Source organism: Scyliorhinus canicula, chromosome 1, assembly GCF_902713615.1.
Source record: "Scyliorhinus canicula chromosome 1, sScyCan1.1, whole genome shotgun sequence".
NCBI lineage: Eukaryota > Metazoa > Chordata > Chondrichthyes > Carcharhiniformes > Scyliorhinidae > Scyliorhinus > Scyliorhinus canicula.
The window spans coordinates 239931411-240219768 of record NC_052146.1 but is presented as its reverse complement, the minus strand read 5'-3'; the positions used below and the strand labels follow the sequence as shown (position 1 = coordinate 240219768).

Sequence of the window (288358 nt, the reverse complement as noted above, 5' to 3'; positions counted from 1 at the left end):
TAGGCGTGTGTTCATCTGGAAAACCTGGCTTCAGTGCCACAGCAACGTTTCTCGTTCTACCAGGGTGAGTGTCAAACTGAACTCTCGCACGCAGGTGGGTGGGTATGCGGGGGAGGTACATGGCAAGCGGTTGCCAGGGGAATGAAGGATTGGATCTCACATGGCCAGAATGCCAACTCAAGGATTCTTGGAACGCTGCCTGGCTTTGTGGGGATGGGAGGGGTGAACAAAGAACTAAGAAAAGTACAGCGCAGAAACAGGCCCTTCGGAACTCCAAGCCGACCATGCTGCCCATCTGAACTGAAATCTTCTACACTTCCAGGGTCAAGATGCCCCTTAAACGTCACTATCGTCCCTGCTTCCACCACCTCCTCCGGCAGCGAGGTCCAGGCACCCACTACCCTCTGTGTAAAAAACATGTCTCATACATCTCCTCTAAACCTTGCCCCTCGCACCTTAAACCTATGCCCCCTAGTAATTGTCCTCTCCACCCTGGGAAAAAGTCTCTGACTATCCACTCTGTCTATGGCCCTCATAATTTTATAGACCTCTATCAGGTCGCCCCTCAACCTCCGTCGTTCCAGTGAGAACAAACTGAGTTTATTCAACCTCTCCTCATAGCTAATGCCCTGCATACCAGGCAACATGCTGGCAAATCCCTTTTGCACCCTCTCTAAAGCCTCCACATATTTCTGGTAGTGTGGCAACCAGAATTGAACACTATACTCCAAGTGTGGCCTAACTAAGGCTCCATATAGCTGCAACGTGACTTGCCAATTCTTATACTCACGGTGAAGGTGGCAAGGGTGAAACACAGCCAGACAGAGGAGCAAGGAATGTCGATTGTGGGCATCGCCCTGAATGTTTCCTATCGCCAGATATGGGGAACTCATCATTCTTCCCCTGTTTTCACAGGAGGACAGAGCCCAAATACCTGGGATGGGTAAGTACTGTGTGGAGGAGTAACCAACATATCTATAAAGATGCAAATGAATAAGGACGCCCTGCAGCTGGATAGTTTCCAGGGTGGCATATCTATTGGCTGTAAAGAGACTGGAGTTCGGACCGGGGGTGGTGGGGGGTTGGGGGTGATGAGAATCCAAGGGACCCTTGCTCGGTGCAGTGGGTTTGGTAGTGTGGCAGGAACAGTGGAAGATAAGGATGTATTCTGGTTTGGAGAGTATCGGACAGTGCCACGTGAGCCACGGCGAAGGTGTCTGCCGGAAGCTGCAATAATCTCGGTGCTAAGTGCTCATATTTATGTTTGGTACAAACGTTCAGCCAGGTTGGGCCCAACACCCAGGGGATGGACTCAACATCAGAGGAAGAGGAGGGGAACTTAGAAGGTGTTCCATCCCATCTTTGCTCAGCACCTTCCACCAGCTCAGATACTCACACCTTGGTGGGTATGCAGGTGATAGGGGAGAATGTCGCAACAATCCCATAGGACCACTGGCTGCTCTCCCCTATTGAGAGAGAGCTGACTGGTGACGATTAGTCTGAGGGTCACCACACCTCAGGTGAGGGGCAAGGTTGAGAAGATGTGACCTTCATCAGTATCTAATGAATAAGGACTTCCGGTGATGGGGATGTGCTTAGCAGTCATGCATTACATGGCTCTCCTCCAGAACACAGTAAAATAGACAATTTTGGACGAATTTAGTCCGAAAATGCAGACTATTTCTACCCATGAACAGGAAAGGAAGAGGAAAGGAAGAGAAAAGGAGCAATATGTCAGCAAGTGGCAGCTCAACAGGCCAGAGGGAAGGTAGAAATGGTGGAAAAGGACAGGAACAGCGAGCGAGTGAGTCGGCAGATCCATGAGATGAGAGGTCCACGGTCAACCCCGAAAGAGGGAGACCGAGACCCGAACAAGGGTCTCCCCACGCGCGCCCCCCCTCCCCACCCCCCAACCTGGAGAGAGATGGAAGATATTCCTGACTAAGGAATTGACCGTGATGAAGGAGGCAATCAAAGTGGAAATCCGATTGGCGGTCAAGTTGGGGTTGGTGGAGGCGCTGGTCGCCTAGCAGATGCCGATCAATGGAATGGGGAAGAAGCTGAAAGCTCAGGGGAAGACGGTCCAGGAGCTTTAAAGTGCGCCGACTGACCAGAGCAACAGGATTCTTGCTCTGGAGGCCGAAATAAAAAGGTTGGTGGCGACCCTGGGAGCCTGAAGGGGAAAGGCGAGGATCAGGAGAACCGGTCTCAACACCAAAATATCCGCATGGTGAGCCTGCCAGAGGGGATCAAGGGCAGCTATCCAACTGATTATGTGGCCCAGATTCTGGACAATTGGTTGGAAGAGGACAGCTTCCCCACTCCACCAGAGATTGACAGGGCACACAGGTCACTCCCACCAAAGTCCAAGGCCCGGGGGGCAACCAAGGGCAATAGTCGCCAAACTACACAGGTACCAGTTTCAGGAGGGGATCCTGCGTTGAGCTCAGCAGTTGGGAAGGACATACAATACGTGTATACCAAGACATTAGGGCAGACCTGGCAAAGCGCAGGGCCAAGTTTAACCAAGCGAAATCAGCCTTACAAAAACGGAATAAAATTTGGGATGTTATTCCCAGCCACGCTCCAGAACAACGGAAATTGTTCTTTGGGCAGGCAAAGGTTCCTGCACCCGGGTGAGAAGGAATTCTTGCTCTTCTCACCAGTACACAAAGTCTACATCCGGAATCGACTTTGTTGCAGTGTGAAAATCGGTTGCTTCGAGATATAGTCAGAGCAGAATACTCCGCGATAGTCATCTCTGACCATGCTCCATATTACATGGATGTGAGGTTGGAGACGGGCTGTGCCCAACGTCCCACATGTAGGTTGGACACGACCCTCTTGGCCGACAAGGTCTTCTGCTTTGCCAAAGGCGAGGACATTACTAACAACCGAAAGAGGGAAGTTTCACATTCCACATTCTTGGAGGCATTCAGGCAGTGATTAGGGAAGAGATTATAGCCTACAAAGCATGTAGAGGTAGGGACGAGAGCGCAGCTAGGCAACAACTGATCAACTTCCATCTTGGAGGTCGACAGAAGGTACTCCGTGGTCACAACCATAGAGCTTCTGGCAGAGAGAAACAGCTAAAAATGGGACTTTAATCTGCTATCCACTAGGAAGGCTGTGCACCAACTCCGCCAAACATGGGGGGACTTGCTACGAACACGGAGAGAAGCCTAGCCATCTGTTGGCTCACCAGCTGAGGAACGCAGGCAACCATGAGGGAAATAGCCCAGGTAAAGGACAGAAGAGGCGGACCTGTTAGCCAAACCAAAAAAAGGTCACTAAAGCATTGAGCCCCCTGATGGGGACTTAGGGATGAAAGCATTCCTCGATGGATTGGACATGCCAGTGGAGGGAAACAACAGACAGGGGAAGCTGGAAGCACCAACAGAACTGGGAGAGGTCATGGAGAGCATCAACTACATGCAGGCAGGGAAGGCACCGGACCTGATGGCTTCCCGGCAGACCTCTACATGGAATTTGCACCGGCTCTCGCCCCACACCTACGGGAGATGTTTGCACACTCGCTAGTGAGCTAACATAGGCCACTATATTGCTGATACCCAAAAAAAGACACGGACTCGTCGGAATGCAAATTGTACAGACCCATCTCGCTGCTCAATGTAGACGTGAACAGACTCGCAAAAGTCCTGACCAGAAACGGGAGAACTGCATACCGCAGAGGACAAGACGGTCTTTGTCAAAGGTAGACAGCAAACATCAGACAGCTGATGAATGTGATACTAAACCTCATCCGGCGAGAGAACACCAGAGGTAATTGTCTCCCTGGACTCAGAAAAGCCTTCGACAGAGTCAAATGGAAGTACCTCATTGAGGTACTGGAGCGGTTTGGGCCAGGATCAGGGTTCACCGCATGGGTCAAACCCCTGTAAAACGCCCCCAAGGCGAGCATTCAGACCAATGCCACCAGCCCTGAATACTTCCAGCTGCACAGAGCCACCAGGCAAGGATGCCCGCTGTCCCCACTCCTGTTCACCCGACAATTGAAACCCTGACAATCGCCCTGCGAGATGCGAGAGGTTGGAAGGGTACCAAAGAGGAGGCAAGAGCACAAAGCCTCAGTCTATATGGATGACCTGCTCCCTCTACGTCTCGGAACCACAGGGATGGCTTGAAGGAAATCATGAAACTCATGAGAGCTTGAGGCCTTCTCGGGCTACAAAGCTCAACCTGGGCAACGTGGAGGCATTCCCGGTGAACCCAATCGGAGGAGGGACAGAGCTGGAAGTCTCCCATTTGAAATAGCGCAAAAGCAAATTCCGCTACCTGGGGATCCAAATACCCACGATTGGACACAGAACTACAAGTGGATCTGACCATTCTGGTGGAGGATGTTAAAAAGGACCCACAGAAATGGGATGCAACGTCCCGGCTTGTCCTGGAGGGGGAAGGGGGGCAGATGAGCAAAATGAACGTACTGCAAGGTTCCCCTTCCTATTTAGGGGAATCTTCATCCCAAGGCCTTTTTTTCTCAAAAATCAGACAAATGATTATGGCATTTGTGTGGCTGGGAGAAGAATCCAAGAATCCCTAAGACTACACTGCAGAGGAGAAGAAGCATGGGAGAGCCTGGCCCTTCCGAACTTGCAATCCTATCACTGGGCAGCCATAGCCGAGAGAGTAGAAAGAGGGGTAATGGATCTGGAACATGCAAGGGAATGACCCTCCGATCCCTCGCCACGACCAGCGCTCCCATCCCCCCTGGAAAACCTCACATCCAGCCCCAGTGGTAGTAGCATCACTAAGAACCTGGAACCAGATGAACAACACTTCGATTTAACCGAGATGTCCATCATGACCCCACCTACGGCAACAGAGGTTCCCAACAGCCGTGTTAGACGCCACCTTTAAGAAATGTAGATAGGACGGGGGGTTTGCTTGCGGTCAGGGACGTTTACACGGGGGGACAGATTGGCGGCCCTAGAAGAGCTGACAGAGACTGGAACTACCGAATGGACAGGAACTCCGATATTTACAAGACAAAAACTTTCTCTCGCAAGGAGATGACGAAAGGTACCCCTAGTGCACCAAAGACAATGTTGGAGGAGCTCCTGACGTGGGGTGTATGGAAAAAGGGAACTGCGGGACATATACCTTTAGAAAGGGCGAGATCATCACTGGATGAGCAAGGCAAGAAATGGGAGGAAGAATTAGGGATGGAAGTAGGGTGGCAACTCTGGAGTGAAGCTCTGAGCAGGGCCAACTCCACCCCCTCCTGCGCAAGGCTAAGCCTCATGCAGTTTAAAGTGATGCACAGAGCATACCTGACAAGAACCCGAATGAGCAGGTTCTTCCTGGAGATGGAGGACAAGTGTGAACGATGCCAGGGAGGCCCAGCCAACGACGCCCACATTTTCTGGACAACCTTCTTCAAGGCGATGTCTAAGGTGGTGGGGGTAAGGATGGAGCCGTGCCCAAGAGTAGCAGTCTTCGGGGTATTGTACCAGCCAGATCCTCACATGGGGGCGAGGGCTGACGCACTTGCCTTTGATTCCCTAATTGCCCGCCGGAGAATCTTGCTCGGCTGACAATTGACAGCACCACCCCCAGCTGGAGACTGGCTGGCAAACTGGCTGAATTCCTCCACCTAAAGAATATCAAATACACCATCCGAGGGCCAGACGATGATTCCACAAAGCGTGGGGGCCATTCATCAGCCTATTCCAAGACCTGCTTGAAGCCAACAACAGATAGAAAGGATGGGGTGTGGGGTGACGAATGGGAAGTACCAGGGCCACAGAAAGCAGACAGCAACAAGGAGGGGGCAGGGGGTGGCAGTGGGGGAGAGACCCAAGGAAACATCAGGAGGGAACGCAGGGAGAGACCAACATCCTAACCTCCTAGCCTCCAGAAAGCTATAAGAGCAAACAAAACGATAAATAAACCATCAACGGCGAAGGAAAGGGCCTGAGCTAGGGCCCGGAGGCAGTAGGAAAGGGAAGGGGGAGCAGGGGGGAGGGAACAAAGTGGGGGTGCCGAAAAGGAAGAGCATGTAAATGGAACTTAACTGGGGAGGAAATTAAGTAATGGGATGGTTTCCCCTCCCTCTTGCCAATCAACAGCGGAGACAGGCAGCGCCGTATGGTCGCAACCAGATGGTGATGAACCTGTAAATACCTCAAAGGGTGTTCCCAATAAAGCTTACATTTATTTGCAACAAACCGGCCCCTGCCTCCAGATATTGTGGCAAGCAATATTCTCATCCCAAGAACATATAAAAGAAAACATGCAGAAAGAAATGGTGGGGACTGAAAGGGCAGTGAATTAACACAAATCTAACTCAAACTGATGGGATATGTCGCCTTACTCTACTTGCATGAGATTCTCATGGGAAATTAAGATTTAAATATAATTAGATACAAATTGGTATAATATTTCTTCTCATTGAGACAGTCCATGATGATAATTCATATGAAAAACAGATATGTCAGACAGCTGGAGGAGGAGTTACCTTTATGAAGTTTGACTGAAGCACAATGCAATGGTACTGTACATATTTTTTGAGGATGATGCTGGGAAATTTCTACAATGCATACTTCTTAGGATGCTGGACCAGATCCCAACATTAGTTAGGACATTGGACGAGAATCCCAAACAATTGTTTTAAATTTTAAAACTGTGAGGAAAGCATACTTCACCCCAGGAATGATGGGTCTGACCAATAGGTATCTTTTATGTTCAAACAAACTTTAATTTAAATGCAGAATTAACCACATTAATATCAAAGAAATAGTTTTACAATTGACAGTTAAACAGACCTCAAACATAAGGAAACTTACCATCTATACATCTTACTAACTCCAATTAAGCAACCCAAAACAGTTCAAATCCCACTTGTAAATAAAGTTTAAAAAGCAAGGGCAACACTGTGGCGCAGTGGCTAGCATTGCTGCCTCACGGGGCCGAGGACCTGGGTTCCATCCTGGCCCCTGGTCACTGTCGATGTGGAGTTTGCATCTCCCCATGTCTGCATGGGTCTCATCCCCACAACCCAAAGCTGTGCAGGGTAGGTGGATTGGCCACGCAAAATTGCCCCTTAATTTAAAAAAAATTTTTTTATTATAAAACAGGTTACTTGCTTAACTGTGTTAAGACTTTTGGAGAGCGTTCTCTTCCAAACCAAATCCTGCACACTTCTTCTCAACCTAATAGCATTTGGCCAAACTGCTGTTCAACTTAAAATCCTATAACAGGCTGCAAAACTACAGACAGACCTGGCTCCTTCCATTAATTACATCATTTGTATCCCATTAAGTTCCATGACCTGCTTATCCCGGACTAAACACTACTCCATCACCCCCCCCCCCCCCCGCCCCCCATAAGGTATCTACACTCCATAGAATTTCCAGCAATCAAAACATGATTCCATTAGCCATGTATCTGTACCCAAGCAGATGGTTAAAATCAATAATTACCTCACTCTTTCACAACTCTTTAATTACAGCTTTAGCAGACACACAGTTTGGGTACCTTAACCTAGGTTCTTTAATAATATTACTGCAACAAATATATGCCTTAACCCAGGCTTTTAAAAACATTACTGCAACAGATATAAAATATAATTATGTAATGAGTAATTCATCACACTACCAGTTAACAGAACTTTGATTTTTAAAACAGAAGTTCGCTGGCAATCAGGGAATACCCTTGTAGTTTAAAAAACATTTTTAAAAGCATCTGCACTATTGTTCTATGCAATTTTTTACAAGACTAAATGGCAAAAATATATTCTTGGTTATACGTTTAAATGTAGGATTTACATGTTTACATTTTTTTCTTCAGTATTTACAAACGAGAGGGGCCACATTGTTGGAGAGGACAGTGTGAAACAGACTGATAAGCTCAAGGAGATACTTGTCAGGAAGGAAGATGTGTTGTGCGTTTTGAAAAACTTGAGGATAGACAAGTCCCCCGGGCCTGACGGGATATATCCAGGATTCTATGGGAAGCAAGAAATAAAATTGCAGAGCCGTTGGCAATGATCTTTTTCGTCCCCTCGCTGTCAACAGGGGTGGTACCAGAGGATTGGAGAGTGGCGAATGTCGTGCCCCTGTTCAAAAAAGGGAATAGGGATAACCCTGGGAATTACAGGCCAGTTAGTCTTACTTCGGGTGGTAGGCAAAGTAATGGAAAGGGTACTGAGGGATAGGATTTCTGAGCATCTGGAAAGACACTGCTTGATTAGGGATAGTCAGCACGGATTTGTGAGGGGTAGGTCTTGCCTTACAAGTCTTATTGACTTCTTTGAGGAGGTGACCAAGCATGTGGATGAAGGTAAAGCAGTGGATGTAGTGTACATGGATTTTAGTAAGGCATTTGATAAGGTTCCCCATTGTAGGCTTGTGCAGAAAGTAAGGAGGCATGGGATAGTGGGAAATTTAGCCAGTTGGATAACAAACTGGCTAACCGATAGAAGACAGAGAGTGGTGGTGGATGGCAAATATTCAGCCTGAAGCCCAGTTATCAGTGGCGTACCGCAGGGATCAGTTCTGGGTCGTCTACTGTTTGTGATTTTCATTAACGACTTGGATGAGGGAGTTGAAGGGTGGGTCAGTAAATTTGCAGATGATACGAAGATTGGTGGAGTTGTGGATAGTGAGGAGGGCTGTTGTCGGCTTCAAAGGGACATAGATAGGATGCAGAGCTGGGCTGAGAAGTGGCAGATGGAGTTTAACCCTGACAAGTGTGAGGTTGTCCATTTTGGAAGGACAAATATGAATGCGGAATACAGGGTTAACGGTAGGGTTCTTGGCAATGTGGAGGAGCAGAGAGATCTTGGGGTCTATGTTCATAGATCTTTGAAAGTTGCCACTCAAGTGGATAGAGCTGTGAAGAAGGCCTATGGTGTGCTAGCGTTCATTATCAGAGGGATTGAATTTAAGAGCCGTGAGGTGATGATGCAGCTGTACAAAACCTTGGTCAGGCCACATCTGGAGTACTGTGTGCAGTTCTGGTCGCCTCATTTTAGGAAGGATGTGGAAGCTTTGGAAAAGGTGCAAAGGAGATTTACCAGGATGTTGCCTGGAATGGAGAGTAGGTCATACGAGGAAAGGTTGAGGGTGCTAGGCCTTTTCTCATTAGAACGGAGAAGGATGAGGGGCGACTTGATAGAGGTTTATAAGATGATCAGGGGAATAGATAGAGTAGACAGTCAGAGACTTTTCCCCGGGTGGAACACACCATTACAAGGGGACATAAATTTAAGATAAATGGTGGAAGATATAGAGGGGATGTCAGAGGTAGGTTCTTTACCCAGAGAGTAGTGGGGGCATGGAATGCACTGCCTGTGGAAATAGTTGAGTCGGAAACGTTAGGGACATTCAAGCGGCTATTGGATAGGTACATGGATTAGGGTAGAATAATGGAGTGTAGATTAACTTCTTCTTAAGGGCAGCGCGGTAGCATTGCGGATAGCACAATTGCTTCACAGCTCCAGGGTCCCAAGTTCGATTTCGACTTGGGTCACTGTCTGTGTGGACTCTCCACATCCTCCCCGTGTGTGCGTGGGTTTCCTCCGGGTACTCCGGTTTCCTCCCACAGTCCAAAGATGTGCAGGTTGGGTGGATTGGCCATGAAAAATTGCCCTTAGTGTCCAAAATTCTATGATTAACCTAGGACAAAAGTTCGGCACAACATCGTGGGCCGAAGGGCCTGTTCTGTGCTGTATTTCTCTATCTCTATCTATCTCTAATAGCTGTAGCGTTAAGAAGAAATAACAAACTAACTCAATATACAACAAGATATTATCATTGTTTCAATGCAGTCATCTTGCAAGCAGCATTTGCAAGGGCAAATAAATACCATTGTAAATCAAGCACATTATTTTTAACTATATCCCCGACAGACTATTGTAACTGTTTGTTTCTCTCTACATCTATTTATTTTCTTTTAGCTTGTAGCACTATCTCACAATGAGGATGAAATACAGTAACCTTGTGAGTTTAGCTGATCTCCCCAGTTTGTGTACAATTAGCCAGGATAATAAGAATCTACAGAAAGTGTGCCTTGGTCCATAACTCTTAAGCACACAAAGCTTATTGTTGTATGTAATCCAACCTCTATTTATCCAACTCCAATAGCCACCAGTGAAAGAGGAGTAGATTAGAGAGCTTATCTGACTACAGATATTCATTATTATTATTTTATGAACAAATTTGGACGAATGCATGGAGCCTAGAGGCGAAATGAAAAAACAGCCAGTCAATCACTGGAATATCAGCACACATCAAAGACAAAGCTTCTTTTCAGGTCCTGCTTTACCCCCAGTATCCAATCCTTAGCATCAACACAATCCTTTGACAGCATCGTTCAAACCCTCCATTTCTATCATCTAGAAGAACAAAGATTACAGACGCATGGGAATACACTGCGTGCAATTTCCTGAAGCACACCATTCTGAATTCAAACACCATTCCTTTACTGTTGCTGGGTCAAAATCCTGTACCACCCTCTCTAATAGAACTGTTCAGAACCTACCCCACATGGTTTAAGAAGGCAGTTCACCACCACCTTTCAATAGCAATTAGGAATGGCTGTAAATACAGTCCTTGCCAGTGAAGCTCCCATCCCACAAACAAATGAAACAAAAACTTGCCCAGCTTTTAAGAAGCAATGTCAGAATATTGACCTTTATTTAGACACTTTGCTGATTCCATGCTTGATGGATTAATGGAGCATTTCTCAAACCTTTTGAGCCACGGAACCCCGAGTGGCCTCCCAAGAGCATCAGGGAACCCCAAGCATTCTCATAATGTCAACACACCTTTTCTCCACACAAAATAGGTGCGATCACAGAAATCAAATGTAAACAAGTCTTTTCCAGCTATATCCATGCATACATGAATCTGCTAATAATTTAAAAGTTCACTTATTAAAAATATATAAGTCATTATAAGGGAGGAATGATGCTGGAATTCTAATATAGGACACACTTACATCTCTCTCCCTTACACACACTTACATCTCTCTCACATTCACACACACATCTCTGTCTCACATTCACACATGCTCGCATCTCTCTTTCTCACATTCGCACGCACTCACTCTCAAACCCAGACACAAACTCACGCACACATCTTCACACACACAAACATACTCACATGCGCACCAACACAAACTCACACACATATCCTCACACACGCACACACACTCACATCCTCACCCACACAAACACACACACACATCCTCACACACGCAGAAACACTCACATCCTCACCCACACAAACACACACACACATCCTCACACACGCAGAAACACTCACATCCGCACACACACAAACACACACACACGCAGAAACACTCACATCCGCACACACACAAACACACACACACGCAGAAACACTCACATCCGCACACACACAAACACACACACACGCAGAAACACTCACATCCGCACACACACAAACACACACACACATCCTCACACACGCAGAAACACTCACTTCCGCACACACACAAACACACACACACATCCTCACACACGCAGAAACACTCACATCCGCACACACACAAACACACACACACATCCTCACACACGCAGAAACACTCACATCCTCACACACACAAATACACTCACATCCTCACCTACACAAACACACTCACATCCTCACACACACACTCACATCCGCGCACACACAAACACACTCACATCCTCACACACACAAACACACTCACATCCTCACTCACAAACACTCACATACTCACTCACAAACAACTTACATACTCACACTCACACACTCACATCCTCTCACTCACAAACACACTCACATCCTCACACACACAAACACACTCACATACTCACACTCACAAACACTCACATCCTCACACACGCAAATACACACACATCCTCACACACACAAACACACACACACATCCTCACACACACAAACACACTCACACATCCTCACACACACAAACACACACACACATCCTCACACACACAAACACACTCACACATCCTCACACACACACACACAAACACACTCACAACCTCCCACTCGCAAATACATCCTCACACACGCAAATACACTCACATCCTCACACAAATACATCCTCACACACGCAAATACACTCACAGCCTCACACACTCAAACACACTCACATCCTCACACAAACACACAAATCCTCACACACACAGTCACATACCCCCCCATCCCGCACCCACCCCAATCCCCCTCTCCCCCCCACCCCGCACCCACCCCAATCCCCCTCACCCCGCACCCACCTCTCCCCCCCACCCCGCACCCACATCAATCCCCCTCTCCCCCCCACCCCCGCATCCACCCCAATCCCCCCACCCCGCATCCACCCCAATCCCCCCACCCCGAATCCACCCCAATCCCCCCCACCCCGCATCCACCCCAATCCCCCCACCCCGCATCCACCCCAATCCCCCTCTCCCCCCCCGCATCCACCCCAATCCCCCCCACCCCGCATCCACCCCAATCCCCCCACCCCCGCATCCACCCCAATCCCCCCACCCCGCATCCACCCCAATCCCCCTCTCCCCCCCCCCGCATCCACCCCAATCCCCCTCTCCCCCCCCGCATCCACCCCAATCCCCCTCTCCCCCCCCCGCATCCACCCCAACCCCCCTCCCCCCCCCCCGCATCCACCCCACTCCCCCTCTCCCCCCCGCATCCACCCCAATCCCCCTCTCCCCCCCGCATCCACCCCAATCCCCCTCTCCCCCCCCCCGCATCCACCCCAATCCCCCTCTCTCCCCCCCCCCGCATCCACCCCAATCCCCCTCCCCCCCCCCCCGCATCCACCCCAATCCCCCTCTCCCCGCCCCCCACATCCACCCCAATCCCCCTCTCCCCCCCCCCGCATCCACCCCAATCCCCCTCTCCCCCCCCGCATCCACCCCAATCCCCCTCTCCCCCCCCCGCATCCACCCCAATCCCCCTCTCCCCCGCCCCCCGCATCCACCCCAATCCCCCTCCCCCCCCCGCATCCACCCCAATCCCCCTCCCCCCCCCCGCATCCACCCCAATCCCCCTCCCCCCCCCGCATCCCCCCCAATCCCCCTCCCCCCCCCCCGCATCCACCCCAATCCCCCTCCCCCCCGCATCCACCCCAATCCCCCTCCCCCCGCATCCACCCCAATCCCCCTCCCCCCCCGCATCCACCCCAATCCCCCTCCCCCCCCGCACCCACCCCAATCCCCCTCCCCCCCCCGCATCCACCCCAATCCCCCTCTCCCCCCCCGCATCCACCCCAATCCCCCTCCCCCCCCCCCCGCATCCACCCCAATCCCCCTCTCTCCCCCCCCCGCATCCACCCCAATCCCCCTCTCCCCCCCCACCGCATCCACCCCAATCCCCCTCTCCCCCCCCGCATCCACCCCAATCCCCCTCTCCCCCCCCCCCGCATCCACCCCAATCCCCCTCTCTCCCCCCCCCCGCATCGACCCCAATCCCCCTCTCCTTGCTCCTTGCCCGAGGCTAGTCAGCCAATCAGCATCCAGTGTTCCAAAACGCCTTGCTCCGATTGGCACAATGATTTCTCTCATTCTTTTCCAATTGTACGCTTTTGACCCTGTGATTACTGGTCGCAGACCATCGGGAGACCCTCTCGGAACCCTGGGGATCTGTGGGTCCCAGTGTGACAATCCCTACATTAGCAGACACAAAAGCATCTCCAATTTGTTTGAAAATTACAGCTTCAAAACAAAAATGTCTGTGTTCGGCGACCCTTTATAAACAATAGTCCACAAGACGCCCTGTTGAAGTTGCTCCTGCAACCATATTTTCACATTTACTGTCATTCCAGATTTGCTAATTCACAAGGCCTCTACATTCTTTGTCAGGAGACTCCACTCTGCTCTTCTCCATTGTGAGCCATTAGCCCCTCCCTCGCCACTGTTTCTGTGGGAACACTTTGTGTGTAAGCCACAAAACATCTCGTTAACTCCTTGAAACACAGTGGCCACGCATGCCTCAGGCGAAATGGTCTCGGGCATCATATCAGATGAATTCCATGACGGAAATAAAAAATGTGCATTTTCATAGCACTGTGCAACCTGTGCAGCATGCAAATCCAAGAAATGATTTTCGAAGTAAGCACTCTTGTTCGTGGCCACTGCGACACCCATTGGTGCACAGCTAATTCTCAAAAGCAGCAGATTCATAATGTAATTGTACTAAGAAGGATTAATGGGATATCTAGGTGCTGCATATGGATTTTCAGCAGATATGAATAATTCAAAGGAATGAAAGAAATTTCCTAATAAATCAGATGCATGAAGCAAATTCCAAGTTGTAATTCAGATTGATTACTGAGAAGGAGTGTCCCCAATAATAATGCTAATATATCAGCAGACTCGCAAATAACAACTCGAATGGAGTATGCAGTGAATGCGCATATTCCAGATGGCTGCAAACCTGGCAAATTAGGTTTGACTTAATAAAGCAGTGTCGCAGAAATAGCACCACATCCTCAATCTGAATAACGGGACAAATGAAATGCTGGGGGCATTCTCAAACTCAGAGTGTGATGATCTGCCGATGGGGGCAGTTTTAAGCCCATGTTTTCCAACTGGAGAGAGGGATAATCACAGGTACCAGCTACATGGGCCATACTCGTGTGACTCAGCCAACCCTGTCTACTTCATAAGCTGCAGGAAAGGATGTCCTGAAGCATAGTACATTGGCGAGACCATGCAGACACTGCGACAACGGATGAACGGACATCGCGCAATAATAGCCAGGCAGGAATGTTCCCTTCCAGTTGGGGAACACTTCAGCAGTCAAGGGCATTCAGCCTCCGATCTTCACGTAAGTGTTCTCCAAGGTGGCCTTCAGGACACGGAACAACGCAGAATCGCGGAGCAGAAACTTAGAGCCAAGTTCCGCACACACGAGTACAGCCTCAACCTGGACATTCAGCCCCACCTGGGCTTGCAATATCCTGCCAACTGTCTTGGCTTGAGACAATTCACACCTCTTTAACCTGTGATTATCCCTCTTTCCAGTTGCTCCGTCTGGACCTGTAAAGACTCGCATCCAAAGTATCATCTTGCATCATTGACTTTGTCTATATATATATATATGTTTCTGGAACCCACCTCTTCATTCACCTCCGAAAGCTAGTGATTCGAAACAAACCTGTTTGACTTGAACCTGATGTTGTAAGACTTCTCACTGTGCTCACCCCAGTCCAACACCGGCACCTCCACGTCAGTGAGAATGGCCACACTGGTGCGAATCCAGGGAGAATCAGAATATGTTATTTTCTCTGGCGAGACCACGATTTCCGATTTTCAGCCCACCCCCTCACCGGTGAAGCATTGCAAAACATGCCACGGGAACCCAGGAACCTTATTTTAACATGTCGTTGCGGCACTCATTCCAGGACATCCACCCCCTCACCAAATATTCAGCGGGCGCCGACGTGATGGTACAACAGGTTTACATCACTATGAGCCTCACCTGCGAGGGGAATTGTGGAGGTGAGTTATCGGGCAGCTATCACCCTACAAGGTGTTAAATACTCACGTCCACCGGAGAGGACACAGGGAATACTGATAAGTTAAATTTGGGGCAAGGGTGGGGTTCAATCTCTTGATTTCCGGGGGGAGTTTCTCATGGGCCTTACCTTCCCTTCATGTCCTTTGACTTAAGGGGTCTGAAGGCTGACATCGCCTCCCAAGTCATCTGTGCTGGGCTTGTGCACAAGTCACCACTGAGGGAGTGCTCTTCCTGGGTGGGAGCTGGAAAGTGGGTGTGAGGAGATGAATACAAAGGATCGACTGGGCTGTACCTACATGGGATTCCATGAGAAGCCAGGGGGAGGACGATGGCAGTGTGAGTTGGACACCACACTCAGCCAGCACTGTGAGGACATGGGGGTTAAGCTGAATGGGAGTTCAAATCAACCTGTCAGGGAAGCTTGACTGTCAGGAATTAGTGTTGTGGTCGTTGGCTGTGGCTGATGGAAGGCTTGTCAACTCTGCAGTCCTTGTGACCTGGGAGAATGAGGGGTCCTCTGGCAATGTGCTTGTCATGCTAATTGCAGGCTTCACTCAAATTGGCTGTGTCTTGTTTGCCATGCAAGGCAGTCATTTGCCTGAAATGCTACCTCGCCCTCCCTTGATTCGTCAATTGTGCCAATGAAATCTGCAGAACAAAACATGAGTGCCATTGATTGGATCCAAGTTCTCAACCCTTTAGCAGTGTTGGCCGCCTGAGGTACTTGTCGGGACTGCTCCGAGTGCTGTCTTACAGGGGTAGGGTTCTGGTCATGAACCAGCTGATTGCCTCCATGTTGCAATACCAACTGGTCAATCCAGGGAATGCTCGTACAGTCCTCCTGGGACACGTGATGAATGTCGGCATTTCAGATATATTGTATTATATGTATTTTTTCAGCTGTGCTAAAAATAAAAGGGGAAATTTCTGTTTTATCATAGAATTTACAGTGCAGAAGGAGGCCATTCGGCCCATCGAGTCTGCACTGGCTCTTGGAAAGAGCACCCTACCCAAGGTCAACACCTCCACCCTATCCCCATAACCCAGTAACCCCACCCAACACTAAGGGCAATTTTGGACACTAAGGGCAATTTACCATGGCCAATCCACCTAACCTTAAAGTATAAGTTGTCTAGAAAAATAATGTTCAGCCAATAGAATTTTTGTCTTTTGTTACAATAGACATCCTAAAATGTGAAATCTTGTCATGTAATACTTTCAACTCTTTACCAGAAGTTCAAATTTATTTTTAAAAGTCTCCACAGGGTTTGTAACACAGCAAAGTGCCTCAAGACGTCCAGTAACAAACTAACATTTGACATTCTTCATTTATTATTTTGCTGAACAGCAGTAGCATTTCAATTCCAATGTATGTTTTTGGGATTGTGGACTGCAAACAAGGTTGTAAAGTTACTACCTGCCCTTTTGATAGAGGCTGGATGTGGGGCATTCAAGTTCGCGCAACAACATCATTCTAGTGTTCAGAGCCTGGGTCTGATCTCCATCTGCCAGGATTGTCTTGATTGGGCCCGAAACCCAATACTCAGACTAAAGATGGGATTACTATCACAGGGCCATCCATACCCAAATATCTCATTGGATACCCAGTATTTACCAACCACATTCTAGGCTGCCCCTCCCAGGCTGTCTGGGGTGGGGATCATTCTCTTTGTCTCATGACTCTGTGGCTGAGGTTCTACCAATAAAGCAAAAGGCTCACTCCTATTTGTCCTGATGCATGCATTCTGCCCACTGGAAGTTCGGGATACTGATTTAAATAGCTCAGCGACATTGGTGCCTGTTTTGGATGGAACCGCTTAGTACCTGTTCCAATCCCCAGCCAAAAACATCATGGGGCAGACTTCGGGCAGAAAACTGGGGCGAAGATTCCTTTTTCAAGATTTTAACACTGCTGCCAACCAATTCAAACAGAAGGGCAGCACGGTAGCATGGTGGTTAGCATAAATGCTTCACAGCTCCAGGGTCCCAGGTTCGATTCCCGGCTGGGTCACTGTCTGTGCGGAATCTGCACGTCCTCCCCGTGTGTGCGTGGGTTTCCTCCGGGTGCTCCGGTTTCCTCCCACTGTCCAAAGATGTGCGGGTTAGGTGGATTGGCCATGCTAAATTGCCCATTGTGTCCTAAAAAAAGTAAGGTTAAGGGGGGGTTGTTGGGTTACGGGTATAGGGTGGATACGTGGGTTTGAGTAGGGTGATCATTGCTCCGCACAACATCGAGGGCCGAAGGGCCTGTTCTGTGCTGTACTGTTCTATGTTCCATGTTCTATGTTCTAAGTATCAAAGCGATTGGCAGGCAAAGAAAAAAAATTGCCCTCTCTAGTTAGAATTCTGATCACAGGCCCAGGCCAGAAACCTGAAGACACGATTGATTGATTTTGGTGACTGAATGTTGTAAACAATTCAAGGGAATATGAAATAGCAGCAAGTGGAGTGCCAACTGACCCTGATTTCAATCTGTAATGCTCTCTGGACATTTCTGTCAATTAGCGCACACCATCAAAAATTCAAAATGAGCAATCTGGCCAAGAGCAAACCAACAGAAAGCGGGTGGATTTTCTATCTCCCAAAAGTGGAGATGCTGAATCTGAAATCCCACACGTCTTTGTTTTGTGCTTACAAAACAAAAAGTATATTTATGTGATTCTGACAGCAACAATATGGGCATAATATCCTGCAGTGCGAATAGAGCTCCCTGCAGATTTTGCTGAAATCCTTCACATATTCATATTGATTCTCTTATAATGTGATAAATTAACAGTACAGACATGAACTATGGCCTTAGGTTGCATTAAATGTTTATGAAATTTGAATGCAAGAGCACACAATCAAAAATAAACTGATAGAATTCCCATATGTAACTGCATAAAAAATTGAAGAAAAAGGAATAGTTTTCGTTGAAAATAGAAGTGTATTACAAACGCATCCCTCATATCCAACCCTTAGTTTGAAATCTATAGCCGTTGTACATCAGGGACAATACCATTTATGTGAAAGAGGAACTGCAGTTGTTTATTTTATCCTCTACAGTAAAGCAAGCATTATTTGATAGAACATCGACAAACCTTTGTTATTTATTACACTGTAATACACCTCAAAAGTACTGACAGAATGTAAGAATGTTGAAATGCATCATGTGACTGAAATCAGAACACATGGAACTCCTGTCTGGAAAATAGACATAACCTATTTCACTTGTACAGCATTGGGGTTACAACATGTTTCTCAAGTTGTTAGAATTAGTGTTTGAAAATATCAATACAACCTCTGGTAATACAGACAGATAAACAAGTTTGAATTTTAAATGTTAAGAAACATTTTTTAAAATAAAGTTTGAGTGTCGAGTTCATTTTTTCCAATTAAGGGGCAATTTAGCGTGGCCAATCCACCTATCCTGCACATCTTTGAGTTGTGGGGGCGAAACACATGCAAACACGAGGAGAATGTGCAAACTGCACACGGGCAGTGACCAAAGCCGGGATCATCCTGGGACCTCGGCCCCATGAGGCAGCGCTACCCACTGCGCCACCATACTGCCCTAAAATGTAAAGAAACACAACAGACTAAATTTCCGAAATAAGTGTGTAAATGTGTTGGGTTCAAAAAACACTGTCAACAAGGACTTAACTCACAGAGTAGTTTATTCTTCAGTTCAGCATCTACCTCATGTTTTCCCAAGGAGAACTCCCATGCTCCCAACGGAAGGCCTCTTTTGTATCTCGCTGCCAGTGGAGATCCTGTAGGTTTTCCGGGCAAGATTCGAGCCTTTTACGAGCTGGGAAAAGGACTTTGAACTTTAAAGCAGTAAAAAGCAGCCATGTTTGGGGCTGCAGGACCTTGACTAAACCTCCCAGCAGCCTCAGCCCTGTGTGTGTGTCTAGAGGGGCAACTCTCGAAATCCACAAGCAGCAGAAACCCAGACAGGCCGGTGATTAGTTTATCTGCAAGATAAAGGAGTTTGTGACATCATCAGACTAGACCGGCAGAAGAACAATGCACCTGGGTTAGTTTCAATACAGACGCTGATGGCCCTGGCCCAGAGGGAACAGAAGAACAATGCACCTGGGTTAGTTTCAATACAGGCGCTGATGGCCCTGACCCAGAGGGAAGATAGAACCCATTTCCTTAATGGGATAGCATTCAGCAACCTCCGGAGGGACAATGGGGTGCAATCAAGTACCTGATACCGAAGATAACGATGTTAAGCCCACGTATGCTTCAATGGGGGCTGAAGATCACAGTAGCAGATAAGGCCGTAGCCCACCTGATACCGAAGATAACGATGTTAAGCCCACGTATGCTTCAATGGGGGCTGAAGGTTACATTAGCAGATAAGGCCATAGCCTTTACTTGGTGTATAAAAAGGATGGTCAGACCTGCCAGAGCCCTCTTCCTTTTCTCACTCTTCTCTCGTCGCTCCTGCTCATCATCATCGTGCTCCTGGTGCCTGCCTTTCATTTGTTCCAGCACGCAGCCTGAGACCCACTGAGCAGTTTAAGTTTGAACTTGGATTGTGAGTATCCTCTGGAAGTTCGCGAAGTTCCCAAGATTACTATAGTGGATGAGGCTTTTGGGGGAAAGGGGGTTGCATGCATCTATCATAGTTTTAAGACACTGCTAAAATTGTGTAAAGTAAGCTTTTACGTGGTGCCCGTTTAGTATTCCTTCCATAGTCATAGTTTTGTAAAGCATAAGGCATTTTGTGGTGTTTCCTAGCATTTGGTGATATTGACCTTGAACGTTTAATAAATACCTATATTTGGCTTTCAATTGGAGTCCGTTTTGAGTTTACAATCCCTCACCAACGATCTCTGACCAAGTCACAATAGTAAATCTCCCTTACCATAATTCCGGTGTCTAGGACCGAGGGGTACCCTGGGCGCCTCGAAACCGCCCACTCAGGAAAGACTGCCAGATAAAGGTGGGCAGAGACTTTCCTTTCTTCTCTCTCCCGGGGGCGCTGCTCAAGTGGAGTAGGCGCAAGTTGGTTGTGAGTCCACCGGTAAGAGAGAGAGGATCACCCGGGCAGTGGTGGGGCTTGGACAAAGGGGTGTCAAGCCCAATATAAGCCCGTTGGGTGGAGTTAGAAAGGGGGTTCCGGCTACAATCCCATAGGCCAGACGAAGAAAACAATATCTGCCCACTGGAGTCATGAATGTGGTTAGATCCGAGAACCCACATTTTGCATCGAGATTGTTGAGCACCTTAGCATTGAGCATGTCTTCTATCATCTGTTTCACTGTCTTCACAAGGTGATGTGGTCTGAGCAGCGCCGTGTTCAAGTGAACTGGGTCAATACATATCTTGACTGTGCCGTCTCTCTTTACTGTAGCCACCATTGCTGAAAGCCAATCTGCGGCCTCGTCTATAGGAGTTATGGCGGCAGATGCTGTCATCCAATGCAATTCATTTCCTACTTTCTGCTTCATGGCTATTGGTACTCTTTTTGGTGCACAGACTGCGGGTGGTACTGAGTCATCTAATCTCATGCGGTATGCAACTGGTAGCTTACCAATGGTGTTGCAGTTGAACAGGTCTTCGTATGCTATAAATTCTGGGGCCTGATGTTGTAAAGCATGCACTTCTGGACCAAGTTGAATGAGCACCAAAGTAATGCTGTCCATGATTATGTCCCTATATTCTGGTCAACTAAATGAAACCTGAACCTGCCTGTGTGCAGTAGAGAGTGGCCACATCTATTTTACGGATGGTTTGTTCATCATAAGCCATTATGTCCCACTGGATGTTGGGGTCTGATGCTGAATATGGGTCTGGTTCTTGTTTGGATGGACAATGTGTTGCACTTTCCTCCAGTGTCAATCTTTACCTTCAGTTTAGTGTTACTGCAAGTTATGTTGAGGATGATGAAAATCTCACCTTTCCTGTGACAGTGTAAACACTCTCACAACAGAGTGTTGTTGAAGGCTCTGTAGCTTCACTGCTCATGCTGAGCTCCAGTTCATTCACCTTACTGACATTCCTAACCCTGGAGGACTCACCAGCTGCATGTCGTTGACAGCAGAAGAAAACTGCTGTGGTTTCTATTCGCAGCATTTGGTGAATTTTTTCTACTTTCCACATTTCTTGCATCTTTTATGCAAAACAAGCTATTCTGTTTTGAGGGTGCTAGCCACTGCAGTTAGAGCAGAGTGCGCCCTGTACTGCGAATACTTCTGTTTCCCGCCTAAAATCTCTGCTTCTTTTGTCTGATTTTTCTTTTAACATGCAAACACTAATGGCTGCTTAAAACATTTCTTTCGCTCGCAGCAGCTGCTTGTGGACTGAATCACCATGAATTCCACTAACGATTTGACTCCTGATTAGTTCGTCAGTAAGAGCTCCAAACACACATTTCTTCGCTAAGATTTTCAGGGTAGCCATGTACAATTGCATTGGCACATCTTCTCTTTGGCTTGTTGAATTGAACACATGTCTGTTGAGGATTATATTTTTTATTTGAAGACAGATATTCTCAAAATTTTAAAAATGATTTCAGGTCCACCTTTACCTCTATCTGGAAAACAAATGATTCAAATGTCTCAGGGCTCGCTAAGTTTTATAAGGTATACAACTGTACCTTTTTTGACTTGGAGGTCAATGCAGAACCGTAGTAAATAAGCCACCCCTTCTCAAATTTGTCCCAACTGCCTGCAATGTTTCCATCAAAGATGAACAGGTTGACATGGCAACGTCCTTGTGCCATGTTGCCGATTCCTGATACCATTGGATTCCTGAAACACTGGCAACAAGGACTTATAACAAAGAGTAGTTTATTCACTAGCTCAGCAGCTGCTTCACGCTGGCACCTTACCCATACTCCCGACATGTGACCACTTTTGTAGCCGCACCATTATGTGACCACTCAGTCTATAATGTGTTTAATGAGATCCTCTTGCAGTATTGCTTTTTTATAGATCACTCCGAGGAAGTCTGATAATCTTCTTCATTGCTTTGTCTCACATAGTGTTTGTCTTGTTCGTCCTTTTGAATTGCATTTTGATGGGTCTCTAGGTTACTTCGGGTCCTACAATATAAAGAGTGCTGATGAAGCAATGACTGCAGGGTCATCACATTCAATTTGCTTGGAGTAGAATCTTCTTATTTTCATAATTTGTAAGTGGTACTTGAAGGGTGTGTCCAATGATGAGACCTCTTAAAACTGAATAGCTAGGATGCCACTAGAGTACTTTTACATAAATTAGTTTACTAAGGATTGAGATTAATTATAGAAACTGTGCTGGGTAACCATTATTAACCATTAAACCTGTATTTTAGGACATAGCAGTGATAATCATGTAAACTCTGGCTGCAAGCAGTGGCCACAATGCATGATGGGATTTAGGCTAGCTAACTTGCCCATGTTTTTGAGACACATGAGATGTGTGATCAGCAGATTACACAGTAAATAATTTTCATCAGTGGCCTCCAATATCCTCTGGAACAATCTATGAAGTACAAAGGAAGCCACTTCTGATATCCTGGCTCTCTGAAACAATCCATGGAGTAAAGAGGATGCCAGTTCTGCCATCCTGTCCCTAATGAACAATGGGCACACAGGATGTTAAGATGGGGAAAACAATTTAAGATTGACATAAAGCTTTAGATAAAGAACAGGTGACAGGATGAGGCTCAATCATGGGTTGATCGCAATTTTATTGGATAAGCTTGAACATGACAGCTTCAGGGATGGGGTCGAGTCCAAATGGGGTGAGATATTGAATTTTGGAAATTATATAATTGATGTGTTTCTTTCAGTGTTCAGCAGATCGATCTTGGCATTATCCAGATCCATCACTCGTGTACATGAAACCAAGCTTGGGTTAATAAAGCCATCTTATTGTAAGAGCGTTTTCCAAAGTCTGAGTATTGAGCCAGCCTTAGCGTAGGTGAAATAAACTAACCATTTCTTATAGGTAAAAGAGGGTTAATTGATAAATTGAATTAATAATTGATTTAAAAGCTCAATTATAAACCATTCAAAATGGGTTCCATCATGACTCTGCAAAATATATATCTGTTTGCAAGAATCAAACAGCTTGCAAAAGAATTAAACAAATGCAACATTTCTAACCAAGGTCAGGTTGACACTAGAACTAATATGAACAATCCTTTGACCGAAAGAAGGAATTGGCCATCATCCAATTACGTGCCCTGGATAAAACGCATACCAGTATACGATAAGCACAAATGTCACATACCAATATTCGATAAAGCCCTACTGAAGAATTTCTAGAAGCAACATAAATGTTAATTTTAAGTTTGATGAAATACTGTTTCTTATGATAGATTGACAACCCAAGGATCAAATCACAAGTATTAAAGATTGACTCAAACCAATCAACGCAAGGAATAGATTGATTTAGATTGATAACAAATTACTTTAAATGTCATGGTTACGGACCATAATTTTGTTCATGAATCATTCTTTATTTTTGTCTAGAAGCTATCCACTATCTAATATATACTAGTCTACATTCTACCTTTAAACTGTGCAGCCTTGTACTGCTCTGTGCATAGAAACTGTTACTGTATTTTGAATTCAATTTATCTGTAATTAATAAGGACAATCTTCTCGAAAAAGCTTTTTGCAGGCAAGGGCTGAACTGAGAACATTTTAAATTCTGTAACAAGAACTTCTTTTATAATCGATCAATAGATACACAAATAAATTACTTTGCACCCGAGAAGCGTAGTCAAAATTTCTGCATGGTTAGTTGCATGTGCGGCGTCACAGAAATATGCAATAACAGAAAAGTGCAGATCTAACAATTGCAATTGTCCTTCATTGTTAGCCTTAGCTTATTAAACACAACCTGGTTAAGCCTGGTTAAGATGGCTTTATTAACCCAAGCTTGGTTTCAAAACCAATCTCTTTTCTTCAATGTGAACATGATTCTCTACTCTTTTCCATACTCTCCACTGTGCTGCTCTGATTCACTTCTCTCCAACCTTGTTTGCTTTTTCCTCCTTTTTTCTCTCTCTAATCTTATGTTTGTTCAGTTTTTCCTCTCTTTCCATTGCGTATATCAGTCTGAAGGGTCCTCAGTTTCTCCCCCTCAATGTGCCTGTTTTTCTCCCACCATGTTAGTACTTGGTTATTTGTTTCCTGCCATGTGCCTTGCCTTCAGCACTCCTCATGCACCTGATCTCTTTGCTATGTCACTCATTGCACAATTCTTCACGTTTTCCTCTTCAGCTCACCCTGATGGTTATGTCGTCCCCTTTCCTCTTCTTCCGTCCTATTTTCTTTTCCGTCATCTTCATCAGTGTCTTCATCCTCTTTCCCTTTCCCCCTTCTCCTGCTTCCCTTTAATCAGCTTCACCTTTACCCAGCACCCCAACCCTTACCTTCGCCTCTGTTATCCTATGTCATGTTTCTATTTTCTCCCCCATTGAACCCTCTGCTGAATCCCCTTCTTCCCAAACTGCCTCTTTATGTTGGCCTGTGTAGTGCACACTTTTCCAGCAATGTCTCCAAGCACCCTCCTCAGGCTGTTGCCTGAGTCCACTCCTCGATGCTCCGCCACCCAACCGGCCAAGTACCCCAGGGCGTGGGTCTCTCATGCTATTATTTGTCAGGAACTCGGTATGGCAGCTTTGGACTGAGTCCAGCGCCACCGCAGTCGGGGGAGAGCCGATCTGTAGGCAGTGGGGACTTTGGCAGGGGCTGGGGGCATTGTTGGGGGGTGGTCCGGCGGTCACGAGCCGGGCAAGGGCAGGCCGGCCGGATCTGCGCACGGCCTCCCCCGTGTTGCATGGTGCGGCCGCTACAAGCCGCCGCCATGCCCGTGCGCGGCACGGACCCATCAATTCTCCAGGCCGCATCGGCAGCTAGAAACGTGTGCTCGGCGCTGCCTGCTTTCTAGCCCCCCATCAAACGGAGGATCGCTGGAGTTTTCGGTCGTAAAACGGCACTATTCACACCCCGACGTCAGGACATAGCCTGAAAATCAGAGAATCCAGTCCATTGTCTACAGATGGCTGCTGACCACTGCACAGACCCTCACTGGCTTGCTGGAATTCAGGGATCTCACCCTCCACACAGGAACAGTCCCTATCCTCCCTAGCCAGCTCTGCCACCTGCTACTTGTAGGGGGCGAGTGACCACACTCTGAGATTCCCTACTCTGGAGTCTCTCTCTCTTGTGGGCGATCTTGTGCTGCACAAAAACTGATGAATAGACTGTGAGCAGCACGGTTGCAAGAGCAGTTAAGGAGCATACATGCCCGCTGTGTGCACTGAGTGGTCCCCAGTAAGGCTGATGACGTGACTTGTGCAAGATGTTACAGGAGTCTATGATGTTAAATTAATTGTGAGACAATCGGTGCTGATGCCCCTTCTGTTGGTGGTGTGTGAGATCCCTGTGGACAGTAACACTACAAATGCCTGATGACCTCCGCCATGGGGTGCGACGTGGGGGGAAGATCGCACCCTTAGTTCGTGTGGACAAGTACTGAACGGCGCCTGGCTGCAGCCTCCCTGGCCACAGATCCCAGGCCGGTAGATTCCAGGAGGCCCATAGATACTGGGTCAGTAGGCCTTAAGCACCCGATGCGAGGGTGGCTCGATCCGCCCATTGTGGTGGGTTCCTGATCCCGCAAGAAGTTTCAGCTGTCGGGAAGCCAGCAGGAGGCTTCACCCGTGATCTTCCAGCCATGGGGTGCAACATGGCCAGTAGATCGCACCGTTAGTCTCCAGAACAGAACATTCAATTTGCACACTTTGGGGAGGGAAAAGGGATATTAAAGGCAATCAGAATAATTCTTCTGTAGCCTGTTCAAACAGCTAAAAGGCACAATGAAACTGGCTTTGATTTTGGGGAAATCTGTGTCCATTTTATACCTTACGCAAAAACCAAAGAGGAGAATAAAGCTAGTGAAATTGCTTTGTAATAGTGGACAGGATTCTCAGTGCAGATTGTTTTGAAGCATTTGATTACCATAATAGTTCGGAAGTGATACTACATTCTGGAAATCATATTCCATCTGGGACAGCTTTAGATGGTTTTATGGAGAAAGGTGTCCATAATGCGTTGTGGTAAAAACTGAAAGGAAGAGAAATATCACTGAATTTTCCTTTGCCGTGTGCACAACATTACACAATGTGGACAGAACTTTACTAGAATTTGGCAAAGTGTCAGGCTCAGACTGAAAACTGGTGTGTAGCTCTCCAGTTGCACAGACCAGTTTTCTTGCCAAATATTGATTCTCTTGGTGAGAAATGATGACCTGGCAAGGTTTGCGATGTCACTCTGGCAGGGCTTCATAGAGATCGGCGTGCCCTTAAAGATGGCACCAATGATCATCACTGCGGCCTAACAGCCCACAGACTCCAACACAGAGCTTGTGTGTGTTCTCCACCCCCCCCCCCTTCCCCCCACCCCCCACACCCCCCCACACCCCATCCTCACCCACCCTGACCGGCATTCCAACCTTCCCATCAACACCATGGAAGCATAGTCAGCACTCCCCTCCTCACCCCCTTAGATTTAGATTCATTGTTTATTGTCTCGTTGTACTGAGATACAGTGAGAAGTATTGTTCTGTGTACAGTCCAGGCAGATTGTTCCATGCCTGAAAGAACATAGCACATACAATAAATACACCATGTAAATACCCGGATGTCGGGTGAAGCAAATAGAGTATAGTACGAACAACAGTAGAGAATAGGTGTAGAGAGATCAGTTCAGTCCATAAAAGGGCCATTCAGGAATATTTAGTGAGGGGGAATAATGTGGCGGGGGCTGCTAATAATATTTCAATTAATTTAAATCTATTAAAATTATATCGCCAGTGAAAGTTGGGGGAAATCAGAAAACACAATCTCGCTGACAAGAATCACGTTCCTCAATTCTCATGAGATTTTCTCCCTGTGCTTCTAATACAGTAGACAGCGAATACGGGCTCAAAATAACCCCTTCTGTTTCTTCAAATTACAACTTCAAACATTTCAGAATACGTACAGCAATCTCTCTGTTAACAAGTAACCTTAAAAATTACATTCTTACTGAAAGCCTACTTTTACTTTGATCTACCACACCCCATCCCACCTTTGAAGAATGGCCCAGGGATGGGATGCCGCTCAGAAAGTGGCACATTGGATGCTGCATGGAATTCCATGTCGACCCAGCTCTGTGTTCGTATCCACCAACACCCAATCAGGCCATGAAGATGCAACATGGATAGAGGAGGGTGTTGTGTTATGTACTCTGAGATAACACAGGCTGCAACTCGATGCAGCTTTGAACAAAAGATACTCCAGACTTTGAAGTAAATTCAATGTGATTTATTGGACCATTAGCACAGTTCTATGAGTTCGATTCTCCTGCTAATCTTGCTATAGTAACTCAGTCTAACTAACCAGCCTGCTCTAAGCCATGTGGTGGGTGTGATGCTTCTGATCTGCCCCTGCCCTACTCTCTAAGTGTCGCCTGTGGAAAGAGAAAGAGCATGTGTGACCTGTCCTTTTATATGGGTTGTGTAATGCCCCCTTGTGGTAGTGTCACCTCTGGGTGTCTTGATTGCCCATTGGTCGTGTCCTATTCTATGTGTTCATTAGCTGTATGTCTGTATGTCATGATGTCTCCGGTTCTCCCTCTAGTGTTTACTTAGTCGTAGTGTATTTACATTAACCCCTTGTGTATGTACAGTGATGCATATCACCACATCCCCCCTTTTTTCATGATACATATTTTTTGTACAGTGTTAAAGAAAAATTGAACAAAAACAGGTAAATAAGTGATGACATGTACAAGTTATGATGACTGTGATGACGATACAAGATCAAAGAATAGTTATGATGACATTGAGTATTATACAATACCAAATAATAGTCATGATGGCTTTGAGGATTATACAATACCAAATAATAGTTATGAGTCCAAAGTTCATGAATTTACATGGTCGAGTGGCTTTATTGTGCTGTTATGGAAGTGTCGATGTTGATGTTGTCATTCCCTTGTGAACATCGTCAGTGCCCTGTTGTTTACGTGACCAAGAAGTCATCAGGAGGTGTTCAAATGGTCAAATCACTTCATTGTCTGAGGTGGACTCTTTTTTTTTTATGCTTGTGGTAGCAATTCTTGATTAAATCTTTCCTGAAAGCTGGTTTGCTTGTCCGTAGTGTAGCAAACGTGAATTGGGAAGACGCATTGACATGCCATGGTATGTTTGCATTCTCGCCGTTGTTCTGAGCTGAGCAGTAACATTGTCCTTCATGGGCAGAGTTGTACCATGTCGTGCCAGTTGTTGTTCTATTGTTGTTGCCATTGTTGTTATTGTCATGCTTGTTGTTGCCATTGTTGGTATTGTCATGCTTGTTGTTGCCATTGTTGTTATTGTCATGCTTGTTGTTGCCATTGTTGTTATTGTCATGCTTGTTGTTGCCATTGTTGTTATTGTCATGCTTGTTGTTGCGCTTGTTGCCTCTGGTACGCTTCTTGTTGTCTTTGTTGTTGTTTTTGTAGGTTTTGTTGTTGTGTTTGTTGCGCTCAATGACCACACCGAGTGGAGAATTTGAGTCCTTCACAAAGTTACTTGTGTCAGTCTCCTTTGTGGCATCTTCTGTTGCATTGAGCGTGCCGTCTGATTCCTTGGCACTCCCCGTCCGGAGTCATGTCCGGTTCACTTGAATCATCTTTGGCTTGTCGATCTTCCCCGTCTGGAGCTCTTTCTGGGTCACCTGAATCACCTTTGGTTTCTTGATGCTCCCCGTCTGGAGTCATTTCAGGTTCTTGTGGAGAGGCTCGAGTAGATGAGGTTTGATTTAACGTGGTGTCACTGGAGCCACTAGTAGTCTCACTGTGATTGTCGAGTGCCTCTGTACATACTAGCTGAGATCTGTCAGTCTCGCTGAGATGTCGCACATCTTGTATGGGAATTGTGAAGCCTTTGTCACTTGTCTCACATACAGTGGGTGGAGCTGCAGTGCCTTCTTGTCGGTTGGATGAGCTGGGTAGACTGTCAGAGTCTTCTTCTGGTGGCTCAAATAATCTGAGCAGACTGTCATAGTATTTTTGTTGTTCACGTGAGCGTGGTAGACCGTCATAGTCATCTTGCTGTGCACTTGAGCGTGGCAGACTTGCATCGTCTGCTGCTGGTTGCTCAGATAAGGTTGCTAGACCTTCATGGTCTTGTTCATGTAAGGACTGCACTCTGGAGTCTTGTGGTGCTTCCATCGTGGAGTCTGTCAATGAGCTCGCTGTGGAGGCTTGTACCGTTCTCTCTGTGGAGTCTGGCACTGTTCCCTGTGTGGAGCCATGCAGTGGTCTCGCTGTGAAGTCGATCTGTGTTCTCTGTGTGGAGACGTGCAGTGTCTCACTGTGGAGTCTGTCATCACTTTGTGTGGGGAGTCGGAGACTCTTTGTGGTGCATGGACCACTCTCTGTGTGGAGTTGGGGACTCTTTGTGGTGCGTGGACCACTCTCTTGCACCAGGCCACTCTCTGTGGGCTTGTACCGCTCTCTGTCTCTTGGCGTCAGGCCGCTCTCTGTGGGCTTGTACCGCTCTCTGTCTCTTGGCGTCAGGCCGCAGCAGAATCCTGTACTCATGGGTCGGGATGTCATCTATGCTGGGCTGAGATCCTCAAATCCGAAGAACTCGTCCACGACTGTGTCGGATGCTTCAATGTACAACACATCTCATTGCGGTTCGGATTTGATACTGAGGTCCACACATCCAATGATGAAATCATCGTCTAAGTCGTAGTCTTCAAGGACTAAATCATCTCTTAGGGCGGTGCTAACTGCATGTTGCAGGATTCTGTGGAGGTTACTTTCAGCTATTGGTCGAAGTTCAGACATTGTACTGTCGTTCCAGGTGAAAGAATTGTGTTCTCTGGCTTTAAACTTTTTTTGCACTATTTTCGGACATTTCCCCTTTAAGTGGGCGTGGTCCGGGGCATCTGAGTCATGACGCTCACGACGTAAAGCGTAGGAATGGACTGTACATGCGCAAATTGCTTTTCCTTTACTGTGCGTTTTTTGCGCAACTACGCATGCGAAGTTTCCCGCGCATGTGCAAACAGACTTTCCTTTACTTTGCGCGTTCTGCGGAACTGCACGTGCGCAGCTTCTCGAGCATGCGCAAAACATTGGTTTGCCGGATCACATCTTCTCGGGAACTGCGCATGTGCGGCTTCTTGCGCAAGGTGGCTGCCAATCAAAAGTGCCCTTTGCTTCTGATGCAAGCCTACCTTTGCCTCGTGCTGAGTATAGGCACCAGTTTTACCGATTTCTGTTGTGTTCACCTCGCAGTAGTCTTCAAACTTGTCCAGGACCGTCTGGAAGTCTCTCTTGTCCTGGCCTTTGGAGTACTTGAAGGAGTTGAAGATTTCTGCTGCACTTTCTCCCGCAATGGTGAGTAGAAGATCTATCTTCTCAGCATTGGCCATGCCATCTAGGTTGGATGCTGCCATGTAAATCTCAAATCTCTGCTTGAATGCACGCCAGTTGGCACGGAGATTGCCGTGGTACCTGAGCTGCTGAGGAACCGGAATCTCAATCATCATGCCTGGGTGCTGTTGCTGGTAGTCACGGATCTTGCTGAGTTGAACTATATAGAATCAACAGGCACTACTGGTACCATGTTGTGTTATGTACTCTGGGATAACACAGGCTGCAACTCGATGCAGCTTTGAACAAAAGATACTCCAGACTTTGAAGTAAATTCAATGTGATTTATTGAACCATTAGCACAGTTCTATGAGTTTGATTCTCCTGCTAATCTTGCTATAGTAACTCAGTCTCACTAACCAGCCTGCTCTAAGTCATGTGGTGGGTGTGATGCTTCTGATCTGCCCCTGCCCTACTCTCTAAGTGTCGTCTGTGGAAAGAGAAAGAGCATGTGTGACCTGTCCTTTTATATGGGTTGTGTAATGCCCCCTTGTGGTAGTGTCACCTCTGGGTGTCTTGATTGCCCATTGGTCGTGTCCTATTCTATGTGTTCATTAGCTGTATGTCTGTATGTCATGATGTCTCTGGTTCTCCCTCTAGTGTTTACTTAGTTGTAGTGTATTTAGATTAACCCATTGTGTATTTACAGTGATGCATATCACCACAGAGGGGATTGGATGGAGTCCGTAAGAGTGGAAAACATGATGTGCGGCTTGGTTGAATTCAGTGAGATGCAGAGATAAAGCAATCTTCCGGCCTCGTTTCACTCGTACTCAAGCATAACGCGGCTGGTGAATAGAAGGAGAGGCCAAAAATATGAGCCGGGTAATTTTTAAAGTTACTTGTTAACAGTTTGCGATGCAAGCACGGTGGCCTAGTGGTTAGCACAGCTGCCTCACGCGCTGAGGTCTCAGGTTCGATCCTGGCTCTGGGTCACTGTCCGTGTGGAGTTTGCACATTCTCCCCGTGTCTGCGTGGGTTTCGCCCCCACAACCCAAAAATGTGCAGAGTAAGTGGATTGGGGACGCTAAATTGCCCCTTAATTGGAAACAAATAATTGGGTAATCTAAATTTTTTTTAAAAACAGTTTGCGATGCAATCGGTCTACTCCCGTAGGCGAAATCAGGATCTCGCCGTCACGGGGCGAGAAACCAATTATCACCACTTAAGCCTCATTTCCATACAGTTCACTGGAGCCACCTCTTATCCAATGACCTCCCATGATTCAGTGACCTCCCCAGAAAGTGGTCATGCTGGCGCCGATTAGTACTCCTTTTTAAAAATGTGAGCCTGACGGAAGGGCTTCTGTGGGGAGTCGAGGAGGAGAGTTGCCATCTTTGCTCACAGGCAAAGGGCTGGGTCACTGGTCTTGCTGCCCCTGTGCTCACTGGGGGATAGGGGACCCTCGGTTGGGGGTCAGGGAACTCTCTGCAGGGGTGGGCCGCCAAGGGAGGGTGGGGTGGGGCGCTGGGGGTGCTGGAGGGGCAACCGATTGATGCACCACCATGCCAACCCCAGGATCACGTGTACCCGTTCTGGGGACAATCCTTGACTCTGCCCATCTGCCCCTGGAGCACCCATAACCCATACCGACTGCCGAGGCCTCTCACTGTACAGCTGAAGGCCATTGCTAATAGGAAATTGGCAATTGTGGTTAAGTGAGCACTTCCCACATGCCAAGTGTATTCCAATGAGTGGGAGGGTCATGTAGCATGTGGGAGACATTGCCTAGCATCCCAATCAGATCGGGATTCCTGGACAGTATACCTGAACAATGCGGGAGGCAACACACCACACGCAGCAGCCAACATCCGAACACCCAGGGGATGGGACACAACTCCGAGTAACATATCCATGGCTGGAGGGTAGGTGAGTGCCACAGGGAGGGGCCCGTCTCCCGTTCCAGGCGATGTTGTGAGCGGGTATCCGGGGAACAGAGTCTGGGGTCCAGTGAGGAGGGCCTGCTGCGGCCTGGAGTATGTGGGGAGGGTGTTCCAGGTAGAGTGGTGGGGGGGAACTCAATGGAGGAATGGAGGGTCACGGGGTAGGGGCCACCACTGACTTGGCACCATGTAGGGAAGGAGGACACCCACTCCCGGTGGCCGTCAAGGTCACTGAAGCCCTGAACATTTATGCCTCGGGATCATTCCAGGGCTCGAGTGGGGACCTGTGTGGCATGTCGCAGGCAACAGCCCACAGGTGCATCTGGCAGGGCATGAATGCTCTGTATGACTGGGTGGAAGACTACATCATTTGTGACATGTACCAGGCCCATCAGGATGCCTGGAATGCCCCAGGTCCAAGGAGTCATAGATGCCACGCATGTTGCCCTGCGCTTACTGAATTATCTGGGGTGCCCTATGTTAACCGAAAGGTGTTCCACTCCCTCAACATACAGCTATTGTGTGCCCACCAGATGAAGATAATGCCCGTGTGTGCCCGCTTCCCGGGGAGTGTGTACGACAGCTACATCGGGTGGGGCAGAGGAGCTGCAGGAGGATGGGTGATGTAGTGATTTCTGTATATGTAAATACATGATTAGTTAGTGTGCAGTCAGTGAAGTCTGATGATCACTAGATGGCAACACTAACAGGGACTATATAAGCAAGCTCAAGCAGTTTTCCCGCCCTATTTGTTCTTCTTCTTCTATTTGTGCGTGGTGTAGCTAGAGGATAGAAGTGTGACCAGCTCAGAGTGTAGTGTATTATATTCATTGTTAATTTAATTCAATCTTAGTTAATTCTACTACTGGTCAAAGTATTAAAGTAAAGAACTCACAAATATATTATTTTTTTACTCAATAAATAATTTGTCATCAACTAGAAGACTTCGACTGGTTATCAACAAGTTAAGTTTCACTCGGCAAGACAAATGAGGAGCATATACATTACACCCCTGTAATATAACATGGTACCAGGATATAAAAGCTTTAAGAACAACTTAAAAGTAGAAAGATTAGGAAAGAAAGGAAAAAGTTCCAATACCGACTTTTCAACTGTGGAAGTCTTTGCAGCAAACGGATCCTCGACAACAAATCGATTTGTTGGACCAAGATCAAGCTCCATGTCAGCTGAAAACTACCGGTAACTTAAATTTAAAGTGGAAACTATTTAAACAGCATTTCCAACTCCATTTGCAAGCTCAAGACTTGAATACAGCCTCTGAAGCCAGACGAATAGCACTACTACTGTCAATGGCAGGTCAGCAAGCTATAGAAATATATAATTCATTTATATACGCTGAAGGCAAACACAAAAGAAAAGTTGGAGTGATTAACGTGAAGTTTGATGACCACTGCAAGGTGCAAAGGAAACACTGGAGCATTTCAGGTTTCATAAGAGGTTACAGGGCAGCAGGGGCAGAGCTACGAGGAGGCCAAGGAGTCAGGCCCGAGTCCAGGGCACCATGTAAGTGGGGTGTCCCACATCGGATGGCTCCCACCTAGGAGGAAGAAAGATGGATGAAGCCTGGTCCCGGGGAGCTCTGGATGAACGCAGAGGAGAAAGAAATTTGAAGCTTGGTGAAGTTTTTTTTCTCCTCCCCCTTTTTAAAAAAAAAAAGAATAATTCAGATTGATGAAGGACAGAAGGGTGGAAAGAGAGAGAGGAGAAGAGAAAGAAAGTAAAAAAAACAATAAGCCGCTAAAGGATCCGAAAAGCAGCGTCGAAGAAAGGAGGAAACACGGGTTACCGCCGCTGAAGGAGACGACGAATAAAAGTGGTGACAAGATGGCGGAAGCCGAACTGCAAAGCGGGGCCGCACTATTTACGGTGGAGAAGCTGACCGAGGTGATGGCGGGGCAGCTGGAAAAGCAGTTTGCGAGGCACATGGAGGCCTTGAGAAAGGAGACGGTGGTCGCATTGAAGTCACTGGTGGAGGAGGCAATCGGCCCGGTGGAGGTGGCGGTGGCAAAGACATTGGCCGAGGTGAGAGATCAGGGCAAGAAGATGAAGGAAGTGGAGGAAGCCGTGTCACGACACAGCGACCAGGTCTCCTCGATGGGAGAAGAGTTGCAGAGGGTTGTGGAGGTTCATAGAGGACTCCGAGCAAAGCTGGAAGACTTGGAAAACCGCTGAAGGCGGCACAATTTGAGAATTGTGGGCTTGCCCGAAGGGACAGAGGGCCCAAGGCCAACACAAAACTTTGCTAAGAAGTTGGCGGAGCTGATGGGGGAGGGTGAGAACCCCTTCCAGTACAAGCTAGACCGAGCCCATCGGTCATTAAGGCCGAAGCCCAAAGTGAACGAGCCGCCAAGGGCAGTAATTATCTGCTTCCATAAGTTTTGCATGAAGGAGAAGGTGTTAAACTGGGCAAAGCAGAAGCGGGAGGTGCTATGGGATGGTACTACGGTGCGGATCTACCAGGACTTGACGGTGGAGTTGGCAAAAAGACGAGCGGCGTTTGGGCGAGTGAAGGCGACGTTGTACAAGAAGGGGGTGCGATTTGGTATGGTGTACCCAGCGAAGTTGAGGGTAACGTACAATGGCAAAGACTTTTATTTTGAGACAGCGGATGCGGCTGAGGCGTTCGTGAAGGAAGAAGGCTTGGGACAGACATGAAGAGCGGAACTGGAAGAGAGAGTGAGGACTCTCTTCCTGTTTGAACAGCCGGAAAATGTACAAATGTTATAACTTTCTTTTTACGGATTTGTATTGTAATTTACTTCTCTTTGCACTATTATAGAGTTCAAGTTAATGGTGGGTCGATGGGCGTTCTGTGTTGCGACGGTTAAATGTTATGTTAGTGAATTATAGGGGTTGGATTGTTGGGTTTGTTTTGTTTCTTTCTCTGGGACTGGCTGGAAGGGGATGATATGTCTTGGCCGGGGGGAGCCACCCGCACTAGCTAACTAAAGTCAGCTAGTGAACGGAGGTGAAGGGAGAGGAGGGTGGCGGACGTTGGAGCCTGGATAACAGGCTTCAATGGGCCTATGAAGCGAGCGAGAGGGGGGAAAGGGATGGATGCTGGGGGATGTTGTTTCAGGGGGAAAGGTAGGGGGGGAAAGGTAGGGGGGGGGGTTCTTGGGAGGGGGGAAGGGGTTCGATGTTAACAATGGACAGGGGCGGGTCAGGCTTATGGGGCAGGGCCCGGGGGTATGATGGTGGTGGATAAGAAAGGTGGGGGGGGGGTGAGATACCCCTAGTAAGGATAGTTACGTGGAACGTGAGAGGACGAGGAGGTCTGATCAAGTGGTCAAGGGTGCTTGCGCATCTTAAAAGTCTGAAAATCGATGTGGCAATGCTGCAGGAGACTCACTTGAGGGTGAAGGACCAGGTGAGACTTTAAAAGGGTTGGATAAGCCAAGTGTTTCACTCTGGGTTTGATGGAAGGGCTCGAGGGATAGCGGTGTTGGTCAGCAAAAGGGTAGGCTTCCAGATGGAGAAGGTGGTGGCAGATTGGGGGGTAGAGATTAGTGGCGCCGGTAAGTGTATACGGTCCCAACTGGGACGATGCGGGATTTGCGAGGAAGGTGTTTGGGGCCATTCCCGACTTGGACACACACAAACTGATTGTGGGGGGGACTGGAACCGAGGAGCCAAGGTTGGACAGATCACGGCTTAGCTCGCTGGTAGCATCAGGGGGGGGGCGAAGGTACTGGCTGGGCTAATGGTGGAAATTGGAGGGGTGGACCCTTGGAGGTTCCTGCACCCAGGGGAATGGGAGTACTCGTTTTTCTCAGCAGTCCATAGGGTATTCTCGCGGATCGACTTTTTTATGGTGGGAAAGGCTTTGCTGGCAGGAGTCAAGGAGTCGGAATACTCTGCAATTGCTGTGTCAGATCACACGTCACATTGGGTGGATATGGTGCTGGAGAAGGGGGTAGTGCAGAGGCCGGGGTGGAAACTGGATGTGGGGCTTTTGGGGAACCAAGTATTCTGTGAGAAAATTGAAAAGGTAATTAAGGAATATGTAAGATTCAACTGTACGGGTGAGGTGTCGAAGGCAGTCGTCTGGTAGGCTCTATAGGCGGTGGTGAGGGATGAGGTAATTTTGTTTAAGGCCAGGGTGGACAAAGAGGAGAGGTTGGAGCAGCAGAGGCTAATAGATGAGATGTTGGAGGTAGATAGGAGTTATGCAGAGGATGGGGACCCAGCGATGCTGGGAAAGAGGAAGGAACTACAGCCGAGCTTTGACCGACTATCCACCAGGAAGGCGGTGCGCTAACTGAGACGAGCAAGGGGTGTAGTTTATGAACATGGAGACAAGGCGTATGTTAGCGGGTCAGCTCCGGAGGGAGGCAGCAGCAAGGGAAATTCTTCAGGTAAGGGATAGGGCCAGGAAGTTGGTGGTGGCTCCGGAGCTGATTAACAAGGTTTTTGAGGAATTTTACGAGAGGTTGTACAGATCAGAGCCACCCAGGGGAGATCGTGAGATGCTGGAATTTCTAGATGGGTTGGAGTACCCGAGGCTAGGAGAGGGGGACAGGACTACATTAGAAGGAGCAATACTGGAGCACGGTTCGATTCCCGTACCAGCCCCCCCGGACAGGCGCCGGAATGTGGCGACTAGGGGCTTTCACAGTAACTTCATTGAAGCCTACTCATGACAATAAAGCGATTTTCATTTTTATTTCATTTTGAACGTCGCTATGGTACCGGCGGAAGGGAATGAAACGGAGGTGGTTGTGGCATTGGATGCCGAGAAGGCGTTTGATCGGGTGGAATGGGGGTACCTGATGGCAGTGCTGGAGAGGTTTGGGATTGGACCAAGATTTGTGAACTGAGTAACGTTATTATATAAGGAGCCGAAGGCGAGTGCCCGCACGAACAATATCAGTTCGAGATACTTTTCTCCCCACCGTAGGACTCGGCAGGGATGTCCTGTGTCCCCCCTGCTGTTTGCACTTGCGATTGAGCCGTTGGCCATCGCATTAAGAAGTTCAGGAGCATGGAAAGGAATAGTGCGGGGGGGGGGGGGGTGTAGAGCATAGGGTGTCGTAATATAACGACGACTTGCTGCTGTATATGTCGGAACCGAGTGCGTCGATAGGGGGAATATTGGAGTTACTGCAGGTATTTGGGCCTTTCTCGGGGTACAAGCTGAACTTGGACAAGAGTGAGTATTTTGTGGTGTCTCGGACGGGGGGTGGTGGCAGGGGTTGGGGGGGGGGGGTGGGCTGCCATTCCGTAGGGCAGAGACCCACTTTAGGTAATTGGGGGTGCAGGTTGCCCTGGAGTGGGGAAGGCTTCGCAGGTACAACATCACTAGTTTGGTGGGGAGAGTGAAAGCTGATCTAGCAAGGTGGGATGGTCTCCCTCTGTCACTGGCGGGTCGACTACAGGCGGTTAAAATGAATGTGCTGCCGTGATTTCTGTTTATTTTTCAATGCCTACCGATTTTCCTGTCAAAGTCTTTTTTCAGGGAGATTGAGGGAAGGATTACCTTGTTCATATGGGGAGGGAAGGTGGCCAGAGTGAGGAAGGTGCTGCTACAGAGGGGAAGGCAGGCAGGGAGTTTGGGTCTTCCGAACCTGATGTACTACTACTGGGCGGCGAATGTGGAGAAGGTGCGGAGCTGGGTCAGGGGGGTTGATTCCCAGTGGGTCAGAATGGAGGAGAGTTCGTGCAGGGGGTCGGAACTGAAAGTACTAGCAACAGCGCTGCTCCAGATAGCTCCGGGGAAATACTCAGGGAGTCCGGTAATAATAGCTTCATTGAAAATCTGGAGGCAGTTTCGCCAACACTTCGGGTTGGGGCAGGGTCAAGGGAAATGCCGATTCGGGAGAACCACAGATTTGAGCCAGGGAGGTGGGACGGAAGCTTTCGGAAATGGGAAGAGAAGGGAATTAAGACACTAAAAGATTTGTTTCTTCGGGGTCGATTTGCAGGATTGAGGGAGCTGGAAGCGAAGTATGGGCTGGAGCAGGGAGAAGTGTTTAGGTATATGCAGGTTCGGGACTTTGCCAGGAAAGAGATACAGAGCTTCCCGGAGGAACCGGCCTCCACGTTGCTGGAGGAGGTGCTGGCGGCAAGGGGACTGGAGAAGGTGACAGTGTCAGCGGTATACGGAGCTATGTTGGAAAAGGATAAGGCACCACTGGAGGGGATCAAAGCAAAGTGGGAGGAAGAGATGGGAGAGGTTATAGAGGAAGTCTGGTGTGAGGTGCTCCGGAGAGTGAATGCCTCCACCTCGTGTGCGAGGTTGGGGCTGATACAGCTGAAGGTGGTGTACAGGGCACACCTCACAAGGGCGAGGATGAGCCGATTCTTTGAAGGGGTAGAAGATGTGTGTGAACGTTGCAGGGGGGGCCCCGCTAATCACGTTCATATGTTTTGGTCCTGTCCAAAGCTAGGGGAGCACAGTAAGAAGTCTTACAACACCAGGTTAAAGTCCAACAGGTTTGTTTCAAACACGAGCTTTCGGAGCACGGCTCCTTCTTCAGGTGAATGGAAAGGCTTGTTCCAGAAATGTTTATATAGACAGGAGCCGTGCTCCGAAAGCTCGTGTTTGAAACAAACCTGTTGGACTTTAACCTGGTGTTGTAAGACTTCTTACTATATAGACACAGTCAGAGATGCCCCGGAATGCGAGCACCTGCAGGCAATCAAATCATCAAAGATGCAGAGAGAGAGGTAACTCCAGGTTAAAGAGGTGTGAATTGTCCCAAGCCAGTTCAGTCGGTAGGCCTCTGCAAGTCCAGGCTTGTTGGTGGGGGCCGAATGTAATGCGACATGAATCCCAGATCCCGGTTGAGTCCGCATTCATGCGTGCGGAACTTAGCTATAAGTTTTTGCTCAGCAATTTTGCGTTGTCGCGTCTCCTGAAGGCCTCCTTGTAGAATGCTGACCCGGAGATCAGAGGCTGAATGTTCTTGACTGCTGAAGTGTTCCCCAACTGGAAGGGAACAGTCCTGCCTGTTGATAGTCGCACGATGCCCGTTTATACGTTGTCGCAGTGTCTGCATGGTCTCGCCAATGTACCACGCTTCGGGACATCCTTTCCTGCAGCGTATCAGGTAGACTACATTGGTCGAGTCGCACGAGTATGCGCCGCGTACCTGGTGGGTGGTGTTTCCACGTGTAATGGTGGTGTCCATGTCGATGATCTGGCATGTCTTGCAGAGATTACCCTGGCAGGGTTTTGTGGTGTTGTGGTTGCTGTTCTGAAGGCTGGGTAATTTGCTGCAAACAATGGTTTGTTTGAGGTTGCGCGGTTGTTTGAAGGCCAGTAGTGGGGGTGTGGGGATGACCTTGGCAAGATGTCCATCCTCGCTGATGATGTGTTGGAGGCTGCGAAGAAGATGTCGTAGTTTCTCCGCCCCAGGAAAGTACTGGACGACGAAGGGTACTCTGTCAGTGGTGTCCCGTGTTTGTCTTCTGAGGAGGTCGGTGCGGTTTTTTGCTGTGGCGCGGTGGAACTGTCGATCAATGAGTCGAGCGCCATATCCCGTTCGTACGAGGGCATCTTTCAGCATCTGTAGGTGTCTGTTGCGCTCCTCCTTGTCTGAGCAGATCCTGTGTATACGGAGGGCTTGTCCATAGGGGATGGCTTCTTTAATGTGTTTCGGGTGAAAGCTGGAGAAGTGGAGCATCGTGAGATTATCTGTGGGCTTGCGGTAAAGCGAGGTGCTGAGGTGACCGTCCTTGATGGAGACGAGTGTGTCCAAGAATGGAACTGAATTTGGAGAATAGTCCATGGTGAGTTTGATGGTGGGATGGAACTTATTGATGTCCTCGTGTAGTCGTTTCAGTGATGTCTCGCCGTGGGTCCAAAGGAAAAAAATGTCATCGATGTATCTGGTGTATAGCATCGGTTGAAAGTTCTGTGTGGTGAGGAAGTCCTGTTCAAACTTGTGCATGAAGATGTTGGCATATTGAGGTGCAAATTTGGTCCCCATGGCTGTTCCGTGCGTCTGGATGAAGAATTTGTTGTCGAAGGTGAAGACGTTGTGGTCTAGAATGAAACGGATGAGTTGCAGAATTGCGTCTGGAGATTGGCAGTTGTCGGTGTTGAGGACTGAGGCTGTTGCAGCAATGCCGTCGTCGTGGGGGATGCTGGTGTAGAGTGCCGAGACATCCATTGTGACGAGGAATGTTCCTGGTTCAACTGGTCCATGGGTGCTGAGTTTCTGTAGGAAGTCCGTCGTGTCGCGACAGAAGCTGGGTGTACCTTGTACGATGGGTTTCAAGATGCCCTCGATGTGGCCAGAGAGGTTCTCACACAGGGTCCCATTGCCTGAAACGATAGGATGGCCTGGTGTGTTGGCCTTGTGTATTTTCGGGAGGCAGTAGAGATCTCCAATGCGGGGATTACGTGGGATGAGAGCACGTAGGGTGTTCTGAAGGTCTGGATCTAAGGTCTTGATCAGTCTGCTGAGTTGGCGGATGTGTTCCTTGGTTGGATCTGCGGGTAACTGCCTGTAGTGTTCCTGGTTGTCGAGTTGTCGGTATACTTCTTTGCAGTAGTCTGTTCTGTTCAGTATGACGGTGGCCCCTCCTTTGACTGCTGGTTTGATGACGATGTTGCAGTTGGTCTTGAGAGTGCGGATGGCGTTGCGTTGTGCTTGGGTGACGTTTGAGGCTGCCTTGTGATTGCGAGTGATGAATCTGGCATTGACACGACTTCTGACGGCTTGAGCATACATGTCGAGTCTAGGGCAGCGGCCTTCCGGAGGGGTCCAATTTGACTCTTTCCTTTTCGGTTGCTGCACTGCAGATCTCGCGGTCTGCTGTTCCGGTTCATTGGTCGTGTCCCTGGATCGCTGTCGGCCTCTTGGGGTCTGTGGAAGAATTCCCGGAGCCTCATTCGCCTGATGAATTCCTCCGTATCTGCCGCGAGACTGATGGGGTCCATTTTGGTGGTGGTGCAGAAATTGAGCCCTCTGCTGAGGACTTCGATTTCGTCTGGTTGAAGGGTGTAGTCTGACAAGTTGACAATGGATTTCCCTGTATTGTTTTCGACTGTTGTACCGGGAGAAGCTTGATTGCTGCTGGTGGTGATGCCAAGTTTCTCAAGCTTCCTGTTCTTGGTGTGCATGTAGGTGGCATAGTATTGCTGTCTCATCTGTTTGGCGGTGTTCCGCAGCTGGTCTGCTGTGTCCTGAGCGCAAGTTGAGAATATGGCCTCTCTCTTGGTTTCCAGGTTGCGTCGACTGCTGTAGAGTTGGTGTACGAGGTGTTTGAGGAGTGTGACAGAGGTGCGGTGGCAGAGTCTTTCAGCGTAGTCTGTGTTGTAAGTCGACTTGAGTGGGTTTTTGATCTGTAGTCCTTTCGGGATCTTGTCTGCTTTTTTGCATCTTTGTAGAAACTGAATGTCAGTGTCTATATGCGCGATCTTCCTGGAGATCCTCTCCACTTTGAGCCGGCAGTTTGCGGTGTCAATGGTAGCCATGATGTGGAGATGCCGGCGTTGGACTGGGGTGAGCACAGTAAGAAGTCTTACAACACCAGGTTAAAGTCCAACAGGTTTGTTTCAAACACGAGCTTTCGGAGCACGGCTCCTTCTTCAGGTGAATGGAAAGGCTTGTTCCAGAAATGTTTATATAGACACAGTCAGAGATGCCCCGGAATGCGAGCACCTGCAGGCAATCAAATCATCAAAGATGCAGAGAGAGAGGTAACTCCAGGTTAAAGAGGTGTGAATTGTCCCAAGCCAGTTCAGTCGGTAGGCCTCTGCAAGTCCAGGCTTGTTGGTGGGGGCCGAATGTAATGCGACATGAATCCCAGATCCCGGTTGAGTCCGCATTCATGCGTGCGGAACTTAGCTATAAGTTTTTGCTCAGCAATTTTGCGTTGTCGCGTCTCCTGAAGGCCTCCTTGAAGAATGCTGACCCGGAGATCAGAGGCTGAATGTCCTTGACTGCTGAAGTGTTCCCCAACTGGAAGGGAACAGTCCTGCCTGTTGATAGTCGCTCGATGCCCGTTTATTCGTTGTCGCAGTGTCTGCATGGTCTCGCCAATGTACCACGCTTCGGGACATCCTTTCCTGCAGCGTATGAGGTAGACTACATTGGTCGAGTCGCACGAGTATGCGCCGCGTACCTGGTGGGTGGTGTTTCCACGTGTAATGGTGGTGTCCATGTCGATGATCTGGCATGTCTTGCAGAGATTACCCTGGCAGGGTTTTGTGGTGTTGTGGTTGCTGTTCTGAAGGCTGGGTAATTTGCATTTAATAAACATTTCTGGAACAAGCCTTTCCATTCACCTGAAGAAGGAGCCGTGCTCCGAAAGCTCGTGTTTGAAACAAACCTGTTGGACTTTAACCTGGTGTTGTAAGACTTCTTACTGTGCTCACCCCAGTCCAACGCCGGCATCTCCACATCAAAGCTAGGGGAGTACTGGAAGGAGGTGTTTAGGGTAATTTCCAAGGTGGTGCGTGTGAAACTGGACCTGGGTCCCCGGGAGGCCATATTCAGGGTGTCGGACCAGCCAGGGTTGGAAACGAGTGCGAAGGCAGATATCATAGCCTTCGCCTCATTGATCGCCCGAAGGCGGATCCTGCTGGGATGGAGAGCAGCCTCTCCACCCTGTGCCCTGGCATGGCGAGGAGACCTGTTGGAATACTTGACCCTTGAGAAGGTTAAGTTTGAATTGAGGGGAAGCTCGGAGGGGGTTCCACAAGTCATGGGCACTATTTATTATGCACTTTCAAGAACTGGATAACATCGAACATTAGTTGGGGGGGGGGGGGGGGGGGGGGGGGTGGTGGGTTGGGGGGGAGGGGGGCTATGTATGTTAAAGATGGCTATGGGTAATCCCTGATTCCTTTTTTGTTATTTGTTTATGTTAACATGCGGGCTGATGTCTGGGCATGGTGGGAGGATGGGATCGTTGTTATTGTTATGTGGTTTGAGATATTTGTTGTTGATTATTGTTTGTTGTTGGTGGGTGTAAATTCTGGAGAAAAATTGTGAAAAAGGAGGAGAATAAAAACATTTTTTTTAAAACTCTGAAAATAGCGATTGAAAAATGTATATCACATGAGTAAAGCAGAAATCAACACTTGGAATTTTGTCACCAGGTAAAGGGCTTGAAAATCCACCACGAGGTTGAGAATGTTAAAATGGTGTCGCAGGCAGCAAAGAAGCACTTTCAAGATGGCAACTATCTTGCATGTGCACACTCCAGCTCGGGACATGCGCAGTTTGTTCAGAAATGCAAGGCTCAACAGAAGAAGTCAGCGCATGCGCGAACGTCACTCATGAGTCAGAGAGGCGGCGCCATGATGTGCTATAGATGTGGTAACGCCCACTTCAAGGAAAAAGGTGTTTAAAGTGCTCAAAATTTAACCATTTCGCTTCTCAGTGTAAATCAACAGCAATTTATCCCAGTACAACACAGAAACAATATTTCAATGTTCGATCCATCGATAGAATGGAACACAATAATTCAAAAATATATTTCTCAGAAGATGATAACTATTTTTCTCTGGAAAATACATCTTTTTTTGGCATCATTGACACACTGGAAGATCTTCAATCAACATCAAAGGATCCTTATTGAATTAACTTCATTGACAACAACAGTGAATGGACAACGACAGTACATGTGAAAAACAGCCCGATATTATTCAAGCTTGACACTGGTGCTTCCGCCAACTTGATGACTTGCAAAGATGTCACATCATTCCAAGGAGATTACAAGATAGTACCTGCGATATGCAAGTTAAAAGATTATAATGGTAACCAAATTGTGTCACAAGGAAACGTGCCATTTATAAGTTGTCAACAAGGAAGTGCAGAAAACATTTTGGAAACTGGATGATCACAAAGCTTCTTTATTAGGTGCTCAAGCATGCAAGGAGTTGCAGTTAATCCAAAGAATCTTCATGCACACAAATGAGACATCACGACTGGAATAAGACATCCAACAACTACTAAGTGAACACCCTGAAGTGTATTGCGGAATGGGCACATTGCCATTCCAATACAAAATGTTGCTCAAAAAGAATGCAAAACCCATCATACATCCACCAAGAAGAGTTCCAGCACCTCTACAAGAGAGATTAAAAGATGAATTGCAGAGATTACAATCTCAAGGCATAATTTCCAAAGTCACACAACCGACTGACTGGGTCAGCTCATTGGTTTGCATCAAAAAACCTTCAGGAGATCTCAGAATCTGCATGGATCCCAAAGATCTAAATAAGAACATCCGTAGGGAACACTACCCTATTCCCAAACGAGAAGAAATTACTTCTGAGATGTCAAACGTTCACATTTTAACAAAATTAGACGCATCACAAGGTTTTTGGTAGATGCAGCTCGAGGACTTCAGAAAACTACTCTGTACATTCAACATGCCATTTGGAAGGTACTGTTTTAATAGAATGCCTTCGGGATCATCTCCGCCTCAGAGATTTTTCACCGAATCGTGGAGCAGATGACGGAAAACATAGAAGGTGTCAGAATCTATGTGGACGTCATTATTATTTGGTCAAATACTGAGGAAGAACATATTGCAAGGCCAAGAAAAGTATTTCACCGAATACATCAATATAGTATAAAATTGAACCAATCTAAATGTACTTTTGCTACCTCGTCTTTGAATTTTTTAGGTGATACCATTTCAGCGAAAGATGTCAGACCGGATAAAGAAAAGCTATCAGTCACACAGAAAATACAGCAACCAAAAGACAAGAAAGCTGTACTTAGATTTCTTGGATTCATAAATTTCCTATGGAAATTCATTTCCAACTTATCTGCGAGAACTGTTGCTCTACGAAACTTGATCAGAAAGAATACTGAGTTTGATTGGACTCCACACCACCAGGCAGAATGGCTGGACATCAAACAGCAATTAATGAAAGCTCCAACTTTAAATTTCTTTGATCCGACCAAGACCACAAAAATCTCGACAGACCCAAGTCAAGGTGGAATTGGTACAGTCTTACTTCAACAAGACAACCAGACAAATTGGGTTCCTGTAGCATACACGTCTAAAGCGATGACTGCCACTGAGTGCAGGTATGCGCAAATAGAAAAAGAATGTCTTGGACTGATCACATGCATCACTAAGTTTCATGACCATGTGTATGGTTTACCTAAGTTCATAGTTGAGGCTGATCATCGACCTCTAGTAAATATGGAGAAAAGCCTCAATGATATGACACCAAGATTACAGAGAATGATGATGAAGTTGAGGAGGTATGATTTTACATTAATCTATACTACTGGCAAAGATCTCGAAAAAGCAGATACACTATCAAAATCCATAAATACTGATAATCTACCGTTCAAATCCATCAATGATGTAGAAGCTCAACTGCACTTATATAAAGAAACCCTTCCTGCATCTGATGAGAAGTAGAAGCAGATACGTGATGAAACACAAGAAGATGTAACCTTGCTTAGAGTTATCTACAGCATGGGTGGCTAAAAGGACACTGTCCTCAGTATCAAAGCATTTAAGCAGAACTTACTGTGGTAGATGGCTTACTCTTAAGAAATGACAGGATTGTCATTCCACTAACCCTCAGGTCAGAAATGCTCAGCAAATTCATGAAGGGCATCTTGGAATCAAGAAGTGCAAAATGAGAGCTACACAAGCTGCGTATTGGCCGGGAATAAATGAAGACATCGCAGAGATGATAATGTTGTGTCCAACGTTTCAACGGCATCAACCGGCAAACTGTTATGTCAGATAATGGTCCGTGCTTTGCAAGCTGGGAATGAATGGAATTCTCAAGAACATATACTTTCAACCACATTACCTCAAGTCCGCATTTTCCTCAATCAAATGGAAAAGTGGAAAAAGGTGTACACTTTGTGAAGCAATTGTTAAGCAAAGCAAGTGATTCACAATTGGATTTTTACTTGGATTTACTATAATACAGAGCTTCTCCGTTAAATTCAGGTTTATCCCCAACTCAAATGTTGCACAATTGTGAAATAAGAACAACACTACCAAAGATTCAAGTTGACGATCCCGATCATTTTCCCGCTCTTCTTCTTCTTCTTCTCTTTGTGTGTGTTGTAGCTAGAGGTTAGAAGTGTGACCAGCTAGGGCAGCACGGTGGCCTAGTGGTTAGCGCAACCGCCTCACGGCGCTGAGGTCCCAGGTTCGATCCCGGCTCTGGGTCACTGTCCGTGTGGAGTTTGCACATTCTCCCCGTGTCTGCGTGGGTTTCGCCCCCACAACCCAAAAATGTGCAGAGTAGGTGGATTGGCCACGCTAAATTGCCCCCTTAATTGGAAAAAAGAATTGGCTAATCTAAATTTAAAAAAAAAAAGAAGTGTGACCAGCTTAGAGTGTTGTGTATTATATTCATTGTTAGTTTAATTTAATCTTAGTTAATTCTACTACCAGTCAAAGTATTAAAGTAAAGATGGGCGTGCTGAAAAGAATTCAACAGCAACGTAAAAAGCAACAACGTTATTATGACATGCACGCAAAACCACTAAAACCTCTAACAGCAGATGACATTGTAGAATCAGACATCCTGATGGAGGATGGTCTGATACTGCTATGGTTATTCGTCAAATATCACCATGCTCCGACATAACCAAAACTGCAGAAGGTGGATTGATTAGAAGGCGTGACCTTTTGAAAGTGCAAATTCATCAGCCTGTATTTTCCAACTTTGAATTTACATCAATCTTTAAGTGAATTTGTGAATGTCAAACAACCTGTTCAAAGTGAACATTAAAGTGTCCACTTCTCCAAGCAAATTAAGAATTCAAGTCGACGACTAAGAAAACCGAATCGTTTAAACCTATGAACATTTGACTGATTGATTCATAACTGATGTACAATGCATGACAGAATACTTCATTTCTAATGTACAATTTTCTTTATCGTTGATATAGAAAAATGTAACACAAAAAAGGGGGATGTAGTGACCTCTGTATATGTAAATACATGATTAGTTAACGTGCAATCAGTACTGTTAGATAATCACTGGATGGCAACACTAACAGGGGCTAAATAAGCAAGCTCAAGCAGTTTTCCCACTCTTCTTCTTCTTCTCTTTGTGTGTGTTGTAGCTAAAGGATAGAAGTGTGACCAGCTTAGAGTGTAGTGCATTATATTCATTGTTAGTTTAATTCAATCTTAGTTAATTCTACTACTATTCAAAGTATTAAAGTAAAGAACTCACAAGTATATTACTTTGTTCCTCAATAAATAATTTGTCATCAACTGGAAGACTTCGACTGTTTATCATCAAGTTAAGTATAACGTGGCAAGACAAATGAGTAACATATATATTACAGCCCTGTAATATAACCGGTGACAAAGGGGACTGTCTGCAAGAGGGAAGAGGCTGCAACGGAGAGATAGTGCAAAGACGAGTCGCTATGAGGGTGAGATAACCGTCCTGTCAACAAAGGAAAACTCAGCCTGGAAAACTTAAAGTCACTGAGGTGATGAATTATTTACACATGCATGTGTGGAATCCCAAGCTTAAGGCTGCACCACTTCAAGAACCACTGAATGGGGGCAAAATATAGATCTTATTGCAATAAACACTAATTGGATAAATAATACAAGGGTTTTATCTAAAAGAAAATAATTCATTTATGTATTACAACATCTCAAGTCTTTCGGATACAGTGAATTACTTGAGGTGCAGTGACTGTGTTAGATATAAACATGTAACCATTTGAATATACTGAGTACCCAGCCAGTAATGAATTGTTTCTGTGTAATGCTTTTTATGACCTTAGGACACTCCAAAGTGCTTTGCAGACAATTAAATATTTAGGAAATGCAGTCACTTTTGGAATGAAGGAATGTAACAAGGTGAGTAATCAATTAATTTAATAACCTTTATTGTCACAAGTAGGCTTACATTAACATTGCAATGAGGTTACTGTGAAAAGCCCCTAGTCGCCACATTCCAGCGCCTGGTCGGGAACACGGAGGGAGAATTCAGAATGTCCAAATTACCTAACAACATGTCTTTCGGGACTTGTGGGAGGAAACTGGAGCACCTGGAGGAAACCCACGCAGACATGGAGAGAACGCACAGACAGTGACCCAAGCCGGGAATCAAACCTGGGACCCTGGTGCTGCGAAGCAACAGTGCTAACCACTTTTCCGCCCATGGGTGAGTCTAGGACTAGGGAGTATAATCTAAAAATTAGAACCAGGTCTTTCAGCAGTGAAATTAGGAAACACACAAAGGGTGGTAAAAATTTGAAATTTTCTTCTGCGAACAGCAATTGATGCTGGATCCATACAGGTGCTATATCAATTATTACATTTAATTCAGAGATTGAGATCTGAGATTCTGCGTAAAGGCGTGTAGTGCCTGGTTAAAATCTTCAGCTTTGTGCATATGCAATGAACCACATTGACTGTGACCTCATGCATCTGTGGAAGGTATGTTTAAGGTGATGGCTTTTTGTGTACTGTGGTGTGAGTCAGTTACTTTGAATCAAAAAACTTTTGTTGCTAACATTTGCCTGTTGTTTTATTATGACAATATAAATAATGTGGTATCCAAGAATTTAATGTTTTCTTGTGTGGTGTGGCTTTTAAATTTAATGTAGGGGTGATGATTATTGAGAATATTGTTGATTTTTCCAAATTTGGTTCCATATGGGTCCAAATACCCATGTCAAATACAAATATCAAAAGTAATATTATTAATTGACTGTACCACCCAATAAAGGAGCTGGGTGAGAATGGAAAAGGAGCCTCTGTAAAGGAAAAACATAACCCCATAAATCAAAAGTAGCCCTCAAGAAAATCTCAAAAATAGCCCTCGAAAAAATATTTTGTGACCTGCTGGGAAAATATGGCCTCCTTCTAAAAGCACCCCACCCCCCGCCACTTGTTCAATGTCACCTCTGCTTGTTCACCTTGACATCCTGTAGGCCAAGAGAGGTGCAAACTACTGCATTAATGTCCAGGAGCAATTGAGCATAACCCTTGATTTCAGAACAAAGCCCTTTGGCATGCTCTGAACCACTATCTGTAGACTTCAGAAACATTTCCTGATTCACTTACAACTGTACTTTCAAGATCCAAACTGTTAGTCTTAGGCCCTCTATTCACCGTCACATTTCACGGTTACCACTCTGTTCAGCTATACCCTCACCTTTACCTTTGATGCCCCTATTCCCATCTCTCTCGAGCCGGTCTCCCTCTTACAGCTCTCACCTTCACTTCCTAAAGTCCAAGGGGCATGGAATTGAATGGCAGACATTTTTCCAATCATTGCCAACTCTGTCTGGACCATACATGGCACTATCAGGCCCTGCTCTCCTATGCCAAAACTACTCATTACCCTAGCATCACCCTGTAAAGCAAAACATGTCACACCCCCACTCCTTAAGGTTAAGGGGGGGGGTTGTTGGGTTACGGGTATAGGGTGGATACGTGGGTTTGAGTAGGGTGATCATTGCTCGGCACAACATCGAGGGCCGAAGGGCCTGTTCTGTGCTGTACTGTTCTATGTTCTATGTGCTCGTCTTTTCTCTACTGCAACCCCCTCTCCCCTATCTCCTCACCTCGAACAAGAAATGCAAAGACCTCAAAGACATCTTTGTCTTTGATACAGCGAACAGCTGTTTCTGCCATTCCCTTACCTTATCCTAGCCAACCATGCTATGTTCTGGCCCCTCTCCCATAATCTATCATCATCACCCAAAGAAACAACCCTTGACCCTAATGTCCTTTCAGCCAACCATCCCCTCTCCAGAACGTCTTCACTCTTGAACGTGCTGTAACCTCTCAAATCCGTGTCCATCCCAGAACTTTTATCTCTGAATTCCTCCAAACAAGTTTCTGCTCCTGTCAAGTCCCAAAGTGGCTCCTACTGAAGTCACAAATGACATTCTATGTGACTGTGACTAAGTTAAACTATTGTTCCTTATACTTTGCAATCTGGCTTTTACCTTTGGTAACCTTAACACTGTTGGCTACACCATCTTTATCCAATGCCTTTCCACTGTCAGCCAGTTGTACATTCATCTGGTTGCTAACTTCTCTAATTGTAACCAGATAATCATTTGCACTGTATTCTCTTCCTGCTCCTGCACAGTTACCTCTGATATTCCCCAGTGATCTATACCTGGCTACCTTCTACTTCTCATCTGCATGCCCCTTGGTGACATCATCGGAAAACAGTCTCCCTTTCCAAAAGTACATTGACGACACCCAGCCCTACCGCACAACCACCTCTTTCAAACCTTCCACTTTTTCTAAATTTTCAGACTGCTTGACAGAAATCCATTATCAAATGAGCAGAAACTTCCCCCACCTATATATTAGGAAGACAAAAGCCATTAACCTCATCTCCCTCAGAACCGCTGCTTCCTAGCCACCAACTCCATTCCTCTCCGTGGTCACTGTCTGAGGCTGGACCATTCTGTTCACCACATTGTCATGTTTGAACCAGTGATGAGCTTCTGACCACATATTCACACCATCACGAAGACTGCATATTTCCACCTTTGTGACGTTACTGGACACAGCCCATGTCTCAGCTCCTTTACTGTTGAAAACCTTCATGCTTTTGTTCCCTCCAGACTAGTCTTCAATGCTCTACTGACTGGTCTCTCACAGTCTACCCTCTGAAAACATTCACCTTCTTCTGCCCATGATCTTACATGCACCAAGTCTTGTTCACCCAGCACCCCCAGGCTTGAGGACCTACAGTGGCTCCTGGTCAAGCAACTAAATTATAAAATTCTCATCCTCGTCTTGAAATTCCTCCATATTTCCTTAATCTCTTCTCGCCTTATAAACCACACAGATATCTGCTTCACGAGCATCCCTGATTTTAATCACTCCGCCACCAATAGCAATGCCTTCACCTGTCAAGGAGCTTTTTGTTCCTCGACCTTGCTTTTCTCCTTTAGCATGCACTTTGCCTCTTTGGGCAAACGTCTGGTCACCTGCTGTAATATCTCGAAGATTCCAGGCCACATTTTGATTTATAATGTTGCTGTGAAGCATATTGGGACATTTTTTAATGTTAAAGGCATTGTATAAATACAAGTTGTTCTTGTACATCTGTCCATACATTTTACAGCACATACCCAAGCAGCAACTCAGACATGTACCATGGTGGATTGAGAGCGAGCGAGCTACAGGAGACTCTAGGAGGGAAAACACAAGGCACAATTAAACAAGAGTAGAGGTGGTGACCTAATAGTAGGAGCAACATGCTGACCAGAAGGCCAGCTGGCATTCTTAACTCAACTTGCAAACCCACAGTTTTGGAGCTTAGTGAACCTCCTTATAAAAGAAAGATGCTTTCTGAGCATCAAACATTGGTGCAGACACTGAAAAATATGGCAACGAGAACAGTCACTAACTTAATGTGCACTGCCTTGAGAGTGGAATGGGTTTTTTTGTACTGGCGATAACAGGACTGATTGATTACAGAGGATTGTAATATCACTGGTGTCTTTAGGAATGTATTCACATCACTCAGGGGATGTGAAATACTGCCTTATATCGCAACATAGCTGGAATGGCACAAATAATGATTCTTTTGGCTCCATCACATCCAAACCAATGTTCTCTCTGAGGTGTGCATCCGCAACCCAGACATTCCCACGCAGCTCCATTAGTGCAAGTTACAACACACGCACAACCGCACCAAAAGAATGTCAAGGTCTTGCACCCGTAAATGAATTGGCAACAAGCAACAAAATAATTAGAGGGGATGTTGATCCTCTTTGATGCCTTCATGCCAGATGAATAGGAAATATTGGCTTGGATTGAAAAGAAAGTCACTGTAGATAAAAGCATATTTTCAGAGGTCCCAGGGAAGATTCAGTGAGAACATAACAAATGGAGTTATGTTTTGCTGTGGTATAATCTGTACAAAAGTTTTATTGCAACTTTAACTCCACCACATCCCTCTATTTGTTGTGAGATTTGCAAGGGGATGTGAGATTTGCATTCACAGAATGGAGAGGAATGCATGAGAACACCCCTATTCAGGAATGCATAAATAAAGGGTATTGTTCGGGGCCTTCACCTGTTTTGTTACGCTCTTGACATAGAATAAGCTGCCTCCTTGATGTGCACTCTGACAAAGGAAGGTTCAGACTTGGAGATAGCTTTAACACATTTATTAAACTGTTAACGATTCTCCTACTTGGATTCAACTCTCCTGTTAATCCTGCTATAACTACTCAGACTATCTAACTAGTCTGCCACATGGTGGGTGTGATGTGTTCCAAATCAAACCTGTCTACTCACTAAGTGTCTCCACTGGAAAGAGGAAGATCATGTGTGCTGTGTCCTTTTGTATGGGTTGGTGTAATGCCCTCCTGTGGTAGTGTCACCTCTGTGTGTGTCTTGAATGCCCATTGGTCTTGTCCTATCTTAATGGCCTATTGGTTGAATGTATGTGTGTCATGTCCCTGGTGCTCCCTCTAGTGTCTAGCTAGTCTATGTGTATTTACATTAACCCCATGTGTATTTACAGTGATGCATATCACCACATCACCGACTTTCGGAGTGTGGAGAAGAACTGGACCCGCATGGGAGCACCTCCAATTGGGAGCACATAATAAATAGAGGATGAGGCTCGGGGCCTTCATATTCCTTCAGGCAGGGAGTGGGAGAACCTCTGACCTGGAGACTTCAGGAACTGACTGTGTTTGAAAAAAGAACTCGAACAATGACATCAAGGGAAAACAAAAGAGGTAGGGAGCATTGTGGCTGATCCGGGGGTAGGTAAATGATGGTCAGTGGGAAGTTGGAGTGGATGCCGGTGGTCCTGGCAATCGTTTATGCCCCGAATTGGGATGAATTGCATTATATGAGGCGGATGTTGGGGAAGGTTCAAGACTTGGGCTCATTTTGGTTAGTTATGGGGGGTGATTTTAATACGGTCATAGATCCAAGTTTGGACCAGTCAACCCCCAGTCATCAAGGGTGCGGGCAGTGTTGAGAGAGCAGAGGGGATTCATGGAGCACATTGAGGGAAGGGGAATGAAGATCCTTGGAGGTTTGGGAGGCCAAGGGCGAAGGAGTTTTTAGATTTCACACATGTGCATCCGGATTGACTTTTTTTGTGATGGACAAGGCGTTGCTGGCTAGGTGGCTGACTTGGAGTATTTGCCGATTGTGGTTTCAGACCGCGTGTCACATTTGGTGGATGTGTGGGTGGTTCAGGGGGAGGCTCAATGGCTGCAGTGGAGGCAATATGTAGGGTGAGTGAGCGAGTGTGGGCTGCCATTCCAGGATACTTGGAGGTGATAAGGGGGAGGTCACAGCCGCTATGCTGTAGGAGGCACTCAAGGCTGTAGTTAGGGGAAGGACGGGATGCACGGTTCCTGGGTGGGTTGGAATTTCCCAAGGTGGAAGAGGGGCTGGTTCAGGGCCTGGGGGCCCCAATTAGGCTGAGAGAGGTGATGGATGCTATGGGGGCGATGCAAGCAGGGAAGGCCCTGGGGCTGGACAGGTTTCCTGTCCAGTTTTATAAAAGGTTTGGGGCGGACCTGGGGCCACTGCTGGTGAGGGTATATAATGAAGCGAGGGAGAGGTGGGAGCTCCCCCCTACACTGTCACAGGCTTCCATCACCCTGATTTTAAAGAAGGATAAGGATCCGGAGCAGTGTGGATCGCCCCACTCGATATCGTTATTGAATGTAGATGCCAAGTTATTGGCAAAGGTTCTTGCATCGCGGATTGAGGGCTGTTTGCCAGTCGTGATAGGTGCGGATCAGACGAGTTTTGTGAAGAGAAGGTAGTTGTCGGCGAATGAGCGGTGGCTACTCAATGTAATTATGATGCCTTCGGAGCGGCAGGAGGTAGTGGTCGCGATGGACGTAGAGATTTTGATCAGGTGGAATGGGCATATTTGTTGAGGGGCTGGGGCGGTTCGGGTAGGGGTTTGTGGTTTGGTTGCTGTACAGGGCACTGGTGGGGAGCGTGCGGACGAACAGTGAGTTTAGGGTACTTTGGGCTGCACCATGGGACGAGGCAGGGTACCCACTCTTCCCATTGCTTTTTGCCGTGGCGATAGACGCTGGCAATGGCGTTTAGTGCATTGAGGGATTGAGTGGCGGTGCTGATATGAGCGGACGACCTGTTGCTGGTGTTGCCGAATATGATAAATCATTGGGTAGCATATATTGCGATGGTGCGTAACTGGACTGGGCAGGAGGGGTCAGTTTGGGGGCATCATGCAGGGGAACGAGTTTGAGGGCTTTGCTGTTGGAGGTTTTACTGTTCTTGTCAGCCAGATACACCACACGCCCAGTGTTGGTGTCAGCCTTAAGGGTGCGGGTTCAGTGAAGGCAGAATTTGGGGCTGGAGTGTGTGTCGGTGTAGGTGCCAATCTGTGACCATAGGTTTGTGCCGATAGGGCTGGATGAGAGGTTCAGGGCATGGTGGCAAGCGGGGATTGAGCGCTTTGGGCACTTGTTTATAGGGGGCAAATTTATGGGGCTGGAGGACTTGAAGGAAGTACAGGAATTGCCCAGGGGTAATGGCTTCAGGTGAAATGAAATGAAAATTGTTTATTGTCACAAGTAGGCTTCAAATGAAGTTACTGTGAAAAGCCTCTGGTCGCCACATTCCGGCGCCTGTTCGGGGAGGCTGGTACGGGAATTGAACCCTGCTGCTGGCCTGCCATGGTCTGCTTTAAAAGCCACCTATTTAGCCCAGTCTGCTAAACCAGGTACCTGCGGGTTCGGGATTTTGTGAGGAGAAAGGGGACGTCCTTTCCTGGGTTGCAGGACAAGTTGCTGTCAAAAGACAAAAAAGGGGAGAAGGTGTTGGATATCTAGAAGGAATTGATAGTGGATGGGAGCGCTGATGGGGGATATTAAGCATAAATGGGAGGTGGAGCTGGGAGAACGTCCACATGTTCTGGGCATGTCTTTCAGATACAATGTCCAAGGTGTTGCGTGTGTCGGTGGTTCAGTGTCTGGAGGTGGCAATAATTTGGGTGTCAGAAGACCCGGGAGTCCAGGGGGTGAGAGAGGCCTATACCTCACTAAAAGCCCGGAGATAAATTTTGCTAGAGTGGCGGTACTCGGAATTGCCGAAAGCAGAAGCGTGGGTGAGCAACCTGTAGAATTCCGGAGGCTGGAGAAGGTCAAGTTAAGTAGAGGGGTTTGCCTGGAGGTAGAAAACGTTCATCGATTTTTTTTTTGTTAAAGGTGTGAGCAAGGGGGTTTAAAATGGGGAAGGCGTGATATTGGTGCCAAGGGGGAGGAGTGTTATGGTTGTTTATTGAGTTGTCGTATTGTTCTTCTGATATTTTGTGTACATTTGCAAAAATGCCATGAACAAAAATAGTTAAAAACAATAAGCTTAGCTTTTCTACTTCCTCTCCCACCAATCATTAGAGAGTCTGAGACAAGCAGAAAAAGAAAGTAACTTGCAGATCTGCTCACTGCACCCCACCTTCATCTACTTCTACATCAATAAGGGGAAGACTGAATTTGATGTGGCTCCTAACTGTACCCTTGGAAAACCAGGTGTAGGGACCACGTACTAGGCTTTAGTGTCTGGTATTCAGAGATCAATGGAGGGGACCTCAGTATAAAGTTGAACAACAGTCCATGCAAACACTTGTAGAACGTCCTACCTGACTGTAAATGCTGCTCAAACTGCTTGCAAGATCCATAGCAATTTAAGACATGGTCAAACAATTCTGTTTTATTTGGCGAAAAGAAAATTCTGTGATATGAAAATAATTTAATACATAATGATTTATTTTTCTCCAAGCTGCAATAAAATGTTTGTTATGACAGAGCTGGAGGTCTGTGTATTTTGTTCTAAAATCAAAATGGTTTATGCATTCAGCAAGTTTACATTGAACAAAAAAAAGCTATTAAGGGCTTGAGTAAATCATGTATTTTGAACTGTCAAGCATTTTATACAGAAATATAATATACAGCTCATATATATTAACAAACTCCAGCATTCTCACTGGTTAAGTGGAACATTGCTCGTTTGATAAGCACCAAAATATAACTTTGATGGCTATTTCACAGTAGCTTTCTTCATCTCCCACTCTCAGTAACATTTTATTCTCACAAGTGTATATTGATGAGGTGCAAAGGGAAGTCTGTGAAAGGCATCTTCATTATGCAACTGGTTTTACTTCTTCATGTCATTACAGTCCTTGCTCAAAATGTCTCTGCTTGGAAGAACCATCATCAACTCTTCACTTCCTTGCTCATTTATACTTCATCTTTAATCATTCAGTTCTGGTCATCTAACAAGTCCTATTCTTCACGTCTTTAATGGCGATGACCAAAGTTAGACTCTTTCTGCCGACCATTCATCAGTTTGCTTCTTTCTACATCAGAAATTATTAAAAGAAAACACATCAAAGTAATACTACAGTAATAGGAAATACTGAGAGAGAAATGCTCCATAAAATCAAAAGCAAGCATGTTTCTCCTTTGTTTGTAATTTCTTTGTCTTAAAATGGTAAAGAAAATTCAGTTGAAACAAACATTTGTACATTGTCTCAAATGTAGTGACTGATGACAGAAATGTCAATAACAAAAAACCATAAGGTTCATGTACAGAAAATCAAATGTGTCTTCAAAGTATAAAAATAGACTGCATTCAATTACATTAGAAGTGAGTATCTGACAGTATGCACCATAAAAGCTATAAAATAAAAAATCCTTTTGACAGCTCTGTAGGTGAGTCTATCTCTTCCCCACTGCCCATCCCACTCCTAAAATCTATAATCTGACAGTGAGAATATGTGGTCTTTGAGAGAGTGCAAAACTATTACCATATCAGATTGCTTTGTGAGTCTTTGCTGCCCTCCTTAGACCATTAGCCATTCATGCACATTTTCACCACATTTAAAAAGCATTATAATAGAATTCCAAGCATTTACTGAAGATGCTTGTTCCAAGTTTCTTAAGCATTGCAGTAAAGGTTCCAGAACTGGAAAATTCTTCCACATTTTGAATTATACAAAAAATATCCATTACAAGTTAGCAAGTTGTGGGTTCAGCTCACTTTATTCATTAGGTAAGTGTGTTAACTGTGGTTTAATTTGCTCCTTACTATGAGAATTTCTCTGACAGCTGTCAAAGATATTTTATTTGGGATTCATAATGTTTTTGTTCCATTGCATCAAAAAAAAAATCCTTCACTGGCCTCACTCAATTTCCATTAGCCAATTAAATACTAAATACAAATCTAGAGGTATGTTATCAGGTGGTGATGCCTCATTATTTGTTTCACAAGTGTACTTAACTGACAAGCAAAAGACATCAATAACTATGTTCCTTTAAACAGCTAAATGACTGCTGTCCTTGGATTTTCTTAAATCACTTGTTGGCTATCATGCATAGAATTATTTCAAAAAAATAATAAATTTCACAAAAATGAAAAGGGGAACTGGATGGTACGGTGGCCTTTGACCTAGAGTTAAAATCTAGCCCAGTCTGTTCAGACAGATAGGATGAAATTCTCCTTAATCTACTGGTTTTAAGAACCTGACATGTAATAAGTTTGAGTTGTTTCAATCCAACTCCCAATTAACATGGGCACAAAGCACAAAGACTGTGCAGTTTGTAAGAGTAGAAAAATCATAGGTATTGGAAAGGGAGTGGTAGGGAATGTTCTTTTGAGGTTGGTACTGTAAGGGTCCTTCCTGTTGATTCTCTTATTTTCCCTTTCTTTATTTTTGCCGCTATCATTTTTGTTCCATGGATGCTTAATGGACATGTTTCTTTAAGTCAAGCAGCAGAGAGAATGAAGAATTCAAGAAGTTGCAACATAGTATTTGGTATTAGTGTACGAACAGGAGAACTCAGACTTTGTGGCACCCGACAGATGAGGTGGGACTCTATTTGATTAGTTTGCTGGTGGCCAATGAATGAGCCAAAATGCCTTATTTTGATGGTACAAGTGGTGGTGATTGGTTCCTGCCTGAGTGGGATGATTTCCAGAGACCCAACAAAAGCAGAGTTGAGACCAAGACACAGAGTCAGGGACCTGCTCTCTCTCCCTCCCTCGTGTTTCTTCCAGAAATATTGTGAATTGCTGTATTTCTGAAACTGCAGAAACCTAAATGAATCTACAGTGAAAAGCATTACAGACTGGAAATCTCAATTTGGAAGGACAGTGTGCTAGAAGCAACCATCGGAAGCAAAGATGTGTGTGTGTGTTTGTGTGCATGTGTGTGTGTCTGTACACGACTGTGTATGTTAGAGGGGATTAGGAATTAGATAATAGTTAACTAGTTATATTTCCTGCATATTTGCTTATAGTTATTGTTACAAATAAAGTAATTGTGTTTAAACTTGCAAACATGGTGACTGTAATCATTGGGCAGCCAAGGGCCAAAGACTGGATATTTTTCAAAGAATTATTGGTTATTTCAATTGTGTTGAGACTCCGGGTCACGGGGGCTGTAATTGACTGCGCCCTAGCCCAGGATGTCACAACAGTATTGTTGTATGTTGTTAAGGCAGAATAGGGTGCATCTGACTCTACATTTAGTGGTGTTAGCCAGGACCTATTTAATAGTACTTTCACACTGAGTCACAAGGTTGTGGAATCAAGTCCCATGCCAGGACTTGAACAAAAATAAGGATGTCATACCAATGCAGTACTAAGGTAGTCTCAGGCAGAAGTAAAAGGTCCCATGACACTATTCAACCCTGATGTCCCAGCCAAAACTTGCACCTCAACCAACATCTCCAAAAGATGTTCTGGTGATCATCACATTGCTGTTTGAGAAATATTGCTGTGTTTCTTACATCACAACAATGCCAAAACTTCAAAAATACTTAATTGGCTGAAGTGTTTTGGGACATCTTCTGCTCATGAAAGGCAAATGCATTTTTTTTTGGCATACTGACATTTTGGCTTGGGAATGGAGTGCTTCCCATTACAGGTACAAATAGCCCTCAGCCTGAGGAGCACAAAACCTCTGTGCAGATGAGGAAGAGAAGCCAAAGAAAACAGATCCTTGGGGGACTCAGAAAGAATGATGTAAGAGACTGGGGAATTGCTATTGCTGAAGATATTCTGGGTACAATTTGAGAGGCAGAACAGAAACCAACCAAGGGAACTCGCATTGGGAGGTGTGCAACAAAGAGGCATTGGAGAAGAATGATGTGATTGCCATATCAAATAGCTAAATTCCAGAAGTGAGGTGATGTGAGTGCCTGCCCTTGACATCAAGTAGCATTTGACCAAGTGCAGCATCAAGAAGGCCATCGCCAATGAGAGAATCTAACCAATTTCCCTTAACATTCAATGATATTATGATAATGGAATCCTCTACTATAAATGTTGGGGGAGGGGGTGGGGGAAAAACCATTATCCAGAAACTGAACTGGACCAGCCATATAAATACTGTGGCTACAAGAGCAGGTCAGAGACTAGGAGTCCTGCGGCAAGTAACACACTTCTTGATCTCCCCAAAGCCTGTCCACCATCTACAAGACACAAGTCAAGAGTGTGATGAAATATTCTCCACTTGCCTGAATGAGTGCAGCTCCAACAACACTCAAGAGCGCAACACCATAAAGGACAAAGTAACCTGCTTGATCAGGACTCCATCCACAAACATTCACTCCCTCCCACCGACATACACTGTATGTGCAGCAGTGTGCACCATCTACAAGATGTACTGCAAGAACTCACCAAGGTTCCTTAACAGTAAACCCACAACCACTACCACCTAGGACAAGGGCAATAAACTAGTTTGCACACCTGTACGTTCCCCTCCAAGTCACTCACCGTCTGACTTGGAAATATATTGTTGTTTATTCACTGTTGCTGGGTCAAAATCCTGGAAATCGCTCCCTTACAGCATTGTGGGTGTGCGTACACTTCAGGGACTGAAGCAGTAGCTCATCACCATCATCTCAAGGGCAATTAGGGCTGGGCGCTCCAGTAGCATCATAAATGTGAAGTACTGTTTGCACCCCACCTTTCACAACTAACAACGACAGATTGAAAATCTTAAAATATGAGCAAAAAGTTTAATCTTAAAAATCAGAACTGCTAAATTAAACTCTCAAGCTGCCACAGGTATCATGTGCCAATTTAATACTAACTGACAACTTAAGCATTAAGACAGCTTTTTAAACTGAGGGTCACGGCCCACCAGTGGGTGTCGGGATGGTTGCGGAACTCCCGATTGCGGGACAAGCGCCCAACGGCCGCAATCGGCTTTTAGGTTGAGAAAGTCGACGATGACTGCCAGCAGCTGCAGCATTTTGCCTTGCTCAATCCGATTGGCACCCTGATTATCCAATGGGTGATTAGCTTTCCTAACGTCACATCGGGTGCCTCATTATTCCATTGACCAATAGGAGAAAGCAGGGGCGGTACTTCCTGCGGTGTGACTGTTGGCGCTCGGGGCCTGTGTAGGACACGGAGTGCAGCCGAGTGAAGTTTTTGTGAGGGCTGAAAATGGCGGCTCATGATGCTGGCGGTCAGCACCAGTTCACTGGCTTCCATAAGTATTTCAATGCCTACATCATCACAGGGAGGAGGAAGTATGTGATAGCCACATAAACAGGGATTGCAGCAAATTGTTTGCTGTTCAAATTGAGATTCAACAAGAAGGCACCAACACCAACACAGAAAGGAAATGGCATGTGGTTCTCCTCTAGGGCAGGGCAAGTAGAATTTAAGGACCAGCATGTGAAATCTGAGTGAATGTTTGAAACCTCTGCAATCGTGTCACTATAATTATGTATTATAAGTTATCAGCCTTCACAAATAAAACTCATGGGACGCCATGTTCTGTTTAAAAAAGGGAATGCCATCCAAATGCATGCCCCCTCCGGCAGATCCAGCAGTGCACAGGCCTGGTGCCCAGCAGGGCAGACTGCCAGCTCCTGACGCCAATGTGTTGGCCCAGTATCGTCTCCTGATGTCGGCACACTGTCACAGGACCAAATTTCTTTTGAAAAATGGAAGGGTCGTCCCACCAGAATTGGCGGCAGAGAACTGGTCACGCCCCAGCACGTACACTGACGTCACCCGATCAGTGCTTTGGTCGTGAAATCATGGAGGAGAGATTCCTCCATTTTGTAGCTGCCAGTAAGTAAGCAACAGGAATGTGTGAAGAACTAAAGACGGGCCAGTTTGTAATAAGGAAGAGAGGGCCAGAGACACAAACAGGCCAGGATCTTACAACTGAATCTGCAGGAGAGCGCTTCTCAGGAGAGTCCAAGGCAGGACACAGCAGTGCAGGTGTGAACTCCAAGGCCTCTGATGAACAACCGATCAAGAAGAAGCTGAAATTTCGAACAAGGCAGTATAAAAATGGTTTCTGCTTACGGCTTTATTAATTTGCCAGCACAAATCAGGATGCAAAGCCCATTTGCATTGTGTGCAGCTAAGTACTGGCAAATGAAAGATTAAAACCCTTAAACTTCAAACGGTATTTGAAGACTAAGCATGGCGAGTTTGAGGACAAACCTCTTGATTTGTTTTCAAACGATGCAGCAAGAACTTAAATCCTTAGCTAAAGCCCTTGGCAGAAATGTAACATTGAAAGACAAAGCAAGTGAGGTCGTAAGGACCAAGCAGGCTCACCTATTGCATTAAAGGCAAATGAAAAAGTCGGACGCAATGCTCGGGTGGCATGGGTTGCAAAGGTCAGTCGGCCAGAGTGGGTCCCAAAGGATGGCCAGTTGGTAAAAAATTGGGCACGGGCAAAAAAGTTTGAAAAACCCTGCATTAAGATACAACAACCAGGCTTTCCATATTTTTCTGTTTACCTTCCACACAGATGTTTTCTTTGATCAATCCTCTGAATATTCGATGTAATCATTTTCTGTTTGCATTTCTTCACGAATCTCTGAAATTTCTGGAATATCGTATAATTTCAATACTTCTTTATAAAGAAGGAAATCGTGCAGACAGGCTGGAAGTGGTAACTGTCGAATAAATTTATCAAAACGAAGGTATTCACTTTTTAGTGTTGATCGGATTTTTAGGCGACTGAGGTGTGCCAATGAAGGAATATCATCTAAATTGGAACAGACAATTAAAAAAGTTATCAAAATATATCAATATTATATACACTAGTGGCTTTTCACAGTAACTTTATTGAAGGCTACTCTTGACAATAAACGATTATTATTACACTTAGTGCAGCCCATGTGCTATGTCTCATATCTGGAGAAATTTTTAGCCGAAACCCCCAATAGTTATTTTTTGCTACAATAAAAATCTTTATTATCGTCACAAGTAGGCTTACATTAACACTGCAATGAAGTTACTGTGAAAAATCCCCTACTCGGCACATATCCGGCCTGCTCGGGTACACGGAGGGAGAATTCAGAATGTCGAAATTACCTAACAACACGCCTTTCGGGACTTGTGGAAGGAAACCGGAGCACCCGGAGGAAACCCACACAGACACAGGGAGAACGTGCAGACTCCGCACAGACAGTGACCCAAGCCAGGAATCGAACATGGGACCTGGTTCTGTGAAGCAACAGTGCTAACCACTGTGCTACCATGCCACCCTCACGACGATTTCTTCCTTTGATGCTCAGAAACAAAATGCTGAAAAAGCGGTCATTAAGCTTTAGTGTCAACAATAAATATTAGTCACTCTTAAACAGGCAGGATTCCAATTAGTGGTTCTTTCCAGTTCTGAGTACTAGTTACAGAAGTTTTCCAAAGATACTGTCATATGCTTTTGTCCATGACCTCCTCTCTGGTTCCACATTAGAAATTCCTCATGCTCACTTGCATCATAATGTTGTACAGATCAGAAGATCCAAGGTGGATCCGAGGCAAAAGAAAAACTGGAATAGTACCAAAGACCTCTCATCACTTCTGGGGACTGGAAATGTAACGAACTCAAAAAAAAAAATTGTCCCCCTCCTGATCACTCTCCAATGATGTCCTGCTGAAAAAAGGTTACGTATGAACAATATCCAAGGAGATGTTTGGCATTGTGATACCCACAACTTTCATTGTTGGGCTTTCACCTGAAGAATAAACACTTTGGCAAGTTACAAATGTAAGCTCCATTATTTCCCATTTCATTTACTTTGTAGTTATCATTTTGATCCATGGATATTTAATGGCATATACCTTTAAGACAAGTAGAGTAAGTGAGGAACTCAAAATATGCAAAATAGTACTCGGTGCTATTAGACATATAGCTTTTGAGCAGCAAAACTCGGACTTTTTGGCACCCGAGGATCGGAGATTCGGTTCAATTGACTGGCTGGTGGCCAATGAATTGGTGAACGGCTGCATTCCGCACGGGGACAGGCAGTGATTGGTCCTACCCCAGTGGCAGGTTTTCAGAGGATGCAGGAAGTGACGGTAAGATCCTGGATGCTGAAAGGAGCACCCGTGAGTGCTTGCCTCTCTCTCTCCAGAAATATTGCCTATCTGCTGTTTTCTGAAACTGCAGAGACGATTTGAGACCTGGATGAATCTACAGTGAAAACCATTTCAGTCTGAAAGCAAAAACCTCCAACTGAAGGCCTAGATTGAAGAAAGGAGTACTGGAAAATGGCCTTCTGAAACATAGGCTCATCCTTTTACTTTCATCATTATTTTACACCTCTCTCCCCTCTGTGTTTGTCTGTCTTGTATATGTAGAGGGTGGGGCGAGTTAAAGAGAGGGGTTAGGAATCGGATAATAGTTAACCAGTTGTTTATCTGCATATTTAATTATAGTCATTATTGATAAAAATGAATTACGTTTAAAATTACAAATCTGGTCACTTTAGTTATTGGGCAGCCAAAGACTTTAGATATTTTCTAGGAATGATTTGTTAATTTCAATTGTGTTGCAATTCCGAGTCAAGTTGGGCTGGAATTGACCACGCATTAGCCCAGGGTGTCACAACACAAGCGGCTGCCCAGAATCCAACAAAACATCACTTCATGTAGGAGGCAATGCGCTCAGGATAGATGGGTAGAAGATCAGGAACAAAAAAAAGTTTTGCCTAACAGTCTTAAATAGGGATCATAAATGCTACATCTGAAAGCAACGTAAAATGAATAGCAACCACTTCGGAACTAAACATCCACTACAACCATACAAAATGCGTCTCAAGAAAATCTAAAAGTCAGGGGATAATTTCAATGGCTCTCTATTTTACGAGAGATCATTTCAAATTTAGCATTACTATGCATGATGTTCTACAGTGATTAATTCAATTGCATTGGCATTGAGAATTTAAAAATAATTTTTAACACCACAACCCCACGCAAATTTCAGACAAGGAGTAACTAACGAACAGAGGGGTTGAAGATTCTGAAAAGTGGGCAGCACGGTAGCACTATTGCTTCACAGCACCAGGATCCCAGGTTTGATTCCCTGCTGGGTCACTGTCTGTGCAGAGTCTACACGTTCTCCCAGTGTCTGCATGGGTTTCCTCCGGGTGCTCCGGTTTCCTCCCACTGTCCAAAGACGTGCAGGTTAGGTGGATTGGCCATGATAAAATTGTCCTTAGTGTCCAAAAAGGTTAGGAGGGGTTATTGGGTTATGGGGATAAGGTGGAAGTGAGGGCTTAAATGGGTCGGTGCAGACTTGATGGGCTGAATGGCCTCCTTCTGCACTGTATGTTCTATGTAAAAGGTTCAACAGGTTGGATGTAGGGATGATGTTTGCCTCGAGGGTGAGATCAAACCTTGAGAACATAAATGCAAGATAGTTCTGAATATATCCAATAGGAAATTCAGGACAAGCCTCTTTACCAGAGAGTGGCTAGAATGTGGAAATCTCTACCGCAGGGAGTCATTGCAGAGAACAGTGTACACTCAAACAAGAGGAAACTGGATAAACACAAAATAGGAGAATGGAAGATAAGGATATGCTGATAGGATGAGGGGCAGGGGAATGGGAGATGGAGCATTGACACCAGCAAGGATCTGTTGGGCTGAATGGACTGTCTTCTGTAAATACTTTGCAACTAAAATAAAATCACTATGTATTTAATGGTGGTCAAAACTGCTTCATAACGTATCTCTCAAAAGAACTGAAGATGTTTATAAGTCCAAGTTCATTTTCTAATGGTTTCAGTTATAATTCATCTAAAATTATTACTGAAGAGCATGGCAATCAAAAGAAAGTGGACCAAGAAACAGGTAGCATTTATGGCATTTACAATTATGAAAATCGTGAGGTAAAAACTGCTGGTGTGTTTTATACAAATATAAAGTTTGAACAAATGAGTCACAAAAGATAGGAATCTCAAGATAAATCAAATCAAATAAACATGTTTAAAACTATGAAGAAGGAAATTTAAAAAAAAACCAGCCCCACACAAAGTCAAGGCAAAGTTCAACAGGCAAAAACAAGCAAGCAGTTGTAGGGTAACAAAACAGGTTACACAAGCATATCTCAACAACAGAAACTTTTTCAAAAAGAACATTTATGCTTCTAAATTTAGTGACCTCAGTTTCAAGTAAGAATCTGCGACTTACTAGCGCAGCAACTCAACTGTAGGGAATTTGCACTTAAGAAAGCTTACATACCAAAATACTTCTCGCGAGTCCGAGTGGAGTTTGCTCTGTGACAGAAAAGAATCTGTCCCACAAACGAGGGTAGCCTCTTCCAGTTTGTAAACTCAAGTGTAAAGTTAAGCATGTTATCACTGGCAGTATTCAACCTGTAGAACAAAAGAACAAATGATACATAAATAGAAAGAAAAATCTTCAAATACTGAAAATCTAAATATAAACAGAAAATGATAGAATTACATAGCAGATCAGTCAGCATTTGCAAAAGAGTTCTGCTGCTGCTGATAGACGCCACACCACCAAATGATATCTCTGTAAGGAAATGGATTGGGCCTGTGTACTCTTTTTTCAACAACCAAATCATGCCCCAAATGAACTCTTCTGTTTCAAGGAATTCAAATCCATATGCAATGTTGAAGTCTGAGAATTACATATTAAATTGGTCAACAAACGACAGACAGCACGGCGGTGCAGTGGTTAGCATTGCTGCCTCACAGCACCAAAGTCCCTGGTCTGATCCTGGCTCTGGGTCCTATCCGTGGGGAGTTTGCACATTATCCCCATGTTTGCGTGGATTTTGCCCCCACAACCCAAAAGATGTGCAGGGTAGGTACATTGGCCACGTTAAATTGCCCCTTAATTGGAAAAAATGAATTGGGCACTCTAAATTTATTTTTTTAAATAAACTTTGTCAACAAACAATCAGGATTGCACCTCAAGAAGCAAAAAAATTAAATGAGACCCAATTACTATTGGTCGCCATCGGGCGATAAGGAGGATAACTGCATTGTTCAAGGTTTGAATCTGTTGCTATGTCAAATGGAATAGACTCTCCTACACCTAATGTCTGGAGATCTATACTGACCAGTGATGTTTCTGGGCGCACTGCTTCAATTGTCCAAGGCAGTGCTCCCATTTTGAATTTCCCTTTCTAGACATATTTGTTAAAATGTTTGAGCTCGATGGAAAGGCCGGACTCACAACAGAACGAAGCAAAGGAGTAGATTATGATGAGGTTAGTTGTCATCTTCAGGCTGACGGACAGAATGGTAAATGGACAGAAGTAAGGCAGGTGGACAACAATAAGAAGTGTGAAGTGAAGAAGTCATACACTTTCAGAGGACTAAACAGGATGCTATTAATGAAAAGTATAGATGAGGAGAGAGATCTTGGTGCCCGCATACACAAATCTTTAAAACATCACAGGACAAGATTATAGGACGTTTTAAAAGGCATATGGGTTATTCGGGTTTATCAGAAGAGGACTAGAATACAAAAGCAGAGACGTCATGCTGAAACTTTCTAAATCACTAAGTAGGCCTCATTTGGAGTCTTGCGGACAATTTTGGGAACCACACAGGAAGTGTATAAAGGTCTTAGAAAGAGTACAAAGCAAATTTACCAGGATTGTGCCAGGGACGAGAGACTTCAGTCATGGGTGAAGTTCTAAAAGTTAGGACTGTTGCCCTTGGAACAGGAAAAGTTTATAATATGGTCCAATAATAGTTTTCAAAATGGTGATGATGATGAGAGGTTTTAATAGAACAAAGGGAACAAAATTCCAAGGGGTCAATAACTAAAGGTCACAGATTCAATATCGTTGAAAAAAAGATATGGGGAGGGAAAATAAAAGGGAAATCTTTTACTCAGTTGTCAGGATCCAGAATGGTCTACCTGAAATGGTGGTGGTAGCTGAATCAATAAATAATTGTAAAAGGGAGCAGGACAAATACTTGTTGATGAGGAACATACAGGATTGTGGACAAAGAGCCAGCATAGACACAATGGAGTAAATGGTCTCTGCCTGTGTTGTAACCTTTGATTAAATAGTACTGTCTCTTCAAGCAACAGGGTGTAGACTGTTCATCTTGACTTTAATTATGAGAACCAATTCACCACATATAAAATTAATGGACTAAAAAACATCACGGAATTAACTGACTGAATTAACTGGAAGGACTGATTCTGATGCATGAACGTCATCCCTGGAGATGATACATCTCTTTTAATCAAGCATCTAAAGTGGCCTCCTGCCACTGTTGCAAAGATGACAGAGAAGAGGAAGAAAATCACTGCTGGTTTTGTCAGCTTGAATCAACACCAAAGGTGTTTCTTCTAATGCATAAATACTGATACTAAGCTGATCCACTGAGCAGCGCAAGTTCACAACTGTGCTTTCCCCAGGTCCTTTCTTGAGTTGGAGTCGTTGAAGCCACCTAGTGCTGAACAGAGGTTTTGGGCAGCATTGTGTTTTCTGGGAGGGTGAAATCATTCCTCTCTTTTCAGTAAAATAATTTGGTAGAATGGACTCGGATACTTGAAATTGGTCTCATTGGATGTCGAGTGAGAATAATGGTAGATTTTGCACACCACACTATTTTCTGACAAGAGGCATCAGTGGCAATGTTCACTGGTATAAAACACAGTAAGCATATGCGAGCGACACTTCATACAGTATTGAAGCCTGATCAACAGCCAAGGATCTCTTTCAAAAAGCAGTGAGAATCAAAGTTAAGGACGACAGTGGAAATCACAATTTCATTACACATGCAACATGAACAGTTAATTTTGGCAATTCAGAGAAAAAATGCAATTTTGCATGCAAAATTTTCATTTATAGCAAAGAGGAACAGAAATGATCAAGACAACACAATAAACGTCGCATCGCCCAAGGTCATCCTCTTTCCCAAGGAACACTGCACCAACTTCTGAATTATGAAGAAATTAATAAATTTGATCATAATATTTTAGTAAGAAGTTCAAATTACAGTTGTTGTTTAATAATGTTTTTTTTATAAAGTCTACAAACTTTGTCGTGGCTAAATTGAGTTTTTTGAAGAGCTCATTTTAAAAGAGCTCAAATAGATAGCCATAAAGTACATGCTCCAGTTTGATCAGCAATATGCTCCTGGCCTTCTGGGTTAAGCAAAATAATTAGTCAAACTAATGCTTGAAAAAACAAGGAAATGAGTTTCTTAGTGATAGATTGTATTACATTGCACTAATTCACACAACAGTGAACTTACCTTACAATTGAAGACAGGCAGATTTACCACCAGACAACGCATCAGCAACAAACAAACTCAATGATTATCTTTTATGATAATACCTTTAAAATCATGAACCAGTGACAAATAATCAACCAAATACATGGTTGGCATTTACTGTCTATTAATGTGCAGTTTTATTTCATCACAAATACAATTTCCTCCAAATTACCTGAAAGCTCGGTCAGATTTGTAATGTACAACCTTCCTAATGAAATTGTATCACTGGAAAAAAATAAAACTGAAAGGATTTGAATTTTAATTAGAAGATAATATTTATAATAGACAATATTTTTTAAAGCCAAATATGTACTGTTGTTGAGCTGAAGCACGATTAGCATGCGTTGCATGCAAAAAGCAGATTTCACAATTTATAAAGGGCTGCAGCAGATATTTGTCTTTCATGAATAATATCAGCAGAGAATAGATCAGTGTAGTTTATCTGCTGCTGTCATAAACCAGGCAAAAACATTTCCTATTTTTGAAATAATTTATTCAAAGAGGTATAATCGAACAACTATTAAGTGCAGAATGGATTGGTGAGCTATAGTCACCAAGTTACTGAAGCATAAACATGAGCTTAATTTTGAACTCTGCAGCACTCACTTCACCATTCCTTTTTTTTTAAAGAAGGTATTTTATTCCAAACATGTTCAACATAGTTACACACCCTTAACATCCAACTGAGTATACAGTTTGTATATTTTTCCCCGTGACAAACAGCTCCTCAAATATAGTCAAGAACGGCCTCCACCGTACCTCGAAGCCCTCCGCCGGCCTTCTTACGGTAAATTGGATTTTCTCCAACCAGACAAACTCGTACAAGTCTCCCAACCATGCCTGGCCCCCGGTGCGTAGCCAATATCCAATTCAAAAGTATCCATCACCGGGCAATCAGAGAGGTGAAGGCCACGTCATCATCCACCCCCCCCCCCCCTTCCCCCCCCCCCCCCCCCCCCCCCCCTCCTCACCACCCCCTTCCCCGACACCTCCTACACTCCAAAGATTGCCACCACAGGGTCCAGCTTCATCTCAAACCCTACAATCCTCGGTACGTTCCTAAATACCGCCTCCCAAAGATTCTCCAAATCCACACATCCCCAGAACACATGAGCATGGTGCACCTGGCCTCCTCCCACACCCGTCCATTACCTCTGGGGAACATCCACTCATCTGGGCCAGTTATGTGGCCCCTATGCACCACATTAAATGGTAGAAGACTCATCCTTGCGCAGGTGAAGGTTCAGTTCACTCGGCACGCTGCTTCGCACCAAAGTCCCCATCCTATCTCCCTCCCAACTCCTCCCACTTCCAATTGATCCTTTTTAGTAATGTCATGCTCTGCTCTCCCAACCACCCATAGATGTCCCCAATGCTCCCATACCCACTTCATTCGGAAGGAACATTTTCTCCAAAAGTGTACATTCCGACACCTGAGAGAATGAAGGCAACGCCTTGCGCGCAAAGTCCCGCACCAGACAGTATCTGAACTCATTCCCTCGTGGCAGCTCAAACTTCTCCAGCAATTCCTCTAACCCAACAAACTTGCCTTCCACAAACATGTCCCTGACCTCCACTAGCCCTTCCTCTCTCCGTCTCCTGTACATCCCACCAATCCATTTCCTCCTCCCACCCCCCCCCCCCCCCCCCCCCCCACCCCGACACAAACCTTGGATTCCCACACAACAGAGCCGTCACATGTGCCCCAATTTAAAGTGCCTCGGCTGTTTCCAAATATTTATGGATGACTCCACCACTGAACCATTCGTGAACTTCCTTGGGGCAAATGGCAGCGGGGCGATCACCAGAGCCTTCAGGGTCATACCCTTTAAAGATTCCTCCTCTAACCTACCTAATCTGCACCCCCCCAACCAACATTGTCTCACGTTTTCCACATTCGCTGCCCAATGATAATGCAACAAATTTGGGAGCGTGAGCCCCTTTCCCACATTTGCCTTTGCAACAGAGTCCTATTAACCCTCAGCCCCCTCCCTGCCACACAAATTCCGAGATTAATGCATCTACCTTCCGAAAAAAGACCTTGGGGAGGAAAATCGAGAGCGACTGAAACAGAAATCTTGGCAATATGTACATCTTTACCACCTGTGCCCTCCCTGCCAATGTCAGGGGCAGAGTATCCCACTGTTTAAGGTTCCTCTTAACCTCCTCCACCAACCCAATCAAGTTCCACCTATGCCCGTGGCCCAATCATGTGTTACCTGGATCCGAGATATTGGAACCTGTTGAGAAACCAGGGGCGGGATTCTCCCCTACCCAGCGGGGTGGGGGGCCCCGGCGTAGCGGGGTGGCGCCAACCACTCCGACATCGGCCTCCCCAAAGGTGCGGAATTCTGCGCACCTTTAGGGGCCAAGCCCTCACATTGAGGGGCTAGGCCCGCGCCGGAGCGGTTGGCACCACGCCGACTGGCGCCAAAACCGGCTCCAACGGCCTTCGCCGGTTTACGCATGTGCCGGTGCGTCAGCTGGCGTTGACGTCACCACCGGCGCATGCGCGATGGGGGATTCTCTTCCGCCTCCGCCGTGGTGGAGGCCGTGGCGGCGGCGGAAGAAAAAGAGTGCCCCCACGGAACTGGCCCGCCCGCCGATCGGTGGGCCCCGATCGCAGGCCTGGCCACCTTGGGGGCACGCCCGGGGCCCGCTCGCGCCGCTGATCCCTCCGCCACCAGAGGTGGTTCAAACCACGGCGGCGGGAGAGGCATCCCAGCGGCGGGACTTCGGCCCATCGCGGGCTGGAGAATCGCCGCAGGGGGCTCGCCGATCGGCGCGGAGGTCTCGCCGATCAGTGGGCCGTGATTCCCGCCCCCACCAATTCCCGGGTGGTGGAGAATTTCTGCCAAGGCGGGGGCGGGATTTTCGGCGGCCCCGGGCGATTCTCCGACCCTGCGGGGGGTCGGAGAATTTCGCCCCAGAAGAGAAAATGCTGGAAAATTTCAGCACGTCTGGCAGCATCTGTAAGGAGAGAAAAGTGCCAACGTTCCAAGTCCAGGTGACCCTTCGTCAAAACTAAAAGGCATAGAAAGTGGGAGATATTTATACTGTAGGGTGAGGGGATGAAAGATAAGTCATAGCCACAGAACTCACGGGAAAAGAGTGCTAATGGCAGCTCCCAGAGTGAATCAAAGGTGTGACAGGCCACACCGCAGAGAAACAAAATCACAGAGGGTAAGCGGTGACAGATGTAGATATTGGGGGGGGGGGGGGGGACTCATGGGTGGGAGAGAGGTAAAATGGGAAAAAGGGGGGCAGGGGGAAGCAAAACGGAGCTCAACCCCCATCCCCACTCAATCAGGCCTACCCAAGTTGGTCACCTCATCCCGTCCACAGCCAAACTCATCCTACATCAGAGACGCGTTGCCTCCCCTCCCTCCACCCACACCCCCCTCACAATGGCTAACCACCGCGGTCATCCCCCGCCCTTCGCCTCTGTTCACTAGCATTGTTTGCTAGCGTGACAACTCCCACCTGAAGGCCCGAACCCAAAGACTCACTGTCACCACCCCCTCGACCCATCTCTCTCCTGCATATCCCTTTCTATAATAATAATAATAATAATAATAATAATCGCTTATTGTCACAAGTAGGCTTCAATGAAGTTACTGTGAAAAGCCCCTAGTCACCACATTCCAGCGCCTCATTGCTTCTCTTATGTCCTCCTCCCCAGTATCTCGCACCCTACCCACCCCCCCCAGTATCCCACACCCAACCCATGCAAGAAACATCACCCCATATAGAACATTCTCGAACTGCCCCGCCTTACAACAACCCCTCATACGCACTGTTCAGAGCATAACAGAGTGCAATACAATCAAACATTATGCCTCCAGCATCGAAGGCCCCCCCCCCCCCCCCCCCCAACCTTCATGGGAAAAAAGCAATTTGACTTCAATAGACAATAGAAAAACAGGGGGAGGGGGTGACCTTTCCCCATTAGCAAATAAAATCATTTGACAACATTTAAGAGACAGAACTTGCACCCGAGTTCCTCTTCTAGCCCTCTCCAGGCTTATATTTCTTAAGTCATTTGCCTCCGCCGGCGTCCCAAAATAATATTCCTGGCCCTCGAAAGTGACCCAAAGTTTGGCCGGGTACAACACCCCAACCGAATCTGGCGCCAGTGCATCAGTGCCTTGGGCCTGTTGAACCCTGCCCGTCCCTTGGCCAACTCTGCACCAATGACCCGATGAATCCGGATTCGGTTTCCTTCCCAATCGCAATCCCACTGCCCCACCTCAGGATCATTTCCTTGTTCTGGAACTTGCGCAAACGCACAATCACCGCCCAAGGTGGCTCCCCCGCTCTTGGCCACTGCTTTAGGAGCTATGGGCCCGATCTACCTCCGGGGCCTTGTCCAGCACCTTCTGGCCCACCAACCTCACCAACATCCTCGCGACGTAGCCCATTGCACTTGTTCCCACCACTCCATCCGGTAGGCCCACAATACAAAGATTTTGCCACCAGGGCCTGTTTCCCTGGTCCTCCACCCTTTCTCATAGCGTCTTACACATGTCCCCCAGGATCGCCATCTCCACTTCCAGCAACACAATCCGGTCTCTCTCGTCAGCCACCTTCTCCACCTCTTGGATCATTGCCCCTACACCTTGCAAGTTCTTCTCCACCCATTCCAATGTCCCACCAAGTGGTACCACTACCCCCCCAATCGCCTTCAATCAGTCACTCTCCATTTCTTCATGCTGCTGCTGAAGTTCATCCTTAATGAAGCTCATCACCTGCTCCATTGGCAACTTTCCAATAGCCTCCCCCCTCCACCATTTTTCCAATTGATGCTCCACCACGAGTCTCCTCCAATTCTTTAGCCACGGCTCTCAGTGTCATCAGTCGAGTTTAATGACTCAGACATGCCCACCTGGGGGAGAACTGATCCTCCTCCACTGTCCGCTCAACTTTCCGCCAAAATTTCCTGAAGGTCGGGCAAAAGAGACCAAAACCAACACGTTCAAGCAAGAGCCACCCGGTGTGTGACCATTCACTCCACCGAAGTCCCACTTCACCATTCCTCAAACCCCTATCAAAATAGCTTCATCATTTTCTCACTTTCTGTTAGCACTGCTGCCTCCCCAGAGTCTGCGTGGGTCTCACCCCCACTACCCAGAGATGTGCAGGGTGGGTGGATTGGCCATACTAAATTGCCCCTTCATTGGAGAAAAAAAAGTGAATTGGGCACTTTCAATTTAAAAAAAAAAGAACTGCTGCCTCACAGCACGCGAGTTCAATTCCCCGCTGGGTCACCGTCTGTGGAGTGTGCACTTTCTCCCCGTGTCTGCGTGGGTTTCCTCCGGGTACTCTGGTTTCCTCCCACAGTCCAAAGATGTGCAGTTTAGGTGGATTGGGCATGCTAAATTGCCCCCTAGTGTCCAGGGATATAAAGCATAGGTTATGGGGTTATTGGGAAGTGGATTTGGATACAGTGCTCTTTCAGAGAGTCGGTGTAGACCCGATGGGCAGGATGGCCTCTTTCTGCACTGTAGGGATTGCATGATTCTATATTTGTACAGTTCAACGGTTTGTATAAAATAACTCCAGTCCAAGATTAGTCTATATTTATATCATCCCCCTCATCTCAATTGCTAAAATCTGTGAGGCTCCAGAAGTGCAAGTACATAGAAATAGCTGTAATTTTTGCATTAACAATAACATAACCTATTCATTTTCCTGTTACAATACTTCTAGTTTGTAAATAAAAATAGTCTGTAAATAAAAATAAATGTTCCCATTGTTTCATATGCCTTAGCTAAATTGGTCCTCCCTGGCCTGCCATTCCTTTTTGGACCAAACAGGTCTTAGAGGAAGTATCAAAGCAGAGTTTGAAACAGATATTATGTTCAATGTCTCCTTATACAGTCCCAAAATAACGCATGTTAATCTTCTGAGGCTGTTCAGCAACTTTTGGAATTATTCCTTGGTCTTCCCTTGGGGACTGAGAGTTAGTCTTCCTCCAAGCATGGGGTTGGGAAGATTGATAGCAAGTTTGGAATTCTGGATGGTAATGTTTCTGGGATTTATATCTTCATTGCATTTCTGCACTCTTGGAATATCTTACAAATACACACATTACTACTTTTCCCGTCCTGAAAAAACAACAAATAAACTGCCGGAATTTAGTTTCTTCAACCTGCCATTTTTACATGAATAAACCTTTGTTTTTGCCATTTAAATGCCAATCTATTTTGAGGTGATAAAACAAATAAAAACATAACAGATTAGTGAGCTGTAGAAAAGTACATAAAACTAATCAAATCCCTGGGCCCGTAATAGATTTGAGCTGGGGTTAGCCTTCACTACAAGATTTTTAATTGAATACTATATTAGATTGCCATACAGATAATCACATTCTTTAAATGTTGGAGACTTGAAAAGACAGCCCTGCTACCTACCCTCCTGGTTGGAGTTCTTCTGCAAGAAAACGCTGAGTTTGTTTATGACTTACACTAAATATACAGATGCCTTGGACGGTGATTTTGTCTCTTTTGTGCTTTAACATCCCAATGACAACATTGCTTAATGCTCATGAAAAATATAACCCCAGCTGTTATTTTTAAATATAGAAATGTCTGGAATAAAAGGAGCAGGTAGAAAAAGGTAAGAGTGAGATATTGGTTGAAACCCAAAAAATCAAGTCTTTGCTTATCCTCGCTACTCCAACTTAAACCAAGGGAACGTCGAACATTCAGTCCTCCATTGCAGCTCTAACTATAAAGATGGAGGAAGAGCAGGAGAATCACGTATCAAAATCCATGCTGATCCAAGGAGCTTAACACTTCAGCAATATACCAGCACTGAAGTCAGTGAGGAACACGAATAGGTCCCACAGTGGTGTTCCGCTAGCCTGGAACACCTTAGCAGAGAACAGACTGTCACAATAATATCATCCCTCTTCTAAAGAGGGCAGTTTCCAGAGTTTGTGCATCTTCATCAGCTTCCCTGAATGGCTACCCTTGAACCACACCTTACACCCTACTTCCAGTGGGCAATCAAGGTTCACCCATACTGGTTACGGCATCTTTCCTGCTTTATTATAATAATCCAACACTGAATACTTCAATAGAGTCAGGGTCAAGTTCAAGCCTGGGGTAAAAATACTGCTGGGACACTGTTAGCCTGTTGGAAAGATTGAGGAATTCTATCCGCAAGATTTTCATTTTGCACACTTTGCACTGGCAAACTACTTTTTTGTTTATCATTAGCAGCTTTTCAGAAATATCAAACTGTGGGTTTGAGTTGGTTCTTCATTAAAATTATTAATTTTCCAATGACTGCTTTTCATTGCTTTGGCTATGTATATTTTACTGACCCCCAAAAGGTGCAGCAGGTGAACCATTGCACAACATGTCGATCTTTCGGGTGCTTGCATCTGGAGCTTGGGGTAGATAAAATTAGTTTTCAAGTGTAGCTATCGATCCCAATAGAACAAACATAAAGGTCTGGTATAGGATTGTGAATGTTATTTTAATTAGAAAAAAGTTAGAGGTGGAATCATATAACTGCATCAGTGAGAAATGTGTATGTTATTGATCTGCAACCATTAAACTTCTGCTTGGTACACTATTAACAAACATGTTAAATGGTTAACTCCACACTTCACTTGGCATTTACAAATCAACCCTGCACTCCTGCATACATAATATTTTAATCACTCCCTGTGGAATATTAGCCAGTTCTCTACAATCAGTCTTGGATGCGATATCCATTACCAAATGAAGCTTGCAAGTAATGAAACAACAGTGCACACTCAAGCTCATTAGTTAAATGCAAACAAAGTGGGCTGGAATGGTAATACTTCAACCAACATGTCTATTGCCTGTCTTACTGTATAACTATAAAGAAGCCATTTGTAGTTATTTTAAAATAACAAGTGGGTGCATCTCTGAACTTGTAACTTACCATGTTTCACAAAGCAGATCAACAGGATTGAATCCAGCCAGTAACAGATGAGGTAACCACTGTTTATACTGATGTTCTGCTAATAATCCATACTTTGCAATGTCAGCCAAATGACAGCCTGATGGTAATGTATAACCTTGTGCCAGAAGAAACTGTAGCAAATGGAAGCTCTGATATTGCAGGCAATAACAATAATGTAGACCTGTTACAACAGCTCCAGCTTTAAGGAGCATGTAAACAATTGCACAAAATCTGGGAAATGAAATAAATGAGAAAAATTAGTTTGCCTTCCTGAATCAACAGCAGGGTTTTTTTTTTTCAGAACATAAAACATGCACCAATATTCATAATTTATTAATCAAGGCATTTCCCAATGCTGATTAATAATAAACAAATGCATGTGCATCCAATCATTTTACATATGCAGAAACAATTGGTCTGTTTACCAGCTGCTAAGATATAGCATTTGACATCTATCTGGAACAAAACAAATTTTCTTTTGAACATTGACTGAAACAATGAAAATAAATCACTCTGGCGAGAAATGCTCAATACTGTAATCAATACACTAAAATGCATAGAATCCTTTAGAATACAAAAGGTTGCTAATCAATCAATTATAAAAAAAATTAGTTAATTGAAAGATAAATGTCCCCTAGAACAAACATTAAATGCTATTACAAAACTTGAGAAATTTGATTTACTGATACCAGAGTAAGAAACCATAAAGAAAACAACTCTTACATTTATAAAGGAGATAACATTTATAAAGGAGTTAACAGATTGCATCCATTTTGACTTGGACAAGGTTTACTTCCGAAACATAAGAAATAGGAACATGAGAACATCACGTGGCCCACCAAGTCTGCTCAGCCATTCAATAGGATTATGCAGATCTCGGTCTTTCCCCACATCCCTCGATTCGCTGAGGCACCAAAAATCTGTCCATCTCAAACTTAAATATATTTAATGACGGCCCATCCATTTTGGGGCAGAGAAATCCAAAGATTCACAACCTTCAGAATAAATTTCTCTTCTCTTCTGTCCGAAACAAACATCCCTTTATCCTGAAACCATGTGTGTGTTCCAGAAACCCAGCCAGGGGAAACAACCTCTCAGTATCTACCCTGTAAAGCCCCTTCAGAATCTTAAGTGTTTCAATAAGAGCACCGCTCATTCTCTAAAGTTCAGAGGATATAGGCCTAACTTACTCAACCTCTCATCATTGACAAACCCTCACGTCTCAGGGACCAATCAAGTGAATCTTTGCTATATTACCTCCTATGCAACTATATCCTTCCTCAACTATGGAGATCAAAATTGCAGTGTTCCAGGTGAGACCTCATGAAAGCGCCAAACAACCGTAAGAAAAACTTATTTCTTGTACTCCAATCTCCTTGCAATAAAGGCCATTTGCCTTCCTAACTGCTTGCTGTACCTGCATGGTAACGTTTTAAGATCCTAGTATAAGAACACCCAAGTCTCTCTGAACATTAATACTAGATTGCAATCTACATCTGGCATGTAACTTGATCTCCTACTGTGAAGACAGTCACAAAATATTTGTTCAATGCCTCTACCATTTTATGATTCCCCATGATAATTTCTCCTGTTCTGATTCTAAGGGACCAATGTATCCTTTAGCTACTCTCCTTTTTATACACGTGTAAAATGTTTACAGTCTACTTTCATATTTCTGGCTAATTTACTCATATCCTATTTTTGCTGGTTTATGGGCGGCAACAGCCGAGCGAGTAAGGGGTTAGATCCAGGAGCCAGAAGCCGAGTGGGTGCGTGCGGAGGAGGCCTCCTGCATGGGAACCTCCCTCCGGGCCCTCGCCACGGCAGCACTCCCATCCCCACCCAAAAAACACTCCAGCAGCCCAGTGGTGACAGCCACCCTCCAATCCTGGAACCAACTGCGGCAGCAATTTGGCCTGACCAAAATGTCGGACAAGGCTCCCATCTGCAACAACCATAGGTTCACACCAGCACTGACTGACGCCATCTTCAAAAGGTGGAGGCAGGACGGGGGGACACCGACAGTCAGGAACCTATACATGGACGACAGGATCGCAACACTGGGCGAACTGACAGAGAAATTTCGGCTAGCCGGGGGGAACGAACTACGGTACCTGCAGCTCAAAAACTTCCTATGAAAGGAGACAAGGACGTACCCACAACCGCCACGACAGATACTACTGGAGGACCTACTGGACGCAAGTATCCTAGAGAAAGGGAACTGTAGCGACATGTATGACCGACTGGTAGAAAGGGACGACACCGTACTGGACACAACAAGAATGAAATGGGAGGGTGACCTGGGGATTGAGATAGGGTGGGGACTCTGGAGCGAAGCACTGCATAGGGTCAACTCCACCTCCACGTGCGCAAGGCTCAGCCTGACGCAACTAAAAGTGGTACAGAGAGCCCACTTAACAAGAAACCGTATGAGTAGGTTCTTCCTGGAGGTGGAGGACAGATGTGAACGGTGCCAAAGAGGCCCGGCCAACCACGCCCACATGTTCTGGTCTTGCCCCAGACTTGTGGAGTACTGGACGGCCTTCTTCGAGGCTATGTCCAAAGTGGTGGGGGTGAGGGTGGAGCCATGCCAGATAGTGGCGGTCTTCGGGGTTTCAGACCAGCCAGATCTATTCCTGGGGAGGAGGGCGGACGCCCTTGCCTTTGCCTCCCTGATCGCCCGCCGTAGAATCCTGTTTGGCTGGCGGTCAGCAGCACCGCCCAGAGCTGCAGACTGGCTGTCCGACCTCTCGGAATCTCTCCAAATGGAGAAAATCAAATTCGCCATCCGAGCGTCAGACGACGGCTTCTACAGAACGTGGGAGCCATTCACGCAATTGTTCCGGGACCTGTTTGTGGCCAACGAACAAGAGGAAGAATAGTCGGGTGGCCAGGAATCAGGGGAAAATGGACGGGAATCGGGGGGGGGGGGGCTACGGGTTCGTTATGGGGGTTTGATGGCTAGCTAAGGCCCAAAACCAAACTGTAAATAAATGCCTATAAACATGTGCCTCGGCCATATTGGGGAATGTAAAATATGTATGCTGGCTAAAGGGGGCGGCCACAGTTGTTATTATGAAGATGCTTACCTGTAAATATACATGTTAATTTTTGCGTGTTTTTTTTTCTAATAATTTGTTGGATAGAAAATATGAAAACTCAATAAAAAACATTTCAAAAAAAAATTTTTGTTGGCTTATCAAACACTCCCACTCCTCAATCTTAACGTTATTCTTTGCATTAAAGTTTCTTCTTTTACCTAATACTATCCTTTAATGTCCTTATTAAGCCACTAATAGATCTTTCTCACTGAGCTTGAGTTTTTCAATGGAATGTCTATTGGTTGTACATTTTGAATTGTTTCCCAGTTTATGTATCGCAATACCATTAACTCTATTTTCCCAATTAACCATAGCTGGCTCTTCCCTCATACCTATGTAATTGGCTTTTTTATAGTTTAAGATCTTCTATAACAAATTAAACTAAATGACAGCAGATAGATACGTAGAAGATAGGAACAGGAAGAGGCCTTAAGGCCCTTCGAGCCTGCTCTGCCATTTATCACGATCATGGCTGATCATCCAACTCAATAGCTAATCCTGCTTTCTCCCCATAACCTTTTGATCCTATTCACCCCAAGTGCTGTATCTAGCCGCCTCTTGAATATATTCAATGTTTTAGCATCAACTACTTCCTGTGGCAATGAATTCCACAGACTCACCACTCTTTGGGTGAAGAAATGTCTCCTCATCTCTGTCCGAAATGGTTTACCCTGAATCCTCAGACTGTGACACACCCACCATCGGGAACATCTTCCCAGCATCTACCCCGTCTACTCCTGTTAGAATTTTATACATCTATATGAGATCCCCCGTCATTCTTCTGAACTCCAGCGAGAACAATCCTCACCTAGACAACCTCTCCTCACATGACAGTCCCGCCATCCCTGGAATCAGTCTGGTAAACCAAGAATAGAACAAGGAGAAACAATTCAAAAGGATATTTTAAATTACAAACACTAAGTTGATGGCTGAACGGCTCTGACTAAATACTTTCCATTCCACTGCCTGTAATACTAATCTCTTGGAGAATGCAAATGGACTGACCTCATTGACACTACACCCCTGTATGCTTCACCTGATGCCAGTGTTTAGGTAGTTACATTTGGTGTGTACCTTGTGTTGCCCTATTATGTATTTTCTTTTATTTCCTTTTCTTTTCATGTACTTCATGATCTGTTGAGCTGCTCGCAGAAAAATACTTTTCACTGTACCTCAGTACAGTTGACAATAAACAAAATTCAATACAATCCAAAGCCCAGAGACAACATGGGGAAAAATAAAATTAAAAATTGCCACAAAACTATCTTCAAGGTGCATTTAAGGAGAATCTAGATCAAAACAATGGAGGGTGGGGCCGAAATAAACAGTATGCTGATGGAATTAGATTAAGTAGATGGGAGAAGGCTCAGATGGAGCACAAAAACTGACAGAGACCAGTTCGGCCGAATGGCCTGCTTCTGTGCTGTACGTTCTATAGAATTCTATACAATTGTATGACTTCTTCATTCCATTAATAAAATGCAGCTAGTAAGAATTTTTCTATTGCCACCTCTCCTTCGATGGTGGTTGAAACAATTTCCAGCTTTGGTATACGATAACATTTCAATATCAAGCATAGGTGTTCAGATTTCCAGTTTTGGATAGGTAAAGCAAAAGCATTCTGGGTATTTGGTGGTCTAAACTTCAACAACAGAAAATAGAACCATATCAGCAAAATAGTAGGCCTCCTAAAATGCTAATTTTAATTTAAATGCCAGTGGCAAATGCTACTCTCCAGCACAGTTAATTTTCCCCATCTCGGGCAGCATGATGGCACAGTGGTTAGCACAGCTGTCTCATGGCGCCGAGGTCCCAGGTTCGATCCCGACTCTGGGTCACTCCGTGTGGAGTTTGCACATTCTCCCCATGTTTGGGTGGGTTTCGCCCCCACAACCAAAAGATATGCAGGGTAGGTGGATTGGACATGCTAAATTGCCCCTCAATTGGAAAAAAATGAATTGGGTACTCTAAATTTTAAAAAAAGAAAAAAGAAAATTTCCCCGTCTCATTTATTTCCGTTCTGCAACTATGTCCTTTTTAATCCACACTTTAGATTTTTGATAGTTCTTGCTTATTTTTTCAATTTTAAAAACTAAATTTCAAACCGTGTGCTGGTATTTAGAGGCATCTTAGAGCACAAACAATCACACTTTTCTTTTCATATTCTTAGATAGAAAGCCACAAAGTAAATTTGACAGCAAAAAGCAAATCGCTGTTTGCTTAGTGTTATTTTAAAAAGCACAGCTGCATGTAATTAGATGGTAAAATGAAGCTACTTAAGAAAATGAGAATATACAAAATGGCATAACAGATGTGACAAAAATGTATTGCAAAGTAATGAAATCAACATTTTAATTAAACCTCTCCAATCAAAGTAACTTGTTCTAATGTAAAATATTCCACTATTCTGACAAATGGAGCGATACAAATAGTACTGCACAATTCATTACCAAACTATAGTAAACGCAGAACACATGCACAACTCTTTCAGTTATACAAACACACATTTTAACTTAAACCAAATACTGGTCTTTCCTTCTAATTGGTGCTGGTGTGTCACATATCATCAAGGAGTCAAAGCCGCTGTGACGCCAGCCACTTTTACATGCATGTTGCAGGCTGGAGCCATGGATAGTGATGGTAGAGTTTACAACTTTCTTTCCGTCACATGGCTGACCAGGAATTTCTCTCACTGTTTCCAAATACGGCAGTGGCGAGGGCAAGATTCACAGGTTGACTCTCTACCTGTTTTGCCGTGTTATAAATGCACCTCCTTTGGCCATCAATCCTTGGGTGGGAATTGAATCTGGCGCTTCTGACTCGGAGGCTGGGTTGCCACCTACTGTGCCACAAAACCACCCTCCCCCTTCCTGTTTACTCAATATAATGATTATTTTTCAACATTTTGGCCATTTTTCCATGAGAACGATCTTGGTATCATTGATATGAATAATGCAACCCTCAAATTAAACATAGCTCGCAAGGGATTAAAACGATCACATTAGCCTTGGTTCGAAGGAATGTATATTCAACAACGCAACAGTTTTCAGTCAAATTTCATTACAAACGTACTATGAGCTCTCTTCATAGACAATTTTCCCTTGGGTACAGGGCATGAGAAAGTGACTACTGCAGAGCTGGTTGAAAAGCATCAGAACAGTCATTTTGTATCTTTAACAAGATGACTCACCACAATGTTTGAAGCTGGTGTTTCTTCAGGGTACCAGGGCAATAAAGACTCTCCAATTAAAAGTGTCACAATATGTATTATGGGCCTGTTTTTTAAGACTCCAAGAAAAGGTCTGTGTAGGGCATGATATTGATCATTGAAGAAGAAAGCCCTGAAAACGAGGGCGATTTCGCCTGCGTTCAAGATAACAGCACAGGGAGGAAAACCATATCTTCTTTATCTTAATGGGGAAACGGTTCACAATCATGACAATGAAGTAACACCTTGATCACCAAGGTTGCTTCTGCACATTATCAGTCAACCATCGCAGAACCCCCTGCCACTATAGGAGCACGGATGTCTGTTATCATGAAATGCTTTGAGTGGCTAGTCATGAGATGGATCAATGCCAGCCTCCCAAATGGTCTTGATCCATTGCAGTTCGCCTATCACTGCAACCGGTCCACAGCAAGTCCATCTCCCTGGCTCTACAATCAACGCTCGAACACCTCAACAACAAGGACACCTACGTGAGACTGCTGTTCATAGACGACAGCTCCGCCTTCAACACCATTATCCAGACGAGACTTATAACCAAACTCTGCAATCTTGGACTTGACCCCTCCCTGTGCAGCTGGATCCTTGACTTCCTCACCAACAGACCGCAATCTGTCAGGATAGGCAACAGCACCTCCTCCACAATAGTTTCCTCAACACCGGGGCCTCGCAAGGATGTGTGCTCAGTTCTCTACTGTACTCCCTAAACACACAAGACTGTGTGGCAAGATTTAACTCCAACTCAATCTATACGTTTGCAGATGATACGACTGTGGTGAGTCGTATCTCAAACAATGACGAATCAGACTACAGAAGGGAGATAGATCACTTGGTTGCATGCTGTACCAAAAGTAACCTCTTTCTAAATGTTGGAAAGACCAAGGAACTGATTATTGGCTTCAGGAAGCGCAGCATGACAACCCCCCCCCCCCCCCCCCCCGTCTGCATCAATGGCTCCAAAGTGGAGTTGGTCGATAGTTTTAAGTTCCTGGGGGTCATCATCACCAACAGTCTGTCCTGGTCCACTCCCATTGATGCAACAGTCAGGAAAGTTCAACAACATCTCTATTTCCTACGGAAGCTAAAGAAATTCGGCATGTCTGCATCGACTCTCACAAACCTCTACAGATGTGCCATAGAGAGCATCCTATCGGGCTGCATCATAGCCTGGCAACTGCTTGGCCCAAGATCGCAAGAAGCTGCAGTGTTCACACGAGCTTGCCACCCTCGCATTGATTCTGTATACACCTCCTGCTGCCTCAAGAAGTTAGACAGCATTATCAGAGACCCCTCCCAACCAGGCTTTGCCTGTTTCCAGACCCTTCCATCAGGCAGAAGGTACAGAAGTCTGAAGACCCGCACATCCAGATATAAGAACAATTTCTTCCCCACAGCTACCAGACTCCTCAACGACACTCCCGTGGACTGATCTGTTCCCTGTAAGAACACTATTCACGGCACCCTATGCTACTCTTGATCATGTATTTACTTTGTTTGGCTCCTTGTTCTGTACTGTAACCACTGTTTGTCGATGTACCATTTGTCAATGTACTCGGTAGATTATTCTTTTTTGTCTATGTAAATACTGTGCACGTTACCTTGGCCACAGAAAAATAATTTTCACTGTACTTCGGTACATGTGACAATAAATCAAATCAAATCAAGTGTCTTTCAGTTTGTTCCTGAAAGATTCTCTCCAAGGTTTCTGCACAGAGAAAAGTAAGTAAAACCTGATTGGCTGATAAGTGGCATTTGAACTCTATGGATTTGCTTCATTGGAATATTTAATGGCAGATTGAGAAAGTTAGTGTTCCTTCTTTGATTTAAGAACTATTAACTGTAAAGCTATTTCTTAATGGTTAATGTGGTTAACTCTGTGTTTAAATTAAAGTTTGTTTTCACATAAAAAATACCTACTGGGCAGTTTTATCACTCTTGTGGTGCAGTCACCGTTTCTCAGTTTTATAAATTAAAAATTGTTGGGTTTTCATCCAAGGCCTAACAAAATGAGCCCCTTTGGGTGATAGGCACACCCATAGAATTTAGGTGGGAGTACATCTGTTGTCAGAAGCAACTTAAGGATCAAATCCTGCATGACGAAGAGGAGCTGAACCTTACTGGAGGAGTTGAGAAGGGCTTTGGGACTGCACATGGTGCCATATATGCTGATTTGTGTTTAATTTTTTGTTGATTTCGGTTTGATTGTTAAAGTAAAAGTTACAGAAAAAATTAATTTGTGCCCTTCAGTTTCAAACTTGGAAAGATTTAGTTCTTGTAGATTATTGATCGTCACAGGAATAATAACTCTGATTGTTTAATTATCCTATGGTTCTGCAATGTGAGACCAAAAAAGGAAGTTGGTCTTCTGTGTGAAGTTTTTTTTAAAATTTAGTGTACCCAATCATTTTTCCAATTAAGGGGAAATTTAGCGTGGCCAATCCACCTAGCTTGCACGTTTTTGGGTTGTGGGGGTGAAACCCACGCAAACACGGGGAGAATGTGCAAACTCCACAAGGACAGTGACCCAGAGCCGGGATCGAACCTGGGACCTCAGCGCCGTGAGGCCGCAGTGCTAACCCACTGCGCCACCGTGCTGCCCTTCTGTGTGAAGTTAATAATCTTTAGGCATCTGCATAATCCAAAAGGGATGGAACAATATTGAAGGAAGTTTAAAACAGATGTAAAACATCAGGGGAGTCTAAATAGTTTGAATAAAGAATTAGACATCTCATCAGACAATTGCAGCTCCAGGTGGAATTCAATAAGGCAGTACGATCTCGTCAATGAAACATCCTGCCCACCCTGGAAAGAAAGGCATAAATATCATTGGAAAGAGTGACTGTTTTTGTCAAGCAATTTGGTCAATGGGTGATCACATGTATGCCTCCTGGGGTCTATTGTTAAACGGTGTATTTTATTCCGTAGAATCCTGACAGTGCAGAAGGTGGCTATTCAGTCCATCAAGTCTGCGCCGACATTCCAAAAGAATACTCCACCCAATGTTACAATTGAATACAAGTACAAATAACACACCAAAATCCCAAATTATAAACTGTGGATGAGTCACTCCTTAAATAAGCTGTTGCTCCCAAACGGGAGCATACAGATCATAGTACAGATCGTAGTGATCTTGCATACAGGGCAGAACATTGGACATTGGGATTTAATTGCAGAATAGTCACAAAGGATGTGAAACAAAAATGCCTCTCAAGGAGGAGTATGTATGGTTTAATCCCAGTAACTCTGTCTCCATTTCATCACAAAGAAGTGAAATCTATGCCAGTGCTGGGGCAGGGTTCACCAACCGGCTGCAGTGCTGGCAAAAGCCCTACATTGCCTACGTTTAGGAAGGCCCGCTAAATAAAGTGCCAATCAGGCACTTAATAGGATAGCAGCGGACCTTCCATTGGATCAATGACACCAAAAGAGGAAATGTGCCCTCGAGAGTTGCTGGTCAGAGGCCAGCAGCTGTGCAACACTCGGCTGCACTACTGGGAATGTGGTGACTGCTGCCGGTAATGCACCTGCCAAAGACTCAGGTTTGCCAATGGTCCCAAGCTACAGATGAATGATGGCAGGTGATTCTCAGTGGGCTGTCCTACCCAGGTGCCAAGTCCCTGATTAGGCAATGAGTATTTGATTATGAGGGAAACCCATGGAAGCTGACAAGCAATTCAGCAGGCCAATTGCTTAGTTAATTAATTAACTCCCCACTTAAGGGTCTCAGTTGTCAGTTGGGTGGGAAGCCCAACCACGAGCCTTGCTGCACCGGACTTAATCGGTGTGGAGGCAGGAAGGTGGAGGCGGGAAGGTGGCGGGCTCCACACCCATCTAAATGCCCAATCCCAAACTCACCTCAGAGCAAGTTAAACTCTGCCCATCATGTGACAGAGGAAGGTGCACCAACAAAGGGTTTGGTTAAGTTAACAGAAGAAATGCAAGGCATTTAAGGCAAAGGCAAGTGACCAACAAGTGGCAGTGATAAGACTATTTAAAGAACTATAGGAACAAGAAGGTTTCAAATAGGAAAAGGAAACTTGGTGCATTAAAAAAACACGATCAGAAGAATCATAGTGTGGATAAGAGTAGGGATATTGAAGCGAAGAGAGAAGAAGTGTACAATCAGAAGCAAAAGGTAGAAAAAGTTAAGACATAATGAATATGTAAAAGCAATCATCAGTATGGATTCAGGATGGAGAAGTAAATCCTGATGTCCCTGAGAGAGGGGTTGATACAATCCAGTTAATGGCACATCAGAGACAGGTTAAAAGCAAAAAAAAAGATATGGAGAGAAAGGAAAAGATCACTAGAGTGTGCATGTGTTTGTGTACACCTTTTGCATCAGGGTGAGAGATTCACGGAAATTGTACTTCTTTTGTTTCAATTACTATTTTTCCTGCGTTTGTAAACCTCACTGTTCTATGCACAGAACTGAAAGATGTTTAACCATTTGTGATCTCATCTTGGGTGTTGTTTTAAATTTGTTGTTTTCTCAATGTACATATATGATAAGAACATAAGAACTAGGAGCAGGAGTAGGCCATCTGGCCCTTCGATACTGCTCCGCCATTCAATGAGATCATGGCTGATCTTTTGTGGACTCAGCTCCACTTTCCCGCCCGAACACCATAACCCTTTATTCTTCAATTAACTATCTTTATCTTGAAAACATTTAATGAAGGAGCCTCAACTGCTTCACTGGGCAAGGAATTCCAGAGATTCACAACCCTTTGGGTGAAGAAGTTCCTCCTAAACACAATCCTAAATCTGCTTCCCCTTATTTTGAGGCTATGCCCCTAGTTCTGCTTTGACCCACCAGTGGAAACAACCTCCCCACATCTATCCTAACTATTCCCTTCATAATTTTATGTTTCTATAAGATCCCCCCCCCCACATCCTTCTAAATTCCAACGAGTACAGTGCCAGTCTACTCAGCCTCTCCTCGTAATCCAACCCCTTCAGCTCAGGGATTAACCTAGGTGAATCTCCTCTGCACACCCTCCAGCGCCAGTACGTCCTTTCTCAGGTAAGGAGACCAAAACTGAACACAATACTCCAGGTGTGGCCTCACTAACACCTTATACAGTTGCAGCATAACTGCCCTAGTCTTAAACTCCATTTTTGCGACTCATGCACTAGCACACCCAGGTCCCTCTGCACAGCAGCATGTTTTAATATTTTATCATTTAAATAATAATCCCTTTTGCTGTTATTCCTACCAAAATGGATAACCTCACATTTGTCAACGTATGCTTTTTCCTTCAATTTGATACTCTCCCTTATTTCCTTTGATATCCACAGTCAGTTTTCCCTCTTTCTACCATCCTTCCTTTTTGTTGATACTGTGAAAAATCACTTGGCAGGTTCTCCACTGTTCAACTGATTCACCATAAAGTTTTTGCTCCCAGTCTACCTTAGCTAGCTCTTCTCTCATCCCATTGTAATCTCCGTTGTTTAAGCACAAAACACTAGTGTTTGAATTTAGCTTCCCACCCTCCATCTGTATTTTAAATTCCACCATGTTGTGATCGCTCCATCCAAGAGGAACCCTAACTATGAAATAATTAATTAATCCTGTCTCATTACACAGGACCAGTACTGGACAGCCTTCTTCGAGGCTATGTCCAAAGTGGTGGGGGTGAGGGTGGAGCCATGCCCGATAGTGGCGGTCTTCGGGGTTTCAGACCAGCCAGATCTATTCCTGGGGAGGAGGGCGGACGCCCTTGCCTTTGCCTCCCTGATTGCCCGCCGTAGGATCCTGTTTGGCTGGCGGTCAGCAGCACCACCCAGAGCCGCAGACTGGCTGTCCGACCTCTCGGAATCTCTCCAAATGGAGAAAATCAAATTCGCCATCCGAGGGTCGGACGACGGCTTCCACAGAACGTGGGAGGAAGAATAGTCGGGTGGCCAAGAACCAGGGGAAAATGGGCGGGAATCGGGGGAAGGTAGCCGGGGGGAGGGGGGGGCTACGGGCTCGGTATGGGGGTTTGATGGCAAGCCAAGGCCCAAAACCAAACTATAAATAAATGCCTATAAACATGTGCCTCGGCCATATTGGGGAATGTAAAATATGTATGCTGGCTAAAGGGGGCGGCCACAATTATTGTTATGAAGATGCTTACCTGTAAATATTCATGTAAAAAAATTTTGTGTTTTCCTTTTTTTTTTCTCTCTCTCTAATAACTTGTAATTTGTCATATATAAAATATGAAAACTCAATAAAAAACATTTATAAAAAAAAATTACACAGGACCAGATCTTGGATCGCTTGTTTCCTCATAGGTTCCATTACATACTGTTCTAGGAAACTATCGCGGATTCATTCTATAAACTCCTCCTCAAGGCTGCCTTGACCGACCTGGTTAAACCAATCGACATGTAGATTAAAATCTCCCATGATAACTGCTAAACCATTTCTACATGCATCAGTTATTTATTTTATTGCCCGCCCCACCATAATATTATTTGGTGGCCTATAGACTACTCCTATCAGTGACTTTTTCACCTTACTATTCCTGATTTCCACCCAAATGGATTCAACCTTATCCTCCGATGTCACCCTTCCCTGCCATAGGACCATAATACATAGGAGCAGAATTAGGCCACTTGACCCATCGAGTCTGCTGCGCCATTCAATCATGGCTGATATTTTCTCATCCCCATTCTCCTGTCTTCTCCCCATAACCCCTGATCCCCTTATTAATCAAGAACCTATCTATCTCTGTCTTAAAGACACTCAGTGAACTGGGACCCAAAACTGCCACAATACTCCAAATGGTGTCTGACCAGAGCCTTATACAGCCTCAGAAGTACACCCCTGGTCTTGTACTCTAGCCCTCTACTGTCCGATGTCATCCTTAAATAACAGAGCGACATCACCTCCCTTACCATCCACTCTTGTGCTTCCAAATAGTTAGATCCCCTTGGATATTTAACTCCCAGTCGTGACCATCCTTTAACCATGTTTCAGTAATGGCCACTAAATCATAGGCATTCACGATGATTTATGCAATCAACTCATTTACATTATTCCGAATACTAAGAGCATTCAGGTAAAGTACCCTTATGTTGGCTTTTATGCCTCCGTATTGAATCTTAACACCTCTATCAGTAAACTCCCCCAAGTTATTTTTCCTTTTAACTTTACTCCTAATTTTCCTTATCATTGAACCATATCTTCATGATAACCTGTCACTTCGCTTTCCATTTCTGTTTTTACCTCCCGTTTTATTCCTTTTAGTATTACTGGGCCTATTCACTGAGCTCTCCTTAGTTACTGTGCCCTGTACTGTGGCCCTTTTTGATTTTTGACTATGTCTTCTCTGCCTTACACTTTCCCCCTTACTGCCTTTTGTTTCTCTCCATGTTTTACTTCCCTCCGACTTCCTGCATCGATTCCCATCCTTCTGCCACATTAGTTTAAACCCTCCCCAACAGCACTAGCAAACACCCACCCTAGCACATTGGTTCCAGTCCTGCCCAGGTGCAGACAGTCCGGTTTGTACTGGTCCCACCTTCCCCAGAACTGGTTCCAATGCCCCAGGAATTTGAATCCCTCCCTCTTGCACCATCTCTCGAGCCACACATTCATTCTATCTATCCTGACATTCCTACTCGTGGCCCTGGTAGCAATCCTGAGATTACTACCTTTGAGGTACTACGTTTTAGTTGAACTCCTGACTCCCTGAATTCAGCTTGTAGGACCTCATCCCGTTTTAGACATCCTTCACCCTTGCACCAGGGAGGCAACGTGCCATCCCAGAGTCTCGATTACATCTGCACAACCGCCCGTCTATTCCCCTTACGATCAAGTCCCCTATCACTATAGCCCTGCCATTCTTATTCCTGCCCTGCTGCGCAGCAAAGCCAGCCATGGTGCCATGAGCCTGGCTGCTGCTGCCTTCCCCTGGTGAGCCATCTCCCTCAACAATATCCAAAACGGTATATCTGTTTTGCAGGGAGATGACCGCAGGGGACACCTGCACTGCCTTCCTACTGTTGCTCTGTCTTTTGGTCATCCATTTTCTATCTCCCTCAGTAATTTTCATCTGCGGTGTGACCAACTCAGCGAATATTCAATACATATATTTGTAATATGGGTTAGATTTTAAACCAGTTCGAACTTTATACTTTTCCTACAGCTCAAGATCTGGGGAATGGCACAAAATTGGTACTTTGAATTTATAACTCATTATAGGAATCTCCAATCCTATAATACTCCAATCCAACCACCCCCGCCAAGAGCGCCTTGTCCAGGACAAAGAAATCAAACTGGGAATACACCCAGTTGGGCGAAAAGTACGAAAATTCCTTTGTTCTCAGTCTCTCAAACCGCCATGGGCCTGCCCCTCCCATGTGTTCCATAAACCTAACGGCTCCTTTGCCATGACCAGCACCTACAGGTACCTGGGACACGATCAGTTCAACCGTATTAAAATCCCCCCCGTAATCAGTCGGTGCATGTCCACAACCCAAAACCCAACTCAAAAAGTCTACGTCGTCCCAATTTGGGGCATACACATTCACCAGCATTCCTCCAACCTCCCACTCACCATCACAAATCTACCCCCAGGGTCTGTCGCTATACTCCCCACTTTGAAACTCACTGCCACCCCTCTTGTCTTTATATTCAACCCTGAATGGAATACCGCCTCACCCAGTCCTTCTTCAACATAGTCTGTCCCCCCACCTTAAGATGCATCTCCTGAAGAAACATCATGTCCGCACCACATTTCCTCGAGGTTCACTCTCTCATCTCTTTCACCCACCGCAGAATCCTCTCTTTATTCAGAAAATGATGCAACAGTAACACCATCGCTTTCAGCTGCTTCCCCCGCCTTTGGCCTCCTTAACACCCTGTACACTTGATTCACCTCGGGAGGCCGGTCAAAGACACCCTCCCCCGTCAGCTTCTCGAACATATTGGCCACATACTTTTGAGGCTGCGTTCCCTCAATCCCTTTAGGCAGCCCCACAATCCGGAGATTCTGCCTCCTGGACCGATTCTCCAAGTCCTCCACCTTCTCCCTAAGCTGTTTCTGGCCTCCGCCACGATTACAATCTCTGCCTCCAACGAGGCCAACCAGTGCTCATGATCCACCACCGATGACTCCACCTTCTGGAGCTCCAAACTCTGCGCCTCCAGCCTTTGTCCCAATCGGCTCCACCACCTGGTCCTCAGAGGCCTCTTGCCTCTGCTGTTGGAGCTTGGCATTCAGAAGCTCTAGCAGTTGCTCAGTGGAACACTGAGGTCAACACCCCAGAGCCCTCCGCCATCTTTCCCCTTTGCTGCACTCAGAAAGCCCTCCCAGCCAGACTGCTGCTCCTTGATCATTGCATTCCTCCTTTGATAAGTCATAAACAGACCCTACCAGAGGAGAATTACTATCTCTCACCGTTCATGCACTTTGCACTCGCAAAAAATACCCTTATTCGTCAAAAAGGACCAAACAGTTCCACCTTGAGCAGGAACCACCAAATGTGTGACCACTCACTCTGTGGCCGCCACCGAAGTACCCATTTTAATGTAGCCAAGGTGCTGACCACTAACAGGATCATGCAGGGCAATATAAGCAAAGATAGCCCTTTGTACTTTTGGTATGATCACTCAGAGTTGAAGCAGAGCTTGTGTCTCAATATTATGTAGTCACTGATATATCAAAATATCACGCAACAAATTGCATGCCCTTACCTATAGACCCGTGACTCAATTGCTAGCACACTCAACTCCCAGTCACAATGTTCTGGGTTCAAGACCCACGCCAATGACTTGAGCAGAAATCTAAGATGACATTCCAGTGCATTACTGGTGGAGTGCTGTACCATTGGAGAAGACATCTTTCAGACCAGACTTTGACTGAGACCCTGTCTGCCCCCTCAAGTGGATGCAAAAGATCCCACTGTATTACTTTAAAGAAGAGCAGTAGAGATATTCCCAGTGTTATGGCAAATACTTAATGCTCAAACAACTTCACAAAAACATATCTGATCATCACAGTTACTTGTGGGAGTTTGCCATGTCCAAATTTGCTGCAATATTCCCGATGTTACAGCATTGACTATTCTTCAAAAGGTACTTGGTGTGTCCTGTGAAAACCTGAAAGGCATCTATTAACATTCAACATCCTGGGTGTTACCATTGATCAAGCATATAAATATTGTGGCTGCAAGAGCAGGTCAGAGACTGGGAATTCTGTGGTGATTAACTCACCTCCTGACTCCACAAAGTCTATCCACTGTCTACAAAGCACAAGTCAGGAGTGTAATTGAATACTCTCCACTTGCCAGAGTGCAGCTCCAACAACACAAAAAAGATGAACACCATCCAGGACAAAGCATCCCACTTGATTGGCACTCCATTCCCCATTCTGAACATTCGCTCGCTCTACCACTGGCACACAGTGGCAGTGTGTGCCATCTCCAAGAGGCACTGGAGCAACAGCCCAAAACCCCTTCAAACTCCATATAAACCTGTAACCTTGATCACCTAGAGCAACATGGGAAAACCATCTGAAAGTTCCCTTCCAAGACACACACATCCTGGCTTGTCACTGGATCAAAATCCTGAAACTCCCTCCCTACTACCATCACGTAGATCTGTTGGGTTACTTACTGGTATAGGGTGGATACGTTGACTTGAGTAGGGTGATCATTGCTTGGCACAACGTCGAGGGCCGAAGGGCCTGTTCTGTGCTGTACTGTTCTATGTTCTATATGAGGCGCCCAGAATCATAACCGGGTGAAGTAATTGTTTTACTTAATATACTATGCGGCCCTTTGTGAATTGTGAATTTCTGAATGTGGCCCTTGCACGGAAAAGTTTGCCCACCCCTGCGGTAGATAGACCTTCATCATTGACTGCAATGGTTCAAGCAGGCAGCTCACCTTTTCAAGGGCAAATAGGTGTTGACTGTACCGAATTGGCCCATACCATTCTAAGTGTTATTCTCTCTTTCCTGATATCTAGCAATTTCTTCAAAGCCATTGATTGTGATTTCTCCTTTTTTTCTTGTTCCTTGGCAAAATTTTGATTTCCAAAGAATTTTACTATTTTATGACTAGTGTCTCTCACATTTCAACTTCTTCAGGATTCCACCTTGATTTCAATAGTTCATATTTTGGGGTCAAAATTAATAAGTGAGACTATAAGTAGGGTAAATATAACCGCAACCTCTGCCAATTGTCCATGCTTAGTTGAAAGCAGAAATCATGCCCAGGAGCTTTGCTATGCCAGTACCTTGCTAAGAGACTGGATGGTGAAACACAACGAAGGGTATGAAGTTGATATTCTTAAATGATAGATATTAACTCAACTGGCCAGAAAAATGGGGCGTGCCCATGTAAGTTAACACTGAATGGCATAAATCTTAATTACTGCTAAAATATCTGTGACTCAGAGAATCAACTTTTATAAAAGCAAATTACTGCGGATGCTGGAATCTAAAACAAACACAAAAAATGGTGGACAGTCGCAGCAGGTCTGACAGCAGGTCTGACAGCATCTATGGTGAGAAGGAAGCTAACATTTCGAGTCTGGATGACTCTTTGGCAAAGTTGTTGCTGTTGTAATATTGGAGAGTTAATAACATTTAAATGTAATCCAAAACTTTTACCCCAGTCTTTTATCTCTTTCTTTTTTTAAAATAAATTTAGAGTACCCAATTCATTTTTTCCAATTAAGGGACAATTTAGCATGGCCAATCCACCTAGCCTGCACATCTTTCGGGTTGTGGAGGCGAAACCCATGCAAACACAGGGAGAATGTGCAAACTCCACACGGACAGTGACCCAGAGCCGGGATCGAACCTGGGACCTCGGCGCCGTGAGGCAACAGGGCTAATCCACTGCACCACCGTGCTACCCTCTTTTATTTCTTTCAATCCTTTTTACATCCATCTCTAATTTGCTGACATCCAACTTTACTTTGGGTTAAGTCTCTTATGCTGTTCAGTAGCCATCCTTCAATCTGATTTGTTACGGAAATTTACGGTTGCTCTGTTCACAGGTGCCATATCTTCTGCAGAAAACAGCACATTGGAATGGTTTTCTGATCATATCAAGCTCCACTGCATAACCCCACTGAAAACCTGTGAGCAAGTGCAATTGATGACTGACGCTCCTTATTCACCACTGACCATAAATATGGCCCTATTTCATATAAATATATATTACACAGTATTACAAAATCTATGCATGTATTGTCACAGACAATGTGTCTTATAATTCTGCAGAAAACAATCAAAGCTCTAGAAGTTGAATAGCTTACCTCCGAGAAAAAGCCATGCACAACGGCGATAGGCACTCATACAATGGACACTCCTGGGCATTAGGACTGTAACCTGCCTGTAGTAACATTTTTAAACACGTTTGCTGTCCTCCATACACTGCCGAATAGACTGGGCTCACCTTATTCACCCCCGTATCACATATTCGATCTGTGATTGGTATTAACAACTCCAGCACCCTGTCAGAAATCCATACATGCTATGAAATGAATGTTATTTCACACACAACAGGAACAAGAGAAAAATGCTCTAGGTTCTCATCTTGAATTATAAATAGTGCACAACTTTGAATGCTGAGGCACTAACATAATATATACAAATTTATTTGAATACATGTGAACCAGAAGTCACAAGAGAAATTTAAGTAGTAGATGTCAACACAGAAAACAAAAACAACGTTGGCACATCCCCAAAACATTGACAATTGGAGAACAATCCTGACAGGTGAAAGCAAGTAGTTACAAGGTCTTTGTAACTTAAGCAGTAAGCATATTCCTTCACATACTTGAACAAAGAACAAATGTGAGAGAGCCAGAGTGAAAGCCAAATATTGAAGACTCAGAACTAGGAGATACATTTCCAGAGTGGTGAGTGTTCTAGGCTTGCTCCCCTGGAAAGTTCTGAATTGTTAAATTAAAATAATGTATTCTCCTTTTAAAATTTATTTCATAAATGCAAGATAATAAGTATAGCACTCCAATGCAAATCGCAATCCCACACATACCCGCTGTACAGCAATGTTTAATATCAATTTCAAAAATATATTCTCCAACCACAAACTGCTCAAAATACATGTCTTTCTAATAATTCAAGTCTGTGAGTACTTACTTGACTTTTCCCATCTGGGCTGCTGCATGAATAGGTAACTGCCAATCATCTTCACTGCAGGGAAGGTTTGTATCGGCTCCACTTGACAACAGCAGTTCAACACATCCTGCATGGCCTTCTTGAGCTGCTATAAACAATGGTGTGGCCTTATCAAAGGCCTGACAATTCACATTACTACCTGCAAAATAGATTTAACAGGTTATCTTGCTGTACATTCAGTTAATGTCTTATGGATTAATAGTCATGTCCCTAGACCACTGTGCAATGCATTTGAAATACTAAAGTACGACCTAATTATTTACTTAGTGAAAGTCTAGGTTTTGTGACTTTTTGACTCAAGACAGTCTGAAAGATTTCATATGACAGAAGGAATTTACCCAAGTGTTCAATATAACAAGCCTTAATTAATATGCATATGGCTTTAATAAAGCAGCAACATTAATTGTATAGATAGAATATGCAATGAGACAGCAGATCTACTTCTTAACGTGTGAAAACACGTGAAAACAGTTAACTATCTGGATGGTGTGTTTCATAGAATTTACATTTATTTCATAGAATTTACAGTGCAGCTGGAGGCCATTCGGCCCATCGGGTCTGCACCGGCTCTTGGAAAGAGCACCCTACCTAAGCCCACACCTCCACCCTATCCCCATAACCCAGTAACCCCAGCTAATTTTTTTTTGGACACAAAGGACAATTTAGCATGGCCAATCCACCTAACCTGCACATCTTTGGACTGTGGGAGGAAACCGGAAGACCCGGAGGAAACCCACGCAGACATGAGGAGAACGTGCAGACTCCGCACAGACAGTGACCTAAGCCAGGAATCGAACCTTGGACCCTGGAGCTGTGAAGCAACTGTGCTAACCACTGTGCTACCGTGCTTCAGGAACATTTGCCCCTTGCACAAACATCTTCGTTACATGTAAATTCTGTGCCAAACTACTTACCAGCCACTAACAACATAAATGAGAAAGGTACATTCCGAACTATTTTGCCAGATATCAGCTGTGGATTACAGTGCTGATGTCAATGTATGATATATATAGAAACCTGAGCCACATTTAAAAGACATCGCTATAGATTGCTGCAATTTTTTTTTTTAAACTCTTAGCTTTAAATTCATAGTTGAAAGAAACCAGATGAAGTTAAAAACCCTAAAATCCACAACCTGTTATCTAAATTAATCTTCAAAGTCCAACTTACCTCCTTTCATTAGGTGTTACAGAGGCAGACAAATTAATCAGGCAAAAGCACTAGAAACAGGTTGTATTTAAGTGAAAATGCCATCTTCTCCAAATTGTAGGAGGACAAAAACAGCTTATGTACTGATTAAATGTCAAAGCAATTTATTGCCAAGCACACCCTGTACTTGTTGAATTCACTGCCAGTATGCACCAGTGGTGGAGGTGTGAATGTTTAAGGTGGTGGATTGGGTGCCAATGAATCAAGCTGCTTTGTCCTGGATGCCGTCAAGCTTTGAGTGTTGGTGGAGCTGCAATCCTCCAGGCGATTGGAGAGTATTCCTTCACACTCCTGTATTGTGCATTCTACATGGTGAACAGGAGTCAGGAGGCAAGTTACTCACCATAGAATCCCTAACCTCTGTTCTGCTTTTGTCACAGAGGTAATTATGCAACTCAACCAGTTAAGTTTCTACTGAATGATGATACCCCTGAATGTAAATGGGAGATTCAGCGACGGTAATGCTGTAATGTCAAGACAAGATGGACAGATTCACTTGTTGAAGATGGTAACTGCCTGGCACTTGTGTAGCCCAAGCCTGAATGCCGTTCAGGTGTTGCTGCAGGTAGCCATAGGCGACTTCAGCATCTGTGACAAATGATACTGAACACTGCGCAATAATCAGTGAATATCCCCACTTCCGACCTTATGATGAATGGAAGGTCACTAATGAAGCAACGTCATAGGGTGAAAAGATGGGTCCAGAAGAAAAATCGCAACCACCTTCCACGGCAAAACCCAAACTGAATATCAGTGTTTTTCAGTAAGTGCCGCTTGTTATAGAGGGGAGTGGCGGTGGGCAAAAGTTTCCCTCTTACTTCTGGGTTGGCTGCAACAAGATGCGTATTTTTAGACAGTGTTGTGACTTTAAAGGATTTACATATTACAGGCCTTCTGGTAAGTTTAAAATCAAAAGGAGAGATATACTCTCACAGCACCCGGAATGTAAACACAATATTACATCTCTCCCTCAGACATAGACAAATACACACAGAAAAGATGGGTTTTCCAAATGGTGCATGCAGTTAGATTATTGATGGACTAACAAGAAAGCAAATCACATGTTTTTAAGTTTAAATTGTTGAAGGCATGGATTGGGTCCTCTCCAGCGGTTCTTTGAAGGTGAATGGAAGTTGGAAGTTTTGGGTTTTCAGACAAAGTCGGGGCATAGCTTCTGTAGAAAAGAAATATTTTGCAGGTTTGCCCCCCCTCATGCTGCAGATGTTGACTGCTCATTTCGGCAAGGTTCTGTTCTCCTTGCCATTTTTCCCAGGCTGACTGGTCTCCAGCCTGTCCTTGGAGTAATAAGATTTGCTGTCTCAAGCCAGGTTTCATCCATATGACCACATAATCAAATGCTTCCGTTGTCCATACAAATAATTTGAAGTTGGAAGCCATTGCTATAAAATTGGGGATAAACGGCAGCAACGCACACCTGCTTGTGCAAAATGGTTTCTCCCCATCTCCCTTTGTTAATTTTCAAGTTTGCAGACAGAATCTAGCGTGACTATTATATTTGAGTTTTTAGGTCCAGACAATAGGAGCTGTAAATTCATAAAGGATTTTGTATCCAAAATGTCTTTTCAAAGGAGACCACTCCACCCACAGACATTTACATTTTAAACGTAGTCACATGGAAACATGTGGCTTGATTAGGAAGAGCCAGCATGGATTTCTAAAGAGGAAACAGTGTTTAACCAACTTAGAGATTTTTTGAAGAGTTAACAGAAAGGGTCGATGAGGGTAATGCTGTTGATGTGGTGCACATGGACTTTGAGAAGGCATTCAATACAGTGCCACACAACAGACTTTTGATCTTGGAATAAAGGGGGATAGTAGCAATGTGGATACAAAACTGGCTGAATGATGGGAAGCAGCGAGTAATGGTGAATGCATATTTTTGGGGCTGGAGAAAGTTTGTAGTGGTCTTCCCCAGAAGTCAGTAATGAGACCCTTTTCCTGATGTATATTACTGATAGAACATACAGTGCAGGAGGCCATTCGGCCCATCGAGTCTGCACCGACCGAATTAAGCCCTCACTTCCACCCTATACCCGTAACCTAATAACCCCTTCTAACCTTTTTGGTCATTAATGGCAATTTATCATGGCCAATCCACCTAACCAGCACGTCTTTGGACTGGATCCCGGTGTGCAGGGAACAATTTCAAAATTTGCGGATGACTTGCAAGTATTGTAAACTGTAAGGAAGACTGTATGTAATTTCAAAAGGACATAGACAAATTGGCGGAGTGGGAAGATAGATGGCAGATGAAATTCAATGCGGCGAAGTGTGAGGCGATGCATTTTGATAGTAAAAACATGGACAGACAAAAAAAATTAAGGGGTAAAATTCTTAAGAGGTGTTGGAGCAGAGGGACCTAGATGCAAATATGCACACATAATTGAAGGTGGCAGGACCTGCAAGTGTGGTGGAGGCAAGTTGAAGCAAGGCATTCAAAAGAACATTAGATGATTTCTCGAAAGAAACAACGTGGAGTACGGGGAAATGGTACTATATCTGGCGGCATGGCAGCACAGTGGTTAGCACTGTTGATTCACAGCGCCAGGAACCCAGGTTCAATTCCCGTCTTGGGTCACAGTCTGTGCAGGGTCTGCACTTTCTCCATGTCTGCGTGGGTTTCCTCTGGTGCTCAGGTTTCCTCCCACAAGTTCCGAAAGACGTGCTGGGAGGTAATTTGGACATTCTGAATTCTCCCTCCATGTACCTGATCAGGCTCCGGAATGTGGCGACTAGGGGCTTTTCACAGTAACTTCACTGCAGTGTTAATGCAAGCCTACCTGTGACAATAAAGATTATTAAAATTAATGATGCACGTTTGGAGAAGCGGTGTAGTCACGATGGGCCAAATAGCCTAGATCTGAGTCGTAACAATTCTGTGATCCTGTGCTAATGATTTCCAGAAACAGTTGTTAATTCTGGTCTGTGCAGAAATTGCAACAATTCAGCTGATTCACCCAGCGATTCCATCTTGGGTCAAAGTAGAATTTCTATATTTCACATTGCTTTCTTTCAAATAATAGAAATGTTCATCGTCTCCATAAATTCACAGACAAGAGTATGATGAGCTTGAGAGGACTGTGAATGACACCATCCATTACTATGCTGGTGATGGACAGTAATCAATGGGATTGGATTCGGTCTTGCTTTCCAAGGACAGGACATAGTTGGGCAATTTTGCACACTGTTAGGTAGATACCAGTATTGTAGCTGGACTGGAATAGTCTAGCTAGGCGGTGGTCAGTTCTGGAGCACAGATCATTGAAGGGATAGGACCTGTAAGTGTGGTGGATGAAGTTCAATCGAGGCATTCAAGAGGGCATTAGATAATTACTCGAATAGAAACAATGTGGGAAATGGCTGGAGAATGGCACTAAATCATGATGCTCATTTGGAGAAGTACTGCAACTAGGATGTTGTTAGTCTTTGCTGTGTCTAATCCCTTTTGCCATTTCTTGATATCACAAAGTAGATTATATTAGCCATGGACTGATGTTGGGATGCTGACAACCTCAAGGGGAGGCAGAGATGGATTATCCACTCGGCACTTTTGGCTGAAGATGGTTGGAAATGATTTACTCTCATCTTTGACCCTGGCATGCTGGGCTTTCCCGCCATTGAAAAAGAGGGATGTTTCTGGAGCATCCTCCTCCTCCTGTTAGTTATTTAATTGTTTACCACCGTTCATAATAAATAAGAACATTAGAAACAGAAGGGGCAAATCCTTGACCCTGCTCCGCTATCCAATACAATCATGGCCTCAACTCCACTTTCCAGACAGCTCCTCCTTCCTATCTATCAATTCCCTAAGATGGGAAAGATATGTCGATCTCAACTTTAAATATATGGAGAATCTTTAAAGGGCAGAGTATTGTAAAGATTCACAACCCTTCAGGAATGAAGAAATTTCTCATATTAGTCCAATTATCCCCTTATCCGGAGACTTTCCTCAGCCAGGGAAACAACCTGTCACTATCAAGTCCCTCAAAATCTTCAATGTTCCAATGAGATAGCCTCTCATTCTTCTAAACTCCAGAGCCCAATTTACTCAGCCACTCATTATAGGACAACCCACTCATCCTAGAAACTAATCCAATGATCCTTGGCTGCACTGCCTCCATTGAAGATACATCCTTAAATATACAGAACAAAACTGTACACAGTACGCAAGGTGTTGCCTCACGAAAGCGCAATACAATTGTAGCAATATTTCCTTATTCTTCTATTCCAAACCCCTAGCAATAGAAACCATTAGTTGCTTACTGCACCTGTGTGCTAACTTCGTACTTCTTTAATAAGTAAACCCCCAAGTTTCTCTCAATTCTCTCAGGTTTGAAGCCATTTAAAAATATTCGGCTTTTCTATTTTCACTCCCAAAGTAAACAGCCTCATACGTCCCCACATTATACTCCATCTGCCTTGTTGCCCCTCATTTAACGTATCTATATCTCTGTTTGGCCTCTTTCTTCCCTCCTCACAGCTTACATTCCAACATAGCTTTGTATAATTTGAAAACTTTGATGTATGATTCTCTGCCTCTTCGTCCAAGTCATTAATATAGATTGTATGTCATCGGTGGCATGATGCAAGGGGAACGAGGAAACTGGACCTTTCTACACTTTTTCCCAGCACCATGGGTCTTTAACTTACCAAACAAAAACCCTGAAATTATCTGGAGAAAGTTCCTTATCTCTGTGATGCCAGGAAGGGCAAAGCTGGAAAAAAAGAAACTGGCTCGAATTTCAATGAGACTCAGAAGCCTCCAACAAAGCAACAAATTCTGTTCTTCCCAGATTGTGGCGGACCCGAACGGTCGATATATAACCATATGCGGCTCCCTATTGAACATCCCAGTGGTTCTGGTCAATGTCTATGCCCCAAGTATTTTAACTACTCTCGGTTTTATATACTTACAAAAGTGTTTGAAATCTGTTTTGATATTCCATAGAATCCATACAGTACAGAGGTAGGTCATTCGGCCCATGGAGACCGCACCAACCCTCCTAAAGAGCACCCTACATGAGCCCACACCCCAGCCAGGAAACCCAGTATTGACCATGGCCAATCCACCTAACCTGCACATATTTGGACTGTGAGAGGAAACCGGTGCACCCAGAGGAAACCCATGCAGACAAGGGGAGGACTTGCAAACTCCACACAGATACCCATGGCCAGAATCAAACCCGGGTCCCTGGCGTGGTGAAGCAGCAGTGCCAACCACTGTGCCTCCGTCGGGATTGCCTGATTGATTCTGAGTAAATGAATGCTTGACAGCAGCTGCAAGTCACAAAAGGTACCAGAGCTCAAAATGAGAGCGACTGAGAATACAGTTCAGAGTACCCATAGAAAATAAAGGACCGTAATTTCCCAATTTTTACTCGTTCTTCGGATGGGTCGATGGCAAAGCCAGCATGTCCCCATCCCTAACTGCCCTGAAGAAGGCGATGGTGAGCCAAACCTTTGTGATTTGCTACAACAGAGTGTCTCATGTGGGCTACTTCATATGGGTTCAAGAGTCAAACACACCATCGTAGGCCAGACCAGGCAAGGATGGAAGACCTCTGCCCCGAAGGACATGAGTAACCCAGGCGTTTTGTTTCTAAAATATGACAATCTGGTTTCTTCATGATCATTATTAACAAGACAAGCATTTCATTCCAGATTTATTAATTAAATTTAAATTTCCCCAACTGCCATGATGGAATTTTAACTTGCATGTCCGGAGCATTAGTCGGGGTCTCGGGATTACTAGTCCAGTGACATAACCGCTATGCTACCATCCCCCATAAGCAATCTGGTATAAAGACACAGTTTCCAAACCAGGAAGATAAACCAGGTCTCAGCTGAATTAACCAACTGCAATTGTTATTGAATTACTACCATCAGTGTAAATATGCCTGCAACAAGGTGGGTGGGAGTGAATGTTGGAGAAAAACATAGGCCAGGATTCTCTGATAACGCGGCCAAGTGTTGATGCCGGTGTCAAAACCGGCACGAGCGATGCTTATGTCAACAGGCCAGTAGGCCCAGTAATTCTCCTGTTCTTCGGGGGCTAGAACAGCACCGGAGTGATGTGCGCTGCTCCTGTGTCGAAAGGTGGCCGCGCGCGAAGCAACGGATCAGCGACCGAACAATGGGCCCGCGCAGAAGGTGTGCCCCCCTCCAGATCGCCTCCGGTCGCGGGCCTGGACCCCGTGGAAGCCTCCCCCGTGGTCAGATCCCCCAAGCACCCCCCCCCCCCCCCCCCCAAAAGGACGTCCACATAGGCTGTGGGTCCGGGCTCCCGCCAGGTGGTACCAGGTTTAAACCACGCCAGAGTTTAGCCGCGGGGGTCTATTTCAGTGGCTTCCAACCGGCGCCGCGGCAACCATGATTGGCGCTGATTATCCGGTCGCTGGAAAATCAGCGGCCTGGTGTCAGAGCGGCATGGCGGGATTCTCTTCCCCCCCCCCCCCCCCCCCCCAGCGGTTCTCCGACCCGGACACAGTATCCAAAAGGAGGCCATTTAGCCTATCGGACCTGTGCCAATTGCTGATCAGTCCCCAGAACTCTGAAAACTTGTTCCCTTAAGTATTTACCCAATTCCCTTTTGAAGGCACTACCAACAGAGTGAGGAGGGCTGTTGTCGGCTTCAAAGAGACATAGATAGAATGCAGAGCTGGGCTGAGAAGTGGCAGATGGAGTTCAACCCTGACAAGTGTGAGGTTGTCCATTTTGGAAGGACAAATATGAATGCGTAATACAGGGTTAACGGTAGGGTTCTTGGCAATGTGGAGGAGCAGAGAGATCTTGGGGTCTATGTTCATAGTTCTTTGAAAGTTGCCACTCAAGTGGATAGAGCTGTGAAGAAGGCCTATGGTGTGCTAGCGTTCATTAGCAGAGGGATTGAATTTAAGAGCCGTGAGGTGATGACGCAGCTGTACAAAACCTTGGTCAGGCCACATTTGGAGTACTGTGTGCAGTTCTGGTCACCTTATTTTAGGAAGGATGTGGAAGCTTTGGAAAAGGTGCAAAGGAGATTTACCAGGATGTTGCCTGGAATGGAGAGTAGGTCATACGAGGAAAGGTTGAGGGTGCTAGGCCTTTTTTCATTAGAACGGAGAAGGATGAGGGGCGACTTGATAGAGGTTTATAAGATGATCAGGGGAATAGATAGAGTAGACAGTCAGAGACTTTTTCCCCGGGTGTAACACACCATTACAAGGGGACGTAAATTTAAGATAAATGGTGGAAGATATAGAGGGGATGTCAGAGGTAGGTTCTTTACCCAGAGAGTAGTGGGGGCATGGAAATGCACTGCCTGTGGAAGTAGTTGAGTCGGAAATGTTAGGGAACTTCAAGCGGCTATTGGATAGGTACTTGGATTAGGGTAGAATAATGGAGTGTAGGTTAACTTCTTAAGGGCAGCACGGTAGCATTGTGGATAGCACAATTGCTTCACAGCTCCAGGGTCCCAAGTTCGATTTCGACTTGAGTCACTGTCTGTGTGGAGTCTGCACATCCTCCCCGTGACTGCGTGGGTTTCCTCCGGGTACTCCGGTTTCCTCCCACAGTCCAAAGATTAGGGCCTCACGGTAGCATGGTGGTTAGCATCAATGCTTCACAGCTCCAGGGTCCCAGGTTCGAATCCCGGCTGGGTCACTGTCTGTGTGGAGTCTGCACGTCCTCCCCGTGTGTGCGTGGGTTTCCTCCGGGTGCTCCGGTTTCCTCCCACAGTCCAAAGATGTGCGGGTTAGGTGGATTGGCCATGATAAATTGCCCGTAGTGTAAGGTTAATGGGGGATTGTTGGGTTACGGGTATATGGGTTACGTGGGTTTAAGTGGGGTGATCATTGCTCGGCACAACATTGAGGGCCGAAGGGCCTGTTCTGTGCTGTACTGTTCTATGTTCTATGTTCTATGTGCAGGCCAAAGGGCCTGTTCTGTGCTGTATTTCTCTATCTATCTATCTCTATCTATCTATCTCCACATATTCTACTTTTCCCCATTTTTGAACACCGTTGCTGGTTTCGAAAACATTCCCAATCCTCAGGTTACCACCAATCTTTTCCACATCATGAGTCGCTACTTTAATCTAATACCATCCTTAACTTGCTTAGTTAGTAAGCCACAGATGGATCTTGCTTGCTGTGTTTTTGACAAGTGCCACTGAAAAATATTTTGAGTTGTTTAAGAAAACAGTGGGAAACATTTATCACTGTACCTTTCAGTCTATTTACCCAATCAACCTTAGCCAGCTCTCCTCTCATACCAATGTAATTGACTTTGTTTCAATTATGGATTTTTGATTGAGATTGGAATAAGTAGTTTTCAAATTTAAAATGGAGTTCAATTGTATGATCACATTTCCTCTAGCAGATCTTTTATATGAGAGTACTAATGAACCCTGTCTCATTGCACAATGCGAGATCTAAATAGCTTTGCCTGTAAAGTTCGACAACATATTGCTCCAGAAAATATGGCAGGTCTGCAACAGCTTTGATTTGATCACTTGAAAGAATGGCTTTGTTATGGCATTACACGCTGCTTCAATTGTTTAGCATGTAGGTGGTCCTTCACCAGTTTAGCACCTTATTTTTAGCATGCCTGGTGCCACTCGGGCATGTTCTCCTGCACTCCTCATTGAGCCATTACACATGTGCTTATCCATGCAAATTTGTGCATTAAGTTTTTACTTGAATCAAAACACCCAATATGCAATACAAAGATTATATGCCCCACACTTATTCTATCTACTGCATACTGGAACAAGCAATGAGGTGTGCATTTACACCGATGATAGTAATTCAATAACAACTGGAGTTGGTTAATTCATCTAAGACATTGCACATTATTTCATTGCACACCATGGAGTCACAACACGCGCTTATGTACCACTTCTCTTGATGGCCTCTGAATTGGCAGACTGCAAGGTCAGCATTCTGTGCTACACGAGCAGAAATTTCTTCCAATTAAATAGCAAGCCATTGTCTTTAGTTCCTGCAATAAACTCCATTCTCTAGCCACTCACTCCATTCCTCTCCCTGGCAAATGTCTGATTGAACCAGACGGTTTGTACCTTTGATGTCACATTTGAACCAAAGATTAGTTTCCAACCATATATATGCATCTTTACAATGCAGAAAGAGGCCATTCGGCCCATCGAGTCTGCACCGGTCCTTCTTAAGCCCACACTTCCACCCTATCCCCGTAACCCCACCAAACCTTTTTGGATACTAAGGGTAATTTAGCATGGCTAACCCACCTAATCTGCACATCTTTGGACTGTGGGAGGAAACCAGAGCACCTCACCCATGTAGACATGGGGAGAAAGTACAAACACTGCAGACAGTGACCCAGTGGGGAATCGAACCTGGGGCCCTTGGAGCTGTACCTCCCACATTCTACTCTAGAATCTCAAGGTCATCCAAAACTCTGATATCCATGTCTAAACTAGCACCAAATGCCATTTACCACCCATGCTCACTGACTTACACTGCTCAGGTGAAGCAATGCTGCAATTTTTAAAATCTCATTTTTGTTTTCAAATCCAACAATGCTTCACCCCTTCCCAATCTCCAAAATAGTTGCACATCTCTAATTCAGTTCTCTGGCGTCCCTGGTTTTATCTCCACTTTTTGTGCTGGTGTGCCTTCAGCTGTCAAGGCCCCACACTCTGGAGTATTCTCCTTAGGTCTCTGTCAAAATGTTGCTTAAAATCTACCAGTATTACCAACCTTTTGGTCACCTGACCTAACAGCTCTTTGCATGGGTCTGCATCAAATTTTGTCTTTGCATATTCCTGTGAAGTGCCTTGGGATATTTCATTATGGTAAAGGCACTATGGAAACAAGTTGCTGCTGTTGGTTCCAGGCTTTGTGCTGGGGTGTCTACTTTGCTCAACAGCTAAACCACCGCATGGGATAGATTTGACTGAGAAAGCAGATGTAAAAGATTAAAATTCAATTTTGTGCCATTTTTGTTCTGATGTGTGTAGTGCTGTTACAAAAGTATGAAAACGGCATCAGTACTTCTGAGCAGTATGCAATGGCACGCTATTTTCAGGGAGAGGGACAGTACAACATCAAAATGTTTATTTTTCCTCCCCAAACACAATATATAGTGCGAATATTAGTTCCACCTTTCAGAAAATCTCAATTGCTATGGAAACTAAAAGTGACGTCAGTCTGATACATTCCAGTAGCTGAAAACATTTCGATATTATTTTAGAAAAAAGCCTCCTGTTCATTAATTTATCTAGGACTGCAGTTTCTTGCCAACAGTCACATGCTGACTGCTTTCTTCGCAGGGTTCTTTGATTTCATACGAGTTGTAATCCTGATTGAACATCTGCCAATGTTATGCGAAGACAGGATTTGGATAAGGTGCGAATCCCCTTCTCCTTCCTCGCCCTGGCTAACCTTGCCCACCAAGGATCAGACTTGAATAATAGTAACTACAACAAGGTACAGATGAATGCCCAATTTCTATGAAACCATCCCCGAATGAATAAATGTTTGCAGGCAAGATGGAGACAAAATTAATGACTTTGTTTTTACAATTTGATGCATGCCATTTTATATTTGCAGTCAGTAAAATTTCTGGACTTGAACAATGGTTTAGTTTATAAATTGCAATCTTTTCTTTTTTTAAAGAGAGTACAATAAGTATAAAGACGCAATACATTATAATAATGTACAATATACTGCTATAAAGGAGAATATCTACAAGGGAAGGGATAACAATCTATTAGAAAATAATTTCATGTACATGTCGTGACTAAAAAGTTGGTTTCTTCGGAATAATATCAACTGATGATTTAATAGTAATATATTAATGTTATTCCATTGGGCGGGAATTTTCATATGGTGGGGTCTCCTACCCTGCCAAAGAGTTGGCGGTGAATGTACCCCCACCAATACAGCTGCGGCTTAACATTTAGTGGGGCATTAACTGGCTAAGGGCAATAACGTCGCTGCCATCTAGAAAGGAAGTCCCACCCCGAGAGAGATTCCTGCCTATCTGATGGCTGGCAGCTCTGTAATCCCAACAGCATCAGGTTCGAGAAGTCATCACTGCTGGGTCTACAGCCAAAGAAAAGGTGAAATGGAAGCTAGACTAAAGGGAAGTACTGGTATTGGCAGCTCTCGGCTGGCAGGCCACAGCAAGTGGAGTAAAGGGAATGCGAAGGTTGCGATTGAGAGTCTGAGGGAGTGGAGTGGGAAAGTTAAAGCGGGGGGAATGATGTTGGAGGGGGCGGGGTCTTCCTCCAATGGATACAGGACACTCTTTTCCTCCCCTGTCTGACACTAGTCAATGCAGCTAGAGTTGTTGAGCCACCCGATTAGCATGGGCCTGCCCTCCTGCAGGTAAAATAGCTGCAGGGGTGGGATGAGGTACTTGTGGCCTATAATTGGCCATTAAAGGGTCTCAAAAGGCCCAAGAGAGGGTGGACGGGTCACCTGAAACCTCCGCCAACCCCGATAAAATGGAAGACAGTTTGGGGGCAGCCAGCACACCATGCTCTTCAAATGAGCTTCAAATACCCTGGCAGAGGACCACAAAAGGCCATCGATTGTTTTAAATTTTTATATTTACTTTCTAGATATTGTTTACATAAAATTAATTCTCCATTGTTATGCAAAAACATCAGCAGCAATTTAAAATCCAAGTGATAAAATAATATTTAACAATACATAAATTTATAGAATAGGTGGAAAAGCATCTCACCAGCACCACTGTGTGGAGGATCTAAAGAACTACAATTTTGCTAAAGCTAATAATATTTCTTTAATTTGAAACTATATTTTAACCAGTTATTAATTAATGACTAATAATCATGCAATAGCTCTACAATACAAGTGACATATTACTCCAAGAGGAAATTCTGTTCATGCAGTGTGCAACGTCTGGAACAGTGCCGCAGGCCATTGGGCCATTGAGTCTGCACCGGTTCTTAGAAAGAGCACCCTACTTAAGCTCATGCCTCCACCCTATCCCCATAACCCCAACTCACCTTTTTGGACACTAAGGGCAATTTATCAGAGCTAATCCACCTAACCTGCACATCTTCGAACTGTGGGAGGAAACCGGAGCTCACAGAGGAAACCCACGCACACAGGGGGAGAACATGCAGACTCTGCACAGACAGTCACCCAAGCCGTGAATCAAATGTGGACCCTGGAGCTGTGAAGCAACTGTGCTAACCACTGTGCAACCATGCTGCCCATATGGTGAGGTAAAAGAAGGCATGTCAGTTCTGGGAAGTATACCTGTTGTGAGGATGCGGAGTGAAATATGTTTAGGCAGTCTCAATCCGTATTTTAAGGAATGTGAACCTTCAGAAACTGGACACTGAGTTAGCAACAATGCTTATGGGCCTAGTGTGTAAACTTTGCTCTTCATGGAACTGTGCTACAATTGAGAGGAGTGCTAAACGCTGGGACTAGTACTGTACTTAAATTCAAAAGGGGACGGGGAATATGTTATTGCAAAATTGGAAGTCTTCTTGTTCATCCTTCGAAGCAAAGCTGGCCATGTTCATCGTCGAGTGTGCTTGGCAGGTCTCCAGCGGATAATAAGGCGAACTTGCATCCAGAAGGTTCTTCTGCAAATAGGACAGGATACTGCAGATGGCGTTTTGGACAGGTTGATGGATAGGTTGGACACACCTGTAGAGCCCAGTTTGTTAGGCAAATTTACTCGTCGGGCTTTCCTGCAGCAGGTTGGTGTTTCTTAATTATCCTGCAGCAAAACTCCAGGAGCTGATGCTATCCCAGCTAATATTTGTAAGACTAGAGGTCAATGTCTGGTCAAGACTGAATTATTTCAGTCTCTGTAGGGGCAAGGAGCCACCACATTAGAATATAAAGATGCCTCTGTTATCCATCAATTCAAGCAGAAAGGAACTCCACAACCCTGTGATAATGGAGGAATCTCACTCCACTCCATCGCCAGAAAAACCTTTGCCAAAATCTTTCAGAAACACTTTGCGCAATATCTCTACCACGATCTGCTGCCTGAGAGTCAGTACGGTTTCAGAGAAACCACTGACATTGTATTTTCATTGGACAGCTTAGGGAAATGACAGAAAATGGACCTCTGCAACATGTTTGTTGACCTGACCAAGGCCTTTGAGACAGTCAGCTATAAGGACATTTGCACGGTAATGGAGAAACTCTGCTGCCAAGAAATTAATCACAGTTGTTCAACACTTTGCGTGTCCTAGATGATGGTGAGTCTTCTGACCCATTCCCCGTTATCAATGGAATTAAACAAGGGTATGTGCTAGTGTCAATGCTCTTCAGCATATTTTTCCCACTATGCTCTCCAATGGCTTCCATGATGTTGATCCCAGTATCAAAATCATAAAGCACATGGATGGGAAGCTGCACAATCTGAGATGACTCCAGGCAAAAACAGTTTTCCAAAGACATATTTTGCAATTTCCTGCTGATTATGTGCTAGCTGCCAGTTCAGAGCCAGACATACAATGTAGCATGGGCATATTCTCCAATGCACGAGACAAATTCAGTCTTATGGTCAACTTGGAATAAGTGTCCCTTTCAACCTTAGTCCCCCCCCCCCCCGCCCCCCCCCCCCCCCGCCCCCCCCCCCCCCCCCCGCCCGCCCCCCCCCCCGCCCCCCCCCCCCCCCGCCCCCCCCCCCCCCCCCCCCGCCCCCCCACCCCCCCCCCCCCCACGCCCCCCCCCCCCCCCCCCCCCCCCCCCCCCCCCCCCCGCCCCCCCCCCCCCCCCCCCCCCCCCGCCCCCCCCCCCCCCCCCCCGCCCGCCCCCCCCCCCCCCCCCCCCCGCCCCCCCCCCCCCCCCCCCCCCCCGCCCCCCCCCCCCCCCCCCCCCCCCCCGCCCCCCCCCCCCCCCCCCCCCCCCCCCCCCCCCCCCCCCCCCCCCCCCCCCAGCCCCCCCCCCCCCCCCCCCGCCCCCCCCCCCCCCCCCCCCCCCCCCCCCCCCCCCCCCCCCCCCCCCCCCCCCCCCCCCCGCCCCCCCCCCCCGCCCCCCCCCCCCCCCCGCCCCCCCCCCCGCCCCCCCCCCGCCCCCCCCCCCCCCCCCCGTCAGTGCACCATACCCTTTAATACCTTTGACTAACAAAAACCTATCAATCGCAGTTTTAACGTTAACTCGAGCTCCATCTAAAGATGCACCTATTAGGGAAGAATCGGATTTCACCACTTTGGAGTCAGCCATCTCAAAAAGTCAAGGAATGTCAACTCCAATCTCACTTCCTCAGTCTAGCTTGACTGAAGGTTGTCTCACCTTCACCGGGATTAGATACAAATTCAGATTTGGTTACTAAGTCCAAAATTACCATCAACTCTCCAACAAACATTACTCTGTAAAAGCACCAGAAGTCCAACATAACCAACATTGGGAGAGGACACCTCCTGAGCATCCGAGTTACAGTTAAGGCAAATCCATGCATTTTCTTTAGGCATTATTTCCCTAATTAGGAAAATGTTTTGTTAAGTCCAAATTTCCAATAAGGGAGGGAGAAGAATATATTATGTATTGTGTGCTTTGTCTGGTTTAGTTGTACTTTCAATCCAGTGCATCTGGGATCACAGGATCCATGTCTTTTTTACCAGTTCAACTTCTGAAGCATTAACAGTCAGTTACAATGTTAATCCCTCCTGTGTCTACTTGTGTACTGATTGATCTTGAAAGGTACCACGACCAAAAATATAGCAGGTTCCAGGTTTAAGTCCCACTTAAGCACAAAAGTCAAGGCAGGCACCCCAGTGCAGTACCAAGAGAGCACTGTGCCATCAGGGATGAGACGTTAATCCGAGGCCCCATATGGCTGTTGGAGTGGATGCAAAAGATCCCACAGCAGCCTGCCGAAGAGGAGCAGGGAAATTATCCCTGGTATCCTCATGAATATTTATTCCTCAAATCAACATCTCAAAGGACAGCTTATCTAATCATTATCAGAGTGCTGTTTATGGGAGTTTGCTGAGCACATACTGGCTGCTGCAACAGTAGTTCATTGGTTGTAAAGCACTTGGCTGTGAAAAGCTCTATATAAATGCAACTCTTCCTTTCTTTTTCGTCACAGGGGCTGGTTTACCTCACCAAGCTAAATCGCTGGCTTTTAAAGCAGACCAAGCAGGCCAGCAGCACGGTTCGATTCCCATACCAGCCTCCCCAGACAGACGCCGGAATGTGGCGACTAGGGGCTTTTCACAGTAACTTCATTGAAGCCTACTCGTGACAATAAGCGATTTTCATTTTCATTTCATTTCATTCTAATACCTTGCTTCCGTCAATTGGTATCCATGCTGTGTCTCTCAATGGAAATTTTCAAACAAAAAGTACCTGCTTTATTCAGGGCACTCCCATTTGACACAATAAACTTGGAGTTTGGCAATGTTATTGGGTTAGACACCTCAAATTGATGGGGTGGTTCTGTCTTACCACCACAGAAGAATGCACAGGTTCGAACAGCGTAGAAATTAAAAGCAGAAAATGCGAGATAAACTGAGCAGGTCTAGCAGCACCTGTGGAGAGAAACAGAGCTAACGTTTTGAGTCTGTAGGACTCTTCTTCAGAAGACTCGCAATGTTAACTTCGTTTCTCTCGTCACAGATGCTGCCAATCTGTTTTTCCAGCATTTTCTGTTTTTATTTCAGATTTACAATATCCACAATAATGTGCTTTTATTTTAATGTAGATTAATATGCATTTTGGAGGAACTCAGTCAAAACCACAAAGGCTATTTTGGAGCCACTGTAAAAATGCAGCAGACAACTGGTAACAACACTTTGCCCAACAGCCCAAACAGGATGAAATCAGAATTAAAGAGCACCTGAAGCATACAATTGTTCAACTCCTTGAACTTGCTGCTTGAACTAATTACACTGATTCTGCAAGTTCTTTGGGGCTTTTAGTAGACTCAACAGATTCCAGGCCAACTCTGGGACCGTAGCTGCGAGACAGAATTGTAAGGGACGCTGTGATACGGCCCCACAATACCTCCAAAGCGGACTTGAGTGGTGCAGTGCAGTGCAGAACATTCACCCAGCTTTCACACAGATTAGAAATTCCGTGGATACCATAACAGGCAGAAACCCAGCAGATTCAGGTTCCACTAAATGTCCTTACCGTTATGCTTTATTTGTGACCTGCCCTACCCTAGAGATTTTGGTTCTTGTGATTTTGTTAAATGGTGCATTTAGCTTTTCTTTCCCCTTCAGTAAACCACATGCTATCATTAACACTATAACCTTTTTCTAAAAGCAATCTAGCAAAACACCTTTAGATGATAACAGAGTACAGTATTTCTCTAATAAAATATTAACACTGCTAGGGTTCCACTGCATTCATTTTAGTGGTTCTGATTCGCAGTCTGATTTCCCAAAGATAACTCAAGTTCAACAAACCAGTCCGAATCGCTTTTGATGGCAATTTTAAAGATATTTAAACCAGAACTGATATTTCCAAAGATTACATCATATTAATATGTACATTGACATCAGCTCCACTGAAACGGAGCACAGGATATTATTGTACAATATGGAATTTATTTATTCAGGCTTTTTACCACATTAGTTTCACTAAATTCCATAAGTTGAATGCATCATGAAGATCCAGGTTAATAATATATCCCACAAATGGCATGGCTGCAGAAAGTAATGGGAAAAAAAGGAAGGAAGAATGGCATTTATAGAAATTTACACAACCAAATGCCATACAGCCAATTAAGTACATTTTAAAGTAGTCACCATGGTAATGTAGGAACCTCGTGTACTCGCCATGGTGAGTTTGTTGACAGAGGGGTGGGGATCATTTTTTAAAATCAGGCAGGAGGGTGGGGACCTGCTTTCTCTGATCTCTAACTATCCACTATTTTGTTGCTTCTATATTTCTCTTTCAATACTTGATTTGACATGGAATTCAATACCCAAACTGACATTTGTTGTTCAGGCTCTGTATTATTCATCAAAAATCCATTAACCCAATTGGTTAAGGGAACGTTCAGTGGTCTGCCCTGTTCACACAGAGCTCAGATGCCTTTTTGAATGCCTGGCTGGCAGGTCCTTCATGCATGCATCCAAAGTTGTATTGCCACCTGTGTGTATTCAGTGATACCCTGGGATCACGGGAAGCCAGCAGAGATGCAAACACACATTTCAGCTCATTCTGACTGACATTTCCACAGAAGAAATCCATAAAATTGCTAGCATGGCAAACAAAGCATCTTGACTTCGGCATTTGTGGGCTGCTTACTGGGATATCCTGCATATATCTTAGCGAGAGCCAAGAAAGGATCCAGAGATTAAAAATTGCCGGCAGTGGTAACCTTAGCAACCACCGACCGTCCGGCAGATAAATGGCAGGTGGCATGAACACGCAGAACTGCAAGGTGCTACATTTTGACAGAAGGGATAGGGAATGGCATTATGGACTTAACCATGCAGTTCCAAATATGCAGGGATAGAAAGACCTGGGGTTCTTATGCATACATCTTTAAGACAGTCGGACAAATTGAAAATGGAGAGGTGGTGTAATGGTATGGTCATTGACGAATAATCCAGATGACCCACAGTAATGGTCCAGGGACCCAGATTCAAATCCCATCCCAGAGATAGCGAAATTTAAATTAAATAAAAATCTGCAATTAAGGTAATGATGACCATTGTCTTTTAAAAAAATATATATATTTATTCAAATTTTCAACGATTTTCAACAAAACACTCCAAACAGAAAAAGGAATAAAGCAGAAAACAAGCAAAAATTATACATGGGATTTCCAACAAAATACAATAACCCCCATTTAACAAATAAACACGCCAGTAAGGAAAACGCCCCACTCTAATCTAAACAATAAAGAAAAACCAACCGCCCCTCTCCGGGTTGCTGCTGCTGTTGACCTCCACCTAACGTTCCGCGAGAAAGTCTAGGAACGGTTGCCACCGCCTGGAGAACCCCTGCACAGACCCTCGCAAGGCAAACTTTATCCTTTCCAGCTTGATGAACCCTGCCATATCGTTAATCCAAGCTTCCACGCTTGGGGGCTTCGCATCCCTCCACATTAGTAGGATCCTCCGCCGGGCTACCAGGGATGCAAAGGCCAGAATACCGGCCTCTTTCGGCTCCTGCACTCCCGGCTCGTCTGACACCCCGAATAATCCTTTCCTCCAGCTCGGCTTGACCCGGGTGTTCACCACTTTGGACATAGTCCTCGCAAAGCCCCTCCAGAACCCCTCCAGCGCCGGGCACGTCCAGAACATATGGTCGTGATTGCTGGGCTCCCCGAGCACCTCACACACCTGTCCTCTACCCCAAAAACCCACTCATCCTCGCCCCGTCATATGCGCCCTATGAACAACTTTGAACTGTATTAGGCTGAGCCTGACGCAAGAGGAGGAGGAATTAACCCTACTTAGGGCATCAGCCCACAGATCCTCATCCAGCTCCTCCCCGAGCTCCTCCTCCCACTTGCCCTTTAACTCCTCCACCGAGGCCTCCTCCACTTCCTGATAGATTGCCGAGACCTTGCCTTCTCCAACCCACACGCCCGAAATCACCCTGTCCTGAATCCTTTGTGCTGGGAGCAGCGGAAATTCCCTCACCTGCCGTCTCACAAACGCCCTCACTTGCATGTATCTTAAAGTATTCCCGGGAGGTAACCCAAATTTCTCCTCTAGCGCCCCTAGGCTCGCAAAAGTCCCATCGATGAATAGGTCCCCCATTCTTTTAATCCCTGCCCAATGCCAGCTCAGAAACTCCCATCCATCCTACCCAGAGCGAACCAGTGGTTCTCTCGTATTGGGGACCAGACCGAGGCCCCCACCTCGCCCCTATGTCGCCTCCATTGCCCCGCAGATCTTCAGAGTCGCCGCCACCACCGGACTCGTGGTGTACCTTGTCGGCAGGAGCGGCAACGGTGCCGTCACCAGCGCCCCCAGACTCGGACCCACACAAGACGCCACCTCTAGCCTCTTCCATGCCGCCCCCTCTCCCTCCATTACCCACTTACGGATCATCGCCACATTAGCTGCCCAATAATAGCCGCATAGATTCGGCAGCGCCAGCCCCCCCCCCCCCCCCCCCCCCCCCCTGTACCTGCTACACTCCAAAAACACCCTCTTCACCCTCGGGGTCTTATTCGCCCGTACGAATCCCATAATGCTCCTGCTTACCCGTTTAAAAAAGCCTTGGGGACTAGGATGGGCAGGCAACGGAACACAAACAGTAGCCTCGGGAGGACCATCATCTTGACTGACTGCACCCTACCCGCCAGGGAGAGTGGCAGCATAATCCATCTCTTGAAATCCTCCTCTATCTGTTCCACCAACCGTGCCAAATTGAGCTTATGCAGGGCCCCCCAGTTCCTAGTTACCTGGATCCCCAGGTATCGAAAGCTCCTCTCCGCCCTCTTCAGCGGTAGCTCGTCTAACCCCCTTCTCTGGTCCCCCGCATGCACCACAAAGAGCTCACTCTTCCCCACGTTGAGGTTATAACCCGAAAAGTCCCCAAACTCCCCAAGGATCCGCATAACCTCCACCATCCCCTCCACTGGATCTGCAACATATAACAGCAGGTCATTAGCATATAACGACACCCGGTGTCTCGCCCCCCCCCCCCCCCAGACCAATCCCCTCCAGTTCCTAGGCTCCCTCAGTGCCATGGTCGACGGCTCAATTGCCAGTGCAAACAACAAGGGCGATAAGGGACACCCCGCCTCGTCCCGCGGTACAACCTAAAGTGCTCCGACCTCCGCCAGTTCGTAGCCACACTCGCCACTGGGGCCCTATATAACAGCCTGACCCACCTTATGAACCCTTTCCTTAGCGCAGGAAAAAGCCCGCGCTTTCCATCCGAGCCGGCCCTGCCCCCAATGGCGCAGCTCCTTTTTCATCAGCGGGGACCTGTCCCTACAGTACCTGGCGCCCATACTCTCACACAGCCCCCACATCATATCCACTCATCCCTTCCCATGTCCCCTCTTCCCAACCCAAAACCAGAAGAACAACACCCCCACAATATAGTAAACACCCCCCCACAACAAACCCTCAGTTCGAGTCCAAGTTTTCAGTCTGAATAAAGGTTCACGCCTCATCTGGCGTCTCAAAATAGTGGTGACGGTCCTGAAACATAACCCACAATCGCGCTGGCTGCAGCATTCCAAACTTCACCCCCTTCCGATGGAGAACCGCCTTGGCCCGATTGAAACCAGCCCTCTTCTTGGCCGCCTCCGCACTCCAGTCCTGGTAGATATGGATCTCCATATTCTCCCACCTGCTGCTCCGTTCTTTCTTCACCTATCTCAGGACGCACTCTCTGTCCATAAAGTGGTGGAACCTCACCACTACAGCCCTTGGCGGCTTTGGGCCTCCTTGCCAGGACTCGATGAGCCCCATCCAGCTCCAGGGGCCTCAGGAAAGCTCCTACGCATCAGCGTGTTGAGCATTGTAACTACATATGTCCCAGCGTCAGACCCCTCCACTCCTTCAGGGAGACCCAGAATCCGAAGATTCTTCCTCCTCGACCTGTTTTCCAGGTCCTCAAACTTCTCCTGCCACTTCTTGTGTAGCGCCTCCACTTTCACCACCAGGCTTAAAATCTCGTCCTTGTTCTCTGAGGCCTTCTGCCGCACGTCTCAAATCGCCACCCCTTGGGCCTTCCACCAGCTTTTCTATCGACGCCTTCATTGGCGCCAGCATTTCTGCTCTCAGCTCCGCAAAGCAGTTTTTGAGGAACTCCTGCTGCTCCCGCGACCACTACGCCCACACTGCTTGATCTTCACTCGCTGCCATCTTGCTTTTCCTACCCCGCTCTCTTCGATGCTTCAAAACCACTTTTTTTTGATGGCTCCACTCCTGGTCCACTCCATACATTGCTGGGGGAACCTTACTATCACCTTCCCACACTGGGAACCGTCGTACAATTGCCGCTGGGGCTCCTCAAAAGAGCCCAAAAGTCCGTTCTTGGCGGGAGCTGCCGAACGTGCGACCTAGCTAAGCATGGCCGCAACCGGAAGTCCAATGATGACCATTGTCAACTGTCACAAGAACCCATCTGGTTCACTAATATTCTATCGGTAATGGAGCTGATTGCTCAACAGAGCCAGTGTGAATTTGATCGGCTGAATTGCTGTAATATACTGTATGGCTCTATAGCAACACTTGATCAACAGGTCTATGAGGCTGCAAATGCTTGCCACAAGCTGAAACGACAGCCTCAGCCTCCAGAAAAGCTCTTTGGATACATCAAGGCAACCCAACTTCTTCCTGTACACTTTAATGCAGGTAATGCCTGCAGTGAGCTGCTGTCCTCTTTACTGTCCAGCTACAGGCCTTCCAACAATATGGTGACGCACGTCCTCAGCCAAGGTCCTCTCTAAGCCAGGCACTGGCTATGCTGATGTAATGCAGAAATCCTCCAAAAAGTGTAGCAAATAAACTTTCAGCAAAAGTACTGTGAACAAACCCTTCCCCCCTGAGCAGGCAAGAAAACAGCTGTGATTATCAGGTATTGATTGCTGCATTTCCATCAGCTTGATTCAGCACTTCCCAATTTCTGTTGTGTTTCTTTGACTTACTTTCATTGGCTAATTTTCAAAATCCTAAGAAATACATGGATGTTCTGTTGAATTTTAAAATCAGCTAAAACTGCGCTCCAATTGAGTGATCAGTACATATTAACAAGTGATCCACCTCTCTCAAGGACGTTTTGCAAGCAAGTAGCCCAACGTGCTCTGGTCGAATGTGAAAGTTGGCGGATTGGGCCAGCTTTCCAATATTCTGTAACATTTTCTCATCATAAACCAGGCTGAATGCTGCAACTGCATTGATACAGCACCATTCCCTCAGCGGGGGTAACAAAAGATAAATTTTAAAAAGGGACAGCTTCTTGGTTTTGATATGTAGATCAGAAGGGTCGATTTGAAGCCATTGGTCTTGTGTTACTATTGTTCTCCTCATCAAGTGCTGGATAAAGTACTAGAAATTGAACAATTTTCCATTTTGCCACCAAGTGTTAGCACCAAGTAATCTCAAAAACAAAATAGCATTCAGATGGAGAACAAGTTCTCGACTCCACTCAATAGCAGACCTTTTTTTCTTCTTCTTTTTTAAAATTTAGTGTACCCAATTAATTTTGTTCCAATTAAGGGGCAATTTAGCATGGCCAATCCACCTAGCCTGCACATCTTTGGGTTGTGGGGGCGAAACCCACGCAAACACGGGGAGAATGTGCAAACTCCACACGGACAGTGACCCAGAGCCGGGATCGAACCTGGGACCTCGGCGCCGTGAGGCTGCAGTGCTAACCACTGCGCCACTGTGCTGCCCCTCAATAGCATACCTTAATTGAAATTTCAAAAAAAGTTTACAGTGTACTCTTTCTGCCAGAGATAGCATATTTATACTTATTGAAAACTCAAGTCTATTTATATCACAAAGAACTGGGTTACATTGAAAACACTTGTACTTATATGGCATCTTATTAAGAGGAAACATCTTAAATCACTTCAAACAATTGAGTTCGTTTTTTAAAACTGGTGACTGTTGTGTGGGCAAACCAATAGTTACAGTATTCCAAAATATATTTGGATGACACCAATTTGTGTGGGAGGGTGAGGTGTGAAGAGGATGCAGAGGTGCTTCATGTGATTTGGACAAGTTAGCAAGTGGGCAAATGAATAGCAGATGCAGCATAATTTGGAGAAATGAGAATTTATCCACGTTGGCAGCAAAAACGAAACGGCAGACCATGATCTGAAGAGCCATAAATTCGGAGAGAGAAATGTGCAACAGGGCCTGGGTGTACTCGCACACCAGCCACTGAAGGTAAGCAAGCAAGTACAGCAGGTGGTAAAGAAGGCAAATGGCATGCTGGCCTTCATAGAGAGAGGATTAGAATACAGAAGGGATGTCTTGCTGCAATTATACAGAGTCTTGCTGATGTCACACCTGGAACAGTGTGTGCAGTTTTGGTTCTCTTATCTGAGGAAGGATGTTCTTGCTCCAGAGGGAATGCAGTGAAGAAATTTTGCCAAACTGATTCCTGGAATGGTGGGACTGACGTATGAGGAGAGATTGAATTGGTTAGGATTGTACTCGCTGGAGTTCAGAAGAATGAGATGGAATTTCACAGAAACCTATAAAATTCTAACAGGACTAGACAGGGTAGATGCAGGATATTTCCAATGGTGTGTGTGTCCAGAACCATGGGTCACAGTCTGAGGATATGGGTAAACCATTGAGGGACAAGGAGAAATTTCTTCACCCAGACAGTGGTCGGCCTGTAGAATCCGTTACCACAGGAAGTAGTTGAGGCCAAAACATCACATGTTTTCAAGAAGGAGTAAAATATAGCACATGAAGCAAAAGGGACCAAAGGATATGGGAAGAAAGCAGGATTAGGCTATTGAGTTGGATGATCAGCCATGATCATAATGAACGGTGGAGCAGGCTCGAAGGGCCAAATGGCCTCCTCTGCTCCTATTTTCTATGTTTCTATAGATTAATCACTACATTCAAATGAGGTTCTTGCAACTAGCAGAGTATATTTCCACTTCAGAAACTTTGCCTACATGCAAACATCAGTCATGGACATGGAACAGCATGCTAACTTACTATGCTACTTAATGTCTAAGTGTTACAATCCCAGCTGATATCACTACCGGACAATCGGGTCCCAAAATGGAACCCTGGCTCAATACTCCGTAACTATTTTTTTTTGGGATGTGGACGAACAGAGTCACAGGACTGCAACTGATTTTTAAAAGAATAAAACATTTATGGAACGTGAAAAGATCGACTCTCTCTCAATACTCATTCAGCCTACCTATATCTTCACAGATGTACAAAGATTTTTAAAGATAACAAATTACAGAATGTATCATGTTATAATGTTCTCGTTAAGTACACAGTCTGTGCAAACTAACAAGTCAACTGTGGTCAGGCACTCAAACTAAATGCCAGATTCCACCCAATACAACTTGTGGGTTTCTCCTCAAAACCCCCCAGATGTTTATCACATCGAGAGCCAACTGGTCAGACTGGAATCTGACTTCCACCTAAGTGTTCCAAACTGCACTCAATGAAAAAGCACACCTTAGAATCTTCCCCGAAACAATTCTTTCCCTTGGATGCCTTCACCAAAGATCCAATTCCAGGATTTCAATCTCTCCTTTCAGTATTCCTCTGCCTTGGATTGCCACGAGCATTCAAGATTCTCTCGGGCATAATAATAATAATAATGGATATCCAGCCATGCCAACAGGACACTATTGCTTCAAAGGATGTATTAAGGCCTCACGGTAGCATGGTGGTTAGCATCAATGCTTCACAGCTCCAGGGTCCCAGGTTCGATTCCCGGCTGGGTCACTGTCTGTGTGGAGTCTGCACGTCCTCCCCGTGTGCGCGTGGGTTTCCTCCGGGTGCTCCGGTTTCCTCCCACAGTCCAAAGATGTGCGGGTTAGGTGGATTGGTCATGCTAAATTGCCCGTAGTGTAAGGTTAATGGGGGGATTGTTGGGTTACGGGTATACGGGTAACGTGGGTTTAAGTGGGGTGATCATTGTTCGGCACAACATCGAGGGCCGAAGGGCCTGTTCTGTGCTGTACTGTTCTATGTTCTAAGGTGTCACCAAACTTTTGACTTACCTCAGATGTTAGGCTTTTTGCCTGGCTGACTTAAAATCTGATTTTTGAGCTGTCTCTTTAACTCAGGGCACTTTCACTGCCTATTACTTCTCCTAAACAGGACCTTGGTTCAAAGTCTTGTTCCTTTAAACTTGTCTTCCTGCACAGCCTGATTTCTGCACTTGCTTGTGTTCTATTGTAAAGTCTTCTTTTTACATCTTCCTGGTCCTGCTCAGCTGCTTCTGGGTTCAGTTTAAAAACTAAATCCCAACTTCTTTCTAATCTAGATTACTAAGGAACTGTAAACTCTGTTTACATGTTGTAAACACTTTAATTACAATGCAGACACAGTTTGAAATGAAACCAAAACCCAGAGACATGTAGGCACCTTTGTTTAACATAAGCCAAGTTTTTTTTTTGGACATATTTTATTCTCCTCCTTTTTCACAATTTTTCTCCAGAATTTACACCCACCAACAACAAACAATAATCAACAAATATATCAAACCCCATAATAATAACAATGATCCCATCCTCCCACCAACCCCCAAACATCAGCCTGCATGTTAACATAAACAAATGACAAATGACAGGGATTATCCATAGCCATCTTTAATATACACAGCCCCCCTCCCCCCCAACCCATCCCCTCCCAACTAATGTTCGATATTATCCAGTTCTTGAAAGTGCAGAATAAATAGTGCCCATGACTTGTAGAACCCCCTCCGAGGTTCCCCTCAGTCGAACTTAACCTTCTCATGGGTCAGGTATTCCAACAGGTCCCCCCGCCACGCCAGGGCACAGGGTGGAGAGGTTGCTCTCCATCCCAGCAGGACCCGTCGTCGGGCGATCAACGAGGCGAAGGCTATAATATCTGCCTCCGCACCCGTTTCCAACCCTGGCTGGTCCAACACCCCGAATATGGCCTCCCGGGGACCCGGGTCTAGTTTCACATGCACCACCTTGGAAATTACCCTAAACACCTCCTTCCAGTACTCCTCTAGCTTTGGACAGGACCAAAACATATGACCATGATGAGTGGCAAGCCCGCCACCCACAACGTTAACATAAGCAAAGTTTTAACCCTTTCTTACACAGCAACACTAAAGTAAACTTACTTAAAGGCTACACCTGTTTCTAATACTCACAAATACAAATATAGATTCCTTAAAACTATCCATTTCCTGACCAGGACTGAGCCATTTTTAACCAATTGAAATAATCTAATTTTGAAGATGAAAAGGTAACAATCTCATTCGAGGTCAGCAATACAAAAAGTGAGATTACAGTTCTAAAACACCCAATTCCAAACTTACCAGAATTATTGCATTAAAGTATTAAGATATTAGCTTGCCACAAGCTGAAACGACAGCCTCAGCCTCCAGAAAAGCTCTTTGGATACATCAAGGCAACCCAACGTCTTCCTGTACACTTTAATGCAGGTAATGCCTGCAGTGAGCTGCTGTCCCCACACCTCAGGAAGGACATACTGGCACTGGAGCGGGTCCAGCGGAGATTCACACGGATGATCCCAGGAATGGTAGGCCTAACATACGATGAACGTCTGAGGATCGTGGGATTATATTCATTGGAGTTTAGGAGGTTGAGGGGAGATCTAATAGAAACTTACAAGATAATGAATGGCTTGGATAGGATGGACGTAGGGAAGTTGTTTCCATTAGCAGGGGAGACTAGGACGCGGGGGCACAGCCTTAGAATAAAAGGGAGTCACTTTAGAACAGAGATGAGGAGAAATTTCTTCAGCCAGAGAGTGGTAGGTCTGTGGAATTCATTGCCACAGAGGGCGGTGGTGGCCGGGACATTGAGTGTCTTTAAGACAGAAATTGATAAATTCTTGATTTCTCGAGGAATTAAGGGCTATGGGGAGAGAGCGGGTAAATGGAGTTGAAATCAACCATGATTGAATGGTGGAGTGGACTCGATGGGCCGAATGGCCTTACTTCCGCTCCTATGTCTTATGGTCTTATGGTCCTCTTTACTGTCCAGCTACAGGCCTTCCAACAATATGGTGACGCACGTCCTCAGCCAAGGTCCTCTCTAAGCCAGGCACTGGCTATGCTGATGTAATGCAGAAATCCTCCAAAAAGTGTAGCAAGTAAACTTTTAGCAAAAGTACTGTGAACAAACCCTTCCCCCCTGAGCAGGCAAGAAAACAGCTGTGATTATCAGGTATTGATTGCTGCATTTCCATCAGCTTGATTCAGCACTTCCCAATTTCTGTTGTGTTTCTTTGACTTACTTTCATTGGCTAATTTTCAAAATCCTAAGAAATACATGGATGTTCTGTTGAATTTTAAAATCAGTTAAAACTGCGCTCCAATTGAGTGATCAGTACATATTAACAAGTGATCCACCTCTCTCAAGGACGTTTTGCAAGCAAGTAGCCTAACGTGCTCTGGTCGAATGTGAAAGTTGGCGGATTGGGCCAGCTTTCCAATATTCTGTAACATTTTCTCATCATAAACCAGGCTGAATGCTGCAACTGCATTGATACAGCACCATTCCCTCAGTGGGGGTAACAAAAGATAAATTTTAAAAAGGGACAGCTTCTTGGTTTTGATATGTAGATCAGAAGGGTCGATTTGAAGCCATTGGTCTTGTGTTACTATTGTTCTCCTCATCAAGTGCTGGATAAAGTACTAGAAATTGAACAATTTTCCATTTTGCCACCAAGTGTTAGCACCAAGTAATCTCAAAAACAAAATAGCATTCAGATGGAGAACAAGTTCTCGACTCCACTCAATAGCAGACCTTTTTTTTTCTTCTTTTTTTAAAATTTAGTGTACCCAATTAATTTTGTTCCAATTAAGGGGCAATTTAGCATGGCCAATCCACCTAGCCTGCACATCTTTGGGTTGTGGGGGCGAAACCCACGCAAACACGGGGAGAATGTGCAAACTCCACACGGACAGTGACCCAGAGCCGGGATCGAACCTGGGACCTCGGCGCCGTGAGGCTGCAGTGCTAACCACTGCGCCACTGTGCTGCCCCTCAATAGCATACCTTAATTGAAATTTCAAAAAAAGTTTACAGTGTACTCTTTCTGCCAGAGATAGCATATTTATACTTATTGAAAACTCAAGTCTATTTATATCACAAAGAACTGGGTTACATTGAAAACGCTTGTACTTATATGGCATCTTATTAAGAGGAAACATCTTAAATCACTTCAAACAATTGAGTTCGTTTTTTAAAACTGGTGACTGTTGTGTGGGCAAACCAATAGTTACAGTATTCCAAAAATATATTTGGATGACACCAATTTGTGTGGGAGGGTGAGCTGTGAAGAGGATGCAGAGGTGCTTCAATGTGATTTGGACAAGTTAGCAAGTGGGCAAATGAATAGCAGATGCAGCATAATTTGGAGAAATGAGAATTTATCCACGTTGGCAGCAAAAACGAAACGGCAGACCATGATCTGAAGAGCCATAAATTCGGAGAGAGAAATGTGCAACAGGGCCTGGGTGTACTCGCACACCAGCCACTGAAGGTAAGCAAGCAAGTACAGCAGGTGGTAAAGAAGGCAAATGGCATGCTGGCCTTCATAGAGAGAGGATTAGAATACAGAAGGGATGTCTTGCTGCAATTATAAAGAGTCTTGCTGATGTCACACCTGGAACAGTGTGTGCAGTTTTGGTTCTCTTATCTGAGGAAGGATGTTCTTGCTCCAGAGGGAATGCAGTGAAGAAATTTTGCCAAACTGATTCCTGGAATGGTGGGACTGACGTATGAGGAGAGATTGAATTGGTTAGGATTGTACTCGCTGGAGTTCAGAAGAATGAGATGGAATTTCACAGAAACCTATAAAATTCTAACAGGACTAGACAGGGTAGATGCAGGATATTTCCAATGGTGTGTGTGTCCAGAACCATGGGTCACAGTCTGAGGATATGGGTAAACCATTGAGGGACAAGGAGAAATTTCTTCACCCAGACAGTGGTCGGCCTGTAGAATCCGTTACCACAGGAAGTAGTTGAGGCCAAAACATCACATGGTTTCAAGAAGGAGTAAAATATAGCACATGAAGCAAAAGGGACCAAAGGATATGGGAAGAAAGCAGGATTAGGCTATTGAGTTGGATGATCAGCCATGATCATAATGAACGGTGGAGCAGGCTCGAAGGGCCAAATGGCCTCCTCTGCTCCTATTTTCTATGTTTCTATAGATTCATCACTACATTCAAATGAGGTTCTTGCAACTAGCAGAGTATATTTCCACTTCAGAAACTTTGCCTACATGCAAACATCAGTCATGGACATGGAACAGCATGCTAACTTACTATGCTACTTAATGTCTAAGTGTTACAATCCCAGCTGATATCACTACTGGACAATCGGGTCCCAAAATGGAACCCTGGCTCAATACTCCGTAACTATTTTTTTTTGGGATGTGGACGAACAGAGTCACAGGACTGCAACTGATTTTTAAAAGAATAAAACATTTATGGAACGTGAAAAGATCGACTCTCTCTCAATACTCATTCAGCCTACCTATATCTTCACAGATGTACAAAGATTTTTAAAGATAACAAATTACAGAATGTATCATGTTATAATGTTCTCATTAAGTACACAGTCTGTGCAAACCAACAAGTCAACTGTGGTCAGGCACTCAAACTAAATGCCAGATTCCACCCAATACAACTTGTGGGTTTCTCCTCAAAACCCCCCAGATGTTTATCACATCGAGAGCCAACTGGTCTGACTGGAATCTGACTTCCACCTAAGTGTTCCAAACTGCACTCAATGAAAAAGCACACCTTAGAATCTTCCCCGAAACAATTCTTTCCCTTGGATGCCTTCACCAAAGATCCAATTCCAGGATTTCAATCTCTCCTTTCAGTATTCCTCTGCCTTGGATTGCCACGAGCATTCAAGATTCTCTCGGGCATAATAATAATAATAATGGATATCCAGCCATGCCAACAGGACACTATTGCTTCAAAGGATGTATTAAGGCCTCACGGTAGCATGGTGGTTAGCATCAATGCTTCACAGCTCCAGGGTCCCAGGTTCGATTCCCGGCTGGGTCACTGTCTGTGTGGAGTCTGCACGTCCTCCCCGTGTGCGCGTGGGTTTCCTCCGGGTGCTCCGGTTTCCTCCCACAGTCCAAAGATGTGCGGGTTAGGTGGATTGGTCATGCTAAATTGCCCATAGTGTAAGGTTAATGGGGGGATTGTTGGGTTACGGGTATACGGGTAACGTGGGTTTAAGTGGGGTGATCATTGTTCGGCACAACATCGAGGGCCGAAGGGCCTGTTCTGTGCTGTACTGTTCTATGTTCTATGTTCTAAGGTGTCACCAAACTTTTGACTTACCTCAGATGTTAGGCTTTTTGCCTGGCTGACTTAAAATCTGATTTTTGAGCTGTCTCTTTAACTCAGGGCACTTTCACTGCCTATTACTTCTCCTAAACAGGACCTTGGTTCAAAGTCTTGTTCCTTTAAACTTGTCTTCCTGCACAGCCTGATTTCTGCACTTGCTTGTGTTCTATTGTAAAGTCTTCTTTTTACATCTCCCTGGTCCTGCTCAGCTGCTTCTGGGTTCAGTTTAAAAACTAAATCCCAACTTCTTTCTAACCTAGATTACTAAGGAACTGTAAACTCTGTTTACATGTTGTAAACACTTTAATTACAATGCAGACACAGTTTGAAATGAAACCAAAACCCAGAGACATGTAGGCACCTTTGTTTAACATAAGCCAAGTTTTTTTTTGGACATATTTTATTCTCCTCCTTTTTCACAATTTTTCTCCAGAATTTACACCCACCAACAACAAACAATAATCAACAAATATATCAAACCCCATAATAATAACAATGATCCCATCCTCCCACCAACCCCCAAACATCAGCCTGCATGTTAACATAAACAAATGACAAATGACAGGGATTACCCATAGCCATCTTTAATATACACAACCCCCCTCCCCCCCAACCCATCCCCTCCCAACTAATGTTCTTCAATGTTATCCAGTTCTTGAATGTGCAGAATAAATAGTGCCCATGACTTGTAGAACCCTTCCGAGCTTCCCCTCAGTCGAACTTAACCTTCTCAAGGGTCAAATATTCCAACAGGTTCCCCCGCCACGCCAGGGCACAGGGTGGAGAGGCTGCTCTCCATCCCAGCAGGACCCGTCTTCGGGCGATCAATGAGGCGAAGGCTATAATATCTGCCTCCGCACCCGTTTCCAACCCTGGCTGGTCCAACACCCCGAATATGGCCTCCCGGGGACCCGGGCCTAGTTTCACACGCACCACCTTGGAAATTACCCTAAACACCTCCTTCCAGTACTCCCCTAGCTTTGGACAGGCCCAAAACATATGACCATGATGAGTGGCAAGCCCGCCACCCGCAACGTTAACATAAGCAAAGTTTTAACCCTTTCTTACACAGCAACACTAAAGTAAACTTACTTAAAGGCTACACCTGTTTCTAATACTCACAAATACAAATATAGATTCCTTAAAACTATCCATTTCCTGACCACGACTGAGCCATTTTTAACCAATTGAAATTATCTAATTTTAAAGATGAAAAGGTAATAATCTCATTCGAGGTCAGCAATACAAAAAGTGAGATTACAGTTCTAAAACACCCAATTCCAAACTTACCAGAATTATTGCATTAAAGTATTAAGATTCTGAACAATTACCATGTTGCAGAAGAACTCTTAGACTCTCCAGTTTTCCATACTGAGCAGCAAGAAACAATGGTGTAATTCCATAATCATCCCTGGCTTCTTTATCAGCCCCTTTTTCAAGCAAGAGCACCAATATTTCTAAGTGTTCCTGCAAAACATTATAATTCAAAGGTTTTTAGACCTGATACTTATAAAGTTAACTATGTTTATGACCTCTCCAAGTTAACGTGAATACTAGTTTGACAATTCACTGGAACCATTCAGTTCAAGAAGTCTAAATTTTGCAGCCATTGACAGTCGAGGAAATGTTTGCTCAGCTGCTCAGAAGACATTACAAAGTAAGTTATTTTGTGATTCACAAGAGCACAGAGGTTAAATGCAGCTTGAATGATGATTGGGAAAATAGGCAAAAGATTGATACCTTGACAAGGGCACCAGTCAAAGCCCAGGTCCCTTCTCCTTAAATTCTTGTCAAGGTAACATTTTATGATAATCACTGATCATTGCCGAGAAGTTAATTACACCTATTTTTGATTCACAAAACTTCCGTTCATCAACCAGACTTTATTGGTATTTACACAATAAGCTTTCCATCAGGATGGCACAAGCCAAGTGAACAAATTAACCTTTTCTCATTAATTACCAAAGTAGTCTGACAACAAAATCATGAACAATTGTTTATTAACCTTAAAGTCATACTTAGCAGCATTATAAATTAAACATTAATAGACAATGACAAAATCAATAAGAGGTTACAACAGGAGTTCAGTGACGCCACAATAATTCAGCATTAACTGTTTATTGATTATAAATTTACAATAGTGATCAATGTCTGAAATTAATACAAATTAGTACAGTTGATTTAAGATTCAGAAGATTTGGATGGCCACCTAGTTAGGAGTATTACATAACCATTCCTTTTAAATAAAAAATTCCCAATTGAGGGAAAAATCCATCGACCCTGCACATCTTTTGGGTTGTTGGGGTGAGACCAAGGCATAATTTCACATATTCCATCTGCCAAGTTTTTGCCCACTCACCTAACCTGCCTATATCACTCTGTAGATTCTGTGCGACATCCTCACCACTTCCTTCCCACCTATTTTTGTGTCGTCCGCAAACTTGGAAGTAGTACATTCACTTCCCCACCCAAGTTATTAATATATTGTTATGACCTCCTGGGCTAGTGTACAGTCAGTTTCAACCCCACTTTACCCAGCGTTGCAAGATAACTGAAATTAATAAATCATTCTTAGAAAATACCCCAAGCACTTCCGGTTGCGGCAATGAGTGAGTGAGCCGCACATTCGGGGGCTCTCACTCCGGCGGGACTTAAGGACCTGGTTCCCCGGTTTTGCGGGATTGTGGAGCGGTGAAAGGACGGCCACGGAGGTGCGGAGGAGCGGGCAGAGCTGCATGGAACCGCGGGAGAGCAGGAAGCATCGAAAACGGGAGAGGAAGGGACAAAGACAAGGTGCAGGGGAAGCTGACCCGGGACCCAAGATGGCAGACCTGCGGACCCAGCAAGCGCTGGAAAACATGCTGCAGGTTATTAAAAGCAGCTTTGAGTCGTTGAAGCGGGATAACTTGGATCCACTTCAGAAGGCAGTGGATCAGCTGAACCAGAGGCTGGATGCCCAGGACGAAAAAGTTAAGGAGCTGAGAGAGGCGATGGAGGAGCAGGCGGATGCGCAGACGATTGCGGCGCTAGAAGTCAACGGGTTGAAGGAGAGGCAGAGAAGACTGCTGGACAGAGTAGAGGAGCTGGAAAATAGAGCCCGCAGACAAAATCTGAGGATCATCGGCCTCCCGGAGGGGGCTGAGGGAGCTGATGCCACAGCGTTTGTGGCAGACCTGCCTTTCTGCGACCGCCGGAGCTGGAGGGGGCACACAGAGTGCAGGCGAGACAGGTGCGTCCGGGGGGCCCCCCCTGTCCAATGGTGATTAGGTTCCACAGGTTTGTGGAAAAGGAGCGGGTGCTGCGGTGGGCAAAGAGCGCCAAGAGCAGCACGTGGAATAACAGTGTTCTTCACATCTACCAGGACCTAAGCCAGGAGGTGGCTAGGCGGCGAGCAGCCTTTAAACAAGTTAAGGATGTGTTGTTCAAGAAGCATGTAAAGTTTGGTCTGCTCTTCCAGGCCCGTCTTTGGGTTACGCATCAGGGTCAACACCACTACTTCTCCGAGCCCGAAGAAGCAATGGACTTTGCGAGGGATCAGGGGCTGGTCCCGAAAAGAGGTCCCACGGACGCAAGCTAGGGTCTGAGAACTACTGTTTGAAGGGATGCCGACTGTGCCTGGACTGTTGGTCGACTGTTTACCGTTTAAAGGTGCCATGTGGGGTATTTTTGTTTTGTAGGCAATTTTTGCCTTGGGGGGGGGGGGGGGGGGGGGGGGGGGGGGATTCCATATTTATGTTATGGTTTTTATGTTTGTTGGGGGTGGGCGTTGTATGGGTACTGGGGTATTACGGTTGTTATTTTATTAATGCTCGGAAAGGGACGTGGGTTAACACTTTTCTCCAGTGAGATTGCTCCAGTGGGTTGGAGTGGGGGATGGTGTGGTCGGGGAAACAATGGGAATGGGACAAGTGGACGGCGGAGTGATGAGTCACCGGGCTAGCAGATTGGCTAGTCAAGGGAGTCAGGTGGGGGGGCAGAATACAGCCAATGGATGGCAGGGGTGGGGTTACCAGGGGATGTTGCTAAGGGGGGGGTGTTATTCTGCTGACGTTGGGGGGGGGGGGGGGGGGGGGGGGAGACCACATCTGAAAGTGTCTGACCAGACTAGGCTAAGGAAGGGCTGGATTAGCCAGGTCTTCCACTCGGACTTGGATTCCAAGTCCAGGAGAGTAGCCATTATGATCAATAAGCAGGTTCAATTTGAGGCGGAAGGCGTAGTCGCAGACAGGGGGGGCAGATTCCTGATGGTAAGGGGCAAACTGGAGGGCGAGAAGAGTGGTGTGGTGCATATATGCCTCCGAACTGGGACGACGTGGACTTTATCAAAAGAGTGCTGGGGAAGATCCGGACCTAGACTCACGTAGGTTGATAATGGGGGGAAGCAGTGATTAGGGGGGGAGCTGATCTCCATCCGAGCCCATAGGGAGAGGGGGGAGAGGAGGGAGAGGAGAGACTGGTGGAGGAGCTGTTGACTGTGGATAGGCGGTACACGGAGGCCCCGGAGGAGGGATTGCTGGGGGAGCGGCGTAGCTTGCAGGCCACGTTTGATTATTGACCACCAGAAAGGCGGAGGACACAGTGGAGGAAGGCGCAGGGACGCGGTTCTATGAGTATGGAGAGAAGGCGAGCAGGATGCTGGCGCATCAGCTTCGTAAGCGGGACGCGGCTAGGGAGATTGGTGGAGTGAAGGATAGAGATGGGAATGTGGTGCGGCAGGGGGCAGAGGTCAATGAGGTCTTTAGGGACTTTTATAGGGAACCTGTACCGGTCGGAGCCGCGGCGGTGAGAGGGGGAATGGAGAGTTTTTTGGACAGGCTCCGATTTCCAAGGGTGCAGGAGGAGCAGGTCAGTGGGATTGGCCACATGCAGTCAGGGAAGGCGCGGGGATCCGGATGGTGTTCCCGGTGAATTTTATAAGAAATACGCGGACCTGCTGGGCCCCTGTTGGTTCGGACCTTCAACAAGGCATGGGAGGGGGTGTTCTGCCCCCGACGATGTCTCGGGCGCTAATCTCCCTGATCCTGAAGCGTTATAGGACCCCTTGCAGTGCGGATCATACAGGCCGATTTCACTGCTGAATGTAGACGCCAAGTTGCTGGCGAAGATCTTGGCCCACTAGAATAGAGGACTGTGTGCCGGGGGCGATACATGAAGATCAGGCGGGTTTTGTGAAGGGGAGGCAGCTGAACACTAACGTGCGACGGCTGCTAAATGTGATAATGATGCCGGCCAGCAGAAGGAGAGGCGGAGATTGTGGTGGCATTGGACGCGGAGAAGGCCTTTGACAGGGTTGAGTGAGGGTACTTGTGGGAGGTGTTGGAGAGGTTCGGGTTTGGGGTGGGGTTATTAAATGGGTGAGGTTGCTGTATGAGGCCCCCGATGGCGAGTGTAGCGACAAATAGGAGGAGGTCCGATTACTTTAGGCTCCACCGTGGGACGAGGCAGGGGTGCCCCCTGTCCCCCTTGCTTTTTGCGTTGGCAATTGAGCCTCTTGCCATGGCTCTCAGGGAGTCGAGGAGGTGGAAGGGTTTGGTGCGAGGTGGGGAGGAGCACCGAGTGTCGCTGTATGCGGACGACTTGCTGTGTATGCAGCAGACCGGTGGGGGGGAATGCGGAGGTGATGGAGATTCTTGCTGAGTTCGGGAGTTTCTCGGGATATAAATTGAACCTGGGCAAGAGTGAGCTGTTTGTCGTACACCTAGGAGATCAGGAGGAGGGGATTGGTAGGCTCCCGCTAAAAAGGGCAGCGAGGAGTTTTTAGGTACCTGGGGGTCAGGTTGGTAGGAGCTGGGGGACTCTGCACAAGCTCAATTTTACTAGGTTGGTGGAGCAGATGGAGGAGAATTTAAAAGGTGGGACATGCTGCCGTTGTTGTTGGCGGGTAGTAGTACAATCGTTAAATGACGGTGCTCCCGAAGTTTTTGTCTGTTTCAAGTGCCTCCCCATTTTTGTTCCGAGGGCCTTTTTTAGGAGGGTGAACAGCAGCATTCTGGGATTTGTTTGGGCGCACGGGACTCCGAAGGTAAGGAGGGCCTTTTTGGAGCGGGGCAGGGATAGAGGGGGGTTGGCGCTGCCCAACCTCTTTGGGTACTATTGGGCGGCTAACGTCTCGATGGTACGTAAGTGGGTAATGGATGGGGAGGGGGCAGCATGGAAACAGATGGAGATGGCGTCCTGTGGAGGCACGAGCCTGAAGGCACTGGTAACGGTGCCGCTGCCACTCCCTCCAACGAGGTACACTACGAGCCCGGTGGTGGCGGCTACCCTCAAAATTTGGGGGCAGTGGAGGCGACACAGGGGGATAGTGGGGGGCTCGGTGGAGACCCCACTGCGGGGGAACCCACCGGGTTGTCCAGGGAACATGGATGGCGGGTTCCTGGGGTGGCACAGGGCGGGCATTAGGAAGTTGGGAGACCTGTTTATTGACGGGAGGTTCGCCGCGCCTTGGTGAACTGGAGGAGAAGTTTGAGCTCCCCCCGGGGAATATGTTCAGGTACCTTCAGGTCAAGGCGTTGCTAGGCGACAGGCTGAGGGGTTCCCTTTGCTGCGGGGGGTAAGGGATAGGGTGCTTTCGGGGTGTGGGGTCCGGGATGGGAAGGTGTTCTGACATCTGCCAGGTAATGCAAGAGGTGGGGGAGCGTCGGTAGAGGAGCTGAAGGCTAAGTGGGAGGTGGAGCTGGGGGAGCAGATTGAGGAAGGGACATGGGCGGACGCCCTGGAGAGGGTGAACTCCTCCTCTTCATGTGCGAGGCTTAGTCTCATCCAGTTTAAGGTGCTGCACCGGGCCCACATGTCCGGATCTAGGATGAGTAGGTTCTTTGGGGGGGAAGACAGGTGTGTCAGGTGTTCAGGGAGTCCAGCGAACCATGCCCATATGTTCTGGGCATGCCCGGCACTGGAGGAGTTCTGGAAGGGGGTGGCGAGGACGGTGTCGAGGGTGATGGGATCCAGGGTCAAGTCAGGCTGGGGACTCGCGATATTTGGGGTTGGGGTGGAGCCGGGAGTGCAGGAGGCGAAAGAGGCCGATGTTCTGGCCTTTGCGTCCCTAGTAGCCCGGCGGAGGATCTTGCTGCAGTGGAAAGATGCGAGACTTCCGAGCGTGGAGACCTGGATTAATGACATGGCGGGATTCATTCAGCTGGAGAGGGTCAAATTCGCCCTGAGGGGGTCGGTACAAGGGTTCTCTAGGAGGTGGCAGCTTTCCTCGACTTTCTGGCTCAACTATAGGTACTAGGTCAGCAGCAGCAGCAACCCGGGGGGGGGGGGGGAAAAAGGGGGGGGGGTTTAGGGGATAGTGTTTAAGTTAATTTGATTATTGTTAATTTAATTTATTTTGTTGTTCATTGGGTTTGGGGGGGTGGGGGGTTTGTTATATGCGTGATTACGGGTGCCAGGGGGTGTTTATTATTATGTTCTGTTGATATATTTTTCAAAAATTCCAATAAACATTTTTTAAAAAAAGATAATGGGGGAGGTCTTTAATACGGTCTTTGACCGGGGCTAGACAGGTCGTGTCCCAGAACGGGTAGACTCCCAGCAATGGCAAGGGAGCTGAAAGGGTTCATGGAGCAAATGGGGGCAGTGGACCCATGGAGAGCCAGACAGCCAACGGGAAGGGGCTACTCGTTTTACTCACATGTTCATAAAGTATACTCTGGATTGATTTCTTTATCTTGAGCAGGGACTGTGTAGGGGAGATAAAGAATACGGAATATTCGGCAATCGCTATCTCGGACCATGCCCCGCACTGGGTGGACCTGCAGGTCGGGGGGGGCGAATTACCAACGCCCGCAATGGAGGTTAGTCGTAGGATTGTTGTCGGAGGAGGAGATCTGTGAGAGGCTTCGGACGTGTATGCAAAACCACTTGCAGGTGAACGACACGGGGGAGGTTTCAGCAGCGACCCTGTGGGAGGCGCTGAAGGCAGTAGTGAGGGGGGAGCTGATCTCAATTCGGGCTCACAGGGTCAGGGCGGACAGAGCAGAAATGGACAGATTGGTTAGGGATATTTATCGGATAGACGAGGAGCATGCGGGGTCCCGGGGGAGGACCTACTCAGGGAGAGACGGAGATTACAGGTGGAACTGGGGGTGCTATCCACGAGTAGGGCCGTGGAACAACTTAGGCAGGCGAGGGGAGTGGTGTATGAGCATGGGGAGAAGGCCAGCAGATTGCTAGCGCAGCAACTCAGGAAGAGGGAGGCTGCCAGGGAAATAAGTAGAGTGATTGATGGAGAGGGGAGCAGAGTGGAGGACCCGGCAGGACTGAATAAGGTATTCCGGGACTTCTATAGTAGGCTGTATACTTCAGAACCCCGGAAGAGCCGGAGGAGATGAAAAGGTTCCTGGAGGGCTAACATTCCCAAAAGTAGGCGGGGGACTAGTGGACGGGCTGGGGGCCCTGATTAGAGTGGAGGAGGTATTGAGGGGCCTAAAGGCCATGCAGTCGGGGAAAGCCCCGGGGCCGAATAGATACCCAGCAGAGTTTTACAAGAAGTTCTCGGAGTTAGTGGGACTGGTCTTGACTAGGGTTTTTAATGAGGCAAGGGACAGAGGGACCCTGCCGCCGACGATGTCGCAAGCCACCATCTCGCTGATACTGAAGTGGGACAAGGACCGGAATGCTGCGGGTCATACAGGCCAATCTCCCTGATCAATGTGGATGCCAAGCTCCTGGCAAAGGTCTGGCGATTAGAATTGAGGACTGCGTACCGGAGGTGATCAGACAGGGTTTGTGAAAGGCAGGCAGCTGACAGCTAACTTGAGAAGATTGCTTAATGTGATCATCATACCCCGACGGGCAAGGAGGTGGAGGTAATGGTGGCAATGGATGCTGAGAAGGCCTTCGGTCGGGTGGAGTAGGGCTATCTGTGTGAGGTGCTCGGACGGTTTGAGTTCGGGGAGGGACTGGTGAATTGGGTCAGATTACTGTACCAGGCCCCAAAAGCTAGCGTTAGGACGAACAGGGTAGTGTCAGATTATTTCAGACTACATCGCGGGACCAGACAGGGATGCCCACTCTCCCCATTGCTGTTTGCGCTGGCCATAGAGCGTTGGCGATTGCGTTGAGAGCTGCGAAGGGATGGAAGGGAATGACCGGTGGTGGGGGGTGGGAATATACTGGAAACATTGAGGAAGTTCGGCTGGTTTTCAGGGTACAAATTAAATATGGGCAAGAGTGAGATGTTTGTGGTGCAGGCAAGGGGCCAGGAGAATAGACTGAAGGAGCTGCCATTTAGGCTGGTTGAGGAAAGTTTCCGGTACTTGGGATCCAGGTGGCACGAGACTGGGGCAGGTTGCACAAGTTAAATTTGACCAGAGTGGTGGAACAAATGAAGAGGGAGTTTCGGAGATGGGATGCACTCCCGCTGTCACTGGCGGGTAGGGTGCCGACTTTAAAGATGACAATCCTCCCTAGATTCCTGTTCATCTTCTAGTGCCTCACGATCTTTATCCCACTAGTCCTTCTCCAAAAGGACTGGCAAAATCATCATGAGCTTTGTCTGGGCTGGAAAATCCCCGCGGGTGAAGAAAGGCGATGCTTGAAAGGAGGGAGGGCTGGCATTGCTGAGTCTGATCACTACTACTACTGGGCGGCTAACCATAGCCATGATAAGGAAGTGGATGGTGGGTTAAGGGGTCTATCTGGAGTGGGTGGAGGTGGCTTCGTGCAGGGGCACCAGTTTGGCAGCCCTGGACACACACTTCCCTACCGCTGGTCGCCGGCCAGGTACTCCACCCAGCCTGGTAGTGGGGCAGGCCCTGCGGATATGGGGCCAGTGGAGGAGGCATATAGGGGAGGTGGGTGCGTCTATCTGGGCTTCAATATGTGGTAACCATCGATTTGCCCCCGGGAACATGGATGGAGGGTGAGGAGGCTGGGCGATACGTTCCTGAGGGGAGCTTTGTGAGTTTGAGGGGCTTGGAGGAGAAATTTGGGCTGGTAAGGGGAAATGACTTTAGGTACTTACAGATGCGGGACTTTGTCCGCAGACAGGTCCCATCCTTCCCACGCCTCCCGCCAATAGGGATCCAAGACAGAATAGTCGGTAGAGGAGAAGGAGGAGAGGGTCGAGTCTCAGATATTTATACCGGTGCTCATGAAGGGGAAGAGTCCCAGATGGAGGAACTGAAACTCAAATGGGAGGAGGAGCTTGGCTGGGAAATGGAGGACGGGCCGTGGGCAGAAGCCCTGAGTAGGGTAAACTCAACCGCAACATGTGCCAGGATCGGCCTGATTCAATTTAAGGTCGTTCACCGGGCCCACATGACGGTAGCTCGGGTGAGCAAATTCTTTGGCATAGAGGATAAGTGCGCTAGATGCGCGGGAGGACCAGAGAAACCACGTTCACATGTTTTGGGCATGTCCTAAGCTTAGTGGATACTGGGAGGGATTTGCGGGGATCATGTCCCGGGTGCTAAAAACAAGGGTGGTGATGAGTCCAGGGGTGGCAATTTTTGGGGTTTTGGAAGACCCGGGAGTCCAGGGTGAGAAAGAGGCCGATGTTTTGGGCTTTGCTTCCCTAATAGCCCGGCGGCAAATACTGCTGGCATGGAGGGACTCAAAACCCCCGAAGACCGAGCTATGGCTTTCGGACATGTCAAGTTTTCTGGGTATGGAAAAAATTAAGTTCGCCTTCAGGGGATCTGTACAGGGGTTCGCCCGAAGGTGGCAACCATTCATCGACTTCTTTGCGGGAGATGTGAACGTCAGCGGGGGGGGATTAGAGTAGAGTAGGACGGATAAATAGTGCGGGTAGTGTCGATGGGAGAGGAGCGGGCCTGTGCAGTATGGTTTGATTGAAGTATTGATTTTATGTTGATGTCTGCACATTTTTTGCCTTTTGTTTTGTTATCTGTAACTGTTTACAATGCCGAAAAGTGCCTCAATAAAATTGCTTGATTAAAAAATTTTTTAAAAAGAAAATACCCCAAGTCTTTGGTCTATCAATACCCAATAATTACAGTCAGCAGGTTAGAAAATTAAAAAATTATTTGTTATTAATAACACGCATGCACGCTAACCTCGGTCCTCAGTTTTTTGTTTGCAGTCTGTAATGGTTTTCACTGTAGATTTATCCAGGTTCCAAAGCCATTTTTGGAGAGAGAGAGAGAAAGAGACACTCATAGCTGCTCCTCCCAGTGTCTAGGATCAGACTCTCACCTCCTGCATCCTCTGAAAACCATCCGCGCTCAGCTAGGACCCAATTATCACCTGTCACCAGGCAGAAGAATACGGCCGTTTGCCAATTTGAACTGAATCCCTCCGATCTCTCGGGTGCCAAAAAGTTTGTCTTCTGTCCAAAAGGCTACATATCCAATAGCTCAGGTTACTATTTCGCAACTTTTCAGTTCATCACTTCCTCTGCTGGACGAAATGGATATGTCGACTTCCGGACGGCGGCCATGGAATGGTAGGTCGCACATTTGATAGCTCCCGCTTGTAACGGACGTTTGGACCTTTTCCCCCCCCCGTTTTTTGGGGGATTTTGTGGGATAAAGCAGTGAAGAGTGAGACAGTAAGGAGAATCCCCCTCCAGTATATGGAGAATTGGACCAGACGTGGCCGTGTGAGACGACCAAGTCCTATAAGGGAGACGCAAGCCAGCTGGTAACAGGGGACAGCATGGCGGAGGCCAAGGGCCGTGGGAGATGGTACAGTGGTCGACGGAGCAGCTGGTGAGGTTTTTCGAGGTTTGCTTCGCCAAGCCTGAAGAAGGGACCGCTGGACCGATTAAGGCTTCGGTGATCAAGTGGTTCAGAATCGGAACCCACGAAGAGAGCGATCCAGGAGGTCGAACAAAAGTTGTCCGCGCACAAGGATCATATAACCATGCTGGAAAGCAAGATGGGGATGATGAACGACCACCAGAAAAGAATGCAGGAGAAGCTGGAGGATCTGGAGAATAGGTCCAGGAGGCAGAATCTCATAATGTTGGCCTCCCTGAAGCAAGTGAGGGATCGGATGTGAGAGCCTATGTGAAGGACATGTTGGTGAAGTTGATGGGGGCTGGGACCTTCCCTTGGCCCCTGGAATTAGACAGAGCTACAGAGCCCTCGCGAGGAAGCCCAGAACGAACGAGCTGCCGAGGGTCATGGTGGTACGTTTTCACTGGTTCATGGACAAGGAACACGTTTTGCGGTGGGCCAAGAAAGAACGAAGCAGCAAGTGAGAGAACTGTGAGTTGCGCATTTATCAGGACCTGGGAGCGGATTTGGGCCAAGAGGCGAGCTGGGTTCAATCGGGCAAAAACGACCCTCTTTAAGAAGGGATGAAGTTCGGGGATGCTGAACCCAGCTCGCCTGTGGGTCACACATGAGGAACAGGACTTCTACTTTGAAACACCAGACGAAGTATGGATCTTTATTAAAGAAATGAAGCTGGAGGCGAATTAAAAGACACTTAAGCCTCGGAGAAGTACTGTGGCAGTGATTTGTGGTGCTGGATTGTAAAGATTTAAGTAGCTTTATGTGAAATAATGGGCTGTGTGGATGGTTAAAGGTTGATCTGTCTTGCAGGGATCTTGTTGCGGGGGTGGGGGGGGACGGCTTTGAATTTAGTTGAATTTTGAATTTTTGGGTGACTATTTTTTCTAAAGTGACTGTTTCTTCACTTTTATTTTCTGTTGTTTGTTAACTGGGAATGTGATTTTTAAAAATGTTTATTCATGTGGGGGAGAGGAGAGTAAAACGGGGACAGCCTGTTTGGTGCCAGGTGCGGGAGATCTCGAGTCAGCATGGATCAGTTGACTCTCGGAAGCGCAGTGGGGGGTGGACAGGTGTTAAGCTGGAGCTTGACTTGGGGGATTGTTTTTTTAGCGTTGTTGCTAAAGGGTGGGGGTGGGGGGGGGTGCTTTGCTGACAGGGGAGGAACAAATGGGAGGTTGGGAACGGCAACAGCCCGAGTGGGGACTCGAGTTCGCGCATTTGAGGGAACTGAAGGCAGACATGGCAATGCTACAACAGACAAACCTAAAGGTTACAGACCAGACGAGATTCAGGAAGGGGTGGGTTAGCCAAGTGTTCCACTCAGGACTGGACTCAAACACCAAGGGGGTGGCGATCTTGATCAGCAAACGAGTGGCATTCGAGGCAGGGAGAAGGTGGTAGACAAGGGGGGTAGGTACATAATGGTGGGTGGGAAGCTGGACGGGGTGCGAGTGGTACTTGTGAACATATATGCTCCGAATTGGGATGACGTGGAATTTATGAGGCAGGTGTTAGGTAAGATCCCAGACTTAAGAGTCACATAACCTGATTATGGGAGGGGACTTCAAAACAGTCATTGATCCAGAATTGGACCGGTCAAAATCCAGGACAGGGAGGAGGCCGGCTGCGACAAAGGAATTGAAGGGGTTTATGGAACAGAGGGGGGGGGGGGCGTAGACCCAGGGAGGCTTGCACGTCCGAGGACGAAGGAGTTTTCCTTTTCTTCACATGTCGACAAGGTATATTCTCGCATTGACTTTTTGTTCTGAGCAGGGCGCTAATACCGAAGGTGGTGGACACTGGTATTCGGCAATTGCAGTGTCGGATCATACCCCGCACTGGGTGGATCTACGGGTTAGTGTGGAGAGAGGGCAATACCGCAGTGGAGACTGGATATGGGGTTGCTAGCGTACGAGGCGGTCTGTGGGCAGGTTAACAAGTCCATCCAGAACTACCTGGAAACAAATGATACGGGGGGAGGGGGAACGTCTCTGCAGCGACGGTCTGGAAGCTTTGAAGGCGGTGGTCAGAGGGAATTAATCTCAATACGGGCCCACAGAGAAAGGTGGAACGGGCTGAGAGGGATTGATTAGTGGCGGAGATACCCCAGGTGGACAGGAGATATTCGGAGGCCCCGGACGCGGGGCTACTGAGGGAGCGGCGGAGGTTCAAGTGGAGTTTGGGCTGTTGACCACAGGGAAAGCGGTGGAACAATTGAGGAAGGCAAGGGGGGCGATCTAGGAGTGCAGGGAAAAGGCAAGCAGAATGTTGGCACACCAGCTCAGGAAAAGAAAGGCGGCCAGGGAGATAGGTAAAGCAAAGAGTAGAGACGGTAATACTGTCCTGGACCCAGGGGGGTTTGAACGAGGTGTTTATGGACTTTTATAGTAAATTATATGAGTTGGAACCCCGGCTGGGGGATGAGGCAATTTCTGGAGGTTGAGGTGCCCGAGGGTGGAGGAGAACCTGGTGGAGTGGCTGGGAGCCCGAATTTGAGATTGAGGAAATAATCAAGGGGCTGGAGGGCGTGCAGTCGGGCATGCCGCAGGGCCTGACGGCTATCCGGTGGAATTCTATAAGACGTTTTCAGAGATATTAAGCCCATTCTGGCGAGGACATTTAATGAAGCAAGAGAGAAGGGAGTCCTCCCACCAACAATGTCGCAAGCCTCAATTTCATTTATCTTGAAACGGGAGAAGGATCTGGAGCAATGCAGGTCATACAGGCCGATTTCTCTACTGAATGTGGATGCCAAACTGCTGGCTTAAGATACTGGCCACAAGGACAGAGGACTGTGTCCCGGGGGGATAGGGGAAGACCAGACAGGATTTGTTAAGGGCAGGCAACTCAAGGCCAATGTTCAAAGGCGTCTAAATGTTATTATGATGCCCTCAGAAGGAGGGAGGTGGAGGTGGTGATAGCGAGAAGGCTTTTGATTGAGTGGAGTGGAATTACCTGTGGAGGCGCTGGGAAGGTTTGGGTTTGTTAAGGGTTTTGTTGACTGGGTGCGGTTTGCTCTATCAGGCACCAGTAGCGAGTGTGCGTACGAACCGGCTGAGGTCGGGGTATTTTGAACTACACCGAGGGACGAGGCAAGGGTGCCCCCTCTCCCCGTTACTGTTTGCTCTCGCCATAGGGCCATTGGACATGGCGTTAAGAGCCTCTAGGAACTGGAAAGGGCTGGTTCGGGCGGGGTGGGGGGGGTCTCGCTCTGTGCAGATGACCTGCTCTTGCACATTTTGGACCCGTTAGAGGGGATAGGGGAAGTAATGCGAATCTTGGGGGAATTTGGCAATTTTTCGGGGTGTAAATTGAACATGGAGAAAAGCAAGATGTTCGCAATCCAGGGAAGAGGGCAGGAGAAGAGACTGGGAGTGCTGCTGCTTAGAATGGTAGGGAAGAGCTTTCGATACCTGGGAATCCAGGTGGCCCGGAAATGGGACGCGCTGCACAAGTTAAATCTATCCCGGTTGGTGGAACAAATGGAAGGGAACTTTAAGAGATGGGACATGCTCCCGCTATCACTGGCGGAGAGGAGACCGTGAAAAATGACGGTCCTCCCCAGATTTCTGTTTGTCTTTCAGTGCCTCCCCATCTTCAGCCCCAAGGCCTTTTGCAGGCGGAGAGAATAAGATTATTTCGGGCTTTGTGGTGGCGAGTAAACCCCGCGAGTGAAGGAAGTGTTGCTGGAGCACAGTCGGGGGAGGGTGGGTTTGGCGCTGCCGAACTTCTGCAATTACTACTGGGCGGCTAATATAGCCATGATCAGGAAGTGGGTAGTGGGGGAGCGGTCGGTATGGGAGCGGATGGAGGCAGGGTCATGTAAAGACACCAGTCTGGGAACATTGGCAGAGGTGCCGTTACCATACTCGCTGGCCCGATACTCCACAAGTCCGGTGGTTGTGGCAGTCTGAGGATCTGGGGGCAGTGGAGGAGATATGAGAGTGGAGGGATCATCGATTTGGACCCTGATTTATAACAACCACAGGTGTGTACCGGGTAGGCTAGATGTTGGGTTTCAGAGTTGGCAGAGGGTAGGAATTAGAAGGATGGGGGATCTATTTATAGATGGGAGCTTACCCAGCTTGAAAGCTTTGGAGGATAAATTTAAATTGCCGGCAGGGAATGGTTTTAGGTATTTGCAGGTGGGCGACTTCCTGAGAAAACAGGTGCCACCTTTCCGCTGCTGCCGCCACGGGGGATATGGGATAGAGTAGTTTCCAGTACCTGGGTGGGAGAGGGGAAGGTATTGGATATTTACCAGGAGCTTTCGGAGGCAGAGGAAACTCCGGTGGAAGAGCTTAAGGGCAAGTGGGAGGACGAGCTAGGAGGAGAGATAGAGGTGGGTCTATGGGCAGATGCCCTAAGCAGGGTTAATACCTCCTCGTTGTGCGCCAGGCTTAGCCTGATACAATTTAAGGTAGTCCACCGGTCACACATGACAGTGGCTAGGATGAGCAGGTTTTTCGGGGTAGAGGATAGATGTGCGAGGTGCACGGGAAGCCCAGAAAATCATGTCCACATGTTTTGGGCATGCCCGAAGCTCAGAGAGTTTTGGCAGGGTTTTGTTAAGGCAATGTCCATGGTGCTAAAAACACGGGTGGTGTCGAGTCAGGAGGTAGCAATCTTTGGAGTGTCAGAAGATCCTGGAGTTCAGGGGGCGAAAGAGGCCGGCGTCCTTGCCTTTGCCTCCCTGGTAGCCCGGAGACGGACCTTATTTTTTTTCTAAATGTTTTTTATTGAGTTTTCATGATTTATATTGAACAAATAGGGCAGCACAGTAGCATGGTGGTTAGCAAAAATGCTTCACAGCTCCAGGGTCCCAGGTTCGGTTCCCGGCTGGGTCACTGTCTGTGCGGAGTCTGCACATCCTCCCCGTGTGTGCGTGGGTTTCCTCCGGGTACTCCGGTTTCCTCCCACAGTCCAAAAATGTGCAGGTTAGGTGGATTGGCCATGATAAATTGCCCGTAGTGTCCTAAAAAAAAGTAAGGTTAAGGGGGGAGGGGGGGGGTTGTTGGGTTACGGGTATAGGGTGGCTACGTGGGTTTGAGTAGGGCGATCATTGCTCGGCACAACATCGAGGGCCGAAGGGCCTGTTCTGTGCTGTACTGTTCTATGTTCTAAATTACAAATTATTAGAGAGAGAAAAAAAAACACGCAAAAATTAACATATATATTTACAGGTAAGCATCTTCGTAATAACAACTGTGGCCGCCCCCCCTTTAGCCGGCATACATATTTTACATTCCCCAATATGGCCGAGGCACATGTTTATAGGCATTTATTTACGGTTTGGTTTTGGGCCTTAGCTAGCCATCAAACCCCCATAACGAACCCGTAGCACCCCCCCCCCCCCCCCCCCCCCCCCCCCCCCACCGGCCACCTTCCCCCGATTCCCATCCATTTTCCCCTGATTCTTGGCCACCCGACTATTCTTCCTCTTGTACGTTGGCCACAAACAGGTCCCGGAACAATTGCATGAATGGCTCCCACGTTCTGTAGAAGCCGTCGTCTGACCCTCGGATGGCGAATTTGATTTTCTCCATTTGGAGAGATTCCGAGAGGTCGGACAGCCAGTCTGCAGCTCTGGGCGGTGCTGCTGACCGCCAGCCAAACAGGATTCTACGGCGGGCGATCAGGGAGGCAAAGGCAAGGGCGTCCGCCCTCCTCCCCAGGAATAGATCTGGCTGGTCTGAAACCCCGAAGACCGCCACTATCGGGCATGGCTCCACCCTCCCCCCCACCACTTTGGACATAGCCTCGAAGAAGGCTGTCCAGTACTCCACAAGTCTGGGGCAAGACCAGAACATGTGGGCGTGGTTGGCCGGGCCTCTTTGGCACCGTTCACATCTGTCCTCCACCTCCGGGAAGAACCTGCTCATACGGTTTCTTGTTAAGTGGGCTCTATGTACCACTTTTAGTTGCGTCAGGCTGAGCCTTGCGCACGTGGAGGTGGAGTTGACCCTATGTAGTGCTTCGCTCCAGAGTCCCCACCCTATCTCAGTCCCCAGGTCGTCCTCCCACTTCCTTCTTGTTGCGTCCAGTACGGTGTCGTCCCTTTCTACCAGTCAGTCATACAAGTCGCTACAGTTCCCTTTCTCTAGGATACATGCGTCCAGTAGGTCTTCCAGTAGTGTCTGTCGTGGCGGTTGTGGGTACGTCCTGGTCTCCTTTCGTAGGAAGTTTTTGAGCTGGAGGTACCGTAGCTCGTTCCCCCCAGCTAGCTGAAATTTCTCTGTCAGTTCGTCCAGTGTTGCGAACCTGTCGTCCGTGTATAGGTCCCTGACTGTCAGTGTCCCCCCGTCCTGCCTCCACCTTTTGAAGGTGGTGTCAGTCAGTGCTGGTGTGAACCTATGGTTGTTGCAGATGGGAGCCTTGTCCGACATTTTGGTCAGGCCAAATTGCTGCCGCAGTTGGTTCCAGGATTGGAGGGTGGCTGTCACCACTGGGCTGCTGGAGTGTTTTTTGGGTGGGGATGGGAGTGCTGCCGTGGCGAGGGCCCGGAGGGAGGTCCCCATGCAGGAGGCCTCCTCCGCACGCACCCACTCGGCTTCTGGCTCCTGGATCCATCCCCTTACTCGCTCGGCTGTTGCCGCCCAGTGGTAGAATTGTAGATTCGGGAGAGCTAGCCCCCCCCTGGATTTTGTTTTTTGTAGGACCTTCTTTGGGATCCTAGCATTTTTACCGCCCCATACGAACGCCATGATAAGTTTGTCCAGCACTTTGAAAAAGGCCTTGGGGATGTAGATCGGAATGGATCTAAACAGGAAGAGGAACCTGGGCAGTACGTTCATTTTGATCGTCTGGACTCTCCCCGCGAGGGAGAGTGGGAGTGTGTTCCATCTCTGCAGGTCCTTTTTTTACTTCCTCCGTCAGGCTGGTGAGGTTCCATTTGTGGATCCCTTTCCAGTCATGGGCTATTTGGATCCCCAGGTAGCGGAATTTATGTCGGGCTTGTTTGAACAGCAGCCCCTTTAGTGCTGCTGCCCCCCCCCTCCCCCCTTGCTGGTGTACTGGGAAGATCTCGCTTTTGCTCATGTTGAGTTTGTAGCCCGAGAAGGCTCCAAACTCTTTCAGGAGCGCGATGATTCCGTCCATGCTGCTTTGTGGGTCCGAGATGTAGAGGAGCAGATCATCTGCATAGAGTGAGACTCTGTGCTCTCTGCCTCCCCTTCGGATCCCACTCCAATTTTTTGCTGCCCTGAGCGCGATTGCTAGCGGTTCGATTGCTAGTGCGAACAGCAGCAGGGACAGTGGGCATCCTTGTCTGGTGCCCCTGTGCAGATGGAAGTATTGGGAGTTGGTATTGTTGGTCCGTACACTCACCATGGGAGCGTTGTATAGGAGCTTTACCCAAGCGGTGAACCCTGTTCCAAGCCCGAACCGCTCCAGTACCTCTATGAGGTATTTCCATTCGACTCTGTCGAAGGCCTTTTCTGCGTCCAGGGAGACGATCACCTCTTGTGTTCTCTCCCCGGAGGGGGTCATTATCACGTTCAGCAGGCGCCTGATGTTCGCGGTAAGCTGTCTACCTTTGACGAAGCCCGTCTGGTCCTCGGTGACCACCTCAGGTACACAGTCTTCTAGCCTTTTGGCTAGGATTTTGGCCAGTATTTTGGCGTCTGCGTTCAGCAGAGATATGGGTCTGTATGACCCACATTCCGTTGGGTCATTGTCTTTCTTAGGTATCAGCGAGATTGAGGCCTGTGCTAACGTGGGTGGCAGTGTGCCCCTAGCTAGCGAGTCTGTGGAGACGGACCTTATTAATGTGGAGGGACTCAAAGCCTCCCGAGTGTAGAGACCTGGGCTAGTGACATGGCTGGGTTTCTCAGTCTTGAGAAAATAAAGTTTGCCTTAAGAGGGTCAATGTTAGGTTTCTCCCAGAGGTGGCAGCCGTTCGTCGACTTTCTCGGGGAAAATTAAAAATGTCAGGGCTGCGGGGGAGGGTGTTTATTTTACCATGTTGATGTCATTGTTTTTGCTACTGTTATAACAATGTTCAAATACCTTAATAAAATATTATTTAAAAAAAATAAAGATATAAATGGATATGTCCATTAAACATCCATATCAAAATGATAACAACAAATTAAAAGGTACGTCACTGAGGACTCCTTTAATCATTTTGACACTGAATGAAAATAGGTCAACAAAGTGGCAATTATTTGAGGAATCAGACAAAAGGACACAACTGGGCAATTTTGGATAGATGCCACTGTTGTAGCTGTATTGGAACTGCTAAGCTAGGGGCACAGTTAGTTCTGGAAAACTAATCTTCAAAATTACAGCTGGAACATTATTGGGACCCGACTGTTTCTTGGTGTCACACAGAGTGAAGGTTAAGGATCTCAGGAGGAGGTCTAGATGGATCACCCATCTGGCCCTTTTGGCTTAAGATGGTGCAAATATTTCTGCTCGCATGATGGTCTCTCCTGCTCCTCAGTGCCCACAAGGAAACCTTCTAAAAACAAATTACCTTTACAGTCTGCTTTTAGGTTAGCTGCTCGTTTACATCAGTGCTCTTGATGAGGCCAACATTGGGCACAAAACGTGACTCTCCAGCATCAAATTTAGTTAGGATCTGAACAATGTCATTGATCCTAACTTTTAAGTTTCAGAAAGGTTCTTGCCTGTCGGGTCAATGGCTGGCTAGAACCATTAGCTGGTTATTAAAATGGCCAACGGTGCAAAACTAGCAATAAAGAGATGAATCGTTCACTGCTTAGTACAAAAACAAATAGACAATGGCAGCCCGTACATGAGAACATCAACATCTCCAAGTTCACCTTTTAAGTTACACACCATCCAGACTTGGACATAGATCACAATTTCTTCATTGCTGGTAAAACACTCCTGGAACTCCATACCAGCATGGAGCGAGCATCACCACCTTCAGCATTTCTAGAAAAGCCAACATTAACATCTTCTCAAGGGAGATCTAAATGAGGGCAGCACGGTGGCCTAGTGGTTAGCACAAACCGCCTCACGGCGCTGAGGTCCCAGGTTCAATCCCGGCTGTGGGTCACTGTCCGTGTGGAGTTTGCACATTCTCCCCGTGTCTGCGTGGGTTTCGCCCCCACAACCCAAAAATGTGCAGAGCAGGTGGATTGGCCACTCTAAATTGCCCCTTAATAGAAAAAATAATTGGGTAATCTAAATTTATAAAAAAAAAGGGAGATCTAAATGGCAGCCATGCTAGCGACACATACATTGCAAGAATGTAAAACAAAATGAATACATTCATGTCAATGTTAACCGGACGACAAAACTTGTCCTCTTTCCCCATGGAGGCAGACAATGAATATCATAGTACCTGATAAGCAGCCTGATGCAGAACACTCCATAAACACGCAGAATGAGGTCCATTAATCCTTGCTCCGTGTCTTAGAAATATCCTTGCAACAGCGATGTGTCCTTTCTCAGTCGCTTCAAATGTGGAAAAATTGAAACAATCAAACTTTCTCTTCCAATATTGAAACATGGCAGAGTATCATTTAAAACTGTAGTTGTATTGATACATAGAAAATAAATACTGGTTGCATTATGTCAAGAATTAACAGGAAACTTGTCAAGTTGAAATATCAATCCAAGTATAAAATGAAAATGTTATATCCAGAAACCAATTGTAACTCACAATAGCTGCTTCTGATTTTGCGAGCTTATTGCTCTGTAAGAAACGGCAGGTTTGGCCACTTCAATTTTTAGAATAGATCTCCTACAACTCATCAGCTTCAAGAGTTCACATCACAGAAGTGCATTTGTATTGTTAACTGATTGGACTAGCACATTCTATTCATTCCCAGAAGCTTATGTTGTGCAGCCCTGGTAGCAAAAGGATCAAGGAGGGGCACGAGTGAACGCGAGAGAAAGAGAGAAATTGGTATCAAAATGTGCTCGACAGTTACGAATTATCAATAATGTTTTTGTGGGAGGAAGACAGCCCTGTTTTCTTAATCTTGTGCACGTTTGGGATCCCTAAACCTTGGCTCTGCCATCCAGCACCTAGGATCTATGGACTAGGGCAAACTGCGATGTATCCGTACTGAGAGAAAGTGTTTCTGTACTTGTGCAGATTTCTCAGTAGCTTGAATTTCAATATGGTGGAGGGATAAAATTCAATGTCAGACATTCAATTGATGAAAGAAAAATTTGAAACAAATTAACACTAAAATAGCAGTGTTGGGGCTTTAAACGACAAAGAGAAAGAGACCACATGCAATGCCATCCAACTCTGCCGTGAGCATTCAATAAATAGTGTTTAATTTGAGCCTGTTGAGGCTAGTTTTTCCGGTGCGCACAGATGCTTAAATAAAAATTAAATTTGGTCTATACACAAAAATTGTACTTGAAGACGACTCTTGTCACACCTGCGATTAGATTAATTGGTTTTCTGAGCCGTGGCTAGTTGTTTTAAAATAACATTCATAGCCATATATCCAGCCATTACAAAATCAAATGTTGTGCTGCTCTCACCTCCAAAGTGGTCAGTGGGGCTGAAGAAGTTCAAAGAAATTGAACTCCTTAAAACTTGATGAAAAATACAAATCATAACAGATATAGAATATAACAAATCATTTAAACCCATTTAAAGCAAAATGTATAATATTAAGTATTCAAAAACTGCAGTCAGAGTTGAAGGTCTACCATTAGTATTGTGAAAAAAAGCAGTTCATTATCTGTCTCACTGTTAAAATACATTTAATGGTTACCAAATAGTTATATTTACACAGTGGATATGAACTAAACTCACCACAGAAATTCAAATGTAATCATGCGGTTAAAAAAACTAGGGGCGGGATTCTCCCATTTTGCGACAGGGTGTCCACGCCGTCAGAAACGCCGTCATGAAGTGAACTGGCCGCTGGGAGCACCGATTCTGGCCCCTACGCAGGGCCAGCATGGCGCTGGAGTGGTTCACGCCGCTCCAGCCTTCCATTCCAGCACGAACTGTGCGCCGTGGAATCCGCGCATGCGCAGTGGCGCCAACACGTGCATGCATGGTGGCCTCCCCCGATGCAACATGGCAAGGGAGCTCAGGGGCCGGCACGTAGGAAAATAGGCCCGGGGAGCGAGAGGCGGACTCACCAATCGGTGGGCCCCGATCGCGGGCCAGGCCCCATTGGAGCCCCCCCCCCCCCCCCCCCCCCACCACCCACAAACAGGCCGCCCCTGACCCTGCGCGCAGAAATCCCGCCGGCTGTGACCAGGTGTGGACGGCGCTGGCTGGACTCAGCCTTTTTAGAGATGCCTCTCGGCCCATCCGGGCCGGAAAATCGGCGGCCCGGCTGCATAGAGCGGCATGCGACCAGCACCAAACGCACCTGCGCCGATTCTCCACAGTGCCGCTGTGGACCAGTTGCGGGGATTCTCCGGCCCTGCCCCGGGCTGGGAGAATCCCCGCCTCGAACTGTGGAGCTTCTTTAAAAAGTCAATTATTTTAAACTTAACATTTTCCACGTTTCCTTTGTCACTTTTTCCCCTTTTAATTGGACCTCTCTTTCCTTCTCTATTCCACTTTCTATACCAGAACCGACATTGAATTCATCCAAGACCAAGTCTAACCAACAGCAGCCACTGTTAGACCATAGGATCTGGGAACAGGAGTGTGCAATTCAGCCCCTGAAGCCTGCTCCACCATTCAATACGATCATGGTTAATCTCCTCTCCGCCTCAACTCCACTTTCCTGCCCGTTCTCCATAACCCTTCAATCCATTACTGATTAAAAATCGGTCTATCTGCTCCTTAAATTTACTCAATGACCCGGCATCCACCACTCTCTGGGATAGTGAATTCCACAGATTCACGGCCCTTTGAAAGAAGTAATTTTTCTTCATCCCGATTTAAAATCTGCCACCCCTCATCTCAAAACTCTGACCTCTCGTTCTAGATTGACTCCCCACCCCCAGAGGCAACATTCACTCTACCTCTACTTTGTCAATACCTTTTATCATCATATACATCTCAATTAGATCTCCTCTCATTCTTCTAAACTCAAGAGGATAGAGACCTAAATTGCTCAATCTCTCTTCAGAAGACAGACCCCTCATCTCTGGAATAAATCCAGTGAACCTCTAATCTATTAGATCGATAGGATTCCCATTGTCCACTTGGCTTGTTACATCTTAAAAAGACTCTAGCAAATTAGTCAAACACGATTTACCCTTTATAAAACCAAGCTGACTCTATTGGAAAGTCAAAACATAATCCACAAATCCTGTTATTACTTCCTTAATGATGGATTCTAACAATTTCCCAATGAAAGATGTTAAACTAACTGGTTTAGTTTCTTACTTTCTGCCTCTCTCCCTTTTTGAAGGAGGACATTAAATTAACATTTTTCCAATCCACTGGAACCTTTCCCGTCTCCAGGGAGTTTTGGAATATTACAACCAATGGATCCACCATCTCCGCAGCCACTTCCTTTAAGATCCTAGGATGTAGGCCATCAGGCCCTGGGGACTTGTCTGCCTTCAATCCCAGTTGTTTGTTTAGTACTTTTTCCCTATTGACGATGATTATTCAAAGTTCCTCCCTTTCTATTACTTTCAATTAGGTCCCCAACCACAGAAAACCATGGCCCAAAATCTAATGTTTCCAGTGCCTTACCTAAAAAAAGTGGTGTTATGTTTTCATTAGTTTTGGCATTTGCATCTGCCCCAGCCTTTAGCAGAATCTGAACAATTTTTACGTGGCCACATTTAGCAGCAAGATGTAGAGCCGTTTCACCTTCAAAAGTCTTTAATTCGATGTATGGAGTTGATGAAGCTGGGGGAATATAAAAAAAATAGCAATTTCCACTTAATTTAAGATGGTCTCTTCAATTGCTTACATAATTTGTTCTAGTATCTTATTCTCTCTTGCTCTCTTCCTTCATTGTTTCATTTTTATCCCTCTACTTCAATCTCAGCAAACCAGAGGCACTCATGCAATGTAGCCACTGCGCTCTGGAACAGATCAACACGTGCTCATGTTGGACTGTCATATCAGTGAGCAGGCAGGTAAGCAGATTGTTCAGAAAGTAATTCAGAGAAAGGAGAGATGGGACTACTTAGGGTGGGCGACACTCCTGGTAGACAGATAAACAATTAGGACAGTTTTGCACTTGGGGCTGTTCTGACCCGACCAGAGTTATTGCCAACACTCTGTCGATCCCTACCCAACTTGTCAATTTTTCCAATTCTTAGTTCTTCTCCTTCCCAATTCTAATTACAGCCAGTGTACAGCATAAGAGTCAAACACCAGATGAGAAAGCTGAAAAACATCTTGCACCTATATGCTAATTTCAATATAAACAAACATCCCAGCCTGCTTCACAACTAGGCATAAAGAAAATGGATATAGAGGGAAAGATTAAAAGGGTTGATGGAAAACTTGACAAGTTTTTATTTATTTGTTCACGAAATGCGTACATCACTGGCTAGATCAGCATGTATTGCCATCGCGAATTTGAAAAGGTGGTGGTGACCTTCTTGAACTGTTGCAGTCCGTGTGGTGTAGGTACAGCCACAGTGCTGTTAATAATAATAATCTTTATTGTCACAAGTAGGCTTACATTAACACTGCAATTAAGTTACTGTGAAAAGCCCCGAGTCACCACATTCCGGCGCCTGTTCAGGCATTCCAGTGCCTGTTCGGGTACATGGAGGGAAAATTCAGAATGTCCAGTTCACCGAACAGCACGTCTTTCAGGACTAATGGGAGGAAACCAGAGCACCCGGAAGAAACCAACGCAGACACAGGGAGAATGTGCAGACTCCACCCAAGCCAGAAATCGAACCTGGGACCTGAGCTGTGAAGGAACAGTGCTACCCACTGTGCTACCATGCCACCCACACATTAGGAAATTCCAATATTTTGATCCAGCGACAGTGAAGGAACAGAAATATGGTTCCAAATCACCCTGGTGTGTGGCTTGGAGGGGAACCTGCAGGTGGTTTGTACAGTTTGGCCAAGATAGTTCTGGTGACTAAGAACTAAGCCAGACGTGCTCCAGGCATGTGTGAGCTTACATTCTGTTGACTTGAAACAGTAAGAGGAGCTGAATCATAGGACTGACAGAGGTCAAGAAACAGTGATCGATTTGCAAGGATCAGTAAGGCTGTGATGAGGGAGTTATTAAGGAGACTGACAGCAACAATGCTGCTGTGATGGCGAGTGGACTAGTCATGAAAATTGGAAATTTCAGAGGGAATTTTGAGGCAGTTAGGGAAGCATTTGTTTTCTTTGTGGCCAGATGGCAAGAATGGTGGGAATGGAAGAGAATAGACCAATACAGGCAGTAGAGGATATAAGTGCATGATCACTTGATAGTCAGTGATCCAGATCTTGGGCACAGAGGACAAGGTCATGGGTGCCAACGTGTCTGATAATTTATATCAGGGGCAAATTGAAGGAAGGCATTACAGGAGAGACATCTAGGAAAGTACGACCAATATTGAAATTACTCAGTAGACACTCAGGAAAAATTGGGAAGAAATTGACATAGAGGTACTATAAACAAAAAGGCTTTTGAAAAAAAAAAGGGATGAGGTATAGAACTTAATGAAAAGGTGAAATGCTTAACAGGAGGAGGAGGAGGAGGAGATTATAGCTGGGATATGGGAGGGAGGCCAGGTCCTGATAATCAGGACCAAGCTGCCAGAACAACATTTTGGGAGAGGCTGGCGAGGGTGAATCCATAAATAGAACTTTCTCATAATTTGCTAAGTTTCCATGAGTTCCTGGATATCAATAGAACCACCCATCAAGCAGACAGAGCACAGAAACAAAGAGAGGAGGATGGGAAAGACAGTAAAGCAGAGACATAGCAACACAAAAGAAAAATGAGACAGTAAAGAGCATGTGTGCCCCATTGTGAACAACACCATGGTATAGCCACCAAGGGCAGCACAGTAGCTAGTACTGTTGCTTCACAGTGCCAGGGTCCCAGGTTCAATTCCAGGCTCGGTCACTGTCTGTGCGGAGTCTGTGCAGAGTCTGCGTGTTCTCCCAGTGTCTGCGTGGGTTTCCTCCGGGTGCTCCGGTTTCCTCCCACAAGTCCCGAAAGACGTGCTGTTAGGTGAATTGGACATTCTGAATTCTACCTCTTTGTGCCCGAGGCACCAGAGTGTGGTGACTAGGGGCTTTTCACAGTAACTTTATTGCAGTGTTAATGTAAGCCTACTTGTGACAATAAAGATTATTAATAATTTATTAAGTGATTTGCAATTACACTTCAATTTAAAATTTTTACAAAAGTGGTTTGCAGCTACTTCTATTTGGTCGAGAAAAAAGTCTGTGTTTTCCTAATTTTATTTCAATGTAAAGTGACAACCTTCTGTCTTCTGACAAAAGGCTTTCGGGATTACAAAAGGTATTACAGTCGCCGGTGGCGGCGATGACGTAGGAAGCAGCACATTTGGGAGCTCCCGTTTTAAACAGACTTTTCGGCTCTTTTTAGAGCCCAAAACGGAAAGTTTTCGACATCTCCCGGTGGGAGCAGGTGTGCTGATCGACTTTCCCCGCAGTCCATGACTCGAACTCGGAGTGGAAAGGGGGAAAAAACGGCAGCAGCTCCCCAGAAAAAACGGGGGAAGGAATCCAAGATGGCGGCCAGCGGAGCTCTAGAGGAGTGGAAGCAGTGGGCCCAGGAGCAACAAGCTGCTCTCCTGCGCTGTTTTGCAGACTTCAAGGCTGAGGTACTGAGCTCTCTGCAGGAAACGAACAGAAGGCTCTCGGAGATTCAGACGACCCAGGGTGCTGCCATCAAGGAGTTGCAGACGCAGGCCACTGAACGAGAAGAGGGTGCCGGGATCCTCGTGAGTAAGGTGGAGGGACACGAGGCACTCCACAAGAAGTGGCAGAAACGCTTCGAAGAGCTTGATCACCGCATGAGGCGGAAAAACCTGCGGATCATGGGCCCTGCGGAGGGGCTGGAGGGGTCAGACCTGACAACCTACGTGGCTACGATGCTGAACCCGCTAGTGGGGGCCGGGTCTTTCCATCTGCCCTTGGAGCTGGAGGGAGCACACAGAGTACTGGCCAGGAGGCCTAAGGAGAATGAACCCCCGCGTGCGGTGCTGGTGAGGTTCCACCAGTTCAGTGATCGGGAGTGTGTGCTGCGCTGGGCCAAGAAGGTGAAGAGCAGCAATTGGGAGAATGGGGTAGTACGGATCTACCAGGATTGGAGTGCGGAGGTGGCTAAGCGGCGGTCCGGATTTAATCGGACGAAAGAGGTGCTTTACAGGAAAAAGATAAAGTTCGGAATGCTGCAGCCCGCGCGCCTGTGGGTAACTTATTCGGACCGGCATTATTATTTTGATTCCCCGGAGGCGGCGTGGGCCTTTGTGCGGATGGAGAAACTGGACTTGAACTAGGGGTTGGGGGTTGCGGGGTCGGTTGTAATACTTTATTGCTGGATTCTGCTGTTGCTGTGTTCTCTTTTTTTTGTACTTTTGCAATTTTGATATGGTTATTTATGGGGGTGTTCTGTTATTTTTTTTGCGGTGGGGCATTGTTTGAGTTTTGTATCTTGCAGGGAGGGTTGGGGGGATTTGTTGTATTCTATGTCGGGTTGGGGGTATGGAGTGGGGCTGGTATTTGGGAGTTGCGTCAGAAGGGTGTGGTGGGGCAGTGCGAAAGCGCGGGCTTTCCTCTGGTTTCCCGCGCTGCGGGGCTGGGGGGTGGACACGATGACGGGGGGAGGCGGGGACTTAACTGGTTCTTCCCCGTGCTGGAGCGGTGCCTGGAGGAGGGATAGATTGGGAGATGATCCCACTTTGGGAGGGGTCGGGTTATTGGCGGGAGTTTCCGGGGTCAGCAGAAGTTAGCTGACCCACGGAAGTACAATGGAGGACGGTTCGCGGCTAGGAGGGTTCCTATCCTGGGGGGGGAAGGGGGAATACCGGGTTGCTGCTGGTAGGGTCAGGAAGGAGCTGGTGGGGGCTGGGGGGACAGAGGTGAGGTGTTGTCGCTGTGGGGACTGGGTCGGGCAGGGGGTGCTGGCCTGGGGCGGGCAGTCGACGGGCTATGGCTAGTCGACGAGGGAGGGGGGCGGGACGCCCTCTGATTCGGTTGGTCACCTGGAATACGAGAGGATTGAATGGGCCGGTGAAGCGGTCGAGGGTACTTGCTCATCTGAAGGGGTTAAAGGCAGATGTGGCAATGCTTCAGGAGACCCACCTGAAGGTGGCGGACCAGGTCCGTCTGAGGAAGGGATGGGTGGGGCAGGTTTTCCACTCTGGGTTAGATGTGAAGAACCGGGGAGTGGCGATTCTGGTGGGGAAAAATGTGTCGTTTGAGGCATTTGAGGTGGTGGCAGATAAGGGGGGTAGGTATGTTATGGTTAGGGGCAGGATACAAGGAGAGAAGGTGGTACTTGCTAGTGTGTATGCCCCAAATTGGGACGATGCGGGCTTTATGAGGCGTATGTTGGGACGGGTTTCGGATCTGGAGGCGGGAGGTCTGATCATGGGGGAGGACTTCAATATGGTGTTGGATCCTTCACTGGATCGGTCCAGCTCTAGGACGGGTGGGAGGCCGGCGGCGGCCAAGGTACTGAGAGGGTTTATGGACCAGATGGGTGGGGTGGATCCATGGAGGTTTGTGAGGCCGAGGGCACGCGAGTACTCTTTCTTCTCCCACGTACATAGTTTCTACTCTCGGATAGACTTCTTCGTGGTGAGTAGGGGACTGATTCAGAGAGTGGACGAGGCCGAGTATTCGGCCATTGCAATCTCCGACCACGCTCCGCATTGGATAGAGTTGGAGATGGGGGAGGTGCGGGACCAGCGCCCGTTGTGGCGGTTAGATGTGGGGTTGTTGGCGGAGGAGGAGGTATGTAGGAGGGTCCGGGCAAGTATTGAGGGGTACCTCGAGGTGAATGATACGGGGGAGGTTCAGGTGGGGGTGGTCTGGGAAGCCCTGAAGGCAGTGATTCGTGGGGAGCTGATATCCATCCGGGCACACAGGGAGAGGAGCGAGAGGAGTGAGAGGGATAGACTAGTGGGAAAGATGCTGGAGGTAGACAGGATGTACGCAGAGGCACCAGAGGAGGGACTGTTGGGGGAGAGGCGCAGCCTGCAGGATAAATTTGATTTGCTGACCACTAGAAAGGCGGAGGCACAGTGGAGGAAGGCACAAGGGGCAGTGTATGAACATGGTGAAAAGGCGAGTAGGATGCTGGCTCATCAGCTCCGCAAGCGGGATGCGGCTAAGGAAATTGCTGGAGTGAGAGACAAGAGTGGGAATGTGGTGCGGAAGGGGGTAGAGGTGAATGAGGTCTTCAAGGACTTTTACGGGGAACTGTACCGGTCGGAGCCAACGGGGGAGGAGGGGAATGGAGAGGTTCCTCGACGGGCTTTCTTTCCCGAAGGTGCAGGAGGAGAAGGTGGAGGGGCTGGGTGCGCCGATTGAGCTGGAGGAGCTAGTTAAGGGGATCGGGCAGATGCAGTCAGGGAAGGCACCAGGGCCGGATGGGTTCCCGGTGGAATTTTATAAGAAGTTTGTGGACCTCCTAGTGGGCCCCTTGCTGGTGCGGACACTTAATGAAGCGTGGGAAGGGGGGACTTTGCCCCCGACAATGTCGCGGGCGCTGATCTCGTTAATTTTAAAGAGGGACAAGGACCCCCAGCAGTGTGGTTCATACAGGCCCATATCTCTCCTCAACGTAGATGCCAAGGTGCTGGCAAAAATCCTGGCCACCAGGATAGAGGACTGTGTGCCAGGGGTTGTGCACGAGGACCAGACAAGTTTTGTGAAGGGAAGGCAGCTGAACACGAATGTGCGGAGATTGTTGAATGTCATCATGATGCCGGCGATTGAGGGGGAGACAGAGATAGTGGTGGCACTGGATGCGGAGAAGGCCTTCGATAGAGTGGAGTGGGGATACTTATGGGAGGTGTTGGGGAGGTTTGGATTTGGTGAAGGGTTCATTAGATGGGTACGGCTGCTATATGAGGCCCCAATGGCGTGCGTGGCCACGAATGGAAGGAGGTCGGAGTACTTCCGGCTTTACCGAGGAACCAGGCAGGGATGCCCCCTGTCCCCCTTGTTGTTTGCACTGGCAATCGAGCAGCTGGCGATGGCGTTGAGGGATTCAGAGAGGTGGAGAGGTTTGGTGCGAGGTGGGGAGGAACATAGGGTGTCGTATGCCGATGACCTATTACTGTATGTGGCGGACCCGGTGGGAGGGATGCCGGGGGTGATGGAGCTGCTAGCTGAGTTTGGGACCTTTTCAGGTTATAAACTAAATTTAGGCAAGAGTGAGGTGTTTGTGGTGCACCCTGGAGACCAGGAGGAAGGAATTGGTAGGCTCCCGCTTAGGCGGGCAGGGGAGAGCTTTAGATACCTGGGGGTGCAGGTGGCCAGGGACTGGGGGACTCTTCACAAGCATAATTTCACCAGACTTGTAGATCAGATGGAGGAGGAGTTCAAGAGGTGGGACATGCTGCCATTGTCGTTGGCGGGGAGGGTGCAATCCATCAAAATGACGGTGCTTCCGAGGTTCTTGTTCCTCTTTCAGTGCCTGCCCATCTTTATCCCCAGGGCCTTCTTTAGGAGAGTGACTAGCAGTATTTTGAGCTTTTTGTGGGCACATGGGACTCCGAGAGTGAAGAGGGTGTTCCTGGAGCGAGGGAGGGATAGAGGCGGGCTGGCGCTGCCCAATCTTCCGGTGTACTATTGGGCGGCCAATGTGTCAATGGTGCGTAAATGGGTGATGGAGGGGGGAGGGGCGGCGTGGAAAAGAATGGAGATGGCGTCATGTAGAGGTACGAGCCTGGGTGCCATGGTAACGGCGCCGTTGCCGCTCTCCCCTAAGAGGTTTACCACGAGCCCGGTGGTGGCGGCGACCCTAAGAATCTGGGGACAGTGGAGACGGCATAGGGGGGAAAACAGGGGGCTCGATGGAGGCTCCATTGGGTGGCAATCATCGGTTCATCCCAGGGAACAGGGATGGGGGATTTAGGGGGTAGCAAAGGGTGGGCATCAGTAAATTGAGGGACCTGTTTATTGGCGGGAGGTTTGCGGGCCTGGGGGAACTGGAAGATAAATTTGGGCTTCCCCAAGGGAACATGTTCAGATACTTGCAGGTAAAGGCGTTTGCTAGGCGACAGGTAGAGGGATTCCCTTTGCTGCCCTCGCGGGGGACGATGGACAGAGTGCTTTCGGGGGTGTGGGTCGGAGAGGGGAAGGTGTCTGACATCTATAAAAGGTAATGCAGGAGGTGGAGGAGTCGTCAGTGGAGGAGCTGAAGGCTAAATGGGAGGAGGAACTCGGGGAGCATATAGTGGACGGAACTTGGGCGGATGCCTTGGAGAGAGTCAACTCTTCCTCCTCATGTGCGAGGCTTAGTCTCATCCAATTTAAGGTGCTGCACCGGGCCCACATGTCCGGGACTAGGATGAGTAGGTTCTTTGGGGGTGAGGACAGGTGCACCAGATGTTCGGGGAGTCCAGCGAACCACGCCCATATGTTCTGGGCATGCCCAGCACTGGAAGAATTCTGGAAGGGGGTGGCGGGGACGTCGTCGAGGGTGGTTGGATCCAGGGTCAAACCAGGGTGGGATCTCGCGATTTTTGGAGTTGCGGTAGAGCCGGGAGTGCAGGAGGCGAAAGAGGCCGGTGTCCTGGCCTTTGCGTCCCTAGTAGCCCGACGAAGGATCTTGCTACAGTGGAAGGATGCGAGGCCCCCCAAGTGTGGAGACCTGGATCAGTGACATGGCGGGATTTATAAAATTGGAAAGGGTCAAATTTGCCCTGAGAGGATCAATACAAGGGTTCTCTGAACGATGGCAGCCTTTTCTGGACTTCCTGGCTCAAAGATAGGTATCTTGGTCAATAGCAGCAGCGACCCGGGGGGGTGGGGGGGGGGGGGGGTTCCTTATTGTAGTTTCTATTATGTAACTTAATATTGTGTTAATTTGCGTTGTTGTTAAAATGCTATGTTGTTCATGGAGGTGGGGCAAATGTTAATGATTCCTAATATTATTGTTATTTTTGGTATTTTATTATGGTTCGTTGTTGTTGTATAAATTCAAATTTTTCAATAAAAATTATTTTTTTTTTTTAAATGGTATTACAGTCTGCACATAGTGCAAGCCGACCTAGATTTTGGATTTTCGCGTTTAGTGTGCTTGCTTAATTTGTACTAATATGTGAACAAAAAAGAAGCCATGTTGACAATGCAAACCTTTTTGAAAGAAGCTAACTTAATACAGTACTTTGAAGTAGTCACCGACTTGCAACAGATATTTGTATCAGGAGGGATCCACTTAACCTACAATTGATGGATAAATAATAATCAAATCTGTACTTTTCCATTAACACCTCTATTTAAGGATTAAAACTTCTGTCACAAAAGTCTGGGAAAGAGAAAGCCTGAACTCCATAGGATCCTTTTGCATCAGGAACACACCGGCCTTGACTGAGTAAGCCTTGGTTTTAACAATGGGTTCCCTGAAAGTCTGAAGCTTAGGGGCGAGGTTGGAAGCATACCCACTGACTTAAGTTTAAGGCGATGTGTACAATTAGCCAGAACCAATTAGATTAACCCGTACATTACTGACCAATTCAGTATTTCCAGCAAAGTTGGCCAAGGTGGGGTGACATATTTTTAGGTATAAAAAGGGGTCACAGGAACCTTCTTGGTGTGCACACCAAGTGAAGGGAAACCATTTTGATCAGTGTGAAAAGAAGTGAAAATTCCTGTCAGTCTTTACCTGATGATTACATCTCTGTCAAGCTCAAATAGTTTAAAAGGTTAATTTGAGATCCAGTAATTCTCAGCCTGCAACTGAATTAAATAAAGTCTGAATTTATTAAATCCTCCTTTTCAATCTTTCACTAGGATGACACAAACAGAGAATGACTGCAACTATTATGTATAAGCAGTTACTTAGGCTCAGAGATTGTGACAAGAGTCGGTTTTATTTCAACAATAACAGTGTATAGTAATTTACGGTACCTGCATGTATTAAAAGCCTCAAACATCTCACAGATTTGTGAGTTGCCGCTTCATGGATTGGACACCAACCACGGTTGTCTGCAATGTCAAGACTGTGACCTTTTTGAATCAAGGTTTTCAAAAGTTCTACATTTCCTTTTCTTGCAGCAAATCCAACAGCTGAGCAGGTATTAGAGTATGCTTCACTGAAGTCCATTTTCCAGAGCTGAGTTAATAAAGCAAGACATTAATCTGAAGTCAGAAAGTGTGAGACATCACCCCGTTCCTGCACATTCGCCTTAAAAGTCATCACCCAATTATTCAACGCTGACATTACAAAGCTAAGGATTATGACAGAATAAACATGCTAGGATTAGACATTTTACTAAAAGTATCTTTGAAGGAGCAAAAATTGCTAGACTTACAAGACTAGTATATCACCGGAATTTCAGATAACATAATGATGGGTATTTTTGCACTATAGAGAACAGCCAGCATTTGAATGGCAGATTGTTCCCTTCCAACTTTGGATCCTGTCTGAAAAGAACATCATGGACTAGATTTTCCAGGCGAAAATAACTTCATCACTCACCATTAGTCTGAGTAAAGAGTGAATCAAACAACAACTTACGATTACTGTACAAGTGCAATTAGGGTACTTAAGTGATTGATGGCTATCAAATGCATCAGGAAAAGTTAGGACTTGTCCATTCAAGTATATAGAACATAGAACAGTACAGCACAGAACAGGCCCTTCGGCCCTCGATGTTGTGCCGTGCAATGATCACCCTACTCAAACCCACGTATCCACCCCATACCCGCAACCCAACAATCTCCCCATTAACCTTACACTAAGGGCAATTTAGCATGGCCAATCCACCTAACCCGCACATCTTTGGACTGTGGGAGGAAACCGGAGCACCCGGAGGAAACCCACGCACACACGGGGAGGACATGCAGACTCCGCACAGACAGTGACCCAGCCGGGAATCGAACCTGGGACCCTGGAGCTGTGAAGCATTTATGCTAACCACCATGCTACCGTGCAGCCCTTATGTGAATATGTGAATTTTTTATGACAGAATAAGTCATGATTACTGCCGAACAAATTCTCTGGCACTGAAAACTCACCTTTACAATTGTGGAATCATATTTTTCCACAGTTAATTATTTTGGAAGATTTTTTTAAATGTTTTTTTTTTAAACTTTCTCATCCTTTTATCTCTTCCATACCATGCTTTCTCCCTCTCTCTACTTCACTTCCTATACACAATTTAATTTAATATTTAAATTTACACTTCCGGTTCAGGTGCTGCATGTATCAGTCAGGATTCTTCACATTTATTGGCTAAGGAGACACACAGTTTCTTGTCATAAAACCACAGAATCCGTACAGTACAGGACACCGTTCGGCCCATTGAGTCTGCACCTACCCTCCAAAAGAGCACCCGCCCTAGACCCACTCCCCGCCCTGTCCCCACCTAACCTTTGGACATATAGGGACAATTTAACATGGCAAATCCACCTAACCTGCACATCTTTGGACTGTGGGAGGAAACCAGAGTACCCGGGCGAATCCCACGGAAGACACGGGGAGAATGTGCAAACTCAGTGAACCTTCTCTGAACTACCTCCAATGAAATAATATCTTTCCCTAAATAAGGGGTCGAAAACTGCTCACGGTATTCCAGATATGGTTTCACCAGTAGTTTGTACAGTTGCAGCAAGACTTCATTACTCTTAAATCCAGCCCCTTTAAATAAGGATAAACAGTAGAGGTCCAAGAGATTTGGGAGCCTAGGTATACAGATCATTGCATTGTCAAGAAGGCGAAGGAAATATTGGCCTTTATATTTATAGGGCAGCATGGTAGGAAGTGGTGAGCATTGTTGCTTCACAGCACCAGGGACACAGGTTTGATTCCCAGATTGGGTCACTGTCTATGTGGAGTCTGCCATTCTGAATTCTCCCTCAGTGTACCCGAACAGGTGCCTTTGTGTGGCGGCTAGGGGATTTTCACAGTGACTTCATTGCAGTGTTAATGTAAGCCTACTTGTGACACTAATAAAGATATTATTAGTTACAAAGTAGAGGAGGTAAAAGGCATACTTCAGGTATATAGAGTCCTGGTTCAACCACACATGTAGTACTGCAAGCAGTTCTGGGCATCACACGTTAGGAAGGAGATACAGGCAGTGCAGCATAGGTTTACCAAATTGGCACCTGGACTCAAAGGGTTGAATTGTATGGGTAAATTCCGTCAACAAGGGCTGCATTCCCCGGAATTAAGAATTGGCTTGATTGAAGCTCTTGCGACTCTACGGGGACGAGATAAGTAAGGGTTATGGTGTTCGGGCCGGAAAGTGTAGCTGAGTCCACAAAAGATCAGCCATGATCTAATTGAATGGCGGAGCAGGCTCGAGGGGCCAGATGGCCTACTCCTGCTCCTAGTTCTTATGAAACTATTTCTGCCGGTTGGTGTAGGATGAGAGCATAGTCTCGACAGACACAGAGTGGTGGAACTATTGAACTCTCTTCCACAAATGGCAAGTCAATATAGATCAACGGTTAATTTTAAAACTGAAATTCTTAAACCATTTTCGTGAGTGCTGCTTGGCTGGATGACAGTTGCGCTTTGGAGTTGGGTGAAAACAGGGAGTTCAAGGATTGGTAAAATCACAATTGGGAGCTGAGCCGAGGAAGCAGCCCTCCAGAACAAAAACAGCAAGGTGAGACGGCAGCAGAGCTCGAAGTGACATCAGTATTCAGAGATGATGTGTGGTAGCGGAGGCAGCTGATTGTCAGGTGGGTATTTCTTTCCTTCCATAACTCTTTCAGGGACATTAGTTTTGGAGGAGCTAGTGTTTAAAGTGGAGGAAGATTCCTTGTGTAACCAGTTCTCCAAATTTAAGAGTACTCAAAATTTAAGGGAGAAACTAAGAGCTCAGTTCAAGGGTATGGCAGGAGAACGCAGCCCTGTGGAATGATCCTCCTGCAGTATATGGGAAATCAGGGACATTTCCAGTGTCTCTGTTGCAGTTTCCAGTTCCAGAATGACTGCATTGCGTGACTGGAACTGCGGATAGACTCACTACGGAGCATCCATGATGCTGAGGACATTGTACGTAGCACGTTTAGCGAGCTGATCACACCACAAGAAATGGTTGCACAGGCAGAAGCATTGGGTGATCACCAGGAAGAGTAGTAGGTGTAGGCAGGTAGTGCAGGGGTTCCCTGTAGTCATCTCCCTCTCAAACAGATATTATGTGTTGGATACCTTTGGGAGGGGGGGATGGCCTCTCTGGGGAAAGCAGCAACAGACATGTTTGAGGCACCATTTTTGGCTATGCTGCACAGCAGGGGAGAAAGAGTGGGAGAGCTTTAGTGATAGGGAACTCGATTGTAAGGGAAGCCGAGCTGCTGCATGAGATTCTGAAGGAGGAGGGCGAGCAGCCAGTGGTCATGGTACACATTGGTAAAAGGGACGAGGTCCTGCGACAGGAACTTAGGGAGCTAAGTAGCAGATTAAAGGTTGTAATCTCTGTATTACTTCTGGTGCCATGCGCTACTGGGTATAGGAATAGGAAGATAGGTCAGATGAATGCGTGGCTAAAGGGATGGTGTAGGAGGGAGGGCTTATAGATTTTTGGATCATTGGGATAGTTTCTGGGGTAGCCGGACAGGTTGCATCTGATCCGGAACGGGTCCAATATCCTTGCTGGGAGGTTTGGTCATGCTGTTGGGGAGGTTTTAAACTAATTTGATACGGAGCTGTGACATAGTAGATATACAGCTGGGAGCAAGGTTCAGTCAATTGTAGAAGGAAAACTAGGTCAGTCAAGCAGGCAGAGACGTCATGGGCATGATAAGACACCTGGAGGATTGGAAGGGTTATTTGCCTTTACTTTAATGCAAGGAGCCTGTCTGGTAAGGCAGATGAACTTAAGAGCGTTGATCAGCAGATGGAAATATGATATTATTGCAATCACAGACATGGTTGAAAGAAGGGCAGGATTGGCAACATTCCAGGGTATAGAGGTTTCATGCATGATAGTGGGTGATCCAAGAAATGAGGGGGCATTGCATTATTGCCAAAAACGAGACCATCACTGCAGTAATGAGAGAGGATGCCCGAGAAGACTCTTCAAATGAGGGTGGAGTTTAGAAGTAAAAAAGGGGCGATCACTTTGCTGGGATTACACTACATGCCTTACAACAGTCAGAGGGAAGTGGACAAGCAAAAATGTAGGCAAATTACATTGAGGTGTGAGAAAAATAGGGTTATATTCGGGAGAGATTTCAACTTCGCCAATAAGAATTGCCTTAGTGTGAAAGGATTAGATGGGGTGGAATTTTTAAAGTGCATCCAAGAGAGCTTTATGAGCCAGTACGCAGGTCATCCAACTAGGGATGGGGCTGTGCTAGGCCAAATCCTAGGAAATTAAGGCAGGAAAGTGGTTGAAATGTCAGTAGGCAAGCATTTTGGGGGCAATTCTGTAAGTTTCAACGTCATTATGGAAAAGGATAAGGATTGTCCATAAATCAATGCCTGAATTGGGGGAAGATCGTTTTTAATATCATTAGACAGGATCTGGCAAACTTAGACTGGGAGCAGCTATCTGCAGGTGAATCTACATTTGGAAAAGAAGACTCTTTTAAAAGTAAAATTGTGAGAGTTCAGAGCCAATGTATTCCCCTAAGAGTGAAAGACAAAGGTGGCAAGTCCAGGGAAACCGGGACATCAAGGGCAATCAAGGGTTTGATAAAGAAAAATAGAAAATATACGGTAGGTGTAGAGCACTAAAGGCGGGGAGGCCCTTCAGGAATAGTGTGTGGGTTGGGGGGTGCTTAAAAAAAATGAGAGCAAAGAGCGGCTACGAAATATCATTGGCAGATAGGATTAAGGAAAACCCCATGGCATTTTATAAGTATATTAAGAGAAGAGGCTGACCGGGGAAAAAGTGAGGCCCATTAGAGACAAAAGGGGCAATTATGCTTGGAGCCAAAGGACATGGGCGAGGTCTTAAATTAATATTTTCCATATGTATTCAATAAACATGGTAGCCGAAGATTTCAGTTGGGCCAGTGAAGTTCTACAGCCAACATAAATAAGCAGGAGATATTAGATGTTTTAGGGGGTATAAAGGTGCATAAATCTCCAGAGCCTAATGAGATGTAACCCAAGCTGTTATAGGAGGCAAGGAGGAGATTGCTAGGGCCCTGACAGAGATATTTGAATCTTCGCTGGCCACAAGTGAAGTGCCAAATGGCTGTAGGATAGTTAATGTGGTACCTTTATTCAAGGAGGGCAGCAGGGATAAGCCAGGTAATTACAGACCAGTCTGTCAGTGCCAGGGAAATTATTGGAAAAGATTCTGAGGGACAGGATTGATCAACACTTGGGAGAGGCAAGGATTTATCAGGGATAGTCAGCACGGATTTGTTGGTGGGAAATCCTGTCGAATTCAATCAGGTTGTGTTGGAAAGGTAACAAAATATATTGATGACGTAGCACGTTTATTGTGGTTTACATGGAGTTCAGTAAGGACTTTGACAAGGTCCCACATGTGGACCAAAAGGTTAGAGCCCATGGTATCCAAGCTGGCAAACTGTATTCAAAAGTGGCTTGTTAATAGGAGGCAAAGGGTGATGGTGGAGGGTTGTTTTTGTCATTGCAAGCCTGTGACCAGCGGTGTACAACAGGGATTGGTGGTGGGACCCTTGCTGTTTGTTATGTACATTAATGACTTGAATGTAGAAAGTATAATTAGTAAGTTTGTAGATGACACAAAAATTGGTGGTGCTGTTGATAGTGAGGATAGTCTTAGGCTACAGACTGATATTGATCAGCTGGGGGGCAGAGCAATGGCAGTTGGAATTTAATCCTGATAAACGTGCGGTGATGCATTCCGGAGGTCTAGTAAGGGGAGGATATACACGATGAATGGTAGATCCCAAAGAAGTATTAAGGAACAAAGGGACCTTGGTGTACAAACCACGGATTCCTGAAGGTGGCAGCACAGGTAGATAGGGCGGTGAAGAAGGCATATGGAATGCTTGCCTTCGTTAGTCACGGCACGGAATATTGGAGCAGGGAAGTCTTGGCACACCTTAATAAAACATTGGTTCGGCCACAGGCAGAATATTGTGTGCAGTTCTGGTCGCCTTGAGTGCATTATAAAGAGTGCAGAGAAGACTCACCAGGATGTTTCCTGGGATGGAAAGTTTCAACTACAAGGATACATCAGATAGGCAGGATTTGTTTTCCCTGGAGCAGTTACTTTCCAACCTTGGGTGTGGTGTTTGCACTCCTTCCCAATGTCTGTGAGGGTTTGCTCCGGATGCTTCGGTTTCCTGCTACAGTCTAAAGATGCGCAGGTTAGGTGGATTGGTCATGATAAATTGTCCCTTAATGTCCAAAAGATATGAAGGTTAGGTGGGGTTACGGGGCGAGAACGGGGGAAGTGGACCTAGATTGGGGTTTCTTTCAGAGGGTCGGTACAGACTAGATGGGTCAAATGGCCTCCTTCTGCAATGTAAGGATTCTATACATTGGTATTTGATGGTCAGTATAGCCAGGTGGGCCAAAGGGCCTGTTCTGTGCACTATGGCTCAATGATACAGGGCAACGGCAGGTATATAGAATCATATAATTTACAGTGCAGGAGGCCATTCAGCCCATCGAGTCTGCACCAGCCCTTGGAAAAAGCACCCCATTAAGCCCACACTTCCACCCTATTGCCATAACTCAGTAACCCCACCTAACCTTTTTGGACACAAGACAATTTTTGGCATGGTCAATCCACCTAACCTGCACATCTTTGGACGGTGGGAGGAAACCAGAGCACCCGGAGAAACCCCACGCAGACACGGGGAAAGTGCAGACTCCACACACAGTGACCCAAGCCAGGAATTGAACATGGGACGCTGGAGCTGTGGCGCATCAATGCTAACTACTGTGCTTCCGTGCCACCCGGTAGAGTTAGGCCATACCAGGATCAACCCTGATGTCGCTGAATGACGGAACAGGATTGCAGCGTTAAATCGCCTTTTCCTGCTCCCATGTTCTCTCCTGCACTTTCTTTCTAACCCTCAATGCTCAGCACTGCTGCCTCACAATGCCAGAGACCAGGGTTTGATTATGGCCTTGGGTGTCTGTGTAGAGTTTGCACATTCTCCCCGTGTGTGCGTGGATTTCCTCCAGGTGCTCCGGTTTCCTCCCATAGTCCAATGATGTGCAGGTTAGGTGGATTGGCCATGATCAATACACAGGGTTTCCAGGATGGAGCGGGACGTGCTCTTTTAGAGAGTCGATGTGAATTCAATGGGCTGAATGGCCTCCTTTTGCACTATATGAATTCTATGGAATATTGCTTTTGTTTGAAGACAAATCATATCTTTGCATCTTTGCTTAAAAAAAGCTTTTCCAAATTATTTGTGAAACATTAGTCAAAAAAACTCCAAACAGTGAATAAAATTAAATAGGTAACTTACTCAATACACATAAATTTGAATGTCATGCACTTCAGAGAGAGAATATGCGAGATGTACCTGGGAAAAGGTCAAAACATGCAAAACAGTAAAGATTTTGCTGGGAAAGTTGACGAAGGCAGAGATGAGGGAATGACTAAGCAAATCAAAAGTTCGAATTTGCATTTCACTAACTCCTGACATCATTTGAAAGTCTTATCTTACCCCAAAAAGTACACTTTATGCATAAAATATCCAAAAGTTAATTTCAAACCATTCAAACTGGGCATTACAGAAAGGGTAACAATATTTAACTTTCTCCATCGAGCATTTTGAACTCGGAAGCGCCTCAATACAATTGCATTTACTACATTCATCCAATGGCACGTATACAGCCCGAGAAGTTGGTTCTATAACGTTACCTGCCCCTTGGTATACTGCGGCAAAAAGCCTTTAGAGTGACCTTGCTCTACTATAAAGTCTGATTTGTACATGTGCAAATTGTGCCCGTTTAAAGAATTCTTCAGAGGACTGTGGCATACTTGTGGGTGGGTCCTTACAGAAGTAAATAACTTAGATTGATCTGTTTTGTTATAAGAGAATTATTGGGCAAAGTAAGAAGCAAATATGAGTGCTTAACATATCATTTTAAGCTATAGTGTTAACCTAATCATATTTGCTTTCTTTTATAAAGTTTGGCTTGTTTAGAAAGATAAATCTTGTACTATAGTCTTATTGTATTCACATTTCTTTTCTATTCTATTCTATTCATTTACAGGATGCAGATGCCACAGGCATGCATCCACATCCTTTTCTTGCTATAGAGGGAGTGCTGCAAAGGTTTATCAGATTGATTCCTGGGAGGGCAGGACTGACATATGAGGACAGATTCAGTCCATTAGGATTATATTCACTGGCATTCAGAATGAGGGGGCGGATCGGATAGAAAGCTGTAATATTCTAACTGAACTAGACAGGGTAGATGCAGGAAGGATGTTCCCTATGGCGAAGGAGTTCAGAACCAGGGGTCACAGGGTGTAGACCATTCAGGTGTAAGTTGAAAGCAAATTACTGTGGATGCTGGAATCTGAAACGAAAGAAAAAATGCTAGAAAATCTCAGCAGGTCTGGCAGCATCTGTAGGGAGAGAAAAGAGCTAACTTTTCGGGTCTGATGACTCTTTGTCAAAGCTAAGAGAGAGAAAGTGGGAAATATTTATACTGTAGAGTGAGAATGAAAGATGAGTCATAGCCACAGAAACCCAGGGAAACCGGGTGCTAATGGCCACAGAAACCAAGGAGAAAGAGTGTTAATGGCAGTCCCCAGAGAGAGCAAAAGATGTGAAAGGCTTCCTGAGGTGTGAGATGAGACATTTCTTCACTCAGAAAGTGGTGTGCCTGTGGAATTTGCTACCACAAAAAGTCGGTGACGCCAAAACATTGTATTTTTTCAAGAAAGAATTAGATATAGCCCTTGAGGAGAAAGGTATCGAAGGATATTTAGGCAGCACGGTAGCATTGTGGATAGTACAATCGCTTCACAGCTCCAGGGTCCCAGGTTCGATTCCGGCTTGGGTCACTGTCTGTGCGGAGTCTGCACATCCTCCCCGTGTGTGCTTGGGTTTCCTCCGGGTGCTCCGGTTTCCTCCCACAGTCCAAGGATGTGCAGGTTAGGTGGGTTGGCCATGATAAATTGCCCTTAGTGTCCAAAATTGTCCTTAGTGTTGGGTGGGGTTACTGGGTTATGGGGATAGGGTGGAGGTGTTAACCTTGGGTAGGGTGCTCTTTCCTGGAGCCGGTGCAGACTCGATGGGCCGAATGGCCTCCTTCTGCTCTATAAATTCTATGATATGTGGAGGGGAGGTGTTTGGGGGGGGGGGGGGGGGTGAAGAGAGGCAGGAACAGGCTATCGAGTTGGATAATCAGCGGCACAGTAGTTACCACTGATGCTTCACAGCGCCAGGGACCTGGGTTTGATTTGCGGCTTTGGTCACTGTCTGTGCGGAGTCTGCACGTTCTCCCAGTGTCGGCGTGGGTTTCCTCCGGGTGCTCCAGTTTCCTCCCACAGTCCAAAGATGTGCAGGTTAGGTGGATTCACCATGCTAAATTGCCCTTCGTGTCCAAATAAGGGTAGGTGGGGTTACTAGGTTACGGGGACAGGTGTAGTTGTAGCTTAGGTGAGATGCTCATTCCAAGGGCCGTTGCAGACTCAGATGGCTGAACGGCCTCTTTCTGCACTGTAAATTCTATGATCATAACGAATAGCAGAGCAGGCTCAAGAGGGACAAATGGCCTCCTCCTACTCCTATTTTCTATGTAACCCAAATTTCTCTTGAATGTAGTGATCTGCTGTTAGGCCATTTCAGGGGGAAGTTAAGACTCAACCACATTGCTGAGAGTTCAGAGTCAGACCATGTGAGGCCAGCAGATTTCTTTCCCTAAAGGGTTTTAGTGAACCATTTCCCTGGGTCGCTGGATTAAAGTCACTATGCTACCACATTCCCCTAAATGTTAACAGACCCTAACCAACTCGTAACACTGGTGTTGCCACCAAAGGTGACACGCATGTATGCCAAACTAGCAGTCTGACAAAAGCAGAGTCCTAAATATAGCCCTTCCAACATGAAATTAGTGCAGTGGAACACGGACCTCTCCCCTAATGAGGCCAGTGGTCACAGAAATAGCAGAGGAATTTTTGATAAAGCAGCAGTGTTTTGAATGAGGTCAAATCTATGGCAGGTGATGGATGGACAGCCAAGACAGCATTAGAATCACCAAGTCTAGAGGTAATACAGGCACAAATGAGGATTTCAGCAGCAGAGCCGCTGAGGTTGCGTGGAGATGGATAATGTTTCAGAGATAGAAGTAGGTGTTCTTCGTGATGCAGCAACGGTTCTGGTTGAAACGCATCCCAGGCCCAAACAGGACTGCAGGTTTTTAAACGGTATGGCTCAGATCCAAACAATGACCTGGGAGAGGGATGGAGTTAGTGACAAGGACCAGAAAATAGGTTTAGAACTTTCAGTGTTCATTTGGAGAAAGTTAGACCTCATCCAGAATTTGAATTCAGACAAGTGGCATGACAAGGGGGATCTCTGGGTTTCAATAATCCAGGCAATACCACGACACCACCACCTGCCCATTAACATGCAAGATCCTGAGTGGTCTTGACAATGTGGATGTAAAGAGGATGTTTCCTCTTGTATGGGAATCTAGAACTTGGGGTCAATGCTTAAAAAAAGGGGCGCCCACTTTAAATAGATGAGGCAAAATATTTTGTTTTATTGGAGGGGCTACAGCAAAGATTTTTCAGAATAATACCAAGGATTTAAGTATCAAATTAAAACCAGGTGCATGAATGTATTTGTTTGTTCATGTTTATTGTCACGTGTACCAAGGTACAGTGAAAAGTATTTTTCTGTGAGCAGCTCAACAGATCATGAAGTACATGAAAAGAAAAGGAAATAAAATAAAATACATTCATACATAACAGGGCAACACAAAGTACAATGTAACTAGATAACACCGGCATCAGGTTAGGCATTCAGGGGTGTAGTGTTAATCAGGTCAGTCCATAAGAGGGTCGTTTAGGAGTCCGTTAGCAGTGGGGAAGAAGCTGTTTTTGAGTCTGTTCTTGCGTGTCCTCACACTTTTGTATCTCCTGCCCGATGGGAGAAATTGGAAGAGTGAGTAGGCCGGATGGGAGGGGTCTTCAGGTATGCTGCCCGCTTTCCCCAGGCAGCGGGAGGATGGAGTCAATGGATTTGTTTGTGTAATGGACTGGGCTGTGTTCACGACTCTGAAGTTTCTTGCGGTCTTGGGCCGAGCAATTTCCATACCAGGCTGTGCTGCAGCCAGATAGGATGCTTTCTATAGTGCATCTGTACAAGTTGGTAAGAGTTAATGCGGACATGTCAAACTTCCTTAGTTTCCTGAGGCGCTGTTGTGCTTCCTTGGTGGTGGCGTCGACGTGGGTGGACCAGGACAGGTTTTTCGAGATGTGCACCCCGAGGAATTTGAAACTGATAACCATTTCCATCTCCACCTCGGCCCCGTTGATGCTGACTGGGGTGTGTACAGTACTTTGCTTTCTGAAGTCAATGACCAGCTCTTTAGTTTTGCTGGAATTGAGGGAGAGATTGTTGTCACTGCACCACTCCACTAGGTTCTCAATCTCCCACCTGTATTCTGACTCGTCGTTATTCGAGATCCGGCCCTCTATGGTCATATCATCAGCAAACTTGTAGATGGAGTTGGAACCAAATTTTGCCACGCGGTTGTATGTGTACAGGAAGCATAGCAGGGCTATTAAGAATTTGGCTCAACTTTCCTCATGTAAAGAAGGCTGAGGTGTCATCTAATTTAAGTGTCTAAAGGGATCATGGGGTTAAAAAACAATTTCTTCTGGCGGGGAATCCAGAACAGGGCAGCATTTTCCCTGCACAAAAGGTGGTTTAAAAAAATGAACTCCCTACTCCAAAAAACTGAGTACCGGTACTCCTTTTAAATTCCAAGACTGAGATCATGCCTTTTCATTACTCGGATAGCAAGGGAATTGGAACATATGACATTAATAGAGTTGAGAATCATGGCAAGAGCAGGGCCATGTTCTTTGGGAAGTGGACTGACCGATCCCTTGTAACCTTCACAGTCAGGTCAGATAGCCTGAAAGTGCTCAGGATATGGTGCAGAGAGACTAGAGCATGCATCAGAAACTGGAAGGAGTGGTTTAGTATAAAGAATCAAAAACTGGGCATGTGGGAGCGATGTTCCCTCTCCATTACAGTTAAGAACCTAGGTGTGATTAGGTGTGAGGCACACTCTGTGTTGCTGTACATAGTGCCGATCTGGTCCATTCCTTACTACTGTGCCATTTTCTGCTTCATCTGGGGTCAAAAATGGACCACTTTCTACATGTCACCAGTGCCAAGGATGGGTCTGACCACAGTGCCACAGAACGCTCCATGTAATTGTACCATGTTATACCACCTGTCCCTCATAGAAAAATCTATGCAGAGAGGCACTGTGGGATAACAAGATGGTAGATGCTGTCAGATGGCAGACTGTCAAGGCTATTTAGCAGAATGTCTCATCACCAAAACTTGCAAACAAGCACTAAGACTTAATTTGACTGGTGGTGAAAAATACCCTGCCAGCTAGATCCTTCCTACATGCCCAGAGTCTCACCCTATCTGCATGTTGCCCTCAAGATACTGTAGTGGGGAAGAGACTATTGTTCACCTCCTTGTGGAGTGCATGTTAGCAAAGAAAGTCAAGAGAGTGATGAAGTAGTTTTTAATAAAGGTTCGTCCCAAGCGCTCCGTGAAGCAGGACTTGATGCTTCACAGCCTATTCCCAGAGACGCATAGAGAGACAAACATCAGCTGTTGCTGGAGGATTAACTCGATGAAAGATGATCTTTGGTCCACCTGAAACCTGTTGCTCTTCCAGTCCCCAACCAGTTGGGGGGGAGAGAGCGAGAGCGAGAGCGCGAGAGAGAGAGAGAGAGAGAGAGAGAGAGTTGCTGTCCAAGACCTGTCAGCCATATAGAACTGAGGGAACTTGAGCTGTATGACTTACAATGAATGTATACAGTGAATAGAACATGCATCACAACAGTATTGAAACACATCAAAGGTTCAACTTGATCTATGTAGACAACTTAAATATATATTTGGAAAACTCTGTAATGATTTATGGACTGTATGGAAGCACCAGAGTTCATCAGCTTTTCTTCGCAGGGAGGAGCGGGAGCAGGAGCGGAGGTGACGTGGACCAGGAGAGCTGCCGGGTAGGTAAGTGATCCTATATATTTGGGCGGCAGCTAAACCAGACACTACACGTGTAGTGTCTCCCACCCGCCCTCCTCCTCTAACCAATTTGATACCGTAAAGTTGTTTTTTTTAATTCTTATTTGGTATAAGTTTATTATTGAGTATTATAGTAGTTGAATTAAGCTTTTTATTTAGCAGAGAAGTACTAGAAATTATTTAACATAAATTTGTAAATGTTAATTAAATAAGTAGAGATGGCTGGACAGGTGATGTGTTGTAGCTGTATGATGTGGGAGCTGGTTGATCCCATTGTGAACGGCAGTGACCACATCTGCAGCAAGTGTTGGTTGCTGGAAGAACTCCGGATCAGAATTGATGATCTGGAGTCTGAACTTCAAATTCTGCGGCACATCCGGGAGGGGGAGAGTTACCTGGACGTTTTGCTTCAGGAGGCAGTCACACCCGGTAGATTAAGTAATTCAAATTCAGTAAGTGTTCAGGAAAAACAGGGTGTGATTGTAAGTGAGGCAGGTAGGGGGATTCTGAGTTCAGGAGAGCAGGAGCCTCAGCCCTTGACCTTGTCCAACAGGTATGAGGTTCTTGCTCCCTGTGCGGATGAGGAAAAGGGCTGTGGACAGGATAAGCCAGCTGACCATGGCACCATGGTGCAAAAGGCCATTCAAGAGGGGGGAGCAAAAAGACAAGTAGTTATTACAGGGGATTCTATAATTAGAGGGACAGATAGTATCCTTTGCAAGCTGGATAGGGAGTCCCACATGGTGTGTTGCTGCCCGGTGCCACGCTGCGGGACATCTCCGACCGGCTTGAAAGGATACTGGAGTGGGAGGGGGAGGATCCAGTTGTTGTGGTCCACGTTGGGACTAACAACATAGGCAAGGCTAGGGTGGTTGACCTGTTTGGGGATTATCAAGCACTAAGAAGGAAATTGAAGAACATGTCCTCGAGGGTCATAATCTCTGGATTACTGCCCGAGCCACGTGCTAATTGGCATAGGGATAAGAAAGTTAGGGAAGTAAACACGTGGCTAAGGGATTGGTGTGGGAAAGAGGGATTCCATTTCATGGGGCATTGGCACTAGTTTTGGAACCGGGGGGGATCTGTACCGTTGGGACGGCCTCTACCTGAACCCATCTGGAACCAGTGCTCTAGCGAAAAGGATAAATAGGGTGGTCAGTGGGACTTTAAACTTCTAAGTCGGGGGGAAGGGAAAGGGAAAGCGACAGGGAGTAGGGAGTTAAATGGAAGGATAAGCAGCAGGTTAGCATGTGTGCAGGTGGGTTTACGTTCAAGGCAGACTAGGAATGAAGCAAAAAGGAAGGATAACTTAGGACATCTCATGATGTCAAATTTCTCTAATAATGACAAGAAAGTCAGCATTAAGGCACTTTACCTGAATGCTCGTAGCATTCGTAACAAAGTTGATGAATTAACGGCACAAATCATCGCGAATGAATATGACTTGATAGCCATTACGGAGACATGGTTGCAGGATGGTCACGACTGGGAGTTAAATATCATGGGGTACCAGACGTTTCGGAGGGATAGACAGGTATGTAAGGGAGGTGGAGTAGCACTAATAATCAAGGACGACATCAGGGTGGCATTGAAGGATGATATAAGTTCTATGGAGAATGAGGTTGAATCCATTTGGGTAGAAATTAGAAATTCTAAGAAGAAAAAGACACTGATAGGCGTAGTCTATAGGCCACCAAATAATATCATCACACTGGGATGGGCAGTAAATGAAGAGATAACTAATGCCTGTGAAAAGGGTACAGCAGTTATCATGGGAGATTTTAATCTGCATATAGATTGGTCAAATCAGCTCGGTCAGGGTAGCCTTGAAGAGTTTGTTGAATGTATCCGGGATAGTTTTCTGGAACAATATGTAATGGAACCGACGAGAGAGCAAGCTATCCTAGATCTGGTCCTGTGTAATGAGGCAGGAATAATTAATGACCTCATCGTTAGGGATCCTCTTGGGAGGAGTGATCACAGCATGGTTGAATTTAGTATACAGATGGAGAGTGTGGTGATAGAATCCAATACCAGGGTCCTATGCTTGAACAAAGGGGACTACGATAGAATGAGGAAGGGCCTCGCTAAAGTAGACTGGAAACAAATATTTTATGGTATGACAGTTGAGGAGCAGTGGAGTACTTTCAAAGAAATCTTTCATAGCGCTCAACAAAAGTATATTCCAGTGAGAAGGAAGAATTGTAAGAAAAGAGGTAATCTACCATGGGTGTCTAAGGAGATACATGAGGCTGTCAAATTGAAAGAGAAGGCTTACAAAGTGGCCAAGATCAGCGGGAAACTAGAAGATTGGGAAAACTTTAAAGGTCAGCAGAAAGCCACGAAAAGAGCCATAAAGAAAAGTAAGATAGAACACGAAAAACAACTGGCACAGAATATAAGGACAGATAGCAAAAGTTTTTATAATTATATAAAACTAAAAAGAGTGGCTAAAGTAAACATTGGTCCGTTAGAGGGTGAGAGTGGTCATTTAGTTATGGAATATGATGAAATGGCGGAGGCATTGAACAAACATTTTGTATCGGTCTTCACAGCGGAGGACACTAATAACATGCCAGCAATTGACCGAGAGAAGAAGGTAGGTGAGGACCTGGAAACCATTACTATCACGAAAGAGCAAGTGTTGGGCAAGCTAATGGAGCTCAGGATAGATAAGTCTCCTGGCCCTGATGGAATGCATCCCAGGGTACTGAAAGAGATGGCTGGAGTAATAGCAGATGCACTGGCAGTAATTTTCCAAAATTCGCTGAACACTGGGGCAGTCCCAGAGGATTGGAAAACAGCAAATGTGACACCACTGTTTAAAAAGGGAAGTAGACAAAAGATGGGGAATTATAGACCGGTTAGCTTAACCTCTGTAGTGGGGAAGATGCTTGAGTCTATTATCAAGAGATAGGAGGGCACCTCGATAGAAATTGTCCCACTGAACGGACGCAGCATGGATTCATGAAGGGCAGGTCATGCTTGACGAATCTCTTGGAATTCTATGAAGACATTTCGAGCAAGGTAGACAAAGGGGACCCAGTGGATGTGGTGTACCTAGATTTCCAAAAGGCCCTTGACAAGGTACCGCACAAGAGGCTGCTGCATAAGATAAGGATGCATGGTGTTAAGGGTAGTAGAGTACTAGCATGGATAGAGGATTGGTTGTCTAACAGGAAACAAAGAGTGGGAATAAATGAGTGCTATTCTGGCTGGCAATCAGTGACGAGTGGTGTGCCTCAGGGATCGGTGTTGGGACCACAATTATTTACAATTTATATAGACGATTTGGAGTTGGGAACTACATGTAAGGTATCCAAGTTTGCAGATGACACAAAGGTGTGTGACAGAGCAAAGTGTACTGAGGACTGTAAAACCTTACAGAGGAACATTAACACATTGAGTGAGTGGGCAAAGGTCTGGCAGATGGAGTATAATGTCAATAAGTGTGAAGTCATGCATTTTGGTAGGAGTAACAATAGAACAGATTAGTACTTAAATGGTAAAAAGCTGCAGCATGCTGCTATGCAGAGGGACCTGGGTGTACTTGTGCATGAGTTATAGAAGGTTGGTCTGCAGGTGCAACAAGTAATTGGGAAGGCAAATGGAATTTTGTCCTTCATTGCAAAGGGGATTGAGTTTAAAAGTAGAGAGGTAATGTTGCAGATGTTGCAGTTGTACAAGGTGCTGGTGAGGCGACACCTGGAGTACTGTGTGCAGTTTTGGTCTCCACACTTGAGAAAGGATGTGCTAGCACTAGAGGGGGTGCAGAGGAGGTTCACTAGGCCGATTCCAGAGTTGAGGGGGTTATCGTATGAGGAGAGGCTGAATAGATTGGGATTATATTCACTGGAATTCAGAAGGTTGAGGGGGGATCTAATAGAAATATATAAAATTTTGAAGGGAATGGATAAGATAGAAGTAGAAAGGATGTTTCCACTGGTAGGTGAAAGTAGGACAAGAGGGCATAGCCTCAAGATTTAGGACTGAATCAAGGAGGAACTTCTTCACTCAGAGGGTGGTTAAAGTATGGAATTCCCTACCGAAAGGAGTAGTAGACGCTACTTCATTGAATATATTTAAAGGTAGGGTAGATGTTTTTTTTTTAAATAAAGGAATTACGGGATATGGCGAGAATGCAGGTAAATGGTTCTGAGACCACGAAAAGATCGGCCATGATCTTATTGAATGGTGGAGCAGGCTCGAAGGGCCGGACGGTCTACTTCTGCTCCTAGTTCTTATGTTATCATGATGAATGTAGGGAACCAGAATATTATTGCACTGTGTGTGTGATGGCCATTTTGAAATGTTTCCAATGTTCTTTCAGATATTTTACAACTAAGTATATTTTTGAAATAATATAAAGTAATACAATTGAGAGAAAGAGATTGTTCATGAGCTAATTGAATGGCAGAACATTGTATGGAACTTAATGGCCTCCACCACCCAATGAACCTTATCGGTCGATACGAATAATTTCTAATCCTGGGGCGGGAAGAAGCTATAGTGTGTGACATGCTGGCGAACTCAGGAGAATAAGGGAGACGCGGTGGTCGGTTGGGACTCCGGGTTGACACTCATTCTTCGCTAAAACTTAAAACAACTAACAAAAGCAGAAAATGCTGTCAAATACTGAGCAGGTCAGGCTCCATCTGAAGTTCTAATGAAGAGTCACTGACCTGAAACATTAATTCTGTTTTGCTTGACCTGCTAAATACTTTAAACGTTTTCCCTCCCAATTTTTCAGCATCCGCAATGTTTTGTTTTGACACTGAAGGTGAAGCGGAAATCTGCTGCAGGCGTGTGAAGTAGCGGGTGACAAGATTCCTCCGGACACAGCACTCCCAAAATGTGGCTTACACAAACCTAACCAACAGAAGCAGTACCTGGCCTTACTCAACTCCTTCACTTTTCACCCTCACCTCCAGCTCCCGCTCACCTTTCCCACGACTTCCGGTTTAGTGCGCGTGCGCGCTGGCGCCCAGGCAGCTGACAGCGGATTGGCTCGCGTGGCCGCGACCCCTTCAGCGATAGGTTGAATCTGGCGGGCGAATCAGAGGAGAGCGCTGCGCGGGGCCTGCTGGGAATTGAAGTCCGCGCGGCGCCAGTGGAAGGCGGTATCACGTGACAAGCTGAAACTCCATTTCCCATCAGGCCTTTCACGCCCTGCAGCCGGTGCGCTTGCGCCGTGGGTGGGCCCGCCGTTGAGGGGGGAGTCAGCTCCCGGGTTGGTTGCTCGGGTGACTGGGATCGTCCCCCGAGAGGGTTTACGGTTAATAAGGGCACGGCAGCCGGTTATCTTGGTTTGGGGGCGCGGGGCAGTAATGTGGATATTCGGTTACGGATCGCTGATTTGGAAAGTGGATTTCCCTTACCAGGAGAAGTTAGTGGGTTACATTCGGGGCTACATCCGTCGCTTCTGGCAGGGCAGCACCGACCACCGGGGTGTCCCGGGCAAGGTGAGTCAGGTAGGCGGCCCGGCACTGGCTGACTTTCGGTGGCAATCGCCGTCCACAGTTGTGGCGGCTGTTTAAATCATGATGAAGTGACAGCAGGTTTCCCTCCACCGACCGCTCCTTCATCTTTGGGAGCCGGTTCTCTCTCCCCTAGGATGCCCTTCCCTTCGCCACACGGTCAGTATACATTTGGAGCAGTGCAGAAAGGATTTGATGTTGATTTATTGTCACGTATCGAAGTACAGTGAAAAGTACTTTTCAGCGGCCGAGGAACATACACAGTACGTACTGTGTACGGATTTGTCCTATGTTGTGTCAGCCTGTGGTTCTTGTTTTTTTGCGGCTGTTGCAAAACCCATGTCTGAAGAAAACACACCTCTCCCGTTAACACTTTCCCTGATCACCGTTGTAAATGTCTTGGTTCATTTTGTAACATAAAAATTAAACAGGTTAACAATACATAACTATTTACATTCGATGAGGCAGGGATTAAGGTGTTGCAGCTGATGCATAGCCCATTGTATCTCCTTTCCCCCACCACCTTCCATTGTTGAAAGATGAGGTTTGAAAACCAGTTGTCGACTGGGTGGTAATGTAGTCCTGGAACCATGCACAGGTTGAGCAGCCCATATCTGAAAATTGAAAAATTCCTACACCCTTACTTTTTGTCTGAGCGCTGATGTGGGTGTAGTGGCCATCACTAAGGAGAAGGTTCTGGGGAAACTGAAAGGTCTGAAGGTGGATAAATCACCACAGGGTTCTAAAAAAGGATAGCTGAGGAAATTGTGGAGGCATTGGTGGTGATCTTTCAGGAATCACTGGAGGCAGGGAGGGTCTGAGAGGACTGGAAAGTGGCTAATGTAACATCGCTGTTTAAGAAGGGAGGGAGGCAGAAGACATTAAATTATAGGCCAGTTCGCCTGACTTTGGTCAAGATGAGATTGTGGAGTACTTGGAAGTGCATGATAAAATAGGACTGAGTCAGCAATGCTTTGTCAACGGGGGGGGGGGTCATGTCTGACAAATTTGTTAGAGTACTTTGAGGAGGTACAAAGAGGTTAGACAAAGGAGAGCCAGTGGGCATGATTTATTTAGATTTCCAGAAGGCCTTTGACAAGGTGCCGCATAGGAGACTGTTAAATAAGTTAAGAGCCCATGGTGTTAAGGTAAGATTCTGGCATGGATAGAGGATTGGCTGACTTACAGAAGGCAGAGAGTGGGGATAAAGGAGTCTTTTTTAGGATGGCAGCCAGTGACTAGTGGTCTGCCTCAGGGGTCGGTGCTGGGACCACAACTTTTCATCATATACATTAACGATCCATCATATACATTAACGATCTGGAAGAAGGAACTGATGGCACTTTTGCTAAGTTTGCAGATGATGCAAAAATATGTACAGGGACAGGTAGTATTGAGGAAGCAGGGGAGTTGCAGAAGGACATGGACAGGCTAGGTGAGTGGACAAAGAAATGGCAGATAGAAGCAATGTGGAAAAGTGTGAGGTTATGCACTTTGGAAGGAGGAATGGAGGCATAGACTATTTTCCAAATGGGGAAATGCTTAGGAAATCAGAAGCACAAAGGAACTTGGGAGTCCTTGTTCAAAATTCTCTTAAGATTCAGACTAAGGAAGGTAGCTGGGGGGGGGGGGGGGGGGGGGCTACGGGCTCGGTATGGGGGTTTGATGGCAAGCCAAGGCCCAAAACCAAACTATAAATAAATGCCTATAAACATGTGCCTCGGCCATATTGGGGAATGTAAAATATGTATGCTGGCTAAAGGGGGCGGCCACAATTATTGTTATGAAGATGCTTACCTGTAAATATTCCTGTTAAAGTTTTGTGTTTTCCTTTTTTTTTCTCTCTCTCTAATAACTTGTAATTTGTCATACATAAAATATGAAAACTCAATAAAAAAACATTTATAAAAAAAGATTCAGACTAAAGGGACGATCCTTTAAAACAGAGACAAGGAGAAATTTCTTCAGCCAGAGGGTGGTGAATCTGTGGAACTCTTTGCCACAGAAGACTGTGCAGGCAAAATCACTGAGTGTCTTTAAGACAGAGATAGATAGGTTTTTGATCAATAAGGGGATCAGGGGTTATGGGGAGAAGGCAGGAGAATGGGGATGAGAGAAATATCAGTCATGATTGAATGGCAGAGCATTCACGATGGGCCTAATTCTGCTCCTATATCTTATGGTCTTATCATGAGTGGCAAATCCCATAAGGTTCTGGGAAGGTTCCTGGGTGATGTACAGCTCCCAATGCGCCACACGTGCATGGTTCCCAACACGGTGCACATGCACAGTTCCCAATGCAGATGCACATCATTTCCAAAATCTGAAAAATTCCAAAATTCGATGCACATTTGATCCCAAGCATTTCAGATAAGGAATCTAATGTATACTTGGATCTTTTGAGATGCATTTTGAGATCCCTTATTACCTTTAATGTAAACACTTTGCATGTTGGTGTATGTGTTGAAAGTTCACCATTGAAAGCAAAATATTTGCTCAATGGTGACTCAGTCCCCCATATTGTTCAGATTCATTGTTTATTTCAACACAGCCCTGTCTTTGATGGCTGACAAAAAGTTGGGAGGGTGAAAAGAAAAATCCATGCAGTTGGTTTGAAATCATGAGCAACTAAAGATGCATTTTAGCTGCATCAATACTAAACTGTTATCACCAAACACTTTCCTTGATGTTTGAGATCAAAGGAGGAAATAACAAGATAAGTAAGTTTGTCTTTTTAAAGTCTTGGTGCTGTATTTGTGTATGTTGAGTTGGCTGATTTCAGCTGGGCGGAAATAAGGATGATGCAATATCCTCAACATTGCTCGGTAAGGGAGTGAGTAACACATGTTGCTGATGTAGCATTACATAGTTAACTAACAGAGAGCTGGCAGGAGGAGAAGTTTCAACCTTGTGCAGAGCGCCCAATATGTAAATAGTAGCTGTAAATTGAGTATTAACTTTAACAAACTACAGCCTCCAGCAATTTACTTTGGGAGGATAGACAAACCACAAAGAAACTCGTTTAGATCCCAAACACATGATGAAACCTGATGGCCCTGGTGGAGTAAAAGACCCAGCACAGACCCGCAATCCTCACCGCAGAGAGCACAGACCAGCAACACCAGTGAAGCAGAAACTATTCCAGGGCTCAGGAGAAGCATATAATCCATACTATCACTCTTAGAACTATTTCGGAACGATGAAGGCTCACGACAGGCCAACAACTGGAGAAATAGGTCCACGAAATATGCTTCTGAGGTCAGCACACTACTTTTATGCAGTTTGGATCTCTTGCTGACAACGTGACAGCAAGACAGAGAGTTGATGAGAGTTCAACTTCTCATGAAGAAGTCCTGCAAGTATTTGATGCATATTTCAACAGAAATCTAAATTAAGGAAAGGACCTAATTTAGTAAGAGAAGGCAAAGACCAGGCACGGATTTATCATCAAAGATCTTAGCCGGTTGGCAGGGAACTTTGATTACGGAAGCTTGAGGAATGAATTGATTTGACAGAATCGTAGTAGAGGTCCCAAAAGAAGCAGTATCAGATCTCTGACAATCAAAAGGGGATTTAAGGGGCAGCACGGTGGCCTAGTGGTTAGCACAACCGCCTCACGGCGCTGAGGTCCCAGGTTCGATCCCGGCTCTGGGTCACTGTCCGTGTGGAGTTTGCACATTCTCCCCGTGCCTGCGTGGGTTTCGCCCCCACAACCCAAAAATGTGCAGAGTAGGTGGATTGGCCACGCTAAATTGCCCCTTAATTGGAAAAAATAATTGGGTAATCTAAATTTTTTTAAAAAGGGGATTTAACACTGGAGAAAGCAAATTGCTCAATAAACAGAACTCAGAAAACAAGTTAGTTGTGGCGAAGGTGAGGTCCTGCAGAGAAGAGCAGGTGAGATCATTCAGTTTGTAGACCATAAGAAAGCAAGTGTACCAAAGCCTAAACTCACTAAAATGGGAGAAAGCACTCCAATTGCCATCTAGAAATGTTTCCAATGTGGTGGGAACAACCAACACAAGCAAAAAGAATGTCTAGCAGAAGGAGCAGATGTCACAACTGTGGAAGAATACGCCTTTCAAAACTATTTGTCGCTCCAAAATACTGACTATTTAAAAAGAGGGAGAAAATATTAAAGCAGAGTGACGTCCAAGAAATGGAAGAACCACAGAAGAAGGAAGCGACCATCCTTGGAGAGGTAAATGAAACTGAAAAGAAGTATTGGGGTATGAAACTCAAAAGTGGATGAACATCCCATAGAGTTTAAATTAGACACTGGTGTTTGTTTTATTAATGTAAAGTAGCTCAAGCAGATTACACTGCAACTTCCACCTACCAAATTACAGGGTTGTGGTGGGACTACGTTGAAACTTAAAAGCCGACTCATGTTAAAGTTGAAAATGGAGAAATCTTTGAATCTCACTGTCATTCAAAATCAAGAATGCTCTCCAATAAGCAGACAGGTATGCTTAAAATTGAAGCTAACCTATAAAGTTGGTGAGATTGCTGCTGCGCGTTACAGCAGTACATTCAGGAATTCATTTCTAAAATAATTTACAGGCCGAGGGAAACTCAAGACCAAATACCGTATCAGTGAATTCTCCTGGAGCTACTTCTAGTACGCCTGACCTCTAGTACGGCTTACTATCAGCTGTCGGATATCTGGAGTTACATGGTGGATCTCTTTCGCCACCTGCTGGTTGGAGGTCGTATCAATAACTATATACATTACTGTGCACATGCATATCACTACAAAAGCCACACAAGAAATCATTTTAATATTGCTTCCTGATTTCAGGAGGAATCTCATCTCTTGTGATTTTGTGCCCAAAGCACAGACGTTCCGTCTGATATCCGCATGTGTGCTACTGTCATTTGATACTGCCCTTGGACATATCTCATTAACCTTAATCTGAAACACTGGCTTTCGAATGCCAAGCAGACGGAACAAAACAAGAGCATTACACTTCATCAAGGAGTTGGAAGCATATACAGCCTTAATCACTCCACATTGATTGTAGGAAATAAAACAAGCACAGGAGCATGATGATGATTGTATTCAGATATGAGAATATTGTCTGGAGGAATGACCAGACTATATTCACAGGAATCCAGTCTATGCTAATATTTTGATCGATGTGAGAAATATGACCATACAAACTGTTCTTCTGTACTCATCAGCCTGCAAAATCTACCACGGCAGGATCTGCCTTTGCCAGCACAACAACTATTTTCCATGCATACCAGCACCATGATTCCTACTGCCAAGGCTCTGTTGCAGCCCAAACCGGAGCTGGACATTAAAAATAGAGCCCCTGATCGGCCGCGCACCCGACCCTGACCGACCACCCGCCCAAATGTTGCCTGGCCACGTATAAGGCCCCCCGTGCCCTCCGATCGCCCCCCCCCCCCCCCCCCAACCAGGGCGGCCGCGGACTGAGTGCAGCCGCCACGCTAGTTTCCCGACCGGCAGGACCATGAGCGGTCCACACCGTCGGGACCAGGCCAGTTGGAGGCGGAGAATGGCGGAGCGGGCCTCCAGCAATGGCCCCAGGTAGGTGCCATGCCTATGCCCGCTTTTCGGGGCCGCAGAATTGGGGAACTGGCGCCAGTCCTGATTCCGTGCGGGGAATTGGATTCTCCGTCCCGGCGCCAGCCCCGATTTCGGAGTCGGGGTGTGGAGAATCCAACCCAATATCTTCTCGCCATTTAATATTTTATGTATTTCTAGAGGTCTCTTTTTTTCTAGATTAAACAGTTTCTAGATTAAACAGTTTAAGTTTCTCTAAATAATCCTGTTACTTACTCCTTTTCACCACATCTATCTTTTCCCTTTGTTATCGCTTGAATATTTACACATGTTTCCCAAATACGATCTGACCTCTGTATTGTAAAGTGTCAACATATTCTCCAGTATCTTATACTCTAGTATTCTAACTATAAATATCCAGAATCATTTTTAAATTGGTGCTTACATTGTTTATACACCAAAAGTCATGTGTATACTGTGAACCTTGGACCTCCTTTTTAGGTTTTCTTCAGTATCATTCACTTTGATCTATTACTATGGAACTGGAAAGGAACTTGGGATGGGAAGGATCCAGTTGTCATGATCCATGTGGGAACCAACGACAGAGAGGTTGAGGGAGTATGAACATCTAAGGGCTAAATTAAAATGCAGAAGCACAAGAGGAATGAGAAAATTGGCCTTGGATCGAAGGCATCAGAGAGTTGAATGCGTGATGCATAAATTAGTGTGGGAAAATTATGGTGAGTTTCTCTTGAATTGTCCTGGGAAGAAGGCTTTACACTAATGGTGAGGGGAGATTGAGAACATTTACAAGAAAAGACAAGGCAGTAGTGCAGGATAGTGATACAATAATGGTAACTGGACCGTGGCAGGAAGGGACAGAGCATACAAACGTAAGAGTGCACCAACAGATAGCGTCACATGGTGAACACAGAATTTATCGCACTTTAACTAAATGAACAAAGCATTCATTAGAGTACCCAGTTACTTTTTTTTCCAATTAAGGGGCAATTTAGTGTGGCCAATGCACCGCCCTTGCACATCTTTGGGTTGTGGGGGTGAAACCCACACACACACGGAGAGAATGTGCAAACTCTAAACGGATAGTGACCTGGGGCTGGGATCGGACTCGGCGCCGTAGGCAACAGTGCTAACCACTGCACCAACGTGCCGTCCACACAAAGCACTCATAACAAGATAGATGAATTCATGGTAAAAATACAAATAAACAAGTTTGATCTGGCAATTGCAGATGTGATCAAGGGTATTTGACATTTCAGATGGGTGAGAAGAAAGGAAAAGGAGGTGGAATAATTCTTAATCAAACACCAGATCAGTACAGCAATGAGAAATCATCTCTCCACCTAGCAGGACAAGGGCAGCGGATGCACAAGAATGCCACCACCTGCACCTTCCCATCCATGCCACTCACCATCCTGACTGGGTTACTGCCATTTCTTCACTGTTGCTGAGTCAAAATTCAAGAACTCCTTTCCTAACAGTGCTTTACGTGTACCTACACCATGTGGACTACAGCGATTCAAGAAGGCAGCTCACCACTAGCTTCACCAGGGCAATTAGGGATAATTAATAAATGAGGCCTATAGCCTAGGGTCTTAAAAAAAAAAGTGACTGCAGACATGGTGGATACATTTGTTATGTTTCGAAATTCTCTAGCTTCTGGGAAGGCCCAAGCTGATTGAAAAACGATATGCCTCTGTTCAAGAAAGGAGAGAGACGGGGAACTTTAGGCCAGTTAGCCTCTCAACTATCATTGAAAAAATCCTGGAATCCATTAAAGAAGTAGTAACAATGCGTTTATAAATTCATTATACTATTGAGCAGAGTCAGCATTGTTTTACGAAAGGGAAATTGAGTTTGACAAAGTTATTCTGGGTTTTGAGAATGTAACAAGCAGGGTGGATAAAGGGAGACCAGTAGAACTGGGCTGTTTGGATTTCCAAATAGCATTCAATAAGGTGCACCATAAAAGGTTACCACACAAGCTAAGAGATCATGGTGCTGGATAGAAAATTGGCTAACAACAGGAAACAAAGTCGAGATAAATAGGTCATTTTCAGGTTGGCAAAATGTAATTAATGTAGTAAATCATAGGGATTAGTGATGAGACCTCAACTATTTACAATCTCTATTAATGACTTGGTTTAGAGATTTGGAGGCAGTTTCAACGGCATTTTAGGTTGGGAGTGGGGTCGGGGGGGGATGCCGATCAGGGGAAATTACAGATTTGAGCCGGGGAAGATGGATGCAAGGTTCTGGGGATGGGCGGAGAAGGGGTCGAATATGCCTGCCTCCTCATTGCCGAACGCGGCGCTATCGGTGGGAGAGGGGGGTCGTCTCGGCGATTTACTAGAGGATTTTGGGGGAAGATAAGGTGTCCATGGAGGGGGTTAAGGCTAAGTGGGGGCGGCGCTGGAGGAGGGAATATGGTGCGAGGTGCTGCGGAGGGTGAATGCCTCGACTTTGAGTGCAAGGCTGGGGCTGAAACAGTTAAAGATGGTGTACAGAGTGCACCTGACAATGTCTAGGATGAGCCGGCTGTTGGAGGGGATGGAGGATGTCTGTGAGCGATGTGGGAGGGGCCTGCAAACCATATCATTATGTTTTGGTCCTGCCCGAAGCAGGAAAGGTTTTGGAGGATGGTTTTCAGTACCATTTCGGGGCTTCTGCATGTGGATGTGGAGCCTGGTCCCCTTGTAGCCATATTCGGGGTGTCGAGTTGCTGAGGGGTGCAGGGGCAGATGTCTTGGCCTTCACCATGTGCCTCGACGTGGTGGGGAGACCTGCTGGAGTTCTTCGCCCTGGAGAAGGTGACATTTGCTCGCATGGGGGCGAGTGCTGGGTTCTACAATGGTTGGGGTTTCATTCTGCATTTTGATGAGCTGGTTACCGTTGACCATTGAGGGAGGGGTGGGGGGGGGGGGGTAGGTATGGGTGGGTGGGGGGGTTTAATGTGTTCGGTGGGTTTGTCATTGTAAAACATGAAAATTTGGAATAAAAACATTTTTTTTTAAAACTTTGTTTAGAGCGTGTATTGTTGTTAGATTTGCTGACAATACAAAGATAAATAGGAAAGCAAGTTGTGAGGAGTGCACAAAAGGGCTAGATTTTCAGAGCTCCAGGGTCAGGAGCTGGTGCGGGTGCAATTTCAAAATGACAATCCTTGAGATTATCTTGGGATCCCAATGCCTCTGGTCAGTTTGTTCAAAGGGCTGGCAGAGGAGGGAACAAGACATCTACGAGCTCCATTTAAGGTCCCTTTTAAGTTCCTTAAGGAGCTTGTTAAAGGGCCTGTTTGGTACAAAATGGAATTCGTAAACTCTATTTCAGTGAACCTGAACAATTGTCACATTCATTGCAGGGCTAAGTAACGTTCGTCCTTTTGTTTGAACTGCTTTTAATTAACATTGTGTCAGTGCGAGTGCAGGACCTTAATTTTTCCTACAAGGCCTCTTTCATTTGTTGATGCTGCTCGCCCTGTAAGGAGTTGCCTGCTTTATACACCTTTGCAGAAGTAGACCCTAAAAGGGTTGCCATGTGCCTTTGCTGCCGGTGCTCTTCAGGTAGCTCCCATGTCCTGGAGGTGCTTGGCTCTACAACTTAGGCACTGAGCTCACCTCCTGCCCAATTTGGCCACTTAGATTGAAAAACCGTATCATGCTTAAGTGCGGGGTTAGGCCCCAGAATTCATCCGGGTGTCAGGTTCCCGACACCAATTTGAACATAAACGTCTGCAACGGGTTTACAAAGGTTGAGTGGGCTAACATTTGGCAAATGGAGAATAACGTGGAACAATGTGAGGCTGCCGACTTTGGAAGGAAAAACAAAAAAGCAGAATATTATTTAAATGGAGAGGCGGCAGAATACTGCGCAACAAGATCTGGGTATCCTAGTGCATGAATCCCAAACAGTTATGTCGGTACAGCAAGTAATTGAGAAAGCAATTGAGATGTTGGCCCTGTATTGCAAGAAAGACAAAACATAAAAGAAGGGAAGTCTTGCTACCATTGTATAGGGCATCGATGAGAGCTCTGTTACGACCCATTGGGCCAGTGCACAGTCAATTCCAGCCCCACTAGACCTGGAGTGGCAACACAATTGAAATGAACAAATTATTCTGAGATAAACAACCAAGGTCTTCGGCCCTTGGCTGCCCAATATCTAAAGTCACCAGGTTTGTAAATATAAACACAATTAATTTTATTAATAGCAGTAACTAACCCGTATGAGTAGGTTCTTCCCGGAGGTGGAAGACAGATGTGAACGGTGCCAAAGAGGCCTGGCCAACCACGGCCACATGTTCTGGTCTTGCCCCAGACTCGTGGAGTACTGGACAGCCTTCTTCGAGGTTATGTCCAAAGTGGTGGGCGTGAGGGTGGAGCCATGCCCGATAGTGGCGGTCTTCGGGGTTTCAGAACAGCCAGATCTATTCCTGGGGAGGAGGGCGGACGCCCTTGCCTTTGCCTCCCTGATCGCCCGCCGTAGAATCCTGTTTGGCTGGCGGTCAGCAGCACCGCCCAGAGCTGCGGACTGGCTGTCCGACCTCTCGGAATCTCTCCAAATGGAGAAAATCAAATTTGCCATCCGAGGGTCGGACGACGGCTTCCACAGAACGTGGGAGCCATTCATGCAACTGTTCCGGGACCTATTTGTGGCCAATGTACAAGAAGAAGAATAGTCGGGGGAAGGTAGCGGGAGGGGGGGGGGGGGGGCTACAGGTTCGTTACGGGGGTTTGATGGCTAGCTAAGGCCCAAAACCAAACTAAATAAACATGTTGAGGGGGGGGGGGGGGGCGCAGTTACTACTACGAAGATGCTTACCTGTAAATATGTATGTTAATTTTTGCGTGTTTGTTTTTTTTTTCTCTCCTAACAATTTGTAATTTGTTCAATATAAAATATGAAAACTGAATAAAAACATTTATAAAAAAAAAAAAATAGCAGTAACTATAATTAAAATTGCAATAAATGCAACTAGTTAACAATTATCTAATTCCTAACCCCCGCCCCCTCTTTAACTCACCCAATCCTCTTTACATCACGGCAGGCAAAGAATCACAGGGGAAAGGAGAGGTGTAAAAATAATGATGAAAGTAAAAGGGTAAGAGTCTTTGTTTCAGGTGGTTGTCTTCTAGCCCACCTTCCTTCAGTCTAGGCTTTCAGTTGGAGGTTTCTGCTTTCAATCTGTAATGGTTTTTAACTGTAGATTAATCCAAGTTCTCTGTAGGTTCAGAAATACATCAGCTATGCAGCTTTTTTGGAAAAGGAGAGAGACTCGCCGCTTCTGTTCTGAGCATCCAGGACCCAATCATCCTTGGTTCTCTGAAAACCATTCCACTTGGGTAGGAGCCAATCACCGTCTGCTAACGGGCAGGATACAGTCCTTTGGCCAATCATTGGCCACCAGCCAACCAAATGACCCGAGTTCCTCCGATCTCTCGGGTGCCAAAAAGTCTGAATTCTGCTGTTTGAAAGCTAGCACAGTATACTATATTGTAACTTTTGAGTTCTTCACTTGCTCGGCTTGACTTAATAGTATATGTCCGTGAAGCATCCATGGATCAAGGGCAGCACGGTGGCGCAGTGAGTAGCACTGCTGCCTCACGGCGCCGAGGTCCCAGGTTCAATCCCAGCTCTGGGTCACTGTCCATATGGAGTTTGCACATTCTCCCCCAGTGTTTGCGTGGGGTTCGCCCCCACAACCCTAAAAGATGTGCAGGGAAGGTGGATTGGCCACGCTAAATTACCCCATATTTGGAAAAAATGAATTGGGTGCTCTAAATTTATTTTTTTTAAATATCCATGGATCAAAAAAGTTAACGGAAAATTAAAACAAATGGGAAATAAGAGAATCAACAGAAAGTCCCTTGCAGCGCACCCAGAGTACGGTTTATAGTATTAGTCTACTTGTTTAAGGAGAGATATACATACATTGGAGGCAGTTCAGGCAAGGTACACAAGGTTGATTCCTCGGATGAAGACAGTGTCTTATGGGGACAGGTTGGGCGTATTACCCAATGGAATTTAGAAAATTGAGTGGTCATCATGTTGAAACATGCAAGATTCTAAGGAGGCTAAACTGGTTAGATACTGAAAGGATGATTCCTGTCGCAGGGAACCTAGAACTAGGGCGACACAGTTTCAGAATAAGGAGTCTCCCCTTCAACATGGATGTGAGGGGAATTTCTTCTTTCTAAATCATTAATCTTTGGAATTCTCTACTGCAGATCAGTCATGATATTGAATGGTAAAGTAGGCTTGAGGAGCTGAGTGGCCTATTCCTTGGTTCTTATGTAATATTTAGCACTGTTAAGTTTAATTTTGCCATTTTCCTTCGCAATTTCATTGTTAATTTAAATTCTGCAATTGATCAGTATCTTCGACCTCTACTGTTTTCCCTATTTTCGTGCTGTCACTTCAGTTTGAGCAGATTTCAATACTCAGGCCATGTGTAGATGAGGAAAGCATGTCCCAAGCATTGAACCCTGCATGATGCCTTTCAAAACTTCCCAAGTTAGAATTATGTCTCTCAAAGTATTTTAATTTAAACCAATTGTTTAATCACGTGTTATACCGTGGGCTTTTTAATTTAGCTTTTAATTAGGAGCAAATTATTGACGTTTGCCATTGTAGTTTAAATTTTTTATTAATAAGAATCTTTACTGTCACAAGTAGGCTTGCATTAACAATGCAATGAAGTTACTGTGAAAAACCCCGAGTCATCACATTCCGGCGCCTGTTTGGATACACAGAGGGAGAATTCAGAATGTCCAAATTACCTAATAAGAACATAAGAACATAAGAACTAGGAGCAGGAGTAGGCCATCTGGCCCCTCGAGCCTGCTCCGCCATTCAATGAGATCATGGCTGATCTTTTGTGGACTCAGCTCCACTTTCCGGCCCGAACACCATAACCCTTAATCCCTTTATTCTTCAAAAAACTACCTATCTTTACCTTAAAAACATGTAATGAAGGAGCCTCAACTGCTTCACTGGGCAAGGAATTCCATAGATTCACAACCCTTTGGGTGAAGAAGTTCCTCCTAAACTCAGTTCTAAATCTACTTCCCCTTATTTTGAGGCTATGCCCCCTAGTTCTGCTGTCACCCGCCAGTGGAAACAACCTGCCCGCATCTATCCTATCTATTCCCTTCATAATTTTAAATGTTTCTATAAGATCCCCCCTCATCCTTCTAAATTCCAATGAGTACAGTCCCAGTCTACTCAACCTCTCCTCATAATCCAACCCCTTCAGCTCTGGGATTAACCTAGCACGTCTTTCGGGACTTGTGGGAGGAAACCCACACAGACACAGGGAGAACGTGCAGACTCCACACAGACAGTGACCCAAGCGGGAATCGACCTGGAACCCTGGAGCTGTGAGGCAACAGTGGGGGGCCTCACGGTAGCATGGGGGGGCCTCACGGTAGCATGGTGGTTAGCATCAATGCTTCACAGCTCCAGAGTCCCAGGTTCGATTCCCGGCTGGGTCACTGTCTGTGTGGAGTCTGCACGTCCTCCCCATGTGTGCGTGGGTTTCCTCCGGGTGCTCCGGTTTCCTCCCACAGTCCAAAGATGTGCGGGTTAGGTGGATTGGCCATGCTAAATTGCCCGTAGTGTAAGGTTAATGGGGGGATTGTTGGGTTACGGGTATACGGGTTACGTGGGTTTAGGTAGGGTGATCATTGCTCGGCACAACATCGAGGGCCGAAGGGCCTGTTCTGTGCTGTACTGTTCTATGTTCTATGTTCTAAGTGCTATCTACTGTGCTACCGTGCTGCTCTTATGATGTTTTCAAAGAATTGTCAATCATGCTTGTTTATTAAGGATATATAATATATTCATTCACCCAGCCTTTAGATTGGTTGTTCTGATCTCAATATGCCATTGGGTCTGTGGTCTACTGTTTCACACCTTGCATTGCCACAAAGCAGGACAAATTAAATCCAGTCAAATACTGCCCAATAACCAAATATCAATCATCATCAGTTAGTTCTGGCAAGCAGCACCCACCAATAACCCGATTGCTGATGTTGTTTTGATTCTGCCAGGACCAACTGCCTTGGTCCAAGCTTGGACATGACTTGGATTCCAGAGATGAGAATGACTGCTCGAGTTGATAATTCTTCACTCAATCGGAGAATTGTACAAAGAACAAAGAAAAGTACAGCACAGGAACAGGCCCTTTGGCCCTCCAAGCCCGTGCCGACCATGCTGCCCGTCTAAACTAAATCTACACTTTCTGGGTCCGTATCCCTCTATTCCCATCCTATTCATGTATTTGTCCAGATGCCCTTTAAATGTCACTATCGTCCCTGCTTCCACCACTTCCTCCGGCAGCGAGTTCCACCCACCCACCAGCCTCTGTGTAAAAAAAACTTGCCTCGTACATCTCCTCTAAACCTTGCACCTCGCACCTTAAACCTATGCCCCCTAGTAATTGACCCCTCTACCCTGGGGAAAAGCCTCTGACTATTGACTCTGTCTACACCCCTTATAATTTTGTAGACCTCTATCAGGTCGCCCCTCAACCTCCGTCGTTCCGGTGAGAACAAATCGAGATTATTCAACCGCTCCTCCTAGCTACTGCCCTCCATACCAGGCAACATCCTGGTAAATCTCTTCTGCACCCTCTCTAAAGCCTCCACATCCTTCTGGTAGTGTGGCGACCAGAATTGAACACAATACTCTAAGTGTGGCCTAACTAAGGTTCTATACAGCTGCAAAATGACTTGCCAATTCTTGTACTCCATGCCCCGGCCAATGAAGGAAAGCATGCCGTATGCCTTCTTAATTACCTTCTCCACCTGTGTTGCCCCTTTCAGTGACCTGTGGACCTGTACACCTAGATCTCTCTGATTTTCAATACTCTTGAAGGTTCTACCATTCATACTTGGCATTTCTGTTTTTTTCAAATGCAAATACAGACCTTTGTTTTACGTTCCTCTGGAGTTTCTTTTTCACAGCTTGAGGGCATCAGTGCCAAGGCTAACATTTGTTGCCCTTTAGTAGGTGATGGTGAAATGCCTATTTGAACTGCTGCACTCCATCTGGTGCAGGTCCACCCACAGTGCTATTTGTTGTCTTCTCTATTCTGCTTTACCTGGTTGGCTCGGATGCGTAGTGTTGAATAAAGAACACAAAGCTTTGATAATGAACAAAACCATAAATTTATTACACTACTAACTAAGATTTGTTCACATTCCTAAAGTTGAAGGTTATTATATAAAACTATGCTATTTCTAACTTGCAGAACTCTCAAGTATACAACTGCTCTCTATGCCTGACACTCTTCCAGCTCTCTCCTAACACTCAACTCCTGATGATCAAATCATCTTCTATCCCAGAATCCTCTAGTCACATGATATTTATATGACTGATCTGTGGTTCCTTCTAGTGGTAAGAAGCATTATCACGAACTTGTTAACTCTTTACATCCCAGTCAATATACATATCATTACACTATTAGGAAGGGATTTTGATCAAGCAACAGTGAAGGAACAGCAGGCGGTACAGCTCCAAGTCAGGATCATGTGTTGTTTGGAGAGGAACATGCAGGTAGTATTTTTCCTATGTGCCCTTTTCCTTCTAGGTGATAAAGGTTGCGGGTTTGGAAGGTGCTGTTGAAGGAAGCTTGGTGAGTAGCCACAGTGCATCCTGTGGATGGTACATACTGCTACAATTGTGTACTGGTGATGGAGGGAGTGAATGTTTAAGGTGGTGGATGAGGTGCCAATCAAATGGACTGCTTTGTCCTGATTGATGTTGAACTTCTTGATTGTTGTGGGAACTGCTCTCATCCAGGCATATGGCGAGTATTCTTTTCTTGTGCCTTGTAGATGGTGGTCAGAATTTGGGGAGACAGAGGTGAGTTAACCGCTGCAGAATTCCCAGCCTCTGACCTGCTCTGTTTCCGCAGTATGTTTATGGCTGGCACAGGTTCTACTCGATGATAACCCCCAGGATGGTAGTTGGGTTTCAAAGATGTAGTAAATTAAGAAACATTTTCTGTATGTGGCAAATACAGCTTGGTGTTTATTGATAATTGAAAACAGCATGTTTATTACAGGTTTTTTATTGTAAATATATCTACCGTATATCCAGAAATATCAGATTAAGGCATTCAGATATTTGCAGATTTTGGGATGTGGTTGACTCTGGCACCAGGAGTATTTACCCCTCGCTGACTGTGGAACTGAATTCCCATTTGAGCTGAATCAGATAGGAGTAGTAAATCAAGTGAACCGGTTGCGTTTTGGTTTACAAAAGTCCATATAGCCTTTTATTTGAATTCAGTTTCACAACCTATCATGGTGAGATTTGAACTTGCCACCCAGTAGCTTATTGATACCAGACCTTAAGCAATAGATTATTGTTCTGAATAATCCATGTTTCTTTTTCAAATTGAGGTTATGTTTTGTGAATAAAGCAAATTTTAAGATTTATATTAGTGCTTTTCTTGCAGTTTATCTCCATTAAGGTAAAATGCATGTAATTTACCAGTATAATTATTGTAATGGTTATTACTCCTGAACAAATGGAATAAATTTAGAGAACATTTAAAATACATTTAATTTAGGGTATTTAATGTTCATAACAACACATGGGTTAAGATTCAGTACATTCAAATGTGTAAAGCCAAATAAAATTTAAAATTATAGTGTGATTCAGCTGTAAAGCAACTTGTATTGCCTGCAAAAAAACTTTTATGCTCTGGGAGAGTACAGGTAAGTAGTCTGTAGAGTGGTTTCATTTTGTTGTAATGCAAGGTTTTTTTTTAATGAAATCTATTAAAATGAGACCAACTTTGGCTTGTCCTTAATCATAGTATAATTAAATTGTGTGATTATACACCTCTTAAGACTTTATGTATTTTTATTCCATCCTTGTAGCCTGGAAGAGTTGTCACACTTGTTGAAGATCCTGAGGTAAAAAAATAATGTATAATTGTAAACCAGTCGTTCAGTTTATAAGATTTTCAATGCATTCATAAAAGTATTTGAAATATTTAAGTTTCTGCGTAGGAACAACAACAAGCCATTGTATATTTATTAACTGATCAAGCAATCCAGATTGTCAGAAGATCTGACATTAAACTCACTAATCATAAGAACATGCATACTAATCAGTTTCTCGCCCAGAAAGGGCGAGAACCCCTTTGTGCAAGCCAAAAGGGCCCAGGAAGATCACAAATCATCATCAAGCATGTGCAAAATAGTAAATTATAGAATTGTATATTACTAAAATCTAAACTCTCAAATAACACAAACTTTGCAGTAAAACACATTCAGTGCCTCTATTTATCAGCATCTAGATTCGGAAGGCAGGGAAACTACATCAAACTTCAGAATCAAAGAATTTACAGTGTAGAAGGCGGCCATTCGGCCCATTGAGTCTACACCAACCCCTGGAAAGAGCACCCCACCCAAACCCACACCTTACCCTATCCCAGTAACGCCACGCCATCTTTTTCGACATTAAGGGCATGGCCAATCCACCTAACCAGCACGTATTTGGACTGTGGGAGGAAACCGGAGGAAATACACACAGACACAGGGCGAACGTGCAGACTTCACACAGACAGTGACCCAAGCTGGGAATTGAACCTGGGACCCTGGAGCCGTGAAGCAACTGTGCTAACCACTGTGCTACCATGCTGCCCATAATGCACGCTTGTTTAGTACATAGGATATAAGTCTAATGCTGGCTGATAAGCAAAATGTCTCCGAAAAAGGCTTAAATTTGACCCATGCCCTTGCAGCTCATTTATCTACTTCAGTATTGCCCACCTACGCCCACACTAAGATGTTCAAGCTAGGCATTAATCAAGTGGTTCACCCTTCCAACTTTATGTTGGTCTGGCCTCAGTTAGAATGTTGTATAAGGACAAAATTATATACTTTGTTTTGTAATTAATGTCTTTTAAATACACCCCACTCTGACTATTGCTTCATTGCATGCACGCGAGTCTTTAGAGATCTATTCACTGGAACACCCAGATCTCTTTCTTTCTCCCTAATTTAATGTTTTTCTCCAAAGGGTATACATTTTTTTCGTATTCATCCTGCCCTCATGCATAACACTGCACTTTACAAGTTAAACATCATTTTCCAATCAAAAACCCAATGCATCAAGATTGACCTGAAGCAGTCACCTGCCACCTACAATCCTGACATTTGCACAGTTCTTAGTATCTTATGCAAACTGGGGGATCCTTATTAAAAATACTGAAGAGCAAAGAGCAGCTGTGCCTTTAGTTGCCTGTCTTACCATGAAATTCGCTCCATAATGCTCATAGTCTTTTTGTTGCTCTTCTTTCCCTATTAGCCTCCTTAAAAGTCACCTCTTTAACTAAACCTCCGCTTACCCCTCCTGATTTCTCTCTCTTTTAGCTGCCATCCAATTTTCCTCTCTGAAGATCTTTAGGTCATTTTCTATGTTAAGGATGCTGTATTATTATATACGCAAGTCATTGATAGATTTTTTGCAGAATTGTCATTTCATCGTATATTTTGCTCACCAGGTGTTTATTGTCAGTCTCGACAGTCTGTCCTTTTACTTCACCTTAATCTTCAGTTTTGCTTTGATTCTGTCTTTCTCAGTAGGAATGTAGTGGTATTGAATGGCAACAATAGTTCCTGCAAAGCATATTAGTTTATTTTGCATTGCTCACTGTGCCTTTAAAGACTGCCTTTCTTTTTAAAAAAGATTCCCAGAAAGCATCCCGAGAACATTGTTCAGCACTTAACTGGAGCATTATCAAGCAAAGCTGGATGAGCTATTGTGACCAAAAACTTGATCAAATAGATAGATTTTAGGGAGTATCTAAGAGAGAAAAAATGAGGTTAAGGGAGGAACTGCTGGAATTAGGTCCCAGACAACTGAAGACCTGGCCATCAATGGGTCGGCAATTTTGAAGTCAGTGCTGTGTAAAAGACAAGAATTAAATGAGTACACCAATTTGGAGAATTGCAAGGCTGGGGAAGATTGCAGTGATGGAAAGGAGCAACGCTATGGAGTGATTTGAAAACAAGGAAATTTGAAATCTCTTTGAGCGTCCACTATTTCTAGCTTTTCAGCATTTATATAATACTCCGATCTATTTTTGTTTTGGTCTAAATTGAATTATCTCACGATAGCCTACATTGAAATTCACCTGCCACAGTTTTATCCATTTATTTAATCTATAAATATCTCCTTGTAGATTGGAACATAAAACCATGTTACCTAGTATATTGACCAACTTTTCTTTGTTCTTTGTTTTAGTTGAGGCTCCAGCACAGATCATTGAGGAACTTCCTTCAATTATTAATACCCTCCACCCATATACATGGTGTCGCAGTGGTTAGCATTACTGCCTACGGCACTGAGGACCCGGGTTCGATCCCGGCCCTCGGTCACTGTCTGTGTGGTGTTTGCACATTCTCCCCATGCCTGCGTGGGTTCACCCCCACAACCCAAAGATGTGTGGGTTAGGTGGGTTGGCCACACTAAATTTCCCCTTAATTGGAAAAAAAATAATTGGGTACTCTAAATTTGTTATAAAATTAATACTCTCCACCCTCTACCTCCTAACTAATCAATAATTAGCATTCAATTCCACAAGCTTTAAATTTAATTAACAGTCTCTTATGTGGAACCTTATTAAATGTCTTCTGAAGGTCAATATTAACTATATCAATAGACATTATTATCTAGTATTTTAGTTCCTTTCTCAAACAATTCCATTAAGTTTGTTGACATGATCTACCCTTCTCAACCTTGTCTCTCGTCTGAGGTGTGGTGACCCTCAAGTTAAATCACGACCTGTCTGCTCCCAAGGGGGAGAGAAGCCTATGATCCTCTGGGACTGTGGTGACATTTACCCTTTACAAATCCATTTTTGCTGTCTAATCAGCTCAAATTTCTCCAAGTGCTCAGGCATTCTGACCTTAATTATAGATTCCAATAATCTTCCTAGATGTTAGACTAAAGACTATATCTTCTCACTTCTTTATCTCAACTTTCTTAAATTTTTAATTTTTTAATCTTGCTGACTTTGGAATTGGCTAGGCAACATAGTTTTCGGTGGAGGGTAAAAATTTTGGTCTTGCCAATGTTTAATTGGACTTAATTATGGCGCATCCAGTCCTGACTGCTAAGTTTGTTGACAATATGTCGGGCAGAGATCAAGTGAGGTGGTAGTGAGATATTGTTGGACGTTATCGACATAAATGTGGAACCTGAGAGCTTCCACAAAATGATTTGTTGGATTAGTGTAAATACTTTAGGTTTTAAGCATTCTGAAGCATTTTGTTCCTTGTTGAGTTTCTGATCACAACCAAGAGGTTGAGAGTCATGCATATTGCATACAAAGACTTCCCCAGAGGGCATGTTGAGCAATTATCTCTGTCTGGATTAGGATTGGGTCAGGTAAGAATGGGATGGAATTCTTAATATGGGAAACTGAAGTTTCATGACTATTCATCGTTTGGGTGGCACGGTAACATAGTGGTTAGAAATGTTGCTTCACACCACCAGGATCCCAGGTTCGATTCCCAGCTTGTGTCACTGTCTGTACAGAGTCTGCACATTCTCCCCGGGTCTGCGTGGGTTTCCTCCGCGTGCTCTGGTTTCCTCCTACAAGTCTCGAAAGACGTGCTTGTTAAGTGAATTGGACATTCTGAATTCTCCCTCAGTGTACCTGTATGGCGACAAGGGAATTTTCACAGTAACTTCTGTGCTGTGTTAATGTAAGCCTCCTTGTCACAATAATAAAGATTATTATTATTGTACATTGTGTGGCATTATAGTCATTTATATGGAGCGGTTCAAGATATAAACAATTTCTACCATCAGATGGGTTAACAACTTTTTCAATTGCAGCATTGTATCAGAGACAGTATATTTTAGAATATTAGCAATAAAAATTAAGATGTGAATGTATAGAGAGAGCCTTTTAAAATTGTCCGCTGTTACATCTTTAGGATCTGACAATCTAGGGTGGAAGAGTGCAAATTGCACCCATCCAAAACATAATATTTACTGTTGTAAGCATATATAGTTAATTGCCTCAACAATCCATAGTGCAACCACAAACTTCTTCATGCAAGTAGCCATTCCATGTTTGTGAAGTATGTATATCTCATTAAACTTACTTTCTGCAGTAACTCATTGCAATTCATTATTGGAAAAGATATTTTGGACAAATACATGACCATATCATATGTTTACATTCAGGGCCTTGTATGGGGTGTGGTGTATAAGCTTCCAGATGGAAAGGAAGAAGAGGTGAAGGAATATCTTGACTTCCGCGAAAAAGATGGTTACAGGACCATTACTGTTACATTTTATCCTAAGGATACTTCAATAGATCCTTTCCCTGTGATGCAATACATAGGAACATGTGATAATCCCAATTACTTGGGCCCAGCACCCTTGGAAGACATGGCTCTGCAGATTTTAAATGCTGTTGGGGAAAGTGGAAGGAACACAGAGTACTTATTTGAACTTGCTGACTCCTTACGAAAGCTTGTTCCAGAAGATACAGATGAACACCTCTTTTCATTGGAGAAAATGGTCAAGGAGCTTTTAGAGAGAAATGGAAAAAGTAACGGTATATAAAGTATTGTTGCAATAAAACAGGACTGGATCAGAGACTTCCTTTATCTTAACCCCTTTTTCCTCTTATTTAATTTATTCTTGCTGTATGACAATTATTCTTGACAGTGTCCACCAAAACATAGTGGAAGATATTGAAAGCAATGCTGATTACCTTAATGTAATATTTTTAAAAGTACCTATGTATCCATGTATTCTGTGTATAAAATGTATTCGCTCATTATTCAACCATGGTGCTTAAGAAAGTCATGCTTACTTACACTGGAGGTGTACTTGCCGACTAGCCTGGTTATAAATTCAACCCCAGGGCAGCACAGTAGTGCAGCGGTTAGCATTGCTGCCTCATGGCGCCGAGGTCCCAGGTTCGATCCCGGCTCTGGGTCACTGTCGGTGTGGAGTTTGCACATTCTCCCGGTGTTTGCGTGGGTTTCACCCCCACAACCCAAAGATGTGTAGGGTAGGTGGATTGGCCATGTCAAATTGCCCCTTAATTGGAAAAAATGAATTGGGTACTCTAAATTAATTAAACCCAAGAATAGTTTGCACTGAATACCCTGAATATTTAGGTATCATCATTTTAAGTATTGTCATAAATTCTAAGTGGAAAAGTCAAATTTCAACTTGGCGGATTATATGATTATCCCATAATATAATATTTATATGGATGCTGCCTGCCTGTCTTATTGCTGAAAACAGCAGACAAGCAGAAATCCATGTATTACATGTACAATAGATAAATGTTGGATTGCAGAATTGGTCCCAGAGGTTGACCTTGGATGTACAACATCTGACAATCGAAACATTTCAACTGTGACTATTGTAAATGGCTCTGTAGCACATCCCAACAGAATCCGTAGAACACTTAACTAAAAACGGAAAATGCTGGAAATATTCAGCAGCATCTTTGGAAAGAGAAACCAAGTTAAGGTTTCAGGTCGATGGTCTTTCATCAGAATTGAAAAAGGTTGGAGTTTAACAGTCTTTAAGCAAGGGAAGGAAAGAACAACAGGAAAGGTATGTAATCAAGTGGAAGGCAGGAGTATTTAAATGATAAAAAAAGGATGATGGAGCCTGGCAAAGGGGAGTGGTTGGGACAAGTGCATTAGAACAGTGACCAGTATAATGGTGATGATATTTTGTTTTAAAGTGCTTCCTACATACTTAAGTTATGAAAGGTGCTATGTAAGTGCAACTTTTTCTTTAAGAAGCAAATGATAGACCCGAGGGCTGTAAATAACAACAGCTGTCAGGGGAAAAAAACAGGAGTGAAGGTTACGATTTGAAATTGTTGTACTCAATGTTGAGTTCGGTAAGTTACCTTTTTATTTTTGTTTAAAGAGCCGGTGGTGGTAATCATTCCACTGTTGGCTTTTATAACTCCTTTTGACCATTTTCCCCCCTTTTTATGCACCATTACCAGCCCCATTTGCTTTGCACCATCATCTTTTTTTATTATTTAATCACTCGGCTTTCCACCCTATAACAGATCAATCCTCCCACGTCTCACCTTGTCCCCCATCCAGCTTGCTTAGAAAGTGTAAAATCCCTCACTTTTTCAAGTTTTGATTTATGGTTATCGATCTGAAACATTAACTCTGTTTCTGTCTCTTCAGCTACTGCCTGACCTGCTGAGTATTTCCAGCATTTGCTACTTTCATTTCAGATTTCCATCATTAGCAATGTTTTCCTTTTGTACTCTAGGACACTTATGTTGAATATTCTAGGTGATTATTCTAAGTCAAACCAGAAAATGTCCAAATTGCACTCAAACTTGTGTACATGGTTTCTGAGCAATGTTTGGGCGGCACGGTAGCACAGTGGTTAGCACTGTTGCTTCACAGCGCCAAGATACCAGGTTCGATTCTCGGCTTGGGTCTCTGTCTGTGCGGAGTCTGCACGTTCTCCCCATGTCTACGTGGCTTTCCTCCAGGAGCTCCGGTTTCCTCCCACAGTCCAAAGATATACAGGTTCGGTGGATTGGCCATGCTAAATTTCCCTTAGTGTCCATAAAGGTTAGGTGGGGTTACGGGGATAGGGTGGAGGTGTGGGCTTAAGTAGGGTGCTCTTTCCAAGGGCTAGTGCAGACTCGATGGGCCGAATGACCTCCTGCACTGTGGATTCTATTATTCTGCCTCTTCTTCAGGGTTTTAAAACACTAAATTGATACGCTGATTTTTGCCAAATATTTGGAAATAGTGAGATTGCAAACTACAGTTAAATGAGCCATAATTATTTTCAGGCTGTAAAAGCTATCAATAGAAATAAATATAATTTTAGTTGGTTTTAAATTATAATAAAAGCTAGTAAGAGTTTTGACATGCACTGGAAACTACATTTAAATCGGGATTGCTCTAACGCACCATTGTAATTCACATTTGTCAAGCTGCTGTTGTTTAGCAAGTGTGATTCTGTGTTTCATGAATGTAAAGTAATATCATTATTGAACTTTATTTACCAGTTTTGAATGAACCTCAAACAGCAAGCCATTTTTTAAAAAATAAATAAAAATAAATGTAATACCATTAATGGTAATGTTGATTTTAAATGATGTTTCTTGTTGTTTTTGAAAGGATACAGGCAAATTCATAATTTCTAATTTGAGTGGGAATCACATTTTACATGGGACTGACAGCCCTTATTTAAGGTCTGCAACTATTTCTTGTCTTGTTTTTCGCCAATCCCTGACCTGGTGTTGCCAACCAACTAGTCAGAAGAAACCCCTTTTCCCTATTTGATCTATCAAAATCCTTCATGATTTTATAGAAATATTTTTTAGCTAGTTTTAAGCTATAGTAAAGCAAGTTAAGACTTTTTACTTGCACTGATTACTATTAAAATCTGGATTCGTCTAAGGCTGTGTTTTTCAAACTTTTTTGTCTGGGACTCATTTACACCAACCGGCCATCCTTCGCGACCCACGCCGGCCGACCTTCGTGACCCACGCCACTGACATTTGCAATCCACGCCGACCGACATTCGTGGTCCACCATTTTCTCCAACTTTAATGCGAGAGGTGAGCCTGGGCTTATATTCTATAGTTTAGAGTAGCGAAGAATGAGAAATTACCTAATTGAAAATAGGCATCATTCTCTCAGGACTCTACAGAGCAGATGCAGAATGTAAGTTTTCCTCAGATGGGTGGTTTACAGCCTGGGGATATAATTGCAAATTACAATGCAACAATTTTAGACATAGATGAGGAGGAATAACTTAACTTAAAGTATTGTGAATCTTTTTAATCTCTAAAATTCACCATCAAAGAGAGTTCTGCAGGCTCAGCCATTGAACATGTTCAAGACATATGGGGAAAAAAAATCTTCTCCTGGGCCAGCACACTGATGTCAGGAGGAGGCGGTGTTTCTCTCTGGGCTTCGGGCATGCGCACTGATGATCAGGCACGCATGCGCAGCGCGCCTGCTTTTTTAAAGCCGCTCGCAGCCGGCATTTTTAAAAGCCGGCTACTGCGGCCGTTGCACCCGCGATCGGGAACGCCACGATGGATGGCTCTGCGACCCTCCTGACACCTGCCCGCGACCCCCACTTTGAAAATGCCTGCTCTAAGGCACCACTATAATTCACATTTGTCAAGCATCTACTGGGGCTCTGCTTCACTTTATCAATTCCAGCTTCTCTAATCCTTGCACAGAACTAAAATTCCTGATTCTTGGTATCGATGTTAAGCATTCTCTGTACTGCCTCCAAGGGCTTGACATCATTCCAAAAGTGTGATGCCCAGAATTCTATCCAGCACACCAGCTGAGGCCAAATCAGTGAGCTGTAAAGATTTAGCATGACTACCTTGGCAGGGATTCTCCCTTCTGGGGACTAAGTTCCCACGCCGGCAGGAAAACCAGGCCAACCACTCCGGGATCAACAGCCCCCAAAAGTAAGGAATTCTCCGAACTTTCGGGGGCTAGGTGGACGCTGGAGGGGTTTGCGCCGTTCCAGCTGTAGCCGAAGGGACAGCGCAAGTTTGCGCATGCGCGGAACAGCCGGCGTGATCTCATGCATGCGCGGACCGACTGGCGTATTTCCACTCATGCGCAGACCGGCCAGCGTATTTCCGCGCATGCGCCGGCCCCCGGGCAATACGGCGGAGCCCTACAGGGGCCCGTTGTGGAGGAAAGAAGTCCCCCCACGGAACAAGCCCGGCTGCAGATCGGTGGGCCCCGATCGCGGGCCAGGCCACCATGGGGACCCCCGGGGTCGGATCCCCCCGTGCCACCCCCCCCCCCCCCCCCCCCCCCCCCCCGAGGACTGCCCCCGCATACTCACCTGCCAGGTCCCGCCGTGCATGAGGTGAGTAATTCACGTCGGAGGAACTGGCCAAAACTGGACGGCCGCTTGGCCCATCGGGACCCGGAGAATCGTCGGGAGAGGGGAGCTATTAACGGCCCCCGACCGGCGTGGCGGGAATCCCGCCGCTGTCGAAAAAGGGCACCGGAGAATAGGACAGCCGGCGGCAGGGTGGGATTCGTGCCTCCGACCCAGCGGGGAGTTGAAGAATCCTGGCCACTTGTTTTTATCCTCCATTCCCTGTTTTTAAAAAACCCAGTGTCCTGTAGCTTTCTTTTTTTCTTAAATGTGTTGTATTCCAAACATATTACAAAGTACAAAAACATCAGTAAGCCGGAGAACATTCTCTACATCTCACAATTTACAGTTTTAAACAAGTTTTTCTCCATTTTCACCCTCCCGCCCCGCAACGAATAATTCCTAAAACATGGCCGTGAACCGCCCCCACCGTGTCTCGCAACCCTCCGCTGATCCCTTCAATTCAAACTTCACCTTCTCCAACCAAAGGAAGTTGTACAAGTCTCCTACCCAGGCTGCCGCCTCTGGCGGTGTTGTCGACCACCATTCCAGCAAGATCCTTCGACGGGCAACAAGAGAGGCAAAGGCCACCACATCAGCCTTCCTTCCCTCCATCAGCTCCGGCATTTCCGATACCCCAAAAATCACCACCATAGAGTCCGGCCCGGCCTCTAGCCCCAAATCTTTACTAGCATCCTGAATGCTCCCACCCAGTACCTCTCCAACTTCTCAGAGCCCCAGAACATATGCACAAGGTTTGCTGGCCCTCGCCCACACTTTTCACACTCATCTGCCAACCCCTGGATGAACCCACTCATCCTTGCCTGAGTCATGTGCACCCTATGTACCTCCCGAAACTGAATCAAACTCATCCTCGCACATGAGGAGGTCGAATTCACCCTACGCAGCACCTCACTCCACACTCGCCATCCTATCTTCACCCCCCCCCCCTCAACTCTCCTCTCATTTCTCCTTAATCCTCACTACTTGCACTCCCCCCTGTTCCCCAAGCCACCCATATACATCCCTGATCCTATCCTACCCTCCCCTTCCAGGTTCGGAAGCAGCAACTGTTCCAATAGGGCATATTTCGGCAGTTTGAGAAACTAAGAAACTCTCCACACCTCCCGTGCAAAGTTCCTCACTTCTCACTTGCATACACTTAAATTCACTTCCCTTCAGAAGATCTACCCTCTCCCACAGCTCTTCCAGACTTGCAAACCTTTCCTCCAGACATAGATTCTGCCCCTCCTCACCAGCCCCACCTCTCTCCACCTCCTATCCATGCCATCCGTCTCCCCCGGCTTGAACCCATGGTTCTCACAACGTTGTTAACATTGATATCCCCTCCATCTTAAAGTGTCTCCTTAGATGGTTCCGCACCCTAATCGTGGATTGTACCTTCCCAGAACCTTGACCAGGTACTGCCACTGCACCCAATCAAAAGCCTTCTCCACATCTATAGATACCACTACTTCCGAGATCCATTCCCTCGACGAGGTCATGATCACATTTAGTAACTGCCTAATATTGCTGGAAAGTTGCCTACCCTTCACAAAGCCCATTTGGTCCTCCGCAACAACCCCCGGAACGCATCATTCCATCCTCCCCGTAACTAACCTAGCCAACACTTTCACATCTGTATTCAACAGTGATATGGGCCTATATGACCCGCACTTTAGCGGGTTCTTCCCTTTCTTCGGAATTAGCATGATCGTTGCCTGTGTCAGTGTCTCCGGTAGCTCCCTCTTCACCAACGCCTCACTAAAGGCCCCCAATAAATCTGGTGCCAACGCTGCCCGGCCCTGGCCCCAACTATCCCTTTTATGCTTTCCATTACCCCACTCAACCTTAAAGGCTCCTCTAGAGCTTGCCTCCTTTCCTCATCCAGCCTGGGAATTCCAGCTCATCCAAAAACTGCCCTATATCCCCTTCCTCACCACCCGGATCGGCTCCAGACGATTTCTCATAGTACTCCCTGAAAGCCTCATTTATCTTCCCCAGCTCCGTCACTACCTCTCCCTTTCCTGTCCATACTCTCAGGATTTCTCTAGACACAGCCTGCCTCCGTAGCTGATGGGCTATACGGCTCACTTTCGCTCCATATTAATACTGCGCCTGCCGTAGCTGCCCTACTGTCTTGTGGTCAGCCTGTCTCCTCGCCAATCCCTTCACGGTGGGGCCCTCAAATATTCCCTGTCAGCTTTGACTATCTCCTCCAATAATCATCCATACTCCCCTCTCCTCCTCCTATCTCTGTGTGCCTTGAATTAGATCATCTGCCCCCCCCCCCTCAACCACAGTCTTAAATGCCTCCCAGAATGTGGCTGCCGATGCCTCCCCATTTTGATTCAGCTCCAAGTAGTCCTTAAGCATCAACCACACCCTATCGCAGAACCCCCCCGTCCGCTAAAAGCCTGAATTCTAGCCTCCATCCCGGTCTCTGTTCCTGCCTCGAGCTCACTCAAACTTCAGAAATCACTACTCCCGCATACTCTACACCCACCAACACCTTGGCTTGCCAGTAAAAAATCAATTCTAGAGTATACTTTGTACACGTGCGAGAAGAGGGAACACTCCCTCTCCTCTAGGTTCTTAAATCTCCACGGGTCCACCATGACCATCCTTTCCATAAACCATCCCTGCTCCTTCACCATCCTCAGCCTTCCCATTGTCTTGGGACTCGACCTATCCACTCTCGGCACCAGCACGCAATTAAAATCACCCCCCATGATCAACTGATGTGTGTCCAGGCCTGGAATTGCTCCTAACAACCTCCTCACAAACCCAACGTGGTCCCAATTTGGTGCATATACATTCACTAGCAACACCGACATCCCCTCCACCACCCTGCTCATTATTACGTACCTCCCCCCTGGATCCCGCACTTCCTTGGCACTTACAAACCCTGTCTTCTTACTCAACAGGATGGCCACCCTCAGCGACTTTGAATGAAACCCCGAGTGAAATATCTGACCCACCCACCCCTTTCTCAACCTAACCTGATCCTTCACCCAGAGGTGTGTCCCCTGCAGAAAGGCCACACCCGCCTTCAAGCTCCTCGAGTGCACAAAGACCTGAGACCTCTTCACCGGCCCATTTAGCTCCCGGACATTCCATGTTACAAACCTTACTGGAGGTTTGCGCCTCCATTTCCCTCTACTTTCCGCCATCCTCCCCTTCTGATTCTGTCCCCTTTAATTTTGCCCTAAACCGGGCCCATCCATGATGGCCCCCTTCTCTATCCATGACCATGCTCTCCCTGTAACACTGCCACGTTGCATTCCCCCCCCCCTCCTTCCCATCTCCCTCCACCTCCCCTTAATTGGAAAAAATGAATTGGGTATTCTAAATTTATTTTTTAATAATCTATCTTCGACAAAGAGCTGCCATGGCCATCTTGAACCCAGCACGCCTCTTCGCCAGCTCCACTCCAATGTCCTGATATATTCAGACCTAGTTCCCCTCCCATTCGCAGTTCCAAATCTCCCTGGCCCAAACGTGTGGAGCCTCACAATCACCGTCCGTAGCGGCTCCTCCGCTCTTGGCTTCTGCAATAGGGACCTGTGCGCTCTATCCACCTCTGGGGCCTTGTCCAGTACCCCCTCCACCACCAGCCCCGTCAACATCCTGGAGATGTATCTCGTAGCACATTTCACATCTTCAGGCAGACCAACGATAAGCAGGTTCTGCCTTTTAGATCTATTCTCCAGCTCCTCTACCTTTGCCCTTAGCGACTTGCAACGATCCCTCAGTTCCTCCAACGCCACCACCCGATCACTGTGGTCAGACATCACCCTCTCCATCTCCCGGATCTGCAACCCCTGTGCCATCAAGCACTTCTCGACTCTCTCCATCGAGCCTTTCATGGGTGCTATCGCCCCTTCGATGGCCTTTGATCGGTCTTCATGGATCTTCTTTCATTGCTGGCGCAACTCCTCGCTGATGAACGCCATCAGCTGCTCCATCTGGGATTTCCCAGCATGCAACGACCCTTCCCTCTCTGCCATCGTTCCAATTGTTGCTGCATCACAGGTCCTTTCCAGTTCCTTTGCCAGGTTTTAACCTTTTTCTGCCATGACTGATAAGCAGCAGACATGCCGCTCCCGGGGACACTTCCCCACACCTTCAGCTACATTTTCCTGTCAAAATTCACCCATTTTCGAGTAAAGAGCTCAAATCAATGCCTTTGAGCCGGAGTTGCCCTGTTTACAACCGCTCAGTCCATGGCCGCCACCGGAAGTCGACCCGTAGCTTTCTTAGCTCCTTTATTAATTTGCCCTGCCACCTTCAAGGATTTGTAACAATGCATCTTCAGGTCCCGCTGCTCACTTTGATCAACTGTTACTTCATCAAAAGACCTCAGTCAGGTATGTCAGACAGGATTTGCCTTTAATAGATCCATGCTAGCTTACTCTTACTAACCTGTGCTTCTCCAAAGAGATTATTTTTAACATTGATTTGCGATAGTTTTGCCACCACTGACAAGACATTGGCCTGTAGTTACCAGCTTTTTATCTTTTTTTGATTTTATAAAAGCGGAGCAACATTTGCAATCCTTTATTCTTTTTGGCACTATTCCCATATGCAAGAGGATTAAAAGATTTTTGTCAGAGCTCCTGCTGTCTTACTCTAACTTCCCTCAGCAACCAATGATTCATTCCACCTGAACTGGGTGACTTATTAACTTTGTGATGCCAAATGATTTTGGTTCTATCATTTGGCTCTATACAATGGGTGTGATTCTACAGCATGACAGATGAATTGCAGGAGACGCCCAAAACCTCACATGAGTCACCCGGCCCACGGTGTCCAGTACTGGGCGTGATCCAAATGATATTTAAATTAGCCATTAGACTCATTAGACTTAGACTGTTACCTGAAAAGGAAGAATGTGCAGGGTTGTGGTGAGAAGGCTGCAGAATGGTTCGAGGTAAGTTGCTCATTCAGAGGGCCGGTGCAGACACAATGGGCCAAATGGCCTCCGTCTGCACTGTAACAATTCTGTGATTCTGAAAATCTGAGATCTCAACCTTCACCAAGACTGAACAGTCATCTTCCAAATCGAAGCATGTTAAGGTAGGAGTAATTTGTTGAAAAGTGCTGCTGACAGGCAGGAAAGGAAGACCCACACTGGGGGTCATTAACATTAGATAGTCACCATGGGAGAATTCCAGACTCGCACATTTATCACAAGAGGTGCATAGCTAAGCAAAATTTAATCTAGCAATCTTGAGAGAGAGCTCTGAAATCTTAGGAGGTGTCACGGGCAGGTTGAAAATGCACTTTTCATAGACTTCTTATGTGATGCTCCTCTTCCAAACCGTATGGCCTAAAGGGGTAAGATTACTTGCTGTGAGGCCATCGTATGACACCACAGCCCAAGGTAAGTGGATCTATTGGTGGCACAAAGACTGGGGATATCATCCATGGGTCGAGTTTCCATTTCTGCTCTCAGAGTCACCAAGCAGATTGGGCAGGCCTGTGATACAGAGGGGCATTGGCCACAGCAAAATGTGAGAGCCTGGATTCACCAGGCCAAGTGAAACCTGCACATACCAGGGCTCTGCTCTAATGAGTGTTTGATGAAGAAGATGAACTTGAAGGCCAGAGTGCTTGTGCCCCCCCCCCCCCCCCCCCCCCTCTCTCTCTCTCTCTCTCATGCACACACTCTGTCCCTCACATCCTCCCTCTTGCTCAGTTCAGGAATTACAAAAGCCCTAGGAAGTTAACTTAAATTTTTGGATTCATTTTCAAATTCCTGCATGCACCTTCCAAGACTCCGAGTTTCTAACTTTTTCACTACTTCTTTACTGATGACCCCTCATTTTGCCACTTTGCTTCTGTCCTCTGTTCAGATTTCTCCACACACTCTGCTTGTTAAAAAACACACTGAAACACTTTTCTTCTGTTGTGCCTTTTATTTCCCAACCCACTCAGAATGCACAGCATCCATCTTTTACAGTGTCCAATGTAAAGTACATTGAAAAGTGTCTCTCCATGAGAATTATTGTAGAGCTGTAAATTGCTGGGTGGACCACAGAATCTTTATCACCTACTTTTTTTTTTTAAATTTTAACTGACAATGTTATGTTTGAAATAACTCAAATTTTTGATAATCGTCACCCCACTGTAGATAAATATATTTTTAATTTAACATCTCTCTACCTCGCTTTCCTCCTTATATTTATTAAACCTTGCCTGTTTGACAAATCTTTGACCTTCTGAACTAACGGGCTGGATTCTTGTGCCACGCCCGCTGCAAGATCGCCAAGGGCGGGACGCGAACCATGTTAAGGTCCATTGACATTGGGCGGGAATTTCTGGTAGCTGGGAGGGTGCAGCCGGAGCCCAATATCTCCTTATGTGGTTCGGTGTCATACTTTGTTTTATAATACACATGTAAAGTGCCTTGAGACATTTCATTTCAATAAAGGCATGAAATAAATTTAAGTCGTTATTAATGCATTAAGCTGGGATATGTAAGGATTAATAAACCTCCACTATCTTATATTCAAAAGACAAACTCTTAAAAATCAACAGATTTAGTTCATATTCCTGAGTTACTGGACCCGATTCTGCCATCTGCAAATTGTGCTCACACCAACTGGAGTGATTTCCGCTGGCACGAGGAGTGACACTCAACTGCCATTCCTCGGCACTTAGAAATTCTTTTTATCAGGATCAGGCTTTTTGTGTCATTCCATGGCGTATACTAAATTTATTAAAGAGGATCAGGGTTTTTGCTGGACCTGAGAGGGGCAGGGTGTAATCTCTCTGACAGGTCCCACTCCTGAGATTACGGCACCATTTTTAAGGGGCACCCTGATCTCATAATACTGTTTTCCCCCTTCCCCCATTCAGCTCCCCCCGGAAGTCCCACCCTCCATTTTTTTTTTTTAATATAATTTTTATTGGAATTTTTTACATAAAATATAAAACATAATGACAAACAATGAAATGCAACAAAATAACCCATAATAACTGTAACACCCCCAGACCGTATCGACGAATGTATCACATCCCCCCACCCCCCCAACCCCAATGAACAACAAAAGAACTTAAAAATAAACTAAAATTAAATAAACAAACATAGTCATTGTCTGCCCCACCCCCCCCCTTTCCCTCCCCCTTCCCTCCCCCTTCCCCCCTTTCCCTCCCCCTTCCCCCCTTTCCCTCCCCCTTCCCCCCTTTCCCTCCCCTTCCCCCCTTTCCCTCCCCCTTCCCTCCCCCCCGGGTTGCTGCTGCTACTGTCCCTGTACCCTATCGTTGAGCCAGAAAGTCGAGAAAAGGTTGCCACCGCCTAAAGAACCCTTGTACCGACCCTCTCAGGGAGAATTTGACCTTCTCTAGCTTAATGAAACCCGCCATGTCATTGATCCAGGTCTCCACGCTTGGGGGCCTCGCATCCTTCCATTGTAGCAAGATCCTTCGCCGGGCTACTAGGGACGCAAAGGCCAGCACACCGGCCTCTTTCGCCTCCTGCACTCCCAGCTCCACCCCAACCCCAAAAATCGCGAGTCCCCATCCTGGCTTGACCCTGGATCCCACCACCCTCGACACTGTCCTTGCCACCCACTTCCAGAACTCCTCCAGTGCCGGGCATGCCTAGAACATATGGGCATGGTTCGCTGGACTCCCCGAGCACCTGACACACCTGTCTTCACCCCCAAAGAACCTACTCAATCTCGTACCAGTCATGTGGGCCCGGTGCAGCACCTTGAATTGGATGAGGCTAAGCCGCGCACACGAGGAGGAAGAATTAACCCTCTCCAGAGCATCAGCCCATGTCCCGTCTTCGATCTGTTCCGCCCATGTCCTGTCTTCGATCTGTTCCCCCAGTTCCCCCTCCCACTTAGCTTTCAGCTCCTCTACTGACGCCTCCTCCGACTCCTGCATAACCTTGTAGATATCAGATATCTTCCCCTCTCCGACCCAGACCCCCAAAAGCACCCTGTCGCTCATCCCCCTCGCGGGAAGCGAAGGGAATCCCTCCACCTGCCGCCTAGCAAATGCCTTTACCTGCAGATACCTGAACATGTTCCCCGGGGGAGCCCAAATTTCTCCTCCAACTCCCCCAGGCTCGCAAACCTCCCATCAATAAACAGGTCCCTCAGCTGTCTGATGCCCGCTCTGTGCCAACCCTGAAATCCCCCATCAATGTTCCCCGGGACGAACCTCTGGTTCCCCCTTAACGGAGCCTCCATCGAGCCCCCCACTTCTCCCCTATGGTGCCTCCACTGCCCCCAAATCTTGAGGGTAGCCGCCACCACCGGACTCGTGGTATACCTCGTAGGAGGGAGCAGCCACGGCGCCATTACCAGGGCCCCCAGGCTTGTATCTCCACAGGATGCCCTCTCCATCCGTTTCCATGCTGCCCCCTCCCCCTCCATTACCCACTTGCGCACCATCGACACATTGGCCGCCCAATAATACCCCAAGAGATTGGGTAATGCCAGCCCCCCCCCCCCCCCCCCCATCTCTACCCCGCTCCAAGAAGACCCTCTTCACCCTCGGGGTCCCATGCGCCCAAACAAAGCTCATGATGCTGCTAGTCACCCTTCTAAAAAAGGCCCTAGGGATAAAGATGGGCAAACACTGAAAAAGGAACAAGAACCTCGGGAGAACCGTCATTTTGACGGACTGCACTCTACCCGCCAACGATAGCGGCACCATGTCCCACCTTTTAAATTCCTCCTCCATCTGCTCCACCAGCCTGGTAAAATTAAGCTTATGGAGAGTCCCCCAACTCCTGGCCACCTGCACCCCCAGGTATCTGAAACTCTTCACTGCCCTCTTAAATGGGAGTCTCCCTTTTCCCTCCTCCTGATCACCTGGGTGTACTACAAATACCTCACTCTTGCCTAAATTTCACTTATAGCCCGAGAAGCCCCCAAATTCCGCTAACAGCTCCATCACCCCCGGCATTCCCCCTTCTGGATCCGCCACATACAACAGCAGGTCGTCCGCATACAGCGATACACGATGTTCCTCCCCACCCCGCACCAGACCCCTCCATCTCCCTGACTCCCTCAACGCCATAGCCAAAGGTTCAATCGCCAGTGCAAAGAGCAAGGGGGACAGAGGGCACCCCTGCCTGGTCCCACGGTAGAGCCTAAAGTACTTCGATCTCCTTCCATTGGTAACTACACTTGCCATCGGAGCCGCGTAGAGCAGCCTCACCCATTTGATGAATCCCTCCCCGAATCCGAACCGCACCAGCACCTCCCACAGGTACCCCCACTCAACTCTATCAAACGCTTTCTCCGCATCCAGCGCCACCACTATCTCCGCCTCCCCCTCCACTGCCGGCATCATAATAACATTTAGCAGTCTCCGCACATTCATGTTGAGCTGCCGTCCCTTGACAAATCGTGTCTGATCCTCGTGTATCACCCCTGGCACACAGTCCTCTATCCTGGTGGCCAGAATCTTCGCCAGCAACTTAGCGTCAACATTGAGGAGGGAGATAGGCCTGTATGATCCACACTGCAAGGGGTCCTTATCCCGCTTCAGGATCAGAGAGATCAGTGCCCGCGACATCGTCGGGGGCAAAGCCCCCCCCCTCCCATGCCTCATTGAAGGCTCGCACCAACAGGGGGCCCACCAGATCCGCATACTTTTTATAAAATTCCACCGGGAACCCGTCCGGCCCCGGCGCCTTACCTGATTGCATTTGTCCAATCCCCCTGACTAGCTCCTCCAACTCTATCGGCGCCCCCAGCCCCTCTACCAGCTCCTCTTGAACCCTTGGGAAACATAGCCTGTTCATGAAGCTCTCCATCCCCCCTCTCCCCTTCGGAGGTTCTGACAGGTACAGTTCCTCATAGAAGTCCCTAAAGACCCCATTTACTTCTGTCCCCTTCTGCACTACATTCCCACCCCTATCCGTCACGCCACCAATTTCCCTAGCCGCATCTCGCCTGCGGAGCTGATGCGCCAACATCCTGCTCGCCTTCTCCCCATACTCATATACCGCGCCCTGCGACCTCCTCCACTGTGTCTCCGCCTTTCTGGTGGTCAACAAGTCAAATTTGGCCTGCAAACTACGCCGTTCCCCCAGCAACCCCTCCTCCGGTGCCTCCGCGTATCTCCTGTCCACATCCAGGAGCTCCCTCACCAGTCTCTCCCTCTCCTTCCTCTCCCTCCTTTCCCTATGGGCCCGTATGGAGATCAGCTCCCCCCGGATCACTGCATTCAGAGCCTCCCAGACCATCCCCACCCGGACCTCCCCCGTGTCGTTGGTATCCAGATACCCCTCAATACTTTCCCGGACCCTCCTACACACCTCCTCATCAGCCAGCATCCCCACATCCAGGCGCCAGAGCGGGCGCTGGTCCCGCGCTTCCCCCATCTCCAGATCAACCCAGTGCGGAGCATGGTCTGAAATCGCTATGGCCGAATACTCTGCATCCTGCACCTCCGGGATCAATCCCCTGCTCAGGATGAAAAAATCTATTCAGGAATACTCCCGCGCTCTCGGCCTCCCAAACCTCCAGGGATCCACCCCTCCCATCTGGTTCATAAACCCCCTCAGCACTTTGGCCACCGCCGGTCTCCTACCCGTCCTTGAACTGGACCGGTCCAGTGGGGGATCCAGCACTGTATTAAAGTCTCCCCCCATGATCAGGCCCCCCGCCTCCAGGTCCGGAATGCGGCCCAACAAGCGCCTCATGAAGCCGGCATCATCCCAATTCGGGGCATATACATTAACCAGCACCACCTTCTCTCCCTGCAGCCTACCCTTCACCATAATATATCTGCCCTCCTTGTCCGACACCACCTCAGCCGCCTCGAACGCCACCCTCTTCCCCACCAGAATCGCCACCCCCCGGTTCTTCGCGTCCAATCCTGAGTGAAAAACCTGCCCCACCCACCCCTTCCTCAGACGAACCTGGTCCGCCACCTTCAAGTGGGTCTCCTGGAGCATAGCCACGTCCGCCTTCAGCCCCTTCAGATGAGAAAATACCCTAGTTCTCTTAACCGGCCCATTCAGCCCCCTCACGTTCCAGGTAATCAGCCGGATCAGAGGGTAACCTGCCCCTCTCCCCCGCCGGCTAGCCATAGCTTATCGACTGCTCGCCCCAGGCCAGCTCGCCCCGCCTGACCCGTTCCCCATGGCGATAACGCCTCTCCTCTACCCCCCCCGGCCCACACCAGCTCCTTCCTGGCCATTCCAGCAGCAACCCGGTACCCCCCCCCCCCCCCCCCCCCCCCCCCAGGCTAGGACCCCTCCTAGCCGCGACGCACCCTCCATGGTACTTCCGTGAGTCAGCTGACTTCTGCTGACCCGGCAGCTCCCGCCAAAACCCATCTCCTCCCGGCATGGGGTCATCCCCCTCTTGCCACACCTCCTTGGCACCGCTTCAGCGGGGGAAAGAAAACCAGTGAAGGCCACGCCCCCACCTCCAGCTCCGCCCCCTCCTGCCCCGCAGCGCGGACATCCAGAGGAAAGCCCGCGCTTTCACACTGCCACACCCCACCCTTCTGACGCAGCTCCTCAAAATCCAGTTTCACCCCAACCCCCAGCCCCGTACAGAAGAGAACATATAAAGCACATACCCCCAACGTTCCCCACATACCCCACACCCATACCCAACAGACAAACCCACCCGGAAACAGAGCAAAAAGAAAACCAGCATAAAAATAACACCTGTCAAAATTGAAGAACAGCAACAGCGAGAACAGCAACGGCCATAGTGTGTCCCCAGACCCTAGTTCGAGTCCAGCTTCTCCGCCTGTGCAAAGGCCCACGCCTCCTCCGGGGACTCGAAGTAGTGGTGCCGGTCCTTATATGTCACCCACAGACGCGCAGGCTGCAGCATTCCAAATCTGACCTGCTTGGCATGCAGCACCGCCTTCGTCCGGTTGAACCCGGCCCTCCGCTTTGCCACCTCCGCACCCCAGTCCTGGTAGATTCGCACCACCGAATTCTCCCACTTGCTGCTCCTCTCTTTCTTGGCCCAGCGCAGCACACACTCCCGGTCACTAAATCGATGGAACCGCACCAGCACCGCCCGCGGGGGTTCATTTGCCTTAGGCCTCCTGGCCATCACTCGATGAGCTCCCTCAAGCTCCAGGGGCAAATGGAAGGACCCCGCTCCCATCAACGAGCTCAACATCGTGGTCACGTACGACGGGAGATCCGACCCCTCCAGCCCCTCCGCCAGGCCCAGGATCCTCAAATTCTTTCGCCTCGTGCGAACGTCCAGCTCCTCCAAGCGGTCCTGCCACTTTTTGTGAAGTGCCTCGTGCAACTCCACTTTCCCCACGAGGACCACGGCCTCCTCCTCCCGCTCAGCGGCCTCCTGCTGCAACTCCCGAATCGACACCTCCTGTGCCGCCTGGGTCTCAAGCAGCTTGTTTGTAGTTGCATTCAGGGAGTCCAGCAACTCAGCCTTCAGCTCCGCAAAACAGCGCAGAAGAGAGGCTTGCTGCTCCTGCGCCCACTTCCACTAGTCCTCGGGTGTTCCGCCGGCCGCCATTTTGTCTTTCTTCCCCTGCTTTTCTTGTGGAGCTGCTGCAGCTTTTTCCTTTGCCCCACTCCGGGTGAGCACCATAAATTATGGGGAATGCTCCTCTAGACACCTTCCCCCACTGGGATTCGTCGGGACAGCGTCGACTGCTGCTAGAATTCAGCTTTCATAAAGGCCCTCAAGTCAGCTTGAGACCTATAAGCTGGCCCTTCCCCCGCCTGCCTGCTTGTAGAGCCTTTTGTTTGCTGCTGCTTCCGCCCAATCTTGCACTGTTTCTGAGGGTCTGATAACCAAGAAACATACTATTCCTGGGAGAAAGTACTCCTCGAACATTCACCGACGGCTTTTCATCGAAATTCCAACCCGTGCCGCCCAAAAAAGAACTCTTTTCTGTAACCTTGGGCAGGAGCTGCCTCTGTGTGCTCACTCACTCCATGCTGCACACCGGAAGTCCCCCCCACCCTCCATTTAACCACACTTCCCCCCCCAAAACCTCCCAGCAGTGCCAACCTGGTGCCTTGCACTCCAAGGGGTCAGTGCCCTCCCTACACTTGTCTCCAAGGCACTGAGGGAGGACCTTCATGGTCCATGAAATTGAATGTTAACAATGCAGTTCAAAGATTTTAAGCTTCCCAGCCTGCGCAAGACTTGAAAAAGAAAAAGGGCAATGAAATTGATGATGAAAAAGCCACTTCAAGGTTTCCAACACATCAAAGGGAATAATTCAACTCCGAGATCTATGAATTTGCCGTGCTGACAGACAGTTTAAAGGGTTTAAGCCTGCCTATGGGGAAACTTTCACTCTCTTCTCATAGATCTTTAATTCTGATATGCTGACAAACTCTTTACAGGGTTTAAAGCTGCAGATGGCAAGACCAGCCAACCTCATCCCAGGAGAGACCCTACCTGAGCCCCTATAGCCCAGCGCAAGCCCCCCCCCCCCCCCTGTCCCCACCTCCCACGAAGGGCCACCTCAGCACCTAGGAGGCAAGTGTCGGGAAAGTACTCGCTCCTATGCCACCCTATGTGGGAAGTTGGACCGGAAGGATGACATTCAGACATTGGGAGTGGGCCATTATGTCAGGAATATCAGTGTATATCGCTGTAATACCTCTTTCGTATTTATGAATCGGACATTGGTCGTTATGTTTTCCATGGTCTATTCAGTTGCACAGAGGAGTTTTTAACTTAATATTGCATCAAATATCCGCATCTGCCAATGGTTCGTGGGAGGTTGAAACCTGAGACCTTTGTCGGATCTTTTACGAGGTACTTGTTCGTGAATTCTTGTGAGGAGTATTAATTTTTCCAAGCTTTTTCAAGGTTCAAATCATTTTGCCTGAGGCTGTGTGCATAGGTCCAAAGTGGCTTACATTACTTCAAGCAGAGGAGAGGGATGTTAGTGAGGTCCTGGTGGATGGCAAGGTAAGTGTTTGTTTTCCTCTGTTTGCTGAGCTTTACAGAGGGTTGCTGCATCACGATGGATGAGTGGCAGAATGGAAGAAGGGTGCAATGTAGAATCCTTACAGTGCAGAAGGAGGCCATTTGGCCCATTGAGTCTGCACTGACCCTTCGAATGAGCATTCTACCCATATCCACTCACCCAACCGCCCCTCCCTACCCCGTAACTCCATAATCTAACCTGCACATCCCCGGACTAAGGGGCAATTTAGAATGGCCAATCCACTAAATCTGTGCATCATTGGACTGTGGGAGAAAACCAGAGCACCCGGAGGAAACCCATGCAGACACGGGGAGAATGTAAAAATACCATACAGTGATCCAAGGCCAGAATTGAACCCAGGTCCCTGGTAATATGAAGCAACAGTGCTAACCGTGCCACCGTGTCAGCACTGGTAGCCAAGGTGTTGGGTTCCAATGATGCATCTCATTGCAGTCTTCAGTTGGACATCAGCCAATCGAGTGTGGCTGCTTCTGGTCCATACCAGTGCACAGTGCTCGGCTCTGTAATACAGGAGGCCATCGCTGCAGCCTGTAGTGCAGTGCTTGCCAATTTCTGGATCAAGTTGAGCCTTTACTTTGCCTTGGTGACTGCTTTCTTCAGGTGGTTATGGAAGGTTAACATGGGGTCCATTTGCTCCAAGGTAAGATGAACTGGAGTCATGTCACACAAGGTTGCCTCAGAAGGTTACTTTCCGCATGTGTTTAGCATTCTTCTTATCAAGATTAAATGTGGTGACTATTGTTTTATGGGAGTTGGTTTGAACCTCCATTTCTGGAAGTACTCAGTCTGAATACTTCAAGAAATGGGTGTTCAAACCAAACCCCCACAAATGAACAATCCCTGTTAAAAGTGGATTGGATGTTATCAAAGGTAGCTGCTTTCATTGTCAGCAAGATTGTCAGCATGTGCAAATTTGCATGGCTTTATAGGCAGTATGTTGCTCACATAGACGTTCAAAAATATCAGTGCCATAAGACATAGGAGCAGAATTAGGCCACGTCCATTGGGTCTGCTCCGCCATTCAATCATAGCTGATATTTTTCTCATCCCCATTCTCCTGCCTTCTCACCAAAACCTCTGATCCTCTTATTAATCAAAATCCTATCTATCTATGTCTTAAAGATACTCAGTGATTTGGCCTCCACAGCCTTCTGCAGCAGAGTTCCACAGATCCACCACCCTCTGGCTGAAGAAATTCCTCCTCATCTCTGTTTTAAAGGATCATCCCTTTAGTCTGAGAGTGCCAGTACTGATCTCTGTGGTAGCCCATTGTCGAGGGATCAAAGCGAACTGGCTTTATCGCCAAGGTGGACACGTCACCATCTATTGCTCAGCATTGTCCAAAGCATGCATCCTGTTCAGGCCAAGGATCCTTGTGAGGTTCAGCATCAGGCCTTTAATTCAGACCATGTCATAGGCCGACAACAGTTGCACCGGTCTTGAGTTTCCTCCAGAAAGCGGCTTTAATGCGCATTGTGAGGGAAAGAGCTTGGTCGCAGCAACTACACTTAGGCCAGAGGTTCACTGGTTCTTCAGGGGCCACAGCCGCGGTGAGAGGATTGATTCTCCATGGAATGAGATATTTTAGGAATTTGTACATTGTGCACAGAAATGATATTGGCCTATAGCTTGCTGGGTCATCAATCAGCTTGCCAGGTTTTAGTATGGCACAGACCAATTATCTCCCGCCATACTTTTGGGATACATCCAGACTCCATGGTTTTGCTGTACAGTTTCACAGGTCACTGGAGTCGCTTTGGGCCTAGTTGTTGGAGAAATTCTGGGAGGGTACTTTCTCTGCCAGCCACCTTCCCTTTCTTCATTGTCGCTCATCCTTCCTTCATCTCTTCTATGCTGATGAGGTAACGGGTTTGTGGGGGTTGAAGGTCATTGTCTAGTCTAGTTGATGATGTCCCTCTCTCTTGCTGGTCTTGTCGAGAGGTCCTTTTGTATCTCCACTAATGTGGAGGCTATAGAGGTGGGCTGGAGCCCAGTATTCCAAGGGATTTGCAGCTCCAACATGATGTAGGAGGATCCAATCATGGCAACTTAGAGTATTTGGAATCCAGGCCTGCAACACGCTCAATCCATCGGTGGCGTCTGGCTGAATCTAGAGACTCAAGCATGGTCTTTGCAACCTGTGGCCTGCCAGAGCAGGTACTGGGTCTCCTTTGACAGCAGGGAGTGTTTTATTCAATGCAGCGTCAGGGGATGATCTCTTTGGCGGTGACAGTCAGGAGACCAACAAACCAATCATAACATTCTGGGATCATGGGGATTCTGGTCGCCACGTTTTCAACAGCTTCCCTGTAGCCATCCCAGTTGACTTGGCCAAGTTCCGCATGGGATTTACATAAGAACATAAGAACTAGGAGCAGGAGTAGGCCATCTGGCCCCTCGAGCCTGCTCCGCCATTCAATTAGATCATGGCTGATCTTTTGTGGACTCAGCTCCACTTTCCGGCCCGAACACCATAACCCTTAATCCCTTTATTCTTCAAAAAACTATCTATCTTTACCTTAAAAACATGTAATGAAGGAGCCTCAACTGCTTCATTGGGCAAGGAATTCCATAGATTCACAACCCTTTGGGTGAAGAAGTTCCTCCTAAACTCAGTCCTAAATCTACTTCCCCTTATTTTGAGGCTATGTCCCCTAGTTCTGCTGTCACCCGCCAGTGGAAACAACCTGCCCACATCTATCCTATCTATTCCCTTCATAATTTTAAATGTTTCTATAAGATCCCCCCCTTCTAAATTCCAACGAGTACAGTCCCAGTCTACTCAACCTCTCCTCATAATCCAACCCCTTCAGCTCTGGGATTAACCTAGTGAATCTCCTCTGCACACCCTCCAGCGCCAGTACGTCCTTTCTCAAGTAAGAAGACCAAAACTGAACACAATACTCCAGGTGTGGCCTCACTAACACCTTATACAATTACAACATAACCTCCCTAGTCTTAAACTCCATCCCTCTAGCAATGAAGGACAAAATTCCATGTGCCTTCTTAATCACCTGTTGCACTTGTAAACCAACCTTCTGTGACTCATGCACTAGCACACCCAAGTCTCTCTGAACAGCGGCATGCTTTAATATTTTATCGTTTAAATAATAATCCCGTTTGCTGTTATTCCTACCAAAATGGATAACCTCACATTTGTCAACATTGTATTCCATCTGCCAGACCCTAGCCCATTCACTTAACCTATCCAAATCCCTCTGCAGACTTCCAGTATCCTCTGCACTTTTCGCTTTACCACTCATCTTAGTGTCATCTGCAAACTTGGACACATTGCCCTTGGTCCCCAACTCCAAATCATCTATGTAAATTGTGAACAATTGTGGGCCCAACACAGATCCCTGCGGGACACCACTAGCTACTGATTGCCAACCAGAGAAACACCCATTTATCCCAACTCTTTGCTTTCTATTAATTAACCAATCCTCTATCCATGCTACTACTTTACTCTTAATGCCATGCATCTTTATCTTATGCAGCAACCTTTTGTGTGGCACCTTGTCAAAGGCTTTCTGGAAATCCAGATATACCACATCCATCGGCTCCCCGTTATCTACTGCACTGGTAATGTCCTCAAAAAATTCCACTAAATTAGTTAGGCATGACCTGCCCTTTACGAACCCATGCTGCGTCTGCCCAATGGGACAATTTCTATCCAGATGCCTCGCAATTTCTTGATTTGTTTTGATGGGATCACAGATGGGTCTGTTTCTTGTTCTGGGTGAGTGTGCTTAACACTCGATTTGGCTCTGTTTCGTTACTTAGCTCTGGAGTCGCCAGGTATCGTTAAGATACCGCCACAAGTTTCAAGGTCAAGTTCAAAGCAATAAAACCATACATCATTAGTAAGTTCAAACAAATGAGTTTATTATAATACAATTATAATCTACTCATGCACACGCTAAGATGACTAAACTATTCCTACCACTAAATAAACCAATACTTATCTTAAAGGGAACTGCCGGATCAGGGGACAAGGCCTCTTGCTCTGCACTGGTCCGCAGACTTCAGGTTGGTACGGCTTAAAAAGGGGTCAGGACTGTCTATCTCTGGTAGCGATCGTTGTGAGATACTTACTTGCTGGCGGCTGCTGTCCCAAACCTCTCCTCTCTCTCGGCCAAGGTCTTCTTCGGTAAAAGGCTGGTCGAGAGGGCTGGTCAAGAGAGGAGGGCTGGTCAAGAAGAACAAACTAAGTTTGGGACCTGTCCTTTATAGGTCCTAGGGCTTCGCGCCCTTTTGGACGGACCCTCTACCTGCTGGGAACCGGGTCTCTTCCCAATCGATTTGTTTGAATCCCCCCAATACTGAGGCTATCTCTCGGCTACTGGGCGGGCCTTCAGGTGCTTTGTTTTCGAACCCCGCTGGTGCCGGGGTGTCTGGTTTCCCATACACTGTTGCAATCACTTCCCTATTTGTGTCCATTGTCCCTGGGATCGTTCCATTACTATGTTAACTATCCCGGAGATTGCCTCATTAGTATGCGGAATGTTCGTTTCGGTGCTGTCTGCTCTCTTAGCAGACAGAATACACATTGGCTTGGTGCAGCCTGCTTGTGCTGCAAACGTTGTCCATTTTAACCTGCAAGCTTTGCGTTCCTCCATTTTGTATTGAGGGAATGGCCAACTTCGGTGGCTACAGGTCTATGTTGGCTGTTGGGGAAGGCAATGAGTATTTTGCAGGATTTGTGTAGCGTGTTCCCGCTTTTGTCTCTGGCCACAATCGTGAGGTCCAGGTTGTAGCCTTGGAGCCAATGGGCAGAGTGGAAAATTGCTCATTGTTTGGGATTGATGTCCAATTGTAGGACTTCTACAGACATCCAGTCGACATTTTTCTCGTAACCCCAAATAGTGTGTTGACTATTAAAATCACCAGCAGGTACAGCTGGGATTGATGCACTTGGGAGGGCAGGTTCAACCATTTTGAGTTTGGGGCTTTATCTATATTGGTGATCTGCGGCCCCCTTATCTTGATAGCAGTGGTGCTGGTGGTTTCTTCTTCAGTTGAAGGGAGGGTGTTGAGCTATGTCATGGTTCTTTTACTAACATGGCCAAACCATATCTTGGGTGGTAGTGACTAATTGTGAGGTTGTATCCCAGCAGCGATTGACTTGCTGTTTGTTGGAGGCATGGGTTTCTTATGGTGCCAGGGTATCAATACTTTGTTAACATAATTTTAGAGTACCCAATTTTTTTTCCAACCAAGGAGCATTTTAGCGTGGCCAATTCACCTACCCTCTTGGGGTTCTGGGGGTGAGACCTATGCAGACAAGGGGAGAATGTGCAAACTCCACATGGACAGTAACCCAGGGCAGGGATTCAACCTGGGCCCTCAGTGCCGTGAGGCAGCAGTGCTAACCACTGCACCACCATGTTGCCCTGTGTTGTGTTTCTTCAGGATGCCTCTGAGATATTTGTACTTTGTCAAGGCCCAACTTGGTGATTTGAGTCACCAGCATGTCAACCAGGATGGAGAATTTAAGCTATGAAGAGAGGCTGGATAGGCTTGGGTTGTTTTCTTTCGAGCAGAGAAGGTTGAGGAAAGACCTGATTGAAGTGTATAAGATTATGAGGGGTATGGACAGAGTGGATAGGGAACAGTTGTTCCCCTTAGCTGAAAGGTCCATAATTTTTATTTATTTATTTTTTAAATTTAGAGTACCCAATTAAATTTTTTTCCAATTAAGGGGCAATGTATTGTGCGCAATCCACCTACCATGCACATCTTTGGGTTGTGGGGGTGAAACCCGTGCAAACACAGGGAAAATGTGCAAACTCTACACGGACAGTGACCCAGAGCCGGGATCGAACCTGGCATTTCAGCACCGTGAGGCCGCAGTGCTAACCCACTGCGCCACCGTGTTGTACGAAAGGTCAATAATGAGGGGGCATAATTTTAAGGTGAGGTCCAGGAGGTTTAGAGGCGATTTGAGGATAAATGCTTTCACCCAAAGGGTTGTGAGAGCTTGGAATGTACTGCTTGGGAGGGTAGTGGAGGTAGGAAACCTCACAACCTTTGAAAAGTACATGGATAAGAACTTGAAATGTCACAACATTCAAAGCTATGGGTCAAGTGTTGGAAAATGGGATCAGTATAGACCTAGTGTAGTTTTGTCGGTGAAGACTCGATGGGTGGTAGTCATACAGTACAGAAGAGGCCCTTCAGCCCATCGTGTCTGCACCTTTACTGTTAACCAGTCCTGCCACCTTGAGGGATCTGTGGACCAGCACCCCAAGATTCCATTGTTCCTCTAGTGTCCTGCCATTTTATTGAGATTCCTGTGTCTTGTTACTCCCTCAAAGTGCATCACCTCATGCTTTTCAGGGTTAAATTCAGTTTCCAATTATCTGCCCCATCTGCCAATCCGTCCATATCTTCCTGAAACTAAGACCCTCTTCCTCATGATTAATCCCCTGCCAATCTTGGTGTTAACATACTTATTATACCCCCAAATTCTCATCTATATTTTTTAATAAATATATGACAAACATTAAGGGACCCAGCACTGATCCCTGTGGTATTCCACTGGACACCAGTCTCCAGCGATACAAACTGTCTCTACCACCACCATCTGAGAAAATCCATCAAAGATGGCAAGAGACAGTACCGGACCAAGCTCGCGTCCCAGGATAGCCACACGGACCCCCACCGACTATGGCAAGGTCTGCAAGATATAATGGGCTACAAGATGATGGCATGTAAAATCACCGGCTCCAAAGCACCCCTCCTGGATGAGCTCAACGCATTTTATGCACGCTTTGAGCAAGAGGTTAGCAAGAGCACGCCCTCCACCCTGGAAGCCTCGGATGAACTTGTATCTGAGGTCACCATTGCAGATGTCAGAGCAGCCTTCTTGAAGGTCAACCCACGGAAAGCCACTGGCCCAGATGGGATACCCGGACGAGCACTCAGGTCTTGTGAGGATCAGCTGGCGGGGGTATTCTCAGACATCTTCAACCTTTTTTTTACAACAAGCTGAGGTTCCTATCTGCTTCAAGAAGACGACCATCATCCCTATTCCAAAGAAAAGCCAAGCAGCGTGCCTTAATGACTATCGTCCAGTGGCTCTGGCATCGGTCATTATGAAGTGCTTTGAAAGGTTAGTCATGGCAAGGATCAACTCCAGCCTCCCGGATTGCCTTGATCCACTACAGTTCGTCTACCACTGCAACAGGTCATAGCAGATGCCATCACCCTGGCCTTGCACCAACACTGGAACACCTAAATAACAAAGATACCTATGTCAGATTTATTGACTACAGCTCAGCCTTTAACACTATTATTCCTATGAAACTCATCTCCAAACTCCATGGCCTGGGCTTCGACTCCTCCCTCTGCGACTGGATCCTGAACTTCCTAACCCACCGACCGCAATCACTAAGGATAGGCAATAATACTTCCTCCATGATCATCCTCAACACTGGTGCACCACAAGGCTGTGTCCTCGGCCCTTACTATACTCTTTATACACCTATGACTGTGTATTCCCCTCCATTCGGTTTTCAAATTTGCTGATGACACCACCGTAGTGGGTTGAATCTCAAACAATGACGAGACAGAGTATAGGAATGAGATAGAGAATCTGGTGAACTGGCGCGACAACAATAATCTCTCCCTCAATGTCAACAAAACGAAGGAGATTGTCATCAACTTCAGGAAGCATAGAGGAGAACATGCCCCTGACTACATCAATCGGAACAAAGTAGAAAGGGTCAAGAGCTTTAAGCTTTTAGGTGTCTAGATTACCAACAACCTGTCCTGGTCCTCCTATGCTGACACTATAGTTAAGAAAGTCCACCAACGACTCTACTTTCTCAGAAGACTAAGGAAATTTGGCATGTCAGCTACGACTCTCACCAACTTTTACAGATGCACCATTGAAAGCATTCTTTCTGGTTGTATCACAGCTTAATATCGTTCCTGCTCTGCCCAAGACCGCAGGAAACTACAAAAGATCGGGAATGTAGCCCAGTCCATCGCGCAAACCAGCCTCCCATCCACTGACTCTCTATAATTCCCGCTGCCTTGGAAAGGCAACCAGCATAATTAAGGACCCCATGCACTCCGGCCATACTCTCTTCCACCTTCATCCATCAGGGAAAAGACACAAAAGTTTGAGGTCACGTACTTTGGTAAACCACTGTTGCACCTATATTAGGTGATGTATGGTAGGACCTGTACTACAGGTACATCGGTAGTCCCTGCTTGCTGGCTCCGGAGTATAAATGTGTGTGTCCTCCATGCTGCAGCCATTTCACCAGCTGCTGTGGGAGGCCACACATCTTAGAGCAATAAAGCCTCAGTTGTATCCAACTCTCGTCTTTGTGCAATTGATCGTGCATCACATACCAACCGACTCAAGAACAGCTTTTTCCCTGCTGCCATCAGACTTTTAAATCGACCTACCTCACATTAAGTTGATCTTTTCTCTACATCCTAGTTGTGACTGTAACATTACATTCTGTAGTCGCTCCTTCCTTCCCTATGTACGGTATGCATTGTCTATATAGCATACAAGAAACAATACTTTTCACTGTATACTAATACAAGTGACAATAATAAATCAAATCAAATCTGTCTCCTATTACTAAGTAAGAAGTCTTACAACACCAGGTTAAAGTCCAACATGTTTGTTTCAAACACTAGCTTTCGGAGCACTGCTCCTTCCTCAGGTGAATGAAGAGGTATGTTCCAGAAACATCTATATAGACAAATTCAAAGATGCCAGACAATGCTTAGAATGTGAGCATTAACAAGTGATTAAGTCGAGACTTCCGGTTGCGGCTATGACCAGCTAAGTCGCACGTTTGGCGGCTCCTGCTACAAAGGTGTTTTCGGGCCGATTGGAGGGCCCCAACGGCGCTGGAAGGACAAATCCCGGTGGGGGAAGGCTCCCTGAGGAGAACCAGACCAACTTTATGGTCGGTACCCGGAGTGGGGTGGTAAAGAAAGCAACAGCAGCTTCCCAAAAAAAGCGGGGGAAGAAGACCAAAATGGCGGCCGGTGGCGCACCCGAGGAATGGAGGAAATGGGCGGAGGAGCAGCAGGCCGCTCTCCTGCGCTTCTTTACGGAGCTGAAAATGGAGCTCCTGGAGTCAATGAATGCGACGACCACCAGGCTGATGGGAGCCCAGGCGACCCAAGAGGCGTCGATTCGGGAGCTGCAGCAGGAGATGACTGCGAGGGAGGAGGAGGCCACGGTCCTCGTGGGAAAGGTAGAGGTGCACGAGGCACTCCACCTGAAATGGCAGAGCCGTTTTGAGGAGCTGGATACCCGAATGAGGCGGAAGAACCTGAGGATCTTGGGCCTGGCAGAAGGCCTGGAGGGGTCAGACCTCCCGGGATACGTAGCAGAAATGCTGAGCTCCCTGATGGGGGCAGGGGCCGTCCCTTCGCCCCTGGAGCTGGAAGAGGCCTACAGGGTCATGGCTAGGAAGCCAAGAGCAAATGAGCCCCCGAGGGCGGTGCTGGTGCGGTTCCAGCGACTCAGCGATCGTGAGAGAGTGCTGGAGTGGGCCAAGAGGGAAAGGAGCAGCAAGTGGGAGAACTCGACGGTGAGGGTCTACCAGGACTGGAGTGCGGAGGTGGCAAAGCGGCGGGCCCGGTACAACCGGACGAAGGCGGTGCTACATGCAAAACGGATCAGGTTCGGAATGCTGCAGCCAGCGCGCTTGTGGGTCACCTACAAGAACCAACACCACTATTTTGAGTCCCCAGAGGAGGCGTGGGCCTTTGTACAGGAAGAGAAACTGGACTCGAATTAGACCCAGGGGATACTGGGCGGCCGTAGCCGGTCGGGTACTTTCAGCTGAACAAGCGGTTTTTTTTCGGCTGGGTCGGAACTGGGCAACTCTTATTGGAACGGTTTCCTTTTTTTTCTTCTTTCTTTGTTTGGATCTTGAACTCTTGCTTTGGGTTTTTCTTCTGATGTTTTTCCCCCCTTTGCCAACTTCCCTTAGTTATTGTTATTGTGGTTATTCATGGTTATTTATGGTTATTTATATTGTTTGGTAGAGGGCGACTGTTAAGTACATTGTTATTTGCTATCTATCTGTTATTTATAACGTTAAGTTGGGGAGGCGGGACGGGGGGGAGAGCAGATCGGGGATATGGGCTCCTAGGGGGGGTTCTTTACAGGCATGGATGGGGACGGGGGTGGAACTGAAGATGGCGGGGTGGGGTGTGGCAGGGCGAAAGCGCGGGCTTTCCTCTGTTTTCCCGCGCGCGGGGCAGAGGAGGGGGGAGGGGAGGAGCGCGGGGTGTGGCTAGCAATGGCGACCTTTCCCGCGTTGGAGCGGGGCCAGGGAGGAGTGGCAAGGGGGGGGAGGCCCCCCCCCCCCCGAGCCGGGAGGAGTCGGAGTGTGGCAGGAGCAGCCGGGTCAGCGTCAACCAGCTGACTTACGGGAGTACGATGGAGGGTACATCGCGGCTAGGAGGGGTCCTAGCCGGGGGGGGGTTAGGGAGGGACACCGGGTTGCTGCTGGAAAGACCAGGAACGGGAAGTGGAGGACTGGAGGGGTGGGGGGAGGGGGCCATCGCCATGGGGAGCGGGTCAGAAGGGGAGGGTCGACCCGGGGCGAGCAGGGAACAGGACATGGCTAATCGGCAGGGGAAGGGGGCGGGTCGTCCCGCGACCCGGCTGATCACTTGGAACGTGAGGGGGCTGAATGGGCCGGTCAAGAGATCAAGGGTATTCCTCACACCTGAAGGGACTGAAGGCTGATGTAGCAATGTTACAGGAGACCCATTTGAAGGTAGTGGACCAGGTTCGCCTGAGAAGGGGGTGGGTGGGACAGGTGTTCCACTCTGGATTGGACGCAAAGAACCGGGGGGTGGCGATTCTGGTGGGAAAGAGGGTGTCGTTCGTGGCGGAGGAGGTGGTGGCGGATAAGGAGGGTAGGTATGTGATGGTGAAGGGTAAGCTGCAGGGGGAGAAAGTGGTGATGGTCAACGTATATGCCCCGAACTGGGATGACGCGGGTTTTATGAGGCGCCTATTGGGCCTCATTCCGGGACTGGAGGCAGGGGGCTTGATCATGGGGGGGGACTTTAACACAGTGCTGGACCCCGGGCTAGACAGATCGAGCTCAAGGACCAATAGGAGGCCGGCAGCGGCAGAAGTGCTGAGGGGGTACATGGAGCAGATGGGAGGAGTAGACCCATGGAGGTTTGGTAGGCCGAGGGCGAGGGAGTATTCCTTTTTCTCCCACGTCCATAGAGTGTACTCCAGAATCGATTTCTTCGTGGTGAGCAGGGGGCTGATCCCGAGGGTACGGGAAGCTGAGTACTCGGCCATTGCGATCTCTGATCATGCACCACATTGGGTGGATGTGGAAATGGGGGAGGCGCGGGACCAGCGCCCGCTGTGGCGGCTGGATGTGGGGCTGTTAGCGGACGACGAGGTGTGTAAAGGGTCCGGAAGAGCATTGAGAGCTATCTGGACTTGAATGACACGGGTGAGGTGCAGGTGGGGATGGTCTGGGAGGCCCTGAAGGCAGTGATCAGGGGAGAGCTGATCTCCATAAGGGCACACAGAGAAAGAAAGGAGAGGCAGGAGAGGGAGAGGCTGGTGGGGGAGCTATTGGAAGTGGATAGGAGATATGCGGAGGCACCAGAGGAGGGGCTGCTGGGAGAACGGCGCAGCCTGCAGGTCAAGTTCGACCTGCTGACCACCAGGCAGGCAGAGACGCAGTGGAGAAGGGCGCAGGGCGCGGTCTATGAGTATGGGGAAAAGGCGGGCAGGATGCTGGCACACCAGCTTCGCAAACGAGATGCGGCTAGGGAGATTGGGGGAGTGAAGGAGAGGGGCGGGAAGGTAGTGCAGAAGGGGCAAGAAGTGAACGGGGTCTTCAGGGATTTTTACAAGGAGTTGTATCGGTCTGAGCCGCCGACGAGGAGAGGGGGAATGGAGGACTTCCTAAACAAATTGAGGTTCCCAAGGGTCCAGGAGGGGCTGGTAGAAGGGCTGGGGGCGCCAATAGGGCTAGAGGAGCTAGTCAAGGGAATAGGTCAGATGCAAGCGGGGAAGGCGCCGGGGCCAGATGGGTTCCCGGTGGAATTCTATAAGAAAAATGTGGACTTGGTGGGACCGGTACTGGTACGAGCCTTTAATGAGGCGCGAGAGGGGGGGGTTCTGCCCCCGACAATGTCGCAGGCTCTGATCTCCCTGATATTGAAGCGGGATAAAGACCCCGTGCAGTGCGGGTCCTACAGGCCTATCTCGCTTCTGAACGTGGATGCCAAGTTGCTGGCAAAAATCCTGGCAGCTAGAATAGAGGATTGTGTGCCAGGGGTAATCCATGAGGACCAGACGGGGTTCGTGAAGGGGCGGCAGCTCAACACGAACGTGCGGAGACTGCTGAATGTAATTATGATGCCGGCAGTGGAGGGGGAGGCTGAGATAGTGGTAGCGCTGGATGCGGAGAAGGCATTCGATAGGGTGGAGTGGGAGTACCTGTGGGAGACGTTGGAACGGTTTGGGTTTGGGGAAGGGTTTATTAAGTGGGTGAAGTTGCTCTACTCGGCCCCGACGGCGAGTGTAGTGACAAACGGGAGGAGGTCGGAGTATTTCGGGCTCCACCGAGGGACCAGGCAGGGATGTCCCCTATCCCCCTTACTTTTCGCACTGGCGATTGAACCGTTGGCGATGGCACTGAGGGGGTCAGGGGGGTGGAGAGGACTGACTAGGGGAGGGGAGGAACATCGGGTATCGCTGTAAGCGGATGATCTACTGCTGTACGTGGCAGACCCAGAAGGGGGAATGCCGGAGATAATGGAACTATTAGCAGAGTTTGGGGACTTTTCGGGGTACAAACTAAATTTGGGCAAAAGCGAGGTTTTTGTGATACACCCGGGGGACCAGGGAGAGGGAATTGGGAGACTCCCCTTCAAGCGAGCAGGAAAGAGCTTTAGGTACTTAGGGGTGCAGGTGGCAAGGAACTGGGGGACCCTCCACATGTTGAACTTTTCCAGGCTGGTGGAACAGATGGAGGAGGAATTTAAGAGGTGGGACATGGTACCGCTGTCGCTGGCGGGGAGGGTGCAGTCAATTAAAATGACGGTCCTCCCAAGGTTCTTGTTTCTATTTCAGTGCTTGCCCATCTTCCTCCCTAGGGCCTTCTTCAAAAAGGTGACGAGTAGCATCATGAGCTACGTGTGGGCGCATGGCACCCCAAGGGTGAGGAGGGTCTTTTTGGAGCGGAGTAGGGGCAGTGGAGGGCTGGCACTACCCAATCTCTCGGGGTATTACTGGGCGGCAAATGTGTCGATGGTGCGCAAGTGGATGATGGAAGGGGAGGGGGCAGCTTGGAAACGAATGGAGAGGGCGTCCTGTGGCAACACAAGCCTGGGGGCCCTAGTAACGGCACCATGGCCGCTCCCCCCCACGAGGTACACCACGAGCCCGGTGGCGGCGGCCACCCTCAAGATATGGGGGCAGTGGAGGCGACACAGGGGGGAAATGGGAGGTCTGTTGGCGGCGCCAATAAGAGGGAACCATAGATTCATCCCGGGGAACATCGACGGGGGATTTCAGAGCTGGTACAGGGTGGGCATACGGCAGCTGAAGGACCTGTTTATAGAGGGGAGGTTTGCGAGCCTGGGAGGGCTGGAGGAGAAGTTTGAGCTCCCCCCGGGAAACATGTTCAGATATTTACAAGTGAAGGCATTTGTTAGGCGGCAGGTGGAGGGGTTCCCCCTGCTCCCCAGTAAGGGGGCGAGTGATAGGGTGCTCTCGGGGGTCTGGGTCGGAGGGGGGAGGATATCGGACATCTACAAGATAATGCAGGAGGCGGAGGAAGCATCAGGGGAGGAGCTGAAAGCCAAGTGGGAAGGGGAGCTGGGAGAGCAGATAGAAGACGGGACGTGGGCGGATGCACTGGAGAAGGTCAATTCTTCCTCCTCGTGTGCGAGGCTGAGCCTCATTCAATTTAAGGTGCTGCATAGAGCTCACATGACGGGGACAAGGATGAGCCGGTTCTTTGGGGGTGAGGACAGGTGTGTCAGATGTCTGGGAAGCCCAGCGAACCATGTGCATATGTTCTGGGCATGTCCGGTGCTGGAAGGGTTCTGGAAGGGGGTGGCAAGGACGGTGTCGAAGGTGGTGGGGTCCAGGGTCAAACCAGGATGGGGGCTTGCGATCTTTGGGGTCGGGGTAGAACCGGGGGTACAGGAGGCTAGGGAGGCCGGAATACTGGCCTTTGCGTCCCTAGTGGCTCGACGAAGGATATTAATTCAATGGAAGGACGCGAGGCCTCCAAGCGTTGAAACTTGGATTAACGATATGGCTAGCTATATTCAGCTAGAAAGGATCAAATTTGCCCTGAGAGGGTCGGTACAGGGATTCTCCAGGCGGTGGCAACCTTTCCTTGACTTTTTAGATCAGAGATAGGCGTTCGGGGTCGTGGCAGCAGCAACCCGGGGGGGGGAGGGGAGGGGAGGGGGGAGGGGGAGGGGAGGGGGGAGGGGGGAGGGGAGGGGGGAGGGGGGAGGGGAGGGGAGGGGGAGGGGGGGAGGGGGGAGGGGAGGGGAGGGGGGAGGGGGGAGGGGAGGGGAGGGGGGAGGGGGGAGGGGAGGGGAGGGGGAGGGGGGGAGGGGAGGGGAGGGGGGAGGAGGGGGGAGGGGGGGGAGGGGGGGAGGGGGGAGGGGGGGAGGGGCGGGGGGAGGGGGGGGGAGGGGAGGGGAGGGGGGGAGGGGAGGGGGGGAGGGGAGGGGGGGGCAGCAATGGTCGTGGGGGGACATGCACGACTGTAACGGGGCAAGTCTGCTCGCTGCTCATGTCTGAAACTGTAGGCTGCCTTGGTTGTTAAGGTTGCCTGGGGGGGGGAGGACTGCGTGCGCGCGAGAGGGCGGGCGAGGGAGGGATATTTGCCTAGAGGGATTGTGTTGTAAATAATTTAAAAATTAGTAGGGGTAAATGTCTGTATGGAAAAACTCTTTCAATAAAATTATTTTTAAAAAAAACAAGTGATTAAGTCGTTACAGATCCAGAGATAGAGTACCGACAGAGTACCCTTCGCGTCCAGTACTTTCCCGGAGCGGAGTAACTACGACATCTCCTTCGTAGCCTTCAACATGTCATCGATGAAGATGAACATCTTGCCAAGGTCATCCCCACACCCCCACTACTTGCCTTCAAACAATCGCGCAACCTCAAACAAACCATTGTTTGCAGCAAACTACCCAGCCTTCAGAACAGTGACCACGACACCACACAACCCTGCCATGGCAATCTCTCAAGACGTGCCAGATCATCGACATGGATACCACCATTACACGTGAGAACACCACCCACCGGGTACACGGCACATACTCGTGTGACTCGGCCAACGTTGTCTACCTCATACGCTGCAGGAAAGGATGTCCCGAAGCTTGGTACATTGGCGAGACCAAGACGCTGTGACAACGAATGAATGGACATCGCGCGACAATCACCAGGCAGGAATGTTCCCTTCCAGTCGGGGAACACTTCAGCAGTCAAGGGCATTCAGCCTCTGATCTCCAGGTAAGCGTTCTCCAAGGCGGCCTTCAGGACGCATGACAACGCAGAATTGCCGAGCAGAAACTTATAGCCAAGTTCCGCACACATGAGTGTGGCCTCAACCGGGACCTGGGATTCATGTCGCATTACATTCATCCCCCACCATCTGGCCTGGGCTTGCGAAATCCTACCAACTGTCATGGTTTGAGACAATTCACACCTCTTTAACCTGGGGTTACCCCTATCTCTGGATCTGTAACGACTTACTCACCTGCTAATGCTCGCATTCTAAGCATTGTCTGGCAGCTTTGACTTTGTCTATATATATGTTTCTGGAACATACCTCTTCATTCATCTGAGGAAGGAGCACTGTTCTGAAAGCTAGTGTTTGAAACAAACCTGTTGGGACTTTAACCTGGTGTTGTAAGACTTCTTACTGTGCTCACCCTAGTCCAACGCCGGCATCTCCACATCCTATTACTAAGCCAGTTTGGGATGTGTTGGTGGGGTTAGGTGAGGAGGAGGTTCTTGTGGGACATAAAGACCAGCATTAATCTGCTGAGCACATGGTGTTTCTGTGCTGGAGACTCTCCAGGTGGTGCGATAAGATGCACTGATTCCACCAGCACTGACTCGCAGAGGTGTCTGGAACGCGTTTGGTTCGCGATGTTTAGCCCCGGCCGCCGTCGGTCGGCGGCACCTGTGTTTGCGCTATCCTGGATCCGGGCTGTCTGACCCCGGAAGTGCTATTGCTGCAACCTACCGGAAGTAGACGTGGCAGATGGAGCGTTTTCTGAAGGCGATGAAGCTGGGGCAGTGCAGCCGGCTCCGGGGCGCCGGCCTCCAGTCTCAGCAGCGGCATTAGTTTGACATCGGAGGGGCCGCGGCGAAGGTGGGAAGTGTGCCGGTTGAAGTCAGGATGTTGTGTAAAGGGTTGCCGGCCGTGCCCGCCTTGCTGCTGGTTTATGCTGTTGTGAAGCTGAGCTGGAGCAGGACAGCCCCTGTGTTAAGCGACGATGTCCCGTTCAGGATAACATGGCCCGGGGCCGAATTCACACTGGTCAGTACATCAGGCACATAACTGGGAATTAAATAACAAATCTCCAGAACCCCGCTACCTGCAATCCTGGGGAAAATCACAGGACATTACAGCAAATCGTAGAACACTTTTGATAGTTATAATAATTATTGCACATGGAGGGAAAAGATTACTTCTGATAGTCAAGAATAATCCAATTGGATAGTAGTGATTAATGTAGTGAAGTTCCCCAGGAATTAGTTTTGAGACCCATCCTGATATATATATATATATATTTTGATCTGGACCTGGGTGTACGGGGCACACTTTCAAAATTTACAGATGATACAAAACTTGGAAGCATTGTGAAAGGGGATAGTGTAGAAATTAAAAAGGACGTAAACAAGGTGCTGGAATTTGTGTAAGACACTAGTTCAACCTCAGCTGGAATGAGTATTGCATCCTTTTGTTGGTGTCACACTTCAGCGAAAAAATGAAATTGGAGAGTGCAGAAAGGATTCATGAGAATGGGTTTCAGGGATGAGGAGCTTCAATTATGCAGATAGATTGGAGAATTTGGGATGCCTTGCAGAAAAGAAAGATGAGTGAGATTTGATCGAGATAATCAAAATCTTGAGATAATCAAAATCTTGAGTCTGGACAGTCGATAAGGAGAAACTGAGGATTGAAAACAAGAGGACACAGATTTGGCAAAGTAAAAACAGCACGAGGACAAATGTTTTCACGCAATGAGTGGTTATAGCCTGGAATGCTCTGTCTGAAAGTATGGTGGAGGTAGGTTCAGTCAAGGCATTCAAAAGGCAATTGGACCCTTAACTGAAAGAAAAGAATGTTCCGCTTTACGGGGAGAATGGCACAAGGTGAATTGCTCATTAGCAGAGCCGGTGCTGACATGATGGAAAAAATGGCTGCCTCCTAAGCTGTAACAATTGTGGGATTCTGTGATAATGAGGTATTTAGTTATACTCTCAATTGCTGTGGGAAAACAGGGTACTGTAAGGATGGGCACGTCTGCTGACCAATGGTGGCATAGTTGGATTTGGGAGGTCATGTGCTGAAACATCTTACAAAAATGTTTGACCAGATTCGGTAACCTTGATACAGCTTGACATTGCCACTTGGCTTGAGTGATGGGCAGCTTTTGATTGGCACTGGATTTGGTGTTTACTCGTAACATGGGTGCAGTGTGTGAATGTGCAAAACAACACAATGGTTGAAGCATTATAATTATTGGATGTTTCCAGCAAAGTATAATGCACTACTAATAGTGATGCTAGCTTGTGTTTTCCTGGTCATCATCAGAAATTTGTTAATCGTTGATTGTGACACACAGGCATAACCGTGCAGTTGGCAGGCCATCGGAAGACATTCTGTGGCCAATGTAAAGAAAACAAAAAGAAATTATGTGATTGCTAACTAGTAACTATACTGTTGGATTATTATATTAATTATATGTTTATATTTTTCCAGTTCTTCCTATAGCTTCTCTAGCGACCTAACCAGTGCTCCTGTGGAACACTGGGGAATAATGTCTTCTGTAATCCGCACAATGTTTATTGCATCATAAGATGGTTTTTCAATTTTCTGTCAGGCTGTTTGTAGATATTGTGCAAATTCAAACTGGTTTGAATCAGGATCTTGTGTGCTCAGTAATCTTGAATTATATCATTAGTTTTACATTGTAGAGTGATTTTGTAACAGCAGCCTTAAAGACCTTGAGTTTTGCTCTAGAAAGAATTGTGAAACGAATAACCATGACAGACCTTAGATGAAAACTCAAGTATAGGATAACAGGAAATGTGAGTCTGCAGTTACTTGAAAGTTTTTATAGAGATTAAAGATACAGTCACCGGCAGCACTCGCAGCGCCAGGGACCAGAGTTTGATTCCAGCCTTGAGTGACTGTCTGTGTGGAGATTGTATGTACTCTCCGTGTCTGCGTGGGTTTTCTCCGGGTGCCCCGGTTTCCTCCCAAAGATGTGCAGGTTAGGTGGATTGGCCATGCTAAATTGCCCCTTCATATCCAAAGGTTAGCTGAGGTTGTGCGGATAGGGTGGGGGAGTCACCCTGGGCAGGTTGCTCTTTCAGAGGGTCAGTGCAGACTTGATGGGTCAAATGGCGGCCTCCTGCACTGTAGGGATTCTATAATTCTATAAATTTGGTTACCATCTCGGATGTAACAAAGGGCAGCACGGTAGCACAGTGGTTAGCATGGTTGCTTCAGAGCACCAGGATCCCAGGGTCGATTTCCAGCTTGGGTCACTGTCTGTGCAGAGTCTGCACGTTCTTCCTGTGTCTGCGTGGGTTTCCTCCGGGTGCTCCGGTTTCCTCCCACAGTCCAAAGATGTGCAGGTTAGGTGGATTTGCCATTCTAAGTTGCCCTTTGTGTCCAAAAAGGTTAGGTGGGGTTACTGGGTTACGGGGATTGGGTGGAAGTCTGGGGCTTAATTGGGGTGCTCTTTCCAAGGGCCAACTCGATGGGTCGAATAGCCTCCTTCTGCTACGTAAATTCTATGTTCTATTTGCAACAAAAAGATACAAATTGAAGGAGGCCCGTTTATAAGCGGTACATAAGCGGGTCCTCGCTGCCGTGAGGCAGCATTACTAATGACAGCGCCACCGTACCGCCCTACGTTTTTTTGTATTTAGAGCTAGTTAAGAGCTGGGAAATTTGACTAAATAGCTTAGACTATATAAATTAATTGTTAATCACTAATAATAACAAACAAATAAAATCCTTAATTAAATATAAAAATTGGGCAGGTCATGTGTTGAACCAGAGTAATGTGAAACTTGCTGGAGACTAGTTCGAAACTGAGCAACAATATTCTTCAATGTCTGCAACTCCCAAGAGATGGTTAGCTGCACATTTTTCTTTTCAGGAGCCACTTGTGTTAGGTAGCTTTGATTTGATCACGTGCGGGAGAATGTAACTGAAAATTAGGCTGTTATGAGGACCCAAGATGCAATGATGGGAAAACCTCAGTCTTTGACCATGTTTAACAGGCATGAAGTACTTTCTACCTTTCTGGTTAAGAACAAAGACTGCAGGGAGGATTTGCACTTTGACCACATCACTATGTGGTACAAGAAGCCGTTTGTCTGGGCGTTGGGGGGTAAAAATGTATGTGGTAGATGTAGAGGATAGTATAGTCACGTGGATGTATACTGTTCTCTGTAGGCACAGGCCACAGTCCGGAATTTGTGTTGGGTGCCAGGGTGAAAGATAATGGGCGGCATTCTCCCCTACCCGACGGGGCGGGGGGCCCCGGCGTAGGGGAGTGGCGCCAACCACTCTCCGCACCTTTGGGGGCTAGGCCCGCGCCAGAGCGGTTGGCACCACGTCGACTGGCACGAAAACCGGCACCAGCGGCCTTTCAGGCCCGGCGCCGGTTCGCGCATACGCGCTGGGGGATTCTCTTCTGCCTCCGCCATTGCAGAGGCCGTGGCGGCGGCGGAAGAGAAAGAGTGCCCCCACGGCACTGGCCTGCCACCGGCATTGGTGGGCCCCGATCGCGGGCCTGGCCACCGTGGGGGAAACCCCCCCCCCCGGAGTCCGATCACCCCGCGCCCACCCCGGGGGCCCGCTTGCGCCGCCGATCCCGCTGCCACCAGAGGTGGTTCAAACCTCGGCGGCGGGAGAGGCCTCCCAGCGACGGGACTTCGGCCCATCGCGGGCCGGAGAATCGCCGCAGGGGGCTCGCCGCTCGACGTGGCGCAATTCCCGCCCCCGCCAATTCCCTGGTGGCGAAGAATTTCTGCCACGGCGGCGGGATTTTCGGCGACCGCGGGCGATTCTCCGACCCTGCGTGGGTTTGGAGAATTTCGGCCATTATCTTTATTTGCACAAGTAGGCTTATATTAACACTGCAATGAAGTTAGTGTGAAAAGCCCCCAGTCACCACATTCTGGCACCTGTTTGGTCACTCTGAGGGAGAATTCAGAATGTCCAAATTACCTAACAGCATGTCTTTCGGGACTTGTGGGAGGAAACCCACGCAGACATGGGGAGAACATGCAGACTCCGCACAGACAATGACCCAAGGCCGAAATCTAACCTGGGCCCTGGTGCTATGAAGCAACAGTGCTAACCACTCTGCAAAACAAAAAAAGAACATTGGGCATGAGGAGCAGAATCCAAATAGGAATGACGACATGTAGAACGAGGAAACAGGTTTCGGTGAGGGAGTTTGAGAATTCAGGGCCCAAGGCAAGACCTTAACGGCAATAATCTCTGGATTACTAACTGAGCCATTTACAAATTGACATGGAATCAAACCGATCAGATAATTGAATACGTAGCTCAAAGGATGGAGTTGAAGACGGTTTTCTTCATGGAGCACTGCGATCACTGGCAAGTTTAATAATTAGGACTGTATTTTTGGCTTTAAACTAAATTGTGGGCATAGAGTAGTGGTATGGGGAAATGTATAAATTTGTAAAGTCAAGGATGCAGAGCAGTGTCATGGTTTGGGTAAAATAAGCAGCGTGCGACCAAAAGGAACAATATTTAATGATGAGGGTGCATTCATTCATACGGTCAAATCAGGGATATTGGTTAAAAGATTAAATTAAAGGTGCTTCATCTGAATGCACAAAATATCTGTAAATTGAAGGTAGAAGAACTGATGACATAAATAGAAGTAAGCAAATTTGGTGTCATAGCCATGGCAGAGGCGACCGTTGGTAACTAAATATTCAAGCGTACTTGACTAGAAGACAGTCAAAATGAAGTGGAAATGGCGAGGTAGCCCGATAATAAAAATAACAAGTCAGGAATGAGGGAAGGATCTTGACTCAGAATTCCTGGGATGGCGGAGAGACTGAGTCGGTTAGGATTGTATTCGCTGGAGTCCAGAAGAATTAGGGGGGATCTCATAGAAACCTATGAAATCCTAACCGAACTAGACAGAGTAGATGCAAGAAGGATGTTCCAATGGTGGGGGTGTCCAGAACCAGGTGTCAAAGTTTGAGGATATGGGACGAGAAGTTTCCTCACCCTGATGGTGGTGAGCCTGTGAAATACATTCCCACAAGTAGTAGTTTGGGCCAAAACATTATGTTTTCAAGAAGAAGTTAGATATTGCACTTGGGGCGAAGGAGGTTAAAGGATATTGGGGGAAAGTGTGATTAGGCTATTGAATTGGATGACCAGCCATGATCATGATGAATGGCAGAACAGGCTCAAAGGGCTGAATGGCCTCCTCCTGCTCCTATATTGTTTTGTTTCTATGTTCTTTTCCGATGACATTGTGGTCTTTGGCTGTGAAATTAATATCCCATGGCAGTGTTAATTATTATCTTATACTTCATGAACATAAAAATAAGTATGTGTAGGTGAATCACCTTAATTGGGTATAGTTTGCGTTCGAATGGTGGAAGTGCCCCCAACAATATTGTATTCCTGTTCTCTGCTGTAAAGTTGAGGTTTTGCTTGTAGGTGTTAGCATGTAGCAAGGAAAAGTTTAAGGTGTACAGTGCAATATTCTACTTGTAAAAATGTAGATGGTCATGAAACATAATTGTTATTAATTATGTATTTTGTTTTCAGCCATCCACAGGGGGCCTGTATAGACCTGATGACTACATAATTATCACTACAGTGCATAATGAAAGATACAAATGTATGTTGCCATCAATTGGAAATGGAGACCAGGTAAGCCTATGATTTATGTTTTAATCTTTTTGCAAATGCTCTCTATGATAGCTTTGTAATGTGATGATCATGTATTACCTAACATTGTATAAATGTATTTATTTAACATTCATTTGTTTGTGCAAAGCCACTGATATAATCATCCTTGGTTAAAAACAATCCCTTTTGTGTAAGGAAGGACCTTTTTAAGAATGCTTTGTGAATACTCTTTAGCTCAATTTGCATAAATTGGGAGTAGACAACAAGCAGTAAAAAATTAATTTTCTTCATTGTAATATAAAGCACCGTTTATATTAGCCATTCTGAACAGTTACACTTCACAGCTATAGTGTTGCCCTTCTCATAAATCCATCTTTAGTCGTTTCACCAGGAGGAGGAATAAAGTAATGGGCAGTAAAGGCATTTACTAGCATCTGACTCCAAATAATGTCAACATAAAAGAGTTACTCCAGTTTTGTGACAATATTTACTCTAACCTCAGTCCTACAGTGTCTCAGGTGGTAAAGGCACTGAGTAGCTGAGTCATGCACACCAGTTAAATCATTGATCCCTAGTAAGTGCTCAGCCAGCTGAAGCATGCTGCTGTACCAAAGTATAGCCAGAGCATGTCCAGAAATGGGTTCTCTTTTGAATCCTGCACCCATGCCTATGGGGTACTTTAAGGATATAAACAAAACCCCCTCTACATGTGGACCTACCAGGCTACACAGTCAGCTTCTACTTGTGCAGCACAGACACAACAGGCTGAATGATCTGCTCTTGCGCTGTAACCATTCCATAATATATGCTGACCACTCCCAACTCCACATCTCCACCACCTCATTCAACTCCTTCACTACCTCAACACTGCCAAACTGGAAGTTCATGTTTAGCACGATAGTATAATAGTAAACACAGTTGCTTCACAGCTCCAGGGTCCGATTCCCGGCTTGGGTCACTGTCTGTGCGGAGTCTGCACATTCTCCCCGGGTCTATGTGGGTTTCCTCCGGGTCCTCTGGTTTCCTCCCACAGTCCAAAGATGTGCAGTTTAGGTGGATTGGCCATGATAAATTGCCCTTAGTGTCCAAAAGGGTCAGGTGGGGTTATGGGGATGAGGTGGAAGCATGGGCTTAAGTTGGGTGCTCTTTCCAAGGGGTGGTGCGGACTAGATGGGCCGAATGGCCTCCTACTAAAATGTAAGTTCTATGATTCTTTGATTCTATGATTCAACATTCATTCGTGGGTTGAACTGCAAATTCCTCCAGTTAAACATTGAAAACATTGAAACTATCGACTTGTGCTCCCTCCACAAGCTGTTTTCCTTGCCACCAATGTCTTCCCTTTCCCCAGCCACACTCGGGTTGAAGTAACTGTTCACAGCTACATTGGTCTATTTGATCTCAAATTGAACTTCCAACCCTGTTCAAAAGATCATTTAGTTCCATTTGACACTGAAGCCTTTTATTTATGTATTTGCTACCTCTACACTGATTATTCCAATGCTGTCCTAGTTGACCGTGCATCACCTAGCTTCCATAACATTAGCTTATTCAAAACTCTACTGCCTTTATCCTATCACCCATCAAGTACCACTCACCTATCTCTCCTGTCCTTACTGACCTATGTTAGCTCCTGGTCCACCAGTACCTCAAATTGAATATTATAATCCACATGGATTATACGGTCTACCCCACTTTGGTTCTCTCCCCCACCCACCCCCACACCCCGAGAAAATCTATAAGTGGATTACATTGTGAAAGGTCCCTGAAATCCGATTTGGTTTTGTTTCTTCATGATGTTACAAAATCCAATTTAACTGAACTTTGAGTGCAGAGTCCCAAGAAATCTCAGACCTCCGCACAGGCTGGGAGCCGGCTGCATACGAGCAGATTAATGCTTTTTGGGGCCCAGTACACTTGTGCCTCAAGAAACAGCACAAAAGCCCAGGTCAGGTAACCGGGAGCAGAGCAATATGGTAGATGTTCCAGACACAGGACAAAGAGGATGGGACAGGGAGAGATACCAAGAAGTGAACTAGACAGTGGACAAGGGAGAATCCCCAGAAGTGAGCCAGTCAGTGGACAAGGGAGAGGGCACAGGGAGCACTTCCAGAAAGAAGAGTCCCAGGTAAGAGACAGAGACAGGAAATGAAGATAACTCCCAATTAAATTAAGATAAAAAGAAACAAGCAGAGAAATGGGCTCCAGTTAGAGAAAGGGCTGCGGGGGAACAGACTTTCAATAAAGTGGGTTCAGGAGAAGCCTTGATAACTAAAGCGGGCTGTTGGGATAAAGTGTTCTCCTTGGCACTGCCGAAGATCTGAAGTTGTGTCTGCAATTTGATGCTTGGGTGCATTGCCAGGAGCTATGGGGAATGGAATCTCAGAAAGTGAGATTGAAACCTGTGATTTCTGGTGTTGCTGAGGCAGGACAGAGTCTGGTAATGAAGAGAGCTCAGGAGTAACCCGGAAGATCTAAGAGGGCAGCCAAAGATTAATGACTTCATGCTGCTGGCCATTTGGGCAAAGGTACTCCTTTAGAGTAGTAGTATTCTGCTTTGTGTGACCAAAGCTTATGAGTTGATGTTTGAACCTTGTTGGAAATCCAGGAAAACAGAACCTCGGAAGGTGAGATTGAAACCCTGCGAAATGGGCCATCATTGAAGCTGCCTTAGTTGCAGCGTCTTTTGGAGAGAAAGCCAAGTCATGGGAAAGACAAACTTTCAGTAAGTTTGGTTGACTTGTGATGAATATAGAAATTTCAGATGTATTAAGTTATAAGTGTTTGGTGAAGTAAGGGTTAAAAGCCTGGGTTAAAGTGTGTTTGACTGCTGAAGTCATGTTTTTAAAGGAATCTTGGTTTGAAAGACAGCAAAGCTTTTAGGAACCTGTGTTGCAATTAACCATCATAAAAGCTTGGGCTAATGCAATTTTGTTTTGATTAAGGGGATTCCTGGGGAATTAAATCTATTTCAGCTTGGTGAGGTGATGTCATTGCTGGGTGGGGCTAAGGCATCAGACATTTTGAGAAAGAATTTTCAGTTGAATTCTGATATGGCTGAAGTGAGACCAAGTAATGCAGTTTGTTCTCACTGCAAGTTAGTTAAAAGGGATGAACTGTATTTAAAGTAGTGCAGACTTTCCTGAGGACAAGGGAGAGCTGAAACAAGCCAGTGAAAACGGCTTTTGAAAATATCCTGCCAGAGTTTCTGCAGGGATCGGACCAGAGTCAGATCTGTTCTGTAAAGCAGTGTCAAGCAATCTCACTATCAAAGAATAACTGTAAAGTAAGTATTACTCTGTGCCATTGGTAGATTGAGAGCTGAGATGGTTTATTTTCTTGTTTTAGTGGGAATAAAGTTAGCAAGTAAGGGTATTGTATTCACTGTGCTGAGTAGTATTGTTTAAGGAGTAATTGTGAGCTATTTTTGGTGTGATGTTAAAGATTTTGATGCTATGTTCTTAATAAGGCTTTGTTTTGAAATACCATATTTCAAAACAAAGCTTCATTACTAACATAGTATCAAAATCTTTAATATCACACCAAAATAGCTTCCAAGTACTCCTTAAACAATACTAAGCACAGTGGCTGGTTTAGCACAGGGCTAAAGAGCTGGCTTTTAAGGCAGGCCAGCAGCTCGGTTCAATTCCCGTACCAGCCTCCCCGAACAGGCGACAGAATGTGGCGACTCGGGGCTTTTCACAGTAACTTAATTTGACGCCTACTTGTGACAATAAGCGATTTTCATTTCAATTTTTCATTTCATATCCCTATTTCTTCGTGCAATCACTCTGGAATAAAGTGTCCTTTCCCCAGTCTTACAGAATTAAAAAAAATATTGGGAATTTGGTTGCAGTATCATAACCACTGTTGGGGTCTGGTCTGGATCTTAATAACTCTGTGTTATGGATGTCTCGGTAGGTTGTTAAGAATCCATGGAATCCGTTTTGGTTACATCTTACATTTATTGTGCACTGTGGTGTTTTTGACCATAGTTTGCCTGTTAATTCATATGTATCTCATAGTAATCCTGAATGCTAGAGTATAAGAAACTTATTGTAAATTGTTTTATTCTTCTGGACCTTGCATAGTAACATGTATTTGTTCAAAACCCCATGGAGTCTTGTAACCTTTGCTCACAGAACATCTGTCTTGAATCTCAAACTTTGTATACTTTAACAAACCATTATTGGTTCCTGACTGGATCTTGCCAACAACTTGGGAGGGATCTGGCCCAAGGACGCTTACAGTAATCAGAGACCCACAAATCAGTTACTACATTTTATCGTAATGACAACTGTGCATCTTTCAAAAACAAGTTAATTTATGGCTTAACTTGTTACTGCTCTAGACTGATATGGTAAAATACGTTGACACGGGTAGAAACGGAAAGATAATTGTGTCAAATCTGAATACATTTGGCAGCATTTTAATTACTATCTTTTGTGATGTTAAAGTACACCATAAACTGTTATAATTGTGCTGGCCTGCGGCACTGTAATCCTTTGTATTATGCAAGGCTAAGTAAAGAGCACATGCTGTTGAAATTTAGCATTTTTGTAACTGTCCCCGATGAGTGTGGAAGACAAAAGCTTTGACACATGTGTCTTTTTTCAGCAAAACTCAGTTTTGTACTACCAAGCCGGCCTAACAGAAAATATTTTTCTGTCAATGTTGTAGCACAGCATGTACTTCAGTCCAGTAGCCTATTGCAATCACTTAACTCCACAGAAATACTATTAATGCAGCAGAGATTTTCTAAATTTCTGAGTAGGTGAATATAACTAACATGGAACCAATTTGACTTTGGGGAAGCAATCTGGTAGAGTTGTGTTTACAATAGATGCAAAACATGCAATTCATTTTAAAATTGCAACATTATCCAATCCACAAATCACTGACCTATGACACATTGAGAGGTCTGTTTTCATTGTGTTTTCTTGAATGGCAACTGTCAGGGTGACTTTCCTAATCTGACTGAAATGGATTCTTTTCTGTGCCCAGTTACATTTTTCCTTTTATACATTATAGAATGAAGAACATGATTACAAAGGACATGGGCCCGGGGACTCTACTGGAACCACTCTTCAAACAGAGCAGTTGTTCTTACAGGGTAAAGTTGTTTTCAATTAATGAATTCACCGAATCTGTTTTGAATCGAACACCAGGGTAAATAATTTTCCTGGGCTAGACAATGCAGTGTTTGTGTTCTCCTTTCACAGGACAATTTTCTGATCAAATTTGGGATGGGGGTAGTGTTCTTTTGACTGGATACCAAGACTCTGCTTAAGTATTATGGTAATGAGGAAATTAATATCTAATCCTATTAAGAACAGTTTAGTATTTTTCCATAATGATATGGCTTGTAACCTGTGGTACTTTGCAGCCTCAACTATGGCTAACCATTCAGAAAACTGCAAATGATATAGGTAGAATATCATCCTACAGCACTGTATATTAACCAGGCTATAGATGTAAAGCATTCATCTGCTGGCTACTAATTTATTTCTATTTCATTTCACTTTCAAATTTTAGACTTTTTTCTCAATGATGTTTCCAAGGATAGTTAACATATTAACCATTTTTTGTCAGTGATGTATCATGCTATGTTTTTTTGTTTCTTTCATAAAACCTCCTCTTCAATGTCCAGTAGGAGCTTCACCTGGTAGTCACTGTAAAATCTATTCTGTTATTACTACTGGTCAATGATCCATTTACTGTTTAAGAAACATGAATTTTTACAGCCAAAGCAATAAATAGTAAAGTGATTAATGTACTGCCTTCCAAACCCAAGGATTATTGTGGTGGGGGCAAATATTATAACCAGAGAGACAAAGTACATAAACAAGGGATTTTAGTTTATTCTCTGGGTACACTAGTAACCTTTTGGGTTTTTTTTAAGGCAAACAACATTGTATTCTGTTATAGAAGCAAAATATTATGATACTGGAAATTTGAAATGAAAACAGACAACGCTGGATAAACTCAGCGGGTCTATCAATATCTGTGGAGAGAGAAACAGAGTTAATATTTTTGAGTAGGGGAGGCTGCAGTGGCATAGTGGTGTTATCGCTGGACAGGTAATCCAGAGACCCAGAGTCTAGGGACCCGGGTTCAAATCCCGCCATGGTAGATGGTGAAATTTGAATTTGATAAAAATCTGTAATTAAAAGTCTAAAAGGTGACCTTTTAGGGCAGCACAGTAGCATTGTGGATAGCATAATTGCTTCACAGCTACAGGGTCCCAGATTCGATTGCCGGCTTGGGTCACTGTCTGTGCGGAGTCTGCGCATCCTCCCCGTGTGTGCGTGGGTTTCCTCCGGGTACTCTGGGTTCCACCCACAGTCCAAAGATGTGCAGGTTAGGTGGATTGGCCATGATAAATTGCCCTTAGTGTCCAAAATTGCCCTCCGTGTTGGGTGGGGTGACTGGGTTATGGGGATAGGGTGGAGGTGTTGACCTCGGGTAGGATGCTCTTTCCAAGAGCCGGTGCAGACTCGATGGGCCGAGTGGCCTCCTTCTGCACTGTAAATTCTATGAATGAGTCCACGTGACCCTTCTACAGGATTTCTGGAGAAGGGGTTCATGTGGACTCGAAACATTAACCATGTTCCCTCTTCCACAGATGCTGCCAGATCTGCTGAGTTTATCCAGCATTTCTGTTTTTAATTCAGTCATAGAAGATTGTGTCTCACTTCTTAAAAATATTTTTAAAAAACTTTTGAAGTGTTTTAATTTCTTGATTTTGTGATTTGTACAATAATCAACAACCTCTGGGTTGCCACCTGACCAGAAACTGAATTGGACTAGCCATATAAATACTGTGGCCTGAAAGAGTTGGGTGGCACGGTAGCATAGCTTCACAGCTCCAGGGTCGCAGGTTCGATTCCCCGACTTTGGTCACGTCTGTGCGCAATCTGCACGTTCTCCCATGTCTAAGTGGGTTTAGGGCAGCACGGTAGGACAATGGTTCGCACTGTGCTTCACAGCGCCAGGGTCACGGGTTCGATTCCGCTTGGGTCACTGTCCGTACGGAGTCTTGCACGTTCTCCCTGTATCTGCATGGGTACTCCCAGTTTCCTCCCACAAGTCCTGAAAGACGTGCTGTTAAGTGAATTGAACATTCTGAATTCCCCCTCTGTGTACCCCGAACAGGCGAACTAGGAGATTTTCAGCAGTAACTTTGTTTGCAGTGTTACTGTAGACTATTGTGACACTAATAAAGATAATTAAAAAGGTAAGAGCCCAGGAATCTTTGCAACGAGTAACACGCCTCTGACTCCCCAAAGCCTATCATCATCTACAAGGCACAAGTCAGGAGTGTGATGGAACAATTCTACACTTGCCTGAATGAGTGCAGCTCCACCAACTCAAGAAGCTTGACACCATTCAGGACAAATCAGTGTGCTTGATTGGCACCCCTTACACAAATATTCACTCCCCTCCACACCGATGCACAGTAGCAGCAGTGCGTACCATGCTACAAGATGCACTGCAGTAATTCGCCAAAACCCCTTCCAAACTCATGACCAGTACCATCTCGAAGGTCATGGGCAGCAGATGCCTGGGAACACAACCACCTGGAAGTTCCCTTCCAAGTCTCTCACCATCCTAACTCGGAAATATATCAGCGTTCCTTTTCTTCGCTGGGTAAAAATCCAGGAACTCCCTCCCTAACAGCACGGTGGGTTCAAGAAGGCAACGCACAACCATCTTCTCAAAGGCAATTAGGGATGGGAAACAATTGCTGGCCTAGCCCAGCGGTGTGCACACCATGTAAAAATCAATTAACAAAAACTTAATGTTTGACTTGTATATATTTTTATAATCTTTGATTTGTGTGCAAATACCACTTGCTGAACTTTTCTAATCAAATTCTTTATGCACTGCAGATTGAATCTTACTGGACATATGAAGTGTGTCATGGGAAACACATTCGCCAATACCATGAGGAAAAAGAAACTGGCCAGGTACTGTGCCTCACTTTATCAGCCTGTAGTATTACCGACTTTTAAATGATTGCATTGCTAAGTTTTATATATCTTTGATTTAGCAGAAAGTTAACATTCAGGAATATTATCTTGGTTCCATGAACACGCCAGCTGATTCTGAGGCCAAAGGTAAGAAACAATGTCCATAAGATATAGGAGCAGAATTAGACCAGTCGGCCCATCGAGTCTTTCAGGGAGCACTGAATTTTCATTTAGGTGACACAATAGCTTCTTGAAGCATACTATTTTCAAACCTATCAAGAAGTGGTCTATATAATAATTAAGTGTAAGGCTCTTTACATTCAAAGAACAGCAGTTAAAAATAATCCATCACCACCAATGTGTTGTGTAACTTCATGGGCAGCGCGGTAGCACAAATGGATAGCACTGTGGTTTCACAGCGCCAGGATCCCAGATTCGATTCCCCGCTGGATCATTGTCTGTGCAGAATCTGCACGTTCTCTTCGTGTCTACGTGGGTTTCCTCCGGGTCCTCATGTTTCCTCCCACAGTCCAAAGATGTGCAGGTTAGGTGGATTTGCCATGATAAATGGCCCTTAGTGACCAAAAAGGTTAGGACAGGTTATTATGTTGCGGGGATAGGGTGAAAGTGAGGGCTTAAGTGGGTCGGTGCAGAATCGATGGGCCGAATGGCCTCCTGCACTGTATGTTCTATGTTGTATAAATGCACAACAACTTGTATTTATATAGCTCTTTTGATGTAGTAAAACATTGCAAGGTGCTTTACAGGAACACAATCAGACAAGAATTGACATGAGTGAAAGGAGGAGATGTTAGAACTGGTGACCAAAAAGGGAAGGAACCTCATAGCTTAGGAGCTAGGTGGCTGAGGGCTCAGCCATCAATGCCCTGGTGCAGCGAGTGGGAGAATGTACAAGGCCATAGTTGGAGAACATGGAAATCATGAAGGGTTGAAGGCTTGGCAGAGGTTAGAGAGATGGGCAGACTGTAAACTAAGTTTGAATCTGATACTACATGTTCAGAATCATCAAGAAATGTGATTAATTTATGTCACTGGTTCCACAAGCTGAAACTTTGTTTTAACATTGTCCAACGGAAACATTTTTAATTCAATATATTTTTATATGAGCTTTCACTCATTGTCAGGTCACGACACATTCTCCCAATATGCTGAAGGAATATGAAAGGAATCACGTTATAGGTCATTATTCAGACAATGCCGGAAATAAAACAAATCCAAGCCCCTTTCCAGAACAGGATGGAAACTCTTATAGGGTTGAAAGATGTGATGCACTGCAGTAACATTCGTGCAGTTACACGTCACTCTGCACCAGTGTTGTCTTTCACTGAGACTAACTTGAACAGCAAAACAAATACCCATTTTCCCAGGCATTACGTCAACATGTCTAAACATCAACTCCAAGACTGAGGAAGGAATGACGTGGGAGTCTAAGAATTAGCATTGTGTTCCGATAGGAATAGTGACAATCTGGAAATTTTGGCCCATTAAAACGGACTTTTCTAAAGTTAAGTTTCTAATAGGATCAAAGCCCTGAGGAAGAGTTTGTCTCTGTAATTGAGTAATTTAAAAAAAAATTAATTCATGGGATGTGGGCATTGCTGGCTGTGCCAAAATTTACTGCCCATCCCTAATTGCCTTTTAGAGTGCTGGAACATTTCAGAGGGCAGTTGTATGAACAATTGATGAACATTCAGTTGTATTTCAAACAGTTAAGATTTCTCTTTTTGTCTAGATTCTGCGACAGAAAAGCCAGAAGAATCTGAAACGGAGAAATTGAAAGTAAGTAGAATGCAGCCTTATTGTAATTGCTTCCTGTTCATGCTTTTGCAGGATTATTCAGATCTGTTAGTAATGTTTTCAATTACAGTAAATCTCCACTTAAAGTTGACTCACTTAACATTTATTTCAATGTCGTTATTCGTATCAGTACACCCATTTAACATCACCAGTTTCACTTTAATGTCTTTTTGCTAGACTTCCTCTTTTGGGGATTTCTTGCTCATATTACCTTTCTCTCTTGATTAAAAAGTGGATCGGGTTACGGGGAGAAGGCAGGAGAACGAGGATGAAAAAAATATCAGCCATCATTGAATGGCGGAGCAGATTCGATGGGCCGATTGGCCTAATTCTGCTCCTATGTCTTATGGCCTCATGAATGCTTCCACTCCCACCCCACTCTTTCTCTCTCTCTTTCACCCACCCCCCCCAAAAGAAGAACTCTGGCTTTAACATTGATTCATTTGGGAACCTATAATTCACTTAAAGTCATGAATGTTAGGAACGCAATGACAAATTTAAGTCCATCGATGTGCAGATTAGGTGGATTGGCCATGCTAAATTGCCCCATAGTGTCCAAGGATGTGTAGGTTAGGTGGAGTTAGGCGGTTATGGGGATAGGGCGGGGGGTGGGCTCAGGTGAGGTGCTCTTTCGGACAGTTGGTGCAGACTCGATGGGTCGAATGGCCTCCTGCATTGTAGTAATTCCATGGTTCACCCTGTATAAAATTCATAGTATCATAGAATCCCTACAGTGCAAAAGGAGGCCATTTGGCCCATTGAGTCTGCACCAATCCTCCGAAAGGCCACCTTCCCCAGACTCACTCCCCGCCCTATCCCCGTAACCCACCTAACCTTTGAACACTGGGGGACAAGTTAGCATGGGCAATCCACCTAACCTTCACACTCTTTATGACTGTGGGAGGAAGCCAAGTCAACACGGGTCGTGCAAACTCCACAGTCACTCGAGGTCAAAATTGAACGAGACCATGGCATGGTGAGGCAGCAGTGCTAGCTACTGTGGCACTGACAGGTTGAACAAAACACTTGCATTTACGTAGCACCTCCTTGTTTTCGGGTGCCCCTCAAGCACTTCCTGGCCAAATTGTAATTTTTAATAAGTGTAGCTGGTTGCTATTTGACAACAGCCTGTTTTGTCATCCAGAAATTAAGTAATGGAAATCATTTCTAACATTATAGGATTTAAATCTTTGGGTATTATGAACAATTTGAACAAATTACATTCTAAATGCCATTTTATTGGCCACTGTACACTCCATTGATAGTTATTCATACGAGCTCTGCCCAAAGCAGGCCCTTGCAGTTGTGACAGTGGTGGGACTATAGTTTTGAATTAGCTGAAATCCTACCACCAGGTGGCACTATTAATAAGGATTTGGAAAGTGAAGCAATGCTGCAGCACTGAATCATTGGCCTAGATTTTGTGGTCAGCAATGATGCACACTTTTTTTTTAAAAACTGCCCACAAAGATCTAAGCCCTGGCATGAAGTTTACTGCTCCAAAGTTAATTTGATGCTGGCACTAATGTCACGGATATCTGGCATCCAGCAACAATGATGTCATGAAGCAGACTATGCAGCCTGTCACATGAAGAATTCTCCACAGCAAACCAGGAAAAAATACACTGATTATCCTTTGCATTTCAATCCAATTTGATTGACAGCGGGTGATTGTCAATCTTCCATCTGCGAGAGATGATGGGAATGCAGCCTCCAAGTTTTGGTGGAGAGCAGATGAGATCATCTGCACTTTGTTGATGGTCACAAGAAACATTAAGTGTGTTCTTGCCAGGGATGCAGAATGATCTCTGCTGGTGCCTTGCTCTGCTTAGAGTTTCAGATAACCACACCGCCGTGATGATGAACTCCTGCCCAACAACTGGTGTCGCTATTCACATGATTGTCAGCTAGAAGTTTCTCACTTGTTGTAGTTGCTTCTGCGTCTTCATGTCTCTTCTGATATCCTTGAATCAGAGCCTTTGACTGCTCTGCTGGTCTCTTGGTATAAGCTACAACCTCCCTTTGGGGGATGCAGCCATCTGCATGCCTGTGCATAAGTCCAGGCCAGCGAAGCTTTCTTTGTGGTGATTAGCACTTGCATGCTTTCCCTAGAAAGGATTGTTTCCTTGATGTCTCCATTTGTCTTTCCATGTAATGCCCAGGATGCACCGCAGACACTGGAGGTGTGAAAGTTATTGAGGCTTATTTTCTGGCCAATTTTAGCTTGTCCAGGTTTCACTGCCTTACAGCAATGTGCTGAGGATACAGCCTCATGGATGAGCATCTTGTCCTCCAAGTCAGTTTATTGCTTTTCTGTGCCGTTTTTTAGTCAGTCAAAGTTGATGGCTACCTTTCCAATGCATGTCATTGAGTCATACAGTACAGAAGAGTCCATCGAGTCTGCACTGACAAAACAACATTTTACAAAGAAGAAATTGATTGAGGAAGAATTTGAAAAGCCTCATTTGTTTCTTGAGTAGCAATTGAATGATCAAGATTACATATCTTGACTGTCCTTAAAACAAACCTGTTTAATTAGCAATGTTGAGTAAGTTATCATTATTAACAAGATGGGATACAACCAAATCACTCGTAAACCTCCACTCACTAGTCTGGAACCCTTAAAATAGGAGTTTGGTTAAATCTTCAGCCTGGTTTTGCATACCTTTTGCTGTCATAAACAATGGGCATTACGTGACCACCATTGTATGCTGCAGGCGCTCTTCTGGATAGTTGCTCCTTTTAAATTGATGCAATTGCATCAGTTAGTTAGGTTTTTGTATTATAATTTTCCTTTTTAAATTCATCTAAATTCCACCTTGTGTTTGTTTCATTCAAATTACTGGCTAATTCAGTCGTGCAGTAAAGAAAAGAGTGATATAAACGTGCAAAGTGAAAAGTAATTTAAATTACATGACTGAATCAAGTGGAATAGAATATAATATTAATAAAACCTTGTGCTTTCTCTTTTAATTGTAGATGTTTAATTTCTGATATTGTCCTTTATGGACTGTAATGTTTTTCTGAATTTGAAATTGGGTGAGATTTTATACAAGGGGCTATTGCCTTTTGTTTTAAATCCTGATTTTCTTTTACATTTCGCAAAAGTACTGTGTGAAGGATGAAAACTGGCTATCCTCTTCATCAAGAAGCCAAGCCTTTGCCATTTTTGTCACCAGGATATAAGCTGCTATATTCTGTGTTGTGAATGCTTCCTCTTATCATTAATGACCACAGATCAATCTTGTCTAGAGTTGTTGAAAGGTAAATGTGCTAAAGGGGTAATTATTTTTTTTAAGGTTCACACCAAAAACATAGAAGGACAGATCACTCCTTATTACCCAATGATAATGGGAAATGGCACACCTTGCAGCCTAAAACAGAACAAACCACGAGTTACCACTGTAATGTATGTCTGCCACCCTGAAGCCAAACACGAGATTCTCTCTGTTGCTGAAGTCACCACCTGTGAATATGAACTAGTATATCTTGAACGCCACTATGTGCAGCCACCCTAAATACAGGTAAAGTAGCCAACTGTACTGCGTAATCTTCTTAAAATAGATATACAAACATTGCATGACTTAGAACCTTAATAGTTTAAAGGTAATCTGTTCTAACCACATTATTGTAGTGTCTCTTAATAATTTGATGCTATTTGTGCATGTTAACCTTGTTTTTATCTTGCATAGATTTAAATCCTCCCCAGTTAATGACATATTTTGCCAATCAGTACACGGCTCGCCATTAAGGCCTCAAAGTCTTGAACAGTTAGAAAAACAGCAAGAAGATATGATGAAACCACCTTTCGCTACTCAAAGAGCTCAAGAGGTAACTGTTACGCCGACAGAATTATTAAATTTTGCAACGAGCTCAGGAAACCTGTCCCTGGCTATTTTGTTTGGGAAATATAAACTTTGTCATTTAAACAAGTTAATAAAATTTGGAGAAATTTATTTTGGCCATTTACCTTTAACTGTCCAGCGCACATTTATTTTAAATGAGCTGATAGCTGAAGTTTTTTTATTAAAACTGATATCTGTTGGATAAAATCAGCTGTAAATACCAAATGCAGCTGCTGATGTAACTGCAGCTTCAATTACATGTTGCTAGATATTGGTTTAAGCATTAACAATTTTTATTGGGCCAGGACAGTTGAGTTGTAGCAATGGCATCCTATTTTGAAAATCAATTTCATGTTATTAAAGTAATGATTAAAATATTATGTCAGTGGACTCTGTCCAGCTGCGCACATGGTCCTTCCTCCAATGACTTTGATTTGTTGTTTTTCTTCCTCCATTTTTGAAAAAGTAGCTCTGGCTTAGTGACTCTCCGATACTCCTTAACTATATGAGGGGTTTTAGAATGAACCCATTTCATAGTTTTGGCTTGGCATATTGTCCAAGCATCACGCTGCTGATGCTATGGCTTTATTTGCTGTATCTTATTTGGATATTGTTATTGATGACATACAACATTGATATATCGCAGTGTGATTTGAGTGCTTTGCAAAATGATGTCAACTGATATTAAAAGTTGGCAGCACATTATAATCTTTGTTAGTGTCACATGTGGGCTTACATTAACACTGCAATAAAGTTACTGTGAAAATCCCTTAGTAGCCACACTCCGGCGCCTGTTCAGGTACACAGAGGGAGAATTCAGAATGTCCAATTCACCCAGCATGCACGTCTTTCGGGACATGTGGGAGGAAACTGGAGCACCCGGAGGAAACCCACACAGACACGGGCAAAACGTGCAGACTCCGCACAGACAGCGATTCAAGCCAGGAATCGAACCTGGGTCCATCGCGCTGTGAAGCCACAATGCTAACCACTGTGCTACCGTTCTCCCCATTTGAAAATGTATGGTACGGACACATTACTCCTGCTATGTTAGTCAGGTGGGACATCTGGAAACATGTTCTACTTGGAATTTTTGATTCAGAAGTAATTTACAGATGAGTCTGTTCTGTGTAACTTCCAAATAACCAGCAGGTGTTCTATAATTTCCATACTGGACTTGAGAGCTAAGCAACTATTTTGATAGTTCTCATGCATTTGAATTAATGACATTTGAAAATGGGTTTCATTTTGGATTATATTAGGAACTGGACACAAAATCTACACAAGATGAACAGTTTGTATCTCACAAGTCTGTCAGTGTTGGAGGACAACAACCAATCGCTGTAGGAACTACTCACATCTCCAAACTGACTGATGAACAGCTCATTCAGGAATTTCTAAGTGGCTCTTATTGTTTCCATGGGGTAAGAGTCCAACCCTTCCTTGATATTTTTGAAAGATAATCATAAAAATGCTGATTATATTAACCAAGGTATAGAGTTTAAGAGCCAAGAGGTTAGCTGGAACTGTATAAAACGTTGCTTCTGCCACAGCTAGAGTATGGTATGTAGTTCTGGAATCTACATTATAGGAGAGATGCGATAGCACTGGAAATGGTGCAGAGGAGATTTACCAGGATGTTTCCTGGAGAGTCTTGGATATGAAGAGAGATTGGATAGACTGGAGTTGTTTTCCTTGGAGCAGAGGCGATTTGAGGACGGACACGATTGAGATGTATGAAATTATGAAGGACATAGATAAGAGTAGACCGGAAGAAACCTTTTCTCTTGGTGGAGCGATCAATGGCCATGGAGGATAGATTAAAGGGAAGGGTAGGAGGTTTAGAGGGGATGTGAGGAAAATCTTTTTCACCCAGAGGGTGGTGTGAGTCTGGAACTTGCTACTTGAAAGGGTGGTGGAGGCAGAGACCTTCCTAATATATTTAGATGTGCACTTGTGATGCCAAGGCATACAAGGCTATGGGCCAAATGTTGGAAAATGGATTAGAATAATTAGGTGGTTGGTTTTGACCGGTGTAGGCGCAATGGACCCAAGGGCCTTTTCTGTGCTGTATGACTCAGATCACAGTATTAAATATAAAATTGTCATTTGGATGAAAATTTATACCTTTTGAGAAATAAAGCTGAAAGTTGATATCAGTTTTAATAACAGGTGAAAGAGTAAAATTATAAAAGGATAACAAAGAGTTAAAGGTAATAACACTGGAATGGAAAAAGCCAGTGTTCCATGAGATAGGCAGGAATCGACTCAAATTAATCAGGAAATAAAGTTGGCAGTTGGGATAACCGATAAGCACTGGGAATTGTTCAAATATGGCCTGGATAAATGGCCAAATAAATACACTCCTTTAAGGTAAAAGGCTCGCTCTTGTGAAAAGTAAAGAAACTTAACTGTGATTTTATCCTTTGCCTCCTTTCTAACATTACTGAATCATGAATATAGAAAGGGTTGTGGAGGATGAAAAGGGAGATCGAAGAAGGATAAGAAAAAAGTTGAGTCAGTAGATAAGACTCCACAATTTTGAATTATCGCAGTGACAATGGATAGAGTGGTTGGGAAAAAGCATGCAAAGAATTGTTGGGAATATGGAATATTTGAGCAAATACCATTGCATCTTTTTGAAGATAAAGGCGATGCAGAGCTATGGAATCAGTATCAGTTGTCAAAGGCATGAGATACATTGCTTTCTGTACTGTGAGCTGGTAATCAAAATATGTGGGCAGTTTTAATTTGTATGCTAGCACTGGTTACAGTTTGCGATCAAACCACTTCAATGTATTTTGTGTTCTGTGTTGGGAGAACAACTGTGCTGAGAGGAAAAGCAAAATGCACGTCAGACACCGCCTTGGTGCAGAATTGTCTCGAGGACCCCCCCCCCCCCGGAGTTCTTTCACCTGGCCTAGGTGCCTTCTCATTTACAAATGTGGTACCAGACCTAGGGATTACAGCTACTGGAGGAGTATAAACAGATTGGGCCTTTTTTCTTTAAACAGAGGAGACGTACAGGCGACCTGGCAGAGATCTTTAGAATTATGAATGGGCGGGACAACAGAGATGTGGAGGATCCTCCATTTGTGGGAGGATCCAAAACATTGGAGCCATAAATACAAGATAGTTACCAGGGGAATGAGAAATTTACCCTGCAGCTAGAATATGGAACTTGCTACTGCAAGAGATGCCGAAGACATGGAGCTTGGATGTTTCAAAAGGAAACCGTAAAACTGTGGAAGGAAAAGGAATAGAAAGATAACTAAAAAGCTGTGATGGTGAGGAAGCTGGAATGGGAGGTGGGGGGGGGGGGGGGGGGTGGGGGGCTCATGTGGAGTATAAGCACTAGCACAGACTAGTTTAGACCAATGTGTCTTGATCGTCAGGCATACAGGCGAGTCTGTTCTTGTTGTCTGTGGAGACCTTGATCTTTGTGTTAACGTAATGCCACCTTTATGTCTATGATGTCTTGCTACTTTTTTGCACGGGAGTCTTTGAATCTATTGTGCATCAGGCTTTGATTCTGCAAAACCATGCCACAGGTTTAGACAGAAGTTCCAGATCCCTTGCTCTAAAAGTGAACACTCCTGAGCCAGCAAATCAAATAGAGAATCTGAAATAGAATTGTATCCATGATTGGCAAACTGATTTTTAAAAAAATGATCTAATAGCCAGGCAAAAAGGTTTGGGATAGTTTCCTACTCAAACTTTTCCATCCCCCCAAGTTTGTTGTATGCATCTTCCGCCAGGTAGTTTCATGGCAGCTGCAGTGTGGGCTGTGTAGATGAATGCTCACTGTGGATAGTTAATAGGAAATATAAAACGCATCCTAAAGGGAGTTAAGTCCTCAAAGACAAATAACTGCAACTGAAATGCTTTAAAATTACTTTGTTCAATTGCCAGAAGTTGTTGATGTGTACTATTTCTCTAGTTTAGCTGTACATTGTTGAAATGTGTATTTTTGTTGCATTATTTCTGTTTCAAGGTATTTCAACTTTGTATTAACAGGGCGTGGGGATGGTGGAAGTACGAATTCTGCTATGGTAAGCATGTGCAGCAGTATCATGAGGTATGTGTTTTGGATAATGTATTATTTCACTTTCAATAAAAATGTATTTTTAAAATGTATTAAAACCTTAAAAAAGAGTTTTAGTTTGGGTTTTGAAATTACATCTGACAAGAATTTTGAAGCTAAAATTAAAGTTAATAGCCAGCATTCCATGTACCTATACAAAAGCAAAAATACTGCAGATACTGGAGACCTGAAATAAAAACAAAAGAATCCTGGAAATATCTTGTTTCGGAGCATCTGTAGAGCAAAACAAGAGATAACATTTCAGGTTGCGATGACCTTTCATCAGAACTGATGAAACTTGAACTCTACTTCTGTCCACAGATGCTATTTGACTTGCTGAGTATTTCCAGCATTTTTGTTTATGTCTGAGGATTATATCGCCTATTTGTCAGTAACTGCATTGCCTCTCGTTTCAAATTTACAGTCATTTATATTGGAGGAAATTTATTTGCTGATTACGTACGTAGAGCCATATGATTAATCCAATCACACGAGACCTGCCTAATAAATGGAAGTTATTTGACATGACACTGCATTTTAGTAAAATGTTGGTGTGTGAATTTGTGTCCACGTGATTCAATAGTATCAGCATATCTCTATGGAGAACATGTTGTAGCCCCAAAGAGCGTCTTAACTTCAGATGCTTTCAGAATAAGAAACGTAAACTAAGCTGTTCTAATTTTTTTCCTGTAGCGGCCAAAACGATATTTTTACCGTCAATTCTGCCAACTTGTCTTGTCAATCTCTTACCAAGCCAATGAAAAATAGCTGGGCCAACCAGGGACCTTACTAGAAATTTGGATGTAGCCAAAACATACTAGAAGCTTTCAACACCCTTTCCAGAGGTACCATTGGAGCACTAGATGGACCTTCCATCTCTTTCCCAAGTATCTGCCAGAGTTTTCATTGCACACAACTCTATGCAAGACACAGAATCATAGAAATTGTAGCACCATAGGAAGCAACTTAACTCATCACCGATGTCAGCGCTAGCTCTTCATTTACAACGGTTTACTCTCGGATACTTTAGGATATGAAAGTATCTCCCAGCCCACTAATCTGCTGTGCCCGTGCTCATTATGTGAATTTTAATCACCAACTCCACTTCAAATGCTGGGGCTGGAACTGAAACTAACAGTCTCCATATCCAAGCAATCCCAGGAGAGATTGCTATAGGATCCAAAATCTATATTCCCCGTAATGTTCAACAGCCATGGGTAATCAAGGTTCTCCTTTTATTTTCCTGTTGTCATTATTGATCATTATAATATAATAGTACACTTCAGTGAAATCTGATAACCTGTTACAGGTGACCTTTTAAAAGATAAAGATGATTTAGTGCTCCACATGGGTTTGCAAACATTCTGCTATTATGGGGGCACAGGCAGTTCATGGTGTTCCTTAACTGAAGGACACTGGATGAAGCAAATGAGCATTAATATAAATAAGTATAAACGTAAACTATGTAAACATTTCAACTATTTCATGTGTGCGCGTAAAGAATATCATAAAATTAGAATTGGGGAAATCAGGTAACTCAGTAAATTTAAACTTTGTCCCTGCTGTATTCTTTTGATTTTCCAAGCTGTGCCTCGGGGGAATGGCATACTCAAACTAAGGGTTGCAGTTTCCACATTTTTTCCCATGGTTAAGAATGAACATCTGAACCAAACACAACAGGAAGATAGCAAGATCAGTCTCTGTTGAGTTAACTGATCTCAGCCCAGGTGATCCTAGGGTTTTTGTATTGGTGATGGGAGAAAGGAAGGAGATTTGGAGGATAAATCACCCAGAGTTCTTGCCCCTGATCTCGATTCAGTGCACCCTCCTGGAAATATTCATATGTGATCATTGGTCAAGAACATGATCAGGCTCACTTCAGATGCTCAACAAAGGAATCCAGGTCTTTGAAGGAAGAGGAGAATATTGGCAAAGAAACAATGCATTTGCTTATTCATTCACTCACATTTGTGTACATACGGTTCTTAATAGGCACAGATCACAACCTAATATTAACAGTAATTTGTTGCAAGCTGTTTTAACAGTTTAAGTAAGGACGAGAGTAATGATTGGTGGCGGCGTCAAGCATTGATGCTAGTTTGAAATTGTGTTGATTGGACATTATTAGAGGATGACAAACAATCTTTACCATGCATATAACACACGCTGACAACCGGGAAGTGCCAAATGCTGAATCTGAGTACCAGAAAAAAAGTTTTTTTTTGCAATAATTGGGGTGTAAATTGAATATTTATTATTTCAGGCACCTAGTACTATTGTCAAGAATTCCCAGTTCAGTAAAGTGTTATGTACAGACTAAAACTCTCTTTACTCTTCTCCATCATTATACCTTTGACTCGAAGTTTGTTCCTGCTGTATTCTTTCGATTTTCCAAGCTATGTCTTGGGGAAATTGCTATTTACTGCCAAATTAGGAGATGTTGCGGGGAGTGGATTAAGGACATATTTGCCGAGGGGTCTTACAACTAGATGACACTGGATTCGAATCCAGGACCAAAGTTAAACGGTTAGAGCCTTCCCCAGCCTGCCAGTTTTTCCCAGAAAATAGCTTTCTAATAATGGTTGTCTCCATCCTGATGCACACTTTATCTCTTTTTTTTTAAACTGTGACAATAAGAATGTCACAAAATAAGTCTGGTACTTTCTGTATTGTCTTGAAGGATAAAGGAGCTGGGAAAAGCATCATAGTGGTTGGCACCTGGAATAAAGAAGAGCACATCATGTGGGCTGCAAAAAGTTCAGCAAGGGCTTACCAATGGAGAGAAGATGGAGTGCAGAAAGTGAGGTAAATTTGTAATTGCAAGACAGAACGCACAGGATGGCATCAGCTGGAACATGGGCAATTTTGGGTATCACTGTTGCCTTTATTTACCTACATTGAATATACAGTCAATATGGTTGCCCTTCTTTCTTTGGATATCAATATTATATTGCTATAAGTCGCCAGCTATCAAATGATACCACCGCAAAGTTCAACCGGATATCGATCAAAGAGCCAAACACCAGTTAGTTAGTTCAAGATCAATGGTACTTTATTTATACACACAATTAATCATGCAACATAGACACTACTAGTTAAACTACACCTATCAACTGTGACAACCTGTACTTAACTTCAGGCACCCGGCTTAGGTCAGAGGATCAGTGGCCTTTGTACGGATCTGGCTCTATTGGGTCTGTAGAAGTAACTGCTGCTCAGCTGGGCTCATCCGCCTGGTAGTGGACGTTGAACTTGAACTTGCTTCTGGTGGTGCTGCAATTGGAAGTAGGTGTTGACGGAGCGCCAGTCCCAAAAGAAGCCGAACATATGGTGGTCTCTCTCTTTATCCTTGAGGGATTTCGCGCTCTTTTGGGTGGTCCTTCAGTTTGGACCCCACTAATTGGGTCATTCTTGATCACTGTATTCGATTTGAACCAATAAAGGGGTGGGTGCCTTGATGGCTGGGCGTGTCCCAAGCGGTCATTGACAGTGTTGTTTACGCTTCCCGAGTACAGGGACTGGTGCTGAAATGCCTGGGATTGTATCGGTTGCTCAAGTATCAGTGCTTTGTCTGACGAGATGGGCCATCAAAATGCTAATCGGTTGGGGGTTTCGATACCGTCTGGAATCTTCACTCACAAATATACATTCAGGCTCTGAGCCTGCCTGAATCTTGCATTGGCCATTTTTCCTGTTATGCTCTGTGGCCGTCCATGTTCCTTATTGTAAGTGGCCATCCCAGATGGCTACACCACACTTCAGGAGAAAATATGTGAAAGCTTAGAAAAAGCTGAGAGTCTGTGACAGATATCTGAAACATCAGTTCATGGTTCATGTTGATATTTTATAGGTAATGCTTAGTGCTGGGCTTTAGAGAGTGCCAGAATATCTAAAAGGTTACAAATGTTGTAATACAGTGAAATAGAAGAAATTGAACCATAAGACAGCAGTTGGCTTACTTAACTGGATAATTTGTAAAGCAGGGATAATTGGCTTGGAGGTCCATTTGAGGATAGACCACAGCAGTCTACATGGCCGTGGAGCTGAAGATTCCCTGTTTTCATCTATCAGTGCATTTGCTGGGAGAAGGGGCTAATTTCAGTTTGAACCTCTTGTGGTATACAGCTTTCAGAAAAGTCCTGGGAGCATTTAGGCCTCAAGAAAGTCCTGAGGAGCTAAGAAGGTGGCAGAAGATTGCTGGTTTCACACTGGAGATGTTTGGGCTCAGAAAACCCCTGGGAGCCATTTATAGCTTGGTACAACCAGGAGACTGGAATTCGGAAAGGTTTAGGGCTGGTCTCTGCTTAGTGAAGCCAGAAGTCTGCAAAACAGCTGGAATTGTCAATAATTAGAGGTCAGAATGAATCCCGTGGAACACACACTCAGAAGAGATTGAGCCATTGGGAGAGAGCAGTTGTCGTGCCCAAGTCGGAACGACCTTCGAGGGAATTCCGAGGCTAGATCTTCCAAAGTCAGAAGTTGAAATCTCTGGTGAGAACAGAGTTTTACTGACATTATGTGACTCAAAGTCACTGATGTATGGGTGAATTGCTGAGGAATCTGTGGGATCTATCTTAGTCATATCCACCATTTGATATGCAGTTTGGATTTTCAACCACAGTTTGCCTATGACTATGTACCTCCTGTTAATCCTATATGTTGAGTATGCTCTAGATATTATAAATTGTTTTACTTTTCTGACTTTGTAAAGTGAAGTTATTTTGGTTTTTTAAACCGTGGAATTTTGTGGCTTTATTCTCCAAGTAGGTAACTGGGATTCCAAACGTCATCAAAAATGTTACTGGTCCCTAACCGAACGGTCTTGCCAGGATGTTTTCAGAAATGAAATACTTCAGTTGTGAGGAGAGGTTGAGCAAGTTAAGATTGTTCTCCTTGGAGCAAAGAGGGCTGAGACCTAATAGAGGTTTTGCAGATCATTTTCAATAATTTTTCTCTACCTACTCTATTATTCCCGGCCCTGGGTTACTGTCCGTGTGGAGTTTGCCCATTCTCCCCGTGTCTGCGCGGGTTTCACCCCCACAACCCAAAGATGTGCTGGTTAGGTGGATTGGCCTTGCTAAATTGCCCCTTAATTGGAAAAAAATAATTGCTTATTCTAAATTTATAATTTTTTAAAAAAGGAAAATAATATTTGCTGAGACTTAATGTTGTAAATTCTCTTCTAATCGCAGTTAATTTCATTTTTTTCAGAGTTGTTTCTCATTTTTATGGAAATGGTGATCTTTGTGATTTGACTGGAAAACCACGACAAGTAGTGGTAAAATTGAAGTAAGTTTAGTCTCTGTTGCTGCCACACTACAGACCTGCCTTTCTCCAGATTGATACACTATTAGTTTATAATTCTCGTTCTTGTTTTTTTCATCCCTTAATGGCTTTACTCCTTCCTATCTCTAAATTCCTCCAGCCCCTGAACCATCAGGGATATTTGCATTATTCTAATTCCAACGTTTTAAGCGTCCCAATTTTAGTTATCCGCTATCAGTGACCATACTTTTAGTTACCTGGCCTCTAAACTCTTGCTTCCATAAATCTCTCTACCTTCCTACCTGTTTCCTCCCTTAAGACACACCGTAAAACTTGCTTGACCACGCTTCGCCATTTGTCCTAATATCTCCTTGTGTAGCTTTCTGTTCCTGTGAAACATTTTGTGTTGTATTATTACATAAACGTGCTGAACAATTACAAGTTGTTATGCACAGCAGGTTTGATTTTCTGACCCGAGTTCAAACTTGTGGGGCGGAATTCTCCGCTCCCGGGAAAAATCGGGAGGGCCGTCGTGAACTCGGCCGAGTTTCACAACGGCCTCGGAGGCCGTTCCTCGCCCCCTATTCTCCCCTCCCAGCAGGGCTAGGAGTGACGCGATGGCGGCGCCTATGTGACGTCAGCCAAGCATGCGCAGGTTGGCCGACTCCAATCTGTGCATGCGCGGCTGACGTCACGACGGCTGACCCCTCAAACCCGCACATGCGTGGTCGCGTCTTTCCCCTCAGCCGCCCCGCAAGACGTGGTGGCTTGATCTTGCCGAGCGGCGGAGGGGAAATAGTGCGTCCGATTGAGACGCCGATCGGTGGGCACCGATCGCGGGCCTGGCCCCTCCCGAGCACAGTCGTGGTGCTCATTCCCCACCAGGCCCCCTACAAGCCCCAAAACGGGCATCTCACGGCAATTTCACGACGGCAGCGACCATGTGTGGTTGCCGCCGTCGTGAAACGGTCGCGAACGGCAGGCCGCTCGGCCCATCCGGGTCGGAGAATCGCCGGTCGCCGTGTAAAACGGCGAGCGCCGATTCTTCCGAGCGGGAGGTGCCAGGGGGTCGTGAAATTAGTCAGGGAGCCCTCTCACGATTCTCCCACCCGGCATGGGGAGCGGAGAATCGCACCCGAAGTATTTTGTAAGTGTCAGTCACACTTTCATTTTCTTTGTACTTTGTGCATTTAAATAAATGTATACTCTATTCCAGGTGTAAGGAATCAGAGTCTCCTCATGCAGTTACAATCTACATGCTTGAGCCACAAACCTGCCAGTATATTCTGGGGGTGAGTAAAGTGTACCTGTTGTAATATCTTATTGCATTTTCCATGTGTATTTTTCCATTTATCCCTTTTATTTTCTTCAAGACAAGAAATCCATTTTCTTATTCTTGGGATTTGGGTGTCGCTGGCTAGGCCAGCATTTGTTGCCCTTCCGCATTAAATAAACTGATGCAGTCAAGTTTCTCATCAATGGTAATCCTAGGATGTTCCAACTATCTTAACTCGGACTTTCACTATATCTTTCCAATCCTTTTTCTCTCAGATGCTCATCTAGATTGCTTTTGAAAACATTGGGCAGCACGGTAACACAAGTGGCTTGCACTGTGGCTTCACAGCGCCAGGATCCTAGGTTCGATTCCCCGCTGGGTTACTGTCTGTGTGGAGTCTGCACATTTTCCCCATGTCTGCGTGGGTTTCCTCCGGGTGCTCCGGTTTCCTCCTACAATCCAAAGACGTGCAGGTTAGGTGGATTGGCCATGCTAAATTGCCCTTGGTGTCCAAAAATGTTAGGAGGACGTTATTGGGCTATGGGGGTATGGTGGAAGTGAGGGCTTAAGTGGGTCAGTGCAGACTCGATGAGCCGAATGGCCTCCTTCTGCACTGTATGTTCTATGTATGTATCTAAGCTATTCACCATGAAGATTTCTTGTAATTACAAATTCTACATTGTTTACGGTATTTGTATTGCACTCCATTAAATACTGTGGGAAGCGATTGGAAAATAACATGAGCACATTGGAAAATCTCCGACCTCCAACTAAAGTTGGGCATTAGCTGCTGACTTCCTCTGTTCCCAGTATAATGCATGGCAATTCAAGTAGTTTTAAAACTCATTAAACAGTCCCAAAAGTAACTATGTTCGAAGTAGACAAGTCAAGGTGACCAACAAGTGAAAACCACAGCACAGGCCCTTGCAGAGCATATCTGCTCCCCAGCATCATTTTTAATACTCGTTTTGAAGCTACAAGAATGACTGATTTTTAATGTAAGGGCTTGCAGCTTCAGTGATCAAGTTGATTTAGTCAGTCAGCTAAGTCATGCAGCAAGATCCCAGGTTCAGACTCTGATCTATATTGAATTAGTTAGTTGTATCTGGAGCACTGATGTGGGAAAATGGCTTTGACCTCTGTTTGGTCTCTCAGTTGTCAGGTCTCAACTTGTCTTGTTTTTTTTTCCTCAGGTGGAATCCCCAGTAATTTGTAAAATTCTGGATACAGCTGATGAAAATGGATTACTATCGGTACCTAGCTAAATTACAGCACAGACCAGATTTCTGTTGGTAAAACAAAAATTTCTCTGCTGAATATTTGAGGATGAATACACAGATTATAGCGTGACATTCAATTATCAGCATTTATCACAATTCTGTTTCTTTTGACAATGGACATCTGAAAATAAGTATTTGATGGATGTGTGTCTAAATAATAAACGGAAACAGTGGAGTAAGTCATACACTGTGAGTGCTTGTAAATAGATGTATAAAAAATGTCGACTGCATCGGGATACTTTTGAACTTGTATAATGTTTGAAATGATACTTGAAACTTGTACATCTGATGTGCTAAGTGTAATTTTACCAAGATGTAAATTTTAAATTGAAACTTTTTTCTTCCAGATCTTTATTGCAAGAGTCATCTTTTTGTTAAATTCCCACAAATACTAATTTCTCCTGAGCTATAAAATAATGTTTATTTACAGCACCTCAACCATTGGAACCCCTGGATCTATTTTCCATGAACCTTGCGGTGTATTTCTCAGATTTTTTTAAACTTTCCATTGAACTTTTATAATATTTTTAAAAGTATTATGACCTCTGATTCCACATATCTTAAATGTTCTTTCCACCTAATCGGAATAAGCAAAAGTTGTGGCTAAATTGAATAAAGCAATCTGTTAATATTAGAATTATATAAATGCTAATAAAATGATTGTTTTTTTTTTAAAAAAAAGAATTATATAAGTGCATAGTTTCCTTATGGCTCTGAATGAAAATCAAATAGCATACACAACTGCTGCAAAGTTTTTCATAGTGAGCAAATTCATCATGGAAGAATTAGTAGTAAGTTAATTGTAACTTCTGTTCAGAACTGACTAGCTGAACCATACAGACCGAGAATGTGCTGGATTAGATCGCCAATCGGTTCTTGGGTAACTGATCTCAATGCGGCAGAAGAAAGGAGACACTATAATTGACCTTGGGTAGGGAAAAATTGAGAAGGCTTCTGATCAGTTCTGGGATTACCTACAAATGCAGTTCTGAAAGAACAATCACGTGAATTGTTGTGGACCCACTCAAAAATATGGGTGGCACAGTAGCATAGTGGTTATCACTGTTGCTACAGTGCCATGGTCCCAGGTTTGATTCTCGTCTTGGGTCACTGTTGGTGCGGAGTCTGCATGTTCTCCCCGTGTCTGCATGGGTTTCCTCCGGGTGCTCCGATTTCCTCCCACAAGTCCCGAAAGATGTGCTGCTAGGTGACATTCTGAATTCTCCCTTTGTGTACCCAAACAGGCGCAGGAATGTGACAACTAGGGGCTATTCACAGTAACTTCAATGCAGTGTTAATGTAAGCCTACTTGTGACGATAAAGATGATTATTATAAAAATATGGTTAGACAACTGGTACCAATAAATCCATACCACAAAGCAGTTTAATACCTTTAGATGGGGAGGTAATGGATGAAGAAAAATGAGAGGAAGAAAGCAGAATGGCTTCTCACTTTGTTTCGTTTGCTCCAACAATTTAAAATCTAATATAGAAGACCAAATCGTTTTTGACAGTAAATTAATAGCATGATCCCCTGGCTGACGTTAGCATTGGAAGTTACAAATATGCTGTTCTTGCAGACTTTGAAGTACAACATTGTTTTATCATTATCAAGTTATAATGAACCTGCTACTTTTTAATATTTTAGATTTATGATTATAATTATTGATTTATTTGCATTTTCTCTTTCCCTTTACATTTCTTTGTGACGGATACTATGCTATCTATATAGAAGTTCCCTTAATCTGCAAAATATTGTAAAATATGAGGCTATTGATTGAATAAAATCCCTTCAACAAACAGCCATACTTATGTTGCTATGCAACAGCAATGAGAAAAATGAGTCACAAAAGAATAATGCAAAAGCAAATTACAACTCATCTTTGAATCCATCATGAGCAAAATCTTGGGTGAGGATGTAGGGAAGGGAAAGCAATCAGCAGAGACATAGTTATAATTGAGGAACCAATTGAGGCAGCATGGTGGCGCAGTGGGTTAGCCCTGCTGCCTCGCGGCGCCGAGGTCCCAGGTTCGATCCTGGCTCTGGGTAACTGTCCGTGTGGAGTTTGCACTTGCTCCCCATGTTTGCATGGGTTTCACTCCCACAACTCAAAGATGTGCAAGCTAGGTGGATTGGCCATGCAAAATTGCCCCTTAATTGGAAAAAATGAATTGGGTACTCTAAATTTATATTAAAAAAAGAATTGAGGAACCAGAGAGGACTTAAAATTATAATGGGAGTTGCTGACAGGCCGCCAGCTAGAAACAATTAACTGACAAGAGTTTATTAGTTCAGAGAGGCTGGTAGCAAAAATAACCTTTAACAAGATTGTCATTTTCATATAAATTTCAAAGAACAGAGGTAGTGAGCCTTCGGAGTCCTGTCAGAGTTTTCTGAAGCAATGTGCTCCAAAACCAACAAGAGGCAGATAATGCTCGATTTCGCAATGAGAAGAGCCAGACTTCATTAGTCTAGCAATAAACGAACATTTATATTAGTGATCGCAATAGGATTGTATTCAAAGTTGGTTTAAAGAGAAAGTTGGCATAGTTAAAGATTCTAGATTTTGGTAAGACCAACTTTAGCAGGATGAGACAGACTGACAACAACAAACTGATCACAACTGTTATTTTTCATTCTAACTTCAAAAACTAATTCAATACAGGACCAACATGTACCATGTAGGGGCAAGAGCTCATCTTGCAGATAAAACTCGCCACGGCTCCTTCAGCAGGACCTTCCAAATCTGTGTACTCTGTTACATAGATGAACAAAGGCAGTGGATACATGGGGAAACCAGTACCTGTAAGTTCCCCTCCAAATCTCACACCATCCTAACTTGGAATTATATCATTGTCCCTTCGCTGTCGCTGTGTCAAAATTCTGGAACCCCCTTTCTAACAGCCCTGTGTCTACCATATAGACTAATGGTTCGAGAAGGTGGTTCACCTTCTGAAGCAAATTAAGGATAGGCAATAAATACTGGCTTTAATGGTGATGCCCACATCCAAATAAAGACTAAACAAAAGGGATTCGGGAGAACGTTAAAATATAGGAAAGACTATAGAAGTGTAAAAAATGTCAGGGGACTGGGAGAAATATCAAGAGCAGTCAACTAAGACAAATAAGACAGTAAAACCTGTACAAAAAACCCCCAAGAAATTTGAGGGTAATGTATGTGCATGATGCTGGCACGCCAGACACGCAGCGAGCAGGGGCAATTGTTGTTCCCTCCTGTACTTTCTTTTTGAGGTTTAAACCCAGGGCAGTGCTTCAGCAAGGTCATTGTCTTGTCCTCAGCTCCTGTCTAATAGCAGTATAATTTCCCCTACCCCAATTAAATACCTTCCCATACTGTCTGTTCCTATCCCTCTCCACGACTATGGTAAAGGTCAAGGAGTTGTGGTCACTGTCACCGAAATGCTCTCCCACTGAGACATCTGACACCTGGCCTGGTTCGTTGCCAAGCACCAAGTCCAATATGGCATCCGCCCTAGTCGGCCCATCCACATATTGAGTCAGGAATCCTTCCTGTACACACCTGACAAAATCTGCTACATCCAAACCATTTGCAGTAAGGAGGTTCCAGTCAATCTTAGGGAAGTTGAAGTCACCCATGACAACAACTCTGTTACTTCTGCACTTTTCCAAGATCTGCCGCCCAATCTGTTCCTCCATCTCTCTGCTGCTATTGGAGGGGCTGAGAGAAAACTCCCAATAAAGTGACTGCTCCTTTCTTGTTTCTGACTTCCACCCATAGTGACTCGCTCGACAAACCCTCCTCAACTACCTCCTTTTCTGCAGTTCTGGTGCATTCCCTAATTAACAGTGCCACTCCCCCTCCTCCCTATTCTTCTGAAAACATCTAAACTCTGGAACATCTAACAACAATACCTGCCCTGTGAAATCCATGTCTCTGTAATGGTCACAACATCGTAGTTCCAAGTACTGATCCATGCTCTAAGTTCATCTCCCTTATTCCTGACACTCCTTGCATTGAAACAGACACAATTTAACCCATTCCACTGAGTGCAACTTTGTCCTATCAACTGTCTATCCTTCCTCACAGACTCGCTGTATACTATTTCTGCCTGTTCAACAACTACCCTATCCTCTGATCTATAGCTCTGGTTCCCACCCCCCTGTCAAACTAGTTTAAACCCTCCCGAAGAGCTCCAGCAAACCTCCCACCCAGGATATTGGTGCCCCTCCAGTTTAGGTGCAACCCGTCCTTCACGTACAGGTTCCACCTTCCCCAGAAGACATCCCAGTGAAGCCTTCCCTCCTGTCCCAGCCCTGGCACCACGTGTTCAGCTGCACTCGCTCTCTGTTCCTTGCCTCTCTTGCACATGGCACCAGTAGCAATCCTGAGATTACTACTCTGCTTGTCCTGCTCTTTAGCTTCCAACCTAACTCCCTAAATTCACTTTTTAGATCCTCATCCCTTTACTTAGCTATGTTGTTGGTGCCTATGTGCACCACGACTTCTGGTTGCTCACCATCCCCATTAAGAATCCTGGAGACTCGATCCAAGACATCCCTGGCACCGGCAGGCAACAAACCTTCCGGGAGTCTCATTCGCGACCACAGAATCTATCAGTTCCCCTAACCATTGAGTCTCCTATCACTATTGCTTTTCTATTCTCCCCCCTTCCCTTCTGAGCCACAGAGCCAGGTTCTGTGCCAGACCTGGCCACTAGAGCTTTCCCCTGGTAGGTCATCCACCCCAATAGCATCCAAAATGGTATACTAGTTTTGAAGAACAGCCACAAGGGATCCCTGTACTGTCTGCCCGTTCCTTTCTCTTCCCCTGATTGTAACCCAGCTACTCTTGTCCTGCACCTTGGGTGTCCTAACTCCATGTAAATCATGCCCTCTGCCTCCTGGATGATCCATATTGGTGACATCAATTCAACATGAGCGACAGACAAGTACCTGTGTGACCTTTAATGCTGTCTCTAGGCCAGGCGATCACTGGCAATGCCTTGTACAGGTTCTACTCTGCCGATCTCCAGGATTTCCTCCTCAATCACAGTCTGGATGGTCAAGCCTGAAAGTCCATCCCCAATTCTTTTTTTTTAATTTTTAAAAATAAATTTAGAGTAGCCAATTCATTTTTTTCCAATTAAGGGGCAATTTAGCGTGACCAATCCACCTAGCCTGCACATCTTTGGGTTGTGGGGGCGAAACCCACGCAGACATGGGGAGAATGTGCAAACTCCACACGGACAGTGACCCAGAGCCGGGATCGAACCTGGGTCCTCGGCGCCGTGAGGCTGCAGGGCTAACCCACTGCGCCACCGTGCTGCCCCCCATCCCCAATTCTATGCTTTGCCCTGGAGTTGTGGGTGCTCTTCTCCTTCAGTGAGAAAAAGCAGTGTTCAGATCATGAAAAGTTAACTGATTGTTGAGGATGGAGGATAAACATTTGATGAAGGTGACTATGAGGAATGAGTATGAGAGGGCAACAAGATGACTTTGAGATGGGAATTTGAGTAGGAGGCTGAAGAGAGTCGGAATGTGTGACAGTAAGGTATGTTGACGAAGGGAGTGCCGTACAGGAGAATGCTAGAGAGGGGAGAGCATCATGGTCACCAGCTGAGTCACAGGACTCACCTTGTCGGATCTCATGAAGTCAGTAAAACTTTTCCATAATTGGATCCAGGTCCTGGGCACCACATGTTTGGTTCTGACAGCCTTTGTGACTTGCAGTCCTGCCTGCTTGATGAGACTGGCTGGCCCCTCCTGTCATAGAACATAGAACAGTACAGCACAGAAAAGGCCCTTCGGCCCTCGATGTTGTGCCGAGCAATGATCACCCTACTGAAACCCACGTATCCACCCTATACCCGTAACCCAATCACCCCCCCCCCCCATACCACCTAACCCGCACATCTTTGGACTGTGGAGGAAACCGGAGCACCCGGAGGAAACCCACGCACACACGGGGAGGACGTGCAGACTCCACACAGACAGTGACCCAGCCGGGAATCGAACCTGGGACCCTGGAGCTGTGAAGCATTTATGCTAACCACCATGCTACCGTGCTGCCCGTATAGCCTCAGGAAAGAGCATTTCTGTTGATCGGATATTGGCTACTGCATTTTCTATATTACAACAGTGACCACATTTCAAAAAGTATTGACTATAAAGCACTTTTCAGGTAGCAGGTGGCTGGAAAACTGCTATATAAATGCGAGTCTTGCTGTCATTCATTTCCGCTTGTTGCCCTCACTGCATCAATCATCACCTCCAGGGGCGAATCTGTGAATCAGGGTGGGAGGGGGTCTCTTCCAGCTGTTCTGCAGATATATCTTCTTTCCCTGTATGCTGCAAGCACTACTGTCACTGTGAGTCCTGCCAGCCTTTTTGAATGGAGATCCTTCAATGCTTGGTTAGGCATGTCATCGTGCCCTCCACCTGATTGGCAAGGGAAGCTGGAGGTGGGTATCAATTATGTTGTTCTTGGGAAGAGCAACCAATCGCAAGGCACATTAATGAGTTAATTGGTGTTATGACCCCCACATAGACCACAGGGGACCGTCGATTGATCTCCCCGTGGGGTTGGCAGAGTACGGGCTCCCGTATTGAGTGGGCAGAGGCTCACCCACCCCAATAGGGGGCTTGCTCCAGGAACCTTAAATACTGTGACCCAAGGGCAGCACAGTGGCCTAGTGGTTAGCACAGCTGCCTCACGGCGCTGAGGTCCCAGGTTCGATCCCGGCTCTGGGTGACTGTCCATGTGGAGTTTGCACATTCTCCCCGTGTCTGTGGGTTTCACCCCCACAACCCAAAAATGTGCAGAATAAGTGGATTGGCCACACTAAATTGACCCTTAATTGGAAAAAATAATTGGGTAATCTAAATTTATAAAACAAAAAATACTGTGACCCAGACCCGAACCGGAGTTCCCGATGATCCCGGGCTGGGGTTATATTGCCGAACGCCAAGGCTTCTTTTCTGTTCAAGAATAAACCTTTGTTTTGTCTACCCTGGCCTCTGCTGGAGTTATTACAACTGGGTTCCTGTTCAAAATTCACAAGATTCTGTTCAATGTGTCAGGCAGGTGACCCACTGGTTCTAATAATCGGTCAATGTCCACAAACCTGGACGACCTGCTGAGCATTTCAAGCATTTGCTGTTTTGTCTTAAGATTTCCACATCTACAGTACTTTGCTTTTGAATAAAGGTATTGTGAAAACTTGAGACCACAAAGAAGGTAGTTGAATGAGTTTTTTTAGAAGAAGGAACTTTATGTAAATAAATAAAAGTTTGACAATAGCAGTAACTCAGCAGTAACAGTAATAGCCATGAAAACAGGAGCACTAGTAAAACAGGTTTTCCTTACAGGTCACCCTCTTGCAGACTGAAAAAGTCCGCCAAAATCCACACATGCTCAAAACCCTCAACAGACGCCAGATGAACATTTACATAGGAGAAAGGTTTATAAAGAACACTTTGTACTCAAAATGACACTCTGAAACACTTCTCCTCCCCTCCCCCTTAAATTTCAATCCCCCATAGGACTAAATGGAAATAATGCCTCAGCTATGCAAAAATCTGTCAGGAGTTTTGTGAATGTGTTGTGACCTACGCATTATCACTGGTGAATCATTTTAACGGTTGATCTGGAAATGTAAGTGAAGAGGTAGATTGAAAGTCTGAAGATGAACATCCCTCTTCCCCTCCCTCAGCAGAGTCAACCTGGAAACACAGGAACCACTTCCTGGTGAACACACCCACAGTAGCATTACCTTCTGCCACACTATTTACAACGATCACTGACTCTGAAACTTTGCTGACTGAGCCACAACATAAACGGATATGGTCTTGGTGTCTGTGAATAACTCTTGCATGTTGCAGCCTCACATCCCAAGATACTGGACCACTTTAGTTTAGAATTATTCCCGGTAACCACCTCTGGTTACTACCAAAGTTCCAAATGTAAACCTGATCATCCGGTTTGAACTGCTTCTCTTTGGAGACGGCTTGTTGCCCTCACTGCATCAATCATCACCTCCAGGGACAAATCTGTGAACCAGGTTGGGGCAGGTGTGGGGGGGCGGGGGCGTGGGCGGGGGCGTGGGCGGGGGGCATGTGCAGCCTTTTCACATCTTCCATCTGTTCTGTAGATATATCCTTTCCCTGTATGCTGCAAGCATTACTGCCATTGAGTCCTGTCAGCCTTTTTGAATGGAGATCCTTCAATGCTTGGTTAGCCATTTCCCTCTTTCTGCTTCTCTTGTCTCCTGCTCACTGTTACTCTGAGTTCTGGATGAAGCAGATCCAGATCACGTTGGCCTTCTATCTAACAACAATTCCGCTGGAGGGGGCCCGGTTGTGGATTGTGGTGTGATACTGGAATAAAGTCTTGAGAGCTTTGTACGAAAAATATCACCTGCCATTCTTTTCAATCCCCCCTTCAGAGTTTGAACAGCTCGCTCCGCCAAACCACTTGAAGCCGGATGAAATGGCGCAGCATACACGTGGCGTATAACATTCTTTTGCATGAATACTTGACATAATTCACTTGTAAACATAGTGCCGTTATCCAAAACAAGTGAATCTGATTGACCATGGGTTACAAAAATTTGACGTACCGTCTCAATTTTCTCAGGCGCTGTCATATTACGCATGATGTGTGCTACCAACTATTTCAATTGCGCATCGACAACAATCAAAAACATGAAAGGTCCCCCGAAGTCCACACGCAGTCTGGACCAGACCTATCAGGTCACTCCCAAGGTTGAAGTGGTGCTGGTCGTGCCACCTTCTGATTTATCGGTCATGCTAAACAGGATTTCTCCTTGTTCTCCAAGTCTAGATCCACATTAGGCCACCAAACGTACAACCTGGCAAAACTTTTCATTCTGGAAGCACCTGGATGAGCCTCATGAATTTCATCCTTGAATTATGAATGAGGGAGAAGGAATGACCACTCTTGACTCCCACAGTATGCCCACTTAACTCATCCCTAAGTTTCACATAAGTTTCAACTCATCATCTTCTACGATAGTTGGCTAATCTTGCAACAGAAATCTTTTAACTTGCAACAGAATAAAATCTCTGTCCACCCACTGCTTAATCTGCTTCACATTTACTGGGAAAAGTGCAAGTCTCCCGACTAAGAAAATAGTCTCAGGAGGACACAATACCTTGGATGGTAAACCTGGTAAAGGGAGTCGACTCAACGAGTCCGCATTTGCGTTACCTTCCCCTGCTGTACTAATAAGCTGAAAATATAAGTGCCCAGTGCTGTATTCTTGCTGAGGCCATGGGAGGAATACATTTCAACTCATTGAAATGACTCATCAACTGCTTGTGGTCGGTACATATGGTTAACGAATGATCGTAGTGGTACTGATGGAATATTTTCACTGCAAAAATGATAGCTAGACCCTTTGTCCAACTGTGAATAGCCCTTTTCAGCCTTTATCACCATCCTATATGCAAAACCGATGGGTTTCTCAGATTGGTCCTCCATTAAATGAGAAAGTACCGTCCTCACACCATAGGGTGAGGCATTGCTCAACAGCATCCTCTGGATCAAATTGGACTAGCAGACACACCAATTGCAGCAGGGCCTTCACAGCCTTGAAAGCCTTTTTCTGTACAGACTCCCGCCTCCATTTTGTTTCTTTGTGCAGATGCAGGGGAGCCAACACCAGAGACAGGTCTGACAAAAACCTTCCATAATAGATTATCAAACCTACAAATGACCCGAGTCCAGCGACATTCCTGGGCTTCAGAGCTTTCTTAATAGCTCAAATGTTCCCCTCCCCAGGAGATAAGCCTTGTGCAGTGTTTCTGTGGCCGAGGTACTCTGCCTGGGAAATGTGCTTGCTCCTTTCAGAACAGACCCGTCTCTGAAAACCTTTTTTAAAACTTGATCCAGATTGCTTAGGTGCTCCTCCACAGGTCCTCCATGTAATTAAGGTGTCATCTAAGTATAGTGCAGCCTCGGGAACGCCATGAACCAGGTTGCCCATCGTCCTTTGAAAGATAGCTGTACTGGAGGATATGCCAAGACAAATGATTGTACTTTATGAGTTTTGATGGTCACGTACTGCTTTAATCTTCCTCTCGCAAGTTGTTGACATGCCTGGCCCAGTTTTGAAAACATCTTTCCATCCACAAGAGTTGCGAACAATTCTTCCACCCTAGGCAATAGATAAGCATCTAACTTGGAAACCTGGTTCATGGTGAACTTGTAGTCGGCACATTTTTAAAGGCAGGAACAATTGGAGCTGCCCAAGGAGAAAGCTGAATAGGCTCAATGATTCCAAGCCTTTGCAACTGTTCCAACCCTTCATCCACTTTACTTGTCATGGATTAGGGCACTGTCCTGGGCTTGAAAAAGCGAGGAGCAGCCTGAGAATCTGTGTACAACTTCACATAGTAGCACACAATGTACCCAGCTCATCCTTGAATACATTGGATACTTCTTTACAACATCCTCAGCTACTCTCTTGTTCTTGATCTCACCCCACTTCAATGGAGTTTTACTGATCAGTCACGCCCTAGCAAATGTAGCCCCTTCCCTTTGACCACAAGGAGGCATGCCACTCCTGAAGTAAGGGCTGACACTCAGTTAGTCTCTCATTGACTTGTAGGTTTCTTCACTAATTATGGATGTGGAGGCTTCTGTGTCCACCTCCATCTTGATTTTTTTTACCATCAACTACCATGGTAATAAAAATAGGCTCAGCTCATGCCTCATTCACATTAAACATGCCGCAAGCTTGCTCCTCTCCCTACTCGGAGTTGTCTAAATGCTGCATAGCTGATTGAGACTTCTTCAAATTTAAATTTTCTTGCTCAGCCTTCGCCTCGCTCTTCACACCTTTGCATTTCTTTGCTAAATGCCTCTTCTTGTTGTGCCCCTAAATTTGGAATGATTCACATATTGTGGCCCACCACACCTACAACATTCCACTGCTTTCACCTTTTTGCTTGTAACCTCTTCCTATCCAACATTAGCCTTCTGAATATCTTTAGCATTACTGGCAGCCATTTCCATGCCCTGCAACATTCAAAGAGCTTTCTTAAAAGTGTGGTTTCACCCAGGATCTGACGTTGAATGCTGCCCTCATTAATGCCATGGACCAGCCTATCTCTGAGCAAATCTTCTAAAATTACTCCGTTCTGAAAGTTGGCGTAATTCTGCCAAAATTAGTTACCGATTTGACTTGCTTTTGTAAATGCCTATCACATTTTTTTTTTTTTTAAATAAATTTAGAGTAGCCAATTATTTTTTTCCAATTAAATGGCAATTTAGCGTGGCCAATCCACCTAACCTGCACATCTTTTGGGTTGTGGGGGTGAAACCCACGCAGACATGGGGAGAATGTGCAAACTCCACACGGACAGTGACCCAGGGCCGGGATTCGAACCCGGGTCCTCAGCACCGCGCCTATCACATTTTAATCTTTGTAGTATCATCAAGGATTTTGTGTTATGCTGATTCTGGATCAGAGCAACTAAATCTCTCCTGGCTTCCATGGCGTGATCAGATTCCTCAGGAGAATCGAGAGTTGCTTTATTTTCTTTATTTGTGCTTGGGATGTGGGCGTCGCAGGCAAGGCCAGCATTTATTGCCCGTCCCTAATTGCCCTCGAACTGAGTGGCCTTTTAAGAGTCAATCACATTGCTGTGGATCTGGAGTCACATGTAGGCCAGACCAGGTAAGGATGGCAGATTTCCCTCCCTAAAGGACATTAACAAACCAGATGGGTTTTTACCACAATCAACAATGGTTTCATTGTCATCATTAGACTTTTTTTAAATTCCAGATTTTGTTTTTATTGAATTAAAATTTCACCATCTGCCCTGGTGGAATTCAAACCCAGATATCCAGGACCCCGAACATAGCCATGGTGCTGCTAACCTGAAATTCCATTGATTAAACCACAAAGTGAACTAGCTACTCACCGAATGCACCCTTGTGTTGCCACGGTGAACATTGCAAAACTGTTATTTTCTTGCGATTTTCTGTGTTGCCACGGTGAACATTGCAAAACTGTTATTTTCTTGCGATTTTCTCCTCGTCCCCAAAATGATGTGGTAACTTGACAGCACAAAGTAGGTAGTCCAATGTGTTGTTTAAAAGTAGGAACTTCTTTATATAAATAAATAATGAAGTTTGACAATAACAGTAACTCATCAGAACAGGAGTAACAGCAATAACTATGAAAACAGGAGCACTAGGTCTTGCCGACAGGTCATCCCCAACAGACTGAAAAAGTCCACCAAAACCTGCACATGCTCAAAGCCCGCAGCAGAAACAATTACATAAGAGAAAGGTGTACAAGTACACTCTGTACTCAAGATGACACTCTGTAACAGGTATACGGAAACATAAGCAATTTTGTTTTACCGTCAATAAGTGAAAATAACTGCAAAAAGATCACACTCTTAATTGAAAAAAAAGTTGACATGGTTAGAACTGTCTTTCCAAACAGATCTGAGCTATATTTCCAAAACAGTGATGCAAACTACAAAAGCCAGACTCTGGCCAAAGCTGAAATGATCATTGCCGAGCTCTATTGAACATTCCTTCCTACAAAATAACATACCTTTTAAACAATGCATACATTCTTAGATTGGGATTTATTAAAATCAGGCATTTCATTTCACCAAACAAGTTGCGTAAATAGACATTTATAAGAGGGGTGTTTGAAGTTCCTGCCTTTCTAATATTCAATCAGTGTATTTTGTTGGTTATACGGTATTCATGGGATTAAAGAACACAAGACTGACATTCTTAATACAGGTATGATGGACTGAATGGCCTCCTCCTTTGCCATGTCATTCTATAATCATCACGTTGTTAAATTGATGGGATCGGTATTTGCTTGGTGGAGGTATTATCATACTCCTGCACAAAATCTTGTATTTTTGCCATATGGTGATGCGTGGCAATATGCGATTTGGCAAATTCGCAGGTAGGATTCACTGGCTGAAAACTGCTTGGAGTGCTTGCTTCCTGGGAAGGACTGCTGTTGTAAATGCTGTAGTAAGGCTCAATCCTTGTGTTAATGGGTGTTGAGTTACTGTGTCCATAATGCTGCTGGCCGATTGACATTTTGGGATTTAACATACTGTCTGCCGAGTGACTGGGTCCACAAGCCTGGTCCACCAACTTCCTCTGTGGTTTCGGCGAGAGCATATAAGCTGAATTTGTTTCGTGATGAGATGATTTGTTTCTGTTCACATGGAGGCTCCCTTTGCCTACTGCTCGTAGCCGAGTCTTATGCTTGCAACACAAGCAGCCCAGAGCCACGTACTGCGTACACCAGAGAATTCTTTTCCTGAGCCCAGCACTGTTGCGCGAGTATATAAATGGATTTAGACCTGATTTAAAGAATATTAATGTGAACCCACACAGCTTAAGCTGATTTAAAATAAAACTGCTCCGCGGCGTCAAAACATCTTGTATGAGGGAGATTCCCAATGGCAGACAGCAAATGAATACTGAGAGTACAATGACAACACATGTCACCACAGCCTTTGAATCTTTTGTGCCAGAAAGGTTCACTGAAGAAACAAGCTGTAACCTATTTGCAGATTTCTGGACATGGGTAAGTGTTTTGCTGTAGGCATGTGTTTGCACATGCTGCAGTTTGTTGTAATTCTGATTTCTGTAAAGGGGTTGAGGCTGTATACCATCAATCCCTGTGCTCATGATGGCCTTGGGTCTTGAAGTGTCAACTGTAATGATTGTACATTTCCTCATTTGTGCATTTTTCTTCAGTGTGTGGGCTATCATCACATAGGAGATGGACACAATGGCCACACAAAATGCAAAATCTATAACATAGAGATACAGTATAACGTTACCATCTCCATCAATGCATCCAAAGAGGGGAACACATACTCTGGATCTCACAGGATGTGTCCTGAGGGTAGCTAAAGTAGCTAGGGTAAAACTTATGGTCCACAGACTGATGGTTAGGATAAGAGTACAGGGGAAAGAAGCTGTCCTGTTTGGTTGCTGTCCCAGCACCATCCGCAGGCGATGGAGTGCTATCACTGCCACAGATTTGAGGGACATTATTATGAGTGCAGCGCTGGTGAGGTGAAAGGTGAAGCAGAATGCCTCAGAGACATTGCTGTCTGAATCAAAAAACAAAATGAAAGCAAACATGGGTGTTGTTACACAACAGAGGAATAGATCGCAAAAGGAAAGGTTCAGGATCATAAAGTCAAAGTTAGTCCGGAATTTCCTAAATGCTGGATCAAAGAATGACAAGAAGACAATTAGGTTGCCGTATGTTCCCAAGCAGAATATAAGTACCAACAGGAGGGAGCATGTGGCAAGAGTGGCTGTGTGGATGAGTTTCTGGAGATCTGTCACTGTTGCGTTACCAGTGATCCACGCAGCCGAGGTGTTGATTGAATTTAGAAAGCTCTGGTCTGTGGAAGGCGAGGTTCTTTGTGTTAGATTCATCTTTCAAAACATCAGTTTGGAGAAGCAGGTCTGAAAACACCAAGTGGAAACAGGATGGTTGGTTATTCATCAAATATCGTCTGTGCTCCCTGTGACACCTGCATGCAATCACAGTTACAGGCTGGAAATATTGAAGCAATGGCCCCTAACTTCCTCAGAATGGCAATCTCAAGGGCAGCACGGTGGTGCAGTGGTTAGCACTGCTGCCTCACGATGCCGAGGACCCAGGTTCAATCCCGGCTCTGGGTCACTGTCCGTGTGAAGTTTGCACATTCTCCCCATGTTTACGTGGGTTTCAGCCCCACAACCCAAAGGTGTGCTGGCTAGATGGATTGCCCAAGCTACATTGCCCCTTAATTGGAAAAAAAATGAATTGGGTACTCTAAATTTATTAAAAAACAGATTGGCAATCTCCAGCAATTACTACTCTTGATGCATTTATCCATGTTGATATTCCAAAGCCCCTGTCTTGCCCAACCTTCCCCAGTCAGGCTGGGAGGGAGAGGAGCAGCGAAGCACACCTCCAGCTGCATCATCGTGGAGTAACTGAGGTACAGAGAAGAAAGGAACAGACCCTATTTACAGCAGCAGCTGCTGTAAAGGAGGTGTTTAATGGGACAATTTAAAGGAGAAGGTAAGTTTCAAAGTTAAATGGGCCCACCAGAGGGGGATCAGGTCAGGTCAGACTGTGTCGAGGAGGTGGGGAGGTCGAGTCAGAGCAGGGGGTTGGTCAGGCCAAGGAGGGTTGGGGGGTGGTGGTGTTGGGACAGGATCAGGATGGTTGGGAGGTGTGGTCAGATTAAGGGGGGTGGGAGAAGTGGAGATGCTGCAGTGGGTCCCCTTGGTGGGGGGGGGGGGGTGGAATCGGCCTGTGGTGAGGGGGTACTGGATCAGACCAGAGTGGAGAGGGACCTCAAGTTATGACTGTAGAGGGTCTTGAACAAGGAGGTGTGGGTGGTTCATTCTTGGGGGGGGGGGGGTCAGTTCAGGAGGGGTAGGGGGTCATGTTGGATCAGGATGTTTGGAGGTGTGGTCAGATGGAGTGGGGAGGTGTGGAGATTCTGTAGTGGATCCCATGAGGGGGGGGGGGGGGGTCTGGTGCAAGGCTGGGTCTGGGTTTCCTAAGTACTTACTCAGGAATTAGCAGTGATTATTTTCCCCTCTAACTCTTTCAGAGTAACTATCAGGTTAAAACTGACAGAACCACCTAGTGTTAACCATTTAAATCACCTGTGTCAGGTGGTTCCCAGCCCAGTGCAATTGTCCAGAGGAAGTTGGCACTGTTGTGTTATGTACTCTGGGATAACATAGCCTGCAACTCAATGCAGCTTTGACCAAAAGATACTCCAGACTTTGAGGTAAGTTCAATATCATTTATTGAACCATTAGCACAGTTCTCTATGAGTTCGACTCTCCTGCTAATCTTGCTATTGTAACTCAGTCTAACTAACCAGTCTGCTCTAAGCCACGTGGTGGTTGTGATGCTTCTGATCTGCCCCTGTCCTACTCTCTATGCATCGCCTGTGGAAAGACACAGAGCCTATGTGCCCTGTCCTTATATGTGGGTTGTGTAATGCCCCCTTGTGGTAGCATCACCTCTGAGTGTCTTGATTGCCCATTGGTCGTGTCCTATTCTATTTGTTCATTAGCTGTATGTCTGCATGTCATGATGTCTCTGGTGCTCCCTCTAGTGTTTACTTAGTCTTAATGTATTTACATTAACCCTTTGTGTATTTACAGTGATGCATATCACCACACACATCTGGACAATAACTGGGCAAACCTTACGTGAGAACTTCCGAGAGGAATTCCCCAGCGCTAAATTCCCCTAAATGTCAAACGTCACTCTGGGGGAACCAGGAAGTTAATTCCCACAGCTTCCCGACATTTTACATCGAGATGAGCGGTCGGCGCAGTCGGTACAAGAGGAAGAAAGAATGCAGTCACTTACCTCGTGGCCCTGACCGGCTTTCTGCGGCCGCACTGAGAGTGCCGCCTCCAGCAGCCAAACTGCGGCTGCAGCCTCCGCAGCTCTGCAGCGAGATGATCAGACAGGGCGCCCTCTGCAAAACGGCGGGGCCGATTCCCAGGCAACTCGGCAAAGTTTGAATCTTGCCAGGAAAAGCGGGTCTATTCGGGGGTCGGCAGTAACTCGCTGGGGGAGGGAGGGGAGGGCGCGTCTTCAACCTGCTGCTAATTTCTGGAATCACTCCAGGAATCTGCTGAGAGTCTCGGTTTCCAGTCCTGGAAAACAGCCCTGGCAGTGCGGCCAGACATGGCTCAGTGCACCTGGAATTCACCCGCCAGCTGGGGCCGGGGAGCCGGAGCTTGGGGGGAGAGGGAGCCGCTACTGGAGCTCCTTCCAGCGCACTGCGCCAAGCGCCCGCTGCCCGCCAGTCCCGCCAGCCGGCAGCAGAGCTCCACCAGGTGACCAGGGTGGACACACGGTGCAGCACGAAGCCGGCCAATATCATTAATATTCACATCGCCTTCAAGCTGAGGCTTCAAAAGCGCGCCAGTGTGTATAGCGGCAATAGGCAGGACTGTAATCATTTATATTCTGAATCCATTTGGAAAGGATGACAAAGTAAAACCACCACCACCAAGAAACACAAGGGGGTCCAAAGAGCATTATTTGTACCGATATAATTTAGATCAGACAAAATATGAAGTACTCATGCATGAACTCAGACGGAAAAACAGTTCGGGTCAGTATTTTCTCCGTCTTACTGATTTTCCCCTTCTGGGAAAGGTTAGGTGCAGAACTTGTGAAATCTGCCAAAATGAAGCACTTTATTGTCATTTTGTAGCAGTGGGAGGTTTAAAATTATTTAGTTCCAAAGTAATTCAATCAAGTCACTCGTGTATGCGCGTTACAACAGTGTCTTATATCTGCTGACAGCAAATTCAACGTTCCCGGGCTATCAAAAACATACGGTATGGACCAAGTGGTATCAATGGTGAGACTACAGCTGAGGCACGATGTGTAGTTTTGGTCTTCCCATTTCATAAAGGATATTCTTCTTGTTCTCTCTCCCTCCCTACTGATGCTGTCAGAGAATGCTGGGAAAACTCAGCAGGTCTATTTGTTTCATTCCAGCGTCCGCAAATTTTCCTTATTTTATATTCCGTTCTTTGGAAGGGTGGGACCTTGGACAATATAGCCCAGGAGAAAAGATTGACTACCTTGGTATTTGATGATGTGATCATCTCTCATTCTTCTAACTCAAGATATTGCAGGCCCAGTTTCTTCAATCTCTCCTCATATAACAATCCTGCCATCTTCCTTGACCCTCCATTGCAAGTAAGGAGACCAAAACTGTGCACAATACTCCAGGTGCTGTCTTACCAAAGCTCTTTACAATTTCAGCAAGTTTTCTTTGCTCTTGTACTTAAATTCCCTTGTAATGAAGGCCAAACATACCAATTGCCTTCCTATTGGTTGCTGCACCTGCATGTTAGCCTTTAGTGACTCAATGAACAAAGACCTCCAAGTCCCCTTGAACATCAACACTTTCCAACTTCTCACTATTTAAGAAATACTCTGTCTTTCCATTTATTCTCTAACTTGATAACTTCACATTATGTTCAATCTGCCATGTTCTTGCCTATTAATTTGCCCTGTCCAAGTTCCCTTGAAGATTTGCATCCTTCTCACAATTTAGATTCCCACACGTTTTGTGTCAGCAGCCAATTTTGGAAATATTACATTTGATCCCAACATCTAAACCTTTGGAACAGGGACAGGTGGTATGAGGTGCATTTGTTTTAATGCAAGAAGTGTAGCAGGTAAGGCAGATGAATTTAGGGCTTGGATTAGTACCTGGGAATATGATGTCATTGGTATTACTGAGACTTGGTTGAGGGAAGGGCAAGACTGGCAACTAAATATCCCATGGTATAGATGCTTCAGGAGGGATAGGGAGGGAGGTAAAAGGGGTGGAGGAGTTGCATTACTAGTCAGAGATGACATCACAGCTGTGATTAAGGAGGGCATGATGGAGGATTCGAGCACTGAGGCAATATGGATAGAGCTAAGAAATAGGAAGGGTGCAGTAACATTGTTGGGACATTACTACAGGCCTCCCAAAAGCGAGCGTGAAGTAGAGGTACAAATATGTAGACAGATTATAGAACAATGTAGGAGCAATAGGGTGGTTGTGATGGGACTCATGTAGTGTTGGAGGTGTAGATGGAGCAGAATTTGTAAGGAGCATCCAGGATAGTTTTTTAGAGCAGTATGTAAATAGTCCAAATTGGGAAGGGGCCATACTGGACCTGGTATTGGGGAATGATCCCGGCCAGGTGGTTAAAGTTTCAGTCGGTGATTACTTTGGGAATAGCGATCACAATGCCGTAAGTTTTAGAATACTCATGGACAAAGACGAGAGTGGCCCTAAAGGAAGAGTGCTAAATTGGGGAAAGGCCAACTATAACAAAATTCGGCAGGAGCTAGGGAATGTGGATTGGGAGCAGCTGTTTAAGGGTAAATCCACATTTGAAATGTGGGAGTCTTTTAAGGAAAGGTTGATTAGAGTGCAGGACAGACATGTCCCTGTGAAAATGAGAGATAGAAATGGCAAGATTAGGGAACCATGGATGACGGGTGAAATTTTGAGACTAGCTAAGATGAAAAAGGAAGCATACATAAGATCGAGGCAACTCAAAACTGATGAAGCTTTGGAATATCGGGAAAGTAGGACAAATCTCAAACGCGCAATAAAGAGGGCTAAAAGGGGTCATGAAATATCTTTGGCTAACAGGGTTAAGGAAAATCCCAAAGCCTTTTATTCATATATAAGGAGCAAGAGGGTAACTAGAGAAAGGATTGGCCCACTCAAAGACAAAAGAGGGAATTTATGCGTAGAGTCAGAGGAAATGAGTGAGATTCTTAATGAGTACTTTGCATCGGTATTCACCAAGGAGAGGGACATGACAGATGTTGAGGATAGGGATGGATGTTTAAATACTCTAGGTCATGTCGGCATAAGGAAGGGAGAGGTTTTGGGTATTCCAAAAGGCATTAAGGTGGACAAGTCCCCAGGACCAGATGGGATCTATCCCAGGTTACTGAGGGAAACGAGGGATGAAAAAACGAGGGGCCTTAACAGATATCTTTGCAGCATCCTTGAGCACGGGTGAGGTCCCGGAGAACTGGAGAATTGCTAATGTTGTCCCTTTGTTTAAGAAGGGTAGCAGGGATAATCCAGGGAATTATAGACCTGTGAGCTTGACGTCAGTGGTAGGCAAACTGTTGGAGAAGATACTGAGGGATAGGATCTATTCACATTTGGAAGAAAATAGACTTATCAGTGATAGGCAGCATGGTTTTGTGCAGGGAAGGTCATGTCTTACAAACCTAATAGAATTCTTTGAGGAAGTGACAAAGTTAATTGATGAGGGAAGGGCTGTAGATGTCATATACATGGACTTCAGTAAGGCATTTGATAAAGTTTCCCATGGCAGGTTGATGGAAAAAGTGAAGTCGTATGGGGTTCAGGGTGTACTAGCTAAATGGATAAAGAACTGGCTGGGCGACAGGAGATAGAGAGTAGTGGTGGAAGGGAGTGTCTCAAAATGGAGAAAGGTGACTAGTGGTGTTCCAGAGGGATCCGTGCTCGGACCACTGTTGTTTGTGATATACATAAATGATCTGGACGAAGGTATAGGTGGTCTGATGAGCAAGTTTGCAGATGATACTAAGATTGGTGGAGTTGCAGATGGTGAGGAGGACTGTCAGAGAATACAGCAAAATATAGATAGATTGGAGAGTTGGGCAGAGAAATTGCAGATGGAGTTCAATCCAGGCAAATGCGAGGTGATGCATTTTGGAAGATCTAATTCAAGAGCGGACTATATGGTCAATGGAAGAGTCCTGGGGAAAATTGATGTATAGAGAGATCTGGGAGTTCAGGTCCATTGTACCCTGAAGGTGACAACGCAGGTCGATAGAGTGGTCAAGAAGGCATACAGCATGCTTGCCTTCATCGGACGGAGTTTTGAGTGCAAGAGTCGGTAGGTCATGTTACAGTTGTATAGGAATTTGGTTAGGCCACATTTGGAATACTGCGTGCAGTTCTGGTCACCACATTACCAGAAGGATGTGGATGCTTTAGAGAGGGTACAGAGGAGGTTCACCAGGATGTTGCCTGGTATGGAGGGTGCTAGCTATGAAGAAAGGTTGAGTAGATTAGTATTGTTTTCGTTGGAAAGACGGAGGTTGAGGGGGGACCTGATTGAGGTCTACAAAATTATGAGAGGTATGGACAGGGTGGATAGCAACAAGCTTTTTCCAAGATTGGGGGTGTCAATTACAAGGGGTCACGATTTCAAGGTGAGAGGGGGAAACTTTAAGGGAGATGTGCGTGGAAAGTTTTTTACGCAGAGGGTGGTGGGTGCCTGGAACGCTTTGCCAGCGGAGGTGGTAGAGGTGGGCACGATAGCATCATTTAAGATGCATCTGGACAGATATATGAACGGGCGGGGAACAGAGGGAAGTAGATCCTTGGAAAATAGGCAACAGGTTTAAATAAAGGATCTGGATCGGGGCAGGCTGGGAGGGCCGAAGGG

The 288358-nt window shown here is 46.0% G+C and overlaps 4 protein-coding genes across 14 annotated transcripts; 2 read left to right on the top strand and 2 right to left on the bottom strand.

Annotated features, from left to right (window-relative positions):
• Positions 1 to 56450: 56450 nt before the first annotated feature.
• asb3 (ankyrin repeat and SOCS box containing 3) lies at positions 56451 to 179699 on the bottom strand. Of its 10 annotated transcripts, none has more exons than XM_038810197.1 (13): positions 179428 to 179693; positions 168962 to 169018; positions 161893 to 162066; positions 161489 to 161693; positions 152153 to 152311; positions 148859 to 148971; positions 129169 to 129304; positions 96637 to 96814; positions 95790 to 95987; positions 77177 to 77428; positions 66225 to 66358; positions 62492 to 62742; positions 56451 to 57072 (listed from the first exon to the last, which is right to left on the bottom strand). In XM_038810197.1, exons 4-12 carry the CDS (start codon positions 161682 to 161684, stop codon positions 62516 to 62518), a joined length of 1593 nt encoding a protein of 530 aa, XP_038666125.1. In that variant the 5' UTR covers positions 161685 to 161693; positions 161893 to 162066; positions 168962 to 169018; positions 179428 to 179693; the 3' UTR covers positions 56451 to 57072; positions 62492 to 62515. The 10 variants fall into 10 exon arrangements, with proteins under 10 accessions (XP_038666125.1, XP_038666134.1, XP_038666104.1 ...); XM_038810206.1 differs by having other exon boundaries at positions 161893 to 162004; XM_038810176.1 differs by lacking the exon at positions 161893 to 162066 and having other exon boundaries at positions 179428 to 179699.
• Positions 179700 to 179933: 234 nt separating this feature from the next.
• chac2 (ChaC, cation transport regulator homolog 2 (E. coli)) lies at positions 179934 to 202362 on the top strand. 2 transcript variants are annotated; one of them, XM_038810139.1, is made up of 4 exons: positions 179934 to 180207; positions 195369 to 195413; positions 196669 to 196704; positions 200996 to 202362. In XM_038810139.1, the coding sequence occupies exons 1-4, from the start codon at positions 180073 to 180075 to the stop codon at positions 201377 to 201379; spliced, it is 600 nt and encodes a 199-aa protein (XP_038666067.1). In that variant the 5' UTR covers positions 179934 to 180072; the 3' UTR covers positions 201380 to 202362. The 2 variants fall into 2 exon arrangements, with proteins under 2 accessions (XP_038666067.1, XP_038666077.1); XM_038810149.1 differs by lacking the exon at positions 195369 to 195413.
• A 33520-nt stretch (positions 202363 to 235882) lies between these two features.
• Positions 235883 to 268010, top strand: erlec1 (endoplasmic reticulum lectin 1). Its single transcript, XM_038810164.1, is given in 17 exon segments — positions 235883 to 236184; positions 241714 to 241818; positions 246829 to 246852; positions 246854 to 246910; positions 249690 to 249767; positions 249854 to 249917; positions 251524 to 251570; positions 254888 to 255073; positions 255075 to 255112; positions 255281 to 255419; positions 256696 to 256857; positions 259278 to 259285; positions 259451 to 259511; positions 262198 to 262322; positions 264729 to 264806; positions 265999 to 266074; positions 267252 to 268010. Coding segments are annotated over 17 exon segments (1461 nt in total). The 5' UTR covers positions 235883 to 236043; the 3' UTR covers positions 267324 to 268010.
• An 11922-nt stretch (positions 268011 to 279932) lies between these two features.
• On the bottom strand, positions 279933 to 284264 carry gpr75 (G protein-coupled receptor 75). The gene is made up of 2 exons (XM_038810124.1): positions 283740 to 284264; positions 279933 to 281818 (listed from the first exon to the last, which is right to left on the bottom strand). Exon 2 carries the CDS (start codon positions 281786 to 281788, stop codon positions 280169 to 280171), a length of 1620 nt encoding a protein of 539 aa, XP_038666052.1. The 5' UTR covers positions 281789 to 281818; positions 283740 to 284264; the 3' UTR covers positions 279933 to 280168.
• Between the last annotated feature and the right edge of the window lie 4094 nt (positions 284265 to 288358).

What these genes read in the sequence shown, in the direction of transcription:
- chac2 (XM_038810139.1), top strand. Translation starts at nt 180,073, where the DNA reads ATGTGGATATTCGGTTACGGATCGCTGATTTGGAAAGTGGATTTCCCT. An exon ending in GTGCTGTTGAAGGAAGCTTG is followed by an intron (nt 195,414 to 196,668) that starts GTGAGTAGCCAC and finishes CCATCCTTGTAG; the next exon opens with CCTGGAAGAGTTGTCACACT. An exon ending in CACTTGTTGAAGATCCTGAG is followed by an intron (nt 196,705 to 200,995) that starts GTAAAAAAATAA and finishes GTTTACATTCAG; the next exon opens with GGCCTTGTATGGGGTGTGGT.
- gpr75 (XM_038810124.1), bottom strand. Translation starts at nt 281,788, where the DNA reads ATGAATCTAACACAAAGAACCTCGCCTTCCACAGACCAGAGCTTTCTA.
- asb3 (XM_038810167.1), bottom strand. An exon ending in AAGAGTTCTTCTGCAACATG is followed by an intron (nt 96,815 to 129,168) that starts GTAATTGTTCAG and finishes TCTATTTTGCAG; the next exon opens with GTAGTAATGTGAATTGTCAG. An exon ending in GATCTGCTTTGTGAAACATG is followed by an intron (nt 66,359 to 77,176) that starts GTAAGTTACAAG and finishes TTTGTTCTACAG; the next exon opens with GTTGAATACTGCCAGTGATA.